At 41.2% G+C, this 221,872-nt stretch overlaps 4 protein-coding genes, 1 long non-coding RNA gene and 1 pseudogene across 13 annotated transcripts in view; 3 read left to right on the plus strand and 3 right to left on the minus strand.

Moving 5' to 3' along the window:
* The window catches only part of LOC120549016 (SRA stem-loop interacting RNA binding protein), a 14,589-nt gene extending 5,022 nt beyond the window's left edge, over window positions 1-9,567 (minus strand). Inside the window, exons 1-3 of the mRNA XM_039785564.1 lie at window positions 9,430-9,567; window positions 5,148-5,206; window positions 3,646-3,753 (exon numbers count right to left, since the gene is read on the minus strand). Coding sequence (XP_039641498.1) covers window positions 3,646-3,753; window positions 5,148-5,206; window positions 9,430-9,496 — 234 coding nt within the window. The 5' untranslated portion in view covers window positions 9,497-9,567. The remainder of the gene's footprint in view (window positions 1-3,645; window positions 3,754-5,147; window positions 5,207-9,429) is intronic.
* A 23,966-nt stretch (window positions 9,568-33,533) lies between these two features.
* On the plus strand, window positions 33,534-47,993 carry alkbh1 (alkB homolog 1, histone H2A dioxygenase). The gene is made up of 6 exons (XM_039785563.1): window positions 33,534-33,671; window positions 34,497-34,605; window positions 45,401-45,563; window positions 45,885-45,975; window positions 46,973-47,166; window positions 47,384-47,993. Exons 1-6 carry the CDS (start codon window positions 33,534-33,536, stop codon window positions 47,835-47,837), a joined length of 1,149 nt encoding a protein of 382 aa, XP_039641497.1. The 3' UTR covers window positions 47,838-47,993.
* A 19,307-nt stretch (window positions 47,994-67,300) lies between these two features.
* Window positions 67,301-154,240, plus strand: apoba (apolipoprotein Ba). Of its 8 annotated transcripts, XM_039785565.1 has the most exons (29): window positions 67,311-68,929; window positions 69,854-69,895; window positions 71,260-71,372; window positions 71,487-71,632; window positions 80,924-81,071; window positions 82,178-82,330; window positions 87,756-87,880; window positions 87,963-88,039; window positions 88,144-88,600; window positions 88,817-88,961; window positions 89,055-89,201; window positions 89,324-89,535; window positions 90,047-90,254; window positions 90,338-90,508; window positions 90,641-90,844; window positions 91,395-91,568; window positions 91,680-91,885; window positions 91,998-92,180; window positions 95,322-95,452; window positions 96,132-96,342; window positions 96,542-96,714; window positions 96,808-96,983; window positions 97,356-97,477; window positions 98,588-98,961; window positions 102,859-110,424; window positions 110,534-110,645; window positions 127,285-127,317; window positions 127,415-127,601; window positions 127,738-129,238. In XM_039785565.1, exons 1-29 carry the CDS (start codon window positions 68,872-68,874, stop codon window positions 128,905-128,907), a joined length of 13,224 nt encoding a protein of 4,407 aa, XP_039641499.1. In that variant the 5' UTR covers window positions 67,311-68,871; the 3' UTR covers window positions 128,908-129,238. The 8 variants fall into 8 exon arrangements, 7 of the variants coding, with proteins under 7 accessions (XP_039641504.1, XP_039641505.1, XP_039641499.1 ...); XR_005637303.1 differs by lacking the exons at window positions 102,859-110,424; window positions 110,534-110,645; window positions 127,285-127,317; window positions 127,415-127,601; window positions 127,738-129,238 and adding exons at window positions 138,902-138,971; window positions 139,271-139,363; window positions 151,349-151,531; window positions 153,126-154,240 and having other exon boundaries at window positions 67,301-68,929; XM_039785569.1 differs by lacking the exon at window positions 102,859-110,424 and having other exon boundaries at window positions 67,761-68,929; window positions 127,738-129,234.
* LOC120549019 lies at window positions 148,689-149,853 on the minus strand. The gene is made up of 3 exons (XR_005637304.1): window positions 149,836-149,853; window positions 149,454-149,511; window positions 148,689-148,841 (listed from the first exon to the last, which is right to left on the minus strand). It is a non-coding gene; the product is annotated as an uncharacterized LOC120549019 (long non-coding RNA).
* Window positions 154,241-161,901: 7,661 nt separating the features above from the next.
* Window positions 161,902-190,837, plus strand: ldah (lipid droplet associated hydrolase). Of its 2 annotated transcripts, XM_039785573.1 has the most exons (7): window positions 161,902-161,989; window positions 168,721-168,867; window positions 176,867-177,001; window positions 177,238-177,407; window positions 178,639-178,879; window positions 188,392-188,474; window positions 188,699-190,837. In XM_039785573.1, exons 1-7 carry the CDS (start codon window positions 161,986-161,988, stop codon window positions 188,885-188,887), a joined length of 969 nt encoding a protein of 322 aa, XP_039641507.1. In that variant the 5' UTR covers window positions 161,902-161,985; the 3' UTR covers window positions 188,888-190,837. The 2 variants fall into 2 exon arrangements, with proteins under 2 accessions (XP_039641507.1, XP_039641508.1); XM_039785574.1 differs by lacking the exon at window positions 161,902-161,989 and having other exon boundaries at window positions 168,757-168,845.
* Window positions 190,838-201,503: 10,666 nt separating this feature from the next.
* Window positions 201,504-202,840, minus strand: LOC120548884 (annotated as a pseudogene).
* Between the last annotated feature and the right edge of the window lie 19,032 nt (window positions 202,841-221,872).

Consider the following 221,872-nt stretch of genomic DNA (forward strand, 5'->3'; position numbering starts at 1 on the left):
TATCTTTATGTTTGGGAGGGCCTGGGAAATGTTTGGCAAAGGTGAAGCGTTCAAGGGGGCGAATACTTTTGCAGCACTGTATATATATATACACACACATATATACATATACACACATATATATATACACACACATACATACTATATATACATACACATACATACAGTGCCTTTAGAAGTATTAAAAGACCCCTTGAGCGTTTGACCTTTTACTTACATTTCAGGCCTCAACCTAAAGATATAAATAACAATTTAATGGCGGAAGAATCAACAGTGAAAAGAACCCAGTGAGAGCGAACCATTAAATTCAACAACAAACGGGCGTGCACTAACCAGCCTTGCCTTTCGGTGCAGCTAACTTCTCTCCAAAGTTCGTGGTTGAAGGATGTCAAGTTGACACAACCGACAAGATGATGAACAAACCAGCTGTGATCACTCCGTGTATAATTGCACCACTATATTAGTGGTCTCGAAGATCGTTAGAAGAATCATGAAAAGAACAAGACCAGGGGAAGTCGGGCTCATGATGAAGTTTAAGCGGTTGAAGGCTAAAGATTTCTGCTTCAGCTCGGGAAGCACATTCAACGATAATGAATGGAAGTATCGGACCGCTAAGATAACGAGAGACCGGCGATAGAGCATCCCGAAGCATCGGCACAAGACATCCGAAAGCCATGATGCCAGAAGAGCTGCCGTCGCTGAAGATGAAGACTGTCACATGGGCTTTAATCGATAAGACGTATACTGCGCAAATCGGCGCTTTATGGAAAGTGGCTGGAAAACCAATTCTTAAGATATCCGCCAAAAGAACCGACCGTATAAAGTTTGCCAAGCACCAGTACGCAAACGCTCAATGAAAAGATACAGCAAGCTGTATATCAGTGACATCCGGCTAGCACAAAACGTAATGCGATCATGTTTGGCGTATGGCACAGCTCATCACCTGAAACATGCACCCGCACATAAGCAGGTATTATTGCCATGTCGGAAGCCCAGTGCTCGGCGAACAGGAAGAGGTTGATGAGGAGAAATACAGGACAAAACCGTGAAGCGCAAGAGACGTGGGAGCAGATGTGTCTAAAAACATAAAGCCAAAAGGGCACAAAGGAGATCACAAATCCAGACATCGGCGTGAAAAGAAGAAACTGGTATTCTTAGCATCGCCTCGCAAACTACCGGCTTTATTTTACAAGAAGATTAAAAAAAATCGACCTCACGTAAGCAGTGAAGTACGGCACTTACGAACTAAACAAAGCAAACACAAAATCGTAACAGAGCTGAAAACGCTTTTTATTTGGACAGGACGTTCCGCTTGTGTGATGTCCCACCATTGATACTCACTCTGATTTTATATCTTTGCTGTTTGAGGACGAAAAATTAACAAAAACGAAAGAGAGCGAAATACCACGAAATATCCTCTCTAACAACCATGACATATGCATACACTTTGGTATTGTATATATATATGCTCTGTATATGTATATATTACGCACTATATATATTCTTCTAGGCGGCGGCAGGGGTGTGGCCAGCTTGTATAACGGTATGACGTATAAAAAGCACACACAGCCAGCATATGTCAGCCAGGCAGCAAGGTAATTACACCCTATGTTAAATTCACATAGAGGCAGGCAGATTTTTATAGGCCAGTTATTTCATGGATTCAAGATACTATGCATCCTGATAAAGTTCCCTTGGTCTTTGGAATTAAAATAGCCCCACATCATCACATACCCTTCACCATACCTAGAGATTGGTATCGGGTACTTTCCATAAAATCATCTCTCAATGCAAATCAAACCAGCTATTAGGCTAACCGACATAAAACCAACTGTCAGGCAAAGCCGAGTAAAGTGAAAATAAATATTAATAAATGGCGGCATGCGATTAAAAAGAATTAACGTGTTAATCGCGATGTGATTAAGGGCTGAGCATAATGCATTAATGCTGACAGCCCTACATTTAACAGAAAGGCCAAACTATACAATTCCTTTGTTCCATAAACTACCAATGTTTCACTCCTGACCTGCAAGTCAGAGGTCAGACATGAAACTGACATGGCAAAGACATATTTGGCCTGCGGTCAAATAGTCAAAAGGTTCCTAGCAGAGTGAAATGACCCAGAAGTAGTTGAGTGGCAGCCATAATAAGAGCCGTTGAAATTGTCCAAGTGATAAGAAAAGGTGCTTCGATGCTTCCTTTATTATCTCCTTTAGCAGAGGATACACGGGACCATCATTTTAAAAGAAAGGGGGAAAATGCCCTCCCACAAGTCCTTGCGACAGCAAAAATTTAAGCGACCCATCACCATTTCACTAACTGTATATTGACTCTTTACGACATTTCAGCATTTATATAGACTGCCTATTCATATATATTGTGTAATTACTGATCTACATCACTAACTAGACCACAATTTGCACTAACTGTACTTGACTTTACTACATTTCAGCAGTAATAGACTGTCTATTCATGTATATTGTGTTATTACCATATCACTTTCGCATATCCATCGACTTACTTACACCTCACTTTGCGCCTGCTTTGTAATGCCTACTTAAAAGGTGCTTAAGTAGGCTTAAGTGATGTGACACGTTTTTTAGGCTACATTTTTTGTCACATACAGCAAGCCTCACTATCCGCTAGCTGCCTTTCCCCTGAACACACTGTAAAAAAAAATGCAGTCTGTATAGACACAAATGCCAACAAAAACAAACCACGCCAATCTGCACAACAAACCATAACAAACAGTGTTCCAGCCAATAACCGACAACAAGGAGTTGAATTCATGAATACGAATTCAACATGAATATGAGTCATGAATATGCATTGTGGACGTAGCCTACGTGCTAACGCTAATGCAGTGATGGCTCAACCAGCTCAACCAGCTTCTTGACGGTTATTGGCTGGAACACTGTTTGTTATCGTTCAGTTTGTTTTTGTTGCCATTTTTGGAGCCTGAGCTGTCTTAAGAGACAGCGTTTTTTTTACAGTGTGTTCAGGGGACAGGCAGCTAGCGGATAGTGAGGAGATGTTTGCTGTATGTGACGAAAAATGTTGTAGCCTACAAAACGCGTCACATCACTTAGAGCACCTTTAACCTGTACTTTATGTAGCCTTTTGTATTCTGTATTATTTTATTGTATTGAATGTGAAACTGTATGTTGTCTTGCACACTTATGCTTTTCTTGGCGAGGTCGCCGTTGCAAATGAGAATCTGTTCTTAACGGCCTACATGGTTAAATAAAGGTTAAAATCCTGTACACACCGTACATATTTAAATGGGAGAGATTTCAACCCATTTAATAATAATAATAATAATAATAATAATAATAATAATAATGATATTGAATGCGGTTGTCTTTTCCTAAGTCCTTTTGAATTCTCTTTCATGTCTTTTCTTGACCTCAAGACGTTTACCATCAGGGTTAATGAAAAGTTTTGTGTCGTGTTGTGTAAAGGACTTAGGGGGTACATTTTTTGACTTTTCGACCGCAGCCTTAGTAAATGATTTACCTGGTCAGACCCTGGTTATGGTTTTATGGTGTTATGTGAAACTACAGCAAACTAAGCTTCTGTTGTGTTAACGATGACGACAATACCCACAAGACCTTGCTCTGTGATGGAGATCACCTTATGTTTTACCTTTGCTCCCTCCAGCATGTGTGGGTCTTTCTGAAGTGCATTGTTCAGTCCTTCCTCTGTTGAGAATCCGACCCAGCAGAAGCCTCTGTGGAAGCCTGTTTCTTTATCCTGGTGCAACACACAGCACACAGTCAGATACAAGCAACTCTGGAACATTTTGCAGGTTTGGCAAGCATAAAAGAAAAAATGTTGATCATTGGGATGGATAACTTTATAGGTTTTAAGTCTCTGTATGTTGATTATGTAATACCATACTGAAAAACAGTAACCAATGGCTGCCTGGAAGAAAAAAAAATCTAAAACATCATGGTATGAATGGAAATGAATGGATAGGAAAAGGGTCATCAGTAATCATAAGTGTTATTATTAGTCATTAGATTACATGCATCCCAAATGTCATTGCGCACACTAAATATAAGAACAAAAAAAAAAAATATTTTCCATCAAATCTGTGCCAACAGTAGCAAAGTGCATATAGATATACAACTGAATCAATGTAAAGCATGAACAATAAACCAATAAGGCAGTAGTATAGTAAGAAAGGGTGTAGGCTGTGATATGAACAAAAAACTATGATATGAACAGAACCACTAAATAGTAGGGATGCACCGAATATTCGGCCACCGAAAATTTTCGGCCGAAAATGGCCCAAAAGGGCATTTTCGTTTTTCGGCCGAAATACTTTTATCACCGAAACAAAGTGTCCGCCGAAAAATGATGCGCGCCAAGCAGAAACCCCGCGACCTGCACGTGTATCAGTACCCGATCCGTACCACCTGCAAAGCGTCTCCTAAGCAAAGAGGTTGAGACGGACCATGAAAAGTACGCTCTTACTGTCAGCACACGTTTCAGTGAGATCTATTCGGATCCTCTGCACTTCATCGCGACTGTACTTGATCCACGTTATAAAGACCATTACTTGGATGCGGAAATAAAGCAGGGCGCACAAGAAATGATGCAGGCCGCGATGGATGCGGAGAACCCGCGTGGAGACGGAGCGCGCACGGAGCAGCGCCCAGCGCAGGAGGAGATCAGAGCGCAGAAAAAAAGACTCGTCTCTCTGCACCAGATGAGGGGTATGCACCCTCGTTGTCTGATATGTTCAGTGAAATCCTGCAAGAAAGTGCCTCAAATAATAATAATAATAATAATAATAATAATAATAATAATAATAATAATAGGTAAGCTATTCTGTTCTTAGGCTACTATATACTGTATGTGACTATCAGATTGTAGCCATATTTCTGCTAGATATATTTTTAAATAAACTTCAATATTAATTTATACAATTGCAATGCCTTGATTTTAGTAAAGTTAGTACACAGTCATAGCCATAAATGCAATGGTACTAATAATTGGCATAATTTCTTTCGGTGTTTTGGTTTTCGTTTCCTCTTTTTCGGTTTTCGGTTTTGGCCAAGAGTTTTCATTTCAGTGCATCCCTACTAAATAGTTGCCTGTATAACAGTAGAGTGAGTCATTCTAATGCTGTGACAACTTACAAATGGAAGAAGACACTTCTTCACTGGGCCAAACTGTCCAAAGTACTCCCTCATCTCCCCTGAAAAATAAGCAGGGACATTTCACATTTCAAGCACAAATCTTGAGTTTCTCTTCATTCGGCAGTGGCGAAACAAGCTACAATTTAAGTTAATAAGGCAATCGTAACTCTAGTTTTGGTTGAAATAAACACATTGTTTACCGATTTAGGTGAGAAAATATTTTGGATCTAGCCACGCTAAAAGTGCTCGTAGGGATCTTTTCCATAATGTTGTCTGTTACAGTGTTCAAGCTTAATACTGGACCAATCTTAAAGATTGTTGTTCCTATTAGTCACTTACACTAGCCTGAGGTTGTCATACTCAGATTCTAGTCAGAATAGGAGTCCGATACTGCTGCATTGGGCTGTGATAATGGGGCGTGTTTTAACCGAAGCAGGAAAAAAAAAATGCCTCTGCACTCAAGTGGATAGACCTACAACCAATCAGAGAAACGGAGACAGACGTCACAGAAGCTGCAAGTCAAAGGCAGGCTTCGACAGAGCAAAGGCAGAGACAGCAGTTTCAGTTACGGTTGATCATCTGTCCATCATCGTATAAAGCCCGCCCTGACAATTTGATTGGTCCGAACAGCTCTAGCTCAAGCATAGTTGCTCCACAATGGATCAATGGCATGTTTATGCCACCTGGGAATAACAGGGACCTCCCCCTTGATTACGTCAAAGAACTTCTAATATATCAAGAAGTGCCACTCCCTCGTTACTTCCGGGTTCTGAACTGGTTGCAGTTCCACCAGAGTTCCATATAGGGGGCGCTCACAGGCCAGTGCAGAATGAATGGGGCTCTATGGAGCTATACCCCTCAAAACCCACTTTTCTCAGGATATAATTTTTTGTCTAGTAATTTGAATGTTGCATTCGAAAGGGGAGGCTAAAAAAATACACACTGCTGTGTGTTAGATTTTTTTAAAGTAACTTTTTTGTTCTAAAAAGCCTTTTAAAATGTCAATGACGTCATACACATATACGGCCAGAGATACTGCTTTACGGCAAGCTCTGAGTCGCTTCCTTTGTTCTCTCGAGGCATCGACAACACAGCTAACAGGTAAGGCTCTCCCTGTTAATACATGTGCTAGAAAGAGGTTTGCTAATGTTTTAAAGACCACACCGAAATATTCACTCTGATATTCAGGCTCTGCTTCGGATGCCGTCAAGCGGGATCTCCGATCGTAATCACTCCTTCACTGACCAATCAGCACTCATTAGCAGAATGCTAGCGTGTTATGCGCTACAACGACTCACCCTGTAAGAAATCAAAAGTACATAAGTACTCGTTCATTCAACTTTCGACCTATAACCCATGTTGAACTTGCAAAAACTACAATCAAATCTGAGGTTTCTCAACGACAATCAGGCGAAAGAGACAAATTTAGCCGTCTAGCTCCATAGAGTCCCATTCATTTTGCACTGGACCGCGATCACCCCCAGTGGAACTCTGGTGGAACTGCAACCAAAATCCGGTACAATGGGGCTGGATAGGGAGTGGAATGGCTTTCCGTAGACCGGCTTTGATTACGTTGTTTTTCAGACTGCCAGCGTTCACATTGTCGGTGTCAGTACCCGATCCGTTCCACCTGCACAATCCGTTCTGCGCATGTGCAAGATGACACGTATGCCATGACGTAGGCGCAGATGATAATGCTGCGTTCATTCCACCACCACCTTGGAATAACGGCACCGCTTCCACCTGCACAATCCGTTCTGCGCATGCGCAAGATGTTCACACGCTAGCCTCCAGCTAACGTTAGTTAGCTAATAGCTAATTCGGCGGACCGCTAGGTGATTATAGCGGTCTGCCGTTAGCCTCCCCCGGGAAGCTAACGTTAGTTTAGCTAACGGTTAATTTGGCTAACCGCTAGCTGATTGCAGCGGTCTGCCGTTAGCCTCGACAGTTAAGCTAACGTTAGTTTAGCTAACAGCTAATTTGGCTAACCGCTAGCTGAGACAGCATGTAAACTAAAGACCCTCAAAATAAAACTTGAAAATAAACGTTAACATATATAACAGCTGTTACGTCAGTTCTACTTTACTTGTGCTCATTTAAAATACAATCACTCAATACTTGTCTTTATTGTTATTACTGTAATGTCTTAATTTAGCTGTAGCCTGCTTTTCCCATTAAGTTTGACTTAACGTTATTTTAGACTGAATCTAGCTGCAGAAACAACGTAACCAGTGGGGCGGTGCCTGTTATTTCGAGGTGGCATGAACGCAGCATTATCATCTGCGCCTACGTCATGGCATACGTGTCATCTTGCACATGCGCAGAACGGATTGTGCAGGTGGAACGGATCGGGTGTCACTACCCAAAGTGAGTAGAGTGCAGATTTGAGTTGCGCATGCGTCACTTTGCGACGAGTGCAGATGTGAGTTGCGCATGCGTCACTTTGCGACAAGTAACCTACAAGATGCTAACGGCGGTTTGAGCTAACGTTTGCAATCAAGTAGCCTACTAGATGCTAACGGCGGTTTGAGCTAACGTTAGCAATCAAGTAGCCTACTAGATGCTAATGGCGTTTTTAGCTAACGTTAGCAATCAAACAATCATAGATAGCTAAAACATTTTTGAAATGACTGCTAGCTACAAGTTAGCAAACAAACACAACAGTGGCTGTCACTTGAATGGCGTTTTGAGCTAACGTTAGCAATCTAACAATCATAGAGAGCTAAAACGTTTTTGAAATGACTGCTAGCTACAAGTTAGCAATCAGACACAACAAAGGCTGTCACTTGAATGGCGTTTTGAGCTAACGTTAGCAACCAAATAATCATAGATAGCTAAAACGTTTTCGAAATGATTTCCATCTTCTGTTATTGTATGTAAAGAGAAAAGTTTATTATTTTACAGATTTCACAAATTTCAGTAAGACACGTTATGCCGTAAACAGTTTAAATCTGAGCATGCGCTACTCACATTTGCGCTCGACCAGAGCCGGTCTGTGTCAGTACCCGATCCGTTCCACCTGCACAATCCGTTCTGCGCATGTGCAAGATGACACGTATGCCATGACGTAGGCGCAGATGATAATGCTGCGTTCATTCCACCACCACCTTGGAATAACGGCACCGCTTCCACCTGCACGATCCGTTCTGCGCATGCGCAAGATGTTCACACCCTAGCCTCCAGCTAACGTTAGTTAGCTAATAGCTAATTCGGCGGACCGCTAGGTGATTATAGCGGTCTGCCGTTAGCCTCCCCCGGGAAGCTAACGTTAGTTTAGCTAACGGTTAATTCGGCGGACCGCTAGGTGATTATAGCGGTCTGCCGTTAGCCTCCACCGGGAAGCTAACGTTAGTTTAGCTAACGGTTAATTTGGCTAACCGCTAGCTGATTGCAGCGGTCTGCCGTTAGCCTCCACAGTTAAGCTAACGTTAGTTTAGCTAACAGCTAATTCGGCTAACCGCTAGCTGAGACAGCATGTAAACTTTAAAAGACCCTCAAAATAAAACTTGAAAATAAACGTTAACATATATAACAGCTGTTACGTCAGTTCTACTTTACTTGTGCTCATTTAAAATACAATCACTCAATACTTGTCTTTATTGTTATTACTGTAATGTCTTAATTTAGCTGTACCTGCTTTTCTCATTAAGTTTGACTTAACGTTATTTTAGACTGAATCTAGCTGCAGAAACAACGTAACCAGTGGGGCGGTGCCTGTTATTTCGAGGTGGCATGAACGCAGCATTATCATCTGCGCCTACGTCATGGCATACGTGTCATCTTGCACATGCGCAGAACGGATTGTGCAGGTGGAACGGATCGGGTACTGACAGTCTGACTCGGCTAACATCGGGTATGACACGTTATGCCGTAAACCTTTTAAATCTGAGCATGCGCTACTCAAATCTGCACTCTTCTCACTTTGGGTAGTGACATCGGGTACTGACAGTCGGGATGCGTGTTCTTCTTCTTCTGTTATATTGACGTTTGGCATAACAACTTGTTGCATGACTGCCACCAACTGTTGGGCGTTGGGCTGATTCTAGAAAGGCTCTGGTAAGTTTTTGTTGTTGTAAGTTTTTGTTGTTTTTGTTCTACATCATTCGATCTCTTCAGATGCAGAGACCCGTTTGTAACGCTAGCTAACTGAGGTGACAGCATGACCGTGAAGCTTGCATACAGTAACGTTATCGAACTATGTACAAATACAGTGAGTGGCTACAGACGCATATCTAGCTGCCCCTAAATATGAATAGTAATTTGAACCATTTGATAGACTCACTGCTGGCTATAGTCCATGGTATTTTAGAGACGAAGACCTCGAAAACTTTCTTGGAGGGGGCTGCCATGTTTCGCTGGTGCTGCTTCTTCTTCTTCTTCTTCTTCTTCTTCTTCTTCTTCTTCTTGTAGGATTCCGGCAGTGTTGACGCTGCTAAGCGTATTACTGCCCCCCACAGGTCAAAGTGACATATTTGCATTTGCCTTTATCTCATTTATATTTACACAAAATCTGTTGTGGTTACTTTATGTGAGTTCAGAGCCCCTACTTTATTTCTTCTTCGGTGGTCCTGTGACTTAAAATACATTGTGTCCCCTTTCCTCTCCCCTTTTTCCCTACTGTTTGGGAGTGAGTGTAATTTATTTTTGGCTCATTCATTATTTTTATTTATTCCATTATTTCTTGTATTATTTTTTATATTTTTGTTCCCCACACTTTTATAATGTCTGTCCAAACCTTTCCACATCTTGATTTCAACAAACTCATGTCACTTTATTGTTGTTTTACGAGTTTTTAAGAATTAGTGTAGCTAGCTTAAATTCACGGCAAAATTCAACTTCTGTTTTGTGTATGTGTTAATGTGTATATTGTAAAAGTTGGAGCGGGTCATTCTGTTGCATGTCTTATTCATGTTTGTCACCAGGTACGTTTTAACATACCATTGCTGTATTATTGTATTACGTATATTATTTTAGTCCATTGTATATGCGCCCCTTTTTGTAATACTGTTTGGGAGAGAAGTTGGAGCGGGTCATTCTGTTGCATGACGAGGTCTGTCTATTCATGTTTGTCACCAAAATAAACGGACATCATCCTAAGGAGATCCTGGTGTCACGGTGTGTTGAAATAATTATACACAACGCAGAATGCACCGGTCACACAAGCTTGTTACATACATTCCTGCATGATGCATCCAACTGCCTTGGATATCAGTTGGTGTTTCTCAATGTGACCAAATAAAGATAAAACAGAAAAAGCCTCAATTTCAAGCCCTGTCAGTCTAACAAACAATACCTTTCTGCACTACACTCTTTACATCAGGGGTCTCAAACTCAATTTAACTGGGGGCCGCTGGAGGCAGAGTCTGGGTGAGGCTGGGCCGCATCAGGTTTTCCACAAGAAAAGCTTTGTTAAAAAATTCCAATCTTCTCAAATCTCTTTATTTATATTCTTTTATACCGCCGCGTACGCATCACTTTGATTTACTTTGTCAGAGAGAGAGACCTCATATTAACTCTCTAAGTGCCATTGACGTATATATATATATATATATATATATATATATATATATATATATATATATATATATATATATATATATATATATATATATATATATTCTAGGGGGTCCGGGGTATACCCCGGGAAAAAAATTTAAAAATAAACCGTTAAATGGCACTTTCTGAGAGAGTTTTGGAGAAATTGGAGTCTTACATGATATGTGCAAAACTGCAAGGTTAAGAGCCTATACTCTGCATTGTTGTAGTATCAACAGGTATTAGGGCATTTAGCATTTGCATTACTGTTAATTAGTCATCATTTGATTACACATTGTATTACCTTGTTATGATATAAGAAGTGAATGTGCCAAACATAATGTGCCACATGAAGAGACAGTGCAGCATGACAGTAGCAACAGCTGAGAAGATTTGGGTCTGTGGTGACCAGGTCCACCTCACACAAACTTCTTCTCCCATTCTCTCTCTTTACTTACACACACACACACACACACACACACACACACACACACACACACGCGGATAGACCTACAACCAATCAGAGAAACGGAGACAGACATCACAGAAGTTGCAAGTCAAAGGCAGGCTTCGACAGAGCAAAGGCAGAGACAGCAGTTTCAGTTACGGTTGATCATCTGTCCATCATCGTATAAAGCCCACTCTGACAATTTGATTGGTCCGAACAGCTCTAGCTCAAGCATAGTTGCTCCACAATGGATCAATGGCGTGTTCATGCCACCTGGGAATAACAGGGACCTCCCCCTTGATTACGTCAAAGAACTTCTAATATATCAAGAAGTGCCACTCCCTCGTTACTTCCGGGTTCTGAACTGGTTGCAGTTCCACCAGAGTTCCATATAGGGGGCGCTCACAGGCCAGTGCAGAATGAATGGGGCTCTATGGAGCTATACCCCTCAAAACCCACTTTTCTCAGGATATAATTTTTTGTCTAGTAATTTGAATGTTGCATTCGAAGGGGAGGCTAAAAAAAACACACTGCTGTGTGTTAGATTTTTTTAAAGTAACTTTTTTGTTCTAAAAAGCCTTTTAAAATGTCAATGACGTCATACACATATACGGCCAGAGATACTGCTTTACGGCAAGCTCTGAGTCGCTTCCTTTGTGCTCTCGAGGCATTGACAACACAGCTAACAGGTAAGGCTCTCCCTGTTAATACATGTGCTAGAAAGAGGTTTGCTAATGTTTTAAAGACCACACCGAAATATTCACTCTGATATTCAGGCTCTGCTTCGGATGCCGTCAAGCGGGATCTCCGATCGTAATCACTCCTTCACTGACCAATCAGCATTCATTAGCAGAATGCTAGCGTGTTATGGGCTGCAACGACTCACCCTGTAAGAAATCAAAAGGACATAAGTACTCATTCATTCAACTTTCGACCTATAACCCATGTTGACACACACACAACACACACACACACGCGGCACCGAGTGGGGCACTCTGATGCTCGGAGGCGAGCCGTGGCCGGCTCGGAGCCCTACCGCTGGCGGAGATGCGACAGTGAGGACTGGTTCAACGGCTTGGTCAGCAACATGAACAGCGGCCGGTGGAGGTTGCGAACGGGGTTTTTAGCTTTATGAGAAGGCATTTTATCTGTTAATCCTACCGACGTAGACACTTTGGCGTTATGTAGTTGACCCGCGGTGGTGAAATGTCTGCAGTTCTGGGCGGGTTGTTGCCGTGTTCTGATTGTTCTCATCTCAGCTCCGCCGAGACAAAATAGACATGCCATTTCAAAAAAATTTCATTTATTCATGTATCATCATCATTCAAATATCATGTTTTCAAAAGCATCACTTTCATCAAATTTTTTGTGACATATTTAGACTGCAAGCAGGCACACCTGGACAAACTAGCAGGCTTATGTGCCGGAGCTGAACCCCGAAGAGCCCCGGTCCAATTTAACCCCTCGTTATATATATATAACGAGAGCTATATAAATGTATATACATTTATATACATATATATAGGCTACGTATAATGTCCTGGGCAGCAACTTAAAATAAGTGGTGTTGTGAACGCAGCGCGCTGGGACGAATGTCCGCATGTGCCCAATAGAAACGAGGCAGCCAGCCAGGCACGGAAGAAAACACTCCATGGCAACGCGGCTGTAACTTTCACTCATTGAGGAATGTTTCTCTGCTTGCATCAAGCCCGGCCGATGTCCCGCCCCCGAGAGCCATATACCCCACCGTGATTGGTGGGTTCATTCAGCTCCGCACACAACACTGTAAAGTACCATACATATCAAACTCGCGGGCCGCACTTTAAACTTTCATATTAAGGCGGGGGCCACAAACTATCGTCCCGCGGGCCGCAATTGGCCCGTGGGCCGCGAGTTTGAGACCCCTGCTTTACATTGTAGAAAAACATGCTTCACTGTCTCACAACTTCCACATTCACACAATCCAGAAACATGTTTTCCTACAATGCACAAAGAGTAATTTAACCCACAGTGGCCCAACCTCAACCTCAGTCTGCGTTCTTACGGAGATGTACAGAAGCATATTTTCCTCACTTCAGGTTGACTTCTTTTTCCCACCCTCTCCGCCATTCTTTTGTTACACCCTCTATCATTCTCTCAATTCCACTCTCCCCAATGATAGATGGCTATTGACTTCTCTTCTTTAACTCTCCTTTGCAATGAGGTCCACCTGCTCATTCCCCCTCACCCCAGCGTGCCTGGCAACCCAGCAAAAAGTGACGTTACAAGCAAACACAATTCTAAAAAACACTCAAAATGACATTTAAAATGTCTGGACGAGCTTGAGATGTTCCTACTCTTAAAGTTTCTAGAGCAGTGTTAGGGTTCAGTGAAGTTGAGGACCCAAAGGCAGAGAGCAGGCAGGCAGGCAGGAGAACGTTTGAGGTGGAAGATTTATTAGTCCATAAAAACAAAGTACGAATTAACAAAGGGAGTCCTGAAAGCGGCAGGCAAAAAACTAATCCAGAGTGTAGAAAACAAAAAACAACAAAGGAGCATAAGTCAGAGCCAGGGAGGGCGGCGGGAGACCAGAGGAGGGACAAGAAAAACCAAACCAACAGACCCCAAACAGTCAACATAAATCAACCCTGGAGGGGCAAGGGAAGACACAAGAGCCAAATAGGGCTAGGGAACAGAGGACAGAGGGGCTTGAGCACCGAGGTACTGTGGCCAGCAAGGCAAGGGGTCCAAGGCAGTGGACGTGGAACCAACGAAGACCCTCAGGTGGCCGGCAGCGAAGGTAAAACTCCTCCGGCAGCCAAACAGGACGTCGAGGGCTCCGCGGCAGACGGCGGAGAAGGCGAAGCCTCTCAGGCGGCCGAACAGGTCGGCGAAGGTAAAGAACCTCTGGAGGTCTCGCAGGACGGCGAAGGTGAAGGCCCTCTGGAGGTCGAGCAGGACGGTGGAGATAGAGCCCCTCAGGAGGCCGTCTGCGAAGGCGAATCCCCTCTGGAGGCCGTCCGCGAAACCCATCTGGAGGGCCGGCGGCGAAGGCGATATCCTTCTGGAGGCCGTCTGTGAAGGCGAAACCCCTCTGAAGGCCGGCTGCGAAGGCGAAACCCATCAGAAGGCCGAGCAGGTCGGCAGCAAAGGCGAATCCCCTCTGGAGGCCAGCGGCGAAGGAGATACCCCTCTGGCGGCCGTCAACAAAGGCGATACCACTCTGGCGGCCGTCGGCAAAGGCGATACCCCTCTGGCGGCCATTGGGCGAAAGCAGAAGCCTTCTGGAGGCTGTTGGCGAAGGTGATACCCTCTGGCAGCCGTCGGCAAAGGCGATACCCCTCTGGCGGCCATCGGTGAAGGCAGAAGCCTTCTGGAGGCGTCAGCGAAGGTGATACCCCTCTGGCGGCTGTCGACGAAGGCGATACCCCTCTGGCAGCCGTCGGCAAAGGCGATACCCCTCTGGCGGCCATCGGTGAAGGCGATACCCCTCTGGCGGCCGTCGGCGAAAGCAGAAGCCTTCTGGAGGCGTCAGCGAAGGTGATACCCCTCTGGCGGCTGTCGACGAAGGCGATACCCCTCTGGAGGCGTCGGCGAAGGCGATACCCCTCTGGAGGCCATCAACGAAGGCGATACCCCTTTGGCTGCCATCAGCGACTGACACCCCGTGGAGGACGAGCAGACCGGCGAAAGCTGACTCCTTCTGGAGACCGAGCAGGCTGGCGAAGGCAGAACCCTTCTGTGGGCCGGGCAGGCGAAGGAACAGCTGGGCTGAAGACAGGCGACGAGTCAGCTGGGCTGAAGACAGACGAAGAGTCAGCTGGGCTGTAGACAGGCGAAGAGTCAGCTGGGCTGTAGACAGGTGATATATCTGAAATATCTGTTCATGGATGGGTTTATCCATTACAGTTTTTCCAGGTTACGTTTATTCATGTCATTGTGATAAAATAGCTGCATTTCCGCCCACATAATTACGTTTTCTTGATTTGATTTGTATTGGTAGCTATCTAGTTGACCAGTTAGCGAGCAAGCAAGCAAGCTAACAGTAGCCAGCAGCTAAAACCACAATATCACAGTCACTTTTTGGATGTTTTCAGCACTGGGAGGGAAAAAGGTTTGTTGTAATGTTACTCAACCCTGCTGAGAGACTTACTTTGTGGCTGGAGCTGGCTGCCGAGTATCTCTGGTCCCGAGCCGCGGCCCCGGAGATACCGGTCGAGGATACGCCTACATGAATAGGATGGCTGCCGGGTGTTGCTTTTGGACTCTCCCCACCTCCACAGGACAGTCACCATTTGTGAGTCAAACTTAACTGTAAAGAAGACCGCTAAAGAATTTCAGCACAACACCGCGGCCAGCCATACTCTGACGTCTGGGGCGATATGGTCTGTTTCCCCGACGGTACATAAAACTTTATGTTACTGCCATTAGCATTGTTATCACCCGGCGCTGGAGTTTGTGATGGCTGGGTTCGGATTGCTGTAAGCTAATAATAGTGGCTGGCTGCTGGCTAACTGTGGATATGTCATGTCCCCGCGGCTGTTGTCCGCTTTCATCCCAACTGAAGTCCCAAAGCGGCGGGGAGTGAGGCAGAAAAACCACGGTGGGATAGCTGGCTAAATTAGCATTAGATTTGGCTTCTATCTATACAGCTAATGTTAACGCTAGCACCCAGTGCTGTTTAACGTTAACCATACCTTGATCAAAACAGTTATACTTAAAATAACTTCATGAACGTGTTGAACGATGTTGTAACCTTATGACGTTAACGTTCCCCACAGAGCAGTAGCATGAGCTAACCCTAACGTTACATGTCAACGTAGCACATAACTTTAAGCTGCATCAATCGATATGGAAATGTATCAATAAATAAGATCTCTGCTGTATTACTGTGTTGTAAGTGGCATGTAATCAATGACAAATGATGCTGTGTGGCAGAAGCAAGCTGTATTACGGTTACTGAGTATTGTTCTTTCTGTGACATTGTATGATTTACAATTACTTGCGAACGTATCATCTGGGTTCCTGTGTTTTGACGAAGTTAGAGTAGCTAGAGGGGTCAAAGGTGTTATGATGCCACTGACAGGCGCCTAAATGAAACGTCCCGTGTCATTAAAATAAAATAATAGATTTCTCAGGGTTTGAACGTTGTTGGAAACATTTAGGATAGTGTAAGTACACAACTCAACAAAATATATAACATAGGTACAGTCGTTTTTAGACATTTTAATGCAGAAATGTTACATATTGTACCTTTAACAGACACCTTGCTGGGAAGGTATGATTACACCCACTGAGTCACAGTCCGTGTCATATACTCTTCAAACCTCCTTATGACCTGTCTCTCTTAGTTACGCTGTTATAGTTCTAGACTGCCGGGGGACTTCCTTCCTTTGACACACTGAACTGCTCTCTCCTCTCCCTTTCTATTACCATTTGTGTGTATCCCGTCCCAGAAATGCTTGTTATTAATCCTAGCTTCTGGGGAGTTTACGCTGGGTGAGTCCTTCACCCAGCGTATTTCCTTGGAGAACGTTGGCACCAAGATCTTGGTTGCAGCTGTCGCCGTGGTCCTGCTGCACTCCCTGCTAAGCTCTGCGGTGCCCTGCAATGTCATGCTGCGTCCTGCTGAACCCTGCTGCTTCCTGTTACGTCCATCCATGCTCTGCTGGGCCACGCTACATCCTGTAACGCCCTGCAGTGCACTGATATGACATGAACTACTACGACTACCATTTTAAGTCACTGTTCCATTATTAATGTGACTATTACTGCCACTGTTCATAGCATCCCCAACCGCCACTTTCGCACTGCTTGCTCTTGGGGGAATTACTGTAATTGTTGGGGCTTTGTAAATTATAGAGTGTGGTCTAGACCTACTCTATCTGTAAAGTGTCTCGAGATAATTTGTGTTATTATTTGATACTATAAATAAAATTGAATTGAATTGAAACCCACAAATTTAAAACCATTACCTTCTCCAATACATATACAGCCCTAACTTAGGTAACTTTCTTTTAAAACCAAATACCATATATTTAGTTAAAGAAAGAAGTGGCAGGAGCGCTTCTGTTATCCTTTTAACCACTGGTGCTCATGGAAGGGAATACAATTCACAAAAAGGAAGAAGAATTATGAACAAGAAAGTCATCAAAATCATGTTATTGCGGCTTAATGTGCAGATATTACATGGCTTACTATGCAGCTTATGCATCCTCTCACAGCTTTGAGTCAGGGCCTGAGGGCCCTTTACAGCCCCTGGCATGCCTGGAAAGGCAACTGTCCAAAAATCTCCTGTGCACAGCGGCAGTCCCCTGCACCTGCCTGTCAGGGAAATGTAACGTACTGTTTTGCCAAGCCAGCTTCACTGGACATATTTTTTCCTGGGTGTGCAAACTGACAAGCCAGCCGAAGGACTCCAGCATCTGACCACCCCGGGCTTTATCCCGAGGCAGAGAGACAACGGCTCAGCAGGAATGTGTCTTTGTCCGTCTGATAGCTGACTTTACGCCTGCCCAGCACACATGGCGCGTCAGCTCACGAGGATGCAAGCAAAAGGGAGACACAGCTGGGAGGACAAACAGCTGCTGCAACCGGACTACCGTAGACAGTCAAAGCGTTGTCACTTTTCTGGAGACACGTATTTTCCAAGCCAGCAATACGCCCAAGGGACTTCAACATCCAACCACCCCGGGCTTTCCCCACTAACACAGAACGTTTAGGGAACGTTGGGGAACGTTAGTTTCTGGTTCCCTAAAGGGTATAACGTTCCCTAAACATTAAGGGAACCAACCAACAGAAACGTTCTCCTGTGGATGCACTGTACCTCCACGCAACGTTCCCGTTTGGTTGTTTTTGGTTGTTCTGAGTGCGGTTTTAGTTATGGTTTATTTATACCAGCTCCATTTATGTTTTTGAATTAGCATATAAAAGGTTTGCAGTCACTTGATTTAGATTCACTCAAAAATGATTTTTGAAGTAGCATATAAAAGGTTTGCAGTCACTGGATTTAGATTCACTCAAAAATGATTGGTCTTATAAAATCTAAGTAAGATAAACAACATAGCAAGAGAATATATTTATTTTTAGGCTGATAACAATTTTGTTAAAAACAATACTTTTGTGCTTGATTTCGTTTTTAATTGTATTAGGTGAAAATACTTAAAGCAAGAATCTATCAATAGAACGATTTTCACTACTAAGAAAATTCACTTCTTTCATTTCACATTTCACTTCTAACAAGTGGCTCAGTTCACTGTACAAATCCAACCGTTACACCCCCACGCCAGTAGGGGGAAGATAGTGCCTCTGCTTTCAGGTGACCGATTGAAGTCCTGTTCTAACTTCCGTATAGCTAACTGGCGAACAGGGCAAACAAAAGGTATTAAGATCCGTTTGTTTAGTCCCAAATTCGAACTGAAATACTGCCATTGACTAAAACATATGCTGACTACACTTCACCGACGGTGTTATAACGCAAGGTAGGACGAAGATACCAAGAAAGACGTTGTCGGCTGTCAACAGTAAAGACTTTCCTCCGCTCAAGACTGCTATCGCGAATGCTAACGCGGGAAACAAGTTAGCTTGTTGGTAAACAACTTAAAGAAAGCTCCAACATGGTTGCCAGCATTATACAGATGGATGGATGTATGCCGTAAAGCCTGTTACATGGATATAACGTCATTAGCGTTTCCCAAAACTGCCGGGGCTATCGGCTCAAGCTAAATAATGGAGCTAGTTACCTAGGTAGCTAGCTAGCTAACGTTAACGTAATATCTTATATGTCCCTAAGAGCCATGGCTTTAGGGTTTAACACTTACCTTACGATACATCTGAGGGCTGTATGCTGTAAAGCCTGTAACCTTTTTAGCAATTGTCTAATGTAACCGCATAGGTTAATCTTTTGCAATAGCATGTGCAAGAAACCTACCATAAATGAACTGACCAATATTCATATCAACTTTCTTTTTAGATGAGTCAACAGCACACAGGAAACCAGCCGGTCTCCCAGAACTTGATGGGTCTATTGTAACGCAAGCTTGGCCTGGGACCCAGTTGAACGTACAGTGGCTTTGAATTTTCCATTTCCAATTAAATACAATTTCATGAAAAAGAACTTGAGAGTAACTTACCTTTTTTGTTGTTGTAAACAGCAGAACTCATCACACAGAGGGAGGTGACTCATCACACAGAGAGGCAAGACTTACTTAAGTTGTTCACATATGATAGTATATAATGTATAACATCTAAAACCATTAATTATTCTATAGCCATGAGGACATCCATTACCCGCATGGCACAGTGGATGGACACATTTGAGGAAAAGATGGATGAGCTGCTCATGCTCTTAAGGAGCTCCCAGTCACCTCCCTCTGCTCCAGTCGATGATGTGTTGCTGTTGCCCTGCTCGACAGTCACCGAGCTGCAGGAGTTAGACAGGAGTCTTGGTCAACAGGAGAGGAGGAACAAAATGGTAATTAAGTGGCCCTACCCTGCCATAAGATAACACTATATAATTGCATAAATTCAATTATCATTATAACTGAACTGACTTCTATTACAAAATGAGATTGTACAAGCTCTCCACTTTGTTCTACATGTGTAATTTGTATTTCTATATGTTTTACAGCAACTTTTCCTGACAACCTTTGGAGGTTAGACCGGAGGTACTGCCATCCGTCGCATGCTACGGCGAGTGGCAACCAATGACGTTCTAAAACTGTATAGCCTGCAGGGCAGAAAGACAAAGAAGGCCTTCCAGGACCTGACAATCTGCAGGGTTATAACAGGCAGGTGTTATTTTATTGTTCACATTATTATTATGCTTAGCTTGGCTGATAAGAAGTTTTAATTTGACTTTTAACTTTGCTTCTACTTGCTACTCTAGCGGCATCCCAGAAAAACTTCCCCGCGCTGATTGCAGCAGACGTGGAGGACCCCACAGTGCTCCCCCCTCACAATATCCAACAGCCTAGTGTCAAAGGTGGACTCATTCAAGTTTCTGAGCTCCATCATTTCCCAGGACCTGAAGTGGGAGTCCGACATCCTTAAAAAGGCTCAGCAGAGGATGTACTTCCTACGGCAACTGCGGAAGCATGGCCTACCACAAGAGCTATTGGCCATCTTCTACACTGCTGCCATCCTCCTGCCTCCTCCCCTCTGGCAGGCGCTACAGATCCCTGCACACAAAAACAACCAGACACAAGAACAGATTCTTTCCCACTGCCATCACTCTCCTGAACTGTTGATAAGTGGGGTCATCCCCACTTTGGCCATTCACCTACACATTGCATACTTTATCATTCCAATATGCATCTTGCACACTACGTTTGCACTATTACTTTGCACTCTACATCCCACTCCATGTGTACTTGTATTGATATTATGTCTTATTTGTATTTTTTGTATATTGTGTTAATGTGCCTATATGTATGTTGTCTCTATTGTACAGTATGTGTCTATATGGCCAATAAAACTGATTCTGATTCTTATATATATACAGTATATATATATATATATCTATATATTTATTTTTAAATTTTTGGTACCATGGTTGTTAAAGTTTTTTAAAGGTTAGGGGAATGTAAAAAATAACGTTAGGGGAGCTTAAAGGTTACAACGTTAGGGGAGCGTTCTCTAAAGGTTGCAACTTCAGGCAAACGTTCTGTTATGTAAACATGTGAACTAACGTTCCCTAAACGTCAGGAAAACTTTCCATGGGAACCAACCTTCAGGGAACGTTCCCACAACCAAAAATGGTTACCTGGGTTACCCAGAGGCAGAGAGAAGCCGGTTAGGCATCGAACATGTCTGCTTATTTCCCAGAGCGCGTGAACTGACTAGGTCAGCAATACACTCCGGGAAGGAAAGCAGGAAAGTGTCTGTTTCGTCTGTTAGCCGACTTCACGCCTGCTCAGCACAAGACCCCACATGGCTGCCCAGAGACAGGCTCCTAACTTAACAGGTAAGCAGATTCACTGTTGCAACCCACACTTTCTGTTTTTCTTGTCTGCACACATGTAACCATACTCTGGTGGAGATCAAACAATCCGTGATTCCACGCCACCACAGGTGCTTTATAAGGAATTAGCATAGGGCATTGTCGGGCAAGCCGGTATGTCTTAAAGAAGTATCCACGTACCTGACCTCAGGGGGATCATCCCCGTACATATGTAATATGTAACGGTGGAGAGATAGTCTCGATATGATAGAGAACTGCTCTGCTACCACCTCTGGTAGCAATCTTTTATATACCCCTGACATTTTACGCACAGCTGACCACAAATGACTTACTGCAGTACCAAATTACTTACTGCAGTACCATAAAACTTCCTCCAACTATTCCTCTTTGCATCCTTTATAACTCTTCTTGCTACTGCCCCGCTTGTACTCCATTGCATTAACCAAAATTGGACACTTTCTTAACCTTGTATATGCTATATTCCAGCTTAATCACATTCTTTATTCCACCAAGGAACACACATACTAGGTTCCTGCTTCACATGAATGGTACAGCAAGCAGCCGCATGCATCATGAGACTATTCCAACTATCTACAGAACCCTCACTACCAGAAACCTCTCCTACTATACTTTGAGCATTCTCCTGGAATGTATCCCATTTGGCCTGAGAAAAGTTATATCTAGGGACTTTCTTTTCCACTTCTCTCCTCAAATCCCTACAAAACCTGCATAAAATCAAATAATGATCACTACACAGTGTATATCTATCCATTGCATCCCATTCACCAATTCTAGCTAAGTTTAAAGAAGCAATTGATAAATCTACGTGGCTGCAGGTGTTTCTCACAATATTATACCTAGATGGCCTTTCATCATTTAACACTACCAACTTATACCTAATATTCTTCTACAATAACACTTTTTTTCCCTGTTATCACTACCCCACAAAGGATTATGGGCATTAAACTCTCCAATCTATACAACAGGACACCTTACCTTCTCCATTATCTCATCAAAATCTGACAATACCAAAGGTTGACAGGGGTTATAATCAGTGCTTAATTTGTAAAGTGGGAGGTCCCGGAGCGCAGAGGGGGCACGGATCCAGCAACTCAAAACGGGGGTTGGAGGTAAAAGAAAAAAAAATAAATAAATGACACTGCCTAGTAGCTTCTCTGACTAAAAAAAAACTAAAATGCTTTGTGTACATCAGGACAATGTTTATTTTTATTTCAGAACATGCACTGCATGGGTGAGAAATGTAAAAAAGTTTTCACAAGCAGCAGTTATCCATCGGACTATTAAATTAACCAAAAAACCCACCGTGGTCTCCACATTCTTGATCGGCAGAAACGGGTTTTGCTTGTTTGGGATCCGACTGGCCAGCGTATTTGAACAAGTTAAGCAAACTTTGTTGTCTTTTTGACATTTTTCCCCTGAGTGAAATGAGGCTATAACAGCAATCTCAAGCAGCACAAGTGCAGCGCCGCGCTGTTGAAGTGTCTCCCCTCCCTCCGTGCCTCTCCCCCCTCTGTCTTACCCTGAAAATTCACCTCAAAACGCATCGAAAATGCAAACACAAGATTTTTGTGGAACTTCAATGGGGAATAACGACTAACAAAACAGATAACAACATTGAACACTACACAAACAGTAGTTTATTTTTTTAATTTAGGCGATTAATTTTTCCTGGTGAGACAGGAGGTGCCGGATCCAATAAAAAAGGTTCAGGATCCAACGTCGGAGGTGCCGGAACATGTTCCGGCATGTTCCGGCTCAAATTAAGCCCTGGTTATAATAATTCAGCACAGTAACAGAATTCTAACTGTTCCAAACTTCCACAACCAAACACTCAAGATTATAATTAATACCAACTTTCCTATACTTCAACCCAGTCTTAACAAAAGTTGCACAACCCTCACCTGATCTTTCAGACCTATCTAATCTCACACATTCATAACCTGGGATTACAAAATCTAGAAAGGGCTTTAACCATGTCTCTTGGATGCATATTCATTCTGGTGCTTTTTTTTAATTCATCAACAAATCTCTTTAACTCGCCATTTCCAATCAGACTCCGAGCATTCCATTGAAGAACATAAAACATTATGATGTAAATGAGGATCCACATGATCCACCTCACTGACACACTCCTTACTGCTAGCCCTCGACAACTGTGACCTCTCCACACACTGAGTCTCCATCATGTATTAATGCAACTTTTTTGGCAACTGCTTTATACTTTCAACTGTCCCCACCACTAACTTGATAATATCTGACCAGTTAGCTGCTTCCTTAGCTCCTACCAACACATCAGAAACAAAAGACAGAAATTACTCCTTTTTAAGAATTAACATGTCAGATGGAAACGACGACGGCAAGTTTGGCACAGTGAGTTGACTTCCTAGTACAACTCTAGACCTAGCGCTCACATCTCCGCATTCTCTAGCCACTGTTTGAACTCCCTTTGACACCTGTTCTGATCCTTTACAGCCTGCAATAAAACAATCACAACCATAAAACCCTGCTGCATGATCCCCAAAGTTTTCTGAAAGTCCTTGGCTATCTGACTCTCCAAAGCGTTGGTAATCCTTATTGGGTTCTGTAGGATCCACATACTGTATGTTGTTTATGGTCTCATTTATATTATTTATTGATTATTATATTGTGCACTTATATTGTAGGTGGTGGGCGTGTTCATTGCGGCTTGAGCGGAAGTGATAACATTATATTTGTTTGCTTCACCTGGTCACCTGGGTTTTTTGGGCTTTGACAGAGAGGAGGTGAGACTGGGAGCGAACACTTTCTGTTAACCGCCGCACTAATGCACTTATTTCGACTCACAAAGTAACTTTACATTTGATAAGTGCAGTACTAGTTGTATTTTATGTGTGGAGGAATAAATCATTGCAATACAATCTTGAGCATGTCACAGTGTGTTTATGCATCTTTCAGTGTTTAGTCCCTCGCAGCAGCAGTGAACCTGTTGGACTGCTTACAGCCGCAACAGGTTCACTGCTCTAAATCCTGCATCTCCTTGATTGGTTCCATTAATTTTAAACAGCACAACAAACTCTTAAGTAACTCTAGTTCTATATTTAATGCCCTCATCTCCTGACATTTCAGGTCTTTCTCTCAGTGCTTCTCACTTAGAGCAACCCTTTTCCCTACCTACAGTCTGCCACCCACCACCCTCAGCCCCACCACTCCCTGAAGCCATGGGCCTCTAGAACCCTTCCTTCTTAACACTAATCTAATAATAATAATATTATACTAGTCCTACTACTAATGAAAGAAATGGTGAAAGAAACAATGATGTCTCCAGAACAGAACACCAACTAATCACCACTTTCTCAGTATGTCACAGCAACAGCTCACACATACATTTCGCTGAATTGGAAAAACAAACCCTGCTTCTTCATCATCATCATCATCATCATCATCATCATCATCATCATCATCATCATCTTCTTCTTCTTCTTCTTCTTCTTCTTCTTCTTCTTCTTCTTCTTCTTCTTCTTTTAATTTCCGGCAGTCTAGATGCCTTTACGGCACATTGCTGCCTCCCATTGGTGATTTTAGACCCTTTTAGGGGGGCTCAAGCCAAATCAATTTTAGTGCTTCAAGTTAGAGTTTGCGAACTTGTCTGTTAGTGACAGAGGACAAACAATTACAGAACCCAAATTGAAACGCAAGCAAAATTGATGAATGTTAGAACATTGTGTCAAATTGGTTGTTATTACTGTGACTTATAGAGTGTCAGCTTTAGTTCCATCATAGTGTTAATAGTGTCAAAAAACGTTAGCTGACATTGTTGTTCAGTAGCTAGCTCAGAGATTATCGGCTAAAGAAATGACTGATTTAGCGGGGGGGGGGTTAACACTTTTGCAAGGCACTATATCCGTGACACATTCTTATCAGGGGCTCAGACCCCCTAAAGGTCTGATCCTAGCTACCTCCAAGTATTCCCATTTTGTATCCTATTTCCATAGGAATAATCCGGTTGCCTTGATGAATTCTAGGACAGCTTTAAAGTGCCCATATTATGAAAAAAACACTTTTTCTGGTATTTGGGGTGTTCTTTTGTGTCTCTGGTGCTTCCACACACATACAAACTTTGAAAAAAATCCATCCATGCTGTTCTGAGTGAGATACGGTTTCTGAATGTGTCCTGCCTTCAGTCTCCTAGTGAGCTGTGACGTCACAGTCCGAAATGAGCTGGCTAACCACAACCGTTAGCTCGTAGCGTTAGCATTAGCATGCTAACGCTAATGCTAACACTAGCATGGTACCTTGTTCTCAATAGCAAAGCACTGCTACAACACACACAAGTTCACCATAATCTACAAAAGAACTACTTACATGTGCGCCCTCATTTAGAAGTCTCCCAGCTAATCCTGCCTTGTAACTGACTGAAGTTGGAGAAACAGCCTTTCTTTTACTTCTATGGAGCTAGCTAGCTGACATGATCTACATCTGAGCTACTGAGCATGTGCGAGTGCAATCAAAGATAGTACAGAAGAAGAAGAAGAAAAGAGGTCTCACTCTGTAGCTAAAACAGAAACCAGGTGAAAAGAGGATCTGCAGCAGTGAGAGAGAGCTGTGCAGTACAACAAAAATATGGTGTTTTTTGAAAATTAAACCATGTAAACCTATTCTGGTACAACCTTAAAATACAGTTATGAACCTGAAAATGAGTATAATATGGGCGCTTTAATGGTCCCAGGTTGGTTCTCTGTAGGATTTAACAGGTTTTTCAATGATATTGTTTTTGTGCCCAGGCTTTTCACTGCTGCATAAAGTCTTTGTCTTTCTTCTGTGAATCCACTGCATTCCATTAGTATATATTTTAACTGTCTGTTGTTGTTTACATGTACCAAAAAGCCTATCTTCATGCTTTCCCATTTTTTCACAATGCCCCAGCCTCAGCCTAATGGCCCTTTATCACACTTATAGTTATAATGCCGTCCCTTCTTTTCCCTATCCCACTCCTCCTGCCACACAGCCGCGATGCTTTTATTAACGATGGACCTACACTCAGTTGACCCTAACTTCACTCTCATGTCAACCTCCATCAGCAAGCTCATTCCCCTCCATCCCCACATAGGCTGGCACCATAGACTAAAACAGGCTGGCACCCACAGGAACCCCACTGACTCTTCTGCTTGCTCAATTCTGAATAATGATGTCAAAAGCTCTACCATGAGACTCCATGGTGTTGCTAGTGTACCTCTGCGAAACCCACTTTGCATTGGCATGAACCATCCCTCCTTCTCCAGTTTATACACTATTCTATCTGTCACCATTCTTTCCATTATTTTACACATCACTGCCATGCAATAGGTCTATATGACCATGGATGTGCTGCCTTTTTCCCTGGCTTCAAAATTGGGACCACTACTGCCTGCTTCCAGGCTGATGAAGCCTTCCTTCCTTCCATACATTCTAGAAGAATCTACAATCGATTGCTTTTCCTTGGGTTTCTGGATGTTAACACTGAATTTTATACATTACGTTGAATTTTTGATTCTGAATTTGTGAACTTTGAAAAATAAAGGTGAAAATAAGTTGTTGAAAATTTGAAGAGTAATATTTAGATCCAAAAAATTCAGATACATAATTTCAATGCATAAATATTCAGTCTTTTTTGTTTCAAAATCCGATGAAACAGATTTACTTCCATAGAACTGCTGCCCATATTTCTCCAACTGATGTGTCCATCCCAAATTTTTCCACTGTATCTTCTTAAAAACTCATTTTTTGCAGTCACTCTTCTTACCTTAGCCCTCGACCTTTTGTACTCTATTGCATTATTCTCTGTCGGGCACGTTCTTAATACTCTGTAAGCACAGTATCCCTCGATACTTTATCACGTGCCCTATTCCACCAAGGGACACTCGCTTTCGACTTGTGTTTTTTCTTTAAAGGGATGCTTGCATATGATCTACCTAGTATCATTGAACATAAACTGTTGTTCCACTCGTCGCGTTGGTGACGTTGCAGGGTGTTCCGAATGGAGGAATTTTGTTGAAGAAGAAGTTCCCTTAACCAACATTACCTGACCAGGGAGCAGGGAGTAGGGAGAACTGTTTCTGTACGCTGTAGATTGGAATGCAGGCTTGATATGTGGTCAACGGTTCAGCTCTGACAGCATCCAAAATCAATTACCTTAAATCATCCACCCAAACCTACACACATAAGTTATCTCTAGTTAACTCTTCAGTCCCTGTAGGCTATTGCATTGTAGTGATGTATGAGTGTTTTCTTTAAAGGTTTACTGTAATGATTAGAGAGGCTGCTTTCAGTACCTGTAAACGTTTCCAAGCCAGCAGTAATGCCACTGCAGCTAATATCATTGGGACATTTAAACAGCAAAACTAAAAACTGTAGTTGAAAACTTGACAGACAAAACATAACTTTTAGCTTCTGAAATAATCAATGGAGTTACGGTGCTGACTGCTGTCCTCGTGTGTAAATGCGCACAGCAGCCGTGGACATTTAAAGAATATTGTCTGCTATGTTAGGATGGCAAGAATGGAGTGTAGAAAGGGGAGCTTGGCAACACACATCTTGAGTTCCACTCGGTAATGTAAAGTTACTTTGTGAGTCGAAATAAGTGTGTTAGTGCAGCTGTCAACAGAAAGTGTTCGCTCCCAAACTCACCCCCTCTCTGACAAAGTCCAAAAAAACAGGTGAACAGGTGAACAGGTGAAGCAAACAAATATGTTATCACTGAACCTACAATATAAGTGCAAAATATAATAATCAATAAATAATATAAATGAGACCATAAACAACAGACAGTTCTTATTTGTCTGCCCATCAGCAGTTCTGCAGGACTGTGCCCATTGGCCAGGGGTGTGGCTCGGTAAGCCATCAGAGCCAAATCCTAACCTTTCTTAATAATGTTCTTAACTTCAGTTTGCTGCCAAATCAATGTAATTATTTTTTAAGGCCGTCTTTGCCTTGTCTTTCTCGGTGACAGGTACTTTGTTGTATCCAGCAGTCAGGTCCAAAGTGGAGAACCAGTGAGCTCCTGATAAAGCATCAAGGGATTCTTCAATACGGGGCAAGGGAAAAGCATCCTTGCGAGTCTTACTGTTCAAAAGTCTGTAGTCCACACACAAGCACAATGGGAGAGGCAAAGGGGCTACTCTTTCTGTGCACCGACATTGTGGAACAGTTTACCTCAGGACATCAGGCAGGCTTGTTCTGTTGAGGCTTTAAAAACAAAGCTAAAGACCCATCTGTTTACTGTTGTGTATAGGCCTAATTTCTTTGTATGTTTTCCTGAGAGTCAGAGTGTGTTTATTTTTGTTTTAGTTATTTGAAATGTTTTTAAATTGTATTTTCTATGTTCTGTACAGCACTTTGATTTGAAAGCGCTTTACAAATAAATGTATTATTATTATTATTATTATTACTACTACTTTCTCTGATGACCTGTGCATCCAGAAGTTGGCGAATGTGGGCCTTCACCGCCTCGTACTCTAAAGGGGGAAGACGCAGATATCGCTGGCGCACTGGCACATCATCTAGTAATGGGATATCATGAGAAATGAGGCTAGTGCAACCTAAATCTCCCTCATAGGCTGAAAATATCCCGCTGTATTTCTGCGGTAGCACCCCAACTTGACACTGCTCTTCCTGAGTGAGTGCGGCTAAATCAACTGCATTGAGCTTATCCTGCACTAAACTTGTGGTAGTCTGTGAAAAGACAGTAGCTGCTACGCCCTCCTCCACAAGGTTATCAGGTGAGTGGACAAGGTAGGGCTCACTTACAGTACCTAGGACTGTACGGGGGTACAGGACAACTTCCTGGACCCCAACGTTGACAATGGGGATATACACAGTGGCAAGAGTGACCCCACTACTCAAAAAACCAACACTCGACTCCTCTGATGTAAATAACTATAGACCCGTCTCCCTTCTTCCATTTCTATCTAAAACTCTTGAGCGTGCCATTTATGATCAACTCTCTACCTATCTCCATCAAAACAACCTTCTTGATCCCCACCAGTCTGGCTTCAAGGCTGGTCACTCAACAGAAACTGCACTCCTTGCAGTCACTGAGCAGCTTCACATCGCTAGAACAACCTCTCTCTCTTCCATCATCATCCTTCTGGACCTTTCTGCTGCCTTCGACACAGTGAACCACCAGATCCTCATTTCGACACTCCGGAATCTGGGTATCTCAGGCTCTGCGCTCTCATTGCTCACATCTTACCTGGCAGACCGAACCTACCGGGTAACTTGGAGAGGATCTAGCTCAGAACCTTGCCCACTCAAAACTGGGGTTCCTCAGGGATCAGTCCTGGGTCCCCTCCTCTTTTCTCTGTACACCAACTCTCTCGGGTCTTTCATTCACTCGCACGGCTTTTCTTATCACAGCTACGCAGATGACACCCAACTAATTCTCTCCTTTCCTGAGTCTGAAACTCAAGTAGCTGCACGTATCTCGGCCTGTCTGACTGACATCTCTTCTTGGATGTCCACACATCATCTGAAACTCAACCTCGACAAGACTGAGCTCCTTTTCCTTCCAGGGAAGGGCTCTCCTACCCAAGACCTGACTATAACAATAGACAACTCTATGGTAGTCCCAACCCAGACTGCTAGAAACCTGGGTGTGACACTTGACGACCAACTCTCCTTCACTGCTAATATTGCTGCAACCACCCGATCATGTAGATACATGCTGCATAACATCAGAAGGATACGTCCCCTTCTAACGCAGAAGGCGGCTCAGGTTCTGGTTCAGGCTCTAGTCATCTCACGTCTAGACTACTGCAACTCCCTCCTGATTGGCCTGACTGCATGTGCCATCCGACCCCTGCAGCTCATTCAGAACACAACAGCTCGGATTGTCTTCAACCTCCCCAAGTTCTCTCACACTACACCGCTCCTCCGCTGTCTTCACTGGTTACCAGTTGCGGCCCGCATCCGCTTCAAGACACTAGTACTTACATACAGGGCCACGAACGGATCAGCCCCAGCTTACATCCGGGACATGGTTAATATTTAAACCACACACCCAAACCCCCCTTCTTTGCCCCCCCCCCCACCAATCCCCCCCCCCCCAACACACCGCGAGGGAGAACTAATCACTCAACAAAATCCCAACTGTTCACTGTCCTGACTCCCAAATGGTGGAACGAGCTCCCCATCGACATCAGGATGGCCGAAAGCCTACACGTCTTCCGCCGAAGGCTAAAAACACATCTCTTCTGACTACACCTCGGATAAAATAAAATAAATTAAAAAAAAAACATTCTTGAACCTGCACTTTCATGTCTCTTTGTAGCTTTGCTTATTTAAAGCTAATGTACTTTCACTTACTACTTGTTGTCTGGAGTTTGAACCTTCACAATTGAAAGCACTTAATTGTAAGTCGCTTTGGATAAAAGCGTCAGCTAAATGACATGTAATGTAATGTAATGTAATGCCCTCAGTGCAGACATCTATCAAGGTGGCGGTAGGGTGACCCCGGACAAACTGCTTGAGCTCTCTACGAAGGGAACAATCAGACACATGCTCAACAAATTGATCTCTCAACAACACCTCCCTATTGAGTGAACCATGAGGGGATCTTTGTACAACCTTTTCCATCAAACACATTAATGCACGAGAGAACTCTTGTAATGTTTCACAGTCTTGTTGTTTCCTTGAAAATAAGTCTTCCTGCAGAGACACATATGATTTCGTACACCCATAAAGTTCTTTTAATATAAACAAGACCTTGTTTGGATCTCCCCTGTCCCCTGGAGAACAATATTTAATTTCCTCCCTCGCTTCTCCCTCCAGGTGATCGTAGATTGCGCTTGGTCCGCTGGAGACTGGTGGCGAGCTCGAATGCAGGCATGGACCTCTTCGATCTACTCCCCAATGCCTAATCCTGTCCTGCCCCTAAACAGTGGGCACTTCCTGTCCCTGGGGAGATAGATCAGTCTCTCAGTTACAGGGGCAGGAGCTGAGGAGGGTCCAGGAGCTGAAGAACTGGTTGATGCTGTGCTTGGCCCAGGCTGGTTAACCTCCTGTTCCCGACGCATCTGTTGGTTCTCAGCTTGCAGCTGAGTGATCAAGTCTCTTAACTGGGTGATCTCCTCCTCCATGACGAAACAAAACAGAAGGGGTAAGAGACAACTGGCTGTGCCAGGAGCTGCCTGGCACCTGGTGCTGTTCCGCAAAACAAACCTATACAATACAAATAAATGGGGTTGTGGAAGAGAAAAAAAAACTAAATTACCAGTCTCTGCCTTCAGTAGTCGTGCCGACAATGCCAAGTGTGGCGAGGAGTGGAATATTTGAATATATAAATACTGGGAGGGGGAACTAAAGATAACTAAGGGGAGGAAACTTAGGGTCCGACAACGCCACCTGGGGACTTACACCCCAGGATATGAAAACCAAATTCTAATAAGGACACAGGGTCGAAACTGATGAGGCAGAGACAGTAGGTAAAATAGAACAAATATTTTTATTAACAAACATGATCTAAAAGAAAACAACTATAACTACTAAAAAATCTAATGAAATACATATAATAAACTCAAATCAGTTGGCTGGGGCTTCAGTGGGGGCAGACTACTGGTAAGGATACCCCGTCTCCCTAGTCTGGGGGGGCAACACTACAAACACTACAACAAAACATACACTAAAAAGAGTCCCAGTGCCTACTTGCATGCAACGGGAGCGAGGTTCCAACACGGTGCCTAGCCGCCCACCTCAGGACACCCAGGCCACACCAAAAAAGCAAGGGAACAAAAGAAAGACTCCTGAAACAAAGAATCAAAAATGAACAAAAACCAACAACCCTGTTAGTAACTAAAGAATCTCAGAACATACACTCAAAATAACAGAAATATATTCAAAGTAAACAAACTTAATAAATAAACTAAAGAAAAGAAAAGAAAAGGCAAACCTAACAAAAAACAAAGCACAACAGCAGCAGGTGAACCTAAAACACAAAAAGGCACTTGTTAGTTGGGGGGACAATTTTAATCACCAAGAAAGACTAAAAATGGAGACCCTACTCACCACCTTCAGCAGGTAACCACCACCAGGGACCAGCAAAAGGCTAAACGTCTTCTTCTTCTTCTTTTGGCAGATTACTACTTTTGTATTATACCGCCACCAACTGTACAGGAGTGTGTAATACCATGAACTTCATAGAGTCTAGGCTTGAATTAATTCAAAACAAACAAACAAACAAAACATAAATAAATAAATAAATATAAACTACTGACTACTGGAGTTGCGTTCACAAGACCTCACTGTGGTTCACTACACAAAGAACTAGAATAATATTGAAGTTGCTCTACAATTCGGATTGTCAGAGTGTAGTTAAATTATTAACAAGTCAGTAAAAGAAATGTGGCAGAAAACCTTAAAGTGCTCATATTATGCTTTTGGGGTTTTTCCCTTTCCTTTATTGTGTTATATATCTTTTTTTTTTGCATGTTATAGGTTTACAAAGTGAAAAAGCCCTAAGTCCACCCCAAAGGAACTTACCATCTCCAACAGCAAAACACTGTTCACAAACTGCTCCAAACAGCTCTATTTTTTCTTTTTAAGAGTGGGTTGGCTCTGATTGGGAAGCACTAAATGTGGAGGCCCAGAGACATTAAAACATCCTCATTCAATGTAAGAAATATTCTCTACAGAGGAAGAAGCTTTTCAGAGACCTGGGAGCAGCTGGGGAAACCCTTTTTTTTCTCTACGATCTGTTCTGAACTTGGATGACTGTTGGACTACTTGTGCAGTATTGGACTAGCCTATATAATAAAATATATATGAGTGTTAAAGATGTTTGTTATTTCTGCTACTTATATTCACACTGTACTTATTTATGTCCGTACTGTATTTATGTTGACACTGCACTACAATAGAATTTGTACAATCCATTTGAAACAATCATTTTCTTAATCTCACTTACTTCTACTTAACGTTTTTATTTATTTATTACTAGATTAGATTAGATTTGGGTTGGGGTGAGAACAGTCTTTGATGATGCTGCACGCCTTACGCAAGCATCGCTTGCCCTGGATGGCCTCGATGGAGAAGAGTGAGGAACTGGTGGTGCGTTGGGCAGTTTTCACCACCCTCTGCAGTGCTTTCCGGTCATGGGCAGAGCAGTTGCCATACCAAACTGTGACACAGTTGGTGAGGATGCTCTCGATGGTGCAGCGGTAGAAGTTCACCAGGATCTGAGGAGACAGGTGGACCTTCTTGACTACCTAGTACTACCTGTCTACTGTAGCTATGTTACTTTTTTACTTTATACACTTATTGACTTTTCTTACTCTTATTTTACCTTGAATTTGACTGTGAGCAACTGCAACTAAATAATTCAATCAATAAAGTATTCTGATTCTGATTCGTAATAAACAGTAGAGGGCAGCAATACGCCATTGCAGCGTCTAGTCTGCCTAATCCAAAGAAGAAGAAGAAGGTAGATTACGTCATGGCCAAGATGGCAGCCTCCCTGGTAGAGAGTGGAGAAGATGCGTTTAGAAAAATGTTCAGGTTTTATAAGAGAAGAAACCCACCGCCAGATTTTAGCGATGTCATTGATTTCTCCAAAGGTTTATCGAGTGACAAGGTGAGGGGAATATCATACCAGGTCGAATGGGAATGGAAACCTTTAGTAACTTGTGATTCAATCCCGAGCGAATCTGCCATGCCTGTAGTTTGTCAAGTAAAAATTCCACCGCAAATTAGACTACGTTGCCATATTTGGCCAAAACATATAAACTCGTGTATAAATATTAGTCAGCATATCTGTGATTCGGGGTTGTATTGGCAATTATAGATGTAGGTTTTGATAGAGGCTTGACATCATATGTGGGGAATAATGTAAAATACAAACTTTACTTTTCCCGTGTGAATGCGCCGCACGAAACACAGACGTGTTCGTAAAGTACAGAACTAACGTTATTATCAGCAAAATTTACATTATGAGCCTTTGTTTGAAAAGTCTTATTACGATTTACGAGTTGGAACTAGCAGTAATCTGTAGTTTACTAACTAATGTAGCAGTGTGACAGCCGCCATGACAACAGCTTGGTGGATATCTATTCCCTGGTAATAATCTTCAGTGTTTCCACACGTCTTCTTTAGCCTATGATATAGGATAAAGGAGATGGGGAAGGAGGCATTTTATAATGATTTAGGAATAGACAACAGCAAGGTTAAGATAGCACCACTGGACTTTGTATTTTACCCTCATGGATATTAATAGCAGTGGAAAAGATATGTGATATACGTCTAATGTTGTATAATTCAACAGCAGCACTACTGTATAGCCTCAGAATCCCCAGACATAAATCAATCAACATCCCTGATAGTGTGTGTGTGTGTGTGTGTGTGTGTGTGTGTGTGTGTGTGTGTGTGTGTGTGTGCGTGCGTGCGTGCGTGTGTGTCATAGATAGTTCCAGCTATACTGGACCCTTCTGCAGTGAGTGATGTGGAGGCTGCCAGGGTTGGATTACAGTCTGTCAGAGACTGGAGAGCCTTCAGCCTGCAGGGCTACCCAGGTAAACGCAGGAAAGATGGAGAGACAGACCATTGTTTACCAAAATCAGACTCAAATACCAGGGGCCTGTTGCACAAAACCAGGATAAGGGATTAAGCCGGGATATTCCAGTTATCCTGGATGAATTTAGCTTTGACTTGGTTGCACAAAAGCAGAGGCACCTAAGTTACCATGGAGATTTATTCTGTGCAGCTAGCCTGCTCCTGACCAGGCTAACCGCCAAGATTTATTAATCCTGGAGCCTTTTCCAGGTGTCCAGACTAACTTTTTGCCTTGGTTGCACTGGTGTGCCTAACTTTTTTATTTAGGTGCACCAGCACAAAATTTAGGTGCACCCAAATTTTTCCTTGCGTCGACATTAACGCTGAATGGCGATACACAATATATAGCTCTGTATTTTTTTTACAAAGTGGGCTAAATGTTTTAAGTCAAAGCCACTTTTCACAAGGTCTTTTATTAAAACAGATTGTGATTAAAATAAAATGCAAAGAAAGGGTTTCCTTTACCAGTTTGAAAATATACAGACAATATACAGTTTTGTTAGCGGCTACTGTCCATTCAATCCTATGGGTAGCTAAAGATCGAGGCTAGCTAGGTAGCTACACTTTCGGTATAACTATAATATATTTACAGTTTGAATTTCATCACGCCACTTATATAACAGCTACCCTAAGGTCTTACATAGCTAACGCTTATGTCCGATTTCAGTTTAATTCATTTTTGTGAATAAGAGGGGTTTCATTAAGTGCTAATGTCCATTCAATCCTATGGGTAGCTAAAGATCGAAGCTAGCTAGCTAGCTAGCTACACGTTCGGTATAACTAAAATATATTTACAGTTTGAATTTCCTCACGCTACTTATATAACAGCTACCCCAAGGTCTTACAAAGCTAACGCTTGTGTCCGATTTAAATTTAATTCATTTTTGTGAATAGGAGGGGTTTCGTTAGCTACTAGTGTCCATTCAATCCTATGGATAGCTAAAGATCGAGGCTAGCTAGCTAGCTACACTTTCGGTATAATTATATATTTACAGTTTGAATTTCGTCACGCCACTTATAGAACAGCTACCCTAAGGTCTTACAAAGCTAACGCTTGTGTCCGATTTAAATTTAATTCTTTTTTGTGAATAGGAGGGGTTTCGTTAGCTGCTAGTGTCCCTTCAATCCTATGGGTAAAGATCGCGGCTAGCTACAAGGCCCTAGACCTCTGTCAGGGCCTCGACATTTGGTAGTCCAGTCACCCACAAACGGTGACTTTGCACGGGTATGGAGTGCCGCAGGCTTCCGGTCGTGACAGAGATCCATTTAGCTCACAGCGAGCCGGGGTCTAACAAGGAGGACACACCGGGCGGCGAGGACACACCGGGCGGCGAGGCAGCACCGGCCGCTGTCACGTTAGCCTGCTGAGCTCCTGCTGAACTATCCTATGCAAATGTTGGGGCGTGACAAAGACTAGGAGTTGAGGAGTTGACGTCAACTTTTAGCTTTGTTGAGATTTGCCCTTTTTCAGCAGCAATTTGAAATTGTGAGATTTGCAGAGGAAAGGGGTGTCAATGGGATTTTGAGGTTCTATGTATGTCCTATTTACCCTCCAAACTGTTGTTTTTCAACTATGACAAGGTAAAATCGGTTTTGCATTCTATCACCCCTTTAAAAAAGGACACCCCTATAGCTCAGTTGGTAGTATAGAGGTTCGACTCCGACCTGCAGCCCTTTCCTGCATGTCATTCCCCCCTCTCTCTCCCCTTTCATGTCTTCAGCTTTCCTATCAAAATAAAGGCTGAAATCTTATAAAAAAAAACAAAAAAAACACAGACAGACAGAGGGAGAGAGGGGTAGTGCGATGGACTGAAGCGTATGCTATTCACAGAGTGATGGCTGACTCATTATGAATGGGTCCAGTACGGGTCGAATGCGCTTTGGCGGGTCAGCGGCGTTACACACGTCTTGTGTAGGCTATGAAATGTCTGTATCGTCACTGTGCTGCATTTTTATGAACTATGATATTCTGGCCATGGGTCACATCTCTCGCCCAGGTCCAGCAGGCTCCATCTTACACGCTATTATTCAACAAACCGAGGTTAGTTGCATTTAATAACTTCTAATGTGTTTTTCGCCGTGGCTGCCGCAATAACAGAGAGTTACCAGCGGAAACAATGGTACCAATACAGGTTTCCTTCTCATACTTCAATTCAATTCAATTCAATTTTATTTATATTCAAGACCAAACTTAATATATTTTAAAAAAGCCCAACAATTCCAGTAATTCCCTCAAGAGCAAGCAGTGCGACGGTAGGGGAGGAAAAACCCCCCTCTTGGGAAGAAACCTCGGACAGACCCAGGCTCTTGGTAGGCGGTGTCTGACCGAGCCGGTTGGGGGTGTGATGAACAGTGGCGATAGTAGTCACATTAATAATGGAACAGTGACTGGATGTAGCGGAAAGCTGCAGGGTTCAGCAGGATGCAGCATGACATTGCAGGGCATCGCTGAGCTCAGCAGGGAGTGCAGCAGGACCACGGCGACAGCTGCAACCAGGGTCTTGGTACCAACGTTCTCCCAAGGAAATACGCTGGGGGAAAAAGCATAAGGACTTCGGGGAGTAAACTCCCCAGAAGCTAGGATTAGTAACAAGCAATTCTGGGACGGGCTGCACACAAATAGTAATAGTAATAGTAACAGTAATAGAAACAGTAATAGAAAGGGAGAAGAGAGAGCAGCTCAGTGTGTCAAAGGAAGGAAGTCCCGCCGCGTCTAGGACTATAACAGCGTAACTATAACAGGTAACTAAGAGAGACAGGTCATAAGGAGAGGTAGCTTTTTCGGGCTTAGAACTCTCCCCTGCCGGATCTGGCTTGGCTGGCCTGCCTCCCTCTACTTTGTTATGTATTATTAATCTAACAATTATGAAGAGAAGCAGTTGGGCCAGTTAGGTGAACACTGCAACTCCTCACTCCCTAACTATAAGCTTTATCAAATAGGAGAGTTTTAAGTTCATTCTTGAATGAGGTGACAGTTTCTGCCCCCCGAACCCAGATCGGGAGCTGGTTCCATAGGAGAGGAGCCTGATAACTGAAGGCTCTAGCTCCCATTCTACTTTTAGAGACTCTAGGTACCACCAGTAACTCTGCATTCTGGGAGCGCAGTGCTCTAGTAGGACAATAGGGTATTAGGAGCTCTTCTAGATATGATGGTGCTAGACCATTTAGAGCTTTGTAGGTCAAGAGAAGGACTTTAAACTCAATCCTGGATTCAACAGGAAGCCAATGCAGAGAAGCCAATACAGGAGAAATATGATCTCTTTTCTTAGTTCTTGTGAGAACACGAGCTGCAGCATTCTGGATCAGCTGGAGAGTCTTAAGAGACTTATTTGAGCAACCTGACAGTAGGGAATTACAATAGTCCAGCCTGGAAGTAACAAATGCATGGACTAGTTTTTCAGCGTCGTTTTGAGACAGGATATTCCTAATTTTGGCAATGTTACGAAGATGAAAAAAGGCTGTTCTTGAGGTTTGTTTTAGATTGGCATTAAAGGATATATCCTGATCAAAGATAACTCCTAAATTTCTAACAGTGGTGCTGGAGGCCAGGGCAACACCATCCAGAGTAGCTATATCTCTAGATAATGAAGTTCGGAGGTGTTTAGGGCCCAGCACAATAACTTCAGTTTTGTTAGGGTTTAACATCAGAAAATTATAGGTCATCCAGGATTTTATATCCTTAATGCACTCTTGAAATTTTGCTAGCTGACTGGTTTCGTCTGGTTTGATTGACAAGTATAATTGGGTGTCATCCGCATAACAGTGAAAGTTAATTGAGTGTTTTCTAATAATATTGCCTAGAGGAAGCATATATAAGGAGAATAGAATTGGTCCAAGCACTGAGCCTTGAGGAACCCCATGGCTAACTTTAGCGGCCCTTCGGAGGATTTATCATTAACATTCACAAATTGAGATCGATCAGAGAAATAGGACCTAAACCAACTCAGAGCAATTCCTTTAATGCCAACCAAGTGTTCCAATCTCTGTAACAGGATTGAATGGTCAATTGTGTCAAATGCAGCACTAAGATCTAGTAAAACAAGAATGGAGACAAGACCTTTGTCTGCAGCAGTTAAAAGGTCGTTAGTAATTTTCACCAGTGCCGTCTCTGTGCTATGATTCTTTCTAAATCCTGATTGAAAGTCATCAAATAAACTGTTGCTATGTAGAAAATCACATAACTGATTAGCAACCACCTTCTCAAGGATCTTGGATAGAAAAGGAAGGTTAGATATAGGTCTAAAGTTTGCTAAGACCTCAGGATCCAGGGTGGGTTTTTTCAGAAGAGGTTTTATCACAGCTACTTTAAATGACTGTGGTATGATATACTTAACAATATACAGCTGTGTTAATAAGAATTAAAACTGTAGACAAATGTCAGCAGTTTGGACCGGCGGTGCTGTGTCTCTCCATGTTGCAGGGAGCCGTGTGTGAGTGAATGGGGGCGGGGCTGCGCGGAGGAGAGATCCAAACACAGGCACGGCTTTACAGAAGGAATTGGTCATGTAACGCAACATTAAACATATCGATATAAACAACATCGCTTCGTTCGTGGAGAGGCAGCGGATGCGAGGAAATTCGGTGCACCGGTGCGACCTAGGAAAAATCTTAGTCGCACCCTTACAAATTTTGGTATATATACATTTACGAACTACTGCTATTAAATGAAACCATTTAGAGTTTTGCTAATTATTTCCACAAAAAAACTGTTGTACATGTTGCCTGAAAATTGAGCAGTGGGAGTAAATATATTCCTTAGGTAATTCATATTTTAGCCCATACAAGAGAGAGGGATATGTACGCTTCACAGCATTGTAGATTAGTGGTTGTAATTGATCTAAATGGTACATTTCCTGCGTAACATTAGTCTTCTACTCACTTTTAAGGCAAAGAGTACAACTGCTCATTTGTGCAAATAATTAGCCTAACTTCTTGAATGGTATGGCAGTTTCAATTCAGAGCAGTGGTCAGTAAATGTATATTTTTAGGCTACTTACGCATTCAGTCGGTCCGTGATCGTCTGCCTCGCTTTCTCTCGCTGTTTTATTACACCGGCCGTGTTTCTTTTTTGCAAATGTGTTTCACGTTGTCATAATTTCATAAGAAGCTGCTGCTCATTCTGTGTAAAGAATACACAATGCGTATTCTCCAGTTTAGCATCAGTAAATCTGTGATCGATACCGTGGTCTATTTAAGAAAGCCGTGAACGTGCACTTATCCCAACTATGTACACCTGGCTTGGCTTCACCTTCTTATCCTGGCTCGGCAAACGTGCAACCGATTAAGCCATGATGAGCGGATCACACTAAGTCAAGCTGCGTTTTTTCAGTTATCCTGGATTTCTTCATTCTACTTTTGTGCAACAGGCCCCAGGAGTTCAACACACTCAGACCAAAACAAAATGCTGTATTTATTTTCTAGGAGAGAAAACTGACATGGATAAAAATTAGGGCTAGGTATCGCCACTAACTTCCAGATTCGATTCTGATTCACAAGGTCCCGATTTCATTTGGTTTCCGATTCAATGTCGATATGGGATATTTCAGTTGCAAAACCAATTTTGCTTGGACGTGCAAGGAATTCTACAAATGTACAAGGTCCCCTCTAACCTGGTGCATTATTGAAAGTCAATATAGTGTGCCCGCATAGCTCAGTTGGTAGAGCGGGCATAGAGGGCATATATAGAGGTTTATTCCTCAACACAGCGGTCGCCGGTTCAACTCCAACCTGCGGCCCTTTGCTGCATGTCATTCCCCCCTCACTCTCCCCTTTCATGTATTCAGCTGTTCTGTCAAATAAAGGTGTAAAAAAAATGCCCCCCCAAAAAAAGTCAATATCAATGTTTACATAAAGAATTGACCCCAAAGCATGACATATAACAATGTACTTTTTATTATTCAGATATCTTAAGGTGAGAGGTCTAGGACCCCTTTTTAAAATGACCATGCCAGTTTTCCCCTCATCTTTGGAGTGTTTTTTTAACCCCCTTCCTGACAAGCTAAGATTACATAGTTGGTACCAATGGATTACTTAGGTCTTCTAGTTTCTAGTTATGATACAGAGAGAGATTAATTCTGGATTGTATGAATTGATATTGGATCATCATGAAAATTGATTTAAATTGGAAAATCTGTTTTTTAAACCAGCCCTAATAAAAATACAGATGCATGTCAAATGAAAGGAAAATTGTCATAGATTTGCTAAGCGTGTAGAACTCAACAGGGAGGATGAACAGCATTCTTCCAAAAGATATTCCCTAATTTTTGTGAAATGAGGATGTTGGTTGAGAGCACTGTCAAAAGTGGTCAAAATTTCCCATATGTGTTAAGTTAGGTTGAGATCTGGTGACTGTGAGCTATGACATATTATTTTCATATTTATCAAAGCATTCAGTGAGCTCTAAGCTCTGTGTGGAAGTATCTGCAATTTTTTTCTCCAAAGTATTTACTCAGAGCATCTTCTTTCATTCTGGTATACTACTGTACATCCAGTACGACCACATGTATAACAGTGGGTTTAATCTTAATCAACTTTGTTTCTATGACTCACTACTATTCTGTTGTGTCAATGTCATTGTCAATTTTATTTGTATAGCATTACAAGTAAACCCATAGTGATTTACGTTAAAACAAGGCATTAATTGAAATAAGAATACAATAAACACAACAAGACAATCAACAATAACATCACACAAGTGTGACTATACAAATTCACACACACACACACACACGTTTGTTTTTGAATGTTGAAACCGTTGTGATGGACCTCAGGTCAGGCATCTTATTCCGGGAGCCAATGAAGTGATGTGAGTACCGGAGTAATATATTCGAAATTACGTGTACGTGTAATATAAGGACTCTGGCTGCTGAATATTTGACTTTTGAATAAATTGGAGGCATTCTACAGATTGGATAATCCTGCAAAAAGAGCATTACTGTAGTCTAATCTGCTTGAGATGAATGCATGCACCAGTTTGTCAGAGTCAGTTTGAGATATGAATGCTCTAAGTTTTGATATCCTTTTTTTTTCAAGATTATTTTTGGGGCTTTTCTGCCTTTTAATTTTTGACAGGACAGCTAGGTGAGAAAGGGGAGAGAGAGGGGGAAGACATGCAGGAAATTGGATCACAGGTCAGATTCGAACCCTGGACCTCTGTGTCGAGGCATAAACCTCTCAGTATATGTGCGCCTACTCTACCACTGACCCACGGTTTTGACATACATTTTAAGTGATAAAATGCTGTTTTGGTGATATTGGGATGTGTTTTTGCTCATTTGTATTTCAGAGACAGTGAATCCAGGTGTGAATAAATCTTTTGTCTATCATTTTTAGGACCAACAATGAGAATCTCAGTCTTGTCTTTATTTAGCTATAGAAAGTTTTTGGACATCCAGCAATAAATATCGTTAATACAGTTTACTAGTTTGTTAACAGAGCTAAGATCATTGGAGGAAAGTGAAATATACAACTGTGAGTCATCGGCATATGACTGGTAGGATATGTTTCTTAATTATGATACCAAGCGGTAGCATGTACAGCTTAAAGAGCAATGGTCGAGAACTGACCCTTGTGGCACCCCAGAGAAGATTTTTCTTTTTGTAGATTAAAACTACCTATCGAGACATAAAAACTCCTGTAGTAGGATGAAAACCAGTTAAGAACAGGGCCAGCTTAACTAACTGAAACATGGAGCCTTTTAATTAAAATGTCGGGGTCAACAGTGTCAAAAGCAGCAGTGAGATCAAGCAGTAGTAAAATTGACATTTTCTGTAAGTCAGTGTTTATCTTGAGGTCATTAATTACTTTTTTGAGAGCTGTTTCTGTGCTATGATTGGTTCTGAAACCTGATTGGTATGTATCATACAGTGGGGAGAACAAGTATTTGATACACTGCTGATTTTGCAGGTTTTCCTACTTACAAAGCATGTAGAGGTCTGTAATTTTTATCATAGGTACACTTCAACTGTGAGAGATGGAATCTAAACCAAAAATCCAGAAAATCACATTGTATGATTTTTAAATAATTAATTTGCATTTTATTGCATGACATAAGTATTTGATCACCTACCAACCAGTAAGAATTCCAGCTCTCACAGACCTGTTAGTTTTTCTTTAAGAAGCCCTCATGTTCTCCACTCGTTATCTGTATTAATGGTGCGTTCTTTTTGTCCACCGAAGTCGATTTACGAGTCGTTTTGCAGAGTTACGAACCGGAAGTTGCATAAAGAACGCCACCGAGGTCGTATATACGACTCATCAAGTCGTCTGAACTCCGAGGACCCCGAGTTCACTTTCAAAGATGGCTACGTCGTGCATCACACGTAGTAAACATTGTGGTTTTCTACAATTTTAAGCACTTTTGTTGTCGTTGTAACCAAATGAAAAAGTCGTACACATAGCACTGTATACTGCTACCTATAGGCATGTCGCTACAGTCTTATTATGAGTTAAATACCGCCTAATTAGTTATTTTGTAGCTTGTGCAGCTGAAATTGGCTAGAGACGCTCAGTTGCTATATGACAACAATGGCTTTAAGCCGAGTCTTGAGCAGAAAGCAGAGCAGTAGCCTAACGTTAACGTTAATCAAAACGTAATTTTCATGTATCAAACTGTGAAATATATGTGTAATATGTCAATAACTGGGTGAATAGAATCCTAAATGTTACTCAAAATGTTACAAAAATCTCGTAGTATTGTGTGACAAAAAGAACGCAACAACCCGTGGTTATTCGTTTTTCGACATGGATGTGACGTCACACTCAAGCTACTAGTCGCGATTACAAGACAAAAAGAACGCACCATAACTGGACCTGTTTGAACTGGTTCTCTGTATAAAAGACACCTGTCCACACAATCAATCAAACAGACTCCAACCTCTCCACAATGGCCAAGACCAGAGAGCTGTGTAAGGACGACAGAGATAAAATTGTAGACCTGCACAAGGCTGGGATGGGCTACAGAACAATAGGCAAGCAGCTTGGTGAGAAGGCAACAACTGTTGGCGCAATTATTAGAAAATGGAAGAAGTTCATGATGACGGTCAATCTCCCTCGGTCTGGGGCACCATGCAAGATCTCACCTCGTGGGGCATCAATGATCATGAGGAAGGTGAGGGATCAGCCCAGAACTACACGGCAGGACCTGGTCAATGACTTGAAGAGAGCTGGGACCACAGTCTCAAAGAAAACCATTAGTAATACACTACGCCGTCATGGATTAAAATCCTGCAGCGCACGCAAGGTCCCCCTGCTCAAGCCAGCGCATGTCCAGGCCCGTCTGAAGTTTGCCAATGACCATCTGGATAATCCAGAGGAGGAATGGGAGAAGGTCATGTGGTCTGATGAGACAAAAATAGAGCTTTTTGGTCTAAACTCCACTCGCCGTGTTTGGAGGAAGAAGAAGGATGAATACAACCCCAAGAACACCATCCCAACCGTGAAACAAGGAGGTGGAAACATCATTCTTTGGGGATGCTTTTCTGCAAAGGGGACAGGACGACTGCACCGTATTGAGGGGAGGATGGATGGGGCCATGTATTCTGGGCTGATCCCTCACCTTCCTCATGATGATCTTGGCCAACAACCTCCTTCCCTCAGTAAGAGCATTGAAAATGGGTCGTGGCTGGGTCTTCCACCATGACAACGACCCAAAACGCACAGCCAGGGCAACTAAGGAGTGGATCCGTAAGAAGCATCTCAAGGTCCTGGAGTGGCCTAGCCAGTCTCCAGACCTGAACCCAATAGAAAATCTTTGGAGGGAGCTGAAAGTCCGTATTGCCCAGCGACAGCCCCGAAACCTGAAGGTCTGTGGACCAAAATCCCTGCTGCAGTGTGTGCAAACCTGGTCAAGAACTACAGGAAACGTATGATCTCTGTAATTGCAAACAAAGGTTTCTGTACCAAATATTAAGTTCTGCTTTTCTGATGTATCAAATACTTATGTCATGCAATAAAATGCAAAAAAACTTAAAAATCATGCAATGTGATTTTCTGGATTTTTGTTTTAGATTCCGTCACTCACAGTTGAAGAGTACCTATGATAAAAATTACAGACTTCTACATGCTTTGTAAGTGGGAAAACCTGCAAAATCGGCAGTGTATCAAATACTTGTTCTCCCCACTGTATATATTGTGAATTGAAAGATATGCATCCAGTTGTTTATATACAATTTTTCAGGTATGTTACTTATAAAAGAGAGATTGGAAATTGGTCTTTAGTTATTAGTTGTACCTGGATCCAGATTGTTTTTCTTTAACAGAGGTGAGACAACAGCACGCTTAAGAGAAGCAGGAAAATGCCAGTCTGCAAGGGGGCTTTCGAGAGAAAATTCATTACATTTAGTTGTTGATATGAGCTCTTGAGGAATACATTTGGAGGCGTTAATCAGTTTGTCATTTTGAAGAAAATAGAAATTAAACATTATTGTGCTTATTGTTAATACATTGAGAAATGTAGGACTGTCTGGCAGATTTCATATCTGGGTAATAACATAGTGCAATTTTATAATTTCAAAATAAGGGTGCAATTAGTTTTTTCTCCATGTCCGTTCAGCTCTCCAACAGACTCTTTTTGCCATTTTTACTTTTTCACTGCTTCTCAGAGGTGCTTTTGGTGGTCAACAGTTTTGACAGGGGCATCATGATCAATGATTTGAGTGTGAAATTGTCAACCATGGCATCACATGACGGCAGGGTGTATAATTTGAAAATTCATTGATGAAAGTAACTGCAGTGTCAGCATTATGTGTTGTTCAGGGTTCATCTTCATCTCCAACCCGTTCCTGCTGGGCTCACAACCTTTCTGGGTCAGACAGTGTCTGAAGACCTACTCTCAGAAGCCCAATGTCTGCAACCTGGACATGCACATGTCTCCCTCTGACACCCAGGACATCTGGGGAAAGAGTGTTCATAGCCTCAGGTGAGAAAATTCTGTCTGGATCTGTCTGACCCAAAACTTTGTTTTGTCAGGAGAAAGATAGATAATTTAGAGTTATTAAATTGAATGATCCTTGACGCTTTGGCAATAATGTTCACCAGACATGCATGCCAATAAAGCATATTTAATTAAGAGCGAGAGATGCACAGCAACCACAATATTAACATTGGAATAATGAGTAATAATAATTATAGCAGTGGGTATAATAGAATGATGTGAACGGTAGCAATAAACACAGCAGTAATGATAATAGAAATATGACCTATAACAATGTAAGTGTGCTATGTCTTATTCCCTCCACAGTTCTCCTCACTCTGGAAAGAGAGAAACAAAGACTCTACTTGACACGCTGCGCTGGGTCACTCTGGGATATCATTACAACTGGGATACCAAGGTAAGCAACACATCCTGCTTTGTTAGAGGATCCTTTAGGTAGGATTCAATTGATAGAGGTAGAGCTGTAAATGCAGAAATGAATACCAATTTTCTGATCATAAATATACATTTTATCAGTATATTTACATTATTTTACTTTTATCACAAATTCTTTCAAACAATTTTATTTTTTAAGGATGTAAAATCCTTGAGGGTTTGCACTCATGTCACACTTTCAAGGGATACCACCCCCTTACTCCTACTGAGTGGCATAACTAACTTGGAAAGGCATTTGTTAAATGTACCAAACCCAGTCAGTGCTCTATGGACATTTCCTACAAATTTCTAAATGTTTATACATTATATATAGCTTCTACATCAGCGGACTAGCTACACTAAACAAAGTGGAGATCTGTGAAGATTTGCCCAATGGCAATTCCTGTCAATTAAACGTGTGTGCGATGATATGAGATGCTGATGGGCAAAGGGCAATTTGTATTGAGAGGGCTGCACAATCTGTGCGCTGTTATTGGCTCGGGGTTAGACTCAGTTGGGGCCCAAACACTCTTTGCTGATGCCCATAAACGTCCCGACTGACCAAAATAAAAGTAAAAGAGAGAATCCAGGCAGAGGCCAGGGTCTCTGTAGATACAGACACCACCACACACTTCTAGTTGGTCGTAAGTGATGATTGAAAGGGATTACTTTTGTATTAGTCTATAAATAGTTTGTTTCATATTATACCTTTTTAAAGTCTGTAGTCATTTCAGTATTTAGTAGTGAGTATTTAGACACATCAACTGTGAACTACCTGTGCCTAATTTAATTTTGGGCCAGTTAACTTTTTGAGATTGTGGTTTTATTTTGAAAGATGTGGCCAAAAGTCTTATTGTTGTTGTGAAGACTTCTGGTTGCCTGTGGACAAGTTTGTGAAAATATATTTAAAAAACTGTTATTTAACATTTCAGACCTGTTAAAACATACGTCTTCACGTTGCTTTGTTGTTCCCTTCACAGATGTACTCTGCCAACCATTACACTCCGTTCCCAGCTGATCTCCACCTGCTGTCCTTCCAAATAACAGCCGCCTGTGGGTTTCAGGGCTTCAATGCAGAGGCTGGAATCCTCAACTACTACCGATCTGATTCATCTCTGGGAATCCATGTAGATGAATCAGAACTAGATCACAGCCGACCGCTGCTGTCATTCAGGTGAGAGGGGAGAATTGTAAGTAAAATCTGCTGAGAGGAAAGCGTTCTTCTATACATCTAGGATTTTACAATGCCAAGCAGTTATTTTGTTATTCGTTTTATTGTACCAATAATCCAGGATTTTGCAATATGGGAAAGAAAAAGACTCCATTACCTGGTGAACTACAGAACAATATTCCAACAGCCTCACTTTATAGCTTGTTGTCTTTTCTAATAGTTTTGGGCAGTCAGCCATCTTCCTCCTGGGAGGCCTGCGCAGACAGGACCCCCCAATTGCTATGTACATGCACAGTGGGGACGTGATGGTGATGTCGGGACAGAGCCGCCTCCTTTACCATGCCGTCCCGCGCATCATTTTGGCACCCCGGGGATGTACAGCTTTAGAGATGGAAGGCTGCAGCCTGGCCTCACCTCAACAGGACCACTCTGTGGTGGAGCCGGTGTCAGAGAAGGACTGGGCCGTGTGCTCCAGGTACATCCAGAGCTCCAGAGTGAATGTGACTGTCAGACAGGTGCTGGGGCCTGGCCAGAGCTTCCCAGACACACCATCTGCTCACCAAAGGACTGATGCAGGTCAGACAGTGGGCTACCATGACAGAGCATCAGATGGGGAGAGTGAGAACAGAAAGAGGAGTAGTAGCTGTGACTCTGTTGATACTGCAGAGACATGACACAGACCACCTGCTGTAACACTCACTTCTTCTTTGAGTCAGCCACTTTCCGACTAGGTAGTTATATTATAGGAAAAGTCCACTTCTAAGCAGTTCTACTAACTACTCTCCCCCAAAACCGTTTTTTCAATTTGCATTCGCACTGGCCAGGTGGCCATAGGGACTATAGGAGGGGTAAGGGAGTGGCCTAATGCAAGCACAGCAACGGTCTTTATAGCGTTAAAATCAGAAAACAAATACACCAAAAAAGTATGAACTACATACTAAATCTAATGTATATAGCATATTTGTCATAATTTAAACAAGTCTCCCTCTCTCTCCCCCGCCTCTACCGTGTGTGTGTGTGTGTGTGTGTGTGTGTGTGTGTGTGTGTGTGTGTGTGTGTGTGTGTGTGTGTGTGTGTGTGTGTGTGTGTGTGTGTGTGTGTGTGTGTGTGTGTGTGTGTGTGTGTGTGTGTGAGATGGCCGGACAGCGAGGTTGTCAAGCCCGCAGGGCACGCTTGTGGAGATAACTCCGAAAACTCCGTCAACGGCCAAATAAAAGCCTGTTATTTACGAGAGCGGTCTGAGAGACCACCAGCTGACAGCGGGGTTTCTGAGCAGGACATGGCCGAGCAGCGAGCTTGCGGCTGAGGCAGGTGCCTGCCGACTGTCGCCTCACTTCATGGAGCTTCTCACCTCCGAAAACTTTGAAGCAAATTGTCAATTCGGCATCAATTTTTGCAAGACTGCCGATATTCGAAATGTTAACAGTTAATTTCTTGCCTAAAAAGTTGTCAGAAGTGAATTTAGTGATAATAAGATGGCGAAAATTGTTAAAATTGTCCCGTTGTTGGTCTGTCTGCACCGGAAACTCGACCCTCGTTGATCTAGGTCCCTAGTTGAAAAGGGAACAGCGAAAAGACCCTGCTCTGAAGTAGGAGCTGAAAGAGTTACAGGAACTGCAGCCAGAGGGACTTAAAAATCCCCAAATTGGTCCATTCCGAACACGAGAAAAAAAGAGTTCTAGGAATTTTATATGAGAGGCCGTATAGGAGGTAATTCATACTTCTGTCTTACACACACTATCATAATCTTGCATATACACCACTATACTCATACACACACACTATTATAATCATTTTACATGTATGTATGAGAGGGTATAGTTGTGTATGTGAGAGAGCATAGTAGTGTGTGTGAGAGTATAGTAGTGTATGTGAGAGAGTATAGTAGTGTGTGTGTGAGAGTATAGTAGTGTATGTGAGAGAGTATAGTAGTGTGTGTGTGAGAGTATAGTAGTGTATGTGAGAGAGTATAGTAGTGTGTGTGAGAGAGTATAGTGGTGTATGTGAGAGAGTATAGTAGTGTGTGTGAGAGAGTATAGTAGTGTATGTGAGAGAGTATAGTAGTGTGTGTGAGAGAGTATAGTGGTGTATGTGAGAGAGTATAGTAGTGTGTGTGAGAGAGTATAGTAGTGTGTGTGAGAGAGTATAGTGGTGTATGTGAGAGAGTATAGTAGTGTGTGTGAGAGAGTATAGCTGAAAAGGAAGTTGGTTTGATCAATCAGGAAGACAGTTTAAATTCTCACTTCCTCATTGGCTAAAGGGGCCATTTTAAATTATCATTATCTGGTGGGCTTGCTGCTTTGAAAGTACAGCTAGCACCAACTCAGAGGAACAAGGAACATTTAAATCAAGCAGCAGAAACTTTAAGGAAAAAAACAACCTTTTTGGACAAAAACATTTATTCTTATTTTATTTAGTTTCTTTTTCAAGGTCAGTTATTGTTTGTGGAAGTATATGGTTATGAGGAAAACATTGCTATTTTTTTCACTGATACACTGTGGTGTGTTCAGAGAATTGTGAGGTAAACTGACAATTTGGGCCATGAAAGTGTCATTTTGGAAAGATAAATTTCTGAGCTCAATGGTTATACTCTGACAATCTCTTTCTTGCTCTTGATTAACCAGCAGTTTGAAGAGGATGCCAATCAGGGAAGCTTTGGTGTAGAGCTGAAGATCTTTGTCCGAACACTATGGGACCTTAATTTCTATCTTTTTACACGGGCTCGCGCTCGGGGTTGCGCGCAACAGTGCAGAGGCAATGCAGAACATTTTAGTTAGGAGTGACAACGCTGAAATGAATGAAGACCCCCCCCCCCAAAGTACATTTTGAGACTTCAATGTTGTTGTTCCAGAAAATGACTTTATTTTCAATTAAACAGCTATGAACAGAATTCTAGAAACTGTAGACCCACTAGCCAATGACATTCAATTATTTTTGAGCCTAGTGAACTCTATCAGTGAGCAACTTCATTAGTGTCAAGGCAATTAATAAAGGTTAATAAAAGGCCATTGACAAGTTTCCTTTTCAGTCAAATGATTATTCCATTTTCAATTGTTTAAACAAGACATTAATAATGTATTAGGAAATGGTGAGTTATTAACAACGATGCCTCTTCAATTTAGTCAAGTTCAACAGGCAACAGATTTTAATAATGTATATTAAGGAGTTCTTGGAAGTCATTCCTGACCAAATCCCTGAGTGTTTTTAATGCAAAATCCATAGTTTCCTTAAAATCCTCGAATTTTTTCAGGACTGGCAACCGCAGGCAGTTAATGTATGTGTTTGCGGGGGGTAAATGACGGCCTTGTCTGAGGGGCAGCTCATGGAGAAAAACCACTGAAGGTAGTGGGGAGAAGCCCAGGGGTGGATTATCATTTGCTCCCGTCGTAAAGGCCAGGATACCCCCAAGTTGCAAGGGTCCCTCTTGCGCTGAAAAAGAAATACACCAAAGAAAATAAATTAAACCTAGCATGTAGAAAACTTTTAAAAAGGAGGGAAAGACAAAGACAGACAGAAGGGCGTATGAAAAGATTTTTATTCCATAACTAGCAATAATACTTACCCTCAACATCCAGCAGGTAGTCCCTCCAAAATGCACACATTCCTCTGCCCTTCTTTTGTTCCTGCCCACTGCTGACAGTTCTAGTACATCCGCTGTGAGTGGGGATGGCTCGTGACAAAACAGCAGTCTGAAAGCATCTGGGGGCATTCTTATTGCATCAAGAACACCAAGGGTCTTCATCCCCTCCCTGAACCTGTAAAAATGTATCATGAGAAGATACAAATATAATTTTTCAAATTGGATAAATTATCACACAGCACATGAAAGGGATGACTTATAAGTTCAGTTTTTGATTATGCAAAAAGGCCTTGTCTTTGACCACTATCTAAAACGTGATGTTCTTTACGTTTTTAAGATTTTAAGATTTAAGATTTTATATGATACATGCAAGCCTTTATTCGGAGTGTTTGGTTGTACACTGGCTTTTAAAAATATGTTAAAATCTTTCATTATTCTTAAACCTTGTAAGGTGTTCAGGTCTGTGGGACCCGTTGTCCCACAAATGATGCTATTTATTATGTCTTGTAACTCAAACTCATTGGCCTTGGCTCATTTTCTTTGAAGAACATAAAAAATAACTTATTTTCAATTAGTGTACACGGTACACCCCCCTACACATAACTAATACAAATGAGGTGTTCGGGTCTACTGGACCCAAGTGTAATAATTGTAGGTGCTATGAAACTTTGTACCTGCTATTCTCACACAAAGTTACAAAATTGTTACATTTTAAGTACTTTCACCTGTTCTGATAATGACTGATGATAATGAATGAAAAATCTTGTTTCCATTTTTTTTTTTTTACCTTTTTTATAATTGAATTTCCTTGTTTACTCACAAAATCATGATCATATGATCTCACAGGAGTAAATGGCAAATATGAACCATAAATGATGTATATATCATTGGTAATTGAGCTTAAGTAAACCTTTTTACATAATTTTTATGGCTGTATTGATTTAAAAGCCTAATAATGTGGTGGGTCCACCAGACCCGGAACATTGGCTGTGGAACAAAAATATGAACACCTTAGAAGGGTTAATTTTGTTTGCTAAAAAATTGAGTGACACAAACCTTTGAAGTGCTCCACTAACTCGATGAACCAGCTGAAACATGATGATATCCTCCACCAAGAGATCTTTGTCTTCTATGCGTTTCAAAGGCCTTAGACACCCAGCATTGGCCAGATAATCTGTAATAAATCATTGTATAGTATGAACAACACAAGATTAGATATATTCAACAAACTGTTCTTTACTGGAGGCCAGGCCTGTATGTGATGATGAAATTAGGTGATGCATGAATTTATATGAATGACATCTTTTATTTAACTCCTTTAATCACAGTAGTCTATTTAGCACTGACCAAGCCTGGTTTAAACATTCATATGAAAGTCAGAAACAAATCACACAGATTGCAGAAATATAAAAACAAATATGTGGCTTCACCACACTTAATCAGGGCTCTCAAGTTTTGAAGACAGGCAAGAGTGACATTCTAAAATGCTTAATAAGCACTTGAGAGCCCTGCTTAGTAGTATTTAGATTATTATTCACTGTAATAAACATATGTAAACATGTATATTGCACTCGTTACTATAATAATAATACATTTTATTTATATACGCTTTTCATGGTACTCAAAGACACACACAGGCTAAATATCGCCACCCAGTCAGATGATTGCAACTCAGCTAGCTAGCCAGCCGATGGAAGACCGAGCATTCTTATTTAACCTATCTTTGCTGTAAAACGCCTACGCCTACTCTCTCTTTACCCAAAGATAGGTGAAATCCAATAAATGCAGAACTACATTGCAATAAGCTGCGCACTGAATAGCAAATTACAATGTGTTTGAAATTTAATAACAGGAGCGCAGCAATGGGTATTATAATTATTACAATGCTAGCTGCTAGCTTTTTCTCCTAGTCAAAGTCAAATGTACATTGTACAGTAAATAAACTGTGGTTAATCAATCAATACATCTTATGTAAGCAGATTTATCAACTTACCTCTTCCTGGATTTCGACGACGATCCACCGAAACGCTGTCTCGTCTGGTAACGGGGTCCTCCGTGTTGCATTGAGCTAGCTAGAAGTAGCAGTGCTAGCCTGGAGCCAGGTCTGACTGGATTTGCAGTTCCACCCTTGAATAATCTCTGCATCTCCGAATCAGAATCTGTTGGACTTAATTTAATTGTCGAGACATCGTTGACAATAGCTCACCATTTCCTAAATTATTATTTAGAAGACCCACAGCTTCAGTTAGCCTCTCTCTATCCATTACAGCTCCACTTCAGCCAAACTATTATAATGACAGTGCCGGAATTTGACCGTCAAATACCGCTTCTTCTTTGTCAACCAATCAGGAGCTGAGTAATCAAACTCCCTTCCGTTTCAATCAAACTCCCTTCCGTTTCAATCAAACTCTCTCACACACACTACTATACTCTCTCACATACACTACTATACTCTCTCACATATACTACTATATTCTCTCACATATACTACTATATTCTCTCACATATACTACTATACTCTCTCACATATACTACTATATTCTCTCACATATACTACTATACTCTCTCACATACACTACTATACTCTCTCACATACACTACTATACTCTCTCACACACACTACTATACTCTCTCACATACACTACTATACTCTCTCACATATACTACTATACTCTCTCACATACACTACTATAGCTACTCTCTCACATACACTACTATACTCTCTCACATACACTACTATACTCTCTCACATACAGTGCCTTGCGAAAGTATTCGGCCCCCTTGAACGTTTCGACCTTTTGCCACATTTCAGGCCTCAAACATAAAGATATAAAACTGTAATTTTTTGTGAAGAATCAACAACAAGTGGGTCCCAATTATGAAGTGGAACGAAATTCATTGGCTATTTCAAACTTTTTTAACAAATAAAAAACTGAAAAAGTGGGCGTGCAAAATTATTCAGCCCTCCTTTCACTCGTGCAGCAAACTCTCTCCAGAAGTTCAGTGAGGATCTCTGAATGATCCAATGTTGACCTAAATGACTAATGATGATAAATAGAATCCAGCTGTGTGTAATCAAGTCTCCGTATAAATGCACCTGCTCTGTGATAGTCTCAGAGGTCTGTGTAAAGCGCAGAGAGCATCATGAAGAACAAGGAACACACCAGGCAGGTCCGAGATACTGTTGGGGAGAAGTTTAAACCCGGATTTGGATACAAAAAGATTTCCCAAGCTTTAAACATCCCAAGGAGCACTGTGCAAGCGATAATATTGAAATGGAAGGAGTATCAGACCACTCCAAATCTACGAAGACCCGGCCGTCCCTCTAAACTTTCAGCTCATACAATGAGAAGACTGATCAGAGATGCAGCCAAGAGGCCCATGATCACTCTGGATGAACTGCAGAGATCTACAGCTGAGCTGGGAGACTCTGTCCATAGGACAACAATTCGGTCGTATACTGCACAAATCTGGCCTTTATGGAAGAGTGGCAAGAAGAAAGCCATTTCTTAAAGATATCCATAAAAAGTGTTGTTTAAAGTTTGCCAAAAGCCACCTGGGAGACACACCAAACATGTGGAAGAAGGTGCTGTGGTCAGATGAAACCAAAATCGAACTTTTGGCAACAATGCAAAACTTTATGTTTGGCGTAAAGCAACACAGCTCATCACCCTGAACACACCATCCCCACTGTCAAACATGGTGGTGGCAGCATCATGGTTTGGGCCTGCTTTGCTTCAGCAGGGACAGGGAAGATGGTTAAAATTGATGGGAAGATGGATGGAGCCAAATACAGGACCATTCTGGAAGAAAACCTGATGGAGTCTGCAAAAGACCTGAGACTGGGACGGAGATTTGTCTTCCAACAAGACAATGATCCAAAACATAAAGCAAAATCTACAATGGAATGGTTCACAAATAAACATATCCAGGTGTTAGAATGGCCAAGTCAAAGTCCAGACCTGAATCAAACGAGAATCTGTGGAAAGAACTGAAAACTGCTGTTCACAAACGCTCTCCATCCAACCTCACTGAGCTCGAGCTGTTTTTGCAAGGAGGAATGGGCAAAATGTCAGCTCTCGATGTGCAAAACTGATAGAGACATACCCCAAGCGACTTACAGCTGTAATCGCAGCAAAAGGTGGCGCTACAAAGTATTAACTTAAGGGGCTGAATAATTTTGCACCCCAATATTTCAGTTTTTTATTTGTTTAAAAGGTTTGAAATATCCAATAAATTTCGTTCCACTTCATGATTGTGTCCCACTTGTTGTTGATTCTTCACAAAAAATTACAGTTTTATATCTTTATGTTTGAGGCCTGAAATGTGGGCAAAGGTCGAAAAGTTCAAGTAAGTAATTACTGCAAGGCACTGTATACTACTATACTATCTCACATACAATGATACTCTCACACACACACTACTATACTCTCTCACATACACAACTATACCCTCTCATACATACATGTAAAAGGATTATAATAGTGTGTGTGTATGAGTATAGTGGTGTATATGCAAGATTATGATAGTGTGTGTAAGACAGAAGTATGAATTACCTCCTATACGGCCTCTCATAATTTTATGTTCTAGGAACTACTTGTCACCTCTGCTAAAAAGCACAAGCCACTTCAGATGTGCTTGTTAGGCTGGGTGCTAAATTTGTCAATACAAACTGTCTGCTTACTTAGAACAGGAAGGTCCACCCAACTTCTACGAGACTTTATACATAGTCCCCCAATTTTAGGACAATGGTCCTAAACATAGAGCCAGTTAAACTAATTCTGTTTCACTGCTGTGGATCAGACTGAAAGAAAATCGCCCCACAAATGCAAGAAATGAAGATGGCTGCCTTACACGCCTGTCAGAGCACCAACAGGAAGATACAAAGCATCTGCTGTGTTCAGAGACTTCACCCAGTTAATAGCCGCTTTCTGACCAGGTAGTTACAGGAATATAGTTATAGGAAAAGTCCACTTCTAAGCAGTTCTACTAACTACTCTCCCCCAAAACCGTTTCTTCCATTCTTCCTTTCTTTGCATTCGCACTGGCCAAGTGGCCATAGGGACTATGGGAGGGGTAAGGGAGTAATGCAAGCACGGCAACGGTCTTTATAGAGTTAAAATCAGAAAACAAATACACCAAAAAAGTATGAACTAAATACTAAATCTAATGTATATAGCATATTTGTCATAATTTAAACAAGTCTCCGAAGAGAAACGGGTATCTCTCTCTCTCCCCCGCCTCTGCCGGCGTGGTGTGTGTGTGTGTGTGTGTGTGTGTGTGTGTGTGTGTGTGTGTGTGTGTGTGTGTGTGTGTGTGTGTGTGTGTGTGTGTGTGTGTGTGTGTGTGTGTGTGTGTGTGTGTGTGTGTGTGTGTGTGTGTGTGTGTGTTAGTTATTCAATTTAGAACTATTGGACTATTTCTGAAAATGGCTACATGTGCACTCAAATTAAAGCAATCTAAATCCAGAGTGTGCGACTGTCATTATGTGAAAATGTCTAAATCTAAGAAACGTTAAAATAGAGGAATGTCTAAATTCATACATAATAAGTTTGATATATCATTACTGCTAAAATAAGTTGTTGAGGATTATGATGTATACTGTATACTTTATACCTGACATTAAAATGCAACCTTTATCTGGATATGTTACCTGGATAAAGAAAAAAACACATTAATGCCAGGTGTAAATGCATGCACAGCGGATTGGGATGGGAATTTGATCAGATCAGCCAGACCACTTTTGGAGGTGTTCAGGCTCACATTGAAACAGATGGTAGGAATTGTACCCAACATTTCCTCATTTTCATGCATCTTCATCAGCAGGAATGTCACATGACTCCTATAAGCAACATGAAACTTAAATATAAAACAAATAAAATAAAAAACTAAACTTCAAACCACAGAGTTTAGGAGATTTTAGGAGCTACAAACGTACTGAGAGCTGAACACACATTTTAACTTTTAAAAACGTCTTTCTCTCCTGCACAGGTCCCTCCGCCTGTCAGTAGACATCTTATGTCGGCACACAGACAAACGAAGGCTTTTTCAGTAGTCATCGCATGTTTCCAGGGCTGGCTCTAACCAATTTGGTGCCCTAGGCAAGATTTTAGCTGGTGACCAAAACATTAGTAATATCATTATTGTGATGCTAAACGAGAGCAGTTTTCTTTTGTCAAGACTTATTTTTGAAAAATTTAAGAAAAACAAACAAGTGGCATCAAATTAATTATATATACAATATAAAGAAGGTATTGTACAAATTAGAACATTAAATAAACCAGTGCAAACAAAGAGATTTATAAAAAGTAATACAAATTAAAGCTGCAAGCAGCGTTGTACGGGCCCTCGCGCCTCTGCGCGAATCGGGGTTACTGGCGGATGCCGCTCCTTGCGACGGTGCATTTACTCAGACACTGCAAATCATCAGCAATGAAAAGGGAACTCCCTGCTGAGTTTAATGATACCTCACACAACACTCTACGTCATACAGTTCATTAGCTGTGAAAGGGGGCGTGGCCAAAGCATAGGGGTCCGGGCAAACCATTACCAATCAAAAATAAACTGCTGAGTTCAATGATACCTCACACAAGGGTCTACCTTAAACAGTTCAAATGTTATGAAAGGGGGCGTGGTCTGAGTAAGTTGCCGTGGTTAAAGTATTGGGTGCGGCTCAGTATCACATGTAAACCACAGATTATACATTTAATGTAAATCGGATGATGTTTGTCATATAAGGCTGATTTCCTGTTGCTAACGGGGGGCGCTATGACCAAAAGTAAATTTTTGCCTATAAATGTCATCAGGCCTGGACCCTTGTCAATTGTGAGAAATTTCGGCCAAATTGGACAATATACACTAAAGTTACAACCACTTCTTCGTTCATCGATAAATGCTCAAAATGGCCGCCACACCACGCCCACACCGTTGGATGAAAAGTTTTGCTTTTAATAACTTTAATGACACAGACCGAATTTGAAGTAGATCTGATGAAATCTCTAGGAGGAGTTCGTTAAAGTTTAGCACCTTGACTTTTAGGCCTACTTCCTGTTGCCACTAGGGGGCGCTATGACTTTGAGTAAATATCAGCCTTTATATGTCCTCAGGGTTGGACACTTATGATGAAAAGTATCGAGCCAATTGGACAATGTACACTCAAGTTACACCCACTTCCTGTTTTGATGGCGAAACGCACAAAATGTCCGCCCCGCCATGGCTATGCCCTATGACGAAAAGTTTTTCTTTTAATAACAGACCAAATTTGAAGTTGATCAGATGAAATCCCTAGGAGGAGTTTGTTAAAGTACGACATGTGGAAATGGCCAAAATCGCACTAATTTCGATTCAAAATGGCGGACTTCCTCTTGGGTTTAGGGTCCAATGAGCTAGTCTTGACATGCTACATATGTGTACCAAGTTTCGTGAGTCTACGTTGAACGTACGGCATTTTGTATGGGGCGCTAGCGAGTCATTTTTGTGTTTTTGAGTATGTTATGATTCATTTGCCGGAAGAAAGAATTCCTTCTGTTTCAATAGGGCATTCGCCACTGTCAGCGCTCGGGCCCTAATAAAAGTACACAAACCCAATATAGCTGTATTAAATTCCCACTATGATTGTCCTCTGTGAACAATCTCTGTTCTTACCTTATCAGTTAAAGCAGATGGCCAGTCAGCAGGCTCTATTGGTGCGCCCATACAAATTTAAATGGATAGAAAGGCCATTTCCATTCAAATCAACGTAGCAGAATGGTCAGACCGGCAGCTATTTCTATGTGTACCATTGCCATGGTAATGTATAAAACGACTACCGGAAAGTTGCGGAGGTTAGGTTTTTCAGTAACGGACAAACAAGCAGTGGAGTAGTAACATTACGAGGCAATTTGACAGTTCCATTTGATTAATTGCTTCAGCCATTATTTTAAAGGCATTAGGATATTAGCATCTTTAGGGACCGTTCGGTATTTATGGAATGGACCACCGCAGGAAAATAGGGGAGGGTCATGTCTTTTTATTCTTTATTGAGGGGAGGGTCATCCAACATTTTTCAGTCCAGAGGGGGGTCACCCAACTTTTGTATTCATGAAACAAACAAATTTCAAAGTGGCTTGTTTGGTGCATATTTTTCTTGTAGCTCTTAGTCTCGGCCCTCCTTCGCTACCAGATGGGTCTGACCCATGAGTTGCTGTGGGGCAGGGGGAGCTGCTGAAACGGATAATTGCATTGTTTAAAAAATGAGTGGAATAATTACTGGCATGATCAGATATTTTATAAATATCTTAAATAACACAAAACAACTAAATGGTGGTAGGTAATACATCTGATTTCATATACTGCTTTAGTAAAAAAAAGTATTTCCTGGCTGACGATGGGAGCAGCAGGACGCAAAAAACTAAAATGACTGTTGCTAGTCTGGACATCTTACCGTGCCAAGGTTGCAATAAAGGTTTCCTAAATGCCACATTTGATGTCAGCTTACTAATTGATTGCGGGTTTTGTGTAGATTTGGACTTACGTTTATTCCACTTTGTTTAAACGGCGAATTGGAGGAAGCCTAGTGACGAGTCCATAGCAACCAGTTTGTGTGTTGAATGTTACCCAGAGTGCCTTGCTGAATGGTCACAATCTTTTATTGTTTTATTTCATGTGAATACTAGTTTACTAGAGAAATAACTTAGTATTTGAAGTAATGCAGTAATGCAGTAAGTGTGCATTTATTTTCCATGCTTATTGTGTTTCCATAACAACGTTAGTGAGTAAATCTACTGAAATGGCCACCACACCATAACAGAGGAGTGGGATGCGTCAGATGAGAATGCAGAGGTTTAGTCACGTATGTCATGGCTGTAAAAAAACAATGGGAATCTGTATGTATTTGCCAAGCGCCAACCAGTACAGATGGTATCGATAAGTTGTTGGGGGAGGGTCATGCCTTTTCTCCAAATCGTATTGGAGGGTCATAGAATTTTTTTTACTGGTGAGGGGAGGGTCATGTCTTTTTTGGCTAAAGGTCCCAGAACTCCTCCGGTGGCCCCTTAAATAAATAATGGTCCAGTAACTGTAATAAACAGTCCCTTATTTCTCAAGATGTTTAGCAGTTCAGTCTGTAACTGTTTAGCCATTTAGCTATACCTTTAAAAACACAAAGAAAGAAAAAATATACACATTACTGTAACCAAATATAAATAATAGAAAATTACATTATGTGTAACATTCCAACTCATAGTAACGGTTTTGTTTCAAATAATTTACACATTTCATTACATGAAACAGATAATGCCCACTGGTGTAACAGTCAGCCAATCGGTTTATCAGAGCAGATGATACGCTGCAGTCTGCCCTTGTCTGTAGCAGTGGCAGCAGTGTACCAGATGGTGATGAGGCAGGTGAAGATAGACTCAAAGATGGCAGAGTTGAAGTTCATGCTGGATGTCATCACCATCGCTGTGGATGTCTGAGGTTTCCAGAATGAATCTAGAATTTAGAATCAGTTTTAATAGCCCAGTAACACTTTGGCTACATTAAACCCAAAACGTATGCTGACTGTTGAGCGAAGCCTATGTGCTGCTGAATGTATCTTTTCACCTGCAGCGCACACACGGCGTAGGATTATGTGAGTCACAGGCGAGACGGTGAGCTTTTGCAATGGGATTGTTGTTGTTTCTTCAGTTTTTTGGAGCCGGCACAGGGCTTTGAAAACATCAATCTTAGCTTTTATCAGAGGACGCATGTGAAGGAAACAAGAAATAAAAACAGAAACTCTCAAAATGAAACTGAGTTTTCATTTTATTAAATGACAGTCAATAAGTCATTTCCTGTATACAATAGTACAGAAATAGGAGAGATTGTTAAGAGTACTGTAAAAGAAAGTCACCAAAAGAAACAGGACTTAAATGATTCACATGAATGACAGCCACTCCGATACCAGGCCCAATATAAAGTAAGAGCATTCGTAAGGGGATCGTTTTACCCAAGTTTATGTTAACATAAGAAAGTCAATATCATTTCAAGTAACACAATTATTACAAATAAAATATCTGTTGGATAGGGAGCGAAATTTACATTTCAGTAGAATATAGAAGAAGTGGAAAACACACTGTTAATTGTGTTTCCTATATAGGGGGCTAAGATAACATCCACAAATTTCTTGAAAGATAAAATATGGACTATTTAGCAGGATCTTAATCGGATTTAAATTAATCAAATCACTTGATAATTTATCACTCAATTTTTCAGTTCACAGGCATTTTCATCACCTCCATTTTTATCAATACATTTTTGTTACTTCCACCCCTCATCTGGGCACACTGTCCCTGAAGAGGTTAGTGGCCATGTGGCTGTATTTAGCTTTTAGGACAATTTCTTAAATGATTATTCCTGGTTACTTTATAACTACCATGACTAGGTGTAACAGAGTTAAAAATGCACTTTATTAATTCTAATTTCCAATTTATTTTTAATTTAAATTTAATCATAGTTTAATCATCATTTAATGACTTGTTGGGTATTTGTGAATTTGATCTGATTGAGTTTAATTTATTTATCATATTGCTCTTGTTTCTGGCGGAGATGTTGTTGCTCACTGCGCCTCTATTGTATGTATTGTTGCCGTAGCTTCCGTCTCCTCCTCACAATTAGGCTGACAATGATGCTTTGTTTAACTCTTTTTCTTTTCGCGCCATTTTCGCGCTGTTTCTGTGCAATGTAAATAATGGAGGCTCTGCCGTCCAGTTTGAGTGTGTAAATTCAGTTTTTTAATGTTTATGAGCAGAGGTGCAGATAAAAGGAAACAGTAGACCAGAAGCCAGTTAATGTGATATTGTCTTCTGCAAGTATGTGTATTTCTTTGTTAGACGTTATACTCTTTTTGTTATCTGTGCAGTCACCCAAACCCACATACTGTTTAACTTTGCCCACTGGAACTGTTAAAAAGTATAAAATGTTAGTTCTCATGTTTGTCACAAAGGCTATATTGTTATAATTCAAGTAAGGTTTTTCCAGGTATAATGTAATTGCTCCTGTTGGCTAGCAATGTGCATATTAAGAGTTGAGTGAGATGCTATACTGTGATGTGATTTTTGTGTATGTGTGGTAGAAAATGAGATCACCCACACAATACCGTCTTGTATTGCTGAGCAGCAGAGGTGCAGATAAAAGGAAACAGTAGACCAGAAGCCAGTTAATGTGATACTAGCTATGTTTCCATCGACCCGTTTTTATCCGAATTAAGTGATATCGAATGAAAAATGCCTTATGGAAACAGTAAAATCCGATTGAATTTCATGAATATCGACTCAAAGAAAATACGTTTGGTCTCATCGGATTTTCTCTTGATCGATACACGGCTTATGCGATAAACGCTGATGGAAACGTTATTTGCCGAATAAATAATGAATTGCTATTAAGTTTTAGGTCATTTTATGGTTGCAACCCGCAATAAAACGAAGAAGAAGAAGTTTCAGTTCATTTCCGCCCAGTATTCCCGCTCTGTTTGCACACATGACAGGTGTCAACAAAAACAGATGCAAGTGGACAAACGAGGAGACAAGATACTTTTTTAATTTAATTTACCAGAAAAATATAACAGCTATTTTAGATAGCAAAAATCTAAGAAACGGCATCATTTATCAGGAACTCGCGAAGGAAATGACCAACAAAGGTTAGGACAGGGACATTCTAAAACGCTTAACGTGAAAAAGCTTAACGTGGTTTAATGTATCTAAACAATGATCAATCATCACCAGATTTATCATGGTCATATCTTGTCATGAACACTTAAGCCTGTCAAAAAAACTAAATCGAAATCCAACAATTATAGAAGTTATCTCACGTTAATGTTTTCTTCATCAGTGGCCGTATGGCGAGGAAAAAGCTTAACGTGGTTTAATGTACCTAAACAATGATCAATCATCACCAAATTTCTCTCTCATATTACCCTTCATAACCACGGAAAACTGTCAAATAATCTAACCCAATGTCCAATTATTATGGACGTTATGTGACATAAAGCGTTTCTGCTTCAGGGCAGCGGAGCGGCTGCGGGTTGACTCTCCACGGTTCTCATTGGCTTTATAAGTCCTAATGTGAAAAAGCTTAATGTGGTTTAATGTACCTAAACAACGATCATCACCAACAAAATCCTCTTCTATATTGCTCATCATAACCACTTAAAACGGTCAAATCTAACCCAATGTCCAAATATTATGGACGTTATCTGACACATTAACGTGAGATAACTTCTATAATTGTTGGATTTCGATTTAGTTTTTTTGACAGGCTTAAGTGTTCATGACAAGATATGACCATGATACATCTGTTGATGATTGATCGTTGTTTAGATATCAAACCACGTTAAGCTTTTTCACGTTAAGCATTTTAGAATGTCCCTTACGACAAGCCGTGGGACGTCCTGCGGAGTAAATGGAAGGCGCTCAAACAGCGATACACGGCTCAAAAAAGAGTTGTCTCGCAGCGGTGCCGGAGGGAAAATATAAGGCAAGTTCCTCCTTTTTGATGAGCTGGATCAGATCCTCAGCCAAAGGCCCATCGGAGCTTATAGCTTGGCTTCTAATATTAACAACTACTTTTGTCTAGCAAAACTTTGTTCGCAAAAGTTTGCTTGAATCTTGTGCGATTCAGTGCAAAAATTAATGGAAACACCTTAAAATGTCTCAAATCAATTCGATATACCAATTTAATCGCAAAACAGCATGTAACGTCATTACGCACAGGTTTTTATTTGCTTAAAGCTGTTGGATGGAAACACACTTTCACAAGCTTTATTCGCATTAGTTTTTTTTACCGAACTTAAGATAATTCATTTGACAAGTGGATGGAAACTTAGCTATTGACTTCTGCAGAGCAAATAAATCTTGGAAAACCGTCAGCTGAAGTTGTCTGTCTTCACACCCTAATCACATCTGTTACATAAGAATCTAATTTTAAATGCAGAACAAGACCAAACTTGACCTATTCAATTTAAGTGACCTCTCCAGTCGCCTCTTTGTAAGTTCCGCAAATTTTATGCTGAATTGTCTATTTTACAAAATTAGTTTTGCTTTTTGTGGTTGATGTTGTACACGGATAGCATATGGCTAGGAGTCGCTCATCAGGATCGGGAAATCACCTCAGCAGGAGACTGTCCAGTTTTTAAATGTGTTCACCTACAGCCACTGTACACTCCCCTGGTCAAAAAACAGCCGGTGACAACTCGCACCATCAGGTGGTGGTCCCCTGATATGGAAAGTGCCCTGAGAGGCTGTTACAACACCACAGTCTGGGATGTGCTGATCAACCCGCATGGTGAGGACATAGAGGGGATGACACATTGTCTGATGGACTACCTGAACTTCTGCGCAGACGTGGTCTCCCCCATCAAGACTGTCCGTTGTTACCCTAATAACAAGCCATGGGTAACGCGGGTAGTCAAGGCTGTCCTCAACAAGAAGAAGGCTGCCTTTAGGAGCAGGGACAGGGAGGCCTGAAGGCAGCACAGCAGGAGGTGAAACACTGTGTGAGGGAAGCTAAGGACAGCTACAGGAGAAAGGTGGAGCAGAAGCTGAGGGAGAACAACATGAGGGAGGTCTGGGAAGGTGTGAGGACCATCACAGGTCACAACACAAAGACCAGAGCTACAGGGGGGACAATGGAGAGGGCGAATGAGCTGAATGACTTCTTCAACAGGTTTAACCAGCCCTGATCCTTGTCCCCCACCCTCACCGCAGCCATCTCTCCTTCTTCCCTCTACACACCTCCCCCTGACACCACAACCCCCCCCCCTCCTCCTCCCCCACCTCAACACAATCCCTGCCTCACATCACCACAGACCAGGTCAGGGGATAGCTGAGGAAGCTCCGGCCCAGGAAAGCAGCATGCCCGGATAAAGTGTGTCCGAGACTACTAAAGACCTGCGCTGCAGAACTGGCTGAACCACTACAACAGATCTTCAACCTTAGCCTACAGCTAGAGAGAGTGCCCACCCTCTGGAAGACATCCTGCATCGTTCCGGTTCCCAAGAAGAACAGGCCCAGCGAGCTGAACGACTTCCGACCGGTGGCACTCACTTCACACCTGATGAAGTAGTGTTAATTTTGTCACCTATTTTTAATTTAGTCTTAGTCTTGTGCTAAAAAATTTTGTTAGTCAAGTTTTAGTTGACTAAAAGTCTCGTCATTTTAGTCTAGTTTTAGTCAAAAGAGAACTCAAGGTATCTTAGTCAAGTTTTAGTCGACTAAAAGTCTTGTCATTTTAGTCTAGTTTTAGTCAAAAGAGAACTCAAGGTATCTTAGTCAAGTTTTAGTCGACTAAAAGTCTCGCCATTTTAGTCAAGTTTTAGTCAAAACATTTTAGTCTTTTTTTTTTTTTTTTATAAATTATTTCTGTTAACCATTTCAGTCAAATAGTTATAAAAATAAATAAATTATATAAAGTTATATAAATATTGAGCCTCTTCCTTATTTCACCAGTAAACAACAAAAACAACCACTGCATGGGAAAGGGATATTTTACACTAAAATAAATGCAGCACGAAACTGGCGAGGCGTTTTTCAAGTGAACGCAACATATGTGTTGTTTTTCAGACAACGGCAGCTGCAGACTGTCGTACGTCTCGTGTTGGAATCCTATACAGTGAAATAGAGACAAACCTTTACACCGTTTAGCTGTCAGCATTGTAACTGTGTTTACTCCAACTGCTAGCTAACGGTATGCTAACGTTACCTGCTGCCAAGTGTAGTGTTAACTAGCGCCCCGTGCAGCGATGTTTCAGTTGACTCTAATGTCTGTTTAGGAGCATCAGAGAGAAGCGCAGGCATTTAAGTGACACCAAAATCTGCGTTGCTATTAGGTCCGGTAGATAACGGTCGTTAGGGCACCAGTCAGTGCCGTAGCACCGGGTCTTGGTAACAGCTGAATATTCTATCTCATGATGAAAAAGTAGAGACGATTGTAGACGAAAATGAAGAGAGATTTTATCTTAGTTTTTATTTTATGCAAAACATTTTAGTCTCGTCTTTTTTCGTCAACAATAATGCATGTTAATTTAGTCTTAGCGTTTTTGGACATCGGCGCAGTCTCGTTATCGTCTCGTCTTAGTCATGGAAAAAAAGGTCGTTGACGAACATATTTAGTCTCGTCTCGTCTGACGAAATTAACACTATGATGAAGACGGTGGAGCGACTCTTCCTCAGCCTCCTCAGACCTCAGGTACAACACGCCCAGGACCGGCTGCAGTTTGCGTACCAGCCAAATGTTGGTGTGGAGGATGCCATCCTCTACATGCTACACCGAGTCCACTCCCATCTGGATAAGGGAAGCAGCACAGTGAGGATCCTTTTCTTCGACTTCTCCAGTGCCTTCAATACCATCTGGCCCCCTACAGGCTACTTCAGGACAAACTGAACAGGATGGGAGTGGACCCCTATCTGGTAAACTGGATCAAGGATTACCTCACTGACAGGCCACAGTACGTCAGGCTGAAGGCCACCACGTCTGACACTGTGGTCAGCAGCACTGGAGCCCCCCAGGGCACAGTGCTGGCTCCTCTTCTCTTCACCCTGTACACCTCGGACTTCTGTTACAACTCGGAGCTGTGTCACATACAGAAGTACGCCGATGACACAGCCATCGTTGGGTGTATCAGGGGTGACAGAGAGGAGGAGTATCGGAGTCTGGTGGGAGATTTTGCTCTCTGGTGTCACACTAACTGCCTACAGCTCAACACCTCTTAGACGAAGGAGCTTTGGGAGGTCCAGACCAAGACTAATCCAGCTAAAGGGAGCTGAGGTGGAGGCTGTGCAATCCTACAAATACCTTGGGCTGTGGCTGGATAATAAACTGGACTGGACAACACACCACCTGTACAGAAAGACACAAAGCAGGTTGTATTTCCTGAGGAGACTGTGGTCTTTCAACATCTGCAGCAAACTGCTGTTGATGTTTTACCAGTCTGTGGTTACCAGCGTCCTCTTCTACACTGTGGTGTGCTGGGGGGGCAGCATATCCAAGAAGGACACCTCCAGACTGGATAAACTGATCAGGCGGGCCGGCTCTGTGGTCGGCATGAAGCTGGACTCATTGGTGACGGTGGCAGAGAGGACACTGGACAAACTGCTGGACATTACTGACAATGCCAGCCACCCCCTGCACACGGTCATCAGCAACCAGAGGAGCCTGTTCAGTGGAAGGCTGCTCCTTCCCAAGCGTAGGACCAACAGACTCAAGAACTCCTTTGTCCCTCATGCCATCATACTGTACAACTCCTCACTCGGGGGGAGGAGGAAATAGGGTGAAGAGAACACTGTTCTGCCATAAATTATTAATAATCTACTCACATACATACCTGGACACTAACTGCTCTTAACTGCTAATTTATGCTAAATGTCATTTATTTATTAATCTAAATAAATGTTGATAGATGTAGCGTTAAAGTTTAAAAAATATAAATAAACAAAAAAGCAACCCAGCTTCCCTGGCCGAAATAGACCGAAATAATAACATTAAAAGAAATACATATAAACCATGATAATATCTCGTGAATAATGTTGATTAAAACAGCGGTTATTGGGCTAAAAATACCAATAATAAAACTGTCACAGATTTCGAGTTAATGGGGGGCGTGTTTTTTCTTTCATCGATATTCGACGGTGAGTGATTAACATGAATGTCTATCTGACGGACCCCCTCGTCGAAAAATAACGTCAAGGGTACACCTCTTTCGTTGAAATTTGACACCAGGGTTCCTTGACCATGCGTCATACATTTGACGAGTAGGGAGTGAGACTGTGTTGGGAGTGCCAACACACACACACACACACATACACACACACACACACACACACACACACAACCGGATGATTCTTTTTCTGTGAGCCGATCTGACTGCCACATTTTGCTTTCTTATTTATCATTTAAGGAGCTGATGGGATACATTTCCCTGGAATTGTACCTTGCTGAGTTACGATTTTTATGTGAAAATAAAATGTATTGAAATTGAATTCATTTTAACATGTCACAACTTGTAGAATTTGATTATAAATTATAGTAAATGTATAAATTTATTTAAGAATACAGATGTACACATTCAAACAGCAAGAAAAGTAATACATTATAGTATTTTCGAAACCCATGTGTTTCTTTGAAGGGACTTTGAAACACAGTCAGGGGAGAGTTTATTTGTTCAGACACACATTTCAGGCTGGTAATGTCCTCTTCATAAGTGTTGTTCTAAAAGTGATGTTTGATACGTTTCTTCCTTTTAATCCCATCTTGAAAGTATGACATATATTTCTGCAGCGTAGATTGGCTGAGAGATTTGGGATTGAAATGCCGGTCACACCCCCACTACAGACCGCCTGTTGTAATGGAGCCTAGGTCATATCAACAGGACCACTTAGCAGTTCCTTATTAATGCAGTCTTTACTCTGGTTTAAAGGAGGGCATTGATTGTCTTCAGTGTAAATGCCAGTTTTGATCTGGTATCTGGTCCAAGCCTAATTTACAGATATAATAAAATGCAAAAGACAAGACAATTTGTAGAAATTGTAAGGCCGCCCCCCTAACCAGTCTCTGTGTTCTGCCCAGAGATATCCTACAGGGGCATTTATACATTTCCAAGAGTAAAATCACCCAAAGTATATGTGCTCTTTGTGTCACTAAAGGAACAATACTGATGCTCATATAATTTGATATAGTAGTCAAAAGATTTTATTAAATGTTTCAACTCATCGGTAGTCTCTCTATTACCACAGTTATTCTAATAGTCCAGGAATTATTGAGCGAAACAAAATTAATCGTTACAGTACACAGTCTGGCTGTTTGTTTACAGCTGCATTTTATTGTGCAATCCTGTATTGACACTAACATGAACCCCTCTTTTGTCTGAAGACACCTAGAAAATCCTTACCTAGACTGCTACTGTATGTACCTAGGAATAATCTTCGGTGCTTGTCAGAGTTTGTACTTTGAAACGACCACCCAAGCTTTGCTGTGTCTGTCTACCTGTGGTAGTCAGCAGGGCTAGCTTATGGAGGGACAATGAAGAGGGGACTATAAAAGATCTGGGTAGAGGTGTTACTGTATTAGTCAAGACTGAGGGAGCTGAAGAACACAGAAGGAACCCTTTTCTTTAGCCCATGATGGGTTACATCAAGCTGTGTCTGCTACTGCTGCTGAGCAGCTACACATTGGCCCGTAAGTAGAAATCCATTTTAATTTAAAATAATTGGATTACGCTAATTTTTTTAATGGTCATTGGAACAAGCATAGTCATCGTAAACCAGAATTAACAATACCAGGACCCTGGAATACAGCCATTGTTTATTTTGTGAACCTGTGCTTTCCATATCAAAATGTAAAATACACCTATATAGGCCATATAGGTATGTCTATAGTTCCAGGGTCCTGCAATTTGGCATGCTGGCTCACTTTCATGGCTTACTATGGCAAGTTAATAGAACAGAGCCATCAATAACACCTGAGATATGCTTTTCCTACTATGGCAAGTCTTTGAGATAATTACAAATATTCTGATGATGTTTACTATCAATCAATCAATAATTTTTTTTCAATTAATTTTTTTGTCATTGAAATCATTTAAAAAAACAATTTCAAGAAAAGGAAATCCGAAAGTCAGTTTACTATTTATTTTATTATACTAATATCCATCCATCCATCCATCCATCCATCCATCTATACATAGATTAATTTAAAAGCAGTGTACAGATATGCAAGATGATAATGATTAAGTTGTTACTCAGAAATCCATGTGTTTTAAAGGTGGCATCCAATCATTAAGAGAACAGAATTGTAAATAGTTCATATTGTATACTGTACATATTAGCCACCCTTCAACAGTCATTTATTGTAAGTTGCAAAATGGATGCAAAATAAATACTTGTGCTAAAGTTATGCTAGTGCTCAGTGTGTTTTCCTTGCCACTGCTGGTGATTTAAAGTGACATTACACCCAAAATATACTCTTGCTGTTGTTTTTTACAAGACAATTAGACCATTTTTGTTCACTTTACCACCTGAATTTTTATTTATAATTAAATAATGTCTTAAATTTATGTTAACTAATCATGTTAACATAACATGACCCTTAACTTTTTTTCAGAGGAAGGCAATGGCAGTAATGAACAAAGTTCAACGTGTCTGTGTGAGTTGCTATCTACACATCAGTTAAATTCACATGATATTTTTATTATTCAATCAATGCTGTTCTGAAGATAATGTAATTTAATTGTTTTCATTATATTCTGTATTATTTTGGTTAAAAGAAATACTTATATTGTACTTATATTAGGTAGATAGGGCCCCAAATTGATGTAACACTCTGGACTTTGTCAGTTCCTCTGAGAGGCTGGCAGTGTGTGTACCTTGAAAAGTGTGTATGTGCATAGGGTAGATAGAGAAGGGTCAATGTGCTAAGAGAGTCAAACCTGCTAACAGATCGATGGTGGCTGTGCTAAACTAATAAACACATGACCCGTTTTCTGGAGATAGTAGCAGGAACTGATGGACTCTTGTTCCTTCGCAGTTTATGATTCACTACAATAGCAGTTTTTCACTGTTCAGAACATTATTTAGATGTTATTGTGTCCAAAGGTCTGCAGTGTTGGCTTAAATTGATTTCATCAGCACTTTTTTTATTTTATTTAATTGTTTATTTAGATAGGGACAGTGCATATTAATGGACATCAGTACAAGTACACAATGTATATATGCTAGAGTTAGCACCATAGCTAGTTTTCATCTATTGTCCCCAGGCAGATAAAACATAAAAACAGTAACAAACATGCAACACCCTCATAATTTGAGAGGCAAGACAAACACTAACAACAACAGTCCAGACAAAATACAACAGAACATGTAAATGTCACACACAATGAAATGTGTGAGGCAGTTAAAAGTGAGTACAACTTTGGTTTTCTAAAAGCCAGATTTTTAAATGAGTTTTAAAATTGATGTATGTGGGATGGTCCCTTATTGTGGGGGGTAGGCTATTCCAATATTTATTTCTCTTTACTGACAAAACAGTTTGTCCAAATGTGGTGCGCCTAAAAGGTATTACACAGTCCCCTTTGGTGGAGGGCCTTGTACTACCACCACTCTCAATTCTTTGAAAGAAGTCATTCACTGGGGGTGGTGCTCGATGGTGTATTGCCTTATATACAAAACAGGCATACTTAAACATTTTAAAATTCTATGCTGTATGCTACAGTGATAACGCTTTTTTATCCAAGATTTGAATGGCTCTCTTGAAGAGTACTTCAATAGGCTTAAGCGTTGTCATGTTAATTAATGTCCAATTTGTGAAACAGTACTCAATATGTGAGAATATCATTTTGTGTAGATACATTCTGGCGGCACTTAGACTGAGAAATGGCCTGATTTGTTTGAAATTCTGTAGATTGAATTTAAGCTTGTTTGCCACCCTTTTTACATGACTTTTAAAGGTTAAATTAGAGTCCAATATCACCCCCAGATATTTAAAGAGTCAATATAACCATCTTATTGCAGTGGCATCCAGATTCAAGACCTATAAGAAATATGTGTACCAGTACACCACAGCAAGCAGAAATGGTGTGGTGGGCACTGCTAACCTGAAGAACGGCCCTAAGGTCTCCTGTCAGGTACATGATATTTATGTGTCCCACTTTGTCAGGCCACTTCATAACAGAATGTTCTCATCTAAGCTCCCTCCCTGTCTCTCCATTGACCCTGTTATTGCTGGCACATATCTTTAGGTAGAGATCGAAGTCCCCCAGATGTGCAGATTTGTCATGCACACCAGGGACTGTGCTCTCAGTGAGGTGTCTGTCATGGATCCCCAGGGCCAGCCGGTTTACAGGCAGGCCCCCGGCTCTGAGGCCTTCCAGGCTGCCATGGAAAGGTCAGTGCAAAACATTCTTCACATGATCACATGCATTAGTACTGAGACTAGGAGACATGAGTGAAAAACATTTATGAAGTACATGCGAGCCTAACAAGCACTGGCGATGCTGGATTTTGATGTACATCTTTTTGTGCTGTTACATACTTGTGCTTGGAGCAGCCAAGCAATCATTTCTCACATTATATTACACATAAATATGAAAGTCTTGTTGAATATATCACAAGCACCATTTATTACATAACAGTGTTAACTGTAGAACTGTTGTATAAAAGCAATTAATTAATTCATTAATTATTTTTAAATTTCTGATTATAATAATAGTGATGAGCTGCATCTCAAATTAATCTTCAGGGCCCAGTTTTTCAAAAAATTTAATCTGGATAAAATTGATACAGATTTGGAAATCCCATGTTTTGCTATCCAGGATCACCTGATCCATCTTACTTTTATACCAGTTTTTTAAAGGTACATTGGATTGGATCACTGTGATCCAAATACCAAATTTCAGGATTACCAAATCCAGCCTTAAATGAAACCAACAGTGTAGCCTACTGGCTTAGCAAAGAACAAAAGGTAGGCAAAATACCGGTGGCCACAAATAGCTATTGTTTGTTTTGATTTTAAGAAACCGAAAAACTGTAATAAACAGAAACATTTTACATTCTTTATTTTGTTGTGTTTTTTGTTTGTTTTTTTGTTTACCATATTTCATTAGATGTGACATGCTTCACATATGCTTCAAATATGAAGAGATGTATATATCATCAGTAAACATTGATTTTGTGATCATTCACTTAAAATAAAACACTCTCTGATTTTATTTGGTTTTCGAAAAATCACAACTGAATCCACCCTTTTGATGGGATCAGGATAATCCTGTTTTTTTGGATCAAATAGATCCCAAACCAAGTTCAAAGTTTTGAAAAACCCAAAGTTCAGGTTTGATCCAGATCAAATATAAGATCGGAGTACATGGTCTGATCTTAGTCCGGAATCCCACTTTTGCTTTTGAAAAACCCATTTCCATGATTTGATCCAATCCGTGATCCAAAATCCCACTGTATTACTTTTGAAAAACTGGGCCCAGGTTCCAAACTTTCAGATGATGCACACCAATTCTAGGTTGCATATACCGCTTATACAGAATAGTATGGCAATTATTTCCGTGGACATACTGTATCAATACACAGACGCCAAGTATCCATCTTTTCTTATATAAATTGGACATAAGAATTTTAAGTTTTGTACTAGAATAATAATACCAATAGCTTTTTCAGTCCACTAGATGGTGCAGCTGAGTTTTTTGTCAAACAGTGAAATGTATCTTTTTAGAGAAAACAGATACTGTATTGACAACGTTTTCCTTTGTGGACACAATTTGAAGTTTGGGATGAAAGGTAATGAATTGCAGAATATTGTAATATGTTTAAAGTCACAATAATATCGTATCATGACATAAGTATCTTGATATTGTTGCATGGAGGGGCCTCTGGTGATTCCCACTCCTAGTTCTTTATGAGTTATTCTGCCTGTGGGAGGGTTCCAGTCACTTTACATCTTCATAGCTGCTGCTCACAGCAACAACCAGCCTCACCCTGCCTCAGCCTGTTGTTGCATTCCAAGAGCAAGATTAAAGGAAAGGCTGACTGTCTTCTTTGGATCTAGAAAGGTTAGAAGAAGTCTAAAACATCAACACAATTACCCTGTTCCTTTCATTTCAATGAATATGAATATTATTTGTGATTTATTTTAGTCTGGTTTATATGCAGTACTTCTAATTGCCCTCCAAACTAAGTAAGTTAGAAATGACTTATATTTTGGCTATACCTGGATTAAATGTTTTTTGGTTGATTGTAAAATTTGTTGCAAATATAAGGGTTAAATTCATGATTATATTAAAAAAAAATTGCATGTTTTATAGACTTTAATAAAGCATTTGATTCAAAATGGCATGATGGGCTTTTTCATAAACTAAAATTGAAAGCGGTGTAAGGGGTAAAGTTTATAACATTATTATTTAATAATACATGGAAAATAAATGTGCAGTAAAAATTGGCTCCAAATTGGCTCCAAAAGAACAGAATTCTTTAACAGGGCGTGGAGAGAAACATGGAGGTAGTTTGACTCCAACACTGTTTAACATTTACATTAAAGGAATACGCCACCGTTTGTTGAAATTGGGTTATTCACCGTCTCCTCTATATTTATATAGGTGGGCAAATGCATTTTTGTCTCAGTGCATGCATTGTCTTAGTCCGGCGGCGCTGCCGCTAGCTTAGCTTAGCGTAATGAATGGAATCCTTTGTTGCCGTTAGCATGTCGTGAGTAAAAGTGACTCCAACAACAACAAAAACAAAACCTAATTACTTGTTGTGGCCTGCGTATTCACAACGAATAAAAATAGCAATGCAGATTAAGACTAGACAATTTCCTAGGCAGATATTAACATGGGACTATATTGGGACTTCCGTAGGCTACAGCCGAAGCACTGCTACTCGGGCACAGAGATATCGGCAGCACGTGGGGCTCTGCGGCCGGCGCAAAGTCCCCGCAGATCTCAGTCAGGGCAGCAGCATTTGGTTGTCCACTAACCCAGAAACAGTGACTTTGCCGGCCGCAGAGCCCCGCGGGCTGCCGATATCTCTGTGCCCGAGTAGCAGTGCTTCGGCTGTAGCCTTCCACTAATAGATTTATTCCAGTTTCAGATTAATTTTATTTAAAAAGGGACAATGCACAAGTTAACATTAACCTTGTATATGAACAAGGAGAGATGCATTGTGCTAGGTTGTAGCACAAGTGCTATTTTCCACCCGTAGTCCCTTAACAGATCATTAACACAATAAAAATTCCATGCAAGTAAAATACAAAACATTAAAATATACAAATTTACAACCACAGTCACACCTAATTTACAATTAAAACTATCAAGTGCTCAATTGTTGGGCTAACGGTTCAAGAGAGATCGCAAATAGCATGGGAGATAGCGGGCATCCCTGTCGCGATCCCTGTGCAACAGGGAATAGCTGTGAGTGCAGGCCATTGTTTGAGACTATGCCTGTGGGATTTGCATATAAAGTACGTAACATGTCAATAAATTTGGCTTCCAAACCAAGCCTCTCCATTACTTACCACAAGTAGTTCCACTCTAGGTGGTCAGAAGCCTTTGTGATAAAACTGCTGCTGTTGTTGGATGGTTTTTGGCTTCTTCTATTACATGGAATAATCTGCGTATATTGTCTGCAGCGTGACGCTTTGGTATAAACCCTGATTGGACGGGGTGGACTAGCTTCTCAATAAAGCATTCTAGGCGTCACGCTAAGACTTTGGAATAGAGCTTAATATCTGTCCCAATGAGGCTGATGGGCCTGTAGTTTGAGCACTCCGTAGGATCTTTGCCCCTTTTGTGTATGACCGAAATTAGTGCAGTGTTGGTTTGTTGATGAAAGGTGCCCCTCTCTATGGCCGAGGTTAAAGTTTGTAAGCTGGTAGGTTGTATGTCAAAGTACTGTAGCAGAAGTTCTGATGGAATTCTGTCCAACCCCCGTGTTTTCCCTTTCTTCGCTGTTTTTAACGCTGATTTAAGTTCCTCTAATGTTATAGGTTGACCCAGTTGTTCTGCCTCCTCTGGGTCAAGAAGAGGCAGGTTTAGCTCTTTCAGGAACTTTAGTGTCGGATCCGGATTGCAGGAGGATTCATACAACTTTGAATAAAAGGATTGGAAAGTGGCGGTGATATCTTTAGGATTCGTTGAGATACCTCTGTCTGTGCGGATGCTGTTGATAGCAGCTCTGGATTCGCTTTGTTTTAATTTCAGAGCAAGCAATTTGCTTGGTTTGCAACAAATAGTAATTTTGCCTCACTCTGTGCTTTATGAATTCAGCTCTCCTTCTTAGCAAATCATTTAGCTCTGCTCAATTTGTGACTAAAAGAGTATTTGTAGAGTCAGAAAAACACGTCTTTAGAGACTGTTCTAACGATTTACAACGTTCTTCCAACTCCGCAATCCTTGCCTCTCTCTTTTTCTTCAAATTGACCGCAAAGATGTGAAATCTCTAATAAATCCTTTAGTGGCTTGCCAAATGTACGCCGGGTCCGAAACTGAATCAGTATTGATTGATATAAACTCCGCCAGCTTGGCTCTAAACTCTGTAACAAAAGCTGTGTTTTGGAGAAGGGAATTGTTAAATTGCCATCTCCTAGATCTTTCTCTAACATATCACAACGGAATGAGGTTATCAGCGCATTGTGATCAGACAGAATTGCTGGTTCTATTGCTAATGTGTATTGCTAAGCTCACTGGAGCACAAAATATAATCAATGCGAGAATGGGTGAGGTGACTTGTGGAAAAGAAGGTGTAATCCTTGCTAGTAGATTGTGCATCCTCCAGATTTAAACCAGGATAGATCCTCCATGATCTATCCTGGTTTAAATCTAGTACTGCATTCATGTCTCCCCCTATAATTAGTGAATATTCATTGAGAGAGAGCAATTCATTGGTTAGGCGTGGGAAGAAACTTTCATCATATGTAGCCTGTGCATATACCAAGACAAAGGCTATTTTCCTACTCCTTATCATTGTGCACATACAAGATATGCTGCCTGAAGAATATTTACTGCTTTTGTCTACGGTAAGCGCGGATTTCCGCCACAGCAGCACGATGGAGCCCTTGGTTTTGGTGTCGTCACCAGGTAAGGCAGCAACCTTAAAGTATTTATTTTGTAGACGACTTAAATCTCTTTTACGTAAGTGTGACTTTTGTATAAGTGCCACGTCTATGTTTTTCCTTCTTAAATAATCCAGGAATTTAGCTCGTTTGATCGGCCCGTTTAGCCCCCTGATGTTAACTGGAAGGATTGAAAGCTCAGCCATATTCAAAATTGAAATGCATACGTGTCTCGAGTACCCTACCGGGTTTGGTTAAAAAATCTGTAGCAAAGGTTGAACTCTTATCTCTGAGCGAGGTGTGACAAAAACATAAAAAATTTAATAAATCCCCCTAAATCCCTCCAACAGTTGGTTTCAAAACTTACATACAGCGTCCTCCACTCAAACTCTGTACAGTGGCCCAAATACCGTTAGTCCACAGGTGAGTCCTCCAGTCGCAGCCCTGGGTATCAAATCAAAGTTCCACGATCGCTCTCCAGTTCCTTGCGGCGTGGGAGGGTCCGCTCGTAATTCCAGCCAGAAAACACCGGGCTTCACAGCTGTGGCGAAGGCGAACTCTCTGCCCTCGCAGGTCGTTCCCAGGGCAGCGCTGCAGATGAATGAGTCCGAGTTGCGTTCAGTGTCAGCTCGTGTTGTATCCCTTCAGGCAGCCGAAGCCGCTGGATCTTGAGTAGTCAGACTGGTCCGGCTCACATACCATGCTTTCCTGCTTCTGAGGTTCTGCCCCGATGTATTGCTGTGGGGCATTCCAGAGAGAGCCGAAGTCCCGCCCTTCTACTTCCGATCCATGGGACCTTAATTCGGAAAAAATATGAACGAGAGTCAATGGAGAGATAATCATTATTTTTTGATCCCGTTTGAATTGAGCCATGGATTACAAATATGATGTTCGTCAATTTAAAACATTATTTTTCAACCGAAGAAAGTCTCAGTTTATTTATTGTACTGTTGAAGTATAAGACTGTGAAAATACGTAATTAGAAAGACTACACACTTCATGGATGACGTCTCGCTGAAGATGTCTGTGTGTATCGTACCGGGGATGTAATGTTACTCTAATGAGCAGAGGATCTTGCTTGTTCTTTTGCTTATCTGCTGAAAACACTTCACTGGATAAAACACAGCAGTTAAATAACGTTACAGGTGTTGTTTAACAGAGCTAAGCTAGCTAGCTAGCAAGCAAGCCGAGCATCAAGCTAGGTGAGGTAGATGTAGTAGGTGTAGTAGGTGTAGTAGATGTAGTACGGCTAACTGAGACTTTCTTCTGTTGAAAAATTGTCTTTTAAATTGACGAACATCATATTTTTAATCCATGGCTCAATTCAAATGGGATCAAAAAATAATTTGGTTCTCGCCGTTCACTACTGTTCATATTTTTTCTGAGTTAAGGTTCAATAAGGTCCACCGGAAGGGGCGTGACTTTGGCTCTCTATAGACGCGGGAAGTAGGGGTGTTGGAGGCATAGATAAAATAAATGAATGTCTTGTCCGTGCTGCTGGTCAATAGAGGTCGACGTATGCACCTGGCGGCCATCTTGCCACAGTCAGCTCGCTCACTCGTAACATTGTGTTTTAATGGTGCATGTACTTTTTAAATAACCATAACTTGCTCAATTTTCTACCGATTTTCAAACGGTTTGGTTTGCTATAAACGTCAGAGATGTAGTTATGACACTGCATACTTATAAATAATTATAACCATAACCATATGGAAATATGAAAATAACATTAAACAGAACAGATAGGTGCAATGAATATACACACGCACAAGGTATTTATGTTAAATCAAAATATAGGCTACTAAAACTCAGTCTATATACATACATACACACACTTTTATAATATGAATATTACTAATATAATAAAATAATTTTAATTATTACATGTTTATTTAAAAAAAGTTTAAACTATTATAAAAGTGACATTTATTTGCAATAAAAAAGTTTTCCCTTTACAAATATACATAAAGAAATGCTGCATGTTGAAATCCCCACCCTGTAGAGAGAACTACACTACTGTGGAGGTATACACATGGAGGATAGAGATAAAAAATTCAATTCAGTTTTATTTGTCTAGCGCCAATTCATAACAAAAGTTATCTCAGGACACTTTTCAAATAGAGCAGGTCTAGACCAAACTCCTTATAACATTATTTACAGAGACCCAACAGTGCCACCATGAGCAAGCAAGGAAAAACTGCCTGTTAAAAGGCAGAAACCTAGGACAGATCTAGGTGGGTGGTCTTGACCAGTTGGGGTGAGAGAGAGAGAGAGAGAGAGAGAGAGACAGACATGTGCACGGCAACAACAGTACTGGCAATGGCAGTCAAGCAGGACCATGGAAGGAGGCTCCACTAGGATCGATGAGAACCTGCAAGACGAGAAAGCACAAGCACTACGGGGAAGAAGTGAAGTTAGTAACATGCATTAATGGAACATGAATGTGTGCAGAGAGAGAGAGAGAGGAAGGGAGGAACTCAGTGCACCATGGGAAATCCCCCGATAGTCTAGGACTATAGCAGCATAACTAAGGGATGGTTCAGGACTCACCTGATCCAATCCTAACTATAAGCTTTATCAAAGAGGAACGTCTTAAGCCTACTCTCGAATGTGGAGAGGGTGTCTGCCTCCCGAACCACAACTGGAAGCTGGTTCCACAGGAGAGGAGCTTGGTAGCTGAAGGCTCTGGCTCCTGTTCTACTTTTAGAGACTATAGGACATAAGTAAAGACGTTTTGAGTGTCTAAAATGTGCTGTAATAAACAACACATTATATAACTTGCAGTAACAAAAACTAAAGTGACATTTAATCACATATTGATATATCAATCTTATACACCTTGAATTATTGTTGGTCAGTGATACACATACCTTTTGAAGATGAGCTGGAAAGTTGAAAATGGTTGGCACAACACAATCTTTAAGCCATTGACGTTCTGTCAAGGTCCTCACTCCTGAAGTGCTCACTGCAGAGCAGTGTCCGGTCAGAGGCAACAAAACCGTCCCTTCTTAGGGCAAGTTCCCACTGCCTCCTTATCTTTCCGATTTTGGGAAACCTTAAAAACGTGAGAAATGTACCCAGATATATAAATTATTGTCAACATTTCCAACCCTTTTTTCCTTCTTTCAACATTAACGGTAAGGACAAAAATACACACCTAAATTATCATATGTTTGGGGTAATTGTATGTATGCATGTGTGCATGTATGCATCATGTATGCATGTATGTACTTTAGAATAAGACAACCACACTAAATAAAAAGGTGTCCAAAAGAAACATTCCGCGATTGTGTAAACAAACTTCTAAAAAGCCTTGGGTCAACAACAATCTTGTAATACTATTATGTCATAGCCCCACTGTTCCTGTGTAACAGGACCTGTACTGTACATACATCCACTAAGTAACTAACGATTATCCCAAATATCATCATAATATTCGGACGCCCCGGACAGTAGGTAAAAAGTGGACATGTCCGGGCAAAAGAGGACGTTTGGTCACCCTATGCTATAGGCCTGTCTGAGACTTAGTTGTCAAGTGCAGTATATGTTGGCTTTTGCAGTTTGTGAAGTTGCAGCTGACTAAGTGGCTAATATTTTGCAACCTGCGCTCAACTGTGTTGTGTGATGGCATTGTTGTATCTTCAGTCAATCACGTTTCAGAATTACTATTGTGCTTTCTGCTTGGGTGATTTTTAGTGAATACTATATTGCCATAGTCTTGAGCCATACAATGCTTTGGTATGATTTAATTAATTGTAACACTGTCACGTGCTTCTCCTTTTTTGAACATTTGGAAGATAACACGAAACCATGGATGTGCCTATTGGCCGCACAAAACACATTGCAACTGCATCCTCTCTCTCTCTCTCTCCATCTGTATACTCTGGCTCAAATGAATAAGGCGGTCATCCAATTAGGCTATAATAACCTCATCCACATTGTCAAAATCATTAAAATATTGAGCCATGGCACTGAAAATTGTTTAAATAGCAACACAAACCTATAATTTCTGTAGCCTACTCCAAAACAACAAACTACCGCTACGCCTTTTACCCGACTCACTTTCCACACACCACACCGCTGTCTTTGGAATAGAAGTCACCTTGTGAGATCCATAAATCCATAATGTTGTCAGACACTTTTAATAATCTGAGCCTGTCAGTGGCAAAAACAATAACTTTTAGTGGGCAAATATCGAAGGTGCACAATTGCGCGACAAGGTTACATTGTAGCTCTGTTCGTGCCAGCCCATCACTTTGTTCTCTCTCAATACTAGAACAATTTCAAAGATTTTTGGTCACATCAGTCTATTATACACAAATGCATGGGGAAATGGGGTCCAGGTTGAAAAAACAACACAAAATTACCATATAAGGCTACATTCAGAATGTAGAAAGAGACCCAAATCTGAATAACCTCACTCATAACACAACCAGCCTCGGCCACAGAGTATGAATGTGTACGAATGGTGAATGGTTCCTGTACTATGTTAAAGTGCTTTGAGTAGTGTTAAGACTAGAAAAGCCCTATATACACAGTCTATTTACATTCTTCTCGTATAGACATAGTGTTAGCCTATACTGAGTTAACTAGCTGAATTGCTCTGTACTTTTCTTTACACAGGCACCTTCTTAGGTTCACTGTGGAAGGAGGTACCAGTGTTCAGCTTTTCCCCGAGACAGACGAGCCAGTCAACATCCTTAACATTAAAAGAGGAATTGTTTCAGCACTCAATGTGCCCGTCATGGAGGATGAACAGAACAGCCTCATGGTTGGTATCTTCTCACAACTCTAAAAATGCACAATTATGGCATTAGGGTCTTTAGACAACCCGGTCTCATGCCAGGTCATTAAATAGTCACGTTATTTTGATTTATTGATACGTTTACAGGTCACAATTTTGACGTTTATTAAGTGTACACGCCATGAATTTTGAACGTGTAGTCTACAGGTCACGCTTTTCAAAACTGCTCTGGGGGATGCAACAACGGGGAAATGAGGCGCCACACGCCAGCCGCAAGAACAGGACGGACTGCCACATGTGGGACGCGATCCCCGGGCACATCCCCAGGCGCAGGGGCACACAACAACGGGGAAACGAAACACCACACGCCGGCCACAACAACAGGACGGGTCGCCACTCGCGGGACACGATCCCCGGGCGCAGGGGCAGACAACAACAGGGAAAAGAAACGCCACAACAATAGGACGGTTATGGTTAGAAAAAGAAGAACGTGGAAAGGAACTGTCACACGCGGGACACGCCGACAACAGCGGGACGGTTGTGGTTTGGAAGAGAATAACGAGGAAAGGAACTGCAACACGCGGGACGCGATCCCCGGTCTCCGGTCTCCGGTCTCCAGGGTGAAAGTCCTGTGTTGTATGACCCATCCACCACCCCGACCAACCTCCTTGCACGGACTTTCGCACTGTCAATACAACTCGCTACTGTCATCGTTCTGTGATCACGAAATATGCTTCCCATTGAAATACATTGCTTTAAAATTCGTAATCACCACAAAAAAAACCCGACATTATCGTGTCCTGTCCACAACTCAATAGATTCAATAACGTGACCATATCATGAACTGCCATGAGACCGGGCTGCTTTAGATGAAGACACATTATATTTGATATAAATTGCATTGGGTAAAGTAAGTTGCTAAAGCAGCAATTGAGCATACAGTACATATGTACTGTAAAGGGAGCAGACAAAGAACATGAAAGAAAATTAAATGGCAGGAAAAATAAAGATCACATTCAGGTGAAAGTTTATTTTTTTAAATACACTTGCGCTTGCATGACGCTTTGTCTCCTGTATTTTAAAGCTAATATTCATGAGCTAAATCCCTCATTATCTGTTTTTTTCTTTTTCAGAGCACAGTGCATGGTCAATGTTTAACAGACTACCTGGTCCATGCCAGGAAGGATATCGCCACAGATGTGACACTGTCCAGAGATCTGTCCCAGTGTGACCAGTTTTACAGCAGGAAACTAGTCAACAGCCCCCTGGCCCTGCTGCAAAAACTGGTGAGATATTAGTACCTGCAGCTTCTGACTGGATACTGTCTTTAATATACTCTTTATATTATGTTGGTCTATACTGTACACGCATCTTTTGCACGTCTATTCATCCTGGGAGAGGGATTCCCCAGTTAAATGAGTTTGTTTGGGGAGTTTTTCCTTTTTCAAAAGCAAAGGGTTCGAAAAGGACAGAGGTTGTCATATGCTGTACAGATTGTTATGCCCCCTGAGGCAAATTTGTTATTTGTCATATTGGGCTATACAAACAAATTGACTTGAATTTACTTAATACTATTGTATTGTGTGATGAAGGCTTTGGTAAAATATGACATATTCTCATAAAAAAAGTGATTGCTTTGAGAAAAGTTCTACAAAGACAATATTACTTTATTGAGCCAGTTGTCATATTGTTTCTGTAGAACTTCTCTAAAGGGAGAATTCTCTTTGCTTTCTCCTATGTTGCTAAAGGTCAAAGGTCAATTGACTCCAATAAATGTTCATAGACTTCAGGAGAGGGGAAGGTGGTGAACAACCTCTTGAAATTGCCAGGGAACCAGTTGATAATATAAAGGTTTTATTTAGTTTAGTTTATTTTCATTTCTTGGCACTATTATCTCTGCCAACCATAAAGCTATATTGTGCAACTATTTTATATTAATGAACGTCTGTTACATTCAAGCCATTGCCAAATGAGTTGATACAAAGCTAATTAGGCCTATCAGCTCCACATAACGCTCTCGGCATTCCTCAGTATGGCTATGTTTACAAAATGGTGTCGTCTGGTGACTTTCGCGCACGCAGAAGCTCAAGTAATGCATTTCATCATTTTTTAATCCTCCTGTTAGCAACTGCGTGGAGGAAAGGTGGGGATGGTGTGCGATCACCGAAAGCTTGCGTCATGTCGATGAACAGACAGTGTTGTTGTGATTACTTAGAATCCCTCATGGGGGCGACGAAACTACGCACTATAGCGTTAAATAGGAAAGTAATATTTACACAATCTTAAAGCGCCCATATTATACTCATTTTCAGGTTCATAATTGTATTTTAAGGTTGTACCAGAATAGGTTTACATGGTTTAATTTTCAAAAAACACCATAGTTTTGTTGTACTGCACAGCTCTCTCTACCTGCTGTAGATCCTCTTTTCACCTGGTTTCTGTTTTAGCTACAGAGTGAGACCTCTTTTCATCTTCTTCTTCTGTACTATCTTTGATTGCACTCGCACATGCTCAGTAGCTCAGATGTAGATCATGTCAGCTAGCTAGCTCCATAGAAGTAAAAGACAGGCTGTTTCTTCAACTTCAGTCAGTTACAAGGCAGGATTAGCTGGGAGACTTCTAAATGAGGGCGCACATGTAAGTAGTTCTTTTGTAGATTATGGTGAACTTGTGTGTGTTGTAGCAGTGCTTTGCTATTGAGAACGAGGTACCATGCTAGTGTTAGCATTAGCGTTAGCATGCTAATGCTAACGCTACGAGCTAACGGTTGTGGTTAGCCAGCTCATTTCGGATTGTGACGTCACAGTCCGAGCCGATTTTGAACAGCTCACTAGGAGACTGAAGGCAGGACACATTCAGAAACCGTATCTCACTCAAAACAGCATGGATGGATTTTTTTCAAAGTTTGTATGTGTGTGGAAGCACCAGAGACACAAAAGAACACCCCAAATACCAGAAAAAGTGTTTTTTTCATAATATGGGCACTTTAAAGTAGGCTCATCAGAGATTACACTGTATCTGTGTCTCTGTTTCCCAACCGGAAGAGGCAAATGCCCGCCCACCAAGAGCCTGGTTCTGTCTGACATTTCTGCCTTTTAAAAGGAAGTTTTTCCTTGCCTTTTCCATTGCACTAAATGCTTTCTCTTGGGGAATTGAATTGTGTCTCTGTAAATTACAGAGTGTGTTCTACCTACTTTATATATACAGTACAGGCCAAAAGTTTGGACACACCTTCTCATTCAATGCGTTTCCTTTATTTTCATGATATTTACATTGTAGATTCTCACTGAAGGCATCAAAACTATGAATGAACACATGTGGAATTATGTACTTAACAAAAAAGTGTGAAATAACTGAAAAATGTGTCTTATATTCTAGTTTCTTCAAAGTAGCCACCCTTTGCTCTGATTACTGCTTTGCACACTCTTGGCATTCTGTTGATGAGCTTCAAGAGGTAGTTACCTGAAATGGTTTTCCAACAGTCTTGAAGGAGTTCCCAGAGATGCTTAGCACTTGTTGGCCCTTTTGCCTTAACTCTGCGGTCCAGCTCACCCCAAACCATCTTGATTGGGTTCAGGTCCAGTGACTGTGGAGGCCAGGTCATCTGGCGCAGAACTCCATCACTCTCCTTCTTGGTCAAATAGCCCTTACACAGCCTGGAGGTGTGTTTGGGGTCATTGTCCTGTTGGAAAAATAAATGATGGTCCAACTAAACGCAAACCGGATGGGATGGCAAGTTGCTGCAGGATGCTGTGGTAGCCATGCTGGTTCAGTATGCCTTCAATTTTGAATAAATCCCCAACAGTGTCACCAGCAAAGCACCCCTACACCATCACACCTCCTCCTCCATGCTTCACGGTGGGAACCAGGCATGTAGAATCCATCCGTTCACCTTTTCTGCTTCGCACAAAGACACGGCGGTTGGAACCAAAATCTCAAATTTGGACTCATCAGACCAAAGCACAGATTTCCACTGGTCTATTGTCCATTCCTTGTGTTTCTTGTCCCAAACAAATCTCTTCTACTTGTTGCCTCTCCTTAGCAGTGGTTTCCTAGCAGCTATTTGACCATGAAGGCCTGATTCGCGCGGTCTCCTCTTAACAGTTGTTCTAGAGATGTGTCTGCTGCTAGAACTCTGTGTGGCATTCATCTGGTCTCTAATCTGAGCTGCTGTTAACTTGCGATTTCTGAGGCTGGTGACTCGGATGAACTTATCCTCAGCAGCAGAGGTGACTCTTGGTCTTCCTTTCCTGGGGCGGTCCTCATGTGAGCCAGTTTCGTTGTAGCGCTTGATGGTTTTTGCGACTGCACTTGGGGACACATTCAAAGTTTTTGCAATTTTCCGGACTGATTGACCTTCATTTGTTAAAGTAATGATGGCCACTCGTTTCTCTTTACTTAGCTGATTGGTTCTTGCCATAATATGAATTCTAACAGTTGTCCAATAGGGCTGTCAGCTGTGTATCAACCTGACTTCTGCACAACACAACCGATGCAATTACCAATGTAATAAGTAGGAAAGGGTTTGATAATAACCATATGTATATCTGGGTAATGGTAATATAGTTATATTAATATTGTAATAACATGGTAATAATGGGGTAATGTATGTTGATGTTTTCACAGTATTATATGCTACTATCAGCGCAATACCTTCCAAATTAGATAAAACTTCTTGGAATTTAATTATTCTGGTAGCTTCTGTGTAACTTCCATGAATCAGTGCCGCAAAATGCAAAACTGACTGTTTCTATTGTATTACATGGTAATATTAGTAATATTACTTTGGTAATTACATGTTATTACCTATATATTACCTCTTTATTATCTCACTGTTACCCTACTATTACCATCTTATTACCGAACCGTAATATGCAGTGGTACCCATAATTCCATATGTGTTCATTCATAGTTTTGATGCCTTCAGTGAGAATCTACAATGTAAATAGTCATGAAAATAAAGAAAACGCATTGAATGAGAATTATTCTTGTTGAGGAAGCTCAAAGAGTTTGTAGTTCCAAAGGACACCGTTGTCCAGTCTTTTTGAGGTCATAGTTTGTTTTGGTAATTTGACTCTTGAATTATAAACCTTTTGGCTTTTGTTTTTATGGTATTTTCTCTCTATTTTAATTTAATAGATTAAGATATAAGTACGCTGTGTTGAATGTTTTTCTTCTTTTCCTGCTATATGAGCTCACTAAGGCAAGTTCCTAATGTTGTAATTGTTGTAATGGCAATAACTCATATTAATTTTCATATTGATGTACAATATGTTTCTTTGTTTATGTATGCACCAACCACCAAAGTAATTTCCTTGCAAGTGTAACTTACTTAGGCAATAAACCCTTTTCTAATTCTGATTCTCAACTTAACGATTACACTTCTGATACATTAAGATGGAGTTTGGCATCTAAGTCAAATGAAAATTCCTCTGAACTACCAATCATTTTACTTGAAGTGGTTTACATTTACATTTTACAATGACTTATAAGGTCAAGTATAATATTCTATAATTGCTGGTCACCTCGTTTCTATAATGCATTATAAACACATTTATAATGAGTTTATAATCTGCTTATAGCAATGTATGAGTATAGTTATAAGCACTTGTACATAATCATAATGCTTTATAACAATAATTATAACACATTATAAACCATTTTATTTTGACTTATAAGGTCAAGTATCATAATATTCATAATTGCTCATCTTTCCCTGACTACATTTTCTTCTCAGCATCAAAGTGTATTATAATTATCATTTTAATACATCATAATCCTTTTATAATGCATAATAAGCACTGCTGTAAGGTATAATGTGATTATAAGTTACTGTAAGTGGTCATTGGGTGCTTTAAGTACTATAATAAAATTCCTGAATTAGTGAAATGTCCATCATTCAGTTGTTCTTTACCAAAAAGTTGTTTCAAATTGGAGTAATCAATTTCTGTTATGACCAGTTAAACATATAAATACATTTTACAAAGTTTTCTGTGTTCTACTTGCATGGATTTAAAAATATGATTTTTAGTTTACTTAAAGCACCCAAGGCCACTTAGAGTAACATAATCAAATTATAAAACATTACCCTTATAGCAGTGATTATTCATTATAAAATGATTTTAATATATTAAAATTATGAGAATTATAATACACTATATCCTGGAAAGAAAATGGTAGTCAGTGAATGATGAGCAATTATAGAATATTATACTTGACCTTATAAGTCATACAATGCTTAATAATGTGTTACGATTATAGTTATAAAGCATTATTATTATTCCTGAGTGCTTATAACTATACTTATACATCACTATAAACAGATTAATAACTCATAAATGTGTTTAAAATGCATTATAGACACAAAGTGACCAGCAATTTTTTTTGTATGATACTTGACCTTTTAAGTCATTATAAAAATGCTTTATAATGTGTTTATTATAGATAAAAAGCATCATGATGATTTATGAGTGCTTGTAACTATACTTATAGCGTGTTATAAGCAGATTATAACATGTTATAACTGTTTATAATGCATTATAAAGACAGGCTTCATGAAAGTGTTACCATATTCTGTCAGTTTAAAATATATCTAGACATTTTGGTGCATAAGTTGCCAAAAAGATTTTATAATATGAAGCCTATATAAAGTCCAAACTGTCTTGTGACCTGTCTTGTAACACACAAGCATTGTGGATGTATTTTTTACAGCATGGCCCCATGTCTAAACTGATTACAAGCACTCAAGACTGCAACTACCAGTTTGATAACAAGGGAAAGCACATCACAGCAGCCATGTGCACAGAAAAACACATCTACCTGCCATTTTCCCATGAGTAAGTCATCATCTGAGTGCATATGTATGCATATATAGTGCACTGTTGTGCATTTTGCATCACCTTCTAATCTGCCTTGCAGGGGCAATGGAATATCATCTGTGGTGACCCAGGATCTCAGCTTTCAAAGCTCCAAAAGAATCAGCAACAAAGCTTTTGGTGAGTGATCATTTCCAACATGTCTGCTGTGACTGCCATCTATAGTTTTAGTTCATTTCTCTTAGTAGGAAATTCCAAAATGAATGTGAAATGTTTATACACAGATGTGAACCCCAGCCAGAGCAAACCACTCTACTTTGAAGACCCTGATGATAAAGCTCCAATACAGACGAAGGACGCTGTTCTGGGCACCCTACAGGAGCTTGTGGCTCTGGCAGGCACAGACCATGGTCAAAAGAGGACTAGCCTTTTCCATAAGCTGGTGTCCAGCCTGCGCGTCCTAAGGAACGAGACCCTAAGCCAGATAGTCACTGAGATGTTAGATATGTCAGGCTGGCTCACCTGGCAGGCCCTGTTTCAGTGTGGAACCACAGAGTGTACCAGCGCCATCCTCCACACTATCAGGAGCTTTGATGGGTTGTCACCAGAGGCGGACGCTCTAGTCTATGGGCTGAGTCTACAGGCTGACCCTGATGCCACACGTGTCAGAGATATGCTCAGCATGGCTCAGTATAAACAGAGCAGGGCAATTATGTATGCTCTAGCCAACACAGTCAAGAAGTAAGCAAAATAGTATTTAATGCTTTAAAAAACTGATAGTTATGACAAAAAAATCTTTTTTAAATATTACTACATATTTATTTTTAGAAATGTAAAAGACGTGCAATTTTCATAAAGCAAAGCAGGGCATAAAATTTCATGTTACTGCTACTAGAGGGAAACACTCACTCAAATTGTACTTTTTAACAAATTCTCTGTCTCTGGCACCTGGCACAGGTTCTATAAATCAGAAGTTACTCCAGTGGTCACAGATGTGTCAAAGTTCATGGAAACACTCTTAAATGACTGCACAGGAGAAATCTTTGACAATGACTCTGACTTTCCCACTGACCCCGAAGACATGTCCTTCCTTGTACTAAGGGTACTAATCATTCAAGCATCTAATTGACTGTATTTGTGGATTGAGCTAGCTCTTTATGGGTGCACTCCCCCAAAAATTTTTTCTAATCTCCAGGTTGTTGGTGTCATGGGTCAAGCTATGCAAGCTGTCAGCCCCAGTCTGATTTCCTCCATTTTGCGTTGTGCTAGGAAAACAAACATTCCATTATCAAACCAAAAAGCAGCTATACAGGCCTTTAGGTTGATGGATATTAATGATGAGGTACAACTACTTTTACACTAACACATCAAGAACACATTGTGATCGTAAGGTCACCACAGCATATGTCGTGGGATTTAACTGACAAAAATTCACGTTGTAATTTAACATTTGGTCAACCACAGGTCAGAAACATTTTCATGGAGGTGTACAAGGATGCTAAGAGCCCTGTTGACAAACGTGTAGCAGCCTACCTGATTCTGATGAAGAACCCAGATCAAGCCCTGGTTAGAGACATTCTGTACAATTTGGAGAATGTGAGGGACGAGCAGCTCAAAAGCTTTGTGGTTTCCCACCTGAGAAACATCCGCAACTCCGGCGAGCCACAAATGCATCAGTAAGTAATTGATCAGCAATATTAGCTAGTTAAATAACTATGCAATAATATTTATAGCTTCTTAGCACATGCAAATGTCTACTGTTATGATAATTATCGAAATAAATCTTTATTATATAAATAAAATTTGACTGTATGCTAAAAAAACAACAGAATAGAATAGAATTCCTTTATTGTCATTGCACAAGGAAATTTGCTGTGCAAATTCCACCCATGCTTACGTGCTCACACACTGCATCCACACATACTGTACATGCACTGGCCATTCAGAAAAATACAATAATAAGAATAAAAAGGAGTATTAAAAACAGTGGCATATCATAAACAATGTTGTACATTGTGCCAAATGCTATTTACACAATTTAAATATATTATTTCATGTTATATAATTATTGCACATTTTCTAGATCAGTTCAAACTTTATGGGGCATGGAAAATGAAATGGACAGAATTCTAAAATGTTGGCACTGTTGTCATTTTACTACAACATTCTTTATTCTCCTTACTAAAGACTCAGAGAGTACATTGAGTTGGCCTTGAAAGATCAGCTATCACCCGCAAACAAGGTATTTGATGGCATGTCAAGCAACTACAAAATAGACTCTCCCTTGGGCTCAGTGCAAAGTAACATAATCTTTGGTGCTACGGACACCTTACCTAAGGAGGTGATGCTGGAGACCACTTTAAAGGTTTTTGACTACAACTATGACATATTTGAGGTATGTTTTCAATAGCATTCTGTATAAAAACACACAATTAGCCTCGTAAAGATATTTAAACATTCCAAATCTTCCCCTTCAAGGTTGGTGTTGAGGGAACAGGATTTGAACCAACAATTGACGCTCTCTTTGGAGAGAATGGTTTCTTCCCTGACTCCATCTCCAAAGTCATGTACTGGGCAGGGGACAAAGCCAAGATGTTCAGAGAGGTTTTGGATAGAATGGCCCCCGAAAGAGACAGAATGAAGAGACAGGTGAAATGATTTTTGGACACATAATACATATTGTGCTTGTCAACATACCACATGAATACAACCCTGCCTGTACTTGGTATGAAAGGTGCATGCATGGCCAGAAACTAATGCATACACCTGTAATATCTCCAGGTCCCACAGGATCTTCTGAAAGATCTCACAAACAGCGTTGAGAAGCTCATGGATGACGCACGTTTCTCTTCAGCCCCTGAAGCCATTGCCTATCTCCGGCTTCTAGGAGCTGAGATAGGATACATCAAGACCAGCGACATGAAAAAGATGTCTGAGACTCTGTCCATATACTACAATGTTTTCATCAGGGTCCTACCTGTCAAGGTCAGATGTGTTGTTTCCTAAGATCATTTTTTTAAGAGAACAAAACACATGCATTTTTACATTCACAAAACAGGCCATGTATTGACACACACCAGTCTTCCTCAGGGTGGCAGGTTTATCGACAAGGCATTCTACTTTAGTTGATTATAGTCTGATAGTCTTCCTCCAGCACATCTGATTGATTTTTTTAACCTACTCAGAAGAAGCTCAGTCCGTGGAGACTTAGCTTGGAAACCGAAGGGTCACCAGTTCAAGTCCCACCTACGAATAAAGGTGGAGAGGTGTCATTTCACCTCTGAACCCATGGTGTGGTATCTAGGAGAAATATGTGAAGAGATGCATTTCAACTGCCTTATGTAACATTGCCTTGTGAAGTAAGAGTGATTGTGTTCCAGAACAACCTTTCACTTATTCTTGGCCTGATTTTATATACAGTAGCAGTTTACAAAAAGCCACAATTTGATAGTTGATTTCCATGATGTCACTAGCCAAAGAGATTTTTGACTCAACTTATACATATCATACAACCTGTTTGTTTTCTTTCCAACAGGCCTATTTTGCATTGATATCTAGCACTGAAAATGAAGTCTTTGGCCACTACATCTTCATGGAGAATGCCTTCTCTTTACCCACTGCCTCTGGCTTTCCTCTAAAGTTCTCACTGGCTGGTGTGTTTGCACCTGGTGCCAAAGGAGGCCTGACTTACTCACCTGCTAACACAATGGTAAGTTAGCTCCTTTTCATCTTAGTTTATATGTAAAATAAAATAATATTTGTACATGTTTGTCCCCTGTGAATTGCTGTTTACAACTATTCTGTTGTATCCTCCTTGTAGACTGACTTGTCCTTCATGCCTTCAGTTGGGCTAGAATTTATCACCCAAATGGGTGTGCACATTCCAGACTATGTGGAGGCTGGGCTTGAGATGCACACTAACATGTACCATGAGAGTTCCCTCAATGCTAAGATCACCATGAGCAGAAACCAGATGAGGCTGTCCATCCCTGCCCCTAAGTCAAACACTCAGTTTTTCAGCATTAGGTCAGTGGCACCTATCAGTATAGTCAGATAAAACAAAACACTTTCAGTGGTTGCCACTATGTCATGTTGTTCTCTCTTGCCTCTTCTCCTTTCTCTCTTTTTAAAAATACAGCAACAAGCTGCTATCAGTGTCCTCTGGTCAAACAAAAATAGTGCCATCCCTGGTGGAGGACCGGACTGACTCAACTGACTGCCAGCCCCTTTTCTATGGTCTGAAATTATGCACAATAGCACGTTACTCCAATGCTACTTCAATGGACCAGGCCCCATATTACCCCCTGACCGGAGAAAGCAGGTAAGAGGCCACTTTAGCAAATGTAACTTGAAACCCATTGGCCTTTTTGATCTGAGTTTTAGATTAGATTATATAGACTTTATTGATCCCAAATGGAAATTTCAATGCTACAGCAGCAAAATATAAGACACACAGCACACATACAGAATATACAAGAAATAATATGGTAGAATACAACAACTATTCCAAAATAAAGATAAAAAATACAACGGAAAGAATGTACAAATGTATATACAAATAAAAATGTACAACCTACTTAAATAGTATTTAAAAAGATATAAGTATAACCTATGTTTGTGCAAGTTGCACTTAGTGCAGTATTGTGATGTGTATGCGTCTTATCTAACACTCAGTGACGAAGTCTTAAAAAGTTGTATTGCCTGTGGTAGGAATGATTTCTTGTAGCGGTCAGTGAGACACCGAAGCTGTTGGAGCCTCTTGGAGAAAGTGCTCTGCTGTTGGATCAGTGTGGGGTGGAGAGGGGGTTATCCATGATAGATAACAGTTTGTTCAGTGACCTCCTCTCCACGACCGCTTCAAATGTCTTCTGTTTGCAGCCAATAATGGAGCCAGCCTTCCTGATCATTTTGTTCATTCTGTTTGTGTCGCTGGCTCCAATGCTGCTGCCCCAACAGATGGCGGAGAAGAACAAAGCTGGCCACAACAGCCTGGTAGAATATTTCCAACATTCCGCTGCACAATTGAAGGATATCAGCTTCCTCAGGAAATAGGCTGCTCATCCACTTCTTGTAAGCAGCAGTGCTGATGATTTTCCAGTTCAGCCTGTTGTCGATGTTAACATCCAGGTATCTGTACTCCTCAACCATGTCCACATCTCCACCCAGAATGCAAAGGGGCTGCAGAGCCGTTACCTTCCTCCTGAAGTCAATAACCATCTCTCTGGTCTTATCCACATTCAGCAACAGGTGATTCTTACCAGCCTAGTCCACAAAGTTGTCAACCAGCACTCTGTGCTCCTCCTCCTGTCCATCCGTTATACACCCAACAACTGCAGAGTCATCAGAAAATTTCTGTAAGTGACAGGACTCTGAGTTGTACTGGAAGTCTGTGGTGTCTAAAGGCCTTTTTATGGTTGTGCATCGAATTGGCGGCGCACCCCCGCAAACCCCTCTGCATCGACACCAGACCCTACGCTGTAGCCTGATGTGCACCTCTTGAAAAATGTAACTACACGTCGCAGCCACGCACGTCGCTAGGCCGTGACTTGGTAGTGTTGCATTTCCCCTGACTCGTTTCCTGGTTCTCCTTCTCCATAAACAACATGAAATCAAGGAGAGGGTTAACTTTTCCTGCTACAGATTTCCCACCGTGGTCAGAAAACCAGGGGAGACACTTTGTTTCTCTCACTATGACTCTAAAGTCGGTACTCACTCCGAAGCTAATCACCGTCACTCTCTCACTTCTCCCTCACTCTATCACCCACTCCCCAAACACACATACCGGCTCGACGCACACACCAGCGCACAAGTATAAACATCAGGCCACTTACGTAGGCTACGGCGAAAGCTCTGCGTGGAGCCTCCGCGCAACCATAAAAAGGCCTTTAGGTGAACAGAAAAGGATCCCCTGTACCACTCACTCACCACATCAGACAGAACACTGTCCAGACGGACAAACTGTGGTCTGCCTGTCAGTGATCCAGGAGACTGTGGACACGCCAACACCCATCAGCTGCAGCTTCTCACCTAGTAGCAGTGGCTGGATGGTGTTGAATGCACTGGAGAAATCAAATGTGATTCTCACAGTGCTGCCACTGCAATCCAGATGCAAATGAGCTCGCTGCAGCAAATAGATGACAGCATCGTCCACTCTCAGACCAGGCTGGTAGACAAACTGTAGCGGGTCCAGAGAAGATCTCACGTCTTCCATAGCAGCGGCACCTTCTTCAGGCTCAGGTTGAAGAGATGCTGCAGAACTGCAGACAGCAGGCTGGGCAGGTCTTCAGGACCCTGCGGCTGATGCTGTCAGCCTTGCTTTGGTGAGCCTCTCCAGCTGTCTCCTCACCTGGCCAGGTGTGATTATAAAGCAGGGGGGCGGTGGGAGAGCCAGTGAGAAGGTGTGGGGGGTTGGGGATGTGAAATAGGTGGCAGGGGATGGCTGTTTGCTAAACCTGTCAAGTGAGATCTTGAGTTAGTCCCATGGTCTGCAAGCTTGCAATGTTTCCGGCTCTGAGTCTGCGGGTCGGGAAGTTCCTACCTGTCTCGGACTGTCTCTCTGCTCACTCAGTCGCTTGAGTTGACTTGTTGAGTTGTCGTTGCCTTCGGAATTGTAAGTTATTAAGTTTTTGGCAGCAAAGATGGCTAGAACTAGTAGTAGCTAATGTTGCAAGAGGTTTTTGTGTGGCACTGTTATCATTTTAAATTGAATTGTAGTAGGACTCAACTGATCCGAGTTAATGATACTAGAGACTCGCGATTCATGAGTCAATTTAAAGACTCGGGTGAAAGAATCATGACTCAAACAGGTTTAGTGAGGACAAGTTAGCGGTTAGTAAGCTCTCTTACTTACCACTCAGATTAGTGAGAGTATAAGGGGCGGGTATGCAAAATAAACTTTTCATCCACCAGCCAAAATACTAGTGAATGTTAAAATTTTACTTTTTTTTTGGCTGGTGAGGCAAGCAAATCTACCAGCCACTTGCGTATTTTACCAGAATTTGGCTGGCAAATGGTGCTAATGTTGAACCCTGCTGGTATGTACATGAGTTGAAGGGGAGTGCAAGGACAGACATGTCCGGCCGATTGTGGTGGGCTGGTCTGGGTGTCCAAAGTCCAGGGCTGATTTTTTTTTACCCCAGCCCTGCCTTCAGGTCACGGTTGATCCATGGCTTGTTATTTGGAAAGCAGCGTACAGTCCAGGAGGGCGTGGTGATGTTCTCACAGAATTTAATGTACTCTGTGATGCAGTCAGTCATGTTATTGATGTCATCCCCATGTGGCTAACAGAACACGTCCCACATGGGGGACATACATTTTTTTCTTTAAGTAGGTTGGGTAGCTGATATGTAAATAGTTTACTGTAATTGGTTGATATATTAACGCAGTACTGTATGATTTTAACCAACTACTGTACATAGTTAAAATACTTGACCAGAAAGTTAAACCTGTGTTGTTTTCTCAGGTTTGCAGTTGAAATCCAGCCAACAGGGGAAGTTTCAGAATACACTGCCACCATCACTGACGAAACGCTCAGAGAGGGTAAAAAGGGTCGGCATAAAGTAGACTCTCTGACGCTAACCCTTAAGGCAGAAGGTACTATAAGATTGTGTGTGTGTGCTCGTTTGTGTGTATGTGAGCATGCATGCATGTAACGGGCCAGCCCAGTATAGCTAAGAATTACATCCACATGGGACAATTCCACATCCACAATTTACATCCAGTACCTATGTTGAGTGGCAATACAGGAAGTAGTGTGTCTTTTATGTAGCGAGGTGCAAAGTAAGGTTGTGGAGTTTGAAGTGATAGATGGGCATGCAGCATATCTTATTTTCATGCAAGTTTATCTTATGACAGACTTGCAAATAACATTCACCTTTTTAGTAACACTACTACAATGTTTTCCTAATAATCAATGGTTTTAGTTGCCTAAACTTAATCATACCTAAACCACAGTTTTAACCCTTTCCCTAACCTTAACCATACCATAGCTGCCATATTTCAAATCACGTATGCCAAATTTTCTAGACATTGGCTTTGTCGAACATAATCCTGGGTTTTGCGTAACCATCCCAGGTTGGTACGGGAATGTACTGGAACCATAATGATCCAGAATAAATGAATGAATGTGTGCCTTACTTACACTACATTCTTAAGTGCACGTAAAGCTTATGACATTGATATGGGCACCTCCTTAATAGATCTTGAAGCCACCAGTTGCTACTGTTCCTGGAAATAAAAACTGACTAAAGAGTTTAAATACTGCTGCTACTAGGGTACGATTCATCTGAGGCCACTGTAGCTCTGAGATACAACCGCAACAAGAACACTCTCACCGCTGAGGTTGTCATTCCTGACTACGACGTGGAAGCAGGCATCAAGCTGGCTGTAACGGACAGTGATGCCAAAGGAAAGAAGATGAGAGGTATCACCATTGATGTCACCAACAGGAACATCCCACAGCTGACTCTTGTTGGACACTCAAGGTACATAGTTCTATAAACAAACCATCAATCCTTCCTTCCTTATGATAGATAACGCTGAAGTTTCAGCTGTGCTGTCTGGTTTCTTGAGACAGTTTGGTTTTAGAAGGTTTGAGTTGATGAGAAACATCCCAGGAAATGCAAATAATTAAGAAACTGAAATGCAGTCTTACCCACCTATTTGTCCTTGTTTTTAATGTAGACTTGACACGATGAAGAATGCCATGCTGCAAATCCAGATGGCCATTCCATCTCTGAAAACTGATGCCTCTGTCACTGCAACCCTGAAGAGGGATGAGGATGTGTTCATGGACTTAGAGATGGTCATCAACCTCCCTGAGACATCCTACCAACAGAAAGCTTCCATTAAATACAGTAACTGTCAGCCATCAGTCACAGCTTTAACACAGACAACAGACCCATTCATTAATTTGTATGTGTGGGTACATTCAGATTTTCTCTTTACAGATGATGAAACGTTTGAGGTGGAACTGAAATCACATCTGAAGTCAGAGATTCAGAAACTGATCCCAAATATAGAGAATCATCACAGGCAGCTGCAACAGCTCATCGATCATATCCTGGACCAGAAAGTGGCAAAGACTGATATGAAACTGCGTCACATAGTGACCAAAGGAATTGAGGTAGTGCTTTGACATTTATTTATTACCTTTTTCAAGGAGCTTGCGTTTATCATTCTGATTTGTTGTTTTTCATAACATTTCAAAAACTAAGAATTATGGTGAAAAGTTAGTCTATGGGCGAATTACATACTTGTTTTTAGGGTGGATAGTGCCATTTGGTGTGTATAATGCCATGTATGAAACTTCATGTTCACCAGAGTTTTAAGTACTCTGATTTAGCATTGCACTTTTACATTGATGGTCTTGATAAGGATAAAAATTGAATATGAACCAGAGATATTGTCTTCATTATTACGTATTTTCTTGAGTGCTTTTAAGCTTTACAGTTTTTGCTTTAAGTAACATGTAATTTATCTCTATGTCACCCTGAAGGCAGGTGATATATGGTTAGACAAATTGACAGCAAGCATCCCCTACCTTGCAAACCTGCGAAGTAAGAGGAGCATCTCAGATCTCACCCTGCCAGCCCTACCTGAGAAACTGTTTCTGCAGTCGTGAGTTTTATTTTTATTTGATCGTTTAAGAACATTACTTTCAGGTATTACTGCGCATAAACCCTAATTTAACAGTTCAGTTATACTACAGTACTTGTTTTGTTCTCTGATTCCCTACCCCGCCTGTACAGTTTGTTAATACATTTTCAGATGCACAGTAGTGCCGAGATTGAATTCAAAGTGGCCTTATGGTGAATAATAGATAACGTTATGTCATATGTATGCCTGGTTAATGTTCCGCAATGTGGAGTTTTATATGATGGAATGTGTGATCACGTTCTACTATAAACATGCCAAAAGTAATTGTATTTTATTATGGTTTAAAGTACAGTTTTTGTTTGCTCTAAGGTTGTTAGCTTTAAATCTCTGTTATATCTATAACAGAGAGACTAACAGTCAGACTGTTAGCTATAGCCCTAATATTAATTTAGACTTGATGATATATAAAATTACTTAACGTTACTTTCCTTTTAAAAGCATCACTCATATCCCAGCAACAGAACAGATGAGAGAAACGTATAACAGTGCATGCCTTTTATTTGGTTAACTTTAGTTGGCTTACTGTTATTGATTAGTCAGACTACAGCGGCTAGCATAGACATACAAATACATGTATACTGTAATCATACAGTCTACGGTGGTGGTATAGGCATAAGCCAATTCCCATGGAAGCACATGCCACTCACTACAGCTGCATTTGCCGTTGGCTGATGGCATATGCCACAGTGGTACAGCGGCATAAACTGATCCCCTGGTGGCACTCGCCGCTGACTACACCTACCAGCCACGGCAGCTGATGGCATATGCCACTTTGGTACATTAATACATCCATGGAGTAAGCCAATACAGTAACGAAGCCAACAATAGCCATGTTAGCTCTAATACTTTGGGTACATCTGCAAGAATATATGAAATTACTTAAGTGTTTGTCACTGGCCATTGCCTAACGTTAGCACGTCCACCTGCCGTTAAACGGTGTGTCGGTGGAACAGAACCGGCACAGGTCGGTGTAGTGAGTGGCCAGTGTCGGCAGGGGATCGGCATATGTCACTCCAGATGCAGTCTAAAATTGGAACGATATTGATCATGCATTCTCTTCTACCTCAACAGTGACAGTTTGTTCCGATACCAGTTCAACAAGGATAAGATGGCCATCTCACTTCCTCTTCCACATGGAGGCAAAAAGTCAGAAGAAATAAACATACCAACCACTCTCTCTATTCCCCTTATAGATTTACCAGAGATAGGTCTATATATCCCTGCCAAAAACTATCCACTACCATCCTTCACTATACCACCTTCTTTGGATTTCACTGTCCCTCTTCTCGGTCTAGCTGAAGCATCCACCAAGATCAACAGCAACTTTTACAGCTGGGAAGGCTCCATCACTGGGGGCAACAACACTGTTGATGTCCCAAGCTACATTGCACAGTACAAAGCTATGGCCCAATCACCTTTTCATCTACTGTCATACAAGCTTGAAGGTAAACATTTTCTTAAAACACCAATTAATCGTTATAGGTCCTGTACGTTGTGTCAATGGATTGCATTTATGCTTTTCTAATCTTAAAGCTCCATTGTGTAATTTTTTGAGTTGATTCTTAGCAAAAACTCCTTTGTTCTTTCACAAATATGCGCTCATTCATGTGTAATTACTTCCACCAACTAATCAAAGTATTCTCGTTGGTGAAAAAGGATTGTCTACCTTGTAACATAAACGTAATCATATGTGTCGTGATTTCCCTGGCAGACAACTCATGTCGTGCAGTTGTAACACAGACTAGCTACAGCTAGAATAGCTGCGTGTAAACGATGGAGATACTAACAGCTAATTTCGGTTTCATTGACATTGTTCATACTGCTCAGAGTAATATATTAAAAACACAAACCTCCGTTGCTTCTCTCCTACGCTGTAAACATAGCCTTACACTATTTATCTTGTACAATATACAGAATAACGATAGCACTGATACTTTACTAACATTAGCTTGCATATATTTGGGAACCTGATAGCTGATGTTAGCAATGAAATGGTACCAAAATAACGTAAAACTATTATTACCCTGGAAGGAACACTCACGGACGAAGTCGTACGTCTTGGAATAATATGGCCATAGTGGGAGTTAAAACGCGCTCGGAATGGGAGGGGGTAGAAAGTAATATTCAGTTGGTTGTCATATACAATTTCTTACACAATGTAGCTAGACACTACAGGCACACACACACACACACACACACACACACACACACACACACACACACACACACACACACACACACACACACACACTGGTGATCAGATAAACAACGCACATTTACACACAGATGGTGCAGCATCAGGAGCAATTTGGGGTTCAATCGGAAGGTCCATCCCTGGCCCATAGCTGCCAACACTCGTTTTTCCCGGCTTTCTCCCATTTTTTAGCCCTATCTCCCGGACCTCTCCCGGTTTGTTTTTTCTCCCAGTAAACTCACGTAATTTGCATGGCCCAAACTCCTTTATAAATAATCAGACCAATATGTTCGTTTAATCTTGACCAGTTGCCAGATCTTGTATGAAACGCATCCTAACACCATATACAATTTTCAACCCGTTTGTCACCTCAACCTGGCAACCTATAACCCAGGTGCGCAGTTGATGTCTGTGCAAGCTTCGCAGAAAGTTCAGACCCGAAAGCGAGCCGATAAAGATGGCAGGTGAAGCTGTATATGCAAAATATAGCTGTAAATTTCAACATGTTGGGCGCAACAATTTACATGCATCTTACCTAGTCATATCGACAACCTCCATGCTTTTTGTAAGGTGTGTCGCATTGATTTTTATGTAGCGCACGGCGGGGAAAATGACATTACCCTTTAAAACACAGTGGCAGCATCGCGCAGAAGAGGCACATAAGGGCACACAGGCGATTTCATCCTTCATTATGAAAGAACAGACAGAGGCAGAAAACGTGAAGCAAGCTGAACTCAAGATGGCATAGATGTTGGTAGCACAGACTTACAGTACACTTAACAGTAAACCCCCCCCCACCCCCACCCCCGGTCGCGCCGCCATGCCCCTGCACAAATCTCCCGTATTTTGAAAACCAAATGTTGGCAGGTATGCCCTGGCCCTGTACTCTACATGTTAAAGTTCCCTTAGGCAAGACACTGAACCCCAAATTGCTTCTCATGCTGCGTGAATGTTTGGAATGTGATGTGCAGGTGGCACCTTATATGGCAGACTCGGCCATCAGTGTATGAATGTGTGTGTGAAAGGTTCCTGTATTATGTTAAAACACTTTGAGTAGTCCTTAAGTCTAGAAAAGTACTATATAAATACAGTCCATTTACATTGTTTTGGTAGCCGGTCCAGCTGCACATGCAAGTTAGTGCATGTGAGTACCTCCCTTTGGCGTCTGTATTTGACGACCTAGCAATGAGAAAGGGTTGTTGAAACTGTTGGTCTCTCCCTTTGTGTTCATGTCTCGCTGGCTAGCTGGTTGGCGGCAACTAGAGATGCACCGATTACAACTTTCTAGGCCGATTTCGATTTCTCATTGAGTTGGACCTGCCGATACCGATTTCATATTTTCTAACTACTTTACAGCACACGCAAATATTTATTTTCTATCTTTTCTTTAATAGAACATTTTACATTTTCATAGAACATGGAACATTTTTTGAACAGATAATCGATCACTATAAAATAGAACAATATAAATTATTCCTGGTGATTCACACACATCTAAAGTGCAATGTTAGAACCATTTCCTTCTTTTCACATCCAATATCCAACTAAAATATATATATAACCAATAAAAATTAAATAAATATAGCCTTGCAGTATAAAGATATTTCTGAAAACAAACACGCAGGCCTGTTTGAACATCAACAGTAACGTTACCTGAAAACATAAACGTCACACAGATGATTTAACATCACCACTCATTTTACACACAGTTTAGCAAAAAAACTAAACGCTGAGGGAAGATTACTACGTTTTTAATGTTGGTTTGGAGCGGTATGCATCCCAACTAATTTTAAACAGTAACGTTAATACAACGTGTCGGAGGAATACAGCGTCTCTCATTTTCTTTTTTTTTTTTTAGTGCAGCGAGGGAGGCAGAGGGACCGCAGCATTTGCTAACGTTAGCTTCTTGTCTCATCTGGGGTCTGATAAACAGTAAATTCATCAAAGTCAGTGTGTCCAACACTATTTTCCGATAAACTGTAGCTGTCATATTTCACGGGACCCGCGTGAGTGTGGTTTTCATGTTCCAGTTGTTCAGCCTCAGAGGGGGGAGAGAGAGAGAGAGAGAGAGAGAGAGAGAGAGAGAGAGGCTGACCGTGCGCCTGAGATCAGTAAAGCAGACTGCTCTGCAGAGCCGCGTATAATTACGACTTTATGATATTTCAGAAACAGCTGATGGAGCGGAGGTGCGCTGATGTTGCGCGATGTTAATCATGCACCACCTGAGTGAATTTGTCCGGCATAAAATCGGCATATGTCAGACTGACCAGCAGGTCGGCGGTCATGACCGGTCACGTGAAAATCAGCCGATTACGGTCACCGGCCGGTCAATCGGTGCATCTCTAGCGGCACCCTGTCGCCCTTCTGCACTGTGCACTGCCCGTTCCGCTCTTCTGCAGCAGAATGGGACTCATACGGTGGTTACCTGCTAATAATGCCGACATCCTCGTCAGGTCGGTTAACGTCACCGCTGATGTGCATCGCTCTGTGGCGATAGCCAGGTAGAGAGTGTGAGCTAACCATTGAGCTAGTGTAACCAACTCTGATTACTACTGCTAGCTCTGTTATCGCTGTTGCCACTTCCCCTTTCTTCCACCCTTTCCCTTCCTTTGTGATATGTTAATCAGCAGTAACCTTCATCTGAGCACCCCTAGCGTGCTGTGCAGAGTTGGAGCAGTATAGCCGCTGTCAGCTCTGCTAGCCGTCATCCGCTCATCCACCTCCATGTTTGCTTGTCACATCAGAAAGCGAAAGCCGTGTGTATCCATTCCTGGCCATGTCAGTCAAACTCTAGTGTGAGAGCTCTGTGGAGGCAATCCCAGCCCAGACTTAATTTTGTACAGTATTTCAAGTAAAGCACCTTGAATAATGGTGTGGGCTTTTATTCACTAGGAAAAAGTGGCATGACAGATAAGATCTCAAAATCTTTTTTACTATAGTTGGTCAAAATAAAATTTTGTTTCTGTGAAACTGACCTTCCATCGGGAATGATGAGATCTGGAGCACACGCTTATATTAAGAGTTTTTAATAAATTGCAGCAAATAACATTAGCATTAGCATTAAGCATGTGTTTTTCAGAAATTATTCTACATCTTTGCCTGTGCTGTTACAGATTCTGATAATTATATCCTTTCTTTCTGTTTCAAGGAATTGGGATGATGTCAGGAAGAGCTGATGATAATCTCAAGTATCTTCTGAATAGTTCCTTCAGCCATAGCCTCATTGACACAAGCTTCAGTGTCTTAGAAACCTTAAAGGTAACCAACAAATTGAATGCAAGGGCCAGCTATAAGATTGAAGCCTCTAGTCCAGTAGGCATGCAAGCCTCTCTTTACTACTCTGCTCAGTCAACTTCAGCTCTAGATTCAGATGCAATTTCAGGAGATGGCACCGTGGACGGATCACTTAAAATAGGTTCATTCTACACCAATACCTCCTACACCCACAGCTACAACCTACATCCACTAGATGGAGAAGGAAGAGGAGAGTCCACCCTGCACATCAACTCGCCATTTATTGAAGTTCACAACATGATACATGGAATCTATGCAAACTCTGAGTTGAACATTGTGTTCAAAACCAATGCCCAGAAGGATGTTATTAAGCATGCAGCAGAGCTCAAGTATAAAGATGCACAACTAACCCTAAAGAGCAATGCCATTGCCACAGCCATGGGTAAATCGCTCAATAACAAAGTTGAGCTTAGTGGGTCCAGCCATATGGCCATCCTCACAATTGAGTCACAGGCAGATGATGACACAAATAGGGCATACTCACTTATAACAGGATCCCTGGATTCAAATGGGCTTGAGGTAAACTCTGAAGGTTCCCTCACCTTTGATACAGGTCGTGGATTGCACAAAGCTTCTGTTACGATTGGTAGAAATGGTCTGACCACAAGTGGAACTAACAGCATTCAGTGCAGCTCTGTCACGGTGGAGAATATATTCAGTGGTGAGATAGACAACAATGGAGCATTCCTGTCCTTTGGGACCAAAGTGATGGCTGAGGAGAGCAGAGGAGAGCTGAGCATTGAGGGTAAAATCACACCTGTGGTAGCCTCTTTGAATGGTGTCCTTAAGGGCCATGCATATGATGCAACTACAAGAAACAACATTGATATTTTACTTAACCAAAGGGCTCTGACTTTTACTAGCAATACAATGGGAACATTGAAGCAGATGAATACAGAAAATAGCCACACACTGACCCTCACTATGTGGACCCTAGCCTTGCACTCCAAGACTAACAACTTCATCTGTGAAGATATTTACTACAAGCAAGACACCAATGTTGATATGAAACCATTTGTTATATTGTTTGATATGACAAATGATCTCAAGTTGTATGATGTCAGTTTGAACAATGAAGGCCACATGAAGCTTGAGCTGATTAAGATGGATCTGAGTGGAAGGATGAAGGGATCTTATGGGGAAGAACACAAAATGAATCATATCTATGAACTTAAGTATGATAATATGGCTGGTACAATAAAACACAGCATGTCTGGTAATGTAATGGATGCCCAGCTAAGTCACAACTGTGAACTTGAGTTTGCTGCCCTTTCCTCCAAGACAAACTGTGAGGCACGAATATATTCTGAACCTCTACGTTTTGACAGCACCATTCGCACTATGACACTGCCTTTCAGCCTCACTGTTGATGCTCTTATCAACAGTGATGGAGAAATGAATCTATACGGGAAGCACACTGGACAGCTCTACAGCAAGTTGTTGGTTAAAGCTGAGCCCCTAGCTCTTGCATACTCACATGACAGCCGAGTATCAATCACACATATACTTTCAAGTGGGGAGTCTTCCACTAATTTGGACAACAAATTTGATGGCCTCCTGACACCAAGTGACCAATCTCTGACCTGGAAAGTAAAATCTGGACTAAACAACCATGCTTATAACCAGGACATCAGTACTTACAATAATCTTGAGAAGATTGGATTTGAGTTTTCAGGAGTAATGTTAACAGACATTTTCAGCAAATTAAGCAAAGACAAGAGATCTGAAATACAAGAATTAAGTATGGCTGGATTCCTCAAGTACGATAAGAACAGTGACTGTCATATCATTAACATCCCATTCATTAAGAGTTTTCCTGTTGCTTTTGAGAAGCTCAAGAACACACTTGTACAAGCCTTAGAATTGCTTCAACAATCCATCAGCAATTTAGATATTAATCAAAGAATTACTGACTTTAAAGCCAAGTTAGATCAGCTACCCATGCAAGTGAGTGACTTCATGCGAGAAATTGACTTAGAGAACAAAGTGAATCAAATAAAAGCAAAACTTGATCATTTAATCCATGAGTTTGCTCTAACAATGGATGACTTAGAGGTTGCGATGAACAACTTGAGAAAGAACATGGAAAATACGGTAATGGACATTGCCACCAAATTTAGAGACCTCATCCTTACAGTCAAAGACTATGTCAAGGCCGGACACCTTGCCGACACGATAACAAATGTACTTTCACAAATTGGAAATCAGCTTCGGGCCTTTGATGAGAAGTATGAAATCAAGCATTCATTTATTAAAGTACTTGATGCCTTCGAGGACATAATCAGACAGATTGATTTACAGAAGTTCACGGAAAGCAGTGAAGGGTGGCTGCGAGAACTTGATTCTAACTATGGAATCTTGGAGAAAATCAAAGACAAACTGTCTAAAATGAAGCAGTACATTGAGAACTTTGAAGTCAACATGTTTTTACAAACATTAGAGGATTATCTTCTCTCAATTGATTTGGCCATGTATGTTGAACAGCTATCATATAAAATCCCCTCTTCAGACATAGCAAATATGATGGAATCTATGAATGATGTTATTGTCAACTGGATTGATGAATATGAAATCCCCAACAAAATAAATACAGTGTATTTTTACATTAGGGATCTACTTTTAAAATACAGTCTTGATGATAAATTTAAAGAATTAATGGATCAGGTAGTAATTCTAATCAGGGAATTCAAAATTGATAAGACTGTGCAATCAATGGTAGATGCTCTGAAATCTATTAACTTTGAATTTGTTTATGATAGAATTATGCAACTTATGCACAGTGTGACAAGCCAGCTCAGAGAAATTGATTTTAGGAAAAGCATTGATAACCTTAATGGATGCATTTCTTTAATGCTTAAGTCAATCAAGGAATTTGACTACAGTCCATTTGTTAATGAGATTAACAAGAAAATTGATGAACTAACAAACTATGTCAATGAACAAATTAAAACATATGAGATTGTGCAAAAAATTGAGGCAGTTAGGGGATTTCTTAGAGAGATCCAAAGTTCCATCTTTACATATTTGCACAAACTCAAAAACACAAAGGTAGCTGATGCTTTAAAGAAACTGAAAAAAGTGATTGACACTACATTTCACAATGACATCAAGTTAAAAGTGCAGGATATCCTTGAGGACATGCGACAAAGAATCCTTGACATGAATATCAGCAATGAAATGAACATTTACCTCCAAAGGGCAAGCCAATCCTACAGTAATGGAGTGTCCTACATTTCTGCACAGTTTAACCAACTGATGGAGAAGATCAGAAAAGTAGGCAATGACAATGAGATCATCACCCAGATGAAGCAAACTGTAGATGGAGTTATGGGTGCATTGAAGAGAGGTAAGATGGAAATTCCCACTTTTACTGTACCTCTCACTGACCTTGTCATTCCAGCTTTTACAATCAACCTGAACAAACTGCAAGAAATCAGCATCCCAGCTGAAATTTCAGTCCCTGAGTTCACCATCCTCAAATCCTACACAATTCCTGCCTTCACCATAGACTTTGATGAGATCAAAGCAAATATAGTTGCAATCCTTGACAAAATCCAAGCATTTGAGATCCAAACACCTGATCCTGAGAAAATCTTTGGTGACCTTAAAGTTCTTTACCTATCTGAACTACCAGATCTCACCTTTCCAGAAATAACTCTTTCCGAAATAAAATTTCCAGCCTTCAATATCCCCAAATTAAATCTGAATGGCTTTGAAATCACAATGCTTCCAATTCCAGAGAACAAATTGCCTGAGATTCCCAGTGACATTTGTATCCCAGTTTTTGGCAAACTACATGGAGAATTTAGAGTGAACTCCCCTCAGTACACTCTTGAAACTACAGGGAAGATTGAGAACTCAACGTCCATACCAAAAAACCCACAGTTTACAGCCACTATTACTTCTTATGCAAAATCACCCTTTGAACCCCTTGAATACAGCTTTGAAGCCACTGCTCAGTTGGAAGCTCCCAGAATGAAGAATTTGCTATTCACAGAAAAAGTGAAAGCTACATTTGTGGCCTTCTCGATTGATCATGAAGGATCCTTGACACTCACTGGCTCTTCTGCTGAGGCTTCTGCTAAGACCACTACCAAGGCCACAACCCAAATGTACACGACAGACTTGGTCAACAATATGGCACTTACATTAAAGAATGGAATCTCTGTAGCCATAGACACAACCTACAACCACATCTTGGACATCCCGTCAATTGAAACTTCAAGTCAGGCATCAATGAAACAGAATATAGAAGCCACAATGGAATCAGGCAGAATAACTGTGACCGGTGAAACTACTGGTAATGGAAAGTGGTCCATTCAAGACTACTCTGATGAAGGTACATACAAAGGCAATGTAGAATTCAACATCAATTTTAGCACGGCCAAGTTAACTTTTGTAGGAGAAGCAGACTGTAAGGCCATGAAATCTAGGCAAACACTGACTGCTGAATCAGTGGTCTTAAGCCATATCACTGCTGAAGCAAGATGTGAAACTGAACTTCCATCTGTCAAGAAGAGTGTTGTGGTTTTAAATGGAGAGGCTCATGTTGGGGAATTGAAAGTTGCGTTGACAGCCTCTCATGATGCTGAATTCACTGAAAGTCTGAGTGGATATATGGCCAACTCGCTGGAATTCATGGCCCATCCATTTGAGATTGTGCTTGATGTTAAGAATAAAGTAAACTTAAAGATGTTCTTCCCCTTGAAACTTACTGGAAAGGTGGATCTCCAGCATGACTATGGTGTCATACTAAACTCTGAGAAGCAGCGTGCTTGTTGGTTTACTTTGGCAAGATTCAACCAATACAAGTACAATCACAACTTCACAGCAGAAAACAATGAAATGGAAATCTTATTTCACTCATCAGCTAATGGAGACGCTAATTTGGACTTTTTAACTGTTCCTCTATCTATCCCAGAGATAACTGTACCTTATCTCGCAATTAAAACCCCTGAGGTCAAAGACCTTTCTCTGTGGGAAAATGCTGGATTTGAAACCTTGCTTACCACTCCTCAACAGTCATTCGATATGAATCTAAAGCTTTATTACTACAAGAACCCTGATACACACAGCTTTGAATTACACCTTGAACCAATTTACAATACAATTATTGGCAATGCCCACATTATCCAAGCTCAATTTGAACAATGTAGAGATGGAGTAGTTGCACTTCTAAAGGATTCGTACAACAAAGCAAAGTTACAGTATATCAAACACAAAATAGACACTTCTAGTTTGCCTCCTAGAATCTTCACTGTCCCTGGATACAAAATACCCATATTAAATATTGAGGTTTCTTCTATTAGGGCTGAGATGCCGGCCTTTAGCTACTTTGTTCCCAAGGAAGTTAGCACACCAAGCTTCAAAGTTCCAGCACTGGGTTTCTCTGTTCCATCCTATACCCTTGTGCTACCATCTTTGGAGTTACCTGTCATCCATGTTCCAGAAACTTTAAGTGAAATAAAGCTGCCCACTTTCACACTACCAGCCATTCAGAACCACATTTTGATCCCAGCTATGGGTAACATAACTTGTGACTTCTCCTTCAAATCTATTATTATGAGCTTAAGTGCTAATGCTGGCCTTTACAACCAGTCTGACATTGTTGCACGATTCGGAGCTTCTTCAACATCTGTCTTTGACATTTTGAATGGAAAAATTGATGGCACCACCAGTTTGACAAGGAAGAGAGGAATAAAACTGGCTACCACTGTGTACCTGGAGCATAACAATGTGGAGGCAAACCATGAATGTGCTGTTAGTCTCACCAAAAGGAGCATGGAAGCTTCTGTAGCCAACACTGCTAAAATCAATCTCCCCTTCCTCAATCTAGAATTGAATCAGGAACTCACCGGAAATACCAAGACCAAGCCAAATGTTATTTCCAAGAAAAAACTAAATTACATGTTTAACATTCCTCTGATTGAGTCTGTAGGAAAAGGAAACATTGATATGAACTGGACACTGGAAGCAATTTCTAACTATGTGTCACTGGAGACCTCTACCCAAGGAAAGTCAGACATAATGATAATGGACAGTTGTAACTTTGCTGGAGATCTAGAAAATGAGGCTAATTTCTACCTAAATGCCAATAGCCTCCGTTCAACTGTCAGGACTGTCTTTAACTCAAACATTGACAAACAGGAAAATCAAAAACAAAGCTCAAACAACATTTTTCAGTTTAACATGAATAAGAACTTGGCTCTTGAGGTCTCCTTGCAGCGAATGTTTGCAACAGTTGGCTACATCAGTAATAACTATGTTGATTTCAAAAATTTCAACACAAATGGAAAGCACATTGTTAAGGGAGAACTAGATTTTGTTCCTTTAACAACTTTCAAGACTACATTGAGCATTGCTGGAAGTCAGCCAAGTAGTTTGGGTCGTGCTGAACTTATTCAGAGCATCAACCTTGTCATCAGCTCAGATAAGCAGTCTTTCACTTGGAGTTGTAAGGAACAGCTGGCATCGCTTATCCATGCTTGTGATTTACTTGTGTCCAATGATAAATCTGAAGTACGCATGGACTTCACCAAATCAGTGGAAGGCCACCTAGCTTTCTTGAAGTCAGTTAGGCTTCCTGTATATCAGAAGACCCTGTGGGATGTTTTCAAGTATGATCAGGTCACAAATATGGATGACTTACAATTCATTAAAATATCTTCCAGCATTGTTTACACAAAGACCATGGATGGCCAGGAGTATACAATTCCATTCAAACTATTTGAAAACAGCATCACTTTTATCATCCCTGGGATTAGTATTGCAGTGCCTTCTTGGGTAAAAGAAATGCCATACTCCATAAGGAACATAGACATGCGATTTGAAAACCTTGATGTCCCTGATTTTCTCGCTCTTCCCCCTGCAATCTCCGTTCCAGCCTTTGATGTGCCATTTACCAATTTGCATGTGGAACACTTTACAATTGATCCTAAGAACCTTACCATCCCTAAGGTTATCACCACTACAGACTTTGAAATCATGCTGCCTGGCTTGCCAAAAATGTCAGTGCCTAGTTATGATATTGAAACAGAGTATCTACAGGGGGAAATGTCATTCCTTTCATTTAAGATGCCACAATATGGAATCACAGTCTCATCTTTCACACTACCAAATTCCCTTACAATTGAAGAGCACACCATCAGCCTAAATGAAATCGCAAACCAGATTTCCAACTTCCAATTTCCAACCATCGATACCCCAGAGCAAAAAATTGAAATCCCTGAAATTACCTTAAATCTGCCTTCAAGTGTGTTTATTCCAGCTTTTGGAGCCCTCATGGCCACTCTGAACGTTTCCTCCCCTACTTATAACGTATCAACAACTGCCAATGTGGAGAAAAAGGACTCAAATCTTGTAACCTCGCTGAATTCAATTTGTACTTCTACCATGATCTTCTTGGAATATGACCTCTCTGGTAAGATAGGCTCACACTCTACTTTATTTGATAAGATAATTTTGTACGAATTACTAGATCTAAGACATTGCAATTTATATAATATTTTATTTTGCTTATGTGCCCTCAGCCAGTGCAACCCTTGGATTTAATAATGGAGTAATCAAGCTAAGTGGGAAGTACAACTTCATTCACAGTGATATAAATGTCGACTGGCAACATGTTTTGGCACAAAACCTAAGGTAGGTGTATACCATGCTGTTCTCATGAACCATTCGTACATAAAGCTACAAAACGTAATGCACTGAAATGTATATGTATCCCACGTATTTATTGCTGTATGCACCACAGTGACAGCTGCTGTATAAGACCGCTCAGGTCTGCGTAGGAAGGTGGTCGGGTGTATGGGTGGGTCATAAAACACAAAGGGGCCTAGCTATATATGAGTCTAAAATGAAAAAAAAAAATGAAAAAATTAAAACTCTGCCTGTATCTCTATCTCTCCAACCCAGTCTCACAGCAGTTTGTGAAATAGTCCAAATTTAATCTATTGATTTGTGTATGAACACACATTTTTCGGGTTTTTTTATGACGCACAGCACGGATTTTAAACAAATGTATTTCAATTACAAGTATCTTTAGAGCCTGCACCACATATTTTTTCTGTCAATCGGAACTGCAGCAAAAAATCTGTACCGTTTTGTTGTTATTGGTATTTTTACCACATTAATCAACATTTATTCACTAGATATTGTGGTTTTTATTTCTTTATTTTAATTATTTGGGGGTTCAGTGTATCCTCTATGTTGATTGGCAAGTGGCGGTCCGCCACGGTTATATTTCTCCCGCCAGGGTATCAGAAAAAGCCGTCTATCAGCAGTGATTGTTAGAGAGTCGCAGAATAGCGCGGACACGCGCTTCACAACGCGAGTGGGTGCCACTCAGAGAAAAGGGAGAAAGAAAAAAGAGTTGAGAGACCAGTTGAGATGGCATGTGTGCATCCTTGAGAACTGTAAGTAGTATAGCCTAACTTATATTGTCAGTTCACTTAAGCCTGTATTAGTCTATAGTGCTTGCACATTTTTAGTTTCACCTTCACCTGCTAGCTAAATTGCACGTGGCTGTTGATTCAATACAACGCCCTTGATATCATATCATGGCATAGTAGGCTAAACCGTGATTATTTCATACATTCATGTCCCGAAACATATTGGGGGAAATTCATTCAACATAATTCCAGCCAAATAACAATTAAAAGTAGGCTATGTTATTTGAACATTTATAACCTAACCTAACAGTTGCTGCATGAACTTCCTCCGGGACATTTTACAGCTGGTGCACTCCTTGGAGAGGATGTGTGTAATGATTCCAGCCAGTTGTAGCATGTATAAAGTTATATGAACACATAGACAGCTACCAGCCATCTAGGCTACGTGTAGGCCTACGGCGCCTTTCACAGAGCGAGCGCCCGGTGCTTTTCTTCTGATTCAGAACAGAGTCCATCCACGCCGTAGCCTGCGTTACCGACTCTGGCTTTGCCTTCGGCCCATCAGTGATGCCCACTAGAGTCCGGATCGGGACGAATTTTTCTGTCCGAGCCGGCCCGCGTCCGACAGAGCCGTGACCGAACCCGGCCTGAGCCCAACAGGCATTAAGAAATTTGTGTCCGAGCCCGACACAGTTAAAATCTCATTTTTTTCCTTTTTTATTAAAGGTCCAATATGTAATATTTGTACTGTAATAAATTCAAAAATGACACCAATGCCTCATCAGATATTAAGGAAACATGTTAAACTGAAATACTATCTTTTCTGACAACAATGCTAATGTCAGTATTTTTTCTTTTTGAAATTTACATTCCGTGACGGAATTTCTGTTTATGTTTTGGCCTGTGTGTTGTTATCAACAGCCAGTTTGACAGTTGCCAGATATACCTCTAAAAACGTAAACCCAGCGCGCTACAGCTGTAACGTTAGTACAGCCATGAAAGCAGCACACAAACGAACAGGATCAACGGAGATAGATTCTACCCGACCTAAAAAAAAAGAAAACAGCATGTTTCTAACAGTTGCGTGACCAGAGACGTAACAACCCCCTGGTAAATATTGGAGATGTATTTGAAAGATGGAGACAGCTTAGATCCCAAAAGGACACAGAATTGGCTTATTTCCTCCTGAACAGGTAAGCATAGCTTCAGGCTAATTTATCACAGCCACCAGGGACGGGCATTTTATGTCATTTCAACATTTGTGTACTCACATTGAATTATATAGCTAGAGTACCCAAGTTGGTTACTCGCAAAAACAATTGAGACACAGCCAGTAAAGTGATCCCGACTGGTCCTGGCTAACGCCGCCATGCTAACCCTGTTAACTGCTAACGTTACCGGGAGGACCAGGCAAGCAGCCCATGGCTGTTTACAACGTGTAGTTCAGTGGCTGGAGCCGACAACGGTGAGTATTTATAGCACGCGAGGGGCTGTAAATCGGGAAGAGAGGACTGTGAGTTTGCAGTGTGTTTAGCGATTGTTGCCGTAATTCTAAGCCAATGAAGTGTGTTCCGTCGGCCAGGTAGCTAGTGGTATTTTTAGCGTTTCGTATTGTAATTCTAAGCCGAGGAAGTGTGCCTGACTGGCGTGTGGAGAGGACGGTGAGGTTGTTGTGTTTTTAGCGGTTCATACTGTAATTTTAAGCCGAAAAAGTGTGGCTGTCCGTTGGTTACAGAGCTCCACGTGAGCACGGGCTTTTTTCAATATAGCCAGCATCTAACGTTAGCTACTCCGCTCATTGACATATATAAAAGACTGTAGTAATGTCTGGCTATGTGAGACTAGCATCTAACGTAAGCTACCCCGCTGTGCTGTGGAGTAATGTCTGGCTATGTGAAACTAGCATCTAACGTTAGCTACTCTGCTGTGCTGTGAAGTAATGTCTGGCTATGTGAGAAAAGCGTCTAGCAACATTGTTGTGAATGCTGCGGTCTCAGCCTGGCAACCCCCGTGAACTTCGAGTCTGGGCAGGAGGGGGCGGGGGAAACGACTCTCCAGTATTTTGAATTGGTAGTGCAGTAACTATTTTAACCGCTAGCTGCCAGTATTACATACAATATTACATATTGCACTTTTAAGCAACTGTAGGAAGGCATTCGGAAATGTCAACAGATGAGCGCATCAGCGCATGGGGCAACGAGTTAATAAGCTGTTAAAATGTTCAATGGGTTAACCTCTCCTGATCGCTTCGTTTCCGACCATGATCAGAAAACCAGGGGAGACTCGTTACCTCCAGGGCCGATGTTATAAAATGAATAACCACTAACTCTGCTCCGGTTGCATCTACAACACGTCTGCTTCCTCTTTCTCTAGCTCTCTTCTGCCCACTTAGGCTACCACCTTAATGCCCTTAAAGATGCAGTAGGTAAGTCTTATAAAACTAACTTTCTGTCATATTTGCTGAAACTGACCCTATGATCCAGTAGAACTACATGAATTATGTAAAAAAAATAAAAATAAAAGACAGCTGCTCTGGCACCTCCTACAGTCTGTAGTGCCATTGGCAAAATTCCACCGCTCCCGGTTGATTTTCTCCAATCAGGGCCACAGGGGTGGTCTATCTGCCTGTCAATCACTGCTCAGGCACACGCATATATAGCGTTCTCCCCTCCCCCCTCCCCGGGCACGAGCTGCAGAAAAGTTTTCCAAAACTCCGGTGAATATTGGAGCGGCTTTTCAGAGGTGGCGTGGCTGCAGGATTTTAAAGATCTGAAGAACGATGCAGATGTAGCCACATTTCCTCTCAACAGGTAACATAATTACCATGAATGATTTATCTTTCACTTGGTTATTAGTAGTCAAAAGTCCACAAAGCTACGTTGGTGAGGATGATAGTAACGTTAGCACAGTGGTCGGTCCGATATGATGCTGAAATGGCTAACGGTAGCCTGCTAGTTAGCATCGTTTTACTGTTGGTGAGTAAAGTTAACATTGTGTTAGTGTCTAGTCATGTTGTCTGACATGCCGGCAGTTCTGTCAAACTCTGTTGTGTGGGAGGGGCTTAGGAGACGGTTTGGGCTGCAGCAGAAAGGGAGGAGGGACTGAGAAGTTGTCGATGTTCAAATTTGTTGGCAAAGTCCTGGCTCTTCACAATCTTACCTACTGCAGCTTTAATGCCCACACTTGTTACTCGAGACCGCTAGTTACGTTTCTCTGACAGAGACTATGATTATTACTAAGCAACCAAGATGCATCTTCAACCACGCAAAAGATTAAAAACAAAACCGTGAAAATGGTCAAAATAGGTAAAAAGTGATTGTATTTTCTTTGCCTTTTGTGTAATGTATATAGCCTAAAAACAATTTTAAAGGCCAGGCCACAGGGGTACCATCTAGTAGCATGTATGCTACTCAGCATTAATGGGCCACCTCTTTCTGAATTCCCCTATAACCGAGCCTTGGAGTTATTTTTCCAAAAGCCAAGAAAAATCAAATGCACACAGCAAGGCTGCCAACTTTGCCACTGAGGCAAATGGTTTCTATACTATAGTCTACTTTGGGTTTTGGTTTCCCTATGAAGAATTTCTTGTAAAATTCATTTTGTAGACCTACAGTTCCTCAAAAATACAGTTCAATCAAAACGAAATGAAAATATGCCTCATTGTGTGTGAATAGAGGTGAATAAATATATTTGTTTGTGTTGCAGCAAAGTGTCAGTTCCATTTAATACGTAAAACATTTGGCGGCGGGGCGCGGGACTGTGGGGGGTGAGGAGGTTCCGACAGATCTGCCCCCACTGCTAAAAAAAATATCCTAGAGGAAACACTGGGGTTATCGATCATTTCACTGTGTGGGGAATTGGCAGATCAGCGCCCCCAGCAGCTGCAGGCGCCCTGCTTGCTGAGAGAGGTCAACACCCCCTACTTTCACAATGAAATGGACTAGTCCGTAAAGTGCGCTGCGGCGCGAAAGATAAACACAAAGTGACAAGAGAAATGGGAAGTACACAGAGACGGAGCAAGACCAAGACAAGTCTAAACCTTTCTTTTATGTCAATGGTCTAAACGCCAAAATGAAATAAAGTTACCCAAGAGACTCAAATAAAAGAAAAAAGCGAAAAGACATGTTTTCGGCAGTAGCAGGACCTTCATCAGCTCCCATGGCCGATGATAGTGGTGTCGGCAGCAGTGGCATATGCACAGTGGGGAGGAGACTCAGGAGGACATGGACAGAGATGAGGGAGTGAGGGCGTCCAGAGCGTCATTCAATGTAGAACCGCCCCTGGCCTCGCTTTCTCTCGCTGTTTCATTACAGGCCTTGTTTCTTTTTTTTACAAATAAATGTGTTTCACGTTATCATACTTCCACAATAAGCTGCTGCTCACTGTGTAAAGTATGCACCAAGGTTATTATAGTTTTGCATTTTTCATTAGTTTTTATTTTTATATTATTTTTTTTGACTTTTTGTTTTCAAATTCAGTTTAGTTTTAATTAGTTTTTAAAGCGGGTTTGCTAGTTAGTTTAGTTTTTATTTTTTGAAAATGCTTAGTTTTAGTTTAGTTTTTATTAGTTTTAGTCTTTTTTAGTAATATGGGTTATTTGTCGGGGGCAAGATTAAAAAAGGTCAGAAAAAAGTATTGTGTAATAACTCAACAAAAACGTCATACAATTTTAGAAATATGTATTCACAATGTATTCAACAATAACACCAGTACATAAAATGTACATATGATGATGAGCACAAATATGTAAATAGTCTACACAAGACGCAGCAGTAAGTGCAAAATGTGTTAGTAACGTGTGCCAGGAAAAAAACCTAAATAGCCAACAGACTAAAGAAGAGATACATCAACAGGTGTTTTGAACTTTGGTTCAAGTAAAGTGATGAACTTATTTAAGTCAATCGACTCACACAGTTGTGTAGACATCCCAGTATCAACACACATATTAACCAATGCTTCCTCACGCTTTTAGTGTTCATGCGTAACCAGCAGCTATCGGGTCACCGGTGAAAGCCCGCCTGTAGTGTTCTCTGTCCTGCGGTTGTCTCCGTCATGCTGCCTGGCCATACATCCATGCCCGTAACGTTACCGGGGTTAGCTTCTGTTTCGGGGAAAGGGGGCTTTGCGTTCTCCTTGCCCTGTCACTGCTTGTTAAGGTAAGCTTGTGTGCGCTTCTCAAATGTACTTTCAAATTCGTGGGATTTTTGTCTACATATTTTACCACCTTCCACTGCGAGGCACTTGCTGTGACAGTCATAATCAAATAGGTCTCTGCCGCTTTCTTCTGACGTACGCCATGATGCCAGGTGAGGGCATGCATGGGCGAGGGGCCTGGTCATGTTGTGTTCAATTTAACGTGGAATGTCGGAATTTCTGGGTTCCCAGTGGGAAACTATATGTCTACTGCATAGACTGAATAAAACAGATCTATGGTCGGAAATATCAACTCTGAAAGATATAACGTTATTTGCTCTGTGAAAGACATTGACAAAGACGAAAACTAAGGACATTTACTCGATAATTTTATTTCATTTTAGTTAGTTTTGCAAACAGACATTACAGTTCTAGTTTAGTTATCATTTTTTTGTGAGGCCTCGTTTTTATTTTTATTTCAGTTAACAACAATGTTTTTTCCCACCTAGTTTTCGTTATTTTATTCGTTTTTGTTAACGATTATAACCTTGGTATGAACAATGCTTATATCTCAATTTTAGCATCAGTAAATATGTTATCGACCTAGCGGTCTGTTAAGGAAAGCTGTGAATGCGCATCTATCCAAATTACTTCAGCCTGGCTTAACCTTTGTGAAACGCACCAAGCCAGGCTGCACAGATTAAACTAGGTCAAGCCTCGCTTTACCAGTTATCCTGGATTTCTATATTCTGCTTTTGTGAAACAGGCCCCAGGTGACATCAGCTATTAGTGATACCAACCCAAAGCAAAATTACATATTTGGGCATCACCATTCACGCATCGCTACAGCGATTTGTCCAGGACAACTATGAAACTATATTAAGTAGTGTTCAAAGGGATGTGACTAATTGGTCTGCGCTGCCGGCATCACTACAGTCCAGGATTGCTGTTGTTAAAATGAACATAGTTCCTCGAGTGAATTTCTTAAGTACAATGATCCCCTTAACCCCCACCAATAAATTTCTGGAAGAAACTTGATACCGTAATCCGACAGTATATTTGGAATAGTAAACAACCTAGGCTAAAATACTCTACCTTGCAACATACCACGAACACGGGAGGCCTGGCCCTCCCCAACCTTAAAGTGTACCATAGAGCCTCTCAGCTACGGGCCCTCAGAGTGTGGATAGACCCCTCATCTACAGTTCCATGGAGAGAAATAGAGCAAACCCTCAGTGGAAGTCTAAAACTGCAAGACCTCACCTTTGCAGGTGTGTGTCCAAAAAAGTGTATGCTAGCCTATGGCCCTATTATCACCAACACATTGACCAACTTTAAACAGGTGGAGGAGCAACTACGCTACACCAATAAGTGACATTTAAGCACCCCAATTTGGCACAACATGCACTTAATGTCTGGTAACAAACCTTTTGTTTGTAACCAGTGGAGTGACAGAGGTATTTATACTCTAGACCAGTTATTCAATGGGGAAGGTATGTTGAGTTGTGAGGACCTGAGAACTAGCTTTGAGATCCCTAGGACATCCTTCTTCCTTTATCTTTGCTTAAGGTCAGCCATAACATGTACCATGGGGAAAAGGTCTCGAGACACACCCAATCGTTAAATGGCTTGTTGATTTTCCTGCAAGAGGATTAGTGTCCAGGATTTATGCTTAATTGATGCAAGTATCCGTAGAAGAACTCCCAATAGTAAAGAAATGGGAGCGAGAGCTGAGCCCGGAGGGGAACGTAATTAATTGGGAGACCGTTTGGGACAACATTTCCCACTGTTCCAAGAACCCAAATCACCAGCAGATCCATTTCAATATATGTCATAGGACATATTGGACAACTCAGAAGAGATACGTCTCTAAAGACATTCCTACTCCCTATTGCACGTTCTGTCAACCTGAACAAACTGGAACTTTCCTGCACATGGTCTGGGAGTGTGAACAGGTGCATGAGTTTTGGAATAAAACGACATCAATAATATCTGATGTGATAGGATGTCGAATTCCTACTGACCCGATTGTTTTGTTTACTTAATGACGACTCTAAATTACATCTGCTTGGGAGACAAAAGTTAGCCGTTTCGTTAGAAAACTCAACCGCAACCAAGAGAATGATAGCTCAATGCTGGCTCCTCCCCCCCACACTCTCTTTGTATGAAACAGTGGTTGGCGTATTTTCTGGACATAGTTATGCTTGAGTAACCTGACAAGTCAGACCCACATTAAGATGTTGGGTCTGGGAACTCACCATTGACAGACCCGCCCACCGACTCTATACACGATGTGATTGGCCTGACCAAAATGCCAGCTCGCAAGCCAACGGAGAGTGCCTAGACCCCCCTGGCTGCAAAATAAATTTGCTGCCACTAGATTTCTAGGCTAATGCTTGAGCTCTATACAGCAAGGATTAACAAAGTCAAATCATCTTTTTTTCATCTTGTCTGTTCTGTTGTTGCTGTTGCTTAAAAAAATACATTGGTATATAAGTAGAAGTTGGCAGTGTAGAATCTTTGAGTATCCCGGTGGGTTTTTGGGATGGTGAACACATTGGTGTCATCAGATTTTAAAAACTGAATTGTTAAATAGGTGAAAATTGCTTATTTCCATATTTGACAGTGCCTCCAGTGGGTGACCATATCTATATGACAGCTGAGGTCAAGAGCTTTCTATTAAAGCTTGTCCTATGTGTATAGCACCTCAGTGGGCTGAAGGTTCATGGGTCGATATTTCAAAGCAGGAGTGGTGTATCCTCTTCAGACTGGCCATATGTCACTCTCTAGGTTGAGACTTTTCCAACGATGTGTTTTGGTTTAGTAAACTCCCCAGAAGCTAGGATTAGTAACAAGCATTTCTGGGACAGGATGCACACAAATGGAAATAGAAAGGGAGAGGAGTGAGCAGCTCAGTGTGTCAAAGGAAGGAATTCCCCCGGCAGTCTAGAACTATAACAGCGTAACTAAGAGAGACAGGTCAAAGGAGAGGTAGCCTGTTCGGGCTTGGAACTCTCCCCTGCTGGATCGGGCTGTGCTGGCCTGCCTCCCTCTACTTTTGTTATATTATTAATCTGACGACTATGAAGAGAAGCAGGTGGGCCTGGTTAGGCGGACGCTGCAACTCCTCACTCCCTAACTGTAAGCTTTATCAAATAGGAGAGTTTTAAGTTCATTCTTGAATGCGGTGACAGTTTCTGCCCCCCGAACCCAGATTGGGAGCTGTTTCCATAGGAGAGGAGCCTGATAACTGAAGGCTCTGGCTCCCATTCTGCTTTTAGAGAATCTAGGTACCACAAGTAACTCTGCATTCTGGGAGCGCAGTGCTCTAGTGGGACAATGAGCTCTTCTAGATATGATGGTGCTTGACCATTTAGAGCTTTGTAGGTCAGGAGAAGGATTTTAAATTCAATCCTGGATTTTACTGGAAGCCAATGCAGAGAAGCTAATACAGGAGAAATATGATCTCTTTTCTTAGTTCTTGTGAGAACATGCGCTGCAGCATTCTGAATCAGCTGGAGAGTCTTAAGGGTTTTATTTGAGCAACCTGACAGTAGGGAATTACAATAGTCCAGTCTGGAAGTAACGAATGCATGGACTAGTTTTTCAGCATCGTTTTGAGACAGGATATTCCTAATTTTGGCAATGTTACGAAGATGAAAAAAGGCTGTTTTTGAGGTTTGTTTTAGATGGGCGTTAAAGGATATATCCTGATCAAAAATAACTCCTAGATTTCTGACAGTAGTGCTGGAGGCCAGGGCAATACCATCCAGAGTAGCTATGTCTTTAGATAATGAGGTTCGGAGGTGTTTAGGGCCCAGCACAATAACTTCAGAAAAGTATAGGTCATCCAGGATTTTATATCTTTAATGCACGCTTGAAGTTTAGCTAGCTGACTAGTTTCGTTTGGTTTGATTGACAAGTATAATTGGGTGTCATCCGCGTAACAGTGAAAGTTAATTGAGTGTTTCCTAATAATATTACCAAGAGGAAGCATATATAAGGAGAATAGAATTGGTCCAAGCACTGAGCCTTGAGGAACGCCATGGCTAACTTTAGCGTACTTGGAGGATTTATCATTAACATTAACAAATTGAGATCAATCAGAGAAATAGGACTTAAACCAGCTTAGAGCAATTCCTTTAATGCCAACTAAGTGTTCCAATCTCTGTAACAGGATTGTATGGTCAATAGTGTCAAATGCAGCACTAAGATCTAGTAAAACAATAATGGAGACAAGTCCTTTGTCTGCAGCAGTTAGAAGGTCGTTAGTAATTTTCACCAGTGCCGTCTCTGTGCTATGATGCTTTCTAAATCCTGATTGAAAGTCATCAAATAAACTGTTGCTATGTAGAAAATCACATAACTGATTGGCAACTACCTTCTCAATGATCTTGGATAGAAAGGGAAGGTTAGATATAGGTCTATAGTTTGCTAAGACCTCAGGATCGAGGGTGGGTTTTTTCAGAAGAGGTTTTATCACAGCTATTTTAAATGACTGCGGTACATAACCTGTTAATAAGGACATATTGATCATATCTAGTAATGAAGTGTTAACCACGGGTAACGCTTCTTTGAGTAGTCTCGTTGGGATGGGGTCTAAGAGACAGGTAGATGGCTTAGCTGAGGATATCTTTAACATTAATTGTTCAAGGTCTATAGGATAAAAGCAGTCTATGTAGTCCCGACATATCGGGACTAGTCGTTCTTTCTAGCGGTCCTGCGTTTAACCGTTAGAAGTTGAGGGCAAAAGGTGATGGATTTTATCTCTAATTGTTATAATTTTATCATTAAAGAAGCTCATGAAGTCATCACTAAACCTTGGGTTGTTCTTATTTTCTTCTATTAGTGATGAGTAATAGTCTGATCTGGCCTTCCTATAGGTTTTGAGACTTTCTTGCCAATCCAAACAAGGTTCTTCCACTTTGGTGGAATGCCATTTGTTTTAATTTGGGAGTTTGGGAGTTATACCAAGGTGCTAATTTCCTTTTCTTCCTCATTTTCTTTTTGAGGGGAGCAACAGAGTCTAAAGTCGTCCGTAGGCAGGTCGTAGCACCGTCTACAAATGTATCAATTTGAGAGGGCTAAGGTTAACATAAAGGTCCTCTGTTATATTAAGGCATGACATCAGAGTCAAATGCTGTTGGAATATCTTCCTTAAATTTAGCTATAGCACTGTCAGATAGGCATCTAGTGTAGAAGCTTTTATCTAATTTGTATAGTCAGGTAGTAGGAATTCGAAAGTAATTAAAGAATGATCTGATAATACAGAATTCCGCGGAAGTATTATTAAATCCTCAATTTCAATACCATATGCCAGCACAAGGTCGAGGGTGTGGTTAAAACAGTGCATCGCCTTGTGCACACTCTGACTGAAACCGATTGAATCTAATAATGAGTTGAAAGCAGTACTAAGGCTATCATTGTCAACGTCCACATGGATATTAAAATCACCTACATTAAGTACTTTGTCTGATTTAAGGACTAAACATGATAAAAACTCTGAGAATTCAGATAAAAATTCAGAATATGGACCTGGAGCCCTGTAAATAACAACGAATATAATTGTAATGTTTTCCATTTTGGATGTTGAAGATTAAGAACAAGACTTTCAAATGAGTTATAATTTAGTTTAGGTTTAGTCACAGTCAATTAACAGGCTTGAATCAAATATGGCTGCAACTCCCCCTCCTCGGCCTGAGCCTCTAGGAATTTGAGTATTAATATGACTGGGAGGAGTCGCTTCATTTAGACTAACATATTCTTCATGGCCCAGCCATGTTTCAGTAAGACAAAATAAATCAATTTTATTATCTGATATCAAATCATTTACCAATACTGCTTTAGAAGACAGAGATCTAATATTTAATAGTCCACATCTAATTTTCCTATTTTTTTCTATCGTTGCAGTCATTTTAATTCCAATTAGATTGTTGAGTATAGCGCATCTTTTGTTTACCTTTGATTTAACCGATCTGAGCCGGGGCACAGACACCGTGCTTATTAGACTATGAGTGGGCGACTGCTCCAACGGAAGCACAGAGGGGCGCATATCACTGCACCTCTGATTACTAATATCAAACTTGGGTTGTCATGGTTTATGACCAATGAACTCAGTCAGATTTTTTGATATGAGAGCGCCTCCGTCCCAGGTGGGATGAATGTCGTCTCTCCTAATCAGACCAGGCTTTCCCCCGAACGCCCTCCAGTTATTCACATAGCCCACATTATTAGCTGGGCACCACCCCGACAACCAGCGGTGGAAGGATGACATACGGCTGTACATTTCATCACTGGTCAGGTTAGGCAGGGGTCCAGAGAAAACTACTGAGTCACTACTACATTATCTTTGCGTATGCACAAAGTGACTCAACATTAATTTTAGTGATCTCCGATTTACGACCATTACCCCCTACGTGAAGTATGATCCTACTGTATTTACGGTTCTTTTAGCCAGCAGCTTTAGATAGGATTCTATATCGCCCGCTCTGGCCCCGGGGACACATATGACTGCAGCCGCTGAGGCCGCCGGCTTCACATGTCGCAGTATAGAGCTCCCAGTAACCAGAATTGGCTTCTCAGCGGGTGTATCACTGAGTAGGGAGAAACTGTTAGAGAGGCGAAGATGCTCCGGTTTAGAGCTACCGTCATCATGTGCACTGGTTTAGATCTAACGCTACGCTTCCCTCGGACAGTCACCCACTCGCCCGGCTGCTCGGGGTCTGCCGGGGACAGCTAGCAGAAGCTACAGAAGCTACAGTATGTTGGCCCGCACGAGCTACGTGGCACTGGCTAGCTACGGAAGCATACAATTCTGATTCCATGGTGCGGAGCCATGCCTCAAACTCACTAAGCCTTGCCTCCAGAGCAGCAAATATACTACATTTATTACATGTATCGTTATCACTAAAGGAGGCAGAGGAATAGCTAAACATTTGACACACAGAGCAAGAAAGAGCAGGAGAGGGAGAGGAATTAGCCATTGCTAATGGCTAAGCTAAAGTAGCTAACAGCGTTTTAACAATTGTAAGATCAGCGAGGCAGTCGCTGTAAGAGAAGCTAAGTATAAGTGCTTGAGTAGAACAATTGTAATTCAAATGCAATCCAGGCAAATAGCCGCTAATTTAAACAATAAAGCAGAGTTGAGTAAGTTTTTGCTGGAGCAGCAAACTAGCGTTTGTAACACGGGAACACCGGAAGTGACACAATACGCTTACCTTACACGTCAACAACAAGGGGGTAAGCTTCGCTTCAGAACGCGAGCCATCATGGCGCCATTTTGTTGCTAACAGGCCATCACCTCCTGTTAGCATTCCGCTGACCGCCATTTTTTTTTTACGTCACTTGACTGAGAATAACTTTACATCCGAAGCGTTTAAAGACTCGATGTGTCCATTGTTTAGTTCTAAAGAAACACCACAACGTATAAAAGGCTGCATTACCTTGTATCTCACGTTATGGCTCCGTAGCAGACGTTTTTGTAAAAATAAGCTAACAATTGTGTCATAACCAAGTGACTTACTGTCGCACAGTAGAGGAATTACCGTATAGTACAGGAGAAGCTCGCAGGCAGTTTCGACTTACGTTAGCTGTTTAGGTTTAATTACTAATGTTAACTAGCATGTTAGTTAGCAATAATTAGCCTGTGCTTATGTTATCTCCTTACATATACCTACACTCTCCGTCTCTGTAAGATTGGGAATGATTGAGATTTCTCTTGGCACAGCTACCAGAACACTTACAACTTTCAGACACGTTGCTCACGTCACATTTACGCTGTCTCTCTCAGTTGGAGGCTGCGCAGTAAAGCTGGCCATCACCGGAAAAGTGCTTCTAATAGCCTTCACTGGTCTCCGTCCAGAGCAACGGGCTCTGTTGGTCCATTATATATATGTCAATGGTCAACAAGCAGTGAGAGCAACCCTTAACATCCCTTAAGTTGTATTCCCAAGCCCTAGCAACATAATTCAACACAGGACAGACACAGGCATGATATACAGTAGTTCAGTATAGGTGGAGCTGGGGATCCTTACTAAAAGTATACGTACGCCCAAAAGCCAAAAATGGTGTACGCCAAAAACAATTCAGATTTATAAAACTGTAAGCAATGTTCCCTTTATAAATCACAGATTACCAACAAGTGTGTGTACATGAATCAGCCTCTTATCCCGCCCTATACACGCCCATTTTGAATCATAAATAGTCAATGCAAAGCACCTCATGAATTCTGATCAGTATGTTAATGACGGCAGTTGGTTTTTCGTTACACCGAATCATGATGACTGGCGGAGAAAAAGCAAAAACCTTCTCAGACGTTCAGGAATTGCTGCAAATTGAATTATAATTTTGGCCTGTTCTCGCACAGTGTAGGGAAACCTGATCTATAGACTAACTATATTAATAATACCGTCCAAAACGGCAGGCATTAAGGCACTCGGGACAGCTTCGATATACCAGACGTATATAGTAAGATTTAACAGAACTATATATTATATCCAAACAAGCCTTAGTGATAAAGTTGAAGATTATATATAGGCCTAATATTTATATAAAAAAAATTAAAAAAACATAAGCTGCTGGCTCAAGGGAACCCTGGCAGCGCCCAGGAGGTGAACTGGCACCTGTCCAGCTACCAGTCTACACTCTGTAATTTGGTCCATATAGGGACTTGAACCGACAGCCCTCTGTTTCCCAACCCAACTCCCTACAGACTGAGCTACTGCCAACCGCTCAATACTAATTTCCATCTGTTGTCCGTGGCTCTTGTGCGTATGGCTTGAAGAGTGCACTATAAAAATATATATTATTATTATTATTATTATTATTATTATTATGATTATGGATAATCATAATAATAACATTATCATGGTACCTCCTACCTTTTACTTTTTAACTAATTATCTTGACCCAGTAAGTCAAATATCTTTACTTACATTAATACATTTCTCATCATGACTAACTTTTAATCTTCTTGTTTTATTTTGCTGGTAGAAATGGGCTTTCTTACATCTCAATTTCTAAATAGACATATTGTATATATTTGTTACCTGCATCTTATATATGATACACACAACTACGTCAGTAAGCAGTCAGGGTCTGTCCCCTGTGACAATGGTAGCTGAAGTTACACTTAAATTAGCTGACATTCTCTCTGACGCATTGTTAGTTAGGTAGCTTAACTGTTATTGTTGTAATTAAACTGCTAGAGTGCACATTATTCTTCTTTTTGTCATTTACCAAACTGCTTCTGGTGCATTACCACCACTACCACACTCTGTACTGGAGGAGGGCCGACCCTGACTTGCATGTATCCCTGCAAAACCAAATTGGATTGAAATGAGATTTGGGATCTGGACAAATAAGATATGTAACTACATGTAGATGAAAGTCTTTTACATTTTATTTGCATTTATTCCGGATATGAGACAATTGAAATGACAAGTGTCAATGGGGCCACAAAGATCTTTTGGCTTAGGTTTGAAATTATTGGCCAAGACTCGTGGTTTGCGAGAGCTTTCAGAGCTACTCTTAGGAAAAAATCAGTTCTTATCTTAGGTAGAAGGTCTGATTGGTGTTGTTACTAGATGCTATCCTTGGTTGAGCAAGATAAATTAACTTACTGTAGTCACGCATTGCAAGACCTCCACAGCACTTTGACTCCTCCACACATACATTCCAGGGTAGAAAAAAAACCCGCTCTGGGTTGTTTGCATTTCTTTAAACCAATCACAATCGTCTTGGGCGGTGCTAAGCTCCAGACTCAGACGCTGGCTCTGCAAAATAGTCTCCGGAAGGAACATTTGCACCCCGCAAAAGAAAACGCCACATACTTATACAGTATATTAAATGAAGTTAACTGTTTGTATTGTTACAGAAATGTGAGCTATAAAAATTAGCTGGATACATGGTCAAACGCCAATTACTGTTACCAGTATATTGCCTTGTGTATTTTTATGGCAAATCCCACCAATCAGTCCCAAAATGTCACAGTTAGAGCATAAATGCCGTGAACATATTCTTTGTAAATCTTTACAATCATTCCCCAAAAGAACCAAGCAGGCCTGCCTGCTTTCAAAACTTGCCATATTCAGATTGTAGCCTGCTATCTTTTCTTTTTTTAAGATCAATTATTTTATTTTTTTCATTATAAACAATAACAACAGAACAGACAAACACACTTGAACAAGAACAACCCCCCTCTCCCACACCCCCACCCTCCACGGTCTCGAAGAAAAGAAAGAAAAAGACAGAAAAAACAAACAAATAAATAAACAAAAACAGAAATCACACCTTGCCTAGTCGCCCTCCTCTACTTCTTGTGATGCTGAGGTCATTAGGACTGATACCTGTGCTGCAGCACCTTTCCATAGGTATATAGTAGATGATTTGGCTTCGTTAATCCTTGCTGTAGAGAGCTCAAACATAACTATGTCCAGAAAATACGCCAACCACTGTTTTATACAAAGCGTGTTGGGGTGGAGCCAGTGCTGAGCTATTATTTTCTTGGTCGCAGTTGAGCCAGCTAAGCAAACTTTCTTTTGCCTCCCAAGCAGATGTAATTTAGAGTCGTCATTAAGTAACAAAACAATCGGGTCAGTAGGAAGTAGCCTGCTATCTTAAAGTTTGTTTCCCGAAGAGAACGGAATTAGACAACGGCAACATTGAACATGACCGATGATCCTGGAAATGAACTGTTGTTGATCCAGACTGTTTAGTCTGGATCAACAACGGTAATACAAATATGGTTGTTTTTTTCTCAGGATGAAGCGCCAAACCCCTCAGACTGGTTCTATGTAAGTTTTTTGACAGATTTTTTAAGGCTGCTTCTGCATATTAGAACAGTTCTTAACAAGGAAATCCTCTAAAAACTTTTTTTTCTCTCTTTTAAAGGGAGTCTCGTAATACTCTCAATGTTGACATCACTAGCCGGACATTTGTTGATGCAAACTTCCGCTTTGCTTCCCGCAAAGATGGCATCACTGCATCTATGTCTTGTCCATCATCTGGTTTCCTTGGATTGCAGTTTCAGCGGAGGTCTCCATCACAGTTGTATGGAAAACTGTTCAGTCGCTACCTGGTAAGACACTTTTAAGCAGTTTAATTTGCATATTGTTGTCAACAATAAAGATTTTTTTTATCTACGGATGGATTAATGCTATATGTAGTGCAACTTGACACTGTTTTAAATATTGAATTTCTTCCCTCAACTCTAGTCTACTCCTGAAAAGGATACTGATGTTTTCACTGCCAAAGCCATGCTGAGAAACTCTCAGTTTATCTTACAGACGTCATGGAATTGGGACTTCCTCCATGATGTGATTGAGGGTACCAAGAACAGGATTCCTGCTATGACCGATGCTGTGCTCAAGTTCATTAACAAGTACCACACTGCCCACTTTGGCTTTGATCTCAAACGTGGCGGCATGAAGCTGAAAAACACAGTTTCCAATGTCATAGAGAGAGTTTATCATGAGGTGCCTGTGTCTTTTACCACACTCCAGAATTCAATCAACCACCTTAGTGATCAAGGAAAAGACATGTACATGAAGGCTTCTGAAAGCTTGATGTCCATGAGTGTGCAGGATGTTATAGACATGTTGGCTCACAAAGCTAGACAACTCTTGAAACACAGTAAAGACACGATTAATGTTTTCGCACAGTCAGTGACACAGTTCATGAGTGACACAAAGTTTACAGTGCCTGGATCTGAAGAAAAGCTCTCAAGCCTGGATATGTTCCAGGGAGCTCATCAGTCTGTATCAAGAACCACTGACAGGGCAATCCAAAGGTTTGCCAGCCTTGTGGAGAAGATTTCCAAATACATCAGGGAAATCAAGTTCACCATACCTAGAACTGATGTTTTCAATGGAAATGAAATCATTGATAAACTGATGTCTTCTATAAGATCTGTATATGAACATTCAGTGCACAGGGGGTGGGATTTGCTTCAAAAAACAGTAAATTACTTCCTCCAAGTGATTGGTGAAAAAGCAAAGGATTTCATCGCCCACCTAAAAGATGCAAACGTGGAAATTGCTTCTCAAGTTGATGCCATCCACGCAGAGGTTCTTCAGTCTTCAAACCGACATACTGAGGAGGCAAAGAGATATGTGGCTGAGTATAAAGACCATGCCAAAGTGAAGATTCAAGAGGCTTATAATGCTTTAAGAATGGAGCAGGTAAATAATGATACCAACAAATTTATCAGTATTTTGCAATCACATCTCTACAGTGGACTGAACGAAAGCATACATCTCATGAGAAGGACAACGCAGAGCACAGCACCGTACATTAGAGTGAGCAATAAAAAGATGGATATTGAAATTCCTTTACCCTTTCTTTGGAAGTCTTTCAGTGAATGGCCAACGCAGTCTAGTCAGTAAGTCATGGCTCTCTTGATATAGTGGTATCATTGTGGCTCACTGAATTTATGTCTGTGTGAAAGAATTACTTTTTGTTTGATGCCAATGATAATGTGTTTAAAGGAATTTTAACTCACACGATATAGCCTATAATGTGAGATTTCTTTAAATTTGATGATATATTCAATTATGACCTACCAATGTTTTCCATCTTAAAATTTGATGATGGTGTTCAATTAAACAATACTGAATATAAATGTTAGTGTTTGTCATACTGTTCCAACATTTTATAATTAAATCAAAAGACCTTTGGATGTCTAAGACAAAATTATTAATAGCAAAGGGAGATTTTTCTTAAATAAAGTGGAAATGTACACATATGTAATATTAAATAATATTATATAATAAATTATAATATTTTTTATAATATTTCCAAATGACCAAACCCATTCTTTTGCAATTGCTTGTTTTTTGTGTTTCTCAATACTTAAGTAGTAGTAAATATTAAAATGATAAAAAATAATAATACATTTTATATGATGGCACATTTCAGGACACCCAAGGTCACTTTACATGCTCTCCTACCAATGCCAGATAAGCCTAAAGAGGTCAAATTATTCAATATTTCACAAAAGAAAAAGGAGTTTTTAATTTCTTATGAAACTGTCTCAATTTATTACTGATGCCTTCATATGACCTACATAAGCAAGACCAGCAGCAAGAAGGTTGACTATTTCCATTTAGTTATTAAAATAATTAAAAAAACAGTCCATTTATTCTTACCAGGTCCGATTTCCCGCATAATCAGTAAAAAATATTTTTACCCAGCAATGTTTTGCAGTAGGTAGTATGTTACACCAAATAAAAGGAAGCAGGACCAGACTTTTCTTTAGAGAAATTGTTTTGTGAATAACAATTTTTATTTTTTTAACAACATACAATTCGCAACATGAACATGATTGCTTTGTGTTTTAGCACTATTCCTCTTACAAAAGAAGCATATTGTATAATGCACCCCCTGATCACAGACTTTAAGGCACCCTTGAAGCACTGAGAACCAATTGATCGGCAAGTAATAGTTTAGACCTAAGCCATTCTATATTTTCTGTAAAAGGAAGGAGTTAAGGCGCCACCTATAAAAGCACCTTCGCTAACTTTGAGGCAGCAGGTCTAGGCACACCCACGCATGATTAGCAGAGGGAGCGTGATGTGAAAGAGGCTCTGGGGGCCCTGCGTGCTGCAACCCCACTGTGGTCCAGAACTGGATTCATTATCAAATTTAAATTGCTGCCTAGAACAATACTGTGGTTCCCTACAGCTTGTAATTTCTTTTCAAAATCTATAAAAAAAAAAGCCGTATTATCTACATTAGGTGAATATATGCTGGCCAGAATTAGTTCTTGCCCTTGTATTTCAGCCAGAACAATAACTCTTCCAGAATTATTCTTAATTTTTTTAATTAATTTAAATTGCAGGTGCTTGCTAATCAGTATAATTACCCCTCTACTCCTGCTAGACCCCACACTATGAAACACATATCCACCCATCCTCCACAATTTTTCAGATTCCACAATCGACATATGACATATTCTTGCAAAAAAATATCACATCATGGTTTTCAGGAGGTCATTACGATTCGCATTAAGGTGGTAATCTACCAGGCTTTAGGAGAGAAGGTGGCAGGGAGTTAGTCAAGAAAGCCTCTTTGACCATATCAAAAAAGAGAGGTAGCAGCTTATTTTTAAAAATCTTGTATATATTGATAGGGAGACCATCTGGGCCTGCAGCTTTCCCTGTCTGCATACAAGCTTACAACTCATCCAGTTCCAGTGGTCTATCCAGAGTCTCTCTGTCCTCTGCAGAGAGAGTAGGGAATTCTAGACAGTCAAGAAAATGGTTCAATAAGTTTTTGTCTGTTGTAATGTCTGAGCTGTACAGTGATTGGTAAAATGTTTGAAATGCTTCATTTATTTCCTTGGGGTCTGTTGTAGTAATTCCGTTTGAATCTTCTATCTCGTGAATTGTTTTCTCATTCTGTAAAGTTTTAATACGCCAGGCAAGCAATCTTCCAGCCTTTTCCCCCTGGTTGTAGAATTGCTGTTTTAATCTATTGAAATTACTGATTATTATTTACTGATATTTCATTATAAAGAACTCTGAGTACCGTTAATTTATGATCCAAAACTGGAGTTTTATTAACTATAATCTCGTTCTCTAATGTTTTAATTTCTTTTTTCTATCTAACAAATTGTTTTTAAGTTCCTTAGACTTAAAGGGGTGATAGAATGTAAAACTGATTTTACCTTGTCATAGTTGAATAATGACAGTTTAGTGGGTAACAAGGACATACATAGAACCTCAAAATCCCATTGACTCTGCAAATCTCACAATTTGAAACTGCCTCTGAAAACGGGCAAATCTCAACGAGCCGCCTAGTTGGCATCAACTCGGCGGCTCCTCCTCATTTGGCTCTATTCTCTTCTTTGTCACGCCCCAACATTTACATAGGCTACACAACTGACCTGAGATCAGGTAGTCTTCTGAATCTAATTCGTGCAGATCTAAGAAATTGTATACATAACAACATCTGCTATTTTACCATTAAATTCACTTCTGAGACTTTTTTATGCGAGAAATCAACTATGTGAAGTCAAATATGGGCCGTTTTACGAAAATTGATGTCTAATTGCAAATTTTGTCCGACTGTGTGTCGGAGTTCAGCGGCCGGTGCTGCCTGTGTTGCTGCCTCGCCGCCTGGCCTGCCTTCCTTCACAGACCGTAAAACGGCCGATATTTGACCTTTATATAGTTGATTTCTCGCTTAAAAAAGTCTCAGATGTGAATTTAATAACGAAATAGCCCGACAAACTGTATATGTATAATAGTGTAAATGCAACTTTGCAGTATCTGAAATATGAGACCTGCTGTCGAGTTTCCAATGTTTTTCTATGTGGTTCGCTCAAACCAATCAGCGCGCAGCTCATCTAAATATTCATGAGCATACCATATTTGGAAGAAAAGCTCTTGTTCCAAATAAAGCCATATTCACATGGTAGTTAAGGGCCTAATAAAATAGCATTCGGGCAATTTTCAGCCCAACCAATGTTACATACCCTATTAGGAGACCTTAAGGAACAGTGTAAAATACCCTATATAATCATTCTCTCACCCCTTTAAAGCTAGTATAGCTAATTATCTGCCCTCTGATATAAGCCTTAAAAGCTGATTAAGGATGACGTTTCCGATGTAACGATTTGGAAGAACATATCTATATTTTTGTTGATAAAGTGAATGAATTCTGGATCATGCAGCCATTTGTTATCAAATCTCCATCTAGGAGGTCTGTAGTATTCTTTATGGACCTTATACTCTAGAGACACTGCAGCATGGTCAGAAAGTAATATGCTACTATAGTAACAGTTCTTAACCCTAAATAGTGAAGTTGTGAAATCAAAAAAAAAGTGTGTGGTTGAGTGACAGAATTCTTTTTTATCAGGGTTATTTTTCCTCCATATGTCACAGAGGCCCAACTCTTCCATAAAGTGGAGAATTACTTTTCTCGTTTCACTGTGAGATAAGTCCTGACCACCCTATCAGTCGATATGGGGTTTAAAGCACAGTTGAAATCACCACCCATAATAATTTCTCCTCTTAATGATGCAATTGTCCGAATTTTTTTTGTAAAAGTCTGGGTCGTCCTTATTAGGGCCGTATACATTAACTAAGTTGAGGTGCTGGCCTTCCTTATAAAATGATATACCTGCCCCCGGGATCCAAACTGGTAGAGTTTATCTGGATGGGGATGGATTTGTGGATTAAAATAGCTACACCCCTAGCACGAGATGAAAAATTAGCTGCAAAGACCTGTCCCTGCCATCTTCTTCTCAGTCTAATAACCTCAGCCGACACAAAGTGTGTTTCCTGAAGGAACACAATTTTAGAACCCAAGTGTTTAAGTCTAGTCATAACTTGTGGGTAGATTGTTGTTTAACCAATCTACCCAGGCCCCAAACATTCCATGACGATATTTTACATATCTGATTACTCGTCATGAAATAACTTAGAGAATATTCTACCGGGAGGATCAAGTAGGACCAGAATTCCTGTGGCATTGCTTATAAAATTCAATATACCAAAAATGGAAAGCATGGTAAAAAAGAAACTAAAAGACATACCAAAATAACTAACCATAATATAGTAGAACCTTTTGCCAGAACACGCAAAACTTTTAAAAGTTGTGAGTTGGCCGGTATGCGATGCGCTTGCTCAATCCGCACTGGAGTAGGAAAGTTCCCAGTCCCAAGGACGTCTGGTAGCCAACTCTCCAGGAAAGTTTCGGCATTGTCACCCTCACCACCGATGATGCGTATATTAGAGCGGTGTGAATGGTTCTCCAGGTCGTGAGTAGTTTCACTTTAGCTTCAAGTTCAGTTACCCTAGCTGTGATCTGTCAAGTCCTCTGTATCACTGATACGACTTTCTGCTGCGGTTAGCCTCCCCTTGATAGTTTCCATATCGGATATATATATGATATTAGCTATGCCGTTAATAACTTCTCTGTGTTGCGCCAGACTTTCAGCCCTATGGCTTCGAGAATAGCGTCCTGCTGGAAAGTAACTGCGGGATCTGCTTCCATCTTCTCGGACACATCGCTATCACTGGTTAGCAAGCTTGATGTTGCTATGTCGGAACTAGCTTGTGCTTTGTTGCTAGCCAAAGCTACTCTTGTAACGGTCTGTCTGGTCACTGGTGTTGGATTTTCCGGTTTTGTTCTTGGCTTCTTGGCTTTTTCCATTCCTGGATTCTATTTTAACCTTGAGCATATACGATTTTGAGCGATATTGTGGACTTTCTAAGGGTATATATCTTATTCACTAGTCAGAGATCTGCAGGGTACGTCTGCAGGGACGGACTGACAATCTGTGCGTCCTGGAAAAGTACAGAACGGCCGTCCAACCAACGGCCGTCCAACCAACGGCCGTCGGCACAAAAAAAAAAAAGTCTATTAAAGCGATATTAACAGCCAACAGCAGGGGGCGCAAATACAATCACTTATATGCAACGTGTAAAAATAAAACTGAAGAAGAAGAGTCGGCCTACATCATTAGACGCGAGTTAATTTCACATCAGCAATACTGGTAAGTGCCAGGAGCAGGAAACATTATAGGCTGGCTATCCCTATCTTAGCGAATTGCATAGTCAGCTCAACATGTGTGTGCATCATGAAAATGATTGTGCCATTTAGTGCTGTCAAACTTAACATATTTAATAATTTCTGTTAGGTTAATTTGAAACATTAAACGCTTTAGAAATTAATCGCGGGTTGACCGCAATTTCACTTCGTTGTATATGAGAGGTTGTAGTGAGCTCAGTTTTGCTGCTAGGATGAAGACTGCGGTATTAAATTAAACGGGAAAACATCAGGCATGCATTGGTACCACTCTAAACGTGCTAACAAACCGGGAAGGGGGCTAAATAATTCACCAAATGTAACCAAAAGTTTAATCAAAAAAATCCTAGCTTGCACTTTCTGTCTGTCTTCCATCAGTGCAGTTTTTCCTTGTCTTTCATATTTGTGTTTACTATTGTGGAACTGGCAAAGACCTGAGGCCTGTACTACGAAGCAAGATCAACTTGTCCTGGATCTCTTTCAGTTATCCGGCTTCACCTAACCTAACAACCCGTATAACCTGTATCACGACGCTGGTTAACAACTAATTCAATCAACTCAGGGTTTCCCAATCCAGTGGTGCGTGCGTTCACATAAAAGAGGCGGTGTTTGCACAGCACGACCAATCGCAAACATCTATCAGAGCCGCATGTTTTACATAAGAAGAGCAAATTATAATTCTACATAAATATGAAAAACACAGACACGGTTTTACAGGGAACGCGCAATACAGTCGCTGCTTCCTAAAACAGGAGGAAAGCTGGCAAAATGTAGATGTGTAAATCACAACTCTTATCAATATCACTTCCCCATCAGTCAGGCACAAGATCTGACCATAATTACACTTGTGCTTTCGATAAACTGTCGTTGCTGTAGCCTTTTATTTCAGTTGAAACCCTGGCAGTGGTAAGCGATCGTTAGAGTAAATAAAAAAATATCAAAACATAATTCAAACAGATGTGCGCATTGGCAACACACGGCTGAAGAAGCCGACAAATAGCCTATATGTAATTACCTCCTCTTAAAATCTATATCTTTCATAAATATAGCCATCAGTGAATGTTGCCTCTAACTCTAAAAAGTGAACGGGATTGTCGGTCTCTAAATGTTTTAACTTTTATGAGCGCACCTCTCCCCCTCTCTCTCTCTCTCTCTCTCTCTCTCTCCTCGCACCAAGCTCCGCCTGCGTGTCTTCTTACGGTGACGCCGTTATCAACCGAGTATTGATTGGTCAGTAGGTGGTGCTTTAACACCGGTTGATCTCTGATCTCCAACTTAACCTGCTCCCGACCAGGTTAGGTGAACTCACCGTTGTCGGCTCCAGCCACTGAACTACACGTTGTAAACAGCCATGGGCTGCTTGCCTGGTCCTCCTGGTAACGTTAGCAGTTAACAGGGTTAGCATGGCGGCGTTAGCCAGGACCAGTCGGGATCACTTTACTGGCTGTGTCTCAATTGTTTTTGCGAGTAACCAACTTGGGTACTCTAGCTATATAATTCAATGTGAGTACACAAATGTTGAAATGACATAAAATGCCCATCCCTGGTGGCTGTGATAAATTAGCCTGAAGCTATGCTTACCTGTTCAGGAGGAAATAAGCCAATTCTGCATCCTTTTGGGATCTAAGCTGTCTCCATCTTTCAAATACATCTCCAATATTTACCAGGGGGTTGTTACGTCTCTGGTCACGCAACTGTTAGAAACATGCTGTTTTCTTTTTTTTAGGTCGGGTAGAATCTATTTCCGTTGATCCTGTTCGTTTGTGTGCTGCTTTCATGGCTGTACTAACGATACAGCTGTAGCGCGCTGGGTTTACGTTTTTACAGGTATATCTGGCAACTCGGCCTGGCTGTCAAACTGCCCGTTGATAACAACACACAGGCCAAAACATAAACAGAAATTCCGTCACGGAATGTAAATTTCAAAAAGAAAAAATACTGACATTAGCATTGTTGTCAGAAAAGATAGTATTTCAGTTTAACATGTTTCCTTAATATCTGATGAGGCATTGGTGTCATTTTTGGATTTATTACAGTACAAATATTACATATTGGACCTTTAACATGAATCAAAAGTGTAATATGATATTGAGAAAATATTAAATAGGTTATTCAATGCTAATTCTTTAACACAAAGCAACACATGTTATATACATTTATATTTGAATAGTTATAGTATATAGTAACACTCTCAGTGTAGTTTTGGTATAGGCCTACAATATATCTAATCCCCATGTTCAGGTACAGCAAGTAGCCTACTTTATATCTGAAAGTGTTGTCAGTAATACTCTGTACTGTTTTATAATTTTATTAAAGTTTGTGTAATTTGGGGTTTCTGTAGCCAGTGACATTTCATTATTTGTATTTTATTTTCAATGCAGATGTAATGGCATTGTACATTTTTAGTTTTTATTTGAAGGATGAGGCTTCATTAATAAACACAACCCCAATTCTCATCATTGGTTTTGAGATGTTACTTGCTGTGAACACCTTGTCTGATAGGCTACAGTATTGTGGCATAGTATCAGGACATCTTGGCTGGTGTCTGTCGTGCACAGCTACGGGCGAATGGCCGGATGATGGGCCTATTTGGGAGAAAGTCCAGGGCTGTTTTTAGCCCCAGTCCATCCCTGTACGTCTGTCTGTCTGTCTCGTTGCCATAACCGGAAGTCATTAAGTTAATGATTAAATAAAGTAGTGTCTCCAAACGTACCTCATTATAACTTGTCTCCTGCTAGTTGTACTACAGCACTTACTTTTAAAAAATAAGCATATTCTAATTTTGGTAAATATTTTTTGCCAAAAAGAATTAATATATGTCATAATTACAGAGAGTCATGTATCCAAAACTACTCAACACATAGAAGCCCCCCTGCTGGTTGTACTACAGCACTTACCTTTCAAAAATAAGCATAATCATAATTTCGGGGAATATATTTTGCCAAACACATTTAATATTTTAATAATTAAAAAGAGTGGTGTCTCTAAACTTACCTCACACATAATTAGTCTTCTGTTGGTTGTATTAATCACTTACTTTTTAAAATAGGCATATGCATAATTTTGGGGAATATTGTTTGCCAAAAACATTTAATATTTTAATAATTAAATAGAGTTGTGTCTCTAAACTTTAGGGCTGTAACGATATGTGATATGAAACCGAAATCGCAACACTCAGATCCACGAACCTGTGTGTGAGAAGGCAGAATCACGACACATCCCTTCCAACTCCCAGAGTTAGGCTGAATCTCATTTCTCTGTCTTACCCCTTACCCCTACCCCTTTGTCTTACCCCTAGCCCTTGTCCCTCGAAATAGAGTGGTAAAGGGTAGGGGTGAAAACATACCCCTATGAAATGAGACACCACTTGGTTACGGTTACATCATCAAGCATCGTCGCTAGCTGGCTGCTATGTAACCAGAGGCGACAAATGTTGATCACAAACTTCCAAGATGCCTCGGCAAGTGTGTTTGTCGATTGCATGGGTTTTAGTGATTTTTTTGCGATTATCTGCAACAAATCGAAGAAATCAAGCAAGAAGAAGAGGTCTACGTCTAAGAGTGCTGGTGCTTATGGATTAGCTGTAAACAACATTATGTTGTATTTAATGTTAACCGGACTAACCAACACAGTAGCTAGCTGAGCTGGACTCGCATACATTACCGTTGGAAAGCTCTCTCTCTCCTCTACAATCAATGCTGTCGGATCCAAATATGGTCATCTCCTTTTCATCGGTAACCAATCGTGAAAGTAAAAGGGGCGATTTAACTCAAAATGCACAATGTCATTGGCTGATGCCAATTTCTGACAACGTGATTCGTTCAGAATCGTCACATGACGCGCTCTGACATTTCCGCGGTAGTTCAGAATGTCAAAAGAAGTGCGTCGAATGCGTCAAACGGTCGAATATCACCTCAGAGAAGACGAAAACAGTTGTCATTAGCAAGAAGACACAGGGGATTACACACTAATACACCCGATGAAGAAATACCTTCACATAGTACGCCGATGTTTAAACTATCGTTCAGAAAACAGGAGTTTTCAGACAGCGTAGGTAATCAGACTGACTCTCTCTCTCCAAGCAGTTTACATAAATTCATAGCCTACATGTCATATATTAAGTATATAAGTGTCACTGATCTCGATACAAGACACTATATATAGTGTCTTGTATCGTATATCGATACAAGACACTATATATATTGTGTCAAAACAATTACATTACACAACAGTTACAGTTTTTGTGTAATAATTACTATACAATACTGAACAAATCTGTAATTTGGGGATCCTAAGTGGTTGTGAGTCCCTCAGGCTGTGGCAGGCAGATCCATATTTAGCTGTCAGTAGAGCTGCTGTCCCCTCTCCTAGGAGAACTACCAGCTTCTTTTCTGATCCCTCTGAAATTTTGTTTTCATCTTGTGTGTAAACAAAATGAAAAAATAATTTTGAACCTGGCTTTATCATATGTTCAGATGTATCTACTGAAAATATATGCAAAATCGTGCATATTTAATGAGAATGCATAATTTGCATAATTAAACAATACAAATTTCAAAAACTTGTAATAAATGTATTTAAAATTATTTAAATTTTTTACCCTATTCACCTGTAGTGTCTTGCCTTAACGGGAGCATTTACAGCCTTAAAATCCGATTTTGTTATGTGCTCAGAGTTTGGTGCTGGGCTGGTGGCGCTCTATTTCCGTGCACGTCAACGAGCCAGTAAAAATGTATGTTCCTAAACAGTCTTTGCTATGCGATTAACGGTCAGTATCTACCTATATTTTCTTTTTAAATTATTATTATTGTCTGGCATAATAATAATTTTTCACTCGCTTTGCAGAAACACACCTGAAGAACAAGAACGAGACCAAGGCAGTACCAGCCAACAGGAATTCACAGTACCTCAAAAGGTGAGTTAAAAAACAAATTGAAAATGTAACAGACAGGATGGCTTTCATATCAATAATATTCATACTAGTTTACAACACAACTGTCGCTCTCCACAACCCCTCACTTGCTGAATATGGCTCCCTGCTTTTACCCCTTCTCTTCCCCAAGATAAAGATTTGACACAGTAAAGAGAAAATCTAAAGTGTTTATCCATGCACAAGGACACTACTTTGAAGGAGAGGGGTGTTTTTTTTAATTTTTTTGTGATTTGTATAATTTGTCTAATTTTCTGAAATGTTACATCTATGCTTTTGGATAGGCACATGATGATTCCATTGCAGCAGTTACTTCTGGAACAGCGATTGGATCAGCAAATTTATCGGAATCTGATCATGAATCAGAACCTCAAATGGTGAGTTAAAAAACTAATTAAAAATGTAACAGACAGGATGGCTTTCATATCAATAATATTCATACTAGACCTGCACGATAAATCGTTATAAAATTGCGATCTCGATTCACCCTGTTCACGATTAAATTTTTAAATTACTTCAATTTCAAAAGAATAAAATAAAATCGGCCTTTATTTTGAAACGACAGCTTTCACAAAGTTCAGGGCTTGCCTCAGCCAATGACAAAGCACCTTTTAGTCTCGTGTTTCGCTTGTCGAGCCGCGAGCGCGGTAGTTCGGAAATAAACCCAGTCTGAAACCCCAGGTCTAGTAACGAGAATCAGCAAACCACTCAGTCTCAAACCGAACTTGTTCCAAAAAATGCTCACATTCGGTGGTCTGGAAGTATTTTGGATTCAAGCAAGAAGACAAGGGTCATGTCTGGTGCATAGCTACCAACTCTCATGCATTCACAGTGAGACACACGCAATTGACACTGTTCACACGCTAGACTTCATTTTCTCACGCACAGTAAAATTGCAAAGCAAAGAGGACACGTAGACAGACAAGACAGAGCAGGATACTTATGTTATAAAAAAAATAATCTCAGCTCTCAGATTCTGTCAATTTTATTATGAAAATCAAGCAATAAATACTGTTTTGGCCTTTGTAAATGTGACGTGATAAGACCGATCATCAATAGCTAATAGTAAATAAACACGAATGAACAATGTTGAAAGATACATTACTTACCGAAATGTACATATTCCTCCTCATACATAATGTCGATCAGTGTTTTTCAACCGCACAAAGCAATAAACTGCTGAAGAACAATTATGTCACATAACATTTACCTCAGGAAAGCCATATTTAATTACCATAATATGTAGCACGTTAGTTGGCTAGAAAAAAGAGCTATAGAGAATATCTAGATAATTATGTGTAGGCCTACTATATTACATATTTATTATATTTTTACTCATATTATTCAATGCAGTTGTTGTTGTTGTTGTTGTTGTTGTTATCATAAAAAAAACGCATTATATTTAATTTGAGTTATAATTAACCTTAAATAATACTACCAGTTGAGGGTTGATTAGGTGAGGTTTTTTTTTTGTCTTGAGAAAAATGAATGCCTATCTTGTGTAGCCTACCTAATATTTATCCAAATGAGTCAATATTGAATAAAATCACAATCACTGAATTGAAATCATAAAATTTGTGTCAAGCAATAACAAAAAAAATTAGCTTACCAGAAATTGTACCATTTAAACAATATAACAATTAAAAATGTTGTTACTAAACCTAATACAATTCTGCTTAGTTACTAAAATTATTAGATTTTTTTTACACCAATCTTTCAAATGATGATCTATACCAGTGGTTCCCAACCTTTTTCCTTGGGGCCCAACCGATGTACATATTTAACAATCCGAACATAACTTCTATAATTTTAATGATTATGGCTTACAGCTTATGAAATCCCCAAATTCAAAATTTTAATATTGTGAAAAGGTTTTAATCACCTAAATTCCAGATACTCTGGTTCTATGGGTGCCAAAACAAATATTTTTGGTACTGCCAATTTGTTTTGTTTTGTCATGGTTCATGATTGTGTGCAATAAACATTACACTTCATGAGAAAAAAATTGTTGCAGAGAATCGTGATATCAATTCTAAGCTAAAAAATCGTGATTCACATTTTTCCCAGAATCGTGGAGGCCTAATTCATACTAGTTTACAACACACAACTGTTGCTCTTCACAACCCCTCACTTGCTGAATATGGCTCCCTGCTTTTACCCTCCTCTTCCACAAGATAAAGATTGACACAGTGGAGAAAATCAAAAGTGTTTATCCATACACAAGGACACTACTTTGAAGGGGATGGGCGGCCTTTTTTATTTTTGTGATTCTATAATTTGTCTAATTTTCTGAAATGTTATATCTATGCTTTTGGATAGGCACATGACACTATGTTATTAGTGACATATGTGATGGTGCTTTATATCAGCAACTGTCAGACTCACCCGAATCACCTTTACGTTCACCTAATATATCACTAATATGCAGTTGTGATGGTGTGCCCATTTTTAAGTCCTCCTCATTTAGCATTTGGCCTCTCTTGTGCATCATTAATGAACTGCCAGTGTTTGACAGACAGAAGCATGTAATGCTATGTGGGCTATGGTTTGGCAATAGTAAACCAAACATGAATGTGTACCTTCAACCCTTTGTTGAAGAGATTTTACATCTACAAACTTAGGGGTTCACTTGGCAAACATCGTTCACTACTAACACCACAAGAGTTTATCCTCTGGTACTTGTATGTGATTCAGTAGCAAGGCTGGTAATCCAGAACTTCAAACAATTCAATGGTGAATATGGAAGTTCATTTTGCCTGCAGAGAGGTGATATGGTTGAAAAAGGCAGGGGTTATACACGTGTATACCCATTTGAATCCTGTGAGTTACGAACCCAGGCTCAAACTGAAGAGCACATTGAATGTGCTCTAGAATCTGGCATGCCTGTTAAAGGTGTGAAAGGACCAAGCATTTTACTACGTGTCCCACATTGTAATATAATTGAGTCCTGTGTCCCAGATTACATGCACAGTGTCTCTTTAGGTATTGCAAGGACAATGGCCAAGCTGTGGTTAAATAGTGAGAATCATCAAACAACATGGTACATTGGCAGATCAATTCACATGTTAGATAAGAGGCTTCTAGACATCAGACCTCCATGCAATGTTTCAAGGATACCTCGTTCCTTAAAGGACAGAAAGTTCTGGAAAGCGCACGAATGGTTGATGTGGTTGCTATACTATAGCATCCCGGTGTTGAAAGGAATTCTGCCTGAAAAGTATCTCCTTCATTGGTCAAAGCTTGTCCATGGTGTAGCTATCTTACTGGCTGAGAGAATCAGCTTAGTTGAAATTCAGCAAGCTGAGGAGCTACTACTGCAATATGTGGTAGAGATGCAAGACCTTTATGGGCTTGAGAACATGACTTTCAATACACACCTTTGCCTTCATTTAACAAGGAGTGTTAGAAATTGGGGTCCGCTTTGGGCTCATTCTGCATTTGTATTCGAAGCATACAACAATGATCTCATGAACATGATCAGAAGTACACAAGGTGTTGCTCTTCAAATCATTAAAACATTTTGGATGCAAAACGCCTTTTACCAGCACTGAGAGAAAAGACCATGGGCAATGCCAGTGTTGAATGCAAAGACTTGTTTGATCAATTTTCACTGCCAAAGAAGTTGAAAATTGTGTGCCGTGGTAATGGTGTGACTGCTCTTGGCAGACCAAAAAGGAAAAAAATTGATAATGATGATTGCTTGGCAATGCACAGTGTCTTTCATACATTCGATAGGATCTCTGTGAGATATTACAGGAGAATAGTGGTGAATAATGAAGTCATTAATTCGGAGTCTTGCACTAGGACAATTAGACGCAACTCGTACACTGTTGTACTTAACGATGACAGTTTGTTTTCGGTGAAAACTTTCCTCATGTTACATACTGGGACCGACAACACTTGTTATGCAATAGGGCAGTACTTCAACAAAACAAAACATAGTTTCTTCAGTAGTCGACCTAATCCTTCATACTTTATACCTGTGATGAGGTGTCTTGGGCATCTCACAGCTATTCCTGCATCATCAATTAAAGGTAAATGTGTTTTCCTTTCTACATCCCATTTGCCAGTGAATTACATATTAAGATTTGTGAATAGTGTGGAGATGATGTTTTAATGGATTTTGTGTGAGATTACAGCTGTGTTTTACTGTCAGAATATTTTTTGAACATGCTGTATTGGATGTATATGTGTATATAATGTATATATTGTATATAAATGTACAATAAATGTTTATATTGTATAAAAATGTTCAATAAATGTATATATTGTATACAAATGTACAATAAATGTATATATTGTATATGAAATACTATTTGAATTATTTTTTACAGAATTGAATAGTTATTAAGTAGTGTGTGTATGCAGTGTTAGACACTGAGTTCTATCTATTGTTTAAGTGTACTTCACTGTTGGAGTGTCACTGTTATACTTGCATCATAAATATTGTGCATATTTTCAATATTTAAATGACTTCAGGAAAGATGTCAATAAAACACAATAATAAATCTAATAATTGCACTTAGTGTTAGGTACGTGCCACCTAAAATGGCCTAATAGTCCTAGGAAATCTGTCATTTTACATTGCACTCATTTAAATGTAAGTACAGTATTTATCATAGCTGTGTCATAATACAGTAGTGATATATGGTAGCCTATAGGGGAAAAGGTAGAGGAATTACTGTGACCAAAATACATTTTCGACCCTTCAAGCTAAACATTTTATGACCATATATTTTGTCATATTTTACATTACATGTTATCAATGTAAATATATTTCACACTTAAAATCATATATTTGTTATATTTCAGAATATATTTCAAATTGATAAATATAAGTGAACAACAATGCAAATATATTTCAATGTATTTGGAATATATGCCACATATATTTCTGACACTTGAAAATATATTTCAATATATTTTTTTTCTGTAACGTCCATTGTCCAATCACACATCATAGCAACCGTTACTATGTGAGCAGGTCAGACAAACATTGACTCCAAGCAAGATGGTGAAGCGGTGCGCCCACGGCGTTTGTAAATCGGACACTAGATACCCCCTCTTAATACATCCATGGATACCCCGAGAGATTGTCGGGAGGAGTTGTGTTTAAATATCACGCCCCAATATATTCTCGGTTTTGAGGCCTCGCCCCTACAATTTACGACATGGCGAGACGTAATCTGGCTGAGAAGCTGCACTTTTCAGAGGTGGAGATTGAAACTCTGATATCTCAGGTTCATTTGTACTAACGTGTGTACTATTTGGCAGCCTGACAACTGTTATTAAAGGCTGTATAAAGAATGCGGAATGGAAAGAGATCACTGATGCGGTCAACAGTGTTGCCGTAGTAAATCGGACTCCAGCTGAAGTTTATTTAATTTATAGCCTACATCCTTGACACATGTATTCTATAGTCCTAATAGTAATATACAGGCTTATATTGCAATCTCTTAGGCCTACATGTAGGTGTACTTATATTTAAATAAACACACAGTAGCAGAGTTTATGTATGTATGTATGTGTTGGTATGTGTCTTTTATTTTACTCATGTTTTCATGAGTCAGAACGAGGCAACAGCTGAAGGAGAGTGCGTGTCCTCCGCCCCCCATGCTGGACCACCACCCCGACCCTGTCTTCTGACAGCAGAGGGGCCGGAAAAACAAGCCGAAATAACTCGGTCAATGGCAGAAATAAATCGTTCATGTTCAAGAGAAAACGTTTCATAAATGAGGGCCAACGTGAGCGGTGCCTACAATGGATAAAACAGTGTGGACGGCCCCACTCCCAGTTAAATGTGTCGAACATTACGAAACATAAATACGTCTGCTCAAAGCTAAGGCTAACAGCTAACTAGTTACCGTGTTGTCTAGATCTACTAACTAGAGACAAGAACACAAATTGGACCAAAGTTATGATTACCATGGATATCATTGCCAGAATGTTAACCTCCTCTCTAAGCTAAGTTTAACGAGCCCTTTAGCTTTAGCCAACATTAGTTAACATGTTAGCTAACGCTAGCTACATTAGCTGCTGTTGTGTTGGGTCTTTGAGCTCCCCAACTTTATTTTTCGTCAGTTTACAACAAAGTCGAACATTTGAATACATCCCTCCACTGCATACTGTAACCCCTTTTGCCTCGATCTGGAGGATATCGCGGAAGTATTGCTCCAAAAAAGGTCACTGACACGCACGGGTATACCTCTTCCCGTCATGGCAATCTGTCGCGCTGGTCGTGTTTGACCATTTGTTTGTCGGACATAGCAACAGTAACTAAGGGGGGCGGGGCTTGGCGAAAGGCTAATTGGTATATTGCTTTTTTTTCCCCGTTTTTCCATTAGAACGATGTAGCTATATGTGTGCATCTGTAAGATGTATGAAATACGTTGGAATGATGTATATATGTATACGTCGCGGAGAGAGCGGCTACATGTCGTTGAAACGTACAGCAGCGACGTCCCAGGGACGTCGTGCCAGTGAGCAAACGAGCAATCTACTACTTATCCCCGATGAATTTGGATTACATCGCCAATACATCGCCAATACATCGTGGCAACGTATGTGTGCTATAATGTTTATAGCAAGGGTAACTTTGGTAAACTGTTAGTTGATGTTTGTTTGCTTGTTTGTTTCACTAGTTATCCCTCATTAAAAAGGGGGTTCTTGCTAAGAATATCACCATCTTCTACCAAATGTCAGGAATACACTGTGTTCATTGCGAAACAGTAGTTACAATACTAAAAATACTGCATCCTCACAAAAGAGCAGTATTTTTTTTTGATAGCTTTTAAATTTTTTTTTTTGAATTTTTGTTTTTTTTTGTATGATGTATAGTGGAAGATCAGAAAACGTCGGCAGGAGGTGGGAGAGAAGGCAATGCAGAGATGAAGGACATCATACCACAATAATAGTTGTGTGTATAAGCCTGATCAACAAGTGAAAAGAGTCAGGTATGTTATTGTCATATTAGTTTGTTGCAAGAAGCAAATTACACACCTGTAATATGAATCTATCTAGTATTTGGGGCAGGCGCAGTGCCACTCATGATTCTTATGTGTTGCTCTATTTTTTTAACCCCCTGTGTGTTCAAGGGGTCCTAGACTTTCTCTATCTATTACATTGTACTTGAATTATTAATTACCTCTGTATATTAATCTCTTTCAGATAAGAGACACGGGAGGGGGGGCGGGCAGCCCGGAGACCGGGACAGGAGTGGGACAGGGCGAAGGTGGACGGACTCCAGGCCCTCCCCCAAGACCTGGGCGGAGCTGGCTGGAGGCGTGACCACAGCGGAGCCGGCTGGGGGCATGGCCACAGCGGAGCTGATCCCTCTGGAGGCCATGGCGGAGCTGATCCCTCTGGAGGCCATGGCGGAGCTGTCTCCTCTGGAGGCAATGGCGGAGACAACCCCCCGAGCGGCCAAGGGAACCATGTAGGCGGGACCGTGGAGGTCCCCATAGGAGGCGCACCGCCCCTCCCCAAAACACTCTTGGGGAGGCTCCCCGGGACCATGTCCAGGACTGGCAATGAGGCCGGACGAAACCGGCGACGAGGGCTTCGAACCGGACGGGACCGGCGGCGGGCTTCGAACCGGACGGGACCGGCGACGAGGGCTTAGGAAATGTGCTAGCTAGCTGGGGTTCAGGAAGGAAGCCAGCTAGCCTGGACTCAGGGGAAATGCCAGCTGGCCTAGACTCAGGGGAAATGCCAGCTGGCCTAGACTCAGGGGAAATGCCAGCTGGCCTAGACTCAGGGGAAATGCCAGCTGGCCTAGACTCAGGGGAAATGCCAGCTGGCCTAGACTCAGGGGAAATGCCAGCTAGTCTAGACTCAGGGGGGCCGCTACACGGCCAGGACTCTAGGAACTCTGGGGAGCCGCTACACGGCCGGGACTCTAGGGCACTCGAGAGCACAGGGACACTAGAGAGCTCGGGGACCCTAGAGGACTCTGGGACACCAGAGGACTCCGGGGCACCAGAGGACTCGGGGAACCTAGGGACACTAGAGGGCTCGGGGACACTAGAGGGCTCGGGGACACTAGGGACAATAGAGGACTCGGGGAACCTAGGGACAATAGAGGACTTGGGGAACCTAGGGACAATAGAGGACTCGGGGAACCTAGGGACACTAGAGGACTCGGCGACACTAGGGACACTAGAGGACTCGGCGACACTAGAGGGCTCGGGGACACTAGGGACAATAGAGGACTCGGGGACACTAGGGACACTAGAGGACTCGGGGACACTAGAGGACTCGGGGACACTAGAGGACTCGGGGACACTAGAGGACTCGGGGACACTAGAGGACTCGGGGACACTAGAGGACTCGGGGACACAAGAGAGCTCGGGGACACAAGAGAGCTCGGGGACACAAGACTTGGGGACACTAGAGAGCTCGGGGACACTAGGGACATTAGAGTCAAGGGAACTGCTACCTAGCCTAGAGTCAGGGGGAACTGCTACCTAGCCTAGAGTCAGGGGGAACGCAAACTAGCCTAGAGTCAGGGGGAACGCAAACTAGCCTAGAGTCAGGGGGAATGCAAACCAACCTAGAGTCAGGGGGCATGCTAGCTAGCTGGGACTCAGGAAAGCTACTAGCTAGCTGGGACTCAGGAAAGCTACTAGCTAGCTGGGACTCAGGAAAGCTACTAGCTAGCTGGGACTCAGGAAAGCTACTAGCTAGCTGGGACTCAGGAAAGCTACTAGCTAGCCCAGGGTAAGGAGAGCCGCACATCAGCTCGGGAACAGAAGGGTTGCAAGTCTCTGCAGGGCAGTTGCTGTGAGCAGTCTCGGCTGGGCAGTCGCGGTGAGCCGTCTCGTCTGGGCAGTCGCGGTGAGCAGTCTCTGGCTTCTGGTCGACTGGGCAGACGAATGGCTCCCTACTGAAGTGCGCCTGAGGTGAGGACTTTGGCATCGGATCGGCTGGCTCTGGACCGGCAAGCGCTACCGTGAGGGAGGAACCACAAACCCAAAGGGCTCGGTCCAGAAACTCTCTAAAAGGCAGGTTGAGGTCCTTGAGCAGCAGCATCTGAGCAAGTGGGTCATCCAAACCCGACCAGAACTGCTGCTTTAAAAAGTCCTCCTCCCAGCTCTCGTTCTGATAGTAATGGAGGTACACCGCAACGAAATCCTCCAGAGTGTCTCCATTCTGGTTGAACAGGAAATCTTCCATGGCATCCTCATCCATTTTTGTTGTCATTGGTCTAGTCTTCTGTCACGGATGACCAGGAGACAGACTGGAGTAGTGAAGCAGATCTTTATTTGACAATGATCTAACAACGAGCAGGAAGCAACAGGCAGGAAATCTGGTAGCTGGGTAGGCAGGTTTCAGAGCAGCAGCAGACAACAGGATACAAAGTACAGGTAAGGCAAACTTGGAAATACTAGGCTTAACGTGAGTGGTCAAAGCGTCGTGTGGAAACGAGACTAGACAAGGAGTGTGTGTGGTTGTGCTGCTTATGTAGGTGGTGGCTGATTAGTTGCAGGTGGTGGACTGAGGATGAGGCTTGATGAGGTGCAGGTGTGTGTAATTAGGACTGAGGGGACTGGGAGCGTCTGATCTGCGTGAGTGACGAGGAGTATGAATCAGTGGGAGGAGTGTGTGCGGGAGAATGAGAGAGAGTGAGTGCTGGTGACAGTGAATGGGGAAACAAACAGTCAATGAACACCAACGAAAAGTCCAAGATACCCTGACACACTCATGGCGTCTGTGTGGTGGACGCTCCTTTTTCTCTTTGGGCTCTTGCAGCCCTCTCCCCTCCACGGTCACGTGCGCCGGTAAACCACTTCCCCAGCGCCATTTCCACTTCTTTGCGGTTCACATTTTGAGTGATTGCATTACTCTTCAGTGCACCTAAAAACAAAAGGAGCATAAGTCAATTTAGCAAGGTTCTTTTTTGCTCTAACTTGCAACTCTTCAAATCATTCAGTCAAGTAAAACACATTTCCACATGTGGTAAGCTAAAATGTTTGCCCTAGGGTGACATTTACCATGGAGTTTTATGGAGTTTTATAATAATTTAATAATATAAATTAATAAATATAATAAAGAATAAACCAGCGCACCCGACAGACGAAAGCGGGAAGTATTATTTTTAGATTTCCTCATCGTGGCGGGGGCGGCAAAAATACAGCGGTGCGCCACCACCGAAATCTCTATGGAGGTAAAACCCTGCATATGTAAGAAATTGACAAAAATTGCCAAAATGGGTTAAATAAAATATCCACCCAAATTCTGAATACTCTAGAGCCCTCCTCTCCCTGATTGGGAACTTTTATCAAATATCAAATGTAAACAATATCAGTTGTGGGCTGCACCTCTGCTTTTGAAATGAGAATATCCTGGCTAAACTACTGTGATATAAGTCAGTGATATAAGCATTTGAAATTAACATCATTTGTCAATGTCTTGTAACATATCAGGAGCATTTAAAGGAAACTTTAAGGTCGATGTATGGAAACTTACGCCATATTTATGAACAACAGGGTACACCTCCTCCTGTCGCTCCCCTGGCTGGCAAGACCTTAATGAAATTAGACAAAAATTTAGCAAATCAGTGTTCAACAGGAGCTTTCAATCAATAAAAAGATAAGTAACAAATGAACATAAAATAACCAGCCGTGGCCACACAGCCATCTTAAAGGCGGTAACCTCATACACTCATATTTATCTTAGTTCATGCTGTTTTTCTTAAGATTGGTTTCTGTATCTTTTCAGACACATTATATATTTTGTTGTAAACATTTAATTAGTTTTAAATAACTTACAGGGCACTGGATTTGGTTTACATATATACTTTATTAGTTTTGGATTGGTTTTCTAATATAACTGTTTTCTTTGAGCTTACCAGTGTTGCGGATTCAGGCTGCAGGGACAAAGCGGTGGTGTCTGGAACTACAGCAGATTTATAGGAGTGGTGGCTAAATTGGACTCTACCACTACTTGTTATGTCAGGGGGGAGTTAGCTGTATTTGTCCTCAAGATATTTGAGTTTTGATTTGTATTGTCTTTAGTACATTTATTCAGTTAATGTTAATTAAGATTACATTTCTTTTGGAGTAAGTGTTTAGTTGTTTTCTTTTGTTATTTGTAATTTACATATTAGTGTTATTGTTAGTCTCCCCCTGGGTGTCAAACCTGGTCTGATCACCCAGTATATAAGTCCCCTTTGTTTCTTGTATAGGAGGTCAGTTGTATTTTTGAGTTTGTTATGTTCAGAGCTTAAGTTCAGTTTGTTTGTTTGACCTCTTTTAAGGGCCCAAACTTTATCTTTATTTGTTGTCAGAATTTTTTGTGGGTAAAATAAGAAACCCTTTTTTGAAATCTCCTTGCGACTCCTCATGCCTAACTGCTTGGTCCCTGACAAGCACCACGGATTTCGTTTTCTAGTTAGTGCTCACCTTTCTTTGAAAAGAAGTCAGTTACCAATTGTTTCCCCTCATTCTGTTTTTTCTCCTTCTCATGTCTTTCCTTTCTTTTTGGTAGCATGATTTGGCTTTCTTTGAGAAAAGACATTTCTACAGCAGGAGTTTGCGCTCCACCAGACGCTCTCAACTGATCTAGCTAACGTAATGCATGCAGGTGGTGCCTGGTGTCTGTGCTGCTGCTCGTCTTTATCCAGAGAGAGCGAACACTAAGCGACGCACAGGTCTGCTTCAGAGCTCTATCGTGATATATTAATTATTGTCCAACCTCTCCCGCTGTTTTTCCTTTTGGTTAGATTCTACATCAGATTAAACAGCACAAACCAAAAATACAGACCACTGTACAATCTGCAGTGTTATTTTTCTGGCAAAATAATATTTCAACTTACCTCAATTTGTGAATGTCTGATAGAAGTTCTCCTTGAAGTCACAGCTAGCAGCAGTGCTTTCCGAATGGACTGCTAATGTTTTGAGCGCGAAACAAGGCCTTTGCATACAGGCCCCTTATAGATGTCCTAAGAACTGCCTGACCAAATAACAATTAAATACAGTAAAATTCGTAAATTGAGACAATTAACAAACATTAACTGCTCCGCTGGCTTCGTTATGAATGAGCCTAATTAGGTGTTGTGTGGAAAGAGTACTGAAAATCTGTACTCAAGTACAAGTACTGTTACATTGCTAAAATATTACTCTGTTACAAGTAAAAGTACTGGTGTTAGAGAAATACTCAAGTAAAAGTACTTACTTTATTTGTAAAAAAAAAAAAAAAAAACTACTCAGAGTATTAGTTACTTTTAACCACCGTCACTTCTCCAGACTAGGGCTGGATGTGTGTTTTCCTTTACCAAAAGTTAAAATGCCAACAATCTATTAATCATTAATAATTGATTAGATACAAAACAAGTGTTTTTCCCTCATTTTTTTCTCACACAGATCTACTGTACCTTTTACAGCCAACACATCAGTCATTGTTGGTGTATGAGCTACACCTTGATAGAAACACATGCTACTCCTTGGTCCAAGGACATCTAACAACACAGAAGTGGAAGACAGATTGATGATGAGGCCTCCTGCAAGTCATTTTCTAACAGATATTGAATTACAATTTCCTAAGAGGTAATAAATGCATCATATTCATGTCCATAAAGCTGTCTGTGAGCTATTTGGCCTCATCTTCAAAAATGAAGTACCGTAAAACTTCGAATAGGATCCCGGAGTTTTATTTGATCAAATAGACCATTGGGACAGGCATCTATGGGATGTGGATAACCGTATGGGGTTATTTGTAGGGATGCTTGACATTGATTTTGTACCGATATCCGATATACCAATATTGTCCAATGCTTAATTTCCGATACCGATATTAGCCGATACAGATACCGAAACATATGATCGTTTATAGGCTTACTGCCCACTGTTCCATGACTCCCTTGATACTGGGGATTTGAATGTTTTGAAGGACTAGCCAGCAACCGGTAGGCTAACTGGGGTGCGGTGCTTACTACCCCTTTGAGAGAAGATGCCAACTGAACATTTCTTTGACTGAGGTAAACTGAAAACAAATAGCCACACAAGAACAAAAATTCAACTCATTCCACTCATTGGGGCTTAGATCTGCCCTGCTCAAGAATTTATTTACTCTACAAACCCTGTGTGTATGCCCAAAATGCCATGCAGGACCCATATATGTGTTCCCTGATCAAACCCATGCCCACTCGGCCCATAAAACTTCTATGCAGGATCCATATATGCATTCCCAGTTCAAACCCATGCCCACTCGGCCCATAAATGTGCCATGCAGGACCCATATATGTGTTCCCAGTTCAAACCCATGGCCACTTGGCCCATAAATGTGCCATTTAAGACCCATATATGTGTTCCCAGTTCAAACCCATGCCCACTCGGCCCATAAATGTGCCATTCAAGACCCATATATGTGTTCCCAGTTCAAACCCATGCCCACTTGGACCATAAATATGCCATTCAAGACCCATATATGTGTTCCCAGTTCAAACCCATGCCCACTTGGCCCATAAATATGCTATGCTGGACCCATATATGTGTTCTCAGTTCAAACCCATGCCCAATTGGCCCATGCCTGTCCCTTATGGGGCCCATGTAATCAGCTCATATGGGCTTCCTATGTGGGACTCATACTACAAAACCTACATGGGACCCGCTGATTTCACCCAGCCAAAGCCCATGCCCACACAGTAACCATGGAACCCGTACTTAAAGTGATGGTTCGGAGTAATTTACCCTAGGGTCCTTTGCACCATGACCTCGAGCCAAACACCCCCCCAGAAGCTTTTTTCACCTGGGTCTTACATTGGGCGAGTTAGCGTAGAGTAGCGTTAGCCGCTGAATAGCTTAGCGCAGGGGCTAATGGACCCACGTTTGTATCTCGTAAATGACCCCACTAATAATGCCCGAAATGATACCAAAGGTCTACACTAGTACAAATAGGTTATGCTCTCATAAAACGATGGATTGGAAAGTTTGTAAGTACACCAGAAGTTTATGTAGGGTAAATTACTCCGAACCATCACTTTAACCCATCTTGGCCCCACATGTCATTGCTGGCTGGGCATCTGCAAAAAAAAATATTACTCAACCACTCAAAACAAAGGGAGATGAAACAAAAAATGTATTAAAAGATACTTCTTCGAATAACGCACAAAACCCAAATCTTTTGTTCTTGTCACTGCAGCAGCACCACTGAGGGACCCTACTTTCCTGAGTACGAAGCCGGCCATCAAGGAGTTCCCCAACTGGCAACAGACTGGAGCAGAGGCTGTAGCAGGGACAGCATTTTTTTTGCTACTGAAATAATTTACATTATGATAGAAAGTGGACAATATAGTGTGACAATTAGTTTTTGTTCTTTTAACATGTACACACTGCTGTTGTGAAGCAGTGATATACAGCTCACGAGTGTGTAGTCAAAAGAGAGAAATACTGTATATTTCAGCGACTCCTACAGATTAAGAAAAATAATGAATTTTGTTAATAAATAAATGTTATTCTTGGCTCAATTGTTAAGGGTTTGGGTTCAAATAACATTACCATGATCCCATAGGCATCCAAAAATTGAGAAAGTGACGTTTTTTAAAACTGAAACAAGGTGTTTGACATCCTGTTGTGTGTGCAAGCCCTTTTTATTACCATGGGTTTACAGACAGTCTCTAATAATTGGGTATCACCTGGAACACAGCCAATAATCGAGAGACACACCCACCAAACGAGAGAAAACATAACTCAAGCCGTTGCACCCCGTTCCCAGGAAACGTGCGTGCCCCAGCTCTTTGCCTGAGGGGAAGCCCACAGTCTCAGACTTAAAAAAAACAACCTGGTTTAAGCTTTTAACCCTTGTGTTGACTTCGGGTCAAATTGACCCGTTTTCAACTTTTGTTTTATATCAGAAAATATGGGACGTAGAAATAAGCGCTGAAAATGTGTAGAAGAAAAGTTTAATAATTTTTTTTTCAAGGTTGACGGGAAGACAACATAAGGTAGTGTTTTTGTACATTAGCCCTTAGTATAGACCACAGTAGGATAATTATCCCCAAATCTAGCTACATACAAGAATATATTTTAATGTGTTACAGTGTGCTTTTTTCTATAATGATTTGAACTTGTGTAAATTGTCTTTGAGTACCCTGAAAAGCGCTTTATAAATAAAATGTATTATTATAAGTAATTGTGTATGGTTTATCTATCTTACTTTAGCAATTCAATTTAGTAAAGATATTTAAAGTAATTGTGTGTGACCTATACTGACCAGTTTTGTTAAATGGATTAATGCAGGATCAATTGATCTGCACATCTTCCTGACATCTGTACTACGTATAACCCATGTCAGGAAGATGTACCTGAGACTGCATCTGTAAGATGTATAGCAGATGTTAAAACGATGTATATAAGCCTGCCTCTCTACGATGTATTGCATACGTTAGAATGATGTATATAAGCCTGCATCTCTACGATGTATTGCATACGTTAGAACGACGTATATAAGCGTACATCTCTACGATGTATTGCATACGTTAGAACGATGTATATTGCCTGTATCTCTACGACGTATGGCATACGTTAGAACGATGTATATATGTATACGTCGCGGAGAGAGCGGCTATATGTCGCTGAAATGTAGCGCGGGGACATCGTGCCAGTGAGCAAACTACTACGTATCCCCGATGAATGACATTCTAATGCAATAGCCTCAGCTAAAAAACCTCGGTGGCCCTCGACTAGCAGCAATACGCTAACACCGAAGATGCTCTCTGACTCGCTCAACTCGCTCCAGGATTCTGTCTGTGCAAAGATTGGGGCGGCCATTCAGACACTGCAGGATGATATCAAACTGGATATTGACTCGGTGAGGGGCGAGCTATCGGCAGCGGTCACTAGCCTGCGGGCCTCGTTATAGCTGAGACACACCAACCAGACGGCCGACCGTCGACAGAAAAGCCAGTTGGAATGATCAGTTGGGTCCCTGAGGTCCAAAAAACTGCCTCGGAACACACTGAGGCGACACAGACTTGAACATCACATGATACCCGACTGAAGGAGCTGGAGAAAGCTGCCGACTCACCATACTGGCGACTGCACTACCGCTCCGTAGAATGGATTTCAAGGACTTTGCGCACCGCTTAATGGCCTCCAATGTTTATATTTTTTCTGCGAGTCTTTGTATGTAGCCTACTAAACATGAGTTGAATTTGCACCGCAGCACCGCCACATTTGGTGTGGTAGTGAAGTGCAGTCATGCTGCGTTCATGAGCGTAGGGTAGGCTCAGGTCTACGTCCGAGTAGACCTGAGCTGTGCGATCTCTTAATGGTAAGAGATCGCACAGGGATGGATAATGAGCGTTGATTAAGATTAAATTATAATGCCACATATGGCAGACACCTTCAGATATGAGAGACCTCCTCAGATTTTTGACTTTGGTGGTTTCATGGGAGCCAGTACTCACTCTATAGGTTATAGGTCGTATTGTTAATACACCTGTGATACTATATGCACTTAATTGGGACAATGATCATTTTTTTTCTAATTTTTTATATAGTTTACCCAATTTGGACTCCCACTTTTCAATTTTAGGTGGTGACTTCAACTGTTGCCTCGATCCAGTATTGGACAGGTCTTCAGCTAACCCCTCTAAACAATCTAAATCGGCCCAAGTGATTAATTCCTTTCTTAAAGATTGTGACGTTTCAGATCTATGGCGAAGCATGAACCCCACTGCTCGGACTTACTCCTTTTTCTCCCAGGTACATCAGGCATTTTCCCGGATCGATTATTTTTTAGCAAATAATCGTTTACTCTCTTCAGCCGAAGCCTGTTTATACAATGCCATAGTCATATCAAACCACTCCCCCCTTACAGCCACTTTTAGGTTTGCGCACAACACTCGCTGGAGACTTAGTTCCATTACATTATCCCAGGAGGAATAGGATTTTTTGTCGAGGTTAATTCCTCTCCGGAAATCTCTTGTACAACTCTGTAGGAGTCACTAAAAGCTTACCTGAGAGGCCAGATAATTTCACATATATCTTATAATAAAAAGCAAGCTAATCAAAAATTGTCAGACATCCGAATCTCACAATTCGAACTGGCATACACAAGCTCCCCCTCACCTGACTTATTGATGAAGCTTCTGCTTGAGAAAAATAAATTGACACCTTATCAACCAGTGTAGCAGAGAACATGCTCTGGAGATCCCGACATACATATTATGAATTTGGCGACAAAGCTAGTAAGATTCTTGCCCATCAATTTAAACAAGCAGCTGCCTCACAACTTATCACAAAGATTGAAACAGCTGAGGGTTATACATATGATTAAAATAATAAATGATATGTTCAGGGATTTCTATAGTTCAGTTTATTCTTCTGAGCATGATTCTTGTCCTACATTTGACAGTTTGTTTTCCAAAATTTGAACATGCTCACTATTAGTGAAGAGTCCAAGAACATATTAGAAAATCCTGAAGAACTAAATGTGGCAATTAAAACACTTCAGAATGGCAAGAGGCCGGGGCCGGACGGTTTCCCATCTGAGTTCTTTAAGAAATTTTCCACCCACCTAATCCCTCACATGCTGAACATGTACAATGAGTCACTTGAGTTAGAGTTAGTTAACTATATCCTTAATCTTGAAAAAGAATAAGGATCCTACCCATTGTGAATCTTACTGTCCAATCTCACTGCTGAATGTTGATGTCAAGATTTTAGCCAAGGTGTTAGCACTGAGATTAGAGAGGTTTTTACCACAGATAATTTCCCCCGATCAAACACGAATTTATAAAAAATAGATTTTCTTTTTTTAATATCAGGTGACTCTTAAATATAATTTATCATGATTCAGATCCTACCACCCCAGAGCTTATTATGTCCATGGATGCTGAAAAAGCTTTCGATAGGCTGGAGTGGGGGTATTTGTTTTATGTATTAGATAAGTTCGGCTTTGGGAAACAATATATTAAAGGTGCTCTAAGTGATGTGACGCGTTTTTTAGGGTACAACATTTTTTGTGACATACAGCAAACATCTCACTATCCGCTAGCTGCCTGTCCCCTGAACACACATTAAAAAAACGCGGTCTCTGTAGACAGCCCAGGCTCCACAAACATAAACAAACTGCGCCAACCTGCACCAAATCTTTTTCAATGTCTCCCAGTGTATGTGCATGTCATACTTTAAACTTATAGCCAGCTTCATCTGGAATAATAAAAGTCCGCCCAAAGGTGCTAGGTGGTATGGCTCTGCCCAATTTTCAGTTGTATTATTGGGCTGCTAATATTCTACCTATTCTCCATTGGCTATATGAGGATCCAGGTGCACTCTTGAAGCTAGATCCTGTGCCCTGTCCACATTGTCAGCATTAATCTATGCACCTCTAGCCTCAGACACCGCCCCGTATACAAGAAATATTTTGGTCAGAACAACACTTGAGATAGGCTATGGAAGCAGGTCCGTCGGCACTATGGATGGCATAGTTTCTCATTGAAATCCCCAATCCATGCAAATCACATGTTTCCTCCCTCCCTTCAGGACAATGTGTTTTGCAGTGGCAAAACAGGGGACTGCGCACACAGCATGACCTTTTCATAGATGCCTCACTTTCCAGAAATTCCCCCAAGCTCTGATATTGACTCTCTATTGGCGCCTGTCCAGTCGTTTAAAGGTATAATATCTAACCTATAGTGCACTTTCATCCCAAAAACCCCTGTCTCTTGCCACTATTAGACATAGATGGGAGCAGGATATAGGTGATACATGTTGAAACTTAGGATGCAATACTAAAAAGAGTCCACACCTCCTCTATCTGTGCAAGGCACGGACTACTACAGTGTAAAATATTGCATCAGGCTCACTGGACCAAAGAGAAGTTATCAGAGAGATTCCCAGACATAGATCCAGCATGCAATCGTTGTACAATGACCCTATCCTCATATTTTCACACATTTTGGAGCTGCTCCAAGCTGTCGACTTACTGGACTTCGATGTTTAAAACACTTTCAGAGGTCCTAGAGGTGTCTGTAGCACCCTGTCCCGTCATAGCCCTTTTTGGAGTACCTTCTGCTGTCTACAGTTTGAACAACTCTCAATGTGACTTTCAGGCTTTCTGTACGTTGCTTGCCCGCCGCCTAATCCTTCTGAAATGGACAGATGCCACCCCTCCGTCCCACACACAATGGCTCAGGAGTACTTTATTTTATATGAAATTGGAAAAAATAAGACATACACTTAGAGGTTCATCTGGAAAATTTTATGAGATCTGGCAACCCTTTTTGAGATATGTGGAACAGAAATCAGAGCTGCATGAAACAATCTAATTAGGACAACTGCTGACTTCACTTTATTTAGGTGACAACCCGTTTGGATTTTACTCTGTATGTTGCCACTTTTCTAATGTTTTTTTCTTTTCTTGTAAGATTCTCTTTCTGTCATCATGTGTATATATGTCTTCTCTCAAAACAAATTTGACATGCATTGTCTTATACTTACTCATTTGTTCATTTATTTATTTTTATTATTATTTATTTATCTACTTCTTGAGGTGGGAACTCTGTTCTGAGTGTTTCTGTATGTCTTTGTTCTGTTGTGAAAAAATCTCAATAAACAAAGTAAAATAAAAAGAAAAAAAAGAAAGACAGTACCAGGACAGTACCAAAGAATTTCTAATATAGGTAGACCTGTTTTGACAGTACCTTTTGTCGGTACACGATCCGTTCTGCACTTGCGCGATACGTTCTGCACATGCTCAAAATGTTCGCGCATGCGCTGTTGTACGAGGATTTACAACACTGCACGATCTGTTCCACGCTTCCGGTCAACAGCCAAGCTAACGTTAGTTTAGCTAACAGCTAATTCGGCTAACCGCTAGCTGAGACAGCATGTAATAACCCTCGAAATAAAACTTGAAAATAAACATTAACATATATAACAGCTGTTACGTCAGTTCTACTTTACTTGTGCTCATTTAAAATACAATCACTCAATATTTGTCTTTATTGTTATTACTGTAAAGTCTTAATTTAGCTGTAGCCTGCTTTTCCCATTAAGTTTGACTTAACGTTATTTTAGACTGAATCTAGCTGTCAGCTATGCACACACACACACATTCTTCATGTTGTCAATTCATGTTGTCATGTTGCCACTTGTGCATGTGAACCACCAATGTTCGCACAGGCTTGTTCGCACACGCTTGCGCACACCCACAAACAGACAGATACACACACACACACACACACACACACACACACACACCGTTCATGTGTCATGTGAACCACCATTGTTCACACACACATGCATGCACGCACACAAAGAAACACACACACCCAGAAAGACAAAGACACACACACACACACACACACACACACACACACACACACACACACACTTTTACAATAAATGTTCTATTAAAAATACTTTTTGTCATTTTTATTGGCATCTATAATAAAATAAGAGCAGTTAAAACTGTCCGGTCAAATTTGACCGAAAACAGTAAATTAAGGGGGGTAGCAACAAACAGTGTTTAAAGGTTAAGTAGTAGTAGCGTAGGATAATGTGTAATTCCTCACAGCAATGGAGGATTTCCAACGAGGTAACATGTCTGTGAACTTCTAGCTGATTGACAGAACTGTTTGGATCATTTCCTGTTTCTAAAATGTGAGGATTTTCTTTGCATTGAGTACTTTTGCTTCTAATATTTTAAGTACATTTTCCTGATGATACTAACGCACTTTTACTTAAGTAACATTTTCAATGTAGGACTTTTACTTGAAACAGTATTTTTACAGTGTGGTATTAGTACTTTTACTTAAGTACAGGATCTTAATACTTTTCCCATCACTGGCTAAGTTGCACAGCATTGTACAGAGTAGAATGTGTTGTAGAAATGGGTAATTCCTCACAGCAACGGAGGATTTCCAACGAGACAAAGCGCGCTTTCCGTTGTCCTGAGATGAGCACTGTTATACTAATTTGTAAATGCAGAGGATGAATAAACTGGCTGTTATCCAACCTGACCGTCTCCGGGTGATACACACTAGACAGAAGACATCTCACATAGGTCACATATACAGACAGCTCTTGTATTGGCTTCACATTATCTGTTTTATGCACTGATCTTAGGATGTTAAACTGTAACATGTGGGCTAATTTGAATGATCATTTTAACTATTAATGCCAAGGGACTGGTGTTGGAAATTGCTTTAGCTATATAATGTTACAAGTGTACATCAGACACTGCCTCTGCAAAAAATAAGTACTCCACTACATTAATCTGATGTTTTATTATAAATTAAACTATCCAACAATATAGGCTTACAAGTACAGCCGAAATGATTAGCCACTTAAACACTTGATTTGGATCATTTCTAAAATATGAGGATTCTTTTCTGCATTGACTACTTTCACTTTTAATACTTAAGTAGGCTACGATATCCTGATGATAACTACTTACATACTTTTACTTAAAGGTGCAATATGTAATATTGTGTGTAATACTGGCAGCTAGCGGTTAAAATAGTTACTGCACTACCAATTCAAAATACTGGAGAGTCGTTTCCCCCGCCCCCTCCTGCCCAGACTCAAAGTTCACGGGGGTTGCCAGGCTGAGACCGCAGCATTCACAACAACGTTGCTAGACACTTTTCTCACATAGCCAGACATTACTCCACAGCACAGCGGAGTAGCTAACGGTAGATGCTGGCTATATTGACAGTCATAAAGCCCGTGCTCACGCCGAGCTCTGTAACCAACTGACAGACAGACACTTTTTCGGGCTTAAAATTACAGTATGAACCGCTAAAAACACAACAACCTCACTGGTCCTCTCCACACGCCAGTCAGGCACACTTCCTCGGCTTAGAATTACAAACGAAAACGCTAAAAATACCACTACCTTACCGACGGAACACACTTCATTGGCTTAGAATTACGGCAAAAATCGCTAAACGCACTGCAAACTCACAGTCCTCTCTTTCCGATTTACAGCCCCCTTGCGGGCTTAAAATAACTCCATCGGGTCGGCTCCAGCCGCTGACGAGGCTACACGCTGTAAACGCCGTTGGGCTGCTTGCCTGGGTCGCCGGTAACGTTAACAGGTAGCAGGGTTAGCATGTGCGGCGTTAGCCAGGACCAGTCGGGATCACTTTACTGGCTGTGTCTCAATTGTTTTTGCGAGTAACCAACTCGGGTACTCTAGCTATATAATTCAATGTGAGAACACAAATGTTGAAATGACAAAAAATGCCCCGTCCCTAGTAGCTGTGATAAATTAGCCTGAAGCTAATGCTTACCGGTTTCAGGAGAAAATAAGCCAACTCTGCGTCCTTTTGGGCTCTAAGCTGTCTCCATCTTTCAAATACATCTCCATTATTTACCAGGGGGTTGTTATGTCTCTGGTCACGCAACTGTTAGAAACATGCTGTTTTCTTTTTTTAGGTCGGGTAGAATCTATCTCCATTGATCCTGTTTGTTTGTTTGCTGCTTTCATGGCTGTACTAACGTTACTGCTGAAGCTGGGTTTACGTTTAGGGTACAGGTGTATCTGGCAACGAGGCCTGGCTGTCAAACTGGGCCGTTGATAACAACACACAGATCAAAACATAAACATAAATTCTGTCACGGAATGTAAATTTCAAAAAGAAAAAATACTGAAATTAGCATTGTTGTCAGAAAAGATAGTATTTCAGTTTAACATGTTTCCTTAATATCTGATGAGGCATTGGTGTCATTTTTGGATTTATTACAGTACAAATATTACATATTGGACCTTTAAGTAACATTTTCAATGCAGTACTTGTAACATAGTATTTTTACAGGGTGGTACTTTTACTTAAAATACTTCTTCCACCACTGACATTACCATAACATTCATTCACTTTGATTCTATCGATCTACACTCCAGTGCTACAGGGGGCAGTAATGTAGCTGTAAGTTGGATGGTAAACCGCACAAACAAAAAGAAGAAAGGTATTATGGGACGGCCGCAAGCAGGAAGTCCTCACATTTAGCAAACACACCATGGATGTATAATAAACGAGAGACACTAATCAATGAGTAAGATTGAATTCTAATCTTTTACGTTTTTAAGAGGTTAAAATATATTTTGATAACATCATAGATTATACTTGTCAGATAGCGTCGGAGAATCAGTAACGTTACTAGGGAATGTCAGTCAGTAATTTATAATTTTAACTAATTTCAGCCAGTGTCAATGCTAGGCTCTCACGCCAAACTAATGAACGTAACTAGCTAAAATTTGTCAATTTAATACGGCTTCATATTATTAGAGGTGCATATATTATACTATAAATACCGCTCAGTTAAAATATGATATAGCCATTCTTTCTGCACCAACAAATGAACAATAATTGTATCCGTTAACGTTTTGAAATGCAAATAATTAAGTCATTTGTTCGTCTCCTCGCTGTGTTTTTTTCTTTCACTTAAGAGAAAGTGAAGGTTGTGTGTGGAAATAGGTACATTATGTTTAGAATCTTGCTGTCTTTAATTTGACTGACAGCGCAAACCCCCACATGCTCGCTTTGACGTGGAACTCCACTAACACAGAACGTTTAGGGAACGTTGGGGAACGTTAGTTTTTGGTTCTCTAAAGGTTAGTTCGAACCAAACCAAAAACTAACGTTTAGGGAACGTTCCCTCATGGTTATAACGTTCCCTAAACGTTAGGGGAACCAACCAACGGGAACGTTCTCCTGTGGTTGCACTGTACCTCCTGTGGTTGCACTGTAACAACCAACGTTCCCGTTTGGTTGTTTTTGGTTGTTCTGAGTGCTGTTTTGAAAATGTTTATTTTTACCAGCTCCATTTAAGTTTTTGAAGTAGCCTAGCAGTCACTTGATTTAGATTCATGCAAAAATTATTGGTCTTATAAAATCGAAGTAAGATAAACAACATAGCAAGAGAATATAATTATTTTTAGGCTGATAACAATTTTGTTAAAAACAATACTTTTGTGCTTGATTTCGTTTTTTAACTGTATTAGGTGAAAATACTTAAAACAAGAATCTATCAATAGAACGATCTTCACAACTAAGAAAATTCACTTCTTTCATTTCTAACAAGTGTCTCAGTCCAGTGTACAAATCCTACCGTTACACCCCCACGCCAGTAGGCAGTAGGCCTGGCAAACTCGATTCCTTTTTAGGATTCAGGTTATTCTAAGTCACTCACTAAACTGATCCGGGTTGTGCGAGTCACTTGAATCACTTGAGTCAGTATTGTATGCTACATCCAAGGCGAGCTTTTGATTTGGATAAAATGCCATGTTTTCATTTAGAATCTTTTAATTTTATTTGAAAAAAATATCCATAAATATAAATGGTCTGAAAGAAAACCGAATATTCATTTAAAAATGACATGGAATTATATTTTTTAACTTTAACTTTAATAGGACTGACAAATAAGAAAGCCATCTGGACTCTGAACATTTACAATGACTTAAAATCTCTTTAATGTAAATTCCATGCGCCCCTTTTTCATGTATGCACTGTATGCATTTAATGTTTTAAATGTGTATGTGCATCTGTATTTGAATAATAAAGTTTTGTAAAGTAAAAAAAAAAACATGAGTTGTCGGCGAGGCGAGCTTATAATGTTTCGGACTGTCTGCTCGACCTAATTGCATTTTAATATACTACATTTATACACCAAACCTACAGTAGGCCTAGCTAGGCTACGTGCAGAACATTGTATGTTATTTCAGAAGTGAAAGAATGGCTTTTGTTGTTGATTTGCTTTACCCTGAGCTCGAGGAGAAGCTGCACTTGGTCGCTGCTCGCTCATCTGAATCAGATCCACTCATGACAACGTAGCCGGCTGATTCAGTTGATTCGCGGGATTTACTGACTCCCGCGAGAACTCACGAGTCATCAACAACTCATGAGTCATCGAGGGCTCGTGAGTTGTCGACAACTCATGAGTTGTTGTCTATGAGCCGAGCTGAGTCGAGCTTGTAATGTTTCGGACTGTCTGCTCAACCTAATTGCATTTAGCATACTACATTTATACACCAAACCTACAGTAGGCCTAGCTAGGCTACGTGTAGAACATTGTATGTTATTTCAGAAGTGAAAGAATGGCTTTTGTTGTTGATTTGCATTACCCTGAGCTCGAGGAGAAGCTGCACCCGCTCGCTGCTCGCTCGTCTGAATCAGATCCACTCATGACAACGTAGCCGGCTGATTCAGTTGATTCGCGGGATTTACTGACTCCCGCGAGAACTCACGAGTCATCAACAACTCACAAGTCATCAACAACTCATGAATCACCAACAACCATAACAGTCTATGCCAACAACTCACGAGTCATCGAGGGCTCGTGAGTTCTCGAGTGAATCCCACGGTCTGCGAGCTTCCGGCTCTGAGTCTGCGGGTCGGGACTGTCTCTCTGCTCACTCAGGCGCTTGAGTTGACTTGTGGAGTTGCTGTTAACTACGAAATTGTAAGTTATAAAGCTTTTTGCAGCTAAGATGGCTAGGAATAGTAGAAGCTAATGTTACAAGAGGTTTGTGTGTGCCGCTGTTATCATGTTAGATTGAATTGTAGTAGGACTCAACTGAACCGGGTTAATGTTGCTAGAGACTCGTGATTCGTGAGTCAATTTAAAGACTTGGGTTAAAGATCCGAGTGAATCACAACTCGAACAGGTCTAGTAGGCAGTGCCTCTGCTCTCAGGTGACCGATTCAAGTCCTGTCCTGACTTCCGTTTACAACACCGGTACACACACCTGGCTAACAGGACAGACAAAAGATCCGTTCGCTTGGTCCCAAATTCGAACTGAAATACTGCCATTGACTAAAACCTATGCGGACTACACTTCACCGACGGTGTTATAACGCAAGGTAGGACAAAGATACCAGGAAAGACATTGTCGGCTGTCAACAGTAAAGACTTTCCTCCGCTCAAGACTGCTAACCCGTATGCTAACGCGGGAAACAAGTTAGTTTTCCACAGCTAGCTAAGCTGCTAGCCGTAGTATGGAGGATACGTCAAAGTTAGCCACAGAGACTGAACCTTCCCCCGGTGATGTTTTAACCACCATAAGGAACCTGGACAACAAGGTGAGAGATTTTGGTAAACAACTTAAAGAAAGCTCCGACATGGTTGCCAGCATTATACAGCGAGTCGAGCTGAACTCAGTCGGACTCACTGAATGCACGTCCAAATTGGAGGCTGTAATTCACCATGTGTTCTATTAATACATCCATGGTATTATCTTAGGATACATCTGAGGGATGGATGCTGTAAAGCCCGTTACATGGATTTAACATCATTAGCGTTCCCCAAAACTGCCGGGGCTATCAAGCTAAACAATGGAGTTAGTTAATTAGCTAGGTAGCTAGCTAATGTTAACGTAATATCTTACATGTCCCTAAGAGCCGATGTGGGTTTAGGTTTAAACACTTATCTTACGATACATCCGAGGGCTGTATGCTGTAAAGCCTGTAACGTGGATGAGAGATAAAGCCATGGATGTATTAACAGAAGCTCTGTTCACAAAACTGCAGGCTAACCTAGCATAACATAATGATTACACCTCCTTGGTTGTCTAAATACATCCATCGTTTATTTAGATAATCATGGTAAGACCTTAAGTACAGACTACATTATTTACACTTCATATATTCTTTTTGCAATCAGTACAAATTGTATGGTTTTTTATTTCAAATGAATCCATTCCACAAGCAAGAAAGCATTTCAGGACAGAGCGTAAGTTAACATTTATGCATGCATTTAAGAAACCAGTCCTATTTCCTACCATGGAACTACTGAAATTCAACCTGGTGCATATCACGTGACTGTTATAATGTATAACAACTAAAACCATTAATTATTCCATAGCCATGAGGACCTCCATTACCCGCATGGCACAGCGGATGGACACATTTGAGGAAAAGATGGATGAGCTGCTCATGCTCTTAAGGAGCTCCCAGTCACCTCCCTCTGCTCCAGTCGATGACGTGTTGCTGTCGCCCTGCTCAACAGTCATCGAGCTGCAGGAGTTCAACAGGAGAGGAGGAACAAAATGGTAATTAAGTGGCCTTACCCTGCCCTAAGATAACACTATATAATTTCATAAATTAAAATATCATTATAACTGAACTGACTTCTCTTACAAAATGAGATTGTACAAGCTCTCCACTTTGTTCTACATGTGTAATTTGTATTTCTATATTTGTTTTACAGCAACTTTTTCTGACAACCTTTCAACCAATGACGTTGTAAAACCGTATAGCCTGCAGGGCAGAAAGACAAAGGCCTTCCAGGACCTGACAATCTGCAGGGTTATAACAGGCAGGTGTTATTTTATTGCTCAGATCAGTATTATGCGTAGCTTGGCTGATAAGGGGTTTTAATTTGACTTGTAACTTTGCTTCTTCTTGCTACTCTAGCGGCCTCTCAGAAAAACTTCCCTGCGCTGACTGCAGCAGACGTGGAGGACCCCCCAATGCTCCCCCTCACATTATCCAACAGCCTAGTGTCAAAGGTCGACTCATTCAAGTCTCTGGGCTCCATCATTTCCCAGGACCTGAAGAGGGCGTCCAACATCCTTAAAAAGGCTCTGCAGAGGATGCACTTCCTACGGCAACTGCGGAAGCATGGCCTACCACAAGAGCTATTGGCCATCTTCTACACTGCTGTCATCCTCCTGCCTCCTCCCCTCTGGCGGGCGCTACAGATCCCTGCACACAAACAACCAGACACAAGAACAGCTTCTTTCCCTCTGCCATCACTCTCCTGAACTGCTGATAAGTGGGGTCATCCCCACTTTGGCCATTCACCTACACATTACATACTTTATCATTCCAATATCCATCTTGCATACTACATTTCTGCCCTGCAAAGGCAAAAGACCTTAACTTGCTAGTGTGAAACTGAGAAAAATGACTTTAAAGTTTCTGTTTTGTCCAGACAAAAGTATTACCGGTAAAACTCCCAACATTTGACAACTAGTTGCTATAATTAAGAAATGTTTGTATGCAAAACATCTTGAGCTCAAAATTGACCTTTGATCCTTGTTTGGCAGTTCCTGTACTCTTCCTTTGTATCATGTGCCAAAAACAAGGAGTCATGCAAAGGCAAAAGGCAGTAACTGACATATAATCAATATTTGCTTGCTGTTCACCATACTTGCATCCATTATAAGAACACCTAACCAAGGTCTAGTCATCATGTTATTTGTTTTAAATTATATAGAAAACCTTTGCTTGTTCCTATTTACTGCTATAATGATCAGGATAGTGTGGCAACACTAACACAGTATGACAGATAAGTAACTTCGCAGTACAGTATGAAAAAATACAGGAAGTATTTTCTCAATAAAGATAATTTAATTATAATTGAATACAATATATTTATTTAACAATAAATATATAATGTTTAACACTAAGGGCCACCAAACTGCTTAAGATGCACAGTCAACAAGCTCAACTTGATTACTACATTTTAATTCTGAGATAACATTTAGGTTAGCATACTTTGTACGGACGTTAGCAATAACTAGCTTAGTGCTTTTATGGATTTATGGATGTGAGATTTGACATGAACACCTGCAAGAAGGAAATATAGCTCAAACACGTATGGATTGTTGTGGATACAGCAGATGACGTGCATTGCTATGGATTATATCTTCCATGGATTATATCGGATTGCATGGAAAGGTAGGATGCCAGCTGTGTATTTAATAACTGGTTTTCAGCGTCTGATGTGAGGCTCTGCCAAGTGAGGAGGTGTGTCGGCATCAACGTTAGCGCTGTAGCTAGCAATGTAGCTAGCTCCGGGCTGTCACTGACAGAATAGGAATCATCACGTTATTTGATATGTCATGTGTATGTTACTTGGTTTGGTGACAATTAAAAGCGGCAAAGTAGGCTATGACGAGGCTAGAGTACAGTAAGATCACGGTGGTACAGTAACCTCTCTCTTGATGCCTGGCTAAACAAAGTCCGAACACTCAACTTCAGCGTGCAGAGATCCGTAACAGCTGTTACGGCGTTCTGCTGTGGTTTCTCGTATGGTTTTGGATGTTACGGTTGTCTTTATTTTCTTGTTAAAACAATGAAATTGACTCACGATATTTATTCACATGATAAAGGAGGTCTCAAATACCCCAAAAGTGACATTAACTCATTTTTGCACAAACATGTTTTTCCTTTGTAGGGCAGATTTGCATTCTACATTTATACAATATATTGTGTTAATGTGCCTATATGTATGTTGTCTCTCTTGTGCAGTATGTGTCTATATGGCAAATAAAACGGATTCTTATATAAAAATGTTGTTTTTTATTTTTTGGTACCATGGTTGTTAGTTTTTTAAAGGTTTGTAAAAAATAACGTTAGAGGAACGTTCCATAAAGGTTGCAACGGTGGGGGAACGTTCTCTAAAGGTTGCAACGTTCGGGGAACGATCGATGTAACCAAAAACGAACGTTCAACCAACTTTCCATAATAACCAAAACACAACCAAAACACAACCAAACCTAACCTTCAGGGAACGTTCGCGCAACCAAAAACGAACGTTCCCAGAACGTTCTGGGAACCAAAAATTGTTAGCTGGGAAGAAATACGCCACCTTTGGACTTTGCTGATTAACTGTTTTAGCTAACTACATAATCACATTATGTAATACGGTATTACAGTTTCACCTCTACAAAAGATCTGTATACAAGTATTTACCATGTGATTGAAAGTGCTCAATGGGTGCGTGTGAAATGATAGGCTATAATTGCAATGGTTGTCCCCTCTCTCTCTCTCTCCTTAAAGGTAATACGATGGATAACATGGTGACCGACAACAGGGGTGAACCACAGACAGACTTAATCTACTGTTGTGGAGCCATCACAGAGGTTCTTAAATTTGGCTCCTGTCAGTTACACTCTGGACACAAGGTGCTTTTTCTTATCATTCCAGGTGAGTTGAAGTAATTATTCTGTATTCATAAGTGTGCACCACTTAAAGCAGGGTTGTCCAAACTTTTTTTTTTTTTTACTGAGTGCCACATACAGGAAATTTACAAAGGGCTGGGCCATTCACAAGAGATGAGGTATATTGGGGCGCTAGTGCGCATGCAAAGGATGTAGACGTGTTTAGTCAGCGCTCCTCTCCGCTACTTACAAAATCATCTTTATACCGTGTCCTTTTTTGCCCATAGACCGCAAGTGTGTGTGTTTATATATACCTCCCTAAGAACTCGATCAAATTGGAAGTCCAAAATGCTGAAGCCGAACGTCTCCAGCAAAGCCAAATCTGCCTGCAGCCAGGCTACCGGAGCTGGAGCTAGCACCATCGGTAGCTGCAACCTTGCTAACGATTCTCCCACCAGGCCGGACATGCCTCCAGATAAAACTTATGTGTAAGGAGCTGTGCAAAGAGGTGTCAGAGTCAGTCCTGCGCTGCATTAATTCATGTTTTGATGTCTTTGAGACTAAGTTTCAGTCACTCGCAGCTTCGCGGGCCAAACTGCAAGCCCGTGTGGCTAACCAGGAACAAGCTACTGGCAACTTTGACGTCCGCATATTAGAGCTTGAAGCTAAATACACTGAGCTGGCGGGACGCAACTTCCAGCTTCATACCAAGGTGCTTGACCTGGAGGCCCGCTCTCGGAGGCACAACATCAAAATTGTGGGAATACAAGAGGGTGAGGAGGAAGGTAGACCCATTGAATTTGTCTCCAGACTAATTCCCAAACTGCTCGGTGGCGCACGTTTTCAGCAGCCAGTCAAAATCGACCGGGTGCACCGCTCCCTCCAGCCAAAACCGGCTGCCGGCGCCAGACCATCCTGACGTGCATCCATCACTTTCAGGAGAAGTAGTTGATTCTTCACCTTGGCAGACAACAGTCCATGGAGTACAAGGTCCTTATCTTCCTGGATCAGCGAGGTCATGGCTCAGTGCCGTGCCTTCAGAGAAGTGCAACAGGCCCTGCGCGACGAAAGAATAAAACACACTGCGATACCTGGCCAAGCTCTATGTTTACCCCGAGACGGCGGAGAGCCCAAGATCTTCGCGGACCCGAGGGAGGCGGCGAAATCCCTGTAAAGGAATAATGTACGAGAGGGGGAGTAGATCCATACACTGACATTTTTCATTTAACTCACAGTTGCACTGAGGTGAGGCAACTATTTGTTCAAAGCAGCTTATAGCTGCTCGCAGCACTGGGGCCCCTGTGCATTTTGTTTTATATACACTATATTAGAATGGCCCACTTTGAACTGCTGCCATGTTCACACAGCCTGAGGTGCTGATACTGCTCATATTTCCACTGCTTTGATTGCTTTGTATCACGGTATCGTAAATAATGTTACTATAATGTTGCAGAGGGGGGGAGCCCAGTAGCTCCTTACAAGATGAATACGGGATGCTATGTGCCAGGTTCGGGGAGGCACAAGGCGGGATGGGAGGGGAGGGATGTTATTGCTCTCTTTTTTGTTGTCTTTTGCTGTTTTTCATTTGCCATCATCTTTATCTTTACTTTACACTACTTGGTTGTAAGGGACACATTTGTCTTATGGAAGGGGCAATATTTCTGTACAATTATCTGCTATTGATGAACAGGGTGGTGAAATTTGTGAGCTTTAATGTGAATGGGTTAAATGGACCTGTTAAATGAAAAAGAGTCTTAACACATTTGAAAAAACTGAAAATAGACATTGCCTTTATACAGGAAACCCATCTGACACCCCTGGAACATAAAAAATTGAAAAGGGATTATTTAAAGGCCTCTGAACCTTACTCTCTCCTTCAAAAGCCAGATTTCTGCAAATTTATAAGAGATCAGATTCTGTGAGACAAACTGTGCCTCTTCTCGCAATAGTTTTATATTATGGGATACACTCTTTTCCGAGTAAAAGACTGCGCCCCCTCTTGGACACAAATCGGACTGCACCCCTTGAAAGAAAAGGTCTGCAGTGACTTCATCTATAAGCATAATTCTGGAACTGTACACAACAGGACATCCATCTTCGTCCGCTTATCCGGTGTCGGGTCGCGGGGGGAGCAGCTCCAGCAGGGGACCCCAAACTTCCCTTTCCCGAGCCACATTAACCAGCTCTGACTGGGGGATCCCGAGGCGTTCCCAGGCCAGGTTGGAGATATAATCCCTCCACCTAGTCCTGGGTCTTCCCCGAGGCCTCCTCCCAGCTGGACGTGCCTGGAACACCTCCCTAGGGAGGCGCCCAGGGGGCATCCTTACCAGATGCCCGAACCACCTCAACTGGCTCCTTTCAACGCAAAGGGGCAGCGGCTCTACTCCGAGCTCCTCACGGATGACTGAGCTTCTCACCCTATCTCTAAGGGAGACACCAGCCACCCTCCTGAGGAAAGCCATTTTGGCTGCTTGTACCCTGGATCTCGTTCTTTCGGTCATGACCCAGCCTTCATGACCATAGGTGAGGATAGGAACGAAAACTGACCGGTAGATCGAGAGCTTTTCCTTCTGGCACAGCTCTCTTTTCGTCACAACGGCGCAATAAATTGAATGTAATACCGCACCCGCTGCGCCGATTCTCCGACCAATCTCCCGCTCCATTGTCCCCTCACTTGCGAACAAGACCCCAAGGTATTTGAACTCCTTCACTTGGGTTAAGGACTCATTCCCCACCTGGAGTAGACACTCCATCGGTTTCCTGCTGAAAAGGGGAACCACCACCCCGGTCTGCCACTCCTTTGGCTATTGTCCCAGACTTCCACGCAATGTTGAAGAGGCGTGTCAACCAAGACAGCCCCTCCACACCCAGAGCCTTGAGCATTTCTGGACGGATCTCATCAATCCCAGGGGCTTTGCCACTGTGGAGTTGTTTGACTACATCAGTGACTTCCGCCTGGGAAATTGACAACGATCCCCCATCATCCTCCAGTATTAGTCGGATTCAGGAGTTCCTCAAAGTGCTCCTTCCACCGCCCTATTACCTCCTCAGTTGAGGTCAACAGTGTCCCATCCTTACTGTACACAGCTTGGATGGTTCCCCGCTTCCCCCTCCTGAGGTGGCGAATGGTTTTCCAGAAGCACCTTGGTGCCAACCTAAAGTCCTTCTCCATGTCTTCTTCAAACTTCTCCCACACCCGCTGCTTTGCCTCTTTCACGGCAGAGGCTGCAGCCTTTTGGGCCCTTCGGTACCCTGCAACTGCCTCCGGAGTCTTCTGGGATAACATATCCCGGAAAGACTCCTCTTTCAGTTGGACGGCTTCCCTGACCACCGGTGTCCACCACGGTGTTCGTGGGTTACCGCCCCTTGAGGCACCTAAGACCTTAAGACCACAGCTCCTCGCCGCAGCTTCAGCAATGGAAACTTTGAACGTTGTCCACTCGGGTTCAATGCCCCCAGCCTCCACAGGTATGCATCTATATTGAGGCATCAATCTATATTATTGAGGATAAAAATTTGGTATGAGGTTCACAAAAGTCTTGGATTGAAGGTGCCTCAAACACCTTTAAAGCAAAATGAACTTATACCCATGACTCTTGATAACAAGATTCTGGACATATGGCATCATAGGGGAATCCAACACTTGGAGAATTGCTTCAACAAAGGACTTCTCATGTCATTTAAGCAGCTGAAGAGGAAATATAACTTGTCCAATCAAACCTTCTACTGTTATCTCCAACTAAGATCCTTTCTGAGAGCTAATTTGGGTCTTGAAATGACTCTGCCTGTCATGAATGTTGTTGAAAGACTTCTTTACGATGGGAACACACATATATTTATTTCTAAAATGTATCAGCTGTTGTTGAACGAGGGCACAAAAGCAGGGGTGCATAAGTCTAGAATGAAATGGGAGTCAGATCTTGGTGTTAGAATTAAGGAACAGTTTTGGACAGAATTATGTCAAAACAGATTGTCAACTATTATCAATGCCCGGTATAGATTAATTAACTATAATATTCTACATCAATTATACCATACCCCAGAAAAATTACATTAATTCAAATATAACCTGTCAGAAATGTGCTTCAGACGTGATATTCAAGTTGGGTCCTTTTTGCACTGTACCTGGCTGTGTATGAAAGTTAGGCCTTTTTGTCATGATATCAGCTACACTTTAACCAGGAATGAATGAATGAATGATTGATTGATTGATTGATTGATTGATTGATTGATTGATTTCTGGATCAAGACGATAAAACAGTAATCCAAAGGATAACATGCTAAAGTAAAATACCACAGGAGTTCACTGGAGTTGATGTTCCTGTGGACGCTGAACTTTGTCTATTGGGGAACTTTACAGGTATTCGCCGTTCTCTAAACAATGCACAACTCAAATTCATTGAAATTGCTCTATGTGTGGCTAAGAAGTGCATTGCAGTGTCATGGAAATCTGACTCCCCTCTTCTTATTGATAGATGGACTGTTGAGATGAATAGCTGCATTCCCCTGAAATCACTTATTATCTCAGGAAACGATATGACACCTTTTTGGAAATTTGGCAGCCATATTTAGACCATATCGGTACATCTCTTACTCCAAGTACCTTGACCTTGACCTGACCATTTTTTTTTTTTGATGGGGGAGGTTATAAGGTAGGGGAGTCTATCCTCCACGTTTTGCCCTTTATGTCGCTATACTGTTGGTGTACTGACATGTTTGTATGCATTACATATATAAAACTGAAAATAAGATATAAAAAAAAACGAGATGAGGTATATCGTCTCACTTCCAATGGATTAAAGTTAGTAAAATTAATCAAATGTAGGTAAATTATGCTTAATAATTGATATGCTTAAATAAATAAAAAATAGCCTACATCACAGCTCCATTAATTCACTTTCATCACATACAATCAAGTAAAAATCACTGACACTTGATGTTTTAGGTTTACTGACAAATCTTTGATTTGTTGCACAACTGTCTTCTTAGATATGCTAACGTTGTTGAATTCCTGCATTTTCTCCGGGCACATTATTCCTGCAACTTTAGTGAGACACTGTTTTATGAAGTCACCATCTGAGAAAGGTTTTCCATGTCGGGCAGTCAGTTGAGCTACCTCGTTACTGGCTATTGCGCCATTTTCTTTTTTGTTAGCATGAAAAAATATTATTGTTGAGTTTGCAAGCTAGATGCCATTTGCTTAACTTTCTTTTGTCGCTCGGCACCAGTGTAGAACGTGTACATTGCAAATCAAGCAGACAAACTTTCCCTTGACTTCTATGAAGAAGTTTTTTTTTATTTGTGTCTGAAATTTTCTGCTCTCACTTGTTGCTACATTTTTCTTTGATTTCTCTTTTTTTATTGGAGAAGCTGCCTTGTTCAAGACAGTAGCTCCACCTGGTGTGTAAACTAAGAATTGCAATACAGTCAAGCGCCAGTTTCATGTGTGGGCCATATTCCATTATATTTTTTTAATTTGCCGCTTGCCAATTAAAAATAGACCATGGGCCGCCGTTTGGACGCCCCTGACTTAAAGGGTAACCACTGTTTTTTTCAACCTGGACCCTATTTTCCTAAGTTTTTGTGCCTAAGTGACTGATGGGAACAGCAATCTTTGAAATTGGTCCAGTATTAAGAAAGATTGCTGCAGTCGGCAGCGGCGAAACAAGCTACAATGTAAGTTAATAGGGCAATTGTCCATCTTGTATTTACCTTCACAAAAGTGCTTGTTTTGCCACTGTCAGGCTCAGATTAATATTTGAAGTGTCTGACAACATTATGGAAAGGATTTCTAAGGAGGTCGTTGTTATGCCAGCAATCTCTTACCACAAGTTCCAGTTAATCTTTTAATGTGTGTAATTATAATGTGTTGAGTTATTTTAACAAACGACAAAACCCCTAATCTTCACAAATATTAATTAACTTGAAATCGGACACCGTTGTTAGCTTTATAAGACCTTTAGGTAGATGTTTTATAAGTGGCGTGACGAAATTCAAACTGTAAATATACTCGAATTACGCCAAAAATGAAGCTAACTATCCGTGATTTGTAACTACACATAGCTAGGATTGAAGGGACAGTCGCAGCTAACGAAACCCCTAATCTTCACAAATATTCATTAACTTGAAATCGGACACCGTTGTTAGCTTTATAAGACCTTTAGGTAGATATTGTATAAGTGGCGTGACGAAATTCTAACTGTAAATATAGCTACTGCTGGCAGCCAAGATTAACTGGAACTGTGGTAAGAGATTGCTGGTGTAACAAGCTCGCTGACAACGCTCTCACTCTCACACACGGGCCATTTAGCTAGCAGGAAGAGGGGAGTTGCAGGCCCTGGAGCTCTGTCAGGGCAGTGGCGTTTGGTAGTCCATTAGCCCAAAAAACAGTGACTTTGCGGGTATGGAGTGCTGTGGGCTGCCAGCCGAGACGGAGCTCAATCGAGCTCACAGCAGGCCGGGGTCTGTGAAGGAAGGCAGGCCGGGCGGCGAGGCAGCAACACAGGCAGCAAATTTGGCAAATTTGCAATTAGCCATCAATTTTCATAAAACGGCCCATATTTTCGCCGAGTTGATTTCTCGCTTAAAAAAGTAAAACGAAATGGACAACGAAAAACAATGTATCACTTTGCAGTGTCTGAAATATGAGACCTGCTGTCGAGTCTCCAATGTGTTTCTATGTGGTTTGCTAAAACCAATCAGCGCGCAGCTCATTCTAAATATTCATAAGCATACCATATTTGGAAGAAAAGCTCTTGTTCCAAATAGAGCCATATTCACAGGGTAGTTAAGGGCCTAATAAAATAGCATTCGGGCAATTTTCAGCCCAACCAATGTTACATACCCTATTAGGAGACATTAAGGAACAGTGTAAAATACCCTATATAATCATTCTATCACCCCTTTTAAATAGAGTCTGGTGGGTTTAGTGCTAGCGACATCAGAGCTGTTTCTGGTTAAAGAGAAAGGTCTCAAATCTCTGAAGGGATCCTTTCCATAATGTTGTCAGACACTTTAGACAATATTAATCTGAGCAGTGGCAATCGAGCACTTTTGTAAAGGTAAATACAAGCTGGACAATTGCCCTATTAACTTACATCGTAGTGTGTTCGCCGCTGCCGACTGCAGCGTTCTTGCTTAATACTTGACCAGTGTCAAAGATTGTTGTTCCCATCAGCCACTTAGACACAAAAACATAGCAACATAGGGTCCAGGTTGAAAAAAAAACGGTGGTTACCCTTTAGGTACAACATCAACAAAGACAGGTCCTGCATTACCAGCTAAGTGTTGTGACCCTGTCTTGAAAAGGAGACCTGCAACAAAATCTAAAATTAAGACCTTATTAGGGCCCGAGCACGGCGAAGGCCCTATTGAAATTCAAATGCTTGTTCTTCTTTCTATTATTAGGGCCCGAGCACCGATAGGCTAGCTAACATTACTGTTAGGTGATGCTGCGCCGGTATTGCAAACGCTTTTGATGAAACCAAAAAATAGTGTGACCAATCTCATTAAAAAATGCTCTAATGATTTAATTGCGGTTATACAAAGTAACCCCGATTATGTAAAAAAAAAAAAAAACTTTGCGTTTAGACAATTATTTAATAATTGTTACAGGCCTACTCAGGATGCATGCTATGTTGACTGCTAATGGTGTTGTGTAAAAGTCCAAGAGCTGAGATAGCATTAGCATCTGATGATATATTCAAAGCGGTTATCATGACCACAGTAAACTCCCAGGGAAGATATATGGACCCGCTTAATAGTCACATACTACAGGTCTGGGGAGCAGTGACTATGTACAGTCTTAGTATTCGTACACCAGCTGTAGTCAACATACTGCCTGTTGGACCTTATCATAAACAACAACCATTTTAAATAATTTTTTTTCATGTATTTTTTTGTTTGTTTTTCGAAGTCCTCCTAGGGGGTTTATCGGATTTGTTTTATATTATGTTGGTTTAATCCTCTGACCAAAGTAACCATAAATTGCGAAGGAATTGTCGATTGTGGGGAACTATGCTGATCTTCTGCTGTCTTCCATACAGGTAACCCAGGTGTAGTGGGCTTCTATAAAACCTTCATGCAAACACTTCACAGCATGTTTGAATACCGCCATCCAGTGTGGGCTGTAAGTCATGCTGGCCACTGTGTACCACCAGACTCCATGGATATGGTAGAAGGTACGGATTATTCTCAAATTCTTTTCATTTTAAAGTACATTGGAAGAGAGAGCATGAATTATCATGCTATGTGAAATAGTAAATGTTTATCACACCTAACATATTTAGAAATTGGGATTTGTTAGCCTAGTAATTCCGGCTAGTTGAACATGGACACCAACAAAAGTATAAAGAAATTGGAAAGATTCTGGCAAGACATTTTAGATTTAGATTTTTAACTTTTTTTTTTTATACAGATTCCTTCTCAGCAGCAGAAGGTGACGTGTTTGGCCTGAACGGCCAGATTGAACACAAGCTGTCCTTCCTCAGGCAACATGTTCCCAGAGAAACCAGCCTGGTCCTGGTGGGACACTCCATCGGCTGCTACATTATTCTCAACATGATGAAGAGAAATCCTGAACTCAAAGTTAGTCACTCTCTTATGGGGGGGGGGGTGCACACATAACAGGGGGACAACAACAAACCATTTAACCCTCTGTGGTCAAGAGCTCCAGAAGGATTAGGATAAGGGATAATAAATCACATTCCTAAAATCAAAATACTAAGTGAAGTTTAGAAAGAATAAAGAACGCAGACATCATAGTCAAGTTCTGATATATGTCATTGCATAATAATTAGCCATGTGAATTTACCGTTGGTAGAGAAGAGAGGATGTTTTGTTTCAGCCAGCAGCTAAGTTTAACTAAGCTAAGAATTTGCCAAATTTCAGATTCGTGGCAAACTAAGATAACTGTTAGACTTCATTCAGAAAGCTTTCGTTTTAGCTTGTTTGTAACAATTAGCTATTTGCAGAGTAGCAGCGGCGGTGGATGATCGAGAGACTGCATTCAGACAGAGCAGATTGAAATATCGCTTTTTAAATGTTTATGCCTGTTGATCAGATTGATAGTTTTTTCATGAAGAATTTATTGCACAGTAATGTGCGTAATGTTAGTTGTCATCTGCACCAGGGGCTGTTGCTAATCTTCTCTCTATCGGTCTCAGTTTATTACATGTGCTACAGCTTGAAACACTACACAGTTTAGTACATGTTAGGGCTGGGCGATAAATCGATTTTATCGATTAACTCGGATGTGTAGTTGACGTTGATTTGTTTAAATGAAAATCGATTTTCTCCTTAACATCCCCCAAAAAAAAAAACTAGTAGGGAAAACACTCAAACCAATTTATATTTTCACGAAATTGGCATGAATAATCATAATGGTATACATGCCCCATGTGTGTGTGTATGAGTCAAAACAAAATAAAACTTGTTTTGAACAATTTCTTTGTTTTATTTATTTTTATTTTATTTTTAGGCCATATCGCCCAGCCCTACTACATGTGCTACATCTTGTAACACACTACACCTCTCAGCTCTGTGGAGCATTGCCATTCAGAATGTCGTCCATTTTTTCAAAATTCAAAGGTATTCAAATGAATTATGCTTGAAGCTGCATGACATATCTGGTTTTCCATGGGTCAACACCCAGATCCTCCCACAATACTGAACTAATTGGCATGACTAGAAAGTGAATAGAAATGCAATGTTTTAGCTAATTGACATAATTATAAAAATCACATATTATCTGGCAGTGTTAATCTAAGACAGTTGAAGTGTCCTTTGTAATGTCTTTTTTTTTTTTTTTTTAATAAAGATTATAAAGGCCATTGCGTTGTTTCCCACCATCGAGCGCATGGCTCAGACACCTCAGGGGAAGGTCATGACCCCTGTGCTGTGTCACATGCGTTATGTGGCCTACCTGCCTCTCTTCTTGCTGTCTCTGCTGCCGGAGGAACTTAAAGCCAGCCTGATCAAGCTAGTGTTTGGTGGCATCCGCTGTCTGGACCACACTGTAGTCCAACCTACTGTAGGTCTACTCAGCGGAGACTGTGCAGGTTGGTTATGCTTTGTTCTTTACTACTTTGATGCCTATAATGTTCACTTTTTGTTGAGAATGTTACTGTGCCAGTTCTACATTTTTGGCTGCATCGCACCACAGGGCCAGCCCTACAACCTCAAAACTTGGTGCCTCTGTCCCTGTGTTACTTTGTCACTGAGTAATGAAGTTCCACCATTGAACGGAGTAAGTGAGGACGTGTTTCAGTTGCTCTTTCAAAATGAATAGGCGCGACCGCTCTTAAAGGGCATTCATGTGGTGCTGGAATAATCGGAAAAAAATAGTATTTAAAACAATATTTCTTTTGTGATTAAAGAAACTATATGTTACTTTTAAATGTTTCTGAAACTATTTAATTTTTCATCTGATGATCATAAATGACCTGTAATAGCAAACGAGACTAACAGTGAAAAGAACGCTATTTTTTTATATAGTTTTTCCTTTGCCTGGGCCCGATTTTTCTCGCAAAGTCACAAAATGATTTACGGCAGGTAGACCGGCTCTACAGTCACACATTCTGATTGGTCACAGATTTTGGTGTAACACCGGAAAAGGGTAGCAGGAGATTTATAGGCCTAATTATATTTTTATTTTATTTTAAAAGATATCTTTTGTAGTTATGGCTGATACTGGGGAAGGACGATCACAGAAAAAAAGGAAATTAAACAAAGAACAAATAAAATCTAAAAGGTAAAGTGATAGATGACGGGTGAAAACCCGAGTCAATCTCAGTCAGGCTTTCAGTGACAGTCATACCCGGTTTAGCTCATGATTAGTCTTGCATTGCCAGACCTTCCTCCATACTGCTGCAAAGTCCACACATCATTCCAGGATGGGAGGAAAAAGTGCTCTGGTTTATTGGCATTTCTTTAAACCAATCACAGTCTTCTTGGGCTAAGCGTCGGACGGAGTCACGTTGCCGCTGCAAAATAGCCTCGGGAAGGAACTTGTTTTGGAGGAACATGTGTACGTTCAAAGGTTGTTTAAGTCGTACAACAGAAAACTCAGGTTCGACAGATAGTCTTGATTTTCCCTGCAGAGATCCAAGGAGCAGTTAACCGAAGTCCTTATAAATCGACTGGAGTTTAAAATTACAACACAAAGAAAGAGGAAGGAAACAGTCTGAAATCCTGGAAGTGGAACCTCGTGGATATAGAGTAGCTCATGATGGATCCAAAGTAGGCTAAGTTACCGTATGCAACATTTGGAATGCAACAATGCATGTGTAATGTATTCTCTTATTGTAAATTAATGATTTTCTGTCTGAGCAGAACATTAATCGCAGCATGACCTCCTGGTCGGTACCGCTAACTCAGTAATACAGTGGGCAATACAACACCGTAAAGAAAAGCCCTTTACGACAGCAGGTGTGGTAAAACAGTACCGCTTTTGTCTAAAGCCCCCTGCTAGAATCAACACAAACGGAAAGTTGCATATAGCCACTTTAACAATTTGTATTCATTTTTAAAACACACAAAACACACAATTTGCAGACCTTCCCAGAAATTGAGAATTGCCCATCTATTAAAACCACAAGAGATTTTTATTCAATAATGGATCCAAATTATCTTCATGCAACATTCACAGAAATTGTGGTTTTAACCAGATTAGGGCTTCAGTTTGGTTTTGATCATTTTTATTTGAATTATTGGCAGTCATTTAAAAAGACACTTGTTTTTTACAAAAAAAATTTAATAAAATAAGACTAAATAAAACTGTCTACTTGCCTGCCCAGGTATGCGATACTGTGCTTGGGCCACTGAAATGCACCTGATTGGAAGGCTGTTACGGGGCACTGAGCTGTTAAAGATAACACTTCTGTAGGGTTGGGTACTGTTCATATTTTTTCCGGTACTTTGTTTTTGGTACTTTCCCAAATTAATAACAAAAAATTAATTTCAGTTATGAAAATAATTCCAAACCTAGTTATCCTATATCCTACTTAGAACATTTTAAGGCTTTAAATGCCCAAAAAATAATCTTAAAAAAAGAAAGAAGTGGAGCCAGTTCAGTTGCAAAACTATTAAGGAATTCTGCTGTGAAGCCATTGGGCCCTGGGGCCTTCCCCTCAGACAGGGCCCCCCTTACCTCTTTAATTTTCTTTTTAGTTAAATCCGCATTGAGGAGTTTTCTTTGCTCCTCTGTTTGGGAAGCCCTAGTGGCTCTTTAAAGTAACACAGTTCTTCATCAGTAGAGGTAGATAATGACCTATAAAGATCAGTTTAAAATTGTTGTTAATATCTGTAGAGTCTTTTATCAACTCCTACATTAGGCCAATATGGTGGGATCAGGGGAGAACTTGCTCGGACACGTGTTCTGCGTGCCAATAATCAATGTCCACAATTTGTCTGCATTTCGGTGCTGTGACCCATTTATTTTCAGTATAACGGCCTGCTTACCGTCACACAAGCATAAAGTCCATTTCATTTCTGGTTTAGTTTCTTTGTCAAACAACTGAAACACTGCCCAAACTGACACGACTGACACGGTAAAAAGCTGTCTGCTTTCCCCGTTTTCCACACACCTGTGTACCTGTGGTTGATTAGCTTTATGCCTTCCCAAAGCAATGCTCCACCCAGTGCGCAAACATAAAACTGCACCTTGACACAACCAACATACTAGCCTATACAAACAAAGTGGTGAAATGGCTCCAACACACCGGCCCCTAATTGTTAATGGCAGGAGGACATAAACAGTTCAATAAACATTTACATAATGGAGCCAACAAACCATTTGAAATAAATCAAACACCTTAAAAATCTGAGATGTGGCCAGTAGTGTTTGACTATTACAACTTATACTTCAGCCTCCTACAGAAGGTCTTTTGTTTTTTTTTCCTTGTGTTCCGATTTTCTCTCCTGCCTTTGTTTCCTCCTCTAATCTTCTTTTAGAGCATCTCTGGTCTCTGTCTGCAGCTTGTCGTCCTTCAGGATTTTGCAGATCTTTTTGCATTGTTTGCTTTCTTTTCCATCTGGGTCGTCATTATCATCTTTACTCTTCTCATTGCTGAAAGAGGAATCCTGAGCTTTAATCCTGCGTCGCTTCCTCTTCTTGTTCTTCTCTTTACTGGAATCATCTTCAGCCAACTGCTCCTTCTCATCCTCACTGGAGGATGACTGCAACTTGGAGGCAGCTTTGGGGGTCCTTCCCTTGCTCTTACTTTCATAAAATCTACTCCCCCTGGTTGTCTCTCTCTCAAGTGAGTTGCTTTCTTCCTCTTTTGATTCATCTTGTTTCTTCACACAGCTAGATTTCCTCTTCGCTGTGGCTGCTTTACTTTTTGTCTCCTTCTCCTGGTCATCTGCTGGAGGTTCATTAAAATCCTGGTTGTAATGATCATTCAGTAACTCCTCCGGCCTTTCTATGGAGATCCTGTTAGCAGTAGCAGTGTGGCCTCTCTCACACCGCTCATTACTGCATCCTTGAATGGGGCCATTAATAACCCACCCCAATAGGGTCCTAATGGCGTAGGGTCCATTTCCATGACTGTTTCCAACTTCCCAGTGTTCAAGCAGCTTGGAGGCATTGTTGCCTATCAACAACTCCACATCCGCTTGTATGCGAGGCACATCAACACCATCCAAGTATGGCCACTTAGCCAGTTCCTCTTCCAATAATGAGCCCTGTCTGATCAGTCATGATAATGGAGGGCAAAACCTTCTCAAGGCGCCGCGCTAGTGTTTTAGATAATATTTTAAAATCAACATTTAGAAGACTAATAGGTCGATATGAAGGACATTCATCAGCTGGTTTCCCTTTTTTAAGTATAAGACTAATTTTGGCCTCTGTAAGTGATCTAGGTAAAGAGCGTTTATTAAATGATTTGTTTAGCATCTCCAAAAAAAGTCCCATAAGCTCTGATTTAAAATCTTTATAGAATTCACTGCTAAGGCTGTCTGAGCCTGGAGATTTCCCTGATTGTAAGGTCTGCCTCTAAAACCTCCTGCTTTGTGATTGGTCCATTTAGCCCCTGTTTTTGTTCCACCGTTAGTATAGGTAAAGTAAGCTTCGACACAAATCTATCAATCAAGTCCTGCACCTCTTCACTACTATATAACTGGCTATAAAATTCCCTAAAAACCGTACAAATATTGACTATCAGATTTATGTCCATTTTTGTCTTTAATGGATGAAATTGTCTGAGAGTCAGTCCTCTTGTTCACTAGTCTTGCAAGATACTTACTTGGTTTATTACCATACTAATGTAGTTTTTGTTTAGCAAATCGAATACTCTGCTCAGCTCTATGAGTAAGAAGAGAATTTAGAGTCGCTCTTGTAGCCAACATTGCTTTCATGTTAATATCAGAGGGGTATTTTGCATATGTCTTCTCCAAATCAGCAAGTTTGCCTTCTAATTTCCTATGGGCTTCTAAAGATTTACGTTGCTTACTTCTAACATAGGAGATAATAAGGCCTCTAGCATAAACCTTATAGGTTTCCCATAATATTGATGGGGTTATATCTGTGGTTATAGTTATTGTGTAAAATATATTAAATTCTGATTTAAAGTAGAAAATGAATTTGGGATCACTAAGTAAGTGTGGATTGAACCTCCAGAAATTAGAAGAGCACTGTTTCTCAGTAAAGAGCAACTGTAAGAATATTGGGCTGTGATCAGAAATAGAAATAGTTCCTATATCGCAAGACAGAACAGAGGAAAGCATTAATTTAGGGATGAAAAAATAACTACTCTTATCATTCAGTTTCAGGTTCTGCCATTTCCAAGAATGCCTTTTGTGAACATAACATTAACAACTTAACATTAAGAATTGAGATGCATTTCCCATACAGCAGACCCTTAATTATAATATATCGCCCACTACTGTCCTTAAAACACTTTACACCCCCAACCGGCCCCGTCAGACACCGCCTACCAAGAGTCTGGGTCTGCCGAGATTTCTTCCTAAAAGGGAGTTTTTCCTCGCCACTGTTGCAACAGCCACTGCTAATGCTTGCTCTTGGGGGAATTACTGGAATTGTTGGGGCTTTGTAAATTATAGAATGTGGTCTAGACCTACTCTATCTGTAAAGTGTCTCGAGATAACTCTTGTTATGATTTGATACTATAAATAAAATTGAATTGAATTTAATTAACACAAGATTCCAGTTTAAAGGGCAATTTCTTATTTATCAGGATACACAGGATACAAACTGTTCTAGAACCTCTAAATTTGAGATCACACCACAGAGAGCAAGTTCAAACCCTCCTTTCAGGTGGAGGACCCCCTACCTAACGCTAAATGCAAGCCACTCCCTACTTACTTATCTGGCACAGTAGGTTGTAGTAGTGGTGGCTGACAATATAGACAGACAATATCCCTACCACTAATAATAATAATGATATTAAGTAACCAATATATAGATCTAATAGGAAAAGATAAGAAAATAGAAAGAGAAAACACATTTGGTAGGGTACTGGTCCTGATGGCAGTGAAAATTAAGGATAAAGTACAACCCGAAAAAAAAAGAAAACGCAAAAGTCTCGTATCTTAAAAGCATCTTGTGATCCTCAAACGTCCATAAAAATACCCCGTGAAGCATTACGTATCTTACACGTGAGGTAATTAACGAGTGCGGCTTGAGTGAATACCGCCCGTTTATTTCTAGTAGCTATACCGAATAATACCCCCTGAGATTTATTTATTTATTTCTGAAAAACATATCACGGGCTAAATCAAGAGTCTTTCCGCAGGGAAACATATTAGGAAGTTAAGGCGAAACGTAGTCAGGATAAGTTCTCTGAAACCTCCTGGTCAACGCCCGACAATTATCACACGAAAGTGGCTCGCCTCATCTGCGCCTCACAGGACAGCTACAGTCAACAAATGATGAAGCCTCTTCTGGAGAATTAAACGTTTTAACCGTGTCATTCACTGTAATCCTGAGGGAAGCGGGGTAGATCATGGCATAACGAGCTCCCTCGATGTTCTGGAGCCTCTTCCGTACCTGGTTGTATTTGCGTCGTCTTTTCTGTGTAGCAGCAGCAAAGTCCAGGAAGAAGTGAATCCTCGCTCCGTCCTGACGGATATCTTTTGAGTTGTCTAGCCGCATCCATCACCCTGAGACGGTCACTGAAGTTATGAAACCTCACTATCATTGCGCTTGGGAGTCTTGAAGTCTGGGCACCCGGGATCTTTGGTGTCTAGTTGTAGGAGCTGGGGAATCCAGGACTCCATAAACTTGGTTTGTCCCCTCCAGCTTCTCTTGCAGGCCAATAATCCTCAGGTTTTTGCATCGAACTCTATTCTCATAATCCTGAAGCCGTTCTGTCAGCTCCTTCGCTGTTTTTTCCAAGACTAGCAAATGCTGCTCAGCATCAGTAGATGCATTTTCCACCACTAAAATTCTCTGTTCCGCCTCACTGACACGGTCAGTGACTTTTTTCAGACTGAGAAATATTTGTGGTGATATCGTGCAGCATCTTTTCTTTTTCATCCATCATAGTGGCAATATTCGCCATCAATCAAGGGCTTTGGTCAGACCTGGATCAAGTGTCATGCTAGTGTTAGCTGCTAGCATAGCATCGTCATCTTGGGAGGAGGCCACAGGTATATCTTTCTTTTTCAAAAGTTGTTTAGGAGCCATTTTACCCACAGGTTTGCTCAAGAATCAGTCCAGGGACATCTCCCTGAGTAGACACTCCGCTTTTCCATGAGATTGAATGCCACCAAGAATAAAAAATGCCAATATTACAGGATAAGTGTGCCAGAGCTCCGCCAAAACGTGGCTACTCGGGTGCTTGCATCACCGTATAAATAGTAATACAAATTAAAGCTGCGAGCAGCGATGGACGGGCCCTCGCGCCTCTGCGCGCGTCGGGGTTACCGGCGGACGCCGCTCCTTGCGACCGTGCATTTGCGCGGCACTCAGACGCCGCAAATCGTCACCAATGAAAAGGGAACTCCCTGCCGAGTACAACGATACCTCACACAAGATTCTACGTCATGCGGTTCATTAGCTGTGAAAGGGGGCATGGCCAAAGCATAGGGGGCGGGCCAAACCATCAACAATAAAAAAGGAAGTCTCTGCTGAGTTCACTGATACCTCACACAAGACTCTACATCAAACGGGTCATTAGTTATAAAAGGGGGCGTGGCTAAAGCTTAGGGGGCGGGTCAAACCATCACCAATGAAGAATGGAGTCTCTGCTGAGTTCAGTGATACCTCACACAAGGGTATACCTTAAACGGTTGAAATGTTATGAAAGGGGGCGTGGCTTAAGCATTGGGGGCGGGTGAAACCATCACCAATGAAGAAGGAACTCTCTGCTGAGTTCAATGACACCTCACACAAGACTCTACCTTAAACGGTTCAAATGTTATGAAAGGAGGCGTGGTCTGAGTAAGTGGGCGTCGTCAAGTATAGGGGTGGCTCAGTATCACATGTTGACCACACATAAGTTTCATGTAAATCGGATGATGTTTGTCATATAAGGCACATTTCCTGTTGCCAGCGGCAACCTGTAGGTGTCCTCAGGCCTGGACCCTTGTCAATCGTGAGAAATTTCGGGCAGATACGACAACGTACACTCAAGTTACAACAACTTCTTTGTTCATCGCTAAACACTCAAAATGGTCGCCACGCCACGCCCACACCGTCTGACGAAAAGTTTTTCTTTTAACAACTTTTCATCTGCAAAGTTTTGGGATGGTACAGACCAAGTTTGAAGTCGATGGGATGAAATCTCTAGGAGGAGTTCGTTAAAGTATAGCATGTATAGGGAGGAGGAGTTTGTTAAAGTACGACATGTGGAAATGGCCAAAATCACACTAAAATCAAAATGGCAGACTTCCTGTTGGGTTTAGGGTATGGCTGCAATTAAGTTTTTTGTACATCTTGACATGTTACATATGTGTACCAAGTTTCGTCACTCTACGTTAAACGCACTGCAGGGGCTCAATTTTTTTAACTTTCTAGGGGGCGCTAGCGAGCAATTTTTGTGCAGCTATTCGCGAAACCCTTAAAATGCGTAAATTTTCACCAGACTTGATGCGAAATTGGGTGAGTTTTTGAATATGTTAAGCCCCTCAAAAAGGCAATTCATTTGACGGGAAAAAGAATAGAAACAATAATTCCTTCAGTTTCAATAGGGCCTTCGCCGCTGTCGGCGCTCAGGCCCTAATAATTCTTTCAGTTTCAGTAGGGCCTTCGCCGCTGTCGGCGCTCGGGCCCTAAATAGTCAAGCATTAAACCAGGTTTGATGTACTTATGCCAACTAAACAAACAACTATTTAGTGTTTTTACCTCTTTATGTCTCAAAGTAGGAAGCAGTACCATTTCCCCAGAAAATTATTTAATAATTAGGTCAGAAAACTCTCTCTCAGTTCACTAGTAAGCTGAACTAAAGGTTTAAACGTGTTTCAGTTCAGTGAGTAGGACTAGGCTACAACAGTCAGAGCTGCAGTCAAGCACCAAACAATTCGGTGAAAATCATTTCTATGAAGAATCTTTCTAGTGAACTGATCCTAGTGATTCAGTACACTGAAAAGAACGACTTTTCCCATCACTAGCCAGGACTCTTTAAATTTGGGTTAGATTCGACACAGACGGCCGTAGCTCTGCACAGGCCACATCAAGTCAATGATGGTGCATTCATGTGCTCCTTGGATGGTCAATTTTCCAACTTCAGTGTTTTCATGAGCTTTAAGTCTGAGTCTTGTGTATAAAAATATATATTTTACCTTATTAATGTAAACCTATGACTGGTAAATTAATTAAAGAGAAGTTTTGTAGGGTGGGCAGCAGCTTTGTTGTAGAAGACATGCATGTGTGCACAAACTGTCATGGAGCATTGACGCCATATTTAGCAAAAAGTATCAAAACTCCAAAGGTTCGGTTAATTCGGTTAAAACTCAGTGTGTTTGTGCATGTTGCTTTAATGCTTTAATGTGACCTGCACCTACGATACCACGACACATCCCTTGTGTGTGTAAACATACTTGGCAATAAAGCTTTTCTGATTCTGATTCTAATTTACATGTATCAACTCGAAGGAACCGATACTGTGAAAATAGTTGGTTGGTTTGGTAGTTTTGGCAGTGCACTGTGATGATAAGCGCCACTGCCAGAATCACCGCAAGGGTTATGCCAACTGTGCCACCGCACAGGGCCTCGTGCCTCTGGGGGCCTCACGCCTTTGGGGGCCTTGCACCTGCCTAGTTTGCAATCATGCAAACTCACTTTTTTTTATTTATTTTTTTTACATTCAATATTTTTTCACGCCTGTTCTTGATTCAGTGTGCTCTAAAATGAATTGCAGTTACAAATGACACAAATCCACAAAGTGCAACACTTGTTAGAAAATAGTGTTTTTTTCATGACTACACCACTTTTGCTGAAGATGACATGTTCTTTGGTCAGAAAAATGTCACAAATAGGGAATCTGCTTATATCTACTCTGTATCGTATTTTACAGAGGTTTGAAATGGCAAGCCTGTGTGTCATTGAATATTTCTAGAATGTTTAATGTAAAGCAATAACTAGACTAGTGTCATTTGTTTTTCTTTGTAGCCAATGCTATGTATATGGGGGGTCAGGAAATGAGGAACGTTCTGGAAAGAGACAACATAACTATCAAGAAAAACCTTGAAAAGGTAAGAAAAGACCCTTAACCCTACCCATATAATCCCATTGTAACATTTCTTTGTACTTAATAGCTACTTAGTGAATATTTGATAACCAATTTGATAACCACATGAGACATAAAGATAACATGCTTGCTTAAATGATCAGTTAGTGGTGATATTCTTTTTATGTTATTGTGTATTAAATGTCAACTTTAACACCAGCAGTAAAATGTCTGTGTTCCCATTTTTAGCTCATATTTTATTATGGAGCTACAGACCACTGGTGCCCTGTTGAATATTATTACGACATCAAGCAGGATTTCCCACATGGAAATTTCCGACTTTGTGAAAACGGGTTCCGCCACGCTTTCGTCCTGGATGCAGGAAGAGAAGTTGCCAAAATGGTGTTTGAATGGATCAGTGGAGATTTGGGGACATGAGTTCAATCTTTGCTTTCTTTCAACTTCCTGCGTATCTGACATGTGATGATGACACTACGCATCCAGACCAGGAGTTTATTTTTATCAGCAGAGATTGTGGAATTAAATTGAGAATGCAAGCTCAATGCTCAAGAAATATAAAAAAATATTTAAATATTTTTTTTATCCGTGCAATGGTGTAATGAGGTTCATAATGTTTATCCTACATGCCTTTTTATTTTTAATTTATTGTATTTTTTATTAGTTGATTTTACTGTGCAAGTAATGTGATGGGAGAAAACGTATGGGACAGACTGAAGGCACAACAGATAAAATGTTATTCATATGTGCCAAAAGTGCAGAGAAATTTGTACCCATATTCATCCAGCCAGGCATTGTCAGTTAAGGGGGCATTTAAGTGTGAAATTACAATCGGTAATAGGACTGATAAGGCAGAGTTTATTGTGATTAAAGGCAACGGTGAACCCACTCTTGGGGAAAAGAACAGCTATGAAGCTAGGACTGTTGAAAATAGGTGAAAATGTCTCAGCTGTTACAGACCTCAAACACACACTCCAGCAGCAATATCCAAATGTGTTCAAGGGTGTAGGAAAATGTAACACTAAGCAGATTAGCCTATACATCGACCCAAAGGTAAAACCTGTGGCGCAGCCACTCAGACATATACCATACAACCTCCAGGAGGCTGTAGAGAAAAAGATAAAAGAACTGATGGACATGGACGTTGTAGAACGTGTCAAAGGCCCCACCCCCTGGGTAAACCCAGTGGTGATACTCCCAAAACCTGATAAGGATGTCAGGATGTGTTTAGATATGAGAAGGGCTAATGAGGCTATCGTGAGGGAACAATATCCTATTCCTACTGTGGATGAGATACTCCAAGGCATTAATGGCTCCGCTATATTTAGTAAACGAGAGATAACTACATTTGCAGTACACAACGGAGTATACAGGTACAAGACACTGATATTCGGTGTGTCGTCAGCCAGTGAGCAATACCAACATGAGATAGCCAATTAGCTGGCATTGAGGGTGTGGAAAACATCTCAAATGTTGTGATAGTACACGCACCAGACCAGGAAACACATGACAAGCTCCTGCACACTGTCATGAAGAGACTCTCAGAATGTGGACTAGCACTGAATCCAGAAAAATGTCAGTTCACCATAGACAGACTGATATTCATGGGGATACTTCTGTCAGAGAAATGAATCGGACCAACTCAATCGGAGACTGAGCAGGGAAGCTTCTGGCTTTGTTTAAGAAGGAAGGACCAGGCGTGGGGAAAGCAAGGGTCCTAGGGTCAGCTGCAGGGTTTGGCAGGGAGACATCCGTGCTGTTGCTCCACCACCGTGAGATGTTCCGGGATTAATAGAGCGAAACATCAAATGAAGGGTGGCTCCCGGCTGATGACACTGCAGCTACCCGCAATAGCACTGTCGGAGGTGCGGCAAGCAGAAATGCTCAGCAGGCAGTCTCCCAACAGGAGCATGTTATCGGAGGAACACCACCACACGTGAAAAGATATGAGATAAACAAGCCTAAGAAAATGCACAGTACACAGGACGACAAACCAGGAGCTGAGGACAGTGGACTTGATGCAGACACACATGTACAGACTGTCACTCAGACATTATACATTGTGATATACATTGTGGGGATATATTGTGAAATAGTTGTATATTGTTGAAAAGACACAAGTTGTAAGGTAGCTGCTAAGACGAGAGCTATTATAGAAAAGGAAGCAATAAGTTACCAACCATTTATGTATGACAGTACAGAGCTTGTTGAAGTGGATGTTTTTGTTCTTTCAAGAAAAGTAGGGATGTCATGTATTGGATTGGATTGGACATGTCTAATAAACAGGAAGTAACGAGAGTAACGTATGGGGATAGCCTGACGGCATGTGGATGTAATAATCGTGTTCGGACAATAAAGCAAGTAAACGAAGAAGCTCCATGTGGTGATTAAATTCAGCATGTACTATACACAGCAAAAATTGGAGTGTTGAAATTTCAGGGTTAAACATTTCCGAGTTGATTTTCACTCCCAGAGTGTAATTTTAACACATTCTGATTTAAATGGTGTTCAGTGTTGGAGTTATTTGACAGTGTTGATCCGGGGTCCGTGTACTTGGCGGCCAACGGATTTTCGTTTTGAAAGGAAAAAAACAAAAACGAAAAACGGCCAGTTTCCCAATTACCATTAGTAAATAGGAAAACAAAAAACGGAAAACAACCCATTATCCGTTTTTTGTTTTGATATTAAAAAACGGAAAACGAAAAACTATCTCGTTATCCGGTTTTCTTTGATGTGTTTGTAGATGGAACTCGGAAATTAAATTGTGTGTATAAATCTTATTCCTCATTCATTTTTTGTCTGACGGACGCGATCGTAGGTAGTAAGCGGCTACATACCGGAAATCATTTGGACATCAATGAGACCATGGACAGTTAGAATGATACGGACGGAAAATGTTTTTAGACGAATATGCTAGTTTTATATTAGAAAACCGAAGAGAATGGGATGTCTTGTGGTGATATAGCAGCTGCGCTGGGTTACAGTTTGGAACGATCAGGGGGTTTTCTCGGAGGGTGTGTGCGGAGCTGGTGTGCTCAGCAGGGACTTGTGGCGCAAACACAAGTTGACTTTTATTATGAAGTGGTCACAGGAGATTAGCGCTGACTGCTCTCATTCATCAAAAATGAGTCTACACAACAAGACAACCATCATAGTCTAATAATAATAATAATGAAGCGAAAACATTTTCAAAATTTCTCATTTTCATTGCCATTGCTTTGGCAAATATCTGTCAAACAAACTAAAATCAAAACCATGATTTGGCTTTCCCTTATCAAATCGATCAAGGAAATACAAAGTGAAGTGAAACAGCTGCTGCAGGCTGAACCAGTCCGTCAGCATCAAAGATGAATAAACTCCAACTCTCATGCTTTGATAGCTTTACTAAAAAGTCCTTTCCTGTCATAATCCTGCAGGACTGGTTTTTGCATTATTAAACATGCTAAATGTTCAATGTTGCATTCACAGTGCGACACGTCCGGAGCAGAGACCTCACTAGGATTTAAAGACAGGAGGTGATTAGCCCCCAGGGTATTTGTAACTTGCGTTTTGCAAAATCTTTGCACTCACTTCTTCTGTTACTTCATTATTGCCACGAAAGGGGATTCCCTGTCTCCCTAACATGGAAGTGACTGCAACAATTCGCCTTACTCTCTTCTCTCTCTCTCGCTATCTCACTTGCTATCATCTGTGCAACGTCTCCCTGTCCCTCTCATTCATCAAAAATGAGTCTACACATCAAGACAACCATCATAGTCTAATAATAATAATAATGAAGCGAAAACATTTTCAAAATTTCAAATTTTCACATAAAAGGTCTCTAACGTTGTTTTGCGCCATTGCTTTGGCAAATATCTGTCAAACAAACTAAAATCGAAACCATGATTTGGCTTTCCCTTATCAAATCGCAAAAGACTATTTAATACAACACTATCTGTCAAACAAACAGGGCTATAATTAGTATAAATATAAAATCAATATAAATGTGATTTTTGGAGGTTAAAAAGTAACTACGTAACTCTACATTTTAAATGAGCTACTTTTACTAGTAATTTTACTTGTACTTGAGTAAACAACAAAGTAACAGTACTTTTACTTAAGTATAAAATTTTTTTACTCTTTTCACTTCTGCTGATTTATTTAAATCTAAAAATTGCATAGACCTAGCCCTGGTCTGCATATCGCTTTTAATATGCAAATATTAAAATCATTTCACTGGCGAAACACAAGTTGACTTTTATTATGAAGTGGTCACAGGAGATTAGCGCTGACTGCTCTCTTTCATCAAAAATGAGTCTACACAACAAGACAACCATCATAGTCTAATAATAATAATAATAAAATAATAATGTGCGGAGGTGGTGTGCTCAGCAGGGACTTGTCAGGGACTTCTGTCCTGATGGCCAACTTGAAGTTGAAATCGCTGAAGGTATTGCTGAGGCAAGTTTTTTTTTTTTTTTTTTTAATCAATCGCCGTTTACCGCTTTTGTTAAACATACAAATGAATGCTACTCTTAAAGTAAATACAAAGCTGACCACAGCTAGGCCGATATGCAGACCAGGGCTAGGTCTATGCAATTTTTAGATTTAAATAAATCAGCAGAAGTGAAAAGAGTAAAAAAATGTTCTACTTAAGTAAAAGTACTGTTACTTTGTTGTTTACTCAAGTACAAGTAAAATTACTAGTAAAAGTAGCTCATTTAAAATGTAGGCCTACTGACTTAGGTAGTTACTTTTTTAACCTCCAAAAATCACATTTATATTGATTTTATATCTTATTTATACTAATTATAGCCCTGTTTGTTTGACAGATATTGTTGTATTAAATCGGAGTCTTTTGCAATTTGATAAGGGAAAGCCAAATCATGGTTTCAATTTTAGTTTGACAGATATTTGCCAAAGCAATGGCAATGAAAATGAGAAGTTTTGAAAATGTTTTCGCTTCATTATTATTATTATTAGACTATGATGGTTGTCTTGTTGTGTAGACTCATTTTTGATGAATGAGAGCAGTCAGCGCTAATCTCCTGTGACCACTTCATAATAAAAGTCAACTTGTGTTTCGCCACAAGTCCCTGCTGAGCACACCAGCTCCGCACACTCCTCTCAGAAAACCCCCGTATCGTTCCAAACTGTGAACCCAGCGCAGCTGCTATATCACCACAAGACATCCCATTCTTTCGGTTTTCTAATATAAAACTAGCATATTCGTCTAAAAACATTTTTACGTCCGTATCATTCTAACTGTCCATGGTCTCATTGATGTCCAAATGATTTCCGGGTATGCAGCCGCTTACTACCTACGATCGCTTCCGGGTCACGAAAAAAATGAATGAGGAATAAGATTTATACACACAATTTAATTTCCGAGTTCCATCTACAAACACATCAAAGAAAATCGGATAACGAGATAGTTTTTCGTTTTCCGTTTTTTAATATCAAAACAAAAAACGGATAATGGGTTGTTTTCCGTTTTTTGTTTTCCTATTTACTAATGGTAATTGGGAAACTGGCCGTTTTTCGTTTTTGTTTTTTTCCTTTCAAAACGAAAATCCGTTGGCCGCCAAGTACACGGACCATCCGGTCAGTGTTAACCCAACTCCACAGAGATGTAATTATAAGCTCCGCCCATGCATTTCACTTCTTCGGTTGGAGACAGAGGAGAAAAGTCAGTGCCATTTTCTACCTCCCATGCGGTACTACACGGTAAGTGCAATTAACTCAAACTTACTGAAACAATTATAAATTGATACTGAGAATTTCAGTATGAACAATGAAACATCTACAGAGAATATATGCCTTACAAAACCGTGTTTGTTGCCAGGACTGAACAGCAAATTTGTCCTGGTGATTAGCTAGCTAGCAGTGTATGGTAAGCTAGCTAACAGTTTGTTACTTAAACCATCTCCAACTTTATCAATGATGATTTAACAAAGGAAAAACAAAGCGTTATGTTTTTTTACTGTATTAAATCTTGGTTGAGGCTGAAGCTAACGTCTTTTTTTCCCCTTCACTTTGATAGAAGGGGCCGCAAAAAACATGTCCCAACATGCAGACGGTGTTTCACGTGTTTAGGTGTCTGTGTGACCAGCATACCACTGTATTTGGTGACCCATCAGATTCTATGACCTGCATTGTTGGAAGAAGCACTCAGATCATTTACTTAAGTAAAAGTTTATAAGTATTATCAGTTAATTATACTGAAATTACTAAGTTAAAGCTAAAGTACAAAATTAGCAGAAAATTGGGCTGTGACTGATATATTTAACATTTATTAAACATTTAAGTGCATCATTAAATACTGATGAGTCAACGCATACGCAGCATTTTAATATCTCAGTCACAGCCCGATTTTCTGAAAATTAGTACTTTTTCCAACACTGCAAGTCACAGAATCTGATGGGTCACCAAAAATGGTGAAATACTGTTGACTTAGCTTTAATTTTTACCGTTTTTCCTTTAAATGTTTGTTTACTTTGTCAAACTTCCTTGCATGTCTCAGTCAAAATGCTGGTGCAGGTGAAGTACAGCCAACAGCAGAAATATGTGAAGCTGGATGAGGATGAAGGACGGTTTGACTTTATGCAATTCCATGAAAAAGGTTAGCATGGCTTAGGGAAAAGGTTTTAAACCACACCCATGTTCTTTTAAAAGCTCATTGTGCAAGCTCCTTAATGTTGTCGATTCTGATTTCTTTACATGCCTTTATCAAACACTTTTATACGGTAAATGGGGTTAAATTGCTAAACATTTTCATTTCTGTAATGTGTGCTTCATAGTGTAAAGTATTATATACACCAAAACAGTCAATAAAAATAGCCAATCATCAATTTTGAGAGGGAAAATGCTCTGGGTCTATTTAAGGATTATACAGTGGTGGATGTATGTATTTAACATGAACCGTTATTGGCTGTGAGGCAAGAAACGGTGCTGACTTCAAAGGCACATTCAGTTTGACCTTACTATTTTTTTCCAGTCATTGAGAGATTTTGCCTGCCACCTGATGCAAAAGTCATATACAAGGATGCAACAGGGACAGAAGTTGATGCAGAAATATTCAGCGACCTCGTTGAACAAGGCAATGTGGTGCTGACAGTTTTCTCAGATCAGGGTGAGATATCAAGGCAGGTATAATAAAGCACTCTACACCTTACATAATATAATTATTAGCATTTTTTCTATTCCTTTAGAATTCTCTGATTTTCTCCTTGTCTTCTGCTTCTGAGACGTCTGACTCAAGCTTCAGCTCAAGGGCATCAACTATAATCCTAGATGATGTCCCTAGCAAGAGACAAAGAATTGAGGATACACGTGATGCTGTGTCTGCTAAACAGGTTTCTTAATACTTTCACATTTTTTCTCTAAAAAAGAACCAGCGAGTCTCTAGAAAAGCTTGTTTTGTATTCTAATGTTTTTGTTTTTTATTAGTTGATTGAAGCTGTGCTAAGAGGCAAGTCTGGGGGTGAAGAAGTACTACAGGAGTACCAAACAACAGAAACCCTAACAGATGCTGCAAAAAGAAAAATGGTTAACATCCTGGTGGCTCACATGATTGACAATCATGGGTATGTTTGTTTCGCATTGTTTTTATTTGTGCCAAATAACTGCATGGCCATTGCATAAGTGTACTAATTTAATATCTCCTCTCAGGCACCGCCCCACTAAAGCAATCAGAGAAGATTATGCACGTACGATAGTGATGTTGTTCCCTTCCCTCAAGGATCCATACTCTAAGAAGGGCTATGTAATAGGTATTATTATTAACATTTTCATGTCATGTTGTGACACAAAACTGTGTGGATGACGTTGATATTTGAATTCCGTGAGATTTCTAATGAGCCTGGTATGACAACGCATTTCTTTTCTTTTTTTCATTTCAGGAACACTTCTATGATGCTGCAAGCAGCACAGAATAATTTCTTGGCGTCTGAAAACAGTCCAGAGGAAGATTCGTCGAGGATCTGCACTGCCACCAAATAGCCCAATTGACGTTTCTCCAGGGGGCCCAAATTTCCAAAGGACTGTTAATGTTGAAAGGCAGCTTGATGGTGATGCTTGCCAAGAGGCCATGTCTTTGCTCAACCATACCACAGACAATTCCCTTCTTGATTTCCAGAAAGAAGATTAGAGCACCTTCAAAAACGTCGGTACTGATGACCCAGGCAGAAGTGTTGATATCCTCTCCAGCTTCCCAAAATTCCTAGATACAAAAGGATTAGTAAGTTTGGGATGAGATGTTTAGAATGGCTTGAAAATTGAAAGTATTTCCTGTAGTAGTAGTAGTAGTAGTAGTAGTTTAATATCTTCTTTCTTAAAGGTGGACCAAGACTTCATTCTCCTATTTGATGACAACACATCCTCCAGGCTTCTTCAGAAATGGGATTTGTTCTTCAAGCCAAATGTCATAAAAGAGGCTAAGCGGCTCACCCCAACACCAGAGTTGCGTCGCTTAGTGGAGTCAGCAGAAAGTCCCCCAGGAAGTGATCTTGATGAGGCAACAAGTGAGTTGTTTTTATTTTTTTTATTTTAATAAATTTGCTATAATTGCAGTTATAACTGCAATAATATTTCATTTGTTTATTCTGTGTATCTATGAACGTTGATCTGATTTTTGGGATAGATGTGACTAATAGATGGATGACGGTTTAAAACATTCTCATAATGCCTCCCTGTTCTCATTCAAACTTGAAAAGTATTACATTTGAAGAGTTTTCAGTTAATTCTTGTGACTCTTTGTCCTCAGCCTACGACCAAGAAATGGCTTCCCTGTTGTTGCTGTTACATCTCCTTCCACCACCTCCAGGGGGACTGAAGTCTCCAAAAATTAGTGCATGTGAGTGCAGTTGAGAGACTTGTTGTCTTTCATAAGGTAATTATATTATTAAGGTGATTATAATAATTTGTCACGTCCCCTTCTTAGCCACATGTAAATGAGGTTTGTTAAAAAGTGGATGGAATTGTAATTAAGTCTTCATTCCCATCTTGCACTAGCCAATGAAAAGATGTTTGAATAATCACTTCTACGATGTAGTTTTCTCTGTGGCTACACATTATTCTTGTGTCTAATTTTCAGTTTTCTCATCTCAACCCTAGTCATGGAGGAGCATCTCCGCAACCAGCAGGGGCTCGGCAGTCCCCCCTCGGGCTGTTAAGGTCAGAAGAGCAAGATTGACAGCTTCTACATCACCATGGATAAGCGTCTCATCCCATGCAAGGCAAACTGCTGTGTACCCTCGTAGCATATTAAAACTTACAAAGTTTTTTTTTAAAGATTTTTTTTGTCTTGGGCGGGCACTTTGAGTCACCCAGAGTATAAAGACTTGAGAGGCACCACTGCTTAACCAGCCAGTAGCACTCTCATCCTGTGAGTAAGAAGCTATAACAATGTTGACCTGTTTCATGTGTCAGAAATATTATCCCAGCAGTCAGAAGTTGATTTCACATTTAAGAGTTGAACATGGTTACTATCCTGGACCCAAGTTCAAATTGTTTTGTTCTCAGCAAGGCTGTAGGCATCAGTTCCTAACATGTACAGGTTTTCGGAAGCACCTTAATAGTGTTCATAGTAATGTTCAGTAAATTGCTCAAACTTCAACTGTTGCATGTTCATCTAGTGAGCCAGTTGCAACTTCATCTCAGGCACATGCTTTGGAGGACAAATTTAATCCACAAAATCAATGTAGCTCTTCCAGTGTTTCTTCTGAGAGCAATGATTCAGGACTTAGTAAAGATCCAACTAAAGAAATGTGTGCATCCATCGTGGCCAAATTACAGGGGAGTGGGATTTCCAACAGTTTGGTATCCTCAATTGTAGGAGATTTGGAAGAACTAACAAGTGAGATTCGCTCACAAGCAGAGCATACAGCTATTGAAGATTATGAAAACCCGTTCACAAATCTAAATACAGAATGGAAACAAAATAAATACTTCCACCAAAAATGGGGAGTTGTCGAGCCAGTAGAAATAACACTGGGAGTGAGATATGACAACAGGCAAAATCAATAATCCGGTACTTATGATCAAGTACCTGTGACGGATACTTTTATATATGTGCCGATTTTAGAAACATTGAAATTCATGTGCAGAAATCCAGACATTTGTGTTTTGCTAAAAAAAGAGTGTAGATCAGAGCCTGACACTTATACTGACTTTTTTGATGGAAGTTATTTTAAAACCCACCCTTTGTTTACAGCTAATAGACATGCATTACAAATCCAACTATACTATGATGATTTTGAAACAGCCAATCCCCTTGGCTCCAAACGTGGAATTCACAAAATTGTCTGTCTTTATTTTGTTGTAAGAAACTTGCCCCCAAAATTTAATTCGGTTTTGATGAACATTCATTTGGTAAAACTTTTTCACACACAAGATCTGCACAAGTATGGTTTTGATGTTCTACAAAACCGTTGATAAATGATTTGAAAAAACTAGAAAGCCAAGGGCTAAGTCTTCCATTTTCAGATGAGCAGGTATATGGTACAATCTGTCAGATCACTGGAGATAATCTAGGGATGCACACAATTCTTGGTTTTAATGAGTCATTCAGTAGCCGTCATTTCTGTCGCCTTTGTTTGATTGAGAAGAATGATTGTCAAACGGTATACAGTGAGGATGATCCTAAGGTGATCCTTCGTGGAAAAGATATGTTTGAAATGCATTGCCAGTCTCTCCAGGAAAACCCCCAATTGAAGTCACTTTATGGTTTGAAAAAAAGATCTACACTTAATACATTGAAGTATTTCCATGTTTGTAATAACTATTCATTTGATATCATGCATGATCTTCTTGAGGGTGTGGTTCAGTATGAGATCAAATTGCTTTTTGGATATCTCACACAACACTTTATGTCAGAACAGGACTTGCTTTCCAGGATTTATGGTTTTGATTATGGATTTTTAGAACGAAAAAATCGTCCTACAAAGATTATTTTGGAGAGTGCTGGCAATGGCATTGGTTTGAATTCTATTCAGACATTGTCTTGTGAAAAACATCCCACTGTTTGGTGACATTATTCCTGCAGGAAACAAAAACTGGAATTTGTTACTGTTGTTACTTCAAATAATGAACATAGTTTTTTCACCTTCTCTCACTCTAGGTATGACAATATATTTAAAGCATTTGATTGTTGACCACCACAAACTATTTAAGCACTTGTATCCACATAGAAACTTGATACCTAAGCATCATTTTATGATCCATTACCCATCTTCTATAAGGAAAATTGGCCCCTTATTATATACGTGGTGTATGAGGTTTGAGGCCAAACACAAGCTGTTTAAAGATTGTTTTAAAAATTTCAAAAACATAACCAAATTGCTTGCTAAAAAGCATCAGATGGCCATTGCTTATCACTGGGAAAACCTTCACCCTCAAACAAAATGAGTATGGGCCAATTAAATCTTTTCTCTTCAGAGATGAGAATGTCGTCAACAATGAAATGCTTGAATCAATCTTGTCAAAAGATATTTCTCAACTAGTTGGGTTAAAGTTGATGTTGTAGAGTATAAAGCTGGACTAGTTATTTGCAGTGCAATGGAAGAAGACATGCCAGTCTTTTGTCAAATAAGTGATGTACTTTTGGTTGAAGATCAAATTTTCTTTTTGACGAACAAGCTATTTACAGAGAATTTTGATGACCATCATCATGCATTCAGAGTATTACGAAGTGCGGAAAGATGTCTACTAAAAATGTCTGAGCTTAAATTTCATAAACCGTTTGATATTCAAAGCTCCTACAATGTTTCAGATGAAATTATGTACATTATACCTTCATTCACAATGTTTTAATTCAACTGACTGCAAGGGAGAAAAGGCACAAATGTTTTTGAAAATGATTGTTTATTGTGATACATTTTTATTAATATAAGTATATATTTAATTAATGAATAATATTGAATAAATTAACAATTTTAACATTTTTTCAATGTAGATAATTGACACTTTAGGGAGTGAAATTAACACTACCCAAATAGTTATATAAAATTAACTCGGAGCAGTGTTAGTTGTCTAATCCCTTAGTGTTACTTTAACTGTTTTGCAAGTTAAAAAAGGAACTCTGGCAGAGTGTTAAATGTTTAACTATTTTGAAAGTGTTAATTTAACTCTGGAGAGTGTGGACCTATATAAATCCTCAAAGTGTTGAAATCAACTCTGTGGGAGTTAATTCAACACTGGACTTTTTGCTGTGTAGGCACACAACAGTTAACTACCGTTTTTTTTTCAATCTGGATTTAACAGAAAGGTCGACCTCCTTAAAAATCTTCTTTCTTTTTAAAAAATAATATTAAAAAAAAAAAATTTTAAAAAAAACTCCTATTAACTTACATTGTAGCTTGTTTTGCCACTGCTGACTGCAGCGATCTTGCTTAATACTGGCCCAATTTCAAAGAATGTTGTTCCCATCAGTCACTTAGAAAAAAAAACTAAAATGGAAATAGGGTCCAGGTTGAAACAAACGGTAGTTACTATAGATTAGGGGTGGGCAATTATTTTTTCCACGGGGCCACATGAGAAACAGAAAATATTGTGGAGGGCCGGGCCAAAAGGCTGAACTAAATTCTGCATAATATTAATTGTTATTAATTAATTTCTTTATAAAAAGCAGTAAATAACATTGTTTTGACAAGCTGGTGAGAGTAGGCTATATGTTTATAATTAAGCAATGAAAAAGTGAGGTCGCCTTACAAAAAATTTAATTTATTCAATTAAATTTCCCAAAGCAATGGTAAACAAAATGTGAACACTTTTTTTTACCATTTTGACTTATATTAGTGAACATTTTCTGTCACATTCACTCCAAAACACATTTTGAGTTTCAAATACTGTTGGAAAGAAATTCCTAGCATTCTAAAGACATCACAATATTGTATTTGTGCTCCAAACATTAAGCAAGACACATCATATTGAACTGTCAATGTACATCACTGAACTGTGAATATTGAGAAAAAGGGTTCCAAAAAAAGTGTCCCAGTTCACTGCTAGTTGGTGCCTTTACATGCCTACATTTGTGGTCCAACCACCTCATTTGGTGTTTTTAAGTTATTTTTTCTTCATGAGAGAAATCTAGTCTCTGCTGGGCTTTAACGAGTGCATCGAAGTCAGGTTGAATGTATGAGGTGGAGATGCGAAGCACAGCTGACAGGTGATCATCAGTGAGAGAGGATCTATACCTGGATTTTGTAAAATTCATCGTTGAAAATGTTTGTTCACATATGTAGGTAGAGCCAAAGAGAACCAACATCTTCTGAGCATGTCTCCTCATGTTTGGAAAGTTCTCCTCCTTAAGAGAAGAGTAGAAATCCAGCAGAGATCCTGACTTAAAGTGCTCTGCCAGTACTGCATCAGACTGCAGGTCAATGAGTTCCAGCTGAACACTGGGTGCATTATCCACACTGCAGGTAAAGGGAGAGGAAATCATGTGCATTTCATCCTCGATTGTTCTGAGATCTTCAAACCGCCTTGAAAACTCATCATGCAATGCTCCTAACATGGATGAGTACCTGCGGAGGTGATCAGCTGATGGTGGGACTTCTTTCAGGGTTTGCATGTGAGTGAGAGTGTTGCTCTCCAGTTGGCTTGAAAGAAACTGCATCTTTCTCATGAAAGCCTTCACCAGGCTGTGCATTTCATGAACAAAAAGGCCCTTGCCTTGCAGTTTGGTGTTCAGTTCATTCATCATTGCAGTCACATCAACAGCAAATGCAAAATCTGCCATCCAGTCCTCATCTGAGAGCTCTGGGATGTCTTTGCCTTTCTTCTCACAAAACTCTCGGATCTCTTTCAGGTCCCAAACTCTTTTTAGCACTTTGCCCAGGCTGAGCCATCTGACAGCTGTGTGGTAGCCGATGTCACTCTGCTCAGTCTCATGCTCCTCCAAAAGTGCGACAAACTGTCTGTGATTCAATGCCCGTGCCCTGATGAAGTTTACGATTTTAGTAACAAAATCAACAACATGGTTAATTTTTAGCACTGACTTGCACAACACATGTTGGTTATAATACAATGCAAAAACACCAATTTCTGATCTGCATTGATTTCAGTCACTTTATCTTGCATACGTTTCAAAAGTCCGACATTTTTCCCTGTAAGATTGGGACAGCCGTCCGTTGTGACACCTGCCAGTCTGTCCCATTTCAATCCCAGGGTGTCCATGCACGCATTTACCTCCGTAAACAGATTGCTCCCTGTCGTCCCTTTCATCGACCGCATTGCTGCCAGCTCCTCCGTAATCTTGAAGTCCGTAATCCCACGGACAAATACGAGTAGCTGGGCTGTGTCGCGGACATCACAGCTCTCGTCCAAAGCCAAGGAGAAAAAGTCAAAACTTGCCACTTCACGTTGCAGTTGAAGCTCCAGATTTCCCGCAATTTCCTCGATCCTTCTCGTCACGGTTTGCCTGGACAGCGGGACTTGCTCAAATGCTCCTTTTTTCAGGGCATATTAGTGCTGCAGAGTCCACCAAGCACTCTTTGACAAACTCCCCCTCCGAGAATGGCTTACTGTTTTTAGCGATTTTGTGGGATATCACAAAGCTGGTCTTAGTTGCTGCATCCCTGGATGTGTGAAACTTGGTAAAGAAGCCTTGCTGCTTTTGCAGCTTAGCTAGCAAAGCTTCCGATGTTCGTGCCCTTTCAGCATCAGACAAGTTTTTGTATTTCTCCGCGTGTGTTGTCTCGTAATGCCGACTCAAATTGTAGTCCTTAAACACGGCAATCCGCTCCCCGCAAACGAAACACACTGCTTTACCTCCGACTTCAGTAAATAAATACTTAGCAGTCAAATTTTTGTTGAAAATCCTGCATTCGGCATCTACCTTTCTTTTTTAGCATGAGCGGACATTTTTGAGCGCTAAAGTCCTCTTGTGACCTGCTCGTGACAACGATCCAATAATGCGCACGTCTTGATATACGTATTGCGTCATTATGTACGTGAATAAAAACAACAACTTCAAAATAAAAGCAATGCAGATTTAGTCCATGCATGAGGTAAAATTAGAAAATGTTTATTTTGTAATTTCCGATTAACCTTACACGGGCCGGTCAGAGTCAACCAAAGGGCCGTATGTGGCCCGGGGGCCAAAATGCCCAGGTCTGCTATAGATATACATAGGGCTGGGCGATATGGAGAAAATCAAATATCACAATATTTTTGACCAAATACCTCTATATCGATACCGCAACGATATGTTGACTAATTGGTGCTTTCATAAAATATTTACACTGAGATTTTTGATAAATAATCATCAGTAATGTGGATATAATGACTATGTGGGTAAAGGCAAATAATAGAACAGTAACAATAGTCTGGTAAGTTCAGAAAATGACATCACTTTACTGTAATGCAGCCTTTAAAACCAGGAAAAGACAACACTTATGCCATATCACGATATTAAGATATCCAAAATCTAAGACGATATCTAGTCTCATATCACGATATCGATATAATATCGATATATTGCCCAGCTCTAGATATACATAATAAAGGCTAGATGTCTCGTCCGCGCTGCTGGCCAATGGAGGTCGACGTCCGCACCTGGCGGCCATTTTGCCACAGTCAGCTCGCTCACTCGTAACATTGTGTTTTAATGGTGCATGTACTTTTTAAATAACCATAACTTGCTCAATTTTCTACCAATTTTCAAACGGTTTGTTTTGTTATAAACGTCAGATGTAGTTATGACACTGCATACTTATGAATAATTTTAACCATGGACTTCCAAATGAAAATAATATTAAACAGAACAGATAGGTGCAATGAATATATACACACGCACAATGTATTTATGTTAAATCAATATATAGGCTACTAAAACTCTGTACAGAATGGCAACATGAGATATATATGCATTTTTTTATATATATAGATATATACTTTTATAATATGAATATTGCTAATATAATAAAATAATTTTAATTATTACATGTTTATTTTAAACAAGTTTAAACTATTATAAAAGGGACATTTATTTGCAATAAAAAATAGGTACAAGATTTCCCTTTACAAGTATACATAAAGAAATGCTGCATGTTAAAATCCCCACCCTGTGAGAGAACTACACTACTGTGGAGGTATACACATGGAGGATAGAGATAAAAAATTCAATTCAATTCAGTTTTATTTGTATAGCGCCAATTCATAACAAAAGTTACCTCAGGACACTTTTCAAATAGAGCAGGTCTAGACCGAACTCCTTATAACATTATTTACAGTAGACCTGTTCGAGTTGTGATTCACTCGGATCTTTAACCCGAGTCTTTAAATTGACTCACGAATCACGAGTCTCTAGCAACATTAACCCGGTTCAGTTGAGTCCTACTACAATTCAATCTAACATGATAACAGCGGCACACACAAACCTCTTGCAACATTAGCTTCTACTATTCCTAGCCATCTTAGCTGCAAAAAGCTTTATAACTTACAATTTCGTAGTTAACAGCAACTCCACAAGTCAACTCAAGCGCCTGAGTGAGCAGAGAGACAGTCCCGACCCGCAGACTCAGAGCCGGAAGCTCGCAGACTGTGGGATTCACTCGAGAACTCACGAGCCCTCGATGACTCGTGAGTTGTTGGCATAGACTGTTATGGTTGTTGGTGATTCATGAGTTGTTGATGACTCGTGAGTTGTTGATGACTCGTGAGTTCCTCGGGGAGCAGTAAATCCCGCGAATCAACTGAATCAGCCGGCTACGTTGGCATGAGTGGATCTGATTCAGACGAGCGAGCAGCGAGCGGGTGCAGCTTCTCCTCGAGCTCAGGGTAATGCAAATCAACAACAAAAGCCATTCTTTCACTTCTGAAATAAAATACAATGTTCTGCACGTAGCCTAGCTAGGCCTACTGTAGGTTTGGTGTATAAATGTAGTATGCTAAATGCAATTAGGTTGAACAGACAGTCCGAAACATTACAAGCTCGACTCAGCTCGGCTCATAGACAACAACTCATGAGTTGTCGACAACTCACGAGCCCTCGATGACTCATGAGTTGTTGATGACTCGTGAGTTCTCGCGGGAGTCAGTAAATCCCGCGAATCAACTGAATCAGCCGGCTACGTTGTCATGAGTGGATCTGATTCAGATGAGCGAGCAGCGACCAAGTGCAGCTTTCCTCGAGCTCAGGGTAAAAGCAAATTACAACACAAAGCCATTCTTTCACTTCTGAAATAACATACAATGTTCTGCACGTACCCTAGCTAGGCCTACTGTAGGTTTGGTGTATAAATGTAGTATATTAAAATGCAATTAGGTCGAGCAGACAGTCCGAAACATTATAAGCTCGCCTCGCCGACAACTCATGTTTTTTTTTTTACTTCACAAAACTTTATTATTCAAATACAGATGCACATACACATTTAAAACATTAAATGCATACAGTGCATACATGAAAAAGGGGCGCATGGAATTTACATTAAAGAGATTTTAAGTCATTGTAAATGTTCAGAGTCCAGATGGCTTTCTTATTTGTCAGTCCTATTAAAGTTAAAGTTAAAAAATATAATTCCATGTCATTTTTAAATGAATATTCGGTTTTCTTTCAGACCATTTATATTTATGGATATTTTTTTCAAATAAAATTAAAAGATTCTAAATGAAAACATGGCATTTTATCCAAATCAAAAGCTCGCCTTGGATGTAGCATACAATACTGACTCAAGTGATTCAAGTGACTTGCACAACCCGGATCAGTTTAGTGAGTGACTTAGAATAACCTGAATCCTAAAAAGGAATCGAGTTTGCCAAGCCTAATTTACAGAGACCCAACAGTGCCACCTTGAGCACTTGGCGACAAGGGCAAGGAAAAACTGCCTGTTAAAAGGCAGAAACCTAGGACAGATCCTTCGGCTCTATGTGGGTGGTCGTCTGTTGGGGTGAGAGAGAGAAAGAGACAGACAGACAGACAGGTGCACGGCAACAACAGTATTGGCAATGGCAGTCAAGCAGGACCATGGAAGGAGGATCGATGAGAACCTGCGAGATGAGAAAGCACAAGAACTCCGGGGAAGAAGTGAAGTAGTAACATGCATTAATGGGACATGAATGTGTGCAGAGAGAGAGAGGAAAAGAGGAGCTCATTGCACCATGGTAAATCCCCCGATAGTCTAAGCCTATAGCAGCATAACTAAGGGATGGTTCAGGACTCACCTGATCCAACCCTAACTATAAGCTTTATCAAAGAGGAACGTCTTAAGCCTACTCTCGAATGTGGAGAGGGTGTCTGCCTCCCGAACCACAAATGGAAGCTGGTTCCACAGGAGAGGAGCTTGGTAGCTGAAGGCTCTGGCTCCTGTTCTACTTTTAGAGACTATAGGAACCACAAGTAGCCCTGCATTCAGAGAACGTAGTGTTCTAGAGGGGTAATAGGGTACTATGAGCTTTTTAAGGAGGAGGATTTTAAACAGACAGCAGCTCTGCTTGCTGGTCACAACTCTGGGTTGGCTCTTTTGATTGAAAAGGTTGCCTACCCCTGGGTGTAGTTTCAATGTTCACACATGTTTATTCATTCAAGTGTATGAGTGACAGAGCAAGTGAGATAGCCAGTAGTTCTCAAACTTTTATTTGAGTACCACCTCAAATAATATTGGGCTCTTAGACTACTAACACCATCATAGACCTTTCTGGGTACCACCAAGATAAAGGATTTAATATAACAAGCCATATGATGCTCTCATTTGTTTGACATTCCACATAAAATAAATAAACTTTATTTATGTAGCACCTATCACAGATAGAATCACAAAGTGCTTTACATGCAGCAAGTTTAACAATTTAAAAAACATCATACAAAACATAAAAACATGATAGCTCAGTCAACTGAAAGCTTGTCTGAATAGTAGTGTCTTCAGCTGTTTTCTAAAAGAAACAATAGAATTAGCCACACGCAGCGACAGGGGCAGGGCAATCCACATTTTGGGAGCAACTGCCTGAAAGGAGCAGTCTCCCCGAGTTTTAAGGTGGGTTTTAGGGACCATCAGGAGATTTTGACCTGAGGAACGAAGAGTGCGGAAAGAAGAGTAAGGGGTCAACATGTCTACGATATTGCGGCGTCTGTCCATGTAGTAATATGTGCCCTTCTGTTTGTTCCTGTTAAAAGCCTGGCTGCTGCATTTTGCACCAATTGGAGACGGCTCAGAGAAAAGTTGTTAAAACAAGTAAAAAGGGAATTACAATAATCTAACTGTGAAGAAATAAAAGCATGAATGATCACATGGTAACTTTGGGCAGTATTGTCTCAATTTAGAGATATTTCTCAAATGATAAAAACGGTTTCTGACCAACTGTCTAGAATGACCATCCAGAGACATCGATTGGTCGAACAAAACACCAAGGTTTCTTAGGCTCAACTGGATGGAGGAGTCCAAGGAACAGAGGTGTTGTTTAATTTGGGGTAGTTTTTGTTCTGGAGCAATGATCAAAGTTTCAGTCTTTTTTGTATTCAGTTGTAAATAATTGTTATATAACATTCCAATAAATCAGTTAATCTACCAAACTATGATTCTTTGAATGAGCAGTACAACTGAATGTCATCAGCATAAAAGTGATAAGACACATTTCAATTCAGTACATAGATCCAAGAACGCAGCTATATTACTATTACAGCTATATTAGGGAATTTAAATCGGCATATTAACCAGTCATTGTCATGGTCCCTGAAGTCTCTTTCTCTCCTGATTCTTCCATTCCAGTCCTCCTGCAGGGCCAGCAGTGCCATCATGCAGCATTACGCACGGGTTCACCGCAGTATTTATATGTTTACAACAATTTGTGATTGTTAACACCTTGCTAAAATCACAGCATCAACTAGTGGTATCCCCCACCCCGAGATACAATTTGAAGACAAAATAAAGTGAAATAGGCAAACACACTTTTCTTCATGCAGGTTTTGTTATGAACAGTATTAAAGTTTGGACCGATAACATTAAGTGTAACGATTGCGCTTGAGCTTAACGGCTGTATTTCCAGACTTTGACATTTGATAATATATGCACAGTTTTAAAGACATATATTTAGTTATTTACACTGTGTTCTGCCGTTATCTAATGCTAGGGTATTTGATGCTATCCTGTATTCCATGCAGTCGGGCCATCTCCTCCTCCTGCGCTCCGTAACGGACAATGTGACTGCGAGACAGTGCTGATTAAATATTAAGAACGAGTTTTGATTTAAGATTTGAGTTGGAGGTGTTTATGGAACAATTATCACTCAGTACAAGCGCAAATAACACTGCTGGATTTAATCTTCATGATATGGTGTGAAGAAATGTGCGTGAGGCATTAATACTTAAACATATTAAGAGTAATTGTTATTTCCACATGTACTTTCTGCAGTCTGACTTCAGTTCACCACCTCACCATCTGCGTCGCCAATTCCTATTTTGTCTCCAAAATGTGCGTACGCACGTGTCAGAGTTTGCGTGGAGGACCGCACATTTTCCCGTCAAGTTTGTTTTTTATAAATCACAACCTTTTCGTGGGAAGTGGTGTACGCCCATTTTCAGCCCCGTTTTGTGCGTGCGCCATGTTTATAAATGAGACCCCAGGACAACTATGAAACTATATCAAGTAGTGTTCAAAGGGATCTGACTAATTGGTCTGCGCTGCCGGCATCGCTACGGTCCAGGATTGCTGTGGTTAAAATTAACATAGTTCCTCGAGTGAATTTCTTAAGTACAATGATCCCCTTACCCCCACCAATAAATTTCTGGAAGAAAGTTGATACCGTAATCCGGCAGTATATTTGGAATAGTAAACAACCTAGGCTAAAATACTCTACCTTGCAACGTACCACTAGCCTAGCCCTCCCCAACCTTAAAGTGTACCATAGAGCCTTTCAGCTACAGGCCCTTAGAGTGTGGATGGACATCATCTACAGTCTCATGGAGAGAAATAGAGCAAAACCTCACTGGAAGTCTAAGACTGCAAGACCTTGCCTTTACAGGTGTGTGTCCAAAAAGGTGTATGCTAGCCTATGGCCCTATTATTAGGGGCAACTATGCTACACCAATAAGTGGCATTTGAACACCCCAATTTGGCACAACATACACTTGATGTCTGGTAACAAACCTTTTGTTTATAACCAGTGGAGTGACAGAGGTACTCTAGACTAGCTATTCAATGATAAAGGTATGTTAAGTTTTGAAGACCTGAGAGCTATCTTTGAGGTCTTTAGGACATCCTTCTTCCTTTATCTTTATATTTATTTAAGATCAGCCCTAAAATGTTAAGGAGTACCATGGGGGAACAGTCTGGAGATGCACCCAATCATTAAATCGCTTGTTTTTTCTCCGTTGAGAGGATTAGTGTCCGTGATTTTTGCTAAACTAATGCAAGTATCCGTAGGAGAACTCCCAATAGTAAAGAAATGGGAGCGAGAGTTGAGCTCAGAGGGGAACATAATTAATTGGGAGACGGTTTGGGACAACATTTCTATCTGTTCCAAGAACCCAAATCACCAGCAGATCCACTTCAACATATGCCATAGGACATTGGACACATTGGACACCTCAGAAGAGATATGTCTCTAAAGCCATTCTTACTCCCTATTGCACGTTCTGCCAACCTGAACAAACTGGAACTTTCCTACACATGGTCTGGGAGTGTGAACAGGTGCATGAGTTTTGGAATAAAATAACATCAATAATATCTGATGTGATAGGATGTCGAATTCCTACAGACCTGATTGTTTTATTACTTAATGAGGACTCTAAATTACACCTACTTGGGAGACAGAAGAAAATTTAGCTAGCTGGATCAACCGCGACCAAGAAAATGATAGCTCAGCTTTGTATAAAACAGTGGTTGGCGTATTTTCTGGACATAGTTATGCTTGAGCTCTCTACAGCAAGGATTAACAAAGCTTTGTTAATCCAATTCCATAGACCTATGGAAAAATGCAGCAGCACAAGTATCAGTCCTAATGACCTCAACATCACAAGAATTAGAGGAAAGCAACTAGGCAAGGTGTGATTTCTGTTTATTGTTTATTTGTTTTTCTTTCCTCAAGACCGCAGAGGGTGGGGGTGGGAGAGGGTTGTTGTTCTTGTTCAATTGTGTTTGTCTGTTCTGTGTGTTTAAAAATATAAAAACAATAAAAAATTGATCTTAAAAAAAATATATATATATATATATATATATATATATATATATATATATATATATATACACACACACACACAGTACAGGCCAAAAGTTTGGACACACCTCATTCAATGCGTTATTTATTTTCTTTATTTTCATGACTATTTACATTGTAGATTCTCACTGAAGGCATCAAAACTATGAATGAACACGTGTAATTATGTACTTAACAAAAAAGTATGAAATAACTAAAAACATCTCTCTATAACATCTTATATTTTAGATTCCTCAAAGTAGCCACCCTTTGCTCTGATTACTGCTTTGCACACTCTTGGCATTCTCTTGATGAGCTTCAAGAGGTAGTCACCTGAAATGGTTTTCCAACAGTCCTGAAGGAGTTCCCAGAGATGCTTAGCACTTGTTGGCCCTTTTGCCTTCACTCTGCGGTCCAAACCATCTCGATTGGGTTCAGGTCCTGTGACTGTGGAGGCCAGGTCATCTGGCGCAGCACTCCATCACTCTCCTTCTTGGTCAAATAGCCCTTACACAGCCTGGAGGTGTGTTTGGGGTCATTGTCCTGTTGAAAAATAAATGATGGTCCAACTAAACGCAAACCAGATGGGATGACATGTCGCTGCAGGATGCTGTGGTAGCCATGCTGGTTGCAGTATGCCTTCAATTTTGAATAAATCCCCAACAGTGTCACCAGCAAAGCAACCCCACACCATCACACCTCCTCCTCCATGCTTCACGGCGGGAACCAGGCATGTAGAATCCATCCGTTCACCTTTTCTGCGTCGCACAAAGACACAGCGGTTGGAACCAAAGATCTCAAATTGGGACTCATCACACCAAAGCACAGATTTCCACTGGTCTAATGTCCATTCCTTGTGTTTCGTAGCCTAAACAAATCTCTTCTGCTTGTTGCCTCTCCTTAGCAGTGGTTTCCTAGCAGCTATTTGATCATGAAGGCCTGATTCGCGCGGTCTCCTCTTAACAGTTGTTCTAGAGATGTGTGTGCTGCTAGAACTCTGTGTGGCATTCATCTGGTCTCTAATCTTAGCTGCTGTTAACTTGCGATTTCTGAGGCTGGTGACTCAGATGAACTTATCCTCAGCAGCAGAGGTGACTCTTGGTCTTCCTTTCCTGGGGCGGTCCTCATGTGAGCTAGTTTCGTTGTAGCGCTTGATGGTTTTTGCGACTGCACATGGGGACACATTCAAAGTTTTCGCAATTTTCCGGACTGACTGACCTTCATTTGTTAAAGTAATGATGGCCACTCGTTTCTCTTTACTTAGCTGATTGGTTATGGCCATAATATGAATTCTAACAGTTGTCCAATAGGGCTGTCGGCTGTGTATCAACCTGACTTCTGCACAACACAACTGATGGTCCCAACCCCATTAATAAGGGAAAAAATTCCACTAATTAACCCTGACAAGGCACACCTGTGAAGTGAAAACCATTTCAGGTGACTACCTAATGAAGCTCATTGAGAGAACACCAAGGGTTTGCAGCGCTATCAAAAAAGCAAAGGGTGGCTACTTTGAGGAATCTAAAATATAAGACATGTTTTCAGTTATTTCACACTTTTTTGTTAAGTACATAATTCCACGTGTTCATTCATAGTTTTGATGCCTTCATTGAGAATCTACAATGTAAATAGTCATGAAAATAAAGAAAATGCATTGAATGAGAAGGTGTGTCCAAACTTTTGGCCTGTACTGTATGTATGTATGTAAGTATATATATATATATATATATATATATATATATATATATATATATATATATATATATAACTTTGGGGGTTTATTTTTTGCCAAAAACATTTAATATATGTGTGGATTCAGTGTGGAACTTGCACAATATGATTTCACACTCAGTGCCTTGGAATGACAGCAGCACAAATACCAAACAAAAATACCCCTTGGTGTTGTGTAACAGCTCTAGCTAAAGAGGTTGTAGGTAAGTTTGGGGTTAAGGTCTGGGTAATTAAAGGATCCAAAATTGTAACTACTGCCACGATGGTAATTGTGCACAAACTGCATAGCTATAAGGGAACATTAACCCCAAAATTTGTATTTAATTTGTGTTTTTCCATTATTCGCATTATTAATACAGATCTGAAATGATCTTCTATGTGAAAATTAACATTGTGGATGTGTTCATTATGAATGAATGTGTGATATTGATATTTAAGTTTGTTCTGCCACCTTTGTTGTTTTGTTTGGAAGATTTCAGCTCTGTCCTGCAGTTGCCACGCCCCCTTCCTTTGCCACTCAGTTCCCCCTGTAGTTCACCACACCTGTAATCATAGCCTCAGTCAGCCACAGACTTTATTAGACAGCACCTGTGCACGCAGTCCCTTCCATTTTGTTCAAACCACATGGAGGAATCCTTGCTGCTGAACATGCTGTGTCTCCTGCCTTGTGTCTGTTATTGAGCTATGTAAGTTTCATACATTTTACTTTGAATTAGTGGTGGGCAGATTGAGGCTTCGTGAAACAATGAAACAGTTGAAGCAAATGTGCCATATTGTGTCGAGGCTTCGAAATAATCCGACACCCGTCTCAACGATGACACCTAGTGGTCACTTGCAGGTGTTGATCTGAAACAACCTTGACAACGAGCCATTAAAAAAAAAAAATTCTTATTGTATTTTTCTAATATGTGAAGCTTGTAGGCTCCTCACTGTGCATAATGTTATTTTGGTCATGAAAAATTAATATTAATTAAAGCTGCGAGCAGCGATGGCCTCTGCGCGCGTCGGGGTTACCGGCAGACGCCGCTCCTTGTGACCGTGCATTTGCGCGGCACTCAGACACTGCAAATCGTCACCAATGAAAAGGGAACTCCCTGCCGAGTTCAACGATACCTCACACAAGACTCTATACGGTTAATTAGCTGTGAAAAGGGGCGTGGCTAAAGCATAGGGGGTGGGTCCAACCATCACCAATTAAAAATTAAGTCTCTGCTGAGTTCAATGATACCTCACACAAGGGTCTACATCAAACGGGTTATTAGTTATAAAAGGGTCATGGCTTAAACATAGGGGGTGGGCCAAACCATCACCAATGAATAAGGAGGTCTCTGCTGAGTTCAATGATATCTCACACAAGGGTCTACATGAAACGGGTCATTAGTTATGAAAGGGGGTGTGGCTAAAGCATAGGGGGTGGGTCAAACCATCACCAATTAAAAAGGAAGTCTGTGCTGAGTTCAATTATACCTCACACAAGACTCTACCTTAGATGGGTAAGGTTTTATGAAAGGGTGGGTGGCTTAAGCATAGGGGGTGGGCCAAACCATCACCAATGAATAAGGAAGTCTGTGCTGAGTTCAATGATATCTCACACAAGGGTCTACATGAAACGGGTCATTACTTATAAATTGGGGCGTGGCTAAGCACAGAGGGGCGGACCAAACCATGACCAATGTATAAGGAACTCTCTGCTGAGTTCAATGATACCTCACACAAGGGTATACCTTAAACGGTTTCAATGTTATGAAAGGGGGCGTGGCCTGAGGAAGTGGGTGTGGTTAAAGTCTGACGAAAAGTTTTTCTTTTAATAACTTTTCATCGTTAAGGTGTTGGGATGGTACAGACCAAGTTTGAAGTTGATCGGATGAAATCTGTAGGAGGAGTTCGTTAAAGTATAGCAACTTGACTTTTAGGCCTACTTCCTGTTGCCACTAGGGGGCGCTATGACTTTAAGTAAATATCGGCCTTTATTTGTCCTCAGGGTTGGACTCTTATGAATCCTGAAAAGTTTCGAGGTAATTGGACAATGTACACTCGAGTTACAACCCACCTCTGCTTTCGGGCGGAGAACGCACAAAATGGCTACCCTGCGGCCACGGCCAGTCCCATGACGAAAAGTTTTTCTTTTAACAACTTTTCATCTTTAACTTCTTAAGATGGCACAGACCGAGTTTGAAGTTGATCGGATGAAATCTCTAGGAGTTCATACGGTTCATTAGCTGTGAAAGGGGGCGTGGCTAAAGCATAGGGGGCGGGTCCAACCATCACCAATTAAAAATGAAGCCTCTGCTGAGATGAATGATACCTCACAAAAGACTACCTTAAATGGGTCAGCATGTATGAAAGGGGGCGTGGCTTAAACATAGGGGGCGGGTCAAACCATCACCAATGAAGAAAGAAGTCTATGCTGAGTTCAATGATACCTCACACAAGGGTATACCTTAAACGGTTCAAATGTTATGAAAGGGGGCGTGGCCTGAGTAAGTGGGCGTGGCCATATTATAGGGGCGGCTCAGTATACACCGCGTAGACCACACATTCTGAGTTTCATGCAACCGGATGATGTTTGTCATATAAGGCAGATTTCCTGTTGCCAGCGGGGGGCGCTATGACCAAAACTCAATTTTGGCCTGTAGGTGTCCTCAGGCCCGGACCCTTGTCAATCGTGAGAAATTTCGGGCAGATACGGCAACGTACACTCAAGTTACAACAACTTCTTTGTTCATCGCTAAACACTCAAAATGGCCGCCACGCCACGCCCACACCGTCTGACGAAAAGTTTTTCTTTTAATACCTTTTCATCGTTAAGGTGTTGGGATGGTACAGACCAAGTTTGAAGTTGATCGGATGAAATCTGTAGGAGGAGTTCGTTAAAGTATAGCAACTTGACTTTTAGGCCTACTTCCTGTTGCCACTAGGGGGCGCTATGACTTTAAGTAAATATCGGCCTTTATTTGTCCTCAGGGTTGGACTCTTATGAATCCTGAAAAGTTTCGAGGTAATTGGACAATGTACACTCGAGTTACACCCACTTCCTGTTTCGGCGGAGAAACGCACAAAATGGCCACCCCGCCACGGCCACGTCCCATGACGAAAAGTTTTTCTTTTAACAACTTTTCATCTTTAACTTCTTAAGATGGCACAGACCGAGTTTGAAGTTGATCGGATGAAATCTCTAGGAGGAGTTCGTTATAGTACGACATGTGGAAATGGCCAAAATCGCACTAATTTCTAACATTTAATTAAAAATGGCGGACTTCCTGTTGGGTTTAGGGTATGGCTCAAATTAAGTTTTTTGTACATCTTGACATGTTACATATGTGTACCAAGTTTCGTGAGTCTACGTTAAACGCACTGCAGGGGCTCAATTTTCTTAACTTTCTAGGGGGCGCTAGCGAGCCATTTTTGTGCGCCTATTCCCGAAACCCTTAAAATACGTAAATTTTCACCAGACTTGATGCGACCGCCAAATTTGGTGAGTTTTTGAATATCTTAAGCCCCTCAAAAAGCCAATTCATTTGACGGGAAAATAATAATAGAAAGAAAGAAACAAACAATTAAAGCTGCGAGCAGCGATGGATGGGCCCTCGCGCCTCTGCACGTCGGGTTTCCGGTGGGTACGCCCCCGCCTTATGCACTGCATTGACGTGCACTCAGACGCGCCGCAAACCACCACCAATGAAAAGGGAACTCCCCCGCCGAAGTTCAACGATAGCTCACACAAGACTCTACGTCATACGGTTCATTAGCTGTGAAAGGGGGCGTGGCTAAAGCATAGGGGGCGGGTCCAACATCACCAATTAAAAATGAAGCCTCTGCTGAGATGAATGATACCTCACAAAAGACTCTACCTTAAATGGGTCAGCATGTATGAAAGGGGGCGTGGCTTAAACATAGGGGGCGGGTCAAACCATCACCAATGAAGAAAGAAGTCTATGCTGAGTTCAATGATACCTCACACAAGGGTATACCTTAAACGGTTCAAATGTTATGAAAGGGGGCGTGGCCTGAGTAAGTGGGCGTGGCCATATTATAGGGGGCGGCTCAGTATCACACGTAGACCACACATTCTGAGTTTCATGCAAATCGGATGATGTTTGTCATATAAGGCAGATTTCCTGTTGCCAGCGGGGGGCGCTATGACCAAAACTCAATTTTGGCCTGTAGGTGTCCTCAGGCCCGGACCCTTGTCAATCGTGAGAAATTTCGGGCAGATACGGCAACGTAACACCAGTTACAACAACTTCTTTGTTCATCGCTAAACACTCAAAATGGCCGCCACGCCACGCCCACACCGTCTGGACGAAAGTTTTTCTTTTAATAACCTTTCATCGTTAAGGTGTTGGGATGGTACAGACCAAGTTTGAAGTCCATCGGATGAAATCTCTAGGAGGAGTTCGTTAAAAGTATAGCACCTTGACTTTTAGGCCTACTTCCTGTTGCCACTAGGGGGCGCTATGACTTTAAGTAAATATCGGCCTTTATTTGTCCTCAGGGTTGGACTCTTATGAATCCTGAAAAGTTTCAAGGTAATCAGACAACGTACACTCGAGTTACACCCACTTCCTGTTTCGGCGGTGAAATGCACAAAATGGCCGCCCCGCCATGGCCACGCCCTATGACGAAAAGTTTTTCTTTTAACAACTTTTCATCTTTAACCCTTGTATTGTCCTTCGTGTCACGGGAACTTGTTTAGTTTATTCACGTTTTGTATTAGCCTCGCGGCCTCGTCCTTCGGGTCCCGGGGACCCTGGCTTATTGTGATTCTATGAATGTTACTGGCTCGCGCCTCTGTCCTTCGGGTCCCGGGGACCCTCGCTTATTCTATGTTATTCCATGTCACACGCCGCTTCGTCCTTCGGGTCCCGGGACCCTAGCCTACTATTTGAAAGTCAAAGACGAAGCTCAAACCGCCCGCTACGACTCAAGAGGCTATTGCCTCACGCAGTCGCGCGGTAGGACCCTGTGCAGCTCCTGCAGATGTATTCCTGGCAGCCACCGCACACGGTGTGTGTCTTGCGGTCCTTTTCTTTGCACAGAGCTGACACCTCTTCGCTTGCTGGGCACTCTCGGTTCCGCCGCCGTCGTTCGTCCTCCTCATCGTTCTTCTTCCTCCTCGTCGCTCCTCGCTGGTCTTGTCGGGCTCGTGTGACACCAGTGCCTGACCTGGCGCGCCTGACCTCGGCCACACGGCGGAAAAGACGCGGCAGACGCTATGCGTGCGAGGGAGATGCGAGCCGTTCTCCATGAGCGGAGGTGACGGGCCTGCCCAGCTGCTCGAGGAAAGCCCCTGCGCCTGTTGAGCTTTGCCACGCAGCCACTTCGGCCTGAGCTCGCCAGAGCAAAAGGCGTTGTAGGCGGGCCGATCGTCGAGAATGTTGTGGAACAGCGACAGCGCCGTCTTCGCTCAGCGCGCCGGACTTTCGGTATGGGCTACCAGCTCGTCCGCTGTTCACTCGTTCCTGTGCGGTGATAGTTCAGATGACTGCCGGGCTTGGAGGTTTGTTGGTACTCTACCTTAATGCACGTGTTCAGCAGCATACTCTTTAGAGCACGTACGACCCTAGCACTTTAGTACAATGAAGCGCAAACTGGGCGACGGCCTGGGTCGCGGCGCCCTTGTGCGCAAAGTCTACCGCAGACGACCGTTGGTACAAGGTTCAGGGCATCACCAAGACTCTCGAGTCTATCAAGCTGTACAGGAAACGAGCGCGAGCGAGCAAACACAACATGATAAGCATGGACATGTTCACGAGGGTCGTTAGGGACCTGAACGCCAACCCACACAGTTCGCTCGAGTGGGTGCCAGGGTACGTAAGAAACCTGAATGCGCCCAACGAGTCCCACGGGTTGACACTCAAGGAAGCGCTGTTGCAACTGTTGAGGTCAAGAGCGCTCACTCCGGAAGCCTGCAGGCTCCTGTGGGACAAGACCCACATGTCCTCCATTATAGGCACTGTGGTAGACGCTCAGTGCAAGGACGTGTTCAACGAAAAGAAGACAATACGTGACGTGGGCCCGGTGTCTCGACTCATTCTCACGCAGCTCAAAGCTCTGCGCCTGACTCCGATATGCGCAGGCCTCAAAGTCGCCGGTGTGCCCAGGCCCGACAGGTTTAGCGGCAGTGGCAGTGGCAGTGGCAGCAGTAGCCGCGTACCCGGAGCCTACACATACCACAACGGCTGTACACGGTGCACGTCCATAGACGACACGTGGGGATTCTACGAACCGGGTGGACCTAGTGGCCCAGGACACCGTAAGGGACAACGTAGTGCTGCTTGAGCTCAAGACCAGGAACAACGACGAACTGGATCCGGTCACCTTGTGGCGATACAACACGCAACTGTGGCTCACATGGTTGATGTTCTCGCTCACGTACCCGAGCATGGCGGAGCGGTCCGCGGCATACCTGGTGATCGTCAGACCCGGGACCAACAAGGTTGACATGAGGGGTTGCTCGCGACCCACGATTTCTAGGTCCCTGCGCAGCAAGTTCCCGTGGCTGAACAGTTTCGCCCCCCGCAGTGCTCAATTGTCTCACTCCTACGTGGGGAACATGAAGTCGTAGTTCGGCTGGCCTCTGCAGAGCCGACGGACCTCCCGCTTAGATGAGACAGAGTTGAGTTACAGGAACAAGCTTTTCAATGACGACAAGAAGAGGTTCGCCGCCGTCGCTTGGCCCGGTCAGAGTGAAGATGATTCCAACGATGATTAAAACTGCTGTGGTCTACATGAACTCTCTTTCTTTCTTGTTTTTTTTCTTCAAAGTAGAATAATTGTTTCCCGGAGGCCATGGAAAGTTTCATGGATGCGTACCACATCTACCTGTCACTGTTGCGGTCGCGAGGTCGCTGCGGTTGTACACACACAGACACGCACACACGCACACACACGGACACACACACACATATATATATATAGTTCTCCTCTGTGGTGACTCAGATTGTGAGTCCTCCATGGTCTTTGGTTGAATAAGCTGTCCCCGAGTCAAACCAATCTCAAGACAGTGTACTGTCTATGACCCAGTGCTCCAATAGGCTCCTACTCCACCATTTTGACCAACATGGGTTTGAGACACAATGCTATCCACGCAATGCTCGCAAACCCTCACCTAGCCCCGTTCGAATTGATCGGACCACCGCGTTTCGCCACAGGATTGGACTCTGATAGACCATCTCATGGTTATCCACAAAGTCAAGGAGAGTGACTACATCGAGGATGATCCACAGGGGTCAATACTGAGCATGGCCAGAACGCTGGCGTTGTGCTACATCTCGGAGAATGAGGGCAGTCAGTGTGTGGTGCTTGTCAAAGATGGAACTAGGGCTCAGAAGCCAGCCGTGAGGGAGCTGAGACTCAACCGCACGCCTGCGCCTCACATGGAGTTTTGTATGCGCAATCTATGCGCCATAGAATACACAATGATGAAACTGTTGGCCGATATGGGTATGAAAAACAAGTTGTTTCTAGTGACCGGGGCCAAGGGAGAATGTGAGGGGGCCAAGGGAGAATGTGAGGGAACCTCTGTCGAAAACCTTGTGTCGTTCCACGAGAAGTACACGGAGGATGACAGTGTGTTGCCGAATATGCTCAATGACCTGACACCTCCCGAGTGTGAGCTCTGCAACGTATATCCCAGTTACGGAGAGATAGAACGTCCCGGGTCTCGGCGGTTGCGGGCGTAAGCCGCGGACCCCGCGAGTTCACAAGTGTCTTTTGCGGGACGCGTGGTTCGCTGTGTAGGAGCACAGAGGCTGACACGCTGCTCGTGGAGTTGGCCAATGTCCTCACGGGCAGCGTGACGGTGCAGCGCCGGATTCCGATGTAGTGGCCGTGCTTACGGCTTGTGGACGGGAAGGGATTACCATGAGGATGGACAACAAGAGCTACCGGGAGGGTCGAGACATGCACACGTCGAGCTTCGGCGAGCTGTTGTGTGCTAGTCCCCAAGAGAGACACGCGCTGAAACCGACATTTGGTGAGCTTTCTTCGAGCGAGGATAGGTTCAGAGTTCTGTGTGACATCGCTGCCGGGGACGAGCACCTGCTACCAGAGACGGGAGCAGCAACAAAAACTTTGAAGCAAGTCTCGGATGAGCACGAGGAGGCCGAGGGGAGAGTCGACCTAAAGCTAAACGTAGCCAGGTACCTATACCTGGCCGGGATCAGGGGATCTGTGTACGTCACCTTTCTGTCAAGGTTCTCGAGCAAAGGGGACCGAAGTTAAGGTGTTGTGTCGCTGCTGTGGACGCACACTGTGTCAATGCAAAAACGGTCAGTTTCCTATTCGAAACACTATGGCCCGCGATTTGACCAGGGCCTGACGGCAATCTCCGATTCGAAAAGCCCGCGGTGTTGGAGAGAAGAGGAAGATCTCCTGTCTGCAGGAGCACGAAAAAAAAGTCCCTGAGCTCGAGCTCGACGATGGTGTAGACGGCGCGAACTGTGCAAGGAACAGGAGAATGTCTTGCGTGGTCTCAAGCGCTTGAGCAAGGCGTACATGACAGGCCTGGTACAGAGGGGCAGCCACGGTCGCTTTTTGAGATTGAACCGAGCAGGCAGGTGTTTTTTCCTGTGCATCAAAGGAGATGTAATTAGAGATGCTAAGGAGCGTGCGGAGAAGCTGGTGTTCATGGCGCTGTGTGGGACCGACTACAACAAGGTGCCAAGGGAACTGGGGATCAAGAGATTGATGACCGTGGCAGTGACCAAGCACACAGAGTTTTCCTCCTGGTGTCACTCGCTGAGGAGTCTATGGGACGCAATCGGCACATGTTCCCCTCGGGACTGTTACAACCTGGGTGTACAACTTCGAACCGGCCATAGTCCCAAAGTCGGTCCAGTCTAAGTATTGGACCGAGTTTAATTGTGACTTGATGGTCCGGAGCATGAAATATGTGTACGAACTGTGGAACCTGATGAAACCGAGACCTGGTTCCGAGTACGGATTCTCTGAGCGTGACGGTGTAGTCTGCTTTAACTGTGAAGACTCAACGCTGGACTCCACGCTGGACTCGGGGCCTGTCCAGGAAGTGTAATGTGAACTCGGTCTCGATAACCACAGCAGCATGATGTGTACGGTGTGATATGTATATGTTGTGTGGTGTACAATAAACTCCTTTAACCCATCCTTTACTGTCTCACAGAGTGTTTCTCTATGTTTGTGCAAATCAAGGTGTATACTGGATAACGTGTCACGCGGTTCTGGGGGTTGACATGACGGCTGTGCAACCTGCTCTCGGTGTCGACATGGCATACGGTCTAGGAACCTGCACGCACAGCCGTTGTGGTAAAGACTTGTGTTTCCACTCCATGTGTGAAGCCTGCGCCACACTGCCCAATGTCCAAACCTCACTGTACAAAGTTGAACCTGTGTACACTCAGAGAGCACAAATGCTGTTGCTGTATGTGTTGTATCAGTAAAGACATGTCAGCATCGAATTGAATGAACCCCATGGTGTGTTTCTTTTGTCTTTTGGTTGTATATGAAATCATATCTCACAGGGTGACACAGGCATTGATTACCCATCACTTTCTGACCCTTGATACGGTTACGGTGTGAATGGAT

This window comes from Perca fluviatilis, chromosome 20 (genome assembly GCF_010015445.1).
Source record: "Perca fluviatilis chromosome 20, GENO_Pfluv_1.0, whole genome shotgun sequence".
NCBI classification, from domain to species: Eukaryota; Metazoa; Chordata; class Actinopteri; order Perciformes; family Percidae; genus Perca; species Perca fluviatilis.

What these genes read in the sequence shown, in the direction of transcription:
- alkbh1 (XM_039785563.1), top strand. Translation starts at nt 33,534, where the DNA reads ATGGCCAAGATGGCAGCCTCCCTGGTAGAGAGTGGAGAAGATGCGTTT. An exon ending in AAGAGTGTTCATAGCCTCAG is followed by an intron (nt 45,564 to 45,884) that starts GTGAGAAAATTC and finishes TTCCCTCCACAG; the next exon opens with TTCTCCTCACTCTGGAAAGA. An exon ending in CGACCGCTGCTGTCATTCAG is followed by an intron (nt 47,167 to 47,383) that starts GTGAGAGGGGAG and finishes CTTTTCTAATAG; the next exon opens with TTTTGGGCAGTCAGCCATCT.
- ldah (XM_039785573.1), top strand. An exon ending in ACTCAGCGGAGACTGTGCAG is followed by an intron (nt 178,880 to 188,391) that starts GTTGGTTATGCT and finishes TTTTCTTTGTAG; the next exon opens with CCAATGCTATGTATATGGGG. An exon ending in TCAAGAAAAACCTTGAAAAG is followed by an intron (nt 188,475 to 188,698) that starts GTAAGAAAAGAC and finishes TCCCATTTTTAG; the next exon opens with CTCATATTTTATTATGGAGC.
- apoba (XM_039785565.1), top strand. Translation starts at nt 68,872, where the DNA reads ATGATGGGTTACATCAAGCTGTGTCTGCTACTGCTGCTGAGCAGCTAC. An exon ending in CTAGCCAACACAGTCAAGAA is followed by an intron (nt 88,601 to 88,816) that starts GTAAGCAAAATA and finishes CACCTGGCACAG; the next exon opens with GTTCTATAAATCAGAAGTTA. An exon ending in TGATGGATATTAATGATGAG is followed by an intron (nt 89,202 to 89,323) that starts GTACAACTACTT and finishes GGTCAACCACAG; the next exon opens with GTCAGAAACATTTTCATGGA.